The 207,169-nt window shown below is 42.6% G+C and overlaps 8 protein-coding genes across 22 annotated transcripts; 4 read left to right on the top strand and 4 right to left on the bottom strand.

Annotated features, from left to right (window-relative positions):
* The first annotated feature begins 3,299 nt into the window (after window positions 1-3,299).
* Window positions 3,300-20,923, top strand: LOC116940517 (sodium-dependent phosphate transport protein 2A-like). Its single transcript, XM_032950437.2, has 13 exons — window positions 3,300-3,421; window positions 3,968-4,036; window positions 6,243-6,470; window positions 7,502-7,630; window positions 8,585-8,728; window positions 9,972-10,083; window positions 12,860-13,055; window positions 14,009-14,104; window positions 15,254-15,368; window positions 16,094-16,261; window positions 16,810-16,926; window positions 18,683-18,807; window positions 19,804-20,923. The coding sequence occupies exons 2-13, from the start codon at window positions 3,970-3,972 to the stop codon at window positions 20,356-20,358; spliced, it is 2,052 nt and encodes a 683-aa protein (XP_032806328.1). The 5' UTR covers window positions 3,300-3,421; window positions 3,968-3,969; the 3' UTR covers window positions 20,359-20,923.
* Window positions 20,924-22,331: 1,408 nt separating this feature from the next.
* Window positions 22,332-102,156, top strand: LOC116940518 (sodium-dependent phosphate transporter 2-like). 3 transcript variants are annotated; one of them, XM_032950440.2, is made up of 12 exons: window positions 22,332-24,432; window positions 61,120-62,180; window positions 73,982-74,122; window positions 77,037-77,122; window positions 80,853-80,949; window positions 81,487-81,606; window positions 82,923-83,207; window positions 84,897-85,272; window positions 89,493-89,861; window positions 90,742-90,927; window positions 94,229-94,313; window positions 96,360-102,156. In XM_032950440.2, the coding sequence occupies exons 2-12, from the start codon at window positions 61,892-61,894 to the stop codon at window positions 96,522-96,524; spliced, it is 2,199 nt and encodes a 732-aa protein (XP_032806331.1). In that variant the 5' UTR covers window positions 22,332-24,432; window positions 61,120-61,891; the 3' UTR covers window positions 96,525-102,156. The 3 variants fall into 3 exon arrangements, with proteins under 3 accessions (XP_032806331.1, XP_032806329.1, XP_032806330.1); XM_032950438.2 differs by lacking the exon at window positions 94,229-94,313 and adding an exon at window positions 92,893-92,977 and having other exon boundaries at window positions 22,334-24,432; XM_032950439.2 differs by lacking the exons at window positions 22,332-24,432; window positions 94,229-94,313 and adding exons at window positions 57,511-57,887; window positions 92,893-92,977.
* Window positions 102,157-107,043: 4,887 nt separating this feature from the next.
* On the bottom strand, window positions 107,044-126,669 carry KCMF1 (potassium channel modulatory factor 1). Its single transcript, XM_076065910.1, has 7 exons — window positions 126,379-126,669; window positions 121,276-121,443; window positions 116,323-116,462; window positions 114,360-114,460; window positions 113,183-113,373; window positions 110,318-110,642; window positions 107,044-109,871 (listed from the first exon to the last, which is right to left on the bottom strand). The coding sequence occupies exons 1-7, from the start codon at window positions 126,392-126,394 to the stop codon at window positions 109,439-109,441; spliced, it is 1,374 nt and encodes a 457-aa protein (XP_075922025.1). The 5' UTR covers window positions 126,395-126,669; the 3' UTR covers window positions 107,044-109,438.
* Window positions 126,670-128,727: 2,058 nt separating this feature from the next.
* On the bottom strand, window positions 128,728-138,417 carry TWNK (twinkle mtDNA helicase). 5 transcript variants are annotated; one of them, XM_032950442.2, is made up of 10 exons: window positions 138,311-138,400; window positions 137,541-137,629; window positions 135,789-136,369; window positions 134,892-135,317; window positions 134,233-134,373; window positions 132,606-132,972; window positions 131,600-131,840; window positions 130,916-131,023; window positions 130,365-130,506; window positions 128,728-130,218 (listed from the first exon to the last, which is right to left on the bottom strand). In XM_032950442.2, exons 3-10 carry the CDS (start codon window positions 136,347-136,349, stop codon window positions 129,955-129,957), a joined length of 2,250 nt encoding a protein of 749 aa, XP_032806333.1. In that variant the 5' UTR covers window positions 136,350-136,369; window positions 137,541-137,629; window positions 138,311-138,400; the 3' UTR covers window positions 128,728-129,954. The 5 variants fall into 5 exon arrangements, with proteins under 5 accessions (XP_032806333.1, XP_032806332.1, XP_032806335.1 ...); XM_032950441.2 differs by lacking the exon at window positions 137,541-137,629 and having other exon boundaries at window positions 138,311-138,417; XM_032950444.2 differs by lacking the exons at window positions 137,541-137,629; window positions 138,311-138,400 and adding an exon at window positions 137,969-138,304.
* A 7,679-nt stretch (window positions 138,418-146,096) lies between these two features.
* On the top strand, window positions 146,097-173,589 carry LOC116940521 (uncharacterized). Its single transcript, XM_032950448.2, has 10 exons — window positions 146,097-146,248; window positions 147,695-149,792; window positions 150,902-151,001; window positions 152,307-152,387; window positions 154,932-155,036; window positions 158,965-159,106; window positions 159,692-159,821; window positions 161,755-161,882; window positions 165,536-165,616; window positions 168,769-173,589. The coding sequence occupies exons 1-10, from the start codon at window positions 146,170-146,172 to the stop codon at window positions 168,855-168,857; spliced, it is 3,033 nt and encodes a 1,010-aa protein (XP_032806339.1). The 5' UTR covers window positions 146,097-146,169; the 3' UTR covers window positions 168,858-173,589.
* A 1,682-nt stretch (window positions 173,590-175,271) lies between these two features.
* LOC116940522 (uncharacterized) lies at window positions 175,272-184,137 on the bottom strand. Its single transcript, XM_032950449.2, has 8 exons — window positions 183,485-184,137; window positions 182,613-182,849; window positions 180,129-181,318; window positions 179,688-179,734; window positions 179,483-179,556; window positions 179,098-179,180; window positions 178,595-178,756; window positions 175,272-177,056 (listed from the first exon to the last, which is right to left on the bottom strand). The coding sequence occupies exons 1-8, from the start codon at window positions 183,487-183,489 to the stop codon at window positions 175,801-175,803; spliced, it is 3,054 nt and encodes a 1,017-aa protein (XP_032806340.1). The 5' UTR covers window positions 183,490-184,137; the 3' UTR covers window positions 175,272-175,800.
* A 1,738-nt stretch (window positions 184,138-185,875) lies between these two features.
* Window positions 185,876-199,393, bottom strand: TUBGCP2 (tubulin gamma complex component 2). 6 transcript variants are annotated; one of them, XM_032950454.2, is made up of 18 exons: window positions 199,258-199,393; window positions 195,845-196,023; window positions 195,620-195,748; window positions 195,325-195,507; window positions 194,808-194,967; window positions 193,682-193,892; window positions 193,169-193,368; window positions 192,860-193,049; window positions 192,153-192,298; window positions 191,591-191,771; window positions 191,064-191,244; window positions 190,358-190,530; window positions 189,672-189,800; window positions 189,414-189,534; window positions 189,112-189,255; window positions 188,663-188,791; window positions 188,191-188,354; window positions 185,876-186,896 (listed from the first exon to the last, which is right to left on the bottom strand). In XM_032950454.2, exons 2-18 carry the CDS (start codon window positions 195,992-195,994, stop codon window positions 186,794-186,796), a joined length of 2,694 nt encoding a protein of 897 aa, XP_032806345.1. In that variant the 5' UTR covers window positions 195,995-196,023; window positions 199,258-199,393; the 3' UTR covers window positions 185,876-186,793. The 6 variants fall into 6 exon arrangements, with proteins under 6 accessions (XP_032806345.1, XP_075922021.1, XP_032806342.1 ...); XM_076065906.1 differs by lacking the exon at window positions 199,258-199,393 and adding an exon at window positions 199,139-199,245; XM_032950451.2 differs by lacking the exon at window positions 199,258-199,393 and adding an exon at window positions 197,519-197,622.
* A 183-nt stretch (window positions 199,394-199,576) lies between these two features.
* ZNF511 (zinc finger protein 511) lies at window positions 199,577-205,629 on the top strand. 4 transcript variants are annotated; one of them, XM_032950460.2, is made up of 7 exons: window positions 199,577-199,726; window positions 201,846-202,052; window positions 202,705-202,778; window positions 203,174-203,375; window positions 203,968-204,095; window positions 204,508-204,663; window positions 205,404-205,629. In XM_032950460.2, the coding sequence occupies exons 2-7, from the start codon at window positions 201,894-201,896 to the stop codon at window positions 205,471-205,473; spliced, it is 789 nt and encodes a 262-aa protein (XP_032806351.1). In that variant the 5' UTR covers window positions 199,577-199,726; window positions 201,846-201,893; the 3' UTR covers window positions 205,474-205,629. The 4 variants fall into 4 exon arrangements, with proteins under 4 accessions (XP_032806351.1, XP_032806352.1, XP_032806349.1 ...); XM_032950461.2 differs by having other exon boundaries at window positions 199,606-199,730; XM_032950458.2 differs by having other exon boundaries at window positions 199,663-199,810.
* The last annotated feature ends 1,540 nt before the right edge of the window (window positions 205,630-207,169 follow it).

The raw sequence follows: 207,169 nt of genomic DNA, 5'->3' as shown, positions 1-207,169 counted from the left end.
CACAAAGTATATTTATTGCGGGGAAAACCATGCCCAGAAAGGGAGTAAAGCGCCACTTAAGGGCCACCAAACGCTGGTAAACATCCTGCTCTCAACAAGGCCCTCAACAAGGCCCTTCCGAGTACTGCTTCTCGACTTGCAGCTCTTCTATCTGCACACAAGTATACTCTCGGGAGTTACAGCACTAGCCTAGACTGCATTAAACGATGCCATGCTCATTATCAACGATCCCTGATGCCTCGGCTATCAACTCTCTCCACATGTTTTCCTGGCTGCAGTCTATGTTAGGTGTTGCTCTGGCCTATCAGTCCATGCTTGCCCGTCCATAAATTCACGATTGAAAGCACTACAGTAATACGGTACATACTTGATGTAATATAGGAATATAGTTTTTTTCTAAAGACTAGAATTCATACGAACTAGTATTGTCATGATAATAGACTTTTCCCCTTTTTTCTGGCAACAAAACAGGTGTTAAGATTTTGATTTAAAGCTTTCGTGACTGCAGTAATTCATATTCTTAGTTTTTTCGGTAAAGTCACGTTGAAGAGAAACAACAAAATAACAAAATATATACAAAATATATAAAATATATATAAAACAATCATTGGAAAGATTTGATAAATCATTTCAGTTCTTGATTGATTGTTCACGCTTACAGTGCCTTTCAGACAGCATACATAAAAACAAATTTCGTCTCCCCCCTCCTCCTTTCAAAAAATAGATGGACTAGTCCTGGCAAACTGCCATCGTTGCGCGTGACGCAAACGTTATTTTTATATATATAAATAAATATGCCGTTTTCAAAATAAATTTATGCAAACCGACACACCTGATGATGACCGTTTGAGTTATGGTCGAAACGTCGTGAGAATTTTTTATTGTTTTATATATATTTTGTTAATAGGTGTTAAGATGTTAAAACACCAAACTGAAACCTTTTACAAGGAATCATGTCTGCATTAACAACAATGCTTGTGATCAGAATAAAAACAAAACACATACTCTGATAATATATGCATTGTCCTTGAAACTGATTGGTCCACACCAGAGACAGCTTTTTTTTAGCTTCGTCTCAAACGCTGTTAGACCAGAGGACGCCAAAAGGCGTACTAAAAAGTACAAAAAAGTATGCCTTTTTGGCGTCCTCTGGTCTAACACCGTTTGAGATGAGGCTCAAAAGAAAGCTGTCTCTGGTGTGGACCAATCAGTTTCAAAGACAATGCATCATATTATCAGTGTTTTTGTTTGCATTTTGACCACAATTATTGTGGTTGATGCAGACATGATTCCTTGTATAAAGATTTCAGTTTGGTGTTTTAACATCTTAACACCTGTTTTGTTGCCAGAAAAAAGGGGAAAACCCTATTATCATATTTTAGTACTGGCAAAGGAGGTCCCATGATGTAGTATTGTCATATTGACAAAGACCAGTTCATTTAAAATGATAGCTCCATAGCTTTCATATTTAAAAGTGTTTACATAAGCACAATATGTAGAAAGTATGAAAACTAAAAAGTTACTTCCAGTAACACATGACCAAATATATAAACGTACAATATGGGAGTCCAGAACTGCATAGTTGTTTAACGTTTAGAAAAAAAACCCACTCCCATGAGCCAAGTAACTTATGCAACCAACATGAATAAACCTACACATTTACTAACGCCTGCAAAGGCTTATCCACTGTGATATTTCAAACAACTCTCTTAAGCTATACTCTATGGGGCTTTCGGTAAAGTCACGTAGATAGAAAAATAATGAAATAATGAAAAAATCACGACGTTTCGATCGCAACACAAGCAATCGTCTTCAGGTGAAAAAATACAGCAGGTGGACTGCTGAGGCAGGAGAGAGCTACTGCAGCCAAAGGTTATATAAGTTTGAGATGGGTACAACCCTAGGGTAAGTGGACGGGGCTAGAGATGGAATTTGCAAGTAAATGTAAGATCGCAGAGCTAGGTATACCTCGGCCATTGTATTGCTAGAGATGAGCATGTCAATCTGTTAATGTAACCCCACGGTTACGGTGCTGAAGAAGCCATTGTATTGCTCGAGATCAGAGATTAGCATGTCAATTTGAGACGGCTCCCGCAGCAGCGGCTGTGTTAATGAGAGAGACATTCAGCTTATTAAACAACGAGCGCCATCGCCGCATCGAGGAAAAAGGATCAGTAGCTATGTTTTTTGAGACATTTAGCCTGTTAATGTCAAGACATTTAACAAGGTAATGTAACTCAGAGAGTCGGAAATAACTGCTAACATAGGCAGGTAGGATGGAAGCATCGCAGCCAGTTATGACTTAACCTGGTTAATAACGTCCTCCCAATGATTGCTCAGTTTGTACCCATCTTCTCGGTTGAAATTATGTCTGTGTTTATATATCTGGATGGCTTCATGAACAAATCTTTGTTGATAGCCAGTGGGTTTGCATAGTACCTTCGTCTTGGAGAAATCAATTTCATGTAAGTTTTAGAGAAGTCAATTTCTCTAAAGCCAGTTTACTGCTCCCTTCACGTAACTGCATTGCCTGCTTGACTAGGTTGCTATTCCTCGCCGTGTTTGCAAATTAATCGCAGAGATTAGACTAACAATCCTCATAAGTCGTGTAAATAAAAACTAAATCGTGGTAGAGCAGGGCTCGAACACCAATGTCATGATTTTTACAATGATGACACTACCAATTTGTCCCATACTGCGGCCCATTGTAAAGCTTACTCGCAAAATACGATGCATCCGTGCAGTTGCTTAAAGGCTAAGGCAGTTTTGATTTTGTGTATATTATTTAATTGCACTGTATAAGTTCAATTTTGCTCCCTACGTGAACCGTTTAAAGTGTAATGAATATAAAATCTAATTATTCATTTAGAACCATGCAGGTCAAACCCAATGGAGACGAATTGTCTCTTTTAAAGTGAGAACAGGGTAAAAATCTCAAAATGCCGCAAAGCAAAAAAACAGATCTATATAAAAGCACATCGAACAATATTGATGATTGTGATGACGATGGTAACAATGATCATAACGAAGCAGCCAATTCCCATCACCGCGAATATCTTCCCCAGCCTCAAATCCGCGTAACGACCCGTGCCCATCACAGTGACAACGCCTGTGGTTTTAACGAACACACCTCCCCTCCTCCCCTGCCCCCCTCCCCGTCCCCACTGAATAGCCAGGCGTGGCCTGAGGATGATTAACCAGACATCGAGGAGACCGCCCCGTGCAAATCCTCGTGTTGCGGCACCCGCACCGTGCGTGCTACATTTAAGACTTTGATCGCTTCTCGGGGTATAAATTGCGTTGCTTCGCCACTCATTCCTCAGCTTCCCCGCGGCAGCTCAACTCAGTAGCAGCAGCAGCAGCGCGTTTTGCCCTACATCGTTGTGTGCCTGAGCTTGCTGCAATTTGCTGTAACCATCAGGTGTGTTTTTGTGTTGTTAAATGTGTACAGATATTGCCGTGTTTTTGTTTTGCCCATGTGCGTGTATTTATCTTTTTTTTTTAGTAGCGTGTGGACAACACTATAATCTAATTATATTTGTTTTAAAGTTTGTTACATGTTCGACCAATTATACTCCAGGTACACTGGCTCTTTACACCGTTGCGTGTAGCCCGTGTGTGACCAACAGGTACAATTACTGATATTTTTACATCGTTTTCAGGATTCAATCATTTGAGCGTTGAACATGAAATGTTTAGCCAAAACGGTTGCACTCAACCAGCTTATTTTACGTACGAAGGTCTTGATTGATTTTTGTGGTTTGTTACACGTATTTAAAATGTATGTCTATTGGACTAATTTTACAAGGATATTTTTCACGTACTTAAACACATAATTATCCGACCATTTATTACACACTACATTGTTATGTTCCTGTTTTTCTTTGTAAGATCGGTTTTGTCGTGACCTGTTGTTACACTGACCGGTGAATTAACACGTGGACGAATGTTTCGTTTGATCACAAAGGAATGGCTCCTCTTCCCAATATCAACGACAAGGTGGACGAAGCAACCATTTACGATGATGATGTTGAAGGTAAGGTTCCCGCGTACACGAGCTGACGTCCACATTGCCCCAGAGGTGACCAAGGAGGAACGAAAATGTCAAGCTTTTTAAAATCGTTCCCTACATTTGAATGTACATTCCTTTCGATCTAATGTCAATTATTTGGTACATTTTTGTTACGAACGGTGCTCATTTATTTCGTATCAAAGTATCGGTTGTACTAAGCACAATATCATTCGGCAAAAAAAACTAATATATCAATAAAGTAGGAAGTTTCTGGTTCTCGAAGATGTGGGGCGATCTCCCCCTCCCCCCCATCGCATCCGCATTCCCTTACGACCTAACTCTAACAACAAATACACTTGATTTTACGCATTCCAAAACGTTGTTAGTATGCATTTTAAGTAACATTTTGACTCAATTTAAATTTTTTAATACATTTTTTATAATTCTAATACGTATACGTTGAATCATCAACCAGTGTTCATCTCCAGATGGATGGACATTGAAGACATGTTCACGTTTACGCGTTCGCCCCACGTGCGCTGATGTCACGACTCGATCTCTCCTCTGTATTTATGCACCGCATGTTGAACTTCTTGCGAACCGTACATAGCCAACCGTGCTTAATCGGAGGTGCGGATTGAGTCGGCTGAACTAGTCAGTCGCTTATAATCGCCTGAACCAAACGCTCATTGCGATCCATTTTGGCGTTAGTTTGTTCCGTTAATCTTAAGTATGCCGCACTCAACCATCTCGTCAATTGCCCAGCGTTTACAGCGTTAAGTTATATAGTCTGGAGACTTTGCATCACTGCGCACATGCAAGGCGGACTGGTGACAGATTTCCTGAAAATTTAAACAAACGTTGTTCTTCTCCGGCTTTTGACCTATTAATGCACTTGCTGTGTTTTTCAAGAACACAACCTTCGTGCGAACCGCTCGTGGCCGTCAGTTATTTTTCTGCAAACCAGCTCGAATGAAATGGAACATAAAACCAAACCTATTGGCATTGTTGCGTGAATGTGAAGGGCCTCCGATGGCACAAACTAACAGAACTCCTCTTATTTGCCGCACGATTACCTGTTTGACAGCTGTAAGGTCCAGGAAAAAAATAAACAGAGGCCCCCCATTGCTTTCTGATATCCCTAACTTTGAAAGCAATGCCACGGTCATAGCAAGTGCACGGGCGGCACTCGCTGTGATCAATATAAAACGCAGACACGAATACACTCGCAGAGGCACGGACATGCAGAGACAAACACGGAAACACGGTAACAAACAAGGAGAGATATGCACACACACAAAGAGACAGAGAGAGAGACACACACACACGGAGACACACAAAGACATGAAGACAGAGAGACAGGGAAACACCCTTTCCTGTAAGTGGGCCAGGACCGCAAACGTCGCTAGCCCCTGACACCTACAGTACACGAGGAGAGACTCGTGTACTGTCGGTGTCTCTGTCTTTGTGACTTGTGCGTCTCCGTGTCTGTACGTGTGTGCGTCTCCGTGTCAGTGTGTCTTTTTAGAGTGTCTGTGTGTCTCTGCACTTACGCCGCTATTACGGCACAGGTACGTATGTATGTTGAACTTCTTTGGCACCGCACGTGCTTATCGGCGATAGAGACAAAGACGCGTGTCTTTGCGGCACCATGAGTGTCAACATTTTGGGATTCACCCCCACGCCCCCCGCCGCTGCGCTATTGTCCGCGGAGTTGTCCGCAAAAAAAAAATGTTCACGTGCGGATAAGAGGAGGAACATCGAGGATGACCCCGCTGATGCTCGGAGCCGCGATATTGGTCTCTTATATGACCGCAGATAAGAGGGATTCTCCTGTACTGCGATTAGAACGTACGAGTGTAAAAAAAAAATATCGACTGCACCGCGCATGATTCGATGCATGTATCGTGAGATTAAGAATCAATGTTGATCAATTGGAAGCCGCCGTAACATGTTTTAAAACACCATGCGTTATTGCTTTTGCGGTACATGGGGTCCCATAGTTGATATGTATTGCTCTAGCCAATGACATCTGGTAATTGATGGGACCCAGATTTCAAACTCGGTCCAGTCTGCTTAAAACGTATCTGCCTGATTAATATCACTCTAGAAATTCAATAACGCGCGATGGATTAAAAACGTAAAACGTACCTGTGTTTTGCAATGTGGGAAGACTTTTGCTTTCAACCTATGATGTGTCATGGTCTTCCACGTGGCCTTCACCGCACAGGGCAGGGTGCGGCCAATGGCCATGGCCACGGCGAAGTCAAGGGGTACGATGCCAGCATGGACCCCGAGCTCGGCTCCCTGGACCCGGCCGTATCCCAGATGGCACTGGTGAAGTCGGGCGAGGAGGATGAGGAGAGCGAGAAGGACGAGGGGTCGAAGGACACGGAGGAGGAGTTTGACCCCTGGAAAATCGCGGACATACAGATGGAGGTTGGCATCAAGTGGTCAGGTGAGGTCCACACGTGTGGCTGTCTTCCCCTGACTTCAACCCCCTCTCCTCCTCCCACCTCCACTCTGCCCATGGGTGGAGTTTGGGGGGGGGCATTGCCCCCCCTCCAAACTGGGCACGTTTATTAATTTATTTTCAGTACAATTACAATTAAGATTTTAAAAAATTACATGCACCCACAATTGCTAATGTGAGGGACATAGCAAACTCCGGCCTGTCACCCCCACCCCCCCCAATATAGAAGCCATACTCCGCCTATGACTCTGCCAGCTCACTCTTCTTGGGTGCAGTTCACCTCACTGAGGCAGCAGCGTGGTTGAAGCATGGCCAGACAACCTCCGAGTGACATCACCCGCCACTGACTTTAGCCGCGGCCGGAGAAGCAAACTCACATGACCGCTGTCAAATCTTGCACGAGGGAGCACTGTTTTCATAGGCGGAGGTGGGGGAGGTGTTGATATAAGCATTAAACTTATTCCTAAGAACAGAACAGCATTTACCAACGCTGCTAAACAAAAACCACGATTAAGCAGTGCTCGTTGTAAAACTGTATTAATTCACCCATAGACATCAATCACTGCATATAAAGTGTTCAAATGGCCATTCAATACAGTATTGTAGGGAAGATGACCAATCAGATCACACAATTGATAAGGGTATCTTTATTATCCCAGCAAACCTTGCTCACTAGCTGGAAAAAATGCTTTAATATTGCTAACGTGCCTGATTGCAACATTTTAATTGGGTTGCGACAAGAGTGCAACAACAGCATTGAGACCAATGTCACGGTGCAATGATGATGCGATTATGATATAATAAACATTGTTTATAGAATCACACCCATCGATTTTCTCCAAAATCACATTGTGTTTTCAGGGCCTTAAGATTACGTGTATGTACGTACGTTGAACTTCTTTCGCACCGTACTTAGCCAACCGTGCAAATCGGAGGCGTGGGGGTGAAGGACGACACGTTTAACACAAAAAAATGAGTAATAAGTTGGGATGGCTGGATTTTTGTTTTTGTTGCAGAGATGAGCACGTCAGGGAAAGTAAAGCGAGTCCTGTCGGGCATCATCAAGCCAGTGCTGTTGCTCGGCCTCCTCTACTTCTTCGTGTGTTCTCTGGACGTCCTGGGCTCAGCCTTTCAGCTGGTGGGAGGTAGGGAACCAATTCCAAGCGACTCGGTCAACGCTTTGGTTTCCGACCATTTTTAGTTGGTGTGAGAATGCAACACCTGTTGTTGCTTTTCTCATGTTAAGTGCTCATCTGAATAGGCCGTACATGTTGGCCACATCATGCGAACACTTGGACAGTTGAAACGTCCAGTGTAAATTTTGGTCAATATATATACACACACACACAAAACACTCTGCACTGATAAGTAACTTGTTTCCATATTTGGGAGGAAAGGTTACATTGCTGGTGTAAGGTAAATTATGTCACATGGTGTGGTGTGGGCCAGTCCCAGCTACGGCTTTGGCTATTGAGTAACTTCCAAAGTCTTGTGGCTAGAATACCTCAAGAAGCAGTAACCTGCATTAATTATTAATTAATGTGCTAAGCTCGTTTTTTTAATGGCTCAACCCAGGACTGCGTATTATCAACATAGCCCCCTGCTGCTGATCAATCACATTAGCCTTCAACAAATAAACCCTAACCTATTTGCCCTGAAGCAATGGTAACTTGGAATGAGATAAGAACCTCCACATTTCAATGCAGTCGACCTTTTCCCCAACCAGAGGAGATTAGATAAATAAAATGTTCTGTCGTACTTGGTAATCTGCTGTTAAAATCCAACTGCAGTACCCTATTGGAATTTGACACCTTTCGTCTGCATCTCACATTTTTGAGGCTTAGATATTCTGGAAAGAGGTTAGATGGTGGCCGTCCAAAATCACTAAAATAGATATCGCTCCCTCAACGTGAATAGTAGCGAGCTAAATATATGTTATCCTTTTAGTTACTCTTAAATGTACATCTTTATAGACACACGATTTGTTGTCTACGAATCCACTCGTAAAAACAATGCCCACGAAAGTGCATATCATTGCTGATATACTGGCAAGTTACACGAACGCACTACACAAACCTCACTTTTCTGTTCTGTGGCAGGCAAGGTTGCTGGTGATATCTTCAGTGACAACTCGATATTGTCCAACCCTGTGGCCGGCCTGGTTATCGGAATCTTGGTGACTATCCTGGTGCAGAGCTCCAGCACTTCCACCTCCATCGTCGTCAGCATGGTCTCCTCTGAACGTGCGTGGCACAACGTGCACAGCAGCCCACACACCTCCAACAAGCGTGCGCCCCAGTGCACCCGTTCGCGAAACAAAAACAAACAAAAAAACCTCCCCTAGCTTTTTTTACGCTTGCCAAACTGAAACTTTGCAAATACTTTAAAAGGTACATTTTCTGTACTGTGGTCAGCGAAGCAACCAAGACAGTGATTGGTCCGGCACCCACCTTGCACATCTACGGTATACGCCATTGTCTCCGAAGTGCTGATATCGATTCACTGGAGTTTGTGCTTGATTTTAATAGTTTGTACTCAAAATGGCTACTGTTGTGCACAGCACAGAATTTTATCTCTGTCACTTGAGATTGTATTGTGTGTCATCATTTTCAATATAGAGACACCGAGTCAAAATAAAACCCTTGTCAGGGCCGGGTGAGCTTTCAATAGGGACCTCACACAAGTTCATGCACTTGGAAACAGTTCGTACAGTGTTGTGCAAACAGAGCCGCAGGGCGCAACATTTTGGCATCCGGAGAAAGTTGCCATCCCCTCACCCACCCCTATAAACATTTGAATCAACGGCCTCCACTGCTTTATTCGTCCCCAACAATTCTGTGCCCGTGAAGGTGGTTGCCGCACTCTCCCCATGTCATCGCTGCTAAAGTGTGGTGGGTGCATTGCAAGTTTGTACAGCACACTGTGTGAAGCTGGCTACGTGGATCTATTGTGAATAATGTGGAAATATTGTTTTATCACAACGGGGGCTGAGTAAGCCTCCTTGAACAAAAAAAACATTCCTAGCCCAGTTTTATCAATGTGCATCCACCCACATGTACTCCCTTTCACAGCACACGAATACAGTGATCCTCACTGGCATAATTGGTTAAAGTGTTACGAACTGAAATGTGTAAAATGAATGTCTTGCATTGAAATTCACATTTTTATAAGTAATACTAAATGCAAGTGCCAAAATATTACCGACCTGGTTTTAGATACAGTGATAATACAAAAATATGATTTGAAGATGCCATTAATTGTATATGAAATGTCAATTACATAACCAACATTATAGTATTGTCATGGAATTGAATTATGCAATGAAATTTCTGTCCACCAGCACAATGGTCTACAGTACTGCGTCAGTGACACAAGATTGATTGATCTAATCGAAAAAAACACATTGTCCTGGGCCGAAATGTCCAAATTGATATTTGGAAAAAGCAGCGGAAAGATGAATATATTTTTGTATTCTCTATTGAACAGTTATGAGCGTGCGGTCAGCCATTCCAATCATCATGGGCACCAACATTGGGACATCGGTGACGAACACCATCGTGGCTCTCATGCAGTCGGGCGACAGGAATCAGTTCAGGAGGTAACTTTAGTTGTAATGCTCCACACACACACTGGGGATATCCCCACACAGCTAACCCGAATATCCATTCGCTATGAATCCATACAGCCGTGAAAGCCGAGAACATAAAATGATACCGTGCATAGTCATTGTGTTAAAAAAACAACGTACGGGTGGATAATGAGATGCTGCCGTGGAGTAACGGTGAGCATTCTGAACTTTGAATACATATGTCAATGGACTGCTTCAATCTCCCGGTGCGGCAGTTGTAATAATGATGCAAGTTTCTTCAATAACCACCGACACCCCCACTCCCCTACTCCACTGTCAACGTAGCATTATAAAACACGTGTGCACTGCAGTTAGTCGATTGGGAGGTTGAATCTGGTGGGCTAAAGTATGATTACTCCCACCTCTTCTAAGATATCTGGCCAGCATGGAAGAGGCAATACCCACTCGAGGAGCACGTGCAAGCTCTGGCTGTAATAGCAGTGGTGGGAGCAACACATTTATCAGAGTTGCATCTTTATATTTTATATTTTTTGCTACTGCCATACAGTTAGTATGGATATGCAGCATTAATTAGCGGTAGAGCAGTAGCGCACTGGCTAGCACACTGCATCACAACATGGCATGGGGAAGTCTTCATCCAGCAGCATATTGACAAAGGGCTGTACATTTTTTTTCGATTAAAAATGTCCAGACAAAACGACCAGGGGGAAAATATTTGGACGTTTCCTACGAGGGGTTGTATGAATGTAAAATCTTTCTAAATTAAAAAAATGTGGATAACACGTGGCAGATCACACAGCCACAATCATACACACTGGGGGAGTAATTATGCATGGTTTCATCGATTTAATATGCATTCTTCTCACTCGCAAAACATTCATCAAATGTTTTGAATTTATGGGGTTTTTTGATTTGTAAATGTTGCATCTAATGGGTTTATGTGATTCCCTCTGGTCACTCGAGGCCACTACATTTACCAAAATGCAAAAAGAGAAGCGATTATTGAATTATAATGTGACTTCGAATTACAAACAAATGTTGAATCACAATGCAGGAAATCATTACAATCCCAGTACACAATTTACAGGAAAACCTGTTCAGTTCAATTCACTGGGACTGCGACTGGCAATGCACTATACCGTACTGTGTATGTGTGTGGGTCATCAAAGTGCAAATCGGTGGACCTCGCTCGCACGACGAGCATTCATAGCGCATCATCCTCTGACTGGCGTGAGCGACTAGCTACACGAATTGTGTTCCCGTTATAAAATGGGCTTTATTATTATTCATGCTGATTATTTGCGCAAGCTGTACTTGAAGCAAAACATAACATGTGTGGGAATAGAAGGGACAATGAGACCAGTTTGTACATTTGGCCATTGCCTCGTGGGCTGGAATAAATCAAAGTAATCTGCACTTCTGCATGATTGCTCACGGAATAGTTAAGCAGTGTGTGAGTAAAACTCCCTAGATGTTTAAAAAAATATTAAGGTTCGGTTAGTTGATGGAACTATAGTCAAGGACATAGTTAAAATGAAACATAGCTGAGTGAATCATACATAGGAATGTTTCCAATGTGACTCAATTTGTATTTAAATTAATTGGTTTTGATTGACTAATTATGAATGTCTCATTTTAGAATATGATCTCATTGGTTTGTGAAAAAGTACAGAATTCTAAGTGATCTGATACTCACGCAATGTATGTGCTATCCAATGAAATAATTGTTTAATATTATTAATACCAGACACCATAACATAACTATGTTACAGTGCACTAAATAATATCACATGCGTACCAACTAACACATTACTATATTGGAGGGAAAGCACGATGACAGCATGGTATCATGGATAGTGGAGTCTCTCTCACTTTGAAAGCCTGCATGGACTCAATTTGCCCATATCATCTGCATCGACTCGCTTCCACGTACCCTCTGTGCTTACAACCAAGGGCGTCTGTCAAAACCCTGAGTAAACCTCCAATCGAAGGGAGGTTGCTCCTCTGCTAATGGCCCCCATTGCCTGGAATTCCCTGCCCCTCATTTTCTGTCCTTACCTGTTCTACCAATTCAAGGTTAGCATTCTACTCTTTTTACAGTGCCTATGACTAACTGTCGCATCTCTAAAAAAATATATTTTCATTCACAACGTACCATAGCTTCGTCTGATATCCCTGTATGCCTATAGTATCCTAAAACGAACTATTATCTGAAAGATAAGCTCCTGTAAATCCATTCTCTTCCTCAATCCTATTAAATGTGCAATTCTCCCTTCCTATGCAGTACAGTATCTTGAAATTTGGTTACACTCGGACAGTTTATGCCCTCGAATCGTAAGGTATTCTATGGTAAAAGTGCAGCCTTGCAATTGCTTGCTCATGCTACGGCTGGCAGAAAAAACCTCTTTAGCAAGCCCCTCTAGAGGGAAATTGGCCTACTCTTGCACGTTGGCCAGAGGGGTTGGAAGAGGTGGGTACCCATACTTTACCCTACCATATGTGACTTGCCGATCGACTGACTGTGGTGTGCCCATTTATGCTCCGGGGTAGGCTAAAAGTGGGAACATTTTAATAATCTTTCCCAATATTTCAACTGCTACACCACAAGAACGAACCGGTCACCTCTGAATTGGGTGTCCAGTGTGCTCACCATTATATTACGGCAGCTTCCTAGTGTATTCAATTAAATTTAAAAACAGGTAACTGTACTATTTCAGTACTGCGCATGCATGCATGGATGCATGCATTATTGGTTACATTTATTAGTATTTTGTGTGTCTTACAGAGCATTTGGTGGTGCAACGGTGCATGACTGCTTCAACTGGATTTCCGTGATAGTCCTGTTGCCCATTGAGGTTGCCTCTGGTTACCTTTTTCACCTGACAAAGCTTATTATTGACTCATTCAACATTGAAAATGGGGAAGACGCTCCTGACATCCTGAAAGTCATCACTGAGCCTCTCACCAAGCTCATCATTCAGGTAAATAATGTGCAGCTCTATCGTCTTCCGCGGTGGCTGTTGAAAGCTTTCTTCAGAATACCACTCCCACCATGGTCATTGACCACAGTTATAGCAATGGGGAAATGTTTTATCCTTTTGCTAGTGGAAGGCATTGTAGAGGTCAGTCGGTCGTCCAATTCTGTTATAGATCTAGATACACGAACTTATGTCGTTCCGCATGTGCATGATAATTTAACAGTTTAAATGGCCGTGCATTCGGTCACCTTTATGTGTTCCAATCTACCCAGCCTTAACATGTGTACACACACTGCGCTTTTGTCAGTCGACTGCTAAGTGAGGCCCTCCCCATGCCATGCGTATCATTGGGATAATTTAACCATACTTCACCACACTGGTCAGTGTGGATTGGCGAAGGTGGGGAGCATAGAAGTAGCGGGGCAGTCTATAGCACCTGCTTAATGCACGACAGTCACACATCCAAGCGCAACCCAGGCTCAAACCCTGCTGACAAGATCGAGCGCATTACGGATGATTTGCACATAGGCAACCGTAACATGCAAATGGAAATAATAATAATAACGAAATTTTTTTCTACGGCGTAACTTATGCAACTGCATCACACAAGGCCGCGCAATCCACAAACACGGATATGCACATAGATGAAGATGTTTTCGGGCAACGATTGAGTGTTTATACATGTGGGAAGAAACAGGAGCACCCGGAAAGAAACAAAAATCCCCGTATGTGAGGGGGAAACACTAACTATTTCCATATAGATTGAGATTAGTCCACATTTTCTGTACCGCCTATTCCTGGTCAGCACGGTATTGCTCATCGACGACCGCAAGAATGAAGTTTCGCAATGCTTTTGTGCTCCACTAACTCTCGCCTTCACAGTTCTGGATTGCAGGCATGCACCACCGCTGCCCACAAATGATCACGTCCTCCCATTTCCCCCGCACCTTTCGCAGCTCGATAGCTCGGTGCTCACAGACATTGCAGTTGGGGAACCAGAAGCGCAGAACAAAAGACTCATTAAATTCTGGTGCAAGAAGAACACATATACAGTAAGTGTGACATATCTGAATTATTGAGTTTATTGATTGGTGTTATGCTATTTTATTCGTACCGATAAAATGCTGATCATAACAGGAGATCAGCAGGTCTGGCTATCTCCTACACCAGGGGTGGGGAACCTTGTTTCTGCCAAGGGCTATTTGCATATTTATAACATCATTCGCGGGCCATACAAAATGATCAACTTAAAAATGTGCCTGTTATATTTGGTCAAACATTTTATTAACTCACCCCTAACGCGATGGCTGGAACTGCTTCTCTTTGGCGAGGCGTGCGATGATGTTAGCTGGTATTGGTGATGTTGCTATTTGCAACTGCTTTTCCAGGCTTGCTCCTAGATTTATTGAATTTCGAGTCCCGCCTGCGGTTGCCTTGGCAGGGTCAGACCAAATGATTTTGCGGGCCTTATACGGCCCGTGGGCCCGACGATCCCCACCCTTGTCCTACACCAATGGACAATTTAACATAGCCCACAGTGCGATTATGGACCACAAAGTACAACTCCGGTTGCAATCATTCACTGGCAGAATTTCAGATATTAACCAGGCATATCCTGAAGTCATTCACTGGCTCACCAACCTCAACATGAACAAATTCACCTCGCTGATCAACTCCCCACAATACAATAGAAGAACTGGTGTTTTTTAAATATATATAACAAACATGTTTATCGAGAACAACAACAATTAAGCAATTGCCAATCATGAAAAAAATCAATCATAAAAATGGCAAAACATTTTATACATATAATACTGGTTTTAAAATCATAACCGTGATGTTGGTATTCTATAATATCCTATCCTTTATTTACGTCCATTATTTTCTACTTGACATGTGCTATAGTCTATTAAATTGGGTTTGTATAAAAAGAGACATGCAGTATAACACTATACACTATACAATAATTTTAGAGGAAATTATAAAAATATTATCTTGCGTAATTTTTTTTTATTAACCATCATCGCTTTAAAAAAAATCAACCTTTTTTGTCCAATATTTTTCAAAAAATCTTGAGTATAAAAGGCGTAGAAAAAATACAAGCACATTTTCGACGACTTGTTTCATCAGCATATCATTCAACACGACCACTCTTGCTTCAATACAAAAACAACTTAACAATTTGTCTGTTCGCCTATCAGGTTCTGAAAAATGTCACCGTGGCCAACGTGTCTGAGTGTGGCAACATGTGTTGGGAAGATGGAAATTTCACCTGGATGGAGAAAAACGTGACAGAAACCGACTACATAGAAAAATGTACGTGCCCTGGGTATTTACGAGTTGCTTCCAGATATGCGTATAATTGCCAAATTGCCTCGAAAGTAAGGGGCACTCTATACAGATAAATTAAAACAGATGTGCCATTTTAAAATGTATTGTTTAAATATAACTCAAAAGCAGCACACGTGTCATATGCAGCTGATTCGGACTTCATTCTTAATATTTAATAATCATATGCTTAATTCTCTGCCATAAGCAACTGCAAAATATCATATAGGGTATTCTGCATTTTGGGTAGATATCACATGAAGTTAAAATACCTCACATAAATGTTTAAAATAATAATATGTAAAAAATATATCAGCGATAATAGTCTAAAGACAAAGATCCCCCGTATAGACAGTAACCGACTGTTGGGGCAAGTGCTGTTAGCGAGTACCCAATAAAGCCTGACACGGCACTTGAGGGGGCGGGTGGCCAACACCACGCCCGGCTGCCTTTGTCTCCCCAGTGGCTATGTGTACACATTGTACTTATGTGACGCTGAGTCGACCTAGGGGAGGTCCAGGACCGAATCACATCATTGTCACTGGTGTTGGAATCGTACTCGGGTCGCCGGGTTCATAGCACGGCACGCTGCTGCGCTAATGCTCCCGACGATGCGACCTGTGGACCTGTGCACATGTATGTTGCCACAGTGTGCCAAGTGGGTGATTTTTTGTCTGCATGGACATGAGTTTTGTGATGTCGTTTGCCCACAGGTACTCACATATTTGCCTCAACCACGCTGTCAGACCTCGCCGTGGGGCTCATCCTGCTTGCCTGTTCGCTGCTTTTGCTATGCACGTGCCTCATCCTGATAGTCAAGGTCCTAAACACAATGCTCAAGGGTCAGATCGCATCCGTCATCAGGAAGGTCCTCAATACAGGTGTGTGCGTGTATTGGTCAAACCTGTGACTGTCTCTCATCTTCTGCATTTTATTCTCCCACCCCCCGCCCCGCCCCGCCCCCCATGGCCCTTCCCACCACGTGTGCCTATAACTAAATGACATAGAATGTGCACAATCTCTTTTGGTCTGGGAAGCTAAGCAGAGTTAGCTTGAAAAATCCTTGGATGGGCTGGGATACGTTATAAGCAGATAGCAGTGCAGAAAAATAAATTGTTGTACTGTACGATCGTATGACATCTATGCCATCCACCTTCACCAAACTGCACTGAACAATGTGATGAAGTACTGTCAAATTACCCCAATGACTTGCTCTGCTAGTAATATGTGGCACATCCAGAATTCACTACACTAATTATTTTTATCTATTTTGTATGCTCGCGTTACAAACACAACGCTGACGGAGTTATTAATCTGTTACCATGTGAAATCACAGTTAGGGATAGTTCACATGCATTTTATTAAACTTGGAAGGTTGTTGCCAGTGTGCTGCTCTCATTCAAACTGATTGTTGACCTTTTTTTTTCAGACTTCCCTTTCCCATTTGCTTGGGTGACTGGCTACCTCGCAATCTTGGTTGGAGCTGGGATGACATTCATAGTACAGAGCAGTTCAGTCTTCACTTCAGCAATCACTCCACTCATAGGTAAGGCTTTTTTTTATCTCAACAAATTCCCAGTTCAGTAATGATTAATGATCATTGCTAATTTATGGAATCGATTTGCATGTACCGTGCAACTCCTCTTCATTCTATATACATATTATGAATAATTAATATTATCTGTCTATTGTAATTGATCTGCATAAACTGCTATTACCACTTACTAAATCACACGGAATGCATCCAATGCAATTAAATCTCAGTATCTAAGCAGAGCTGAGCCTGGATAGTGCATGGATAGGCAACCAATGCTCAAAATACAGATGCAATACGCGTTGTGGGCAGTGTAATAGTTCTGCAATCTGTCCACCGTCACCAACCCGTAACAACCAGCATGATGAAATATGGTCAAATATCCACCATAGCCCATCATGACCCTCAAAGTGTGGAGAGGTCCGAATCCAGCAGTAGGTTAACAAAAGAGGCAGTGCTTGTACAAACTGCTATTATTATTATGTGGGCGGTAACATAGCCCAACGACAGTGCATTCGCCACTTTTTTCAGAGGTTCTTGGTCCGAACCCAGCCGGCCACCCTGGTAAATATTACTGCTGGTATATTACATTTTAAATTCCATGCCGTCTGTTTCACAGTGTATATTAAAGATCCAGCGGGTGTTGTCATTTAACCAGATTAGGTCATTGAGTGCTGATAACATGGACCAATTTTTTCTAATTTGAAAAGAAAAACACCTGCAGATTACTCAGTTGGCATAACGCATAGCAACATCACCCCCTACTGTGAAACTACTGCAGCTGATATCAAACAAAACGGCTTCACAATAGCCATGAATGATAGCCAAATGTACTACATTAATATGATTATAATGCACTAATTCTTCATATTTTCCAAGCATTTGTGTGGATGAGTGACTCATAAGAAGTGGACAATTCATTCTATTCAAGTCTACAAATTGACAACTAATCAATCCTAATGTATGTTTTTATTTCCGCTTCACTGATCAGCTAAAATGAGTAATTTGCACGGATAAATCTGTATAATAGCATCCATATCTTGTGCCCTACATGATATCAGATAGGAAGATTTCCACTGCATGGTGCAAATGAGAAATCTAATGAATAACTAAATAAATCAGTGTTAACGTTTTTGTTCAGCAATGTCAAATTACAAATCGGTCACGTCACCAAGTAATGCCAATGGCATTCTGAATTACAGTACTCACATTCTACGAGAAGGGGGAATTATTGCTATTGAAAAATGACCACGAGATACAGTTATTGCAGTCAAGTAAAACATATTAGCTATACTGGGAAGGGAAACTGAGTCTCATGGACCAATATTCACAACACTTGAACGTTGTGCCATATTAACCAATAAAAAAACCGCACATCATTTTAATCAAATTACAAGTGCTTTACATAAGGAGATGGAGCATCTGACACATCTCCACTGTTAAGAAAAATAAGTTGTCTTTGGCAGTACATGTCACAAGAAGGGATTATGCTCAGTCGTGCAGACTAAAGGAAAGAACACTGAGAAGAATATATCCGTAGCAGAGATAGAGCGATGAAATGGCCTATGCAGAAGCTAGTTGGATTCTTGCATCGCATGACTGAGAAGAGCGATGGCTGAGGAAGCGCCTTTATCCAGTTCATGGCTAACGGTGGTGATGATGACGACAGTCATTCCTTTCACGACTGCTGTGATAATAATACTGCTCGGAACTTGACCTGAATACAGCACGTAAGCATATCTACTGTCATGGTCCATGTCTTGCTCAGGACTTGGAGTCATCAGCATTGAACGAGCGTATCCACTCACTCTGGGTTCCAACATTGGGACGACCACAACAGCCCTCCTGGCTGCACTGGCAAGTCCTGGAGAAACTCTCAACAATGCCCTTCAGGTTTGCAATAAATGTTGTATCCATATTTATGATGTATTCTAATCTTGTTTATCGTACAACGGCCAATTATGTCAATTTTATTTTAAAAAAGGCTGTATGCAAGCACCATAATGTAAAAAAATATATATATAATTCAGAGTTTCGAAGTTTTTTGTTAAATATTCTAATGAGAAGCTATAAAATATGGTCCTGCAGCGCATTACATGGTTTTACCACTGTGAACTTTATGAAGTCAGTTTTCCTTGAGAAATTACATTATTTAATGTTATACTGTACTACATAAGCAGCCCATTTCTCATTTAAAAAAAAAATTTTAAGCAAAACTCGCGATGTTTTTAAAAATGTATAGCACCTTATTACCATTGGTAATCAGTTATTTTAGCATTGATACAAATGAGATTGTCATGTATTTGGCGGTTTTGTTTCCACATATACAAGCACAGAGACAATTTCAACTGAGAAGATGGATTCTATCTTAGCAATCATTGGAAAGATTTGATAAATCATTTCAGTTCTTGATTGATTGTTCACGCTTACAGTGGCTTTCAGACAGCATACATAAAAACAAATTTCGTCTCCCCCCTCCTCTTTTCAAAAAATAGATGGACTAGTCCTGGGCAAACTGCCAATCGTTGCGCGTGACGCAAACGTTATTTTTTATAAATAAATAAATAAATATGCCGTTTTAAAAATAAATTTATGCAAACCGACACACCTGATGATGACCGTTTGAGTTATGGTCAAAACGTCGTGAGAATTTTTTATTGTTTTATATATATTTTGTTATTTTGTTGTTTCTCTTCAACGTGACTTTACCGAAAAAACTAAGAATATGAATTACTGCAGTCACGAAAGCTTTAAATCAAAATTTAAATCAAAATTAAGAAAAGGTTAATTAAGTTGTATATTTTTTTTAAAAGATGCCGACAAGACAAGTTTGAGGGCTTGTGATGCACGAGCTGATTTGTTTTTTTTTCCCATTTCGTCTCATCACAGATCGCACTTTGCCATTTCTTCTTCAACATCTCGGGGATTATCCTGTGGTACCCAATACCACAGCTACGTTTCCCCATCAGGATGGCAAAGCTACTGGGTGACCGTACGGCCAAGTACCGCTGGTTTGCCGTCCTATACCTGGTCATGTGCTTTTTGGTGCTGCCACTGGTGATATTCGGCCTGTCGATAGCTGGATGGCAGATCTTGGTGGGCGTTTGTATCCCCATAGTAGCTGTGCTGATCTTCATCATTGTTATCAACGTGTCTCAGTCCAAGTGTCCAAAGTGCCTGCCGTCGTCACTGCAGACCTGGAACTTCCTCCCCGATTGGATGCACTCCATGAAGCCTTTGGATCGCGTCATCTCGGCGGTGTGTGGTCGCTGCTGTAAGTGCTGCAAGTGCGTCTCCAAAAGTGGCAAAAATAAACAAGTTGAGGTTGTTTCCATACCCGACTCCACCAAAGACAAAAAGCAAGAGGTCGCTGGAAGTTGTGACGACAAAAAATCAATGGCCGCATATGATAACCCTGCAATGATTAATTCGACAAACCTCTAGCTAAGCCTTCCTAAAATGGTGTAATGGCCATATTTTGAGTAATAATTATAAAATATTAACCTTGCTCTATTTGGTTACTTCGTGTATTTTGGTTGTGTATATAATTTTGTAAATATATTTGATACTTTTTACGAATGTTATTAGTATATCCATGAAAGCTACATTTTTGTACACCTGGTGATAAGCCTTGCTTAGGAACTTTTAAAACAAAATATAGCTACCAAACTTTCAAATGCCAAAAGTATATAGTATACAAGTATTTTTGTATATGTCATGCATTTTATCACACTGGAAAATGTAGGTAATTTCTATAAGTCTTAATGAGGTAATGTTTATTTTATTATAATTATGATGCTTGAGTTTATATTACAGTAATTGATGTATATAGTATAATGCCAGGTTTTATATTAAGATAAGATTTTTGAATAATTGTAAGTATTTTCAAGGGGTTTTATTTTCATTTAACATAATTGCACTTTATTGCGTGTTTTAAAAAATATATAAATTGCAGTTGAGTTCAATAAATGTTGATATTTGTTCCGCTAAATAAACCATATCATTTGCATATCTATGGTAGTAGAGGCATTTTGTAGGGTCGTGACATGCTCCAATAGAGAGCAATGTCTATTTTCCCGCTCATTATAGAGGTTCGCAGTTCGATTCTAGCAGGCCGCCCTGTTCATTACTGCTGGTGTATTAACTGTAAAATACAAGCCGTCTGTTTCACAGTGGATGTTAAAGATCTCGCGACGCTAAACAAAAAAAAAGTAGGCCATTATTTTTCTGGAGCCACGGCCCAAATTTGTAAAATTACCTGTAAATTACTCAATGTGATTAGTACGTAGCAACATCGCCGACGCCTGTGAAAATTACTGCGACTACGGTAAACATCGAGCTTTCGTGATAGCCTTGCGCAATAACAATGGTGTGAAGACCACATTTACAAAGTTAGTATTGTTAAGGGACTGCAATACATAAATTGGTTTACACTAACATGAGCTTCATATCAGCACCTTTTCCTACTGGGATACTGGGCATAATCAAAGCTGCAGTTCACATTCTGTTGCAGTGAGTATACGTTTTATTTAACTGTAAAGCCATAGTAAATGTTCTGGTTTTAAATTCCTCCTCACATTTTTCAGTGGCCAAAAGCTTTTAAAGACGTGATAACTCAACACGTTCGTCATTAACACTGCCTGAAGTGTACAACAGGCGACGTTTTTGGCAAATGGCCCTTCACAGTCCATAGGCCAGGGATGTAGAGCAACTCTGCCTCTCTGTGAAGGGAAGGCCATTTGCTCTAAACTTTGCCAATAGTATTTGCTTTAAGGTTCGTGTTTATTTGACGAATGTGTTGAGACGTTGTGTTTCTTGTGCTCGTTGCAACTCTGCCCAACATAGGCTCACCGGTGTTTAATTCGAAACACACCGCATTGCCCACGATGGGGCGCTGTTGTACTCTGGTAACGTCACGACCGATTTCCGGGAGTTTTAATGCTGGGCCCCATTGGTGTTCGAAGGAGAAAGCAGTACACGCATGGTTCACGAAGGCAGACTTTGTAGCAGTGATCAATGGTGATTATTACTGTACAGAGGAGTCCTAATATGAATGAACCCGTTCCAGAGTGTGTATATTAGGGGGCGTCCATAAATGACGTCACGCACCTAGGAGGGGGGGGGGATGTCAGACATTTGTAACGATGTGTGACGGGGGGGGGGGGTTTGAGAAATGTGACGTCACATCAAAATGCGCAACTTTAAATAAATATAGACAACACGTTCTACTTAATTAAATAGACTTTTTAATAAATGTTTTTTCCTACAACATTAGAGTGCAGCGCCACATTAAATACGCACTACAATGACAATAGTTTAAAGCGTTTTGAAGCTTTTTTTTGGGGGGGGGGGGGCAGAGCTTTGTGACGTCATATTTGAGGGGGGGGGGTCTGACTTTTTGTGACGCCGCGTGACGAAGGGGGGGCGGGGTCAAAAATCGTCCAAAATCGCGTGACGTCATTTATGAACGGCCCCTTTACTGCTCCCTATCAGTCGGTCTCATTTGTTCAAATTTACTTTGATGGTGATCGAAGTCAAAATAACCACAATGCACTTCTTGAGGAACTGCTGATGGTTTATTGTATAACGCATAAAAACTAAGTGCTTCTTACACGTTTTTTGTATGTTGTTTGAGACTTATGGTTTTCTGGTATGTACTATTCTTCTATCCTCGCGGGTTATTTTGTTACTAATTTCATTGTGCTTTATGTTGCATAAAACGATACTGTTGTAGAATATGTAATTGCCTATCATTAATGTACTACACTACATGCGGTTTTAGGAAACAGCTTATGATACACATTACTGTATATACAAAAAAACAACTAACGGCTCCCAGCAAATAATTTCCTGCAAGTTATGTTTCTGGCTTGACATAAAATTGTAATAGGTGCTTTCATAAGTTTGATTTTACTCAAGGTGGTACAATATTACAAAACTGTGTGATAAAAATTTGAAATGTGCTGTTTCTACTGCCGTGTCAGCGTTCAACAATAATAATTGTACCGATTCCAAAGTGTAACCCTTTCCTAAATGCCCTCCTTCAAATGGCATCTGGCTCTGGCATGGCTCATGTTTTGGCTCCCGTGAGCTCCGCTTTGAGTATCACGCCTCTTGCCCCCCAGCTAATCCTGCCAGCAGATGTATTCGTAACCAAAAACATGTCCCGGTGAAGTTCATTCAAAATAAAGCCCCGCAATCTGAAAGAGTCTGAGGCTGTTTCACCCTTTTGGGCAAATCCATCCACGTCTCCCGGGGTGGTTTGGTTTGTCTCCTTCAAGACGTATTTCTGTAGTCTTTGGCGATGATAAATATGATTACGGTTTAGCCATGAAACATTTACAGGCGACTCCCCATCGTTGTTACGTGCGTATTCTATGAAATGTTTGAAAGAATTCCACATAGATGCGGATTTACTTTTATGCGCGGAGCAGCGTAGTGAAATAGGATTCTGCGTGGTGGATTTGTTGAGTTTTTTTTTTAAAACTCGACTCCATCAGGAAGGATTAACTACAGCCACCCCATAACCACACGAATACCAGTGTGTATAGTACAGTCATTATAATTTACATAAATATTCACTTTTAATTGTAGTTTTAAACGTGAAGAAGACCAAAATAAACAATTATGTTTGTATATCGCCTTATACATTCTATGACTTTAAAAAAAAACATGTTTTATAACGCCAGGATTATTGATTTATGGTGAAAAATAAGGAAATCACTACTAACCACAAACCAATATAGTTTCAGTAAACAAATAAACAGTGATGGACAATCTACAATGAAAACGAATAGTTGTATGCAACGTCTTTAAACACAACTTTGGCTGCAAATGCATTCATAATGAGGTGGCAGCCCATTAAGATGAAACCGTTCCTTTTGCATTCCAACCCATTTTAGCAAGATGTAATTGACAAAAAAAAACCCCAGGATTTTTTCAAAAAGGGTACCATAACAACACTTGCACGTGCGTAAATATAAACACATTTAAACACTACACGTTTACAATGTGTGTAAAAAAAACCCCTCCTCTCTCCATAACACAACTACTAACGGGAATGACAGCACATGAGCGTCACTCGGCTTTGGTGTGTTCGCAGCACAGCAAGACGGTATAATGATGTTGTTGATGATGTTGTGGCTGTCATCCCTCTTTTGTGAGTTGGATTCCTGTCGGCGAGGTGGGGGGGGAGAGGGCAATTTCATTTATTTGGAATTTCTCAAAAACAATGGCTTAAAAAGGAAAACATGACCCTCTGTCTGCGCCTCGGATGAGACCCGCCTACCAGCCGCCAGCTCTTCCGGGTGAAACAAGCTAAGCCATTAGTTGTCGGCTGGTGCGAGCACAAGGCGGGCCAACATCTTACCTCCTTCTCGCTGCTGTTGAAAAGGAAGGAGGAGGGTGAGGGTTGGTGGGGGGGTGGCCGGCAAGCAAAAAGAGCAAAACAAACCCCGGCTCATCGCAAAGCGCCTGGCGGTTCGCAAGCGTACGGACGTAACGATCGTTCGTCTCTCGGTGAGTTGCGTCTCGAAGCAAGCAAGCTAGCACACGCACGCACTTGACGGTGATGTTTAGAAAGGGACAACGCCACAAGCCAGCGACCCCATCCATGTGTTCAAGAATTTTCCACCACGTGGTGACGTTCTGGATGGACCCATCTTTTTTTTGTGTGCGTGCCGCGTGCGCCCGTTGACTTTGGTTCTATCGTGGCAACGGTTTTGCCGGATTGTTTATATTCAATTTAACGCGATTTGGTACATTGTGAGATCAAGATCTTTACGGGGTATTGTTGTCCCGTGTTTTAACCGTGGGCATTGGTACATACTTGGCTTGCGGCTGTCAACGCGCGCGTGTGTTGACGTTGAAATCACGCGGCTAAGGTTCGTTACATGCGGCAATGTAATGGTAATGCGGTGCCGTTTGAGCTTTCGACAGCACACGCATATTAATTACTACCACGTCGATAGATTTATACAGAAACTATTATGCAGGTGTGTGAAAGTGTGTACTGTATGGTGCTACATGGATGATTGCGTTTGTATCATTCACCTTGTTTCTTTCATCACAACAAAAGGATTTCTCTTTCATATTCAAGACCTCAGTGCCCTGCAGTGTCCTCTATTTATCGATATCATTGTCCCTCTTCTGCGCCTCAAACTTCCCCTTCGATTATACATTCTGTTGCAATGTACAGGTACTGTACGAACCGCGACTTCCATAGTGACAATCCTGCTATTGCAGCAGAGTCTTAAGCGCCTTTAGTTTTTCCTCGCATTTCTCAGCTCTGCGAAACATTACCACCTTGAAAATGGCTCCTATTTCAACTTCTGTTCCCACGAATACCTTTGCTAGTTGACTGCAGAGATCGTGGTTAATATCTTTATTATAGCACTTCCAACATGGGTTATTGCTTTACTCTACAGATTCCCAAAACGTCAGCAGACGCAGATTTTCTAATTACACTCACGCACAAGAGATCAAATTATTCGCATCGTTAAGCTCCATCACCGAGTTGGTATTCGCAATCTCTTGTCGTCTTGTTCCTGCTTATTGTTTTGGAGGTAATCTGCCTGTGTACGCTGCAGGGGATTTTAATACATAGCTTTGATTTAACTTTGATTACGTTTGCAATATTTTTGAATTATTCACGTGATGGTGTTTTTTTGTTGTTATCGCTTCGTTTTACTTTCGTCATATTGGTGATCCAGGTAACTCTTTAAAATGAGACTGCCCTGGTGTCACGAGTTCTCACCTCCTGGTTAAACACATTACACTTGAACTGGAATTTGATTCCAACTTTGCTCTTTCCCAATGCATGCTATTCACTCTCCTACCCCCACCTTCCTTAGCCACCTCCTAGGAGCTTATTCGCATAGTTTAAATTAGCCACAAAATCGGAGGTCATCCATTCTCTTCTGCTGCACCGAAGGGCTGAAACGGCCTTCCTTCCTCCTGTTTGTATTTCTATCCCTTTTCCTCCTTTTTAGGAGGATAGGGTGGTGAGTCATACAACAACTAGCGCCATTCGCCACTTGGTGGCGGTGACATCACCATGGCGCTTGTGCCAGGCGCGGTGCACTTTGAGGCCACGTGCAGTGTCGAAGGCTTGCTTGCTGGCAAGAGGTCACGGGACAGACCCTGGTGCCATGGTTTTTATTGGCTGAGATGAGCAAAGTGTTTCACATACGATGCTATGAACCGGGTAACCAGACTTCGATTGCCAGCCATGGCTAACATAAGTGATACGTGATATCTTATTCGGCCTTGGGCACGCACTCCCTTAACCTGCACTGACCCGTCTTTGTCAAACTATACCCCCATGACTGGTCGAGCATGGGGAGGCTTTCATCAGTGGCATGACAAAGGATTGAATATTATTAAGCTTGATACAGTATACTGTATATAAACAGTAAATGCCTTGGAAATCTCTTTATCTTATATTTATGCACATCATTAAAATTCAGTGTTAAATACAGGAGGGAGTTTTCTGCAAAAATCTAGTTTGTTCAACAGAAAACAATTTCTCACTACATTCTTGTAAACTTTATTTGTAATAATTGTGGATATGGTTGGACTGTGTACTGAGAATAAAACTCAACTAATTTGTCAATAATACTGCCATAGAAGGAAAACGTAAAACATGTTTCAGGCAATGCATTTCTTGCCCTTTCTTTGATCTCTGCTATAAAGAAGGGGCATTGCACAATGTCACCTATTGTAAAAAATCAAAGGCATTGTTATTTTAAAATGTATGTTTGAGAAGACAAGGGGAGACCAACCATTTGAAATATGGCAATTATGTCATAGATTAATGGATGATTGATTAGGAAAGAGCGAGATTTTTAATCTGTCCAGGAATCATCGAGTTTTAGGATTCACGGGTACATTTGATATAGTTGCCCAACTAACATTACGCATCTGGAACCACTAGAAGCTAAATGTATATTGCATATATGAAGCTGTACATGAAATGGGTGAAGGAATTAACCAATTTCAAAGTCCGGGTATAACATCTGACAACATCGCAAAGGGTGGCTTTAATATAAAGTTGGTGAAAGGAGTGGTAAGTTTAACGTTGCAATGAGGCATGAGCAAGGTCTAACTATAAGAAGGAATAAAAAAAGATATCAGAAGGGTAGTCAAGGAAAAGAGATAAGCTTTCATCATAGTTATTCAAAGCAACATGACAATGTTTTTTTCCCCTAAAATCAGAGAAATCAGGGATGAAACCAAATGGATAACTTATTACCCATCTAAGGTGTATTGAATACATAGCCATTAGGGTGGAAGAACTTAATAAAGAAGGCTGCAAAGTTGTGTTGACGATACATACCATATACATGTTCTTTATATGTATACATAGTACAGTACCGTACGGATTTGTGCAGTCATCGGGTGCCCATGCAAACTGCAGACTGTGAGAAAATGCATTGCTCCTGGCCTGCATGGAGAGCACCGTGACTGCATATTCCTCATTCTGATGCCCCAAACTGCATACTTAAATGCAGTAACGCATTGGAACACTCGTGCCTATATAATACGGCCTGCACTGTAGCTCTGGTCCAATGTCCTTAAAGGTCTACGCATGAAGAATGCCTAACCAACAGCACACGGCCCATTGATAAGACACAATGGAAGATACACAATGCCCTCCAACAATGATGCCTGTAACTTACACAATGTAAAGGGGCCGAATGCAGCACTACGGCAAATGTTTTAAATAAACGTTTACTTAGAGAAACACAGACGTCCTGGTTTTAGTCTCGCGTTTCATATGGAAATATGTTAAGCAGGAGCTAAATGCCAACGTTGAGGTCTGCTAGCCACGATAGAGGGCTTTCGGAGAGAGTTTGTGCGGTTTTGCCATTTCCTCTGTTGAAGGAGCGTAAACCACAGTCGGTTGCTATATATTACCCATATGCACCCCGGAGGCACCACCACCTTGCACTGCGGTGCGAATGCCAGCATGCTTCAGTTGCACAGGTGTGGCGTAGCGTTCCATATACTGTACATGTATTTCAGGGATCCATGCCATGCAAAGTTAATGTGGCGAATCTCGTTTGAGCTCCAAAATCAATGCACAAAAAGCATTGTGATGCTATGTTTCGAAGTGGTGCACAAATATCAATACATAAGACGGTCTCCATGCTTGTTGGATCTCTGAAGCCAAGCTGATTTTAGAAGGATAGTACACATACTTTGATGGGTTTAATGGGAGACTGCGAATAGCAGGCGTTGTAGGCTTGGCCTACGTAGTGGTCAGGAGATGGCAAAATAACACTGGGTTCTTGTTCTTTGCGTCTTTCGGTAAAGTCACGTAGATGGGTCAAAGAAAATAACAAAAAACTACGATGTTTCGATTGAAACACAAGCGGTCGTCATCAGGAAAAGGGGGTGAGCTTCTAAAGGCTAACTGTTTATCAAGGGTTGAAATGGGCATAGCCCAAATGTCAAAAGCATGGGCGGGGCAGCTAATGTTAATGTAAGTGATTGACGGCGACCGCGAAGGTGGTGGGTTTTCCACCAATCAATGGGCTGCCAAGTAAAAATTAGCATGTTAATCTAAGATCTATGAGCGGCCTCCACGGCGAGGGCACTGAGGTGGCTATGTTAATGTGAGAGATTAGCATGTTAATGTAAGATCGGTGAGCGGCCTCCATGCCGAGCGCGCTGAGGTGGCTATGTTAATGTGAGAGATTAGCATGTTAATGTGAGATCGCAGAGCCGCCGCCACGTCGAGGTACGGCGCGCGGAGGTGGCTATGTTGGTGTGTGAAATTTAACCTGTTAATGTCAAATCGGAGAGCTGAAAATAACAACATCGGAAGGTGGCAGGATGGGAACATCACAGCCAGTTGAGACTTAAACTGGTTAATAACGTCCTTCCAATGATTCCTAAGTTTGTACCCATCTTCTCGGTTGAAATTGTCTGTCTGCATATATGGATGGCTTCATGAACGAATCTTTGTTGATAGCGAGTGGGTTTGCAATGTAGAGAAATCTATTTCATGTGAGCCCACCACATTAAAACAATGATCAGCCACACCCGAGGTATTAATCCTACCATGTTTCAGATCTACCTTATGTTCACGAACACGGTCTGAGACATGTCGCTTAGTTTCCCCAATGTAGCTACTGCTGCAGACAGAGCTTAGTTTGTAGACACCGGGAATTGAATGTCAGGGACCACATTCTTCACAGATGGGATCAGATCACAAATTTTACGTACTGTGTTAAATCGAACCTGGATCTTATTTTTGATGACCCCTGCTATGTATGGCAAGGTGATGGTTTTGATTGGGTCCTCAGATGGCTCAATGGGACACTTTTTTCGATCGAAAAGAGACCAGATGGCTCAACGGGACACTGTCTACAGGAAAGCCACCCATATGGATGCCTACCTAAAACCTGACTCCCACCACCATTCATCCCAGAATAATTCCCTCATCAAAACTCTACACCATAGAGCTCGATGTATTTCCGACCATCATCACCTAGCCAGTGAACTGGAACACGTACACCAAGCTCTCAAGATGAATGGATATTCAAACTACACAATCTGTAAAGCTATCACCCCAACCGTTGGGAAAGAACCATCTGAGGACCCAATCAAAACCATCACCTTGCCATACATAGCAGAGGTCACCAAAAAGATTTCCAAAATCATGAGCACACACAAGATCCAGGTTCGATTTAACACACTACATAAAATTTGTGATCTGATCCCATCTGTGAAGAATGTGGTCCCTGACATGCAATACCCCGCTGTCTACAAACTAAGCTGTGTCTACAGCAGTAGTTACATTGGGGAAACTAAGCGACATGTCTCGGACGGTGTTCGTGAACATAAGGCAAATCTGAAACACTGTATAACCAATACCTCGGCCGTGGCTGATCGTTGTTTTAATGTGGTGGGCTCACAAAATGTATTTCTCCAAGATGAAGGTACTTTGCAAACCCACTGGCTATGAACAAAGATTTGCTCATGAAGCCATCCATATGTAGTGTATGTCGACTGAGGCGCACACACATCGTTGTAGGAGGCAACGCGTTTATTAAACAATTCACTGTACACCGGGTTCTGTTGCTAAGTGTGGCTAACTTGTTCTAGGCTGCTCACTATGTGCGTATCTGTCAACTCTCTTGATCCCCGAACGATCCCCAAATCCCCGAACGCGCTCCCCCTTTTATCCCTTGGCCCCGGCCCCGGCCCCGCCCCTTGCTGTATCAAGGACGATGCCCCTGCTTCCGGCTGCGTGTCCTTAACTCCTCCAATCGAGACACCGCTTCAGGTCACGTGCCCTTAGATCGTCTAATCGTGGCACCGCTTTCGGCCACGTGTCCTTAACTCGTCCAATCGGACACCGCTTCCGGTCACGTGCCCTTAACTCGTCCAATCGGGGCACCCGGCGCTCCTCCAGCACTGTGTCTGGCGGGACCCACAGAGACATCTGTCTCCACACTTACAGTAGTGGCTGTGTATTCATGACACTACACATATATACAGACACAGACACAATTTCAACCGAGAAGATAGGTACAAACGTATCAATCATTGGAAGGACGTTATCAACCAGTTTAAGTCATAACTGACTGTGATGTTCCCATCCTGCCACCTTCCGATGTTGGTTGTTATTTTCGGCTCTCCGATTTTACATTAACAGGTTCAATTTCTCACACCAACACAGCCACCTTCGCGCGCTGACCTAGAGGTGGCGGCGGTTCTGCGATCTCCCATCAACATGCTAATCTCTCACATTAACATAGCCACCTCAGCGCGCTCGGCATGGAGGCCGCTCACCGATCTCACATCAACATGCTCATCTCTCACATTAACATAGCCACCTCAGCACGCTTGCCGTGGAGGCCGCTCACCGATCTTACATTAACACTCTAATTTTTACTTGGCAGCCCTTTGATTGGTGGAAAGCCCACTTCCGTCGCGGCCCCAATACATCACTTACATTTACATTAGCTTCCCCGCCCATGCTGCTGACATTTGGGATACGCCCATTTCAAACCTTTATTAACAGTTTCTCTTTAGAAGCTAACCCCCTTTTCCTGATCGCGACCGCTTTTGTTGCGATCGAACGTCGTAGTTTTTTGTTATTTTATTTGAACCTATCTACGTGATGACTTTACCGAAAGACCCAACGAATATGAATTCCCGCAGTCACGAAAACTTTAGGACTGGATTCTTGAATCCATCTGTGTGGAGCTTACGTGTTACCCCCTCATATATGCATGAGTTTGTTTTGGTCATTCTGGTTTCCTCCCACATACCAATCATTAATGGCATTAACCAAACCTCCCAAACCAGCACCCTCCTTAAAAGAGACTTGAGACTCGTCTGTGAAATCATACACCGACTAAAATAGCAATGTGTTGCATCTTTATACACTCGTTTCATGAGATGAAATAAGTATGATAAATCTACAGTAGTACATTTGTTATATTGTACTCTGCTCACAGCTCTGCAGTTTGCTTGCCTTTATCAACTGAATAGCAGTGAACAAAATGCAACTCGAATAAACGCACATCTTGCCTAACCTCGTCCTTCTGCCCAATTATCATCGCGTGGCTTTTGCGTGTACTTTTATTGCCCTTTTATTGGCTGTGTTTAGCTTGCAACATATCTACGCTCCTCGTTGTGTGGAAACATCGACATGTTGACTTTTAACAGGGCGCTCGTGCCACTGTTTGTTAACTTTTCTGTCTATGGTAGCGAAATGGGCGCGAGGATCGCGTGCCAATTCCTGACTAATTTGTTGGCTTGTTATTATCTGCTGAAATAATGTTTTTATGTTTGACCGCTGGCGCCTGCCTGAGCATTATCCCCATTTATTATCACCATTTAGGTCATGGTTACAAAAACCTATTGGTAAGACTGACTTATTTGGGTTAAATGTGGTTCTGCTGAATTGTATGGCAGTTTAAACTTTGACAACTCAAAGCAGAATTGATGTATTTGGAAATATAAAGGCAAAATGGGCATTTTGCCTTTAGTTAAATGTGCGGAAGAGGATGCACGACTGAAAGTATTACAATGATAGTGCATCGATGACCAGTGCTCGATCATCATAAGATTACTGACCACTAATCGACCACTCTTTGGGTGGTTGTAAGTTAATCACTTCAAGAGCGCGCTATTGTGTAATGCAGGTGCAAATGCATGTGATGATTCTGCAATGTCATTGAATTGAAGGCAGTTCCAATGAGTTTCAAATGATTAATCTCAGCCATTTATTTTGTCCTTATTATAAAGTCGCCTTAAAGCTGATACAGGTGTATTTCTTTCTACTTGGAGAGAATAAACATTTTCTCACACGCGGGATTGGGATTATAAATATTTACTCAGGTCTGATGGTTGTGTACAAAGCACTGAGGTTTTATTGTACTGTCAACCCCGTACTGATTGTTTATGGTGTGCACACCTACATATATTGTAGTTTTGTGCATCATTTAACGCACCTTGTATATTCGTAAAAACTCGTTTGGCCTGGATAATTCATGAGCTCTTAGCATTTATGGAACAGACATAAATATTGTTCGAATGATGTACCCAGTGGGTGCAATTGGAGTAGGTGACACAAGTTTCTTAGTACTGAAATTATAAGGGATGCAATATAAAACATTTAATAGGAAACACCCTCCACCCTTCAGCACCACCACCACCTTAACATTTCTAGAGGCACCTAGGGCACAAGCAAACCTCGTGCCAGCCCTGAATGTACCTGTATAAGTGTACAGAGTTGGATTAACTACATTTAGCTCACTCCACATTTGACATCTGAAGAACCCAAAGCTGGCCATATTTGCTACACTTACAACAAATAATAATGATTTCTTGATGTCCGATAGTTTAATCGGTGCATACACTTTTTTTTGTTAATTTTCACCTATCGGTCATGTCACTTATATTTTGTGACAGGAACATTACGTTCAAGCAGAGACATGGCCAACAACGAAAGTTCATAGCGAGGGATAGATGAGACACGGGTGTGTCTCCTGCCCTTCCCTTGGAATTCTTGCTTTTTTTAAATCTAGGGTTTGTTTTGTCCCATACAAACCCCACCTGGTAACATGCATGGCCTTGTATCCCAGAGGTTTGCATTCTTCATACCAGATAAGTGCTCACCGACTGCCAGAACACCATATCAAACCAACAGCCTCATGTGCCTGTGGATATGTTCATAACATGAACACGATAAGCTACGTATAGTATTTCACTTGTCTACAATAATTTTTATGTAGTGTATTCGTATTCTATATTATCCACTTTGGTACTTATAAAATAGGTTCCGAACATGGCATACGATAAAACAATCTTAACAGGCTTAAAAAAATGTTTATTATGAAAGATAGCTTTTTGTGAGATGTTTATTGATATTCTGAAAGTCAATTTGTGACTTCTTATCGTATCATCTGCAAAGCACAAAGACCCAGATGGTCCTGAATCAGTAATGCAGCTGCTTCATATCAAGCTGCAAAAGGTTGATGAATCCAAAAGCTTCAACTTAATTTTCTTGTATTATATACATTCTGGATAATTTGAAAGGAAGATATAACTCACAATAACAATTAACTCTGATCTCGTAGGTATATCGTCAGCCTACGTGTTAGGCAGCTCTACGTTAATGAGGGGGAATAAAAGCCATTGAAGTGACAGCGATTTTACTCTCTTGACATAATTCTAGTAACATCAAAAAGCAGTCGAAAGTAGTCTCTCTTAGGCAATGTCACAACAGTATGCATAACCTTTTTTTATTAGCTCATTAACAAAACTTCAAACTTATGTCAGAGGACTCGAGAGAAGCTTTAGATAAGTGCTGTACACGAGAAAGGCTCCTTAATTTTGGTCTTTGTGTCACCTTCGATATAGTTATAGGTTCCTCTAGAACAATAATGAGTATCGAGTTTGGCAAGAGACGTGGTCAGCAGCATCATAAGAGGATAGTCCTACGTGTCAACCCCAAAGGGTAAAAAAAATCGTTGACTGGCCTTACTTTAAAGCAACATAAATGAAATAAGAATAATAACCTTGGATATGTATATTAGTCTCTTACTTTTTCTTGGTTCTTTCGGTAAAGTCACCACGTAGAATGGAAACAAAGTAATATAAATAAAACATAATAAAATAAAATTCTCACGACGTTTCGGCCACAACACAAGTAGCCTTCTTCAGGTGAAGGAACAGAACTGTCGGGACGACAGCGCTTCACTGATTGAAGCGCTGTCGTTACTTTGTTTCCATTCTACGTGACTTTACCGAAAGAACCAGGAAGATAGTCTCTTGCTTTTTCTCATAGAGAGGCGGTAAGTAAAGACACAACTTTTTGCAGGTGACCTTTTTGCATCGGAGTTTTTAACCACTGGCACTTGCCAGTGCACTGCAGTACGTAGGGCCGAGTTTCATTATTTTCAGGTAAGCAGCAACAAAAAACGCGAAATATGTTGCGTGGCCGTGAGACACTTAAAATTATGAAAAACCACGAGTTTCAAGGATAATCATTGGGACTTGACGTGTATGGATAGCAAAATGTAAAGCACATGCAATGTAGCAAAACGATTCCACTCAAAGCTGAGGGTGGCCCAATCTGCTTTGCACACCATACGCAGTAACGTGTGAATTATTGTGGGGAATGTAACAGTGGAAGAGTAAAAAAAAAACGGACCGTGCAATGTAATCGCAAAAGTACATTCAGTGTCTTGAGCTATGTCAATTCATGTTGGACCATGCAGGCACAGGCATGCTTATTCTGGCCGGTTTAAAGAGAATACATTCTTTTATTTCAAGTGTGGGAGTGTTTCTGTCGCAAAAGCATTAAGGCATTCAGTTTAAATGAAATAACGCAATGAGCTCTGCCCTATTATTATTTTTCCCATTCCATTTCTGCTGCAGCCCGCGGCATTGAGTAAAACGACTCCAGAACTACGGTACCTACCGTTTGGATGTCATGGGTTGTTGCTACATTGTTTAATTAAATACAGCAACCAACAGTGACTAACGTGGTAAAGTATGCTCCAATAACCTCCACGACCTATGCGGCATGGGAAGACTCATCCAGCAGTGGATTGGCAACCGGTTGTACATCTACATAGGATTCACCAGGGCACTTTTAGACTCATGTCGGATTTGACTTTGAGTGAGAGTATTGTAAATTGGTTAAGGATAAAGCTAAACATGTGAGGACATTACATTGCACTGGGTTATACTGCTGTGCCAGTATTTGTCGAAAACCTCAACACATCCGTCAATCACAATTGGCATAAGAGGAGAACGATATCATTGGTGACTTGTCAGGCACTTGCCCTTATTCATAGCACACACACACACATCAGTATTTGTTCAGGAATAATGAATCTCTAATAAGCTGGCAATTACAAGGCATGTGTATATACACAATCACAATTGGGGGGGGGGGGTGCTCAATTAACAAATAATTGGAATGTATCGAATCTCGTCAGATCTCAGAAGCTCAGTGTTTGAGGACCACCATGCATAATAGGTGTTATAGGGTACTGCGGGGCTACGCTGTGGGCATCAGAGGGCACTCCAGCAAAATCCATTGATGCACTTTACTTCTATACTCCCAACACCTATGCACCCCGCCTCCATCAACCCGCAGTGAGCAGCGTGGTGAAGTATGGTCCAATAACTCCCACGTCAAGTGCAGCGTAGGAAGGCCCTTCTGCAGTGGATTGACGAAAGGAGGGGGCTCTACATGTGCAAATGTTGATACACAAAACTGTGTTTGATGTAGTGATGATTATAAAAAGTTTCATGTGCACCTTTCATCACAAAGGTATGTTGCACGCAGCTGCAATAAAATAAAAGACATGAAAAACAGAAATCATCATAAGTGAAAATAGTGTTTTGGTTTGTAGTCTTCTCTTTGGAATGGTGTGCCAGAGGGTAGCGCACTACGCTGACATGCTGATCTTTTATTTTTGATGTAACCGGATAATTTTGCTATCAAGTTTAATCATTATTGGCTCAGACCCATTCTGTGCACGTTTGTGCATATTTTTTTTCCTGTGCTCATGGTTACAACCGGTGGAGTAAGCTTTTTTTAAGCAATACAATCCTGAGTAAAGTTTTTGACTGAACAAATTGTCTTCGGGCTAAGGTTGTCGTCTTCTTCCAATATTTGTCAGAAAAAAATGTGTGGTTTATGTGTTCTTTGTAACTTTTGCTTCGTTTTTGTTTAAACACTATTTTAAAAAAATAATTGTGGCCACTTGCATGTTGTTTCACAGTATCCTCAGTCCATGATGGTCACCCACTTGTGTCCAGCCATTACCCAAGTTTGACCTTCTGATCAATTATATCGTCTACAATTGTACTATACAAGTGTGGCAGTTGCATTCATGGTCGTTGTCTTGTGCACACTTAAGACTTATTTTGCCTTAACCTGCTCAGAGATAGAGGCACAATACTGCACCCCGATGTCCTTTTCGGGTTGTCCACCGCAGAAGTAGCTCCCGGTATGTGGAGCAAAACATCAGACATCTTGCCAAACGACACCAGGTACAACCCACAAACACATTGGAGAACCACACCGTACGGCACAACCATGAAGAACCTACGCAGTAGGTGCAGTACCTACCAAAGTACAGGTATGAAATTAATCAAACTCTTTGCTTCTTTCGGTAAGGTCGCGTAGATAGAAAATTAATACATCACGACGTCTCGCTCGCAACACGTCATCGGTTCTCCTGCTGTGTTTGTTTCACCTGATGACGATTGCTTGTGTTGCGATCGTGATCTATTCATTTTCTATCGACGTGACTTTACCGAAAGAACCAAAGAGTGGTGATTTCTGCGTCCACGAAAGTGTCAAATCTAAATTAATTAAGCAAACTGCACGGTTTCCTTTTTCACCAAAGATGTTCTCGCCGCTCGACTGCCGATGTCACCTGAATTAAACACTGTTGCTTCATTCAGGACAGTTATTTCTTTACAAGATTATCTGCGCGAACCTTTACATATATGTGTGATCATATACTGGCTTCTCTGTTGAAGCCTACATTGTACAAATATTTGTTTTACGTTCAACTCGTTTGTTCTGTAAAATTATTTACTTATCCAACACTGACACAATGGAAGTTTTCCTCTTGCCTTTATTCCTGAGTAAATGTCGATGGTGCTTCATACAATTCCTCTTATGAGTATAAATTACCATACAGTATTATAAAGCAAATACTGACTGCTTTATGTACACAGACAAAAGTGCATGTTATCTCTCTAATACTCGTGTGATTCTGTATCAACCAAATCTGGTAACATACACCAAGTGCATTGGGTAAACCCCTCAATTTAAAATGCATTTAGAATGTGTTTTAATGGGATATAAATGCCTGTTAAAAGGTTCCATTGAGAAAAAGCTGTCTATAATGGGTAAAATTATCATCCACAGTGGAATCTAAGCCTACATGCTGTATTAGACATTAAATAAGCTAGTCAACTTGTGTGATGTGAGGGCAGAGTAAAAAATATGAATTATGTTAAACATTAACATCCCTTTGCCTCTTAAGCATACAAAGTGGTCTTTTTACAGACCTACATTTATGGGGGGAAAACACACAGTTTTAAGGATATTCCAAACAATCTTCAATTACCAATTCTTTTTTTCTGATGGCAGGATATTGTGGCAGTCAATTTAGCCTTTTCATGGATAATCTATCTTTAATATACCAAAAAAAAAACCTCATCTTACATGACCCTGAGGCGTCACTGAGAAAAGGAAAAGTAACTTTAGCATTCTGCCAGCTCATTCACCATGGTGAGCACAGCCGGTTTAAGGAGGATGTTGACAAATGCATTTATACTGACCTGATTACTCTCCTTAAAAATGTCTCAAGCTTAAGTGACTCAAGTTAAAACATACCACAGCCATCTATATAATGTCCACAATTCTTACTACATGGAAACGGTTACCCTACGTGTGTATGTGAATAACTTTTAAGTAACCGATCCGTTAAGGCAAGATGGTGTGCATTAGAAATGGTATATATCAAGGCATGCACATATGTCACCAATGATTCATTAGTAATGAGTATGGTCTGCTTGTGTCACGGCCCATAGAACTAGGTGTTGAGGTTTGATTCAGTGTGGAGCCAGGACTAATGCAGATTAAAGGTAAATCCTATAAAGAAAAGGATTTTCGTCATACAATTTCAAAAGAGGGCTTCTCCCTGGGTATATTTGACAAGTGCTGATAGATGTTTAAAGAAAAGTTGGGAATTAATGAACTTGAAATAATATCCACCTAATCCTACTTTGTTTTCCTAATGTTACATTCATGTAAATTATCCGAGTAAAATATGCAAAGCCAATGAGGCTAGTTATTTAATTGTTTCTCAAAATGTCTATTTAAATAAAAAAAATATGTCGTGTTCAGGTAGTGCATAGACTCTAATATACAGCACAAAAAATATTTCCAGTTAGCTATGCACAATGATTATTTTCACAATGAAGGTAAAGCCTCAGTTTGCAACCGTGTATATAATGTTGGTAACATTGTTATATTGTGGATAATAAGTCGTTTCACAAAGCAGGATGGGAAAATCTGCGGGTAATTGCAGATAATAGGAAGAATAAAGCCGTGCATAACATGATTTTGGAGGACCCTACAGCTCACGTGGTAATAGGAGTCGTGGGTAAGTAGGCTTGCGGATAAGCTGAGTTCTGCATATAAATTCACATTCTTGTCTAAGTAGGCTTGGGGTTAAGCTGAAACATATCAATGTACATCTTTCACCTCCGATTAGCACGGTTGGCTACATACAGTGCGAAAGAAGTTCAACATGCATACACATTGTTATATTTGCTAAAAAAGGCCCTGCTTGCTATAGAAAACGGAACCTTGAGCAGGAATGGTAATACATTTGATTAACCGATTTGTTTAACACCAAATTTGCATGTACAGTACTGTAATGTGGATTAAACGTGGCTTTATTTTTGAAAAGGGCAAATTGCTTGTATCAGTGTATGAAAAATAGATTTCTTAAGCAATTCAATTTCGAACGAGTTGAACATGGAGAAAAGCGGTAATGTGAAACGCTACATATTGTTTGTACAGTTGCATATCCGACCCGCTGGGAACTGAGGTATAGTCGGATAATTGACGTGAAAACGTTGGTCATGTGAACATGTGTCGACCATTCAATGCATAAATGTGAGTTCATAAAAAAATTAATCATCACAAATTGTCTTCTTTGGTTCTTTCAGTAAAGTCACGTAGAATGAGAATAAAATAATAAATTAATAACATAAAATAACACAATAAAATTCCCACGATGTTTCGGCCACAACACAAGTGGCCTTCATCAGGTGAAGGGACGAGACTGTCTGGAGGACAGCGCTGGAGCGAACACAGCCAAGCTCAGACCGCGACCTTTAAGCTGTGTAAGAAGAAACAGAGCGCCTTGACAAAGGAATTAGCATAAACATTAGCATTTAATTGGCGGACTTAGCATGATGAACGGTGTAGAGGGGGTGAACATGTGCAGACTGGCGAGGGGGGGAGGGGGAGTTTATATATTGATGGTGTGAAAAGGGAATTTAAGCTGCTGCTGAGGGATTAGCTTGTGACTGACTGGTCATAGAAATAGCTATGTTACAGTCAAAGCATACACATCTACAGAGGCACCTAGTACATGGACGCCAAAGGGGCTGTACTAGGTGCCTCTGTAGATGTGTAGGCTTTGACTTTAACATAGCTATTTCTGTGACCAGTCACAAGCTAATCCCTCAGTTATTTCAATGCTAAATTATCCTGTTTGATTTGTACTAGGTGCCTCTGTGGATGTGTTGGCTCTGACTTTAACATAGCTATTTCTATGACCAGTCACAAGCTAATCACTCAGTTATTTCAATGCTAAATTATCCTGTTTGATTTGTACTAGGTGCCTCTGTAGATGTGTAGGCTTTGACTTTAACATAGCTATTTCTATGACCAGTCACAAGCTAATCCCTCAGTTATTTCAATGCTAAATTCTCCTGTTTGATTTGTACTAGGTGCCTCTGTGGATGTGTAGGCTTTGACTTTAACATAGCCATTTCTGCGACCAGTCACAAGCTAATCACGCAGCTATTTCAATGCTAAATTATCCGAACCAAACATTAAACTAATTTTCAATGGTACAGTATATTTTTTCAAGTAGTGGTATCCCAAACTTTCGCAGCAGCTTAAATTCCCTTTTCACACCATCAATATATAAACTCCCCCTCCCCCCCTCGCCGGTCTGCACATGCTCACCCCCTCTACACCGTTCATCATGCTAAGTCCGACAATTAAATGCAAATTTTTATGCTAATTCCTTTGTCAAGGCGCTCTGTTTCTTCTCACACAGCTTAAAGGTCGCGGTCAGAGCTTGGCTTTGTTCACTCCAGCGCTGTCCTCGAGACAGTCTCGTCCCTTCACCTGATGAAGGCCACTTGTGTTGTGGCCGAAACGTCGTGAGAATTTTATTGTGTTATTTTATTTTATCAATTTATTATTTTATTCTCATTCTACGTGACTTTACCGAAAGAACCAAAGAAGATGAATCCTTGCAGTCACGAAAGCTTTAAATCGAAACATCACAAATTGCTTTAAGCATGAGACACTGCCTCACTGCACATTAGACGTGAGCGAATGTACGTACACAAGACTAAGACTAGAGTACGTTACAGTTTTTGAGAAGGTCATATTTGTGAACATCTATGGAAAATTACAGTTACAAAGTGCACACATACTGCAGTGGGTGTGGGCACTGAATTGGCCGGGCTGATGTGGAATTGTACCGTATTAAATTACATACATTCTTTTATTCCTTTTTTTTTCTTACCAAACTTGTCTACAGGACTGGTCATTGAGACTGAACTTTAGTATACATCCAGCAAACCAGTATTCTAGCCATGGACACTGCAGGTATAAATAAGCTTCGCGTAGAGAACTCTTACGATTGGCTGTTTGCCTTATGAGTGCTATGTGGGTGAAGGGTGGTGCCTCAGGGGCATGGGAATGGGGGGGGGGGGAGATGAAGTTATGGTGAGGGACAATATTCCCTGGTCGCTTTTCCCATGGCAGTCTTACATCTTGGCCAAAAAATCACGAGTGAGCAATCTATAAATGATCCGGAGTTTCCTAACCATGTACGCTGCACGTAGGTTGTGCATAATTGCATGGAAATGCTGAAAATATTAAACAGGGGGGAAAAAAAGTCGTTGAAAAAGATATGGTTGTAAAACCTTTTAGCCGCAAAATTTACCAAATACAGTGAAGTGTATGGGAGTAAACTCATAAACTAACTTTGGTAGGATTCAAGGTTGATTTGGCTCTTATATTGGAAAATGTTTACATAGACCAGTTGTGAAAATGTTTACATAGACCAGTTGTGATCAACAGCTTGAGTAGAGAATACTACAGTGTGAGAACTCAGCCTTGAATTGTTAACTTCCTTACATATCGTGCCTTAATAGCCATAATATCAGCTGTTCTGGTAACACAGTAGGATATAATCCAATAAGGGCAATTCTTGGCTGAAATTTCACATTGTAGTACTGGTAGGTATTTTGTGGTTGTGATGGTGTGGAATAAAATGCCAGGGTTTGACGATTAGGTAAAGTTTAGACAACTACTACAGTGAGGGAAAAAAGTATTTGATCCCCTGCTGATTTTGTACGTTTGCCTACTGACAAAGAAATGATCAGTCTATAATTTTAATGGTAGGTTTATTTGAACAGTGAGACATAATAACAACAACAAAATCCAGAAAAACGCATGTCAAAAATGTTATAAATTGATTTGCATTTTAATCAGGGAAATAAGTATTTGACCCCTCTGCAAAACATGACTTAGTACTTGGTGGCAAAACCCTTGTTGGCAATCACAGAGGTCAGACGTTTCTTGTAGTTGGTCACCAGGTTTGCACACATTTCAAGAGGGATTTTGTCCCACTCTTTGCAGATCTTCTCCAAGTCATTAAGGTTTCGAGGCTGACGTTTGGCAACTCGAACCTTCAGCTCCCTCCACAGATTTTCTATGGGATTAAGGTCTGGAGACTGGCTAGGCCACTCCAAGACATTAATATGCTTCTTCTTGAGCCACTCCTTTGTTGCCTTGGCCGTGTGTTTTGGGTCTTTGTCATGCTGGAATACCCATCCACGACCCATTTTCAATGCCCTGGCTGAGGGAAGGAGGTTCTTACCCAAGATGTGACGGTACATGGCCCCGTTCATCGTCCCTTTGATGCGATGAAGTTGTCCTGTCCCCTTAGCAGAAAAACACCCCCAAAGCATAATGTTTCCACCTCCATGTTTGACGGTGGGGATGGTGTTCTTGGGGTCATAGGCAGCATTCCTCCTCCTCCAAACACGGCGAGTTGAGTTGATGCCAAAGAGCTCCATTTTGGTCTCATCTGACCACAACACTTTCACCCAGTTGTCCTCTGAATCATTCAGATGTTTATTGGCAAACTTCAGACGGGCATGTATATGTGCTTTCTTGAGCAGGGGGACCTTGTTACCAATTGTTTTTTTGGTGACTATGGTCCCAGCTGCCTTGAGATCATTGACAAGATCCTCCCGTGTAGTTCTGGGCTGATTCCTCACTGTTCTCATAATCATTGCAACTCCACGAGGTGAGAGCTTGCATGGAGCCCCAGGCCGAGGGAGATTGATAGTTCTTTTGTGTTTCTTCCATTTGCAAAAAATCGCACCAACTGTTGTCACCTTCTCACCAAGCTGCTTGGCAATGGTCTTGTAGCCCATTCCAGCCTTGTGTAGGTCTACAATCTTGTCCCTGACATCCTTGGAGAGCTCTTTGGTCTTGGTCATGGTGGAGAGTTTGGAATTTGATTGATTGCTTGCTTCTGTGGACAGGTGTCTTTTATACAGGTAACAAGCTGAGATTAGGAGCACTCCCTTTAAGAGTGTGCTCCTAATCTCAGCTCGTTACCTGTATAAAAGACACCTGGGAGCCAGATATCTTTCTGATTGAGAGGGGGTCAAATACTTATTTCCCTCATTAAAATGCAAATCAATTTATAACATTTTTGACATGCGTTTTTCTGGATTTTGTTGTTGTTGTTTCTTTGTCAGTGGGCAAATGTACAAAATCAGCAGGGGATAAAATACTTTTTTTCCCTCACTATTAAAGTACACTTTAATCGTGAAAGAATCCCATTGTATCTAAACTAGTTTAAGAGGTAGGGGGCCGTGAGGGCCACGGAGGGGGGTACGCGGGTGACCACGGTGGCGAGATGTTAACGACCTTGCGTGGTATACAGGAGACCGTGGGTTCGATTCTGACCCTGACGATTGTATATTTGGAGTTTGCACGTTCTCCCCGTGATCCCGTGGATTTTTTATCTGGGTCCTCAGGTTTTTTTCCCTCCATATTTAGAATCAGCGTTCGTTTACAGTATCTGGCTGCCCTAAATGTGCATGCGATGATAAGCCGCCACTTAGTTGAGCTATCATTTGTGGCCATGTCGCTTCTGAAAAAAAGAGCTATATAGCTCAGTGGGCTTTACCTGGGAAAAAAAGTGTGTTAGTTTTAGTTCGACAAAGCAAGGTACCGAGCGGGGGGGGGGGGGTGATGAAAGGATTCTCGAGGGGGTGGGGGGTCAGGTCACACACTAGGGAGGGCACCCGGGAGTCGGGGAGACGGGAATGTTGGAGGTGGGCAGGGCGTCTCAGGTACCTCCTCTAGTTGTATAAACGTTAGGAGTGTATCATTGAAGGTACAATATTTACATAAAGGGTGTGCCATTGTTTATTAGAACATACGACTATAACTCGAGAACCTGGGTAAGCCAGTTAGTGCAGTACCATAGTGCTATTCTATAAGCTGTTATACGTTTGTGTCGGGCGTTAACATTTATCTGGCCAAGTGGCCCAGCGTCAGAGCGAGGTGGCTCAGAGTCTGAGAGGTTGAGACTTAAAATCCGGGTTGGACGTTGACTCAGCCCATCATCCTTCAGGGGTCGGTAAAATTGGTACCACTTCGTGGGAAAGTCAGTATTCATTTAAGCAAGAAATCACTCTTAAATCTTGACTTAAAGCTTTCGTGACTGCAGGAATTCATGTGAAAACTACAGTAGTTTTTTGTTCTTTTTAAAATTTTCTTTTAACCTATTTTCAGGACTTTACCGAAAGACCCAAGAATATGAAATCACTCTTACTTTTTCGCTTTACATTTAACTGTCCTTATTTTAGATTTTTGAGAACACTTCCAATGGCTGTATTGTCGGATAAGTCTGAGAACGCATACCATAAAACCCTGTTTTTTATGGCTGGGTGTGGTGGTGTATGCCTGTTGTAACCCAGTGACTTTGAAAAGGGTTGATGGATCACACTGCAGATCATATCCATGATACATCTACGTACAGGTCAAGAGCTTCCCATGGCAACAAGTATAGCGAGTAGACTCCATCTATGAGCAGAGTGGCTAAAAATATTCCCCTTAAACTTCATTAGCACCCCAATCCAGCTAACTTTGTTCAAATAATTACACGTTTTACAATTGCTGTATTGTACAACACACCCTGAAAACAATAATGTTTAAAGTATATAGACAATACCACACCACTGATTCACACTTCCTGTTGAGCAATTCATTGGTTTCCTATGAATGTAAATGGAGAAAAGCATCCACCAGTGAGTGGAGTGTGAGGCACTGCAGGTTTGCTCATTCACAGGATTTGTCCTCTGTACCAACCGGTCTGCTTTTGTTAGTTTGCTAAGCTGCAACTTTTTCTTGAACTATGGTTACCACATTGAATTAATCATTAACCACCAATGTGTTTGTTCCTTTCATTGACCTCAGCTTTGTGATTTTCTCTCCAACACTTACATCATAGTTCAATGTAACCAGATTGTCCTCTGTACCAACCAGTCGAAGGGCCTCCACTGGAGGGAGTCTGAAAAGCCCCACCTAAACGGGGATTTTGGCCTACTCTTCCGCACTGGTCAGATGTCTTGGAATAGGTGGGAGTACCCACACTTTACCTCACAAGATGTGATCTGTCGATCGCCTGTGTTGTTACAACCATTTACGTAAACTGCTAGGTCGACAGCAGTTTACGTAAATGGTATGACTTCCATCATAACTGTATTGTACCTAACCGTGCTTAATTCGTGTCCAATTAATATACAAATACAATTAAAATAAAAAAATTCATAGCGGATCCAAATATATGCCGCATCTCACTGGACATTTAGTTTAAATGATTGCCAAACTCTGTTTATCTGGAGTATATGAGCCCAAGGGTATCCCGGTTCCAAATATCCGGGGGGCCCAACCGGGGATTCACTCGTTTATCTGGGGGACATGATCCACAGATAAACTCCAGATAATTGGAATAAAAATCCGAAAAACTCCAGTTATCCGTAGATTCCGACCCCCCCCCCCCCCCCCGGGTATTTGGAAGAGCCCCGCCCACCCGTCACACGTGGACAAAGACGTCACAAATATGGGGCGTGGCCAGCAGCAAGGGCACGGGGACCCTCGAGGGCATTCTTTGACGTGAAGTTTACGACACAGAACGAGGTTGTGGCCATCAGGCGTTTGCCCCTCAATCACCAGTCATACGGGGCCTCTCCGAACACGGTGTGGGAAGGGAGCTGGCTCGCCATCCCGCGTTGGGAGATCCCGAAGGACTAGCACCTCAACGATGCAGTGCGGACAGAGCTGCATCGGCATTTGCACGGATGCTTTATTGGGTGGCAGCAGGCGGTGCTTGGGTATGCTCACCCACTTTACTCCGGATAACCGCAGATATTTGGAGGAATTTCCCGAATAACGCCCATTTATCCGCGGTCTCGACTGTTGATAATTGGATGGCCACGCCCCTTGGATATTTGGACAAGAGAACTTGTTTTTTTTCTGACCACGAATTGGCGGATAATCGGGTCACCGATGAATAGTTTGTTAATACTTCAGCCTCCACAGTGTTTGCATAATTAATCATGACACAAAAGTAGTGGACCCAGCAGTGACCCTTGATAAATCAACTACGTACGTGCTGATGCAAAGTACCTTGCTGATCAGTCGCGTCCTCTGCTTGTCCTTTAGAGACCAAAGCCACGTTAATATGCACCATTTGGTTTTCGACTCTTGAGCCAACACTGCAGTGGGACTATTTAATTTTTTTTTGTCTGACACCAGGAGCTTTCGCTTGTTTTTTTTTTGTAATGAATCCCGTCAGAGAGCAATGGTACCTTAGGAAAGACCGAATGCATTCACTGTACGCCTATTTGATCAAATTAGATTGCACAACTATTCAAAAGGCCTCTCCACAGCCTTTCACTGTATATTATGTATATTCTAAGGACTGTATATACGAAACAATGCATAGTTATATACACACCTCAGTTTACCCATGATACACATGTGTCACTGTTTTCTTCAACACACATAGTAAGCTGGAGATGCATTTAAACTCTATGTAAATTACCAGTTGTTGGATAAAGCCCCCTCCCCAGACCCAGGGGCTGTTTGACCATACTTCACCATGCTGGCAACTGCAGGTTGGTGAAGAGGGGCCCCAAGACTGGTTCAGATATCATTCGCCACTGACATTTCGCTGTGGCCAGGATTCAAATGTGGGTTACCGGGTTTATTGTACAGTGTGATAACCACGGTGCCCACCACTCCATAATTATTAGATGATCTAATTGAATTGAAATTCCAGAATCTGTATTCCGTAATATGAATGGCTGCGCAGGACAACGTTTCTACAGGGGGACAGTATTTCCCTTTCCGTGGAATAAACATTGCACTGTACTTTAATTTGCAAGCACACTTGCAAAATCGATGGTGCCAGTTTTCACAGACCATCTTTCTCCCCCTTCCTCTTCAATCTACAATCCTGCTGGTCTCCCCAAATGTGCCTGGGTGTGTGGGAAGGTGTGAAAGGTCATGTCATTAATTTAACAATTTCAGGAGTTAAAGTCACAAGGAAGGCATAATGTAGTGAATAGCCACCTTAGAAGTGTTGGGCCTGAATATCAAGCAATGAAACAGGTGTCTTGATAATTTACTGCATTGCTTCTGGGACATCATTTCACATCGGTGTGGCATTGACCGATTACTTTCATACAAGCCAGAAAATAACAATATGAAGACATATTCTTAGTTTTTTCGGTAAAGTCACGTTGAAGAGAAACAACAAAATAATAAAATATATATAAAACAATAAAAAATTCTCACGACGTTTCGACCATAACTCAAACGGTCATCTTCAGGTGTGTTGGTTTGCATAAATTTATTTTTAAACGGCGCATTTATTTATTTATAAAAAACGTTAGCGTCACGCGCAGCGATTTGGCAGTTTACCCAGGACTAGTCCATCTATATTTTGAAAAGAGGAGGGGGGAGACGAAATTTTTTATAATGTATGCTGTCTGAAAGCCACTGTAAGCGTGAACAATCAATTAAGAACTGAAATGGTTTATCAAATCTTTCCAATGATTGCTAAGATAGAATCCATCTTCTCGGTTGAAATTGTCTCTGTGCTTGTATATGTGGATAGCCTCATGAACGAATCTCTCATGGAAGCCAGATGGCTTACAAAGAACCTCTGTCTTGGAAAAGTCAATGGCATGTGAGCCTACTGAATTAGAACAATGATCTGCTACGGCCGAGGTGTTGGTCCTACCGTGTTTAAGGTCTGCTTTGTGTTCACGAATGCGGTCCGAGACATGGCGTTTGGTTTCTCCAATGTAACTACTACCACAGAGGCAACTTAGTTTGTAGACACCAGGGTATTGTATGTCCGGAATCACATCTTTTACAGACGGAACCAGATCACGGATTTTATGTAATGTGTTGAAACGGACCTGGATCTTGTGTTTATTCAAGATTTTGGAGATCTTTTTTGTGATCCCAGCAATGTAGGGTAAAGTGATGGTTTTGAAAGGCTCCTCAAGAGGGTTCTTCTTCATGGTTTGAGTGATAGCTTTGCGGATTGTATAGTCGTAACCATTAGCCCTAAGAGCTTGGTGTACGCGCTTGAGTTCACTGCTTATGTGTTCCTGGTCGGATATGCATTGGGCTCTATGATACAGAGTCTTGATGAGATAATTCTTCTGTGATGGATGGTGGTGGGAATCCGGTTTCAGATAAGCATCCGTATGGGTAGCTTTCCTGTAGACAGAGTGGCTCATTGAACCATCAGGTCTCTTTTTAATTAGGACATCCAAAAAAGGTATCTTGCCATCTATTTCGACTTCCATGGTAAATCTGATGGCTGGGTGTATGGAATTGATGTGGTCGAAGAATTGGTCTAGAGCAGGCCGGCCATCTCTTCAACGTGACTTTACCGAAAAAACTAAGAATATGAATTACTGCAGTCACGAAAGCTTTAAATCAAAATATGAAGACATTTTAAGGGTTTTTAAGAGACCCAAAAAAACCTTTCATTTCCATTCCAGTGATTTTTTTTCACAGTTTCTGAGCACAAGCCCAGTAGCCCCAAAGCGTCAAAGGGCCAGTAACAAACAGTAATGGGTACTGTATACAATACTACACTGCACGACAATTAGGCAGAAGAGTATAAGAATTAATTAATGATTTCAAATAGCCATAGTGGCTATATTTACTGTATTCATGATGAAGTTGGTCCTGAAGTTTATTTGACTTTTTACAGTTTATGGAAGTCCTAGGCAGGACATGGGTGCTGCGTTGTGCCTATTCTTTTTCAAAATGGCTTGCAAATGACAGAACGTCGTGTTATTTAAACCTTTGTTGGACATTGTGTATACACTCGTGTGTTGTTGGCCGTTGGCCCACAAATCCGAGACCATCACCCATTAATAGCTCTGAACGCTGATGTCAGGCCTTGCTTTGCAGCCTCTCACCACTGAAGCATTGCAAGCAGATGACATTCATTGACCCACTGTGACTAAAATAATATGTACAAGTCATAAAAAAATTGTGACGTAAAATTGCAGTCTATAGACTACAGTAGATGGACTTGTGTTGCTAACCACGATGGCAGAACACTTGCAGGTGAGTCCTTAGCTACCCAACAACTAAAATAACAAGTTAACTGTATACTTTAAAATTATATGACCATAGATGGAAACATTGTACTCTGCTTAATTGTTATTGTAAGCACAAGATGCTGCTTTTCCAAAACGCTGTGCTCGAGCCAAAGATAACTAATTGGGATGTTTCTCCCGCTAGTCGTATGTTCTTTTAAGAAGCAAAATATATCATCTACTTAAACAATTATTGCCATCGTTGCTTATTCCAGCTTCCTTTCATAAGATCACACTCATTACACACAAAGTGATTGCCACAAATGAACTACATTACCTTGCTGATCTCGTCAAGGAGCATATAAACCATCACGCGAACTTTGGTCATCCTCGCAGCGGCGGCTTTGGGCTCGCCATCGAACAAAGACGGTCACTGCATCACGTGCTTTCAGATGCGCTTTTACAGCCATCTGGAACGCTCTTCTGATATTAGGAAGTCACTGGAGCTGTGCACTTTTAAATCTAGATTGAAAACTCATTTCTATAACTGTTTTTTTTCTGTTTTAGTTTGTTGTCCTTCCCCCGCACCTCCGATTAGCACGGTTGGCTACATACGGTGCGAAAGAAATCTACATACACATACATATATACATTCCTGAAATATCAGAACGTACCATACAAAGACTTTACAGTCAATAATCAGGGAATTGTGCATGTACATGCTATTGCTTCGTGTTTTCCCCCGATAGCTAACCGAAGCAAAATAACAGACAACATAATGCCAGCAAATCAAAGAACCATCGAATGATTACATGAATCATTTTCAAAGGTAGAGGCATTCTTTTATATGATTGATTTTTGACATTTCCAAAATCAAGGAAGCAACGGTCGCTAAAATTGATCCACCAGAGCCACGAATCATTGCTTCTTATCAACCAAATTGCCCTTAAACCTCTGGTGTATGTGCCCTATACTTGTAAACTGTTTTGTACACTGCAGGATATGTTCATGTATGTGCATACATTCACCAACAAATTTCAAATAGGCATGATTATATAACAGAATAAATGTAATGCCAACACTGAGGCACACTAATGGATGTCAATATTTTGTAAGAGTTTTTTTACATGTCACTTTTCTTACCCATGAAAGCCTCCCAATGATTTTCATTAATCGTTTTCAGGAGGGATCCTGCCAGGTTTTCGCAGTTGAGAGCGATGTACAGTTCCGATTGATACTTTTTTTGGAAATGTTTTCAGTACCTTGGCAAATTTTGATCATGACGTGGGCAGACAATAGCGCCCTACCCTTGTGAATGACTCCACGGCATCTTAAAACGTCCATTGTGAAGCCGACGGCAAGGATTGTATGGTCGATGCACCCAGCAGTATTAATCTGAGCGGCCTCTGGATAATGAACCATGAACCTCGGTAATCAAGCGGAGAACGCGTTACAGGTAGGCCGCCACCCCTACCTTAAGACTAGGCTTAGTCGCCGCTCCAACGATATCTTTGACCCGTGTTTTGAGAGTTTTTGGTTGTTAGGCTGGATAAATAATTAATAAAGAGTGTGAAGGAAAAAAATTGCGGGTGCAATAACTGATGAATACAACGCAAATGTTATTTTCAAAACAACAGGTTCGTAACTACAGCGCATTCGGAAGAGATGACGACAGCAAAGCCTTCCCTCTCACGGGTTTGGCTGGTCGCGGTTTCACGCCAAATTTATTGAGGGTATATGCTCCACCGATCTTGGCCTTGCGGCTCGGCCATTCGCTGTTGACCGCGAGATTCCTGTACGCATCGTCAACCGAAGTGCTCGCAATGATTCTGCCGTGGATGAACACACGGCGCCGTACCATCTTGTCTCCCAAGTAGCCCATCGCGGGTCCCAGGTCACACGGCGTTCCCAGCCTCCATTGAGCCAGCGCTGTTCAACAGCACGATGTTTCTTGTTGTATCCTTGTACAGTACTCTGCACAACATTCATTTGGTACACTACATGAATTTTAATTCTATCCTTTTACGCAACAAGTTCTACGTAACGCTGGAAAATATTAATCTTATTTTACATTCAAAATTCGTCCTGTTTAACATTTGGGTTGATGTAGGATAACGTAAAGCAAAAGTAGTGTGGTATTGCTAACTATGAACCGAACCCCTTGTTTTCCCATTTGGCTTTGAGTTTGCTGATTGCAGATTTGCCAATTGTGGTGATTTTCACGAACGTAACCCCTTGCAGTGGGCAAGGGTTTGCTCTACTCGATGAATAATCTTCTTCTCCAGTTCTATATGAAGTCATACAGTGCTGAGATAAATAAAGACAGAACAAATTACAGCGCACTCAATTTCAGGAATCATTTTCCCGGTTGAAACATTGTTTAAGTTAACTGTCCTTGCTCGTGGCTTTGCCTGTGTGACGCTCGGTTTCCCAAGGCCAAGTTTAGTTTTCTCCCTTCCGATTTATCACGTAAATATTTTGGGATCAAAAGGCCTCCTGCAGTTTCTGTTTGCTAGCTTGTATTCGTTTTTGCATTTTAAAATTCGTTTTACAGTAGGAGAACGGTATTACAAAGCACTCTGTAAATGAGCGCGCTGCATGATGATGAAAAGGCATCCTTAAGAGAAGGGTGCACTTGGTGATATTATGATGAATACTGATCTAAATTTTGATTTAAAGCTTTCGTGACTGCAGGGATTCATATTCTTGGTTCTTTCGGTAAAGTCACGTAATAATAAAATAATATAAATGTATTGTTAAATACCACACCATTATAAGAGTACAAATATGAAATATCCTATTTTTCTGCTGTGTAGTATTTTCCCTTCGTTCATCCTCCCCATCCTGTGTTTAACTATGAGATCTAGCGGCAATGCTGACATCCATGATGTGATCTAACCGAATTGGGTTGCATTCAACCCTACAGATTTGTGTTACTCACTCCAACTCTGATTACAATTATTTAATTTCTTATTTACAGGAAATAATTTTCTATTTATTGACCCGCCAGTAGATCTTAATTGAACGCGTTCAAGTCCAACATACTCTGTATAACATTTCATAGCATTGAGACCCCTACTGCGTGTTTGTAACATTTAAGGTTCAGTTGCCAATGCTTCGAGAATTATGGAGGCAGCATAGCCAGCAATAGCTTTAAATCTATTGACGTGACTTTTTGTTTTTGGTGACTTTGTTCGGATTTAAAAAAAAATCCCACAGCTTTTGGCTTTGTCAGGTTTATTTGAGCGTGTTCCACAGATGTTTATAGACGTTGCCAGAAATGTAACATAATGTGCTTCACAGAAATATGAGTATGAAGATGGTAGTAGTATTATTCACCCCTCCCTGTAATATACGGTACCGGTGTGTGTCATTTTCCTGTTTACTCAATAGTATGTGTTCTCTTTTGTTAAGCCATCACAGACCTAATGCCAAGGTCAAATGCTATTCATAGCGAATGTAGTCATCATTACAATCGTAACAGTTAAAAAATTAACATATATTTAAAAACAACACCTGCTATGAAGAACATAAATCGGTTATTGTCAGTAAGATCGTTTTATTTGGGGAACCGTATACAGTGCAGCACTGTATTGAGTGAAATTGCTTTGTACGAATACCCGTTACGTTTCACGTAACTATATCCCGATTTGTCACGTGTTTGGCGGGCTAATATCATCACAGAACATGTTAAATTTTGATTTAAAGCTTTCGTGACTGCAGTGATTCATATTCTTGGTTATTTGGGTAAAGTCACTTTACCGAAAGAACCCAGAATATGAATACAGAACATGTTGTCAACGGGCTGTGTCCGTGTGTGCCCCCATTAGTGGGTTTGCATGGTCAACATTCGGTGACAGACTGACAAGCGAAAACATGAATTCGATTCAAAGTTTTTGTTGTTGTTGTTGTTGATGCGTGAAATCGTTTATAAAACTCAGGTCCAGTGCTTTGCCGTTGTTTAAACTTGGTTGTGGAACTCAGCTCTGAAAATAGAGTGGATGACCAGCAGTGATGTGCCACAACTCCTCTGCCGTCTCCAGTGGTGACATTTGTAATGGGTGGGGGGGGGTGCCGAGCGGTTTTATTTTAGACCAGGCAGCTTGGTGCTAGAGGTTCTCGCTGGTTAGAGTGGAAACGACAACACAGATCTCGTGTTAATGATGGCGTACTCAAAGAAGCACATGTAACTTTGATTTCTGAAGTTGTATATTTTTTTTTGTTATTAAAGCAGGTAACGTGGTGGAGCCGGCGGTACAGTGATCGGCGTGCTGCACTATGCATCCGGTTATCAGAGTTCAATTCTCGGCCATAGCTAACATCTGTCAGTCAGTATCCTTTAACAAAGGAGATTAAATAAACCCATTGAGACAGATTAAACATTGCCTCTTTTGGAAGGGTGACTAGGATTACATTAAGGCATTTTCAGTACTTTACATACAGTTTTTTTTTTAAACATTAAAGGTATAAGAAAGACTACCTTTTACAATAATATATGATATTGAAGGTGAGTTTCACTGAAAAAAAAAGAATCCAAGAAACATGTAATTTATGGAAAGGAAAGTGGCCAAATTAGGCAAATCACTGTCGAGGCAACTGAGAAACGTGCAAACAATTTGTTAAAATGTCAACAAATTGGCTTTATGGCAGCCAGAAAAAACATTCAAACAAACACGGTCTAATCAAAAACATTTATCGTATAAAGTTGTTCGTATTGCCCTCAGCGAGGTGGGGGGCTTCTTCACAATTCTGCACTGATCAACGTAGTGAGAGGTATGGTCAAAAAATATCCATGACCAATATGTGGGGGGGGGGGGGGGAGATCTTCATCCATCAGTGGATTGAGAATGGCTGGTATGTTTGTTGTATTATTTGAAAAGCAGATTCTAATTTGGCAGGCTTTAATTTGAGCCACCATGGCATGTCATCAGTGTTCATGGAATGGCTACATAGGCGAATGTGTTCGTGCCTAGGCTGGCTGGCTTGGTCACATGAGCGTGTCATAGTAATTAATCATTTATTGTCTTAAACTCAGGAGTAGTGTGGTCAGTGCTGACAATGTAACGTCGGAGCCTCATCACTATAAAGAAGTCCACAATACTAACCTGATTTTCAACCAGATTGCATTTGCTTAGAGCCCTGGATATCTCGATGGTCTTTCAGAAGTCGGCTGACCTCGGCTGATGTGTGTTTGTTCGTTGACAAAGATCGCTTGGATTTCCATCTCATTTTGGATTGTTGTCAACAGTGCCCGAGCATTTTCAGTCAATCTCCGTGCCTCCTGTGGGTAAATGCTTGCGATTCAACTGCCCATGCTGTGATCAACAAATATTGCTGCGGCAGTGGGTACCGCACTGTTCGCTTATAGTGCAGAACACGGAACACAACGCGGTCCATTCTCAACTATCCGTGGGCAGATTAGCGGCGCGCTTAGCCAAAATAATAGCGAATAAATAATTTGCCGTATCTTTTCGCACGCTGGTGTGTGGGGTATTCGCTGTTCTTCACTCATGGGACGGTCTGTGGCTCACGTGTCCACATAAGTTGACCTATTCTTTTAAGATGCCAGAAAAAAGACAATTCTGTGCCCTTCGTCATGTATGGTTTGCATAGCCTAATTTACATACATAGTGCATTATCTGTGTTTTTCATTTATCCGAGCCCCCTATTTCCCTGGTTAATTAACTTAGCTGTACAACTGCCTTTTCGTTTTTAGTAAGACAACAAATCTGCTTATCTGTTTAGTACTGTACATATTTCTGAGTGCAGCTCGGTTTAAGCTGTTCAGTCTGTGGGATCTGATGCCACAATAAATGCCTACACAACTCGCGTAACAATTGCACCTCAAATCGTGTGTGAATAGCAGAGGAGTTTTGCATGGAGCTGCTATGACCCAATATGGTCTCATAAATTGATACAGACGTTTCGGGCGCAACACAAGCGTCCATCATCAGGTGGGAGAGCTTTGATGACGGACGCTTGTGTGTTGCGCCCGAAACGTCGTGATTTATTTTATTTTATACCTACGTGACTTTACCGAAAGAACCAAAGAGTAAGGCAAGGCATAATGGTATTTAATATTCAGTTGTCTTTTATAGAATGTGAAAGTATATTATGAATCTTTACTTGAAGCTTATATGGGGGGGGGGGTCGAAACGTCGTATTTTTTAAAAATCTATCTGTGTGACTTTACCGAATGACCCAAAGAATATATATTATGAATGTGCATAATTGTCGAAAAATGGTTGGTTATCCTATAAGTTAACCATTTCTGTATTCTCTTCTCTCATGTACTTCATCAAAAGTTCATATGTATGTTATAAGAAGATAATCGTCCTGTAATTGAACCTTATGGGGGGGACCCCGGGGTCCCGAATAAACGGAAGTCAAAATCGTCATTAATTAATTACTTAATTAGTTTTTGGCGACACCGTCCCACCGCGCACATCAACTCCGCGACCCACCTGGCGCAGATCGTTCTGTTGGTCATGTCGTGCAAGCGCAGCGAGGACGAATGCGCAGAAGAAACAAAAGTTTGAAACTTTGATTGGCGCATCGTGTAGAAGCTCATCGAGAGGAATAGATTGCCGCACCGTTCGCCTTCAACAGACATAAAACGACGTCGCAACGCAGTTTATGCGAGAGCCGGGGGCTTATGGGACCCCCGGGGTCCCGCCATAAGGTTCAATTGTTCAAATGAGTTGTGTTCATCTTTTTGTAATAGAAAAATTACATTTGAATAATTCTGGAATTGAAGGTCCAATCATTAATTTCTGTGTACACATCTGGTAAATAGACCTGCTAATTTTGGTCCAACAACTGGTCCCACTTATTTTTTTCCACCTGGTTCCAGAGCCTTCCCTATTCTACTGCATATTAATTAAATGTGTTTTTTTTTACAATGCAAACCACTGCTTTTTCTATTATTCCCTAATCATCTAATTGGGGTTAAAGTACTCTTGCAGTCCCCTTGCCAATGATCATAACCTCCATTAGGGTTTTGACCACAAGGGTACAGATGGTTGTGCTAAAATACCACTTCTGTTTCTTAATATAGGTTGCTATACAGCAATATGGTAGCTGTTAAGCTAGTCTCCAGGGGGCTCGTAACGTTGACCTTTGTCGTAAAATACTTTGAATCGAACAGTGCTTCAACACAATTGAAACTCACTGTGATAATGCAGAGCATTATGGGTTTTAAAATAAATAAACAGGATAATATTACTGCGTAGCTTTTTGCAGTCAACATTTCACTCATTGCACACAAAGTGCTTGCCACAAATGGACCAATGCCTTGCTGATGTCGTCGAGGAGTTTAAACCATCACGCGAACTCCGATCATCCTTGCAGCGGCTTTTGGCTAGCCATCGAACAAAGGCAGTTACTGCATCGCGCGCTTTCAGATGTGCTTTTGTGGCCATCTGAAACGCTATTTCATCTGATATTTGGAGGCCACTGGTGCTATGCACTTTTAAATTATCCAGATTGAAGACTCATTTCTTTAGAACTGCTGTTTGTGTTTAGTTTGTCTTTCCCCTGCACCTCCGATTAGCACGGTTGGTCACGTACGGTGCAAAAGAAGTTCAACATACATACATCAAACACTGGCAGCGGCCAAAAAATACTACGTGTTGAGAGAGAGCATGAGCTGCTCAATGCAGGTCCTGCAGATACGGTCAGCACGTGTAGCGAAACGTCAAACATCTTGCTGAGCAACATGCGGTACAACCCAAAAACACATGGCACAGGCAACGTCACGTGGGCACCACGTGTATTATACATTCACCAAAGCTGCACTGTGAACAGCATGATGCGAGAGAGGCTGCGCACATGTGCGGCACCTTGGCATCTGCTGTGCTCGTATCTTGAGACAATGTAAGAACTGTATTTGGAGGCTGTGTAAAACGCTTGCAAATTTTGCTTTCCATGGTATATTTGTCAGAGTACCACGTTTGCGATGTGGTTCAAAAAAAGATTTCCTTAATTCATTCCGCCGGCCATGGCACAATAGTTAATTGAGGATTTAATCAAGTGTTGCCGTAAAGGTTACACGCGTCTCTAAGCATCCACAAAACTGCTGAAGTGATGATGCACGTACAGTTTTTTTTAAGTAAATGTAAATTCGGTATAAAAATATTGTGAAATGTAGATATCAGCATTTGTGACGTATTGAAATCATCAACCGTGACCTATCCACTGCTAGATGGAGCATCACCATCCCTCACGGTTTTACGATGCGGCAAAATTGCCCTTCGTGTTCGACAAAAGGTAAAACAACAAAACTGAACTGGACATGTAAAACGGTAGAAGATGCGAAACACTGATTGCTGGCCCAAAAAAAGGGGACAAATAATTGAAATAAATTATTGCACATGCCACAGGAGTGCAAAATGTAATTCTTATTTTTTTTAGGATAGGGGAAAAGGAGGGGGGGGGGGGGGCTCGAAAATGGCACGGGCTGAATTAGTTTAGTGTACAGCCCCATACACTCAGATGAGACATTTGAGAGGCCACGTGACAGCGGCGTCCCATCCCCGTGCCCGTACACCCACCCACCCACCCGTGCGTGCGTGCGCGTGCGTGTGTTTGCATCTAAAATGACCAGCGCATTGGCAACTTGCAGGCTGGCAGACCCGTCCTCTCCATAGCGCAGCGGCGACGCTCTGAGCTATTCATGGGCACGGGTTCGCGTCCTGGGATTGGATCCAGCGACAGGCAGTCAGGCTACAAATACGAGCGCTCAAGGGATGTTCTTTCAGTGACCGCTCCGTAGCAGTTAATGAGTGTTACCTTGTGATTTGATTTCTTCCAATTATCAGTGTTGTTTTTTTCTTCTTCATATGAAACATTTGGTACCTTGGTCAGCACTTTGATTGATTTCATCGACTGAAAAATATTGTCTGGCTGTAAACATATCTCAACCGAGCTTGGTTTTCAAACTGATTTTAAAATAGCATGCGAAGCTTTTCTACAACTCCACGCTGTTTCTATGCAAGGTAATACCGGCACATGATAACCACACCATGAAACTTATATATGGGTTACTTATTTGTTAACAATATTTGGCTTTTTACGGTTCTGCGTCATTAATTGTTTTGCATGATGTTAAACTGTTTCATGTAAAGGAACACTCGGGTTTTAGTGTGCATATGTACGTGTTGTGAGATCGCAGCTGTGAATTTAACCTCGTAAAATGAAACTTTGATACACGGGTTAAAGGAGCGCAGCTACATACTAAAACGTGTTTTTAAATAGCCTTCGCAATGATTGTGTTCCTTTTTAACGTAATTCGTTATGGATCTTATAAAAAAAATGTCAGAAAAAATCAATGGAAGGCGAATGTTATGATAATGAAAAACTATTCAAATGAATATCAACAAATCAATAGTACTACACTCGTAGGAAATATATTTGTTAATTCTTAAAACAGTTTTTTTTATTGCAGGTTTTACAGTATACGTAACCAAAAATGCCTTGAATGGTGATGTGTGCTGCTTTAATACGTAGGCTTTCGCGACCAATATTATCCATAATAGAGATTGTTGGGTTAGATCGCGTAAATATAAATGTGTCGTTAAACCCGCCACCACCCGACACAGCCAATTAGTAAGATTTGTAACGTAAACAAAACATGCCAATTCGTTACTAGTTCACCACACGGGTGCTTCACGACTAATTGATAATTACGCGACCTAACCCAACAAAAACTCTTGTCTGTGTACGCTGTACACGGCAGTTGTTTCCGGAGAGGGCTCTTTGAAACATTTTAATTTCGATTTAAAGCTTTCGTGACTGCAAGGATTCATCTTCTTTGGTTCTTTTGGTAAAGTCACGTAGAATGAGAATAAAATAATAAATTGTGTTATTTTATTTTATCAATTTATTATTTTATTCTCATTCTACGTAACTTTACCGAAAGAACCAAAGAAGATAAAACATTTTAATGTTTTGCAGGCATAATATATTTTATACATCGACATGAATTCATACGTTAAAATATATTCAAGTAGTTGGTCTCTTTGGTAAACAAAAAAAACCCAGAATAGTTCTGCGCGGACTACCTTAGCAACATGACAAAACATTTTGATGACCCTTTGTGCATAATAATCTACCACATGCTTAAAATTTCCTCTCTCCGAGTGAAACATCTTTTTTTCCCATGTTGACTCCGTTATGCCAATACGCCCCCGCAACCTCCCCGCCCCCCAAAAAAAAGTATTAACCAATTACATTTTGATTACTAATCTATTATAAATGACAGCAAGGGCATTGCCTTAATTGCTTCTTGCATAATATTGCCACATTGCCGTTAAATGGTGACCCCGGGGATTATGTAAAGAGGAGGGGCGACTGGCTGCTGCGGTATTGCACCCAAGTCTATCGTCCACTGGATCAAGCCCTCGGCTCCGACCTACGAAGCGCCGTTCGTTGAAATGGACTTGGGCACATGTAGCGGATAGACATTGAGCGTGCTCAATGTACTATGCTTGAGCACGCCCTACAAGACCTCCGCTAAAGGGAGCTCTAGACAGTCCCCACACACTGGCCAGACATCGTGGAAGAGGTGGGAGTTCCCACACCTTTACCCCCACCACACTGGACCTGCCAATCGTCTCGCTATAGTGTACACATTTCAGAGACTTGCCCAATATTTCAATTGGGAGAGGGAATCTAATTGGCGACCAGTGTGCTAACCATTACACCATGGCTGCTTCCTCTTATAGTATTTGAAGATATACGTATTACCTTTCCTATATTACAGTTCTTTACTTTTACATATCAGTATACTAATAACAACAAAGTCAATCATTTAGAACCGCTTTATCAACAGATGAACGTCTACCCCCCCCCCATATGCCGTGTCCGTCACGAGGATTTTTTTTTATATATATACCGATCGCACCACACTGGGTTGGTGAAACGGGAGCCCAAAACCAATTAATATATCAATCGTCACTGGTGTTAGCCATGACTGAGAATCAAATTTAGGTAAAAGGATTCTTAGCACAGTGTGCTAACCACTGTGCCACCGCTCCCCCTTCCAAACCCGCACAGATGTGTATATATAGTATTTTATATAATGTACAATGCAGTACTTACATGTACACCTGTGTACATGTAAGGGCCTTCCCGCTTTGATCACACGGCATTTGCGTCCTACATCCCATCACCTACAGTAGCAGACGCTCAGTCACTTGACCACTGAGAAATGAAGAACATCTGAGGGGCAATGCATAACCAAAATTCCATCTGTAAGCGCATGTTAAGAGATGAAGCACAAACCAGTTCCTTTGTTCTCATCAGGGATTGAAGCCGCTTCCAGTATTAACTGCTCGTGGCGAGCACTGGGTTTTTACAGAATGTTTTTTTTAAGTACAAAGTCTTTTACAATGTTGGTGTTTTCTTCCGACAGGCTCGAGGAAAGGTATGGGTAAGATTTAAAAAAGTGTTTTCATTAACGTACATACAAATGCACACAATTAAAATGCCCTGTTATTTGATTGTTAACTTTATGGGTCTCATTTAGATTCAATAAAGCCTTTTCTCCGTTTTTTGCATACTTTCGTACGTTAAAAAGATTGTACGCTTGCATGTGAAATGTTTCAAGGTGCAGCCCTGTAATTTCCTGCCTACGCCACTGTTAATGGCAGGGACTGCCATACGGGGAGATTTAGAGAGTCCCTCTAGGTTCTAGAAAGGGCTCGCTACTGTTCCCCCGCTGGACATGGTGAAAGAGGTTGGGGAGTGCCCACACTTTACCCCACCACATGCGTGACTTGCCGGTCGACTTTACTGTGGTCGTACTACCCATTTATACTGCTGGGTGAAATGTTTCATGAGAATGAATTATAGCCGTGGTTGACTGTCTTTGTGTGGTGCGTGTGTGTGTGCATGATAGCGGTAGTAGGGAGTGGTGGTGTAGCGGTTAGCGCGCTGCGCTACGAATCCGGCAACCCGAGTTCGATTCCCGCTCACGGCCACCAACAACACTGACAATTATCTGAACTGGTCCTGGGCCTCCTCTAGGTCAACTCAACCTCTAATGAGTACCTGGTGCGGTGTATAAACATCGCCACTGGGGAGACAAAGGCAGTCTGGTGTGGCGCTGGCCACCCACCCCCTCGTGTGCCGTGCCAGCCTTCATAGGTGCACGCTAACAGCACTTGCCCCAACAGTCTGTTAAGGCTATACAGGGGATCTTTGTCTTTGTCTTTGTGTGCGTGATAGGATGTACCCTGCCAACCTCTGCAGCACCTCTGTCGCATCATGGAATGTCCCTCACTGCAACTGCTAAATAGGCGCATCAACCACAACGAACAAATTTGGGAGCTGGCCGGATAACACGAGAGAACGCTGTACTAAATCAGCAGCACCTTCCTCAACGGCATCTAGGAATATATCTTGCCCATTTTATACTGTTATTGAGCTCTGTGAGTTTAGCTTTAAATTGCATAATTAGTTACATTGAATTACACTGACTTGATTTAGTACAACTATTTTAATCGCCGGATCATTTAAATGTTAAAAGTAATCCCTTTATTTAAGAAAAATTAAGTAAGCAGACGTTTTCTAACAAAAAAAGGAGAAAATAAATACCATTTAATTGCTGTTTGGGCGTTTTATTTTTAAAGGAACACGGTAGAAATATTTTAATACACTTCCTAGATCGTTATTTGAAAGTTAAGTTGGAATCTTATGTTATGAACTACTTTTAATAAAACCTCAAACTAAATCTAGCAATATCTGGTCTTGGGTGTTAAAAAAATAAAGATTTAGTCTAAGTATTATTATCACTTGTCATTACTGTAATAAGTGGGACTCCACTTAGTGGAATAAACACTCGGACGAAGATTATTATTAAATTATAAATAATAACAGGCTTAGAACCTCAACAATTTAGCTTCTGGCTTTGAACATCTGAGAAGTAGAGCGAGTCAGTGCCGACAGCTGCAAAGTTGCGTTAAAATCCCAAGTCACTGTAAGGAATCCCATCGCCAAGATGATTCTAACAGAGTACATGTGGATGGTGATCGTCGGCTTCATCATAGCCTTCATCCTCGCCTTCTCCGTGGGCGCCAATGACGTGGCCAACTCGTTTGGCACGGCCGTGGGCTCCGGCGTCGTCACCCTCAAGCAGGCCTGCATCCTGGCCTCCATCTTCGAGACGCTGGGCTCCATTATGCTGGGAGCCAAAGTGGGTGAAACGATCCGCAAGGGCATCGTGGACGTCGACCTGTACAATGAAACTGCGGAGGTGCTGATGGCCGGCGAGGTCAGCGCCATGGTCGGTGAGTACTTTCTCCGCGTGCACGCGCTGCTCCCATTTCAGCTGCAGCTCCTGCTTAAACTAAACAATAAACTGTATCTTCTCAATTTTACCAGGTCTGGTCTACTGAGATGTGAAGCGCTGTTTTCAGAAGTGGCCTGGCCACAAATTGATAACCCAACGAAGTGGCTTATGTGTAAATTTATAGCAGCTTAATACTCTAAACGCATGTTGATTCTAAATGTGGAGGGGAAAACCGGAGGACCCAGAGAAAAATCTACAGCACCACGGGGAGAGAGACATGCAAACTCCAAATATACAGGCGTCAGGGTCGGGATCGAACCCACAACCTCCTGTATGCCAGGCAAGGTAGTTAACATCTCGCCACTGCGGCACCCTTACTAATATTGTGCTTGGTTGACATAGGGTCACGTAGCGCCCTCCACCCTAGCCGTTTACTCGCAAGCAGTCCATCCCTCCAGAGCGGTGAGGCCCATGTCCAGCTCCATCTGGTGCAGTCAGGTGTGACGAGGCCAGGCAGCTGGACACTTCCAGTCGCCACTTCGTCTCACTTCCCCATCTCGACTTGACACCGAGGTGTCGAGCGGCATGGGCCCTGGGGTGTTTTGTCGTCATCCACCTGACATATATCTGAACAGCAATGATCGCCTCTTGGAAATGGTGCAAGGTTGATGTGATTTTTTTGAGAGGCAGATATGAGCTGTTAATGCGTAGGTCGGTTCACAAAGTTAGCAGCAGTAGGGTTGGGAAAAATATTGGCATTTGAATGGGGACTCATCTGGTTTTTATTGATGGTCTAAATTAAATGTTTTCACTGTCAGCTACTTCATAATTTACAGGTTGTGTGTATGGAACCTTAAAAGCTAGTTGTGTTCTCTTATACATACCAAAGCACTTAATCTGCGTTGGTTTTTGTTTGTATATGTACATAATGCCATACTTTTAATATCTCAAAGTTGAAAAGTAAACTGTAATAAGTTTTGATTGGCCCATTCCCAATACAGATACCCATTTATTCATAAAAAGAGTGATGGCAATTGACTTATCACTGGAATATTTTTTTGTAAATAAGACATCACATTTATTAACCACTTATCGATGGTAGTGCTGGTACAATGCCAAATGCAATGACTTTCCAGTAATCCTTGTTCACGGCCACCTTGTCCTACAAAAGATACGCTACATATAATTTAATCACAACCCCACCCAACATTCGATGAATTCTCGCGATTCAGGGTTGCACTCTCCATTCAAGAATTGATTCTCTTCTAAACTTGGGGTGAATGAGGGTGACCACTGCCAGCCACGGGGAGTTGGGGGGGGGGACGAGATCTCGCATATGGCACATACGAATTAAAACCATCGATTCTCTCAAGCATTTTATTCATATCGTCAGCTAAACGAATCGATAGTAATTGCCGAATTGATTAACTTTTTACACCCCTACTAAGTAAATCTTATTAACTCGAACAACACGGACGCTTTTCAAAAAAAGATTTATTCCTGGACTTCTGTCACTGGAACGTAATTTATATTATGCATTTTGATCCCACACTTATGCAATCTCTACCATTACTCCAGCGGCTGTGGTGATTGAGTAGATTGCCTCTCTAAGTAAATGATTTATATGACAAGGCTGATTCACCAAAGTCTGAAATGTGTACCATAAATATTAACGAACCATGTTATAACCTCAGTGGTACTGAGCTTCCCTTGGCAAATGACAGTGAACCGATGATCAGATGAATGAGGACGTTTAATTGTGTTTACATTTGTATGATAAACTGGTCTAATTAACTTTAATGCAAAACAGAAAAAGGATACATTTTGAGTGGCTGTAATTTTCTCCAGTGAAATCTGTAGTGGAGCTTTGTTTTTCTCTCCCTTAAAACCTAATTTGTCATAAATGTCACATTTAATGTATACGTATAGGAATAGGGCACAATCTTGTTTTAATGTATCCTGTGCTCTTAATAACCGTCGTTGTTTCGTCAAATTATAATCCTGTGCAATTAACATTTGGACAAAGGGCTTTAGGTAAAAAAAAATGAAAATGGATTGTGTTGGGCCACACGAATAGGAGTTTGAGAAGTCCTTGACTGAAAAAAAGTCCCCTGCGACTGCCTTGTTCTGATCTGCCTTGTTCTGATCTGAGTCTCAAGGGTGAGATTTTCACCAACAGGGCTATTGTTCAGCCTCACCTAATTACGTTTCCTTAATTGCAGTGCAGTATGCGCCCACGATTAGAAACACTCGAGACAGGACACCAAGAATATGACAATAATTCTGTTATGCATCCTGGTTATGGTAAGCTCATTATGGTTTAATCAGGTATTTTGCTTAAATGTATAAAAGCAAATGGGAATAGATTTTAATATTTGAATTCCTGTTTTGAATAGTGATTTAAATATGTATATCTTATAGCCCTTTGCCAATCCACTGCTAGATGAAGGCCTCTCCACACTGTCTCATTCATGGGGATTGTTTGCCATATATCTCCAGAATGAGCTCCGCTGTCACTCGTCACTGATATTATCAGTGGCCAAGACGTGAACTCGGGTCGCCAAATAAATGAGTGCAGTGTGCGAACCACTGTGCCGTCACTCTCTCCCTGATTAAACCGTACTGTAACAGTACACCACTCTAAACGGAGGTACCCATAGCTCTCTCGTAATAAACTATAACGGTCTGAGGTATTATTGATCGACAGGTTGTTTTCCTTTTGGTCATGTGGATAATCTATTTATGAATATTATAATTTTTGGGGGATTTTTTATTTCAGAGAAGTACATCCAATTTTAACAGGAGGACATCCAATACAATCATTATAGTTTTTTTATTCGTCAGATTAATTTGATGTAAGAAAAAAATCTGACAACTTGTTGACCAAATTACACGTGTTGCTCTAATATAGTTAAGAAAAACATTCCACCAATTTATTTTTACAGTGTGGAACTAAAGGGACCTGTGGTTGCTTAAACTTTAAATTTATCCATATTTTTATCGCACATCGGAGGGCTTCTAATTAAATATACTGAGCCGGGGATTCGAATTGTATTTGCCTTATCCGTGCAGTTTTGATGCATGGCTTTGGTGTAGTATAATTAATTTCTGCTGTATGCTTGTGATTGCATTAATGTATGTATGAAACTATGAGGGCAGCAGATCAGTGAAATTCAGCATGATTTATTGAAATGTAGCTTTGCTGATTTGTTTTCCCAATGCAGAGACATATTTCACTGGTATTAAATTTGAGTATTCTTCAAGGTCACCCTTACAACACAAATATATTTCCGAAAAGGTCCAGGCTACAGTGTATGTTACGTTACTAAAATATTAAAAAGCAATTTTTGCGGAATTTATTACAAACATCAATACAACGTGATGGCATAAAAGTCACGTATGGGGAAAAGAAAATAGGAATTGATGCGTTTGCTGTGCGAGTGGAGAAAGGACAGGTGCTGAAACAATGTGACATCACAGTGACGATCGTGTATTACAATGAAGTTGCTCAACGCATTGGGTTTAGATTTGCTGTGCATGAGCGTGAGCATAATTAACTTCACTCGCGTCACGCGTTAGTGGTTGCATGTTGATGAGCATCTGGGTGCAATAATATTGCAGTGACTGTCTGCAACGCTGTCTCTGCTGCTGGGCATTCGGTCTCCCTAAATGGGCTGTGCTCATTCTGTGGAGGAGGCGTACATATTGGGCATACGGGCTATTTTTTATGATCAGTAAACATTTACTTTTTGTAATTGTGACTTTTTATTATTTAATTTCAACATGTCAAAAAATATGTATACTTAACAGTTGGCACACCGAAGACATGCATAGCTATAGACTCTGATAATGTTATAAATTGCCAACTTTTATCGCTTGAGGTCCTATAACTGCCGTGCATATGCTCATTCTCCCGTAATCTTTTTGAAGCGATTATTGTTTCATACTGAGAATGACACAGATGGCGCTCTAGACTGGATGAACATGAATCTTGTTTCTTCTTTATCGAGTCGAGGGTTCGCCGAGCCACCAAGGTGGGAAATTACAGTGCTTGTTTAAAATGGAAAGATTACGCGGTGCCGTCGAGGTGAGATGAATGGGGAGTGTCTTGATACCGAGGAGGATGTGGGCACGAACAATCGCTGAGCGGATATCGGCAGCAAACCAGTCTCCCGCTGCCTGGTCCAAGTTTAGCTGCGCCGTACATTGAGCATGCAACCTGAGAAGAATGTGAACTGCAGTTAGTGCAGACTGGATACCAACTAGAGTGCAGCTGAGGTCCTTTTAAAAATGCCACCTGAGTCAGATGATAAATCACTTCGAGTTAACAGGTCAAGCTGGTGTGAGGTGGGGACCCCTTTCCGAGTCACGGTTTGAAGAACAGTCCGGTTACTTCGAAAGCACGTGCTACTGCACGACCTGTTTGAACACGGTTAACCCAAGCCTTTTCTTACCGTCGCTAACTCACATTTCAATCTTCATTTTGCGGTTTGCGGCCGGTGGAGGTATGCTTGAACCGTAAGCGCGTGTCGAGTCATGCGGCCACCTGCATATATAGACACTTGTGTTCTGAGGCCACCGGCACCAACCCACACGCGCCGGTCACGTGGGCAAGTACGCACGCGCTCTCGGTGCATCGGAATTGTCGACACGTGTTTTATTATCACACGCAACTACATTGCCGGCATTATCAGGGTCTTTTTTTCCAACTGCCTTACTCGTGCTTTTTTCTTTCACATTCTCTTGTGTGCATTGTTAAGCTTTGTCTCGTCTTATTCCTCTGTTTGAAGAACGTCAGACAGAAATGACATAAGGCATTGCGGCTCTGCACTTCCGATTAGCACCGTTGCCTATGTACGGTGCAAAAGAAGTTCAACATAATACGTACTTCCTCAAATATGTTCAGAATTCTTCAGTGGAGCACTAATCATGTATGTTTGGCTCGTTCGTATGAAAGCAAAGCCATCATGCTTAACTGTGAGTTAACTACGGATGATGTAAAGTAAACATTTCAAATAGATTGACTTGCCATTATGCTAATTAACACTAATGCAAAACTTACAGACATTACCCCGACATACATTTGTTTTCTATTCAAAATGTCCATACATTATTTACACAATTATGCCCCTGCCCATTTTGCAAGGTTTTTTTCTCTAAGAATTACCTTGATGAACAATACAGAATTGCTGCCAGGAATGTTTATTTTGGATAATCTCGCTGCAATTTTATATTTTGACATATGCATTGGAAATTGGATATTGTGACCTTGAGTAGAGGCAGTGCAGCACAGTGATTCTTTAGTGCAAATCCCAACGCTATGTCCACGCACCTCTAAGTGGATATTTCCAAAAGAGCTACTTGCAAGCTAACCTTGGTGCAGTCTGCGTCACTCCTGCAATTTAATCAGCACTAACTGCACCTTCCCTCTCTCTTCGTGCTTGGGTTTTTCAAAAGTAATAACAGCCATGAACACATCTTTTTTGAAGGTGAATTAAGGCAGAGGTGGTTCCTTCTTCTTGAGAGAATTCAAGCGAAATTGTGTCCTCCAAAGGAAATTAATTTGCGGTTCTTCAATTTCCAATAAAGAAAACGCCTTTCGCTGTGCTGTAATATTTGTTTGGAACGTCTTGTGAATCTGGTGCTTGGGTAAAGGAGTCTTCAAGCCATATACATCATGGGGTTTACCACTCTTGTGAGCGCATAAGGGTAAAGGTGTGGAACATTGAGTTAGTCAAACATTCGTACTTTAGTATATGACAGTTTGGACTTTTAAAACGTAGTTTCATCCGGTGCATAAATTGTTTGCGTGAAAAATAAACACAAATTTAGGTACTACAATTTTGATAAATGTATTGCAGAGGTCTCCATTAATGCCACATTCATACAAATTCCATATTGTACTTACACAGAGATTATCCATAATCACAACACTTCATGTAATAAAGAGATCATGTAGCAGGGACTTAGGAAAGCCAACATTTTGGCAGGTTTTGCTGCACTGGCTGGCAACATTAACAAACGTTTACACAACGCTTGTCTCGATATACCAATTGCTGCATTAATCTCAGTCGGATTAAGCTGACATAAAATGTGTACTCTAAGTTTTTTTGCGGTTGTGCTGTATAATGCTGCCATGTGTTTTGGGTTTCACATGAAGCCTGCAGAATACAGCGGAACGTCGGACATCATGTCGAATGACGTGCGGTATAACTCAAAATCACGTTTGAGATGAGACATCAACATCCTTCACCTTCTCCCACTCACCAGACCTCCACCTCCCAGCCCAAACATGTGATACAAAGTGACATGAAAAGCAATATGTTGCCGTAAAATAGTGGAAAGATAATGAAATATTGATCAAAAATATAATATGGAGCATATCAATTAAAGGTAAAAAAGCATACTTGAAGTTATTTTCTTAAAGTTGTGGGCGTTTTTTCTTCAGGTACAGTAGTTGAATCTGTTATCCATGGTAACCAATCACAGGAATGCTGCTTATGTGCAGAAATTCCAAAAAAAAGCTTTATTTTTAAGTTTACATTTGTTCGAAGAAATTTTTTTTCTTTAATCTGCAGCATGATTTGACCATGCTTTTACCAGTTAGTAAATGTTCTCTTGTCACCTGCAACAATGCACCGTGGCATTAGTGCTTTTCGTTATAGTGTAGTATTTAACTTCACCTATGGCAAAGGGTTGTTTTGTTTATTTTGCGGTACTCTTTGACTTTATTTGAGGCTCTGATCTACCTGATCCCAATGCCATTCCAAGCAGGGATCTCTCCATGATATCTTGGGGACCAAAAGACAGAAAGAGGAACACATGGATTCGAGGACAATTACAGGTTAAAGACGTACTGTTAATCAAACTGTTAAGAAGAGTAAACATTGTTTGGTGAGACTACACTAGCAGTGGTGCACATGCGCAAATAACAAAAAAACTCGGCGGATTCCAGTGACTACTTCTGGCCTCTTATCTGCTGTGAAGGGTCATTGTCCGAAACGTCATCTGTTACATATATTTTTTTCTTATTAAGGTAGTGTTATTGACAAATCCTGAGGTTTTTTGTGTGTGTGCATATGTGAAGAAAAGTACGTAGACTCGCGTAGGACATGTCGCTAGAAGGGGGTGACGGCCGATGCTCAAGAATACCGCCGGGACTGGCAGCTCCGATTAGCGCGGTTGGCTCCGTACGTTTGCCAAAGACGTTCAACATGCGTACAAGGAATGGATCGTGTCTGAGGGCACGTTCGCCGAGGTGATGGAACGGTGTAATGCGCTCGTGCTCAAGTGCACATTGGCGATGGCTACATCGCAAAAACTCGAGAAATGGTGACCGCTTGCGGAAGCCTCATCCAGCAGTGGATTGACCATGGCTACTGCTGATGATGATTTTTCTTTTTGAGTGCAACATAAACCGAATTGTCAATGTTAACACTTTTTTTTTATTGAAGCTGAAAGTACAGTACAATGTTGTATTTCAGTACAAAAGGACGATGATTTTTTTTTTCCAGAAGGTAACAATATTTTTAACAAAACAAATGTACGTGCGCGTCACGTGACAATGTTACGGGAAATTACCAGTCCACTGCAGGTTTGCATGTGCAGAAACGACAGGACATAACGGGAAACTGTGCAAACTGAAGCAGTGTCATTGTTGTGGTGTGGGACAACTCAGCTTGAATCCTGCCAGCACAGCTTTGAAAAATGTGCACTCTTAACATTCTCGGACGTACAGAGAAACCACTGTGAGTGCTGGTTTTGCAAGCCGTCGTGGCGTTGCTGTTTATGCCACAAATCCCTTTTTTACGAAAATAACCGCGTAAAATTGAAACACATTATCAAAACATTCACGACGAAACATGTTTGTTGATGCCATCAAAAGGCAAAACACATTGAAAGAGTGCTTTCTGATTCAAACTACAAGTTTGATGTTTTTATTTTTGGAGGAAGTCATATTTTTCACGGTTATTTTGTAATGCATCAAAGGGCCTGCAACGCAGTATTATCTGGTGAATGGGAAATCATATTGGCAGCTCCAAATTAACATTTAAATGCCTTTGGTTAAACCGAAAGAAAAAATTGAATGCATAATATGAACTCCCTTTGTCAATCTACTGCAGACTGAAAGCCTTCCCCTCACGCTCGTGTCAGTCGTGCCAGTTGTTTGGCTGTACTTCACCACACACCGTTCAGCGATGAAAAGGGGGCTCGTGAATGTTTCAGATATCATCGCTCTGCCTCTGATGTTTGCCGTGGCCAGGAGACAAATTCAGGTCACCGAGATTTTAAAGAGTGGCGTAAAAACCTTTGCACCGACCTCTCCCCCCCCCACTGTCGATGAGTTGTACAATAAAACCTTAAATATGCAGGACTCTATGGGACCATTTGTAAAAGCCAACTTTGAATAAGTTGATATGTGGAAGTTGCCACGTTAGACCGGACATATTGTGCGTGGCCAGTTTCCAAGTGAATGATTATGGTTTATATATCCACATTGAGTAGTGTGTTGCCATCATTGTTACGTTTTCATTGCTATCAGTGGGGGACACAGCCAAGATGAATCAATCAAATAGCAGGAAACGGACTGCTCGTGTAACCGAAGCAATTTGACATGAATAGGCTGGCTGCTGCCCATTACTGTTATCGAGTTACAGTTTTAATTAGAATTGCTTGAATGTCCTAGAATGAAACAAAAATAAAGAAGGGTTTTCAGCACCACTAAAAAAATAATGAAGCGTCACTTGTTCAAAACGTTGGGCTATAGAATTCCAGGCACTGATATATATCCTAAGAAATACTGAATTCCTCTTATCTCAAGTTATTAAGACCTCTCAACAGTGGAACATTTGATGCCCACTTATTTAGTGGCATTACAATGGTAAATGCTTGTGTGGGGAGACCACATCTTGAATATACTCAAAAACATACACATGCCAGCACAAGGCTCAGCATAAGCTGTTTTATGCCATTTTATCACTGCATTATTCATAATTTCATGAAATATCAGCTAATTATGCAGGGGTGGTGGGTATAGTGGTTAGTGCACTGCTCTACAGACTCAGTAATGATCTCTTTGCTCCAAATGCAAGTCGGACATTATATCTGACTTGCATATGCTCCCTGATCCATGTTCCCCTTTCTTTCTCGGTGTAATGCCAAGCGTTGTACCTCTCCGTGCTTCTTTTGTGCATTTTATTTGTTCACTTTGCTTTGTCAGCATCTATATATCCCATCTATGTCACAGCAGGGTAATGTGCACTGATTGAAAATATTATTTTGGCACAATGGTCCGTATCTTCACGTTTTTCAAGTTCCGTTTCCCAGAAACACTCCAACATGCTCTCATACACTTAAGTTGCCGACTTTGACATATTTATCCTCTGATGTGTCTTCCAATTACTTCCCAAAATATATCATAAATTGTCTAGTAGACTTGTCTCATGTGACTTTTGTTTGCTTTTCACAACTATCAAATATACAATGCCATAATTGTAGAAGATGAACATAGTTTTTATTTGGAGGGTGCCACGGTGGCGAGATGTTAACTACCTCGTCCGGTATACAGGAGGTTGTGGGTTTGTTCCCGACCCTGACACCTGCTGCTGTAGATTTGGAGTTTGCATGCTCTTCTCGTGGTCGTGTGGATTATTTTTCGTATCCTCAGGTTTTTCCCTCCACCTTTAGAAACATGCGTTTAGAGTATTTGGCTGCTATAAGTTTCCACACGATGAGCCACTTCGTTGAGCTGTTATTCGTGGCCAGGTCGCTTTTGAAAAAAGCTATATAGCTCAGTTGGGGGCCTTACTTGGTAAAATAAAACTATAAGTCATATAAACTCTCATAAATGCCTAGATAACAAAATAGTTAGAATTCAGTTAAACATTTACAAAAATGGAACAGCTATACTCTGACATTACAATATTCGATATGGAGTCAGGCAAGTAAGTACACTTTTGCCAAAGTTTTGTTGACAGCAGCATTATAAGGTGTCTGGATTGAAGAAATAAGGATGTAAACATAAATTGAGAACATTTTAACAAGCTCAAATTTGCTCATAACGTCGTCATTAAAACAACCAATGTAAATGAACTGCAGTATATACAATTATTTCAAAACTAAAAAAGGTTTTGTTCAAGATAAATGTGAGCCAAATGCAATATTAATAAAGAAATTGCCATAATTACAGCATTAAATTTAGTACCAAAAATAGCAAAATTTAAATCAAAGTTATTGCGTAAGCCCACACACAAATCTGGCTTCATAGCCATTGCTCGGTTAAAATTTTAATCGTGGAACTGAATCCAGATTGTCAAGCTGCTTGTCCAGCACCAGCCTAGAAGCAATCCAAAAACTGTATGGTAGTGTATAAATATTTATAACAAATATAAGTGTGGCAGACCAGACCCTCGTCATGCACTATAAGTGTAGACTGCACTTGTTTGTACTCTGACGTGCCCCGAATTCCGTGACTTATTCCCCGACTTGTTAATGTGTTGCTTCTCGCGGAGCGGAATGAATGGCGCACTTTTCCATAGCTCTCAGCGGCACGGGTTGAATGGGAACATACATTTCAGAGGCCGGTTAATTGTCAAAATTTGGATCGGAGCAAAAAAAAAAAACCAGCATACCTGCGTGCAACTCAAAAATGGCCAAACAAGCGTGGAGTGCAAGCTGACACGCAGGCTGGGCGTCACGTGCATGCAGGAGTCATGCGGAGCGAGTGTGATGGAAGAGGGGTGTCGGGTTCAGCTTGAGCTGGGAGGATGGGCGGCGGCGGCGGGGGGCGGGGGGACGTGTAGCTGAAATGGGAAGGTCAGAGGTAGACGAGTGTGGCAGGACGAGAGATAGGAAAAAATGGGGGAAGGACGGGAAGGACGAGATTATATTGAGCGGGAGAGAGAGTGGCAGCCAAGATAGGTGGAGACAGAGGGCAGAGAGAGAGGGTGGTAGAGAGGGCAGGGGGGGGTGTTGGAAAATCCGGGAAGGGGTTTGAGTATAAAGAGAGCGGCGTGGTGAGTTTTGAGAATGACAGAGGGAGTGACTGCAGAATAGACAGCGGTGGGTGAGGGGGTGTTGCGGTGGGGGGGCGGCGTGGATAGAGGAGCGAAGGATGGAGTGAGGGCTTACAAAGGCCACTGCAGTAAGATTGACGTCATGGATTCCTCATCAGCACACTCTATGCCTGCCAAGCAGCCCAAGCAGCCTGTGTTCCGGAGCTGCATGCAAAAGGAGTGCTCACGCTGACCAAAACATATTAATCGCTAAATTATTACTCCAACACTCTATTGTGATTCAGTATTCCTCAAGGCGGGGCTGGAAATGTGAAACCGCAAAAACGACGGGTGTGTAACCGTTTTTAAGGCAATGGCATTGTCCACTTGTTGTGACCTTGGGGGCTGAACATTAACTATAGAAATGTACAGTGCCTCTGAAACTCTTAAGATAGCACTAAGATAATGGATAAATTATTAAGTACAGATAATTAAGTTGGCAATGGAAAGGTCAATGACATATTTGTTCTTGTTTATGTGTGTACTTCCATCGCTGATCTGAGAGGTGATTAATGATGAAGATGCTATTATGGTGATCAGCAATGTAACATCAAGGGAACTAAGGCTCTGCAATATTTGCATATAACTTTTATTTACAGTTTATTCATCATTGACTTTCATGGTTCTCTTCCCCATACGTTTTTGTTGTATGCTCCCCTTTTAGATAAGGCCATGCCGCAGAGCCAATGACGATGCTATGATGATGGCTCAGAATGCCAACATGCTTGTTTGTTTACATTTACAGGCTCGGCAGCATGGCAGCTCATCGCTTCGTTTCTCAAGTTGCCCATCTCTGGAACGCACTGCATTGTGGGCGCGACCATCGGCTTCTCCCTGGTGGCCATCGGAACGCACAGTGTGCAGTGGTTTCAGCTCATCAAGATTGGTCAGCACGCCGCACCTACAACCCTTGCCTAAGATGGCTCTGTCACATTGTGCATTTCCGTGGAGGTCGCTGTTTTGTGAGTGAATTAGTAGCATCGATATAGTAACGCACACAACTGTCCAGTTGGTCATCCACACCATTTCAAATTGTTTCTTTATCTATACTTATAGACTTTCGGTTCCCGACAAATTTTATCACCTTGCACACCCCAATAAATATGCGCGTTTTAATATTTTCAAATCCTTTGACATCTCCTCATTCGGTGTAGAATAAGACGAATGGAGCTACATCTTTTTTACTCGGTACATTTATGTTTCACATTAATGTAATGAGTTCCCTAATGAATATAAGACCGAAACGGAAGGATTTCTCCACAACTCTGGCTGTCGTCTGATGAGGCTGGTTGTAATAACCGGCGACAAAACGTCACTCTCGAATTGTAAATGTTGTGGGTTTATACTCTCCCAATACACCCGTGTGCTCAACTAGTAACGTATTGCCATGTTTTGTTTACGTGACAAACCTTACTAATTGGCTGTGTCGGGTGGTGGTGGGTTTAATGACACACATGTACGCGATCTAACCCAAAAAAAAAAACCTCTTGTGGAGTTCCCTCTGCACCGATTAGAAGTTATGACAGCTGTCTTGCTTATAACCCTTTTAACGGCAGTTGCGCTACCGATTGAACTCTTACAAAAGTAAACTGTAAATGTGAAATTGCTCGATATGTGTACAGTAAGGTGTCGCGGAGCCGGCATACGTGACCTCCCGCGATTCATCCGTGCACCTTTCGATACTCGCACGGGATGGGAAGAGAGGAGTCAAATCCTCCCCGCGCCATCGCGCGAACGATGGGATTTGATGGCGTGTAACTGTAGTGTTTGCGCAAGAAACGGGTCCAAAAAAAAAATCTCGTGTTCTAATGTAGTGTCAATAATATAGTGTTAATAAGATGGTGTTGTTAATAATATAGTACCAATTATAATAGTGTCATAATAATATAATGTTGTGAATAATATAGTGTCAATAATAATATAGTGTTCCATCTGACCTGGATGCTACCGATGATTAGTCAATCATTTATCTACAGTACTGTACTTTATTAAACGTTGATGTACATTTCTATACATTTTATATACACTCTTACACTGTATATACAGTACTACACTCGTATACGCGAATTCACGCGGGGATACACAGAACTTAACCCCCGCCGCGTACTCTGAGACTGACTATCTTAAAAAATTATGTAGTGCGGTTATTAGTTTTTCCACTCTTAATGATCAGGTATGAATTATTATGCTCCCTGTAGCTTATAGCTAAAAGTTACGGAGCAATTTGTAATGGGTTCCCAAACCTGCCTTAGAAAGTGAGCATTGTAACGTTATATACTCGATTTTAATTGGTGGAAGTTCCTGTAAAATTATCCACTGCAACACTTGCAGTCATTATTAGACAGAGCCACTTCAATACATTTCCCTGCGTGAAGTGTAGTAAATGTATCTGGAGTTAATATTTCCTTGTACACGGGTTCTGTATTATAATCTAAAGCCGTATTGCTGTTGATTTACTCTGAAAACACAAATATCCCCTTATAGCCTTAACAGACTGTAGGAGCAAACAGACTGTAGGAGCAAGTGCTCCTACAGTCTGTGTGCTCCTACAGTCTGTTAAGCACCTAATGAAGGCCGGCAAGGCGCACGAGGGGGTGAGTGGCCATCATAATGCCCGGCCGCCTTTGTCTCCCCAGTGGCGATGTTTACACATCGCAGCAGGTACTTATTTGAGGCTGAGTCGACCTAGGGGAGGCCCAGGACCGGTTCAGATAATCGTCAGCGGTGTTGGCCATGAGCGGGAATCGAACCCGGGTGGCTACCGGACAAAGACGCGAAGAAAGACTAGCGCACACGCGCGCGTGCAAGCATTGTTGAGTAAATATTAGGACCTAACAGTCTTTTTCTATGGACACAGCCTTAATTGTCACTAGAAGCTGAAGGCTGTCCACAAATAGATTTAAACGAACAACAGTGATTAAAAAATATAGCTAATTCTGTTATTTATTGAGAGATACTTTATCGTCACGTAATGGATTACATTAGTATTTTTTTCTGTGACAGTGATTGGTGACTCAAGATTTAATTCACTCATTATATTTGTAGATTCAGTCAATATTTTGAAAGTTGATGATAATGATGATATCACGCACATTAAATATGTTCACGCTTATTGCATTGCCATGCCTAACAGCTACACATGAAGCACTTACAGAGGCACTTGCTACAAAGTTGAGTTACATTTATCAAGTGTTGCACCTTTTATAAATAACAATTATTTAATAATAATCTCTTTTATATAGCGCCTTTTATATTGAGGTATCTGAAAGTGCTATACATGGAAATGAAACTACACTCGCAAGTATAGATAATATCTAAGCGAAATAGAATGTAAAGCCATTGATCTCAAGCCCTTAAATATTCGTAACTGCTGCAGAAAAACAATTACGAAAGAGATGAACGTATCCAAAAAAAAGTTTGTTTTCTTGAATTTACAGGATGGTGCATTTGTGTAACTGATCAGTGTATATAATAGTTAGAAGGTGTGCGGTGGTTCGCACGCTGACCATGGCTGCCATCGGTGGCAATGCCCCACGTCGCCCTCCTTCACCCCACGTGACCCTACTTCACCAACACGGTGTAGCGTGGTTGAAGACAAACCTCTTGACAGATGCCTTCATCCAGCAGTGGATTGGGAAATGGCTCAATTTTTGTTCATTTAATTATTAAAATACTGTGGTATAATTGTAGAGCTATAAACAGTCATAGCTCACAAACGGCACGTGTCTCAATTAGATAAGCATATTTTAAGTGATCTTACCGATAAAATGGTAACCATGTGACCTATGATTGTTCTGCAGTTTCTTCTTGGTTCATATCACCACTGCTTTCGGGGATCATGTCTGCCCTTCTATTCTACCTGGTCCGTTACTTCATTCTGAACAAGGTAAGCAAGACATTCCTCGTGCCAAGGAAGTAATTACCGTCGGAGTTGACAATTTAAAAAGGCCTTAAAATTGTCAAAGACGACATTGCATGTTGTCCACTTGTCACAGTGCAGGCAAGGAACCCCATAACAAAAAACGAACATTTGTCAACTTTATCTTACAAGGGCCACTTGGTGATTCATTAGAAGGAAAACTATTAAATCTAATAATCTCTTTAAAATTAAAGACATGTAAGAAATAAGTTGGAAATTGATAACCTCTTGTTACCCACATGCTTAATTACCACGATCATCGCTATTGTTCAGCAATTCCCTAAGATGATTAAATTAACATTACTATTATTTGACAACCCGGACTCAAGCTGGTGCTTGCTTTATAATTCCCATGTACTTAATTGCTAAGCTTTTATGAATAAACCAGAAAATGTCTGAAATTTCACAGATTAATCCCCCCCCCCCAGTGACTCCGTATGCCCCTCTCAAAGCTTTTGCCGTCACAGTACCAACGTCGCAGTACCAACGTTTTGGGAAAAACGTCATTTGTTTCCTTCCTTAAGTTCGTCCATCTTCCTTCCAAAAAAATTATCCAGAAACGGATGATTAGTGGCAGTTACAGCCAACGTTTGTAACTGCGATTTGTAATCATGAACCTGCGACATTTCTGTAGCAGTTACAAGCGAGTCACTCAGCCATTTCAATGCTAAATTCTATGCTAATCCCATTGTCAAGGGGTGCCTCTGCGGATGTGTATGCCTTAACTTAGCTATTTCAATGCTAAATTCTATGCTAATTCCTTTTAACAATGGGTGCCTCTGCGGATGTGTATGCTTTAACTTTTAACATAGCTATTTCTGTGACCAGTCACAAGCTAATCATTCAGCCATTTCAATGCTAAATTTTATGCTAATCCCTTTGTCAAGGCTCTTTGTTCATCTCACACAGCTTAAAAGCCGTGATCTGAACGTGGCTCTCTCACTCCAGCGCTGTCCTACCAGACAGTCTCGCCCCCTTCACCTGATGAAGGCCGCTTGTGTTGTGGCCGAAACGTCGTGAGAATATTATTGTGTTATTTTATTTTATCAATTTATTATTTTATTCTCATTCTACGTGACTTTACCGAAAGAACCAAAGAAGATGAATCATTGCAGTCACGAAAGCTTTAAATCGAAATTTAAGGACTGTATTGTCTTGGTGTGGTCTTGAATTGTTGTTGTTTTGCTGCCTTGCCCGAACTTTTATTTAGTCTTGACAAATCTGCAGGAATGTATGCACGAGTGCAATTTTTGTACTTCCTTGCTATATCTATATTTATGTCGTTATTGACTCGCTTAATTCTTGTTTTACCTTAGTCTTGTATCCTTTCTTGTGTTATTTGTTGATGTAACGTACTGACCCGCCCTAACTGTGAAAAAGAGCCCCATAGCTCATCAGATTTCTCCAGTATAAATAAAGATTGTGATTCACACATGCACACACATTGTACAAGACAAAGATTCCCCCATGTAGCCTTTAACAGACTGTTAGGGCAAGTGCCGCTAGCTTATGAAGATCAGCATGGCGCAGGCGTGGGGGTGGGTGGCCAACACCACGCCCGGCTGCCTTTGTCTCACCAATGCTTATGTTTAGACACAGCAGCGTGATCTACTTTAAGGCTGAGTTGACCTAGGGGAGGTCCAGGACCTGTTTACATATTCAGCACTGTTGTTGGTCATGAACGAGAATTATGCTCCAGACTCCAGGTGCGTAGCGCCGTTGGGGGGGGGGGGGGGGGTGTGGGGAACAGTTCAGTCCCCTGGTTACACCGAGAGGGGGGTTTTGTCACAGGAGGTTACAGGCACCTGACCTTTTGGGCCTCCGGCACGTGCTTACATTGATTCTCTGTTCATGGTTCTTTGGTAAATTAATTGAAGGTGCAGGGGTTACCAGCTCACTCGCACCAAACTGTCCCTCCCCCATTAGCCCATTAGCCACCATGGTTTATGTGAGCACACAATTAGGTTAATCCGCTAACGTGTCTGCTTTTCTCCCATTGGCCTTATTCACAACAAAACAGTGTTACCATCTGGTACCACCAGGAAGTCGCAGTTTATTTTGTAAGACTACATGCACGTGTACTGACATTCAGATACGCATATGCACACAGATACTCGTAAAAATGCAATACGTAATCTTATACATACAAAATAAAGATCCTTTATATAGCCTACATAGACTGTTGGGGCAAATGATTTTAGCAAGCACCTACTAAGGCATAACACTGCACAAGGAGGTGATGTGGCTATTATTACACCCGGCGACGTTCATGTCCCCAGTGCTATACTATCTACCACATCAGGTACTCATTAAAGGCTGAGTTGACCTAAGGGAGGCCCTTAACCAGTTAAAATATCACCAGTCACACATGTTAGCTGTGGGCACGAATCCAACTAAGATCGTGCCAACCACTTTACCATAGCTCACCATCATATATATCCATAAAATACAAAGATATATTCACACAAATGCTCATGCATGTAGCTCAAATGTAAACTCTTAGGATGTTATACCTATTTCAAATATTCCATTGCATTAATGAGGTCGCCAAGCACAACACATGGTTAGTGTTGACTCGCAGAGCCCTGGGATGTGACATTGGCATCTCAGCGCTTTCAGAGTCTCCAGCCATCTACTTAATGCAAAGTCCCTGAGCACTGAGCACTTCTTAGAGATTCAAAGAAAGAAAAGGGGCAACTAATTTAGGGGGCTGTGTTTAATCTTCCAAAGGTTACCGATGTAAAACCGTTGAGGTGTCCATTCCCAGATTGTGCGAGCCATAGTTTTGATCACGAGGAAAGATGACGAATTCACGCACAATTTAAATTGCTTGCAGGTTTTGCGCACAATCAAATTCAAGTAACATGATTTCCCGTCGCTGTTGAAACGCGACTTTACATGTTAAACGATACAGCATTATTGATCAATTCGAGTTTGTGCTGTTAAAATAGATTTTATTCTCTTGGAATATGTTTTCTATCACATTTATACAACTTTGGTGGGGGGAGAGGATTTATTATTTGCAGTAAGAGGCATGGTGCATTATTTTGGCTTACCATTTGACTTATTCTGCAGACCAATAATAATTTGCTAAATGACAGAATGTAACACATTTGTATCTGTAAATGACATTAATGTTTGTATAATATAGTGTATCTCTTTGATTTTTTTTTAAAGCATGTGAATGTGAAAACTAGAAATTAGTTCACTTGAATTTCAACAAATTAGTTTTTTACTAGGAAAAAATTATCCCCCACATTATTACCCAAAAAATAAGAAAACCCAGGTTTTCTGCATTAGCTCAGAATTGGCGTGGTTTCATCCGCGGGCTCACATGCCCTCTGCCCGTGATGTGTGCACGCGTGTGTGTGTTTGTTCTACAGGTAGGGAGCGGTAGTGTAGCGGTTGGTGCACTGCGCTACAAACCTGGCGACCCGAGTTCGATTCCCGCTCTAGGCCAACACGGGTGACGGTTATCTGAACTGGTCCTGGGCCTCCCCTAGGTCGACTCAGCCTTAAATGAGTACCTGGTGCAGTGTGTAAACATCGCCACTGGGGAGACGAAGGCGGTTGGGCGTGGTGCTGGCCACCCACCCCCTCGTGTACCGTTCCGGTCTTCATTGGTGCTTGCTAACAGCACTTGCCCCAACAGTTTGTTAAGGCTATACAGGGGATCTTTGTTTCTCTTATTTTACAGGAGGATCCTCTCCCTAACGGTCTTCGTGCTCTGCCTGTCTTCTACGCTGCCACCATGGGCATCAATATCTTCTCGATCATGTACACCGGCGCCCCGCGTGCGTACCTTGCATGATCACGGTCCCACTTTCTCATGTGTGAATTTTGTGACCATATCCGGTGCACTGAGCCACCGGCTGATGATCACATGGCCGTAGGTTGATACCTCTTGAACACGAGCTGTGCTCTTGAGACTAAACAAATCTGGTCCAGTCAGGAAGAAATTAAATCTTGGCACTCTTGATGTGCTGAAATACATTTTCTTTTAGCATAAATGTCAAAACAGGTTTAATTCAGAATGAAAAATGTGGCATTGCTTTAAATGATGGCATACAGCATTAATCGTAAGAAATTGAAAACCTGCTGGACGTGAGGAATTAATACCCTTTGCATAATATTATGAATTTTAAATGTATTCCCTTAGATGTTAAAGCTGTACGCAGGCTCGTAAATGGGGCTTGTTTTGGGCTCCCGTGTGAAACGGTGCAGTGCGCGACCTTCGCATTCCCCCACCTCCTCGTGCTACTGAAACACGTGGTCATGTGATCACGTGGATGTCTCTTTTGCCTTCCCGCATTTTTCTTTTGGCTGCGCAGTTCTAGGTTTTCACTTCGTCCAGACGTGGATTATAGCGCTCATCACCGTTGGCATCTCTATCATCACTGGCATCCTCGTATGGTTCTGCGTCTGTCCCCGGATGAAGAAGAGGATAGAAAGTGAGGACTTAGTCGCTGCGCGACATAAACACGTGGTGCGAGAGAAGCCCCCTTCCACTCGTGTGAACATCCTTGTCGTGTTCTCCTCGGGCAATATGTAGTTTGCGTCGAGGATGATGACAAATCAAAGCAATTTACAGAGTAGGAGGAGGCGACGGCTGAGGCGACTGATACGAGAAAGGACGGACGGTGCTGTCAGCGATGTAAGTGTGGGGTTGAGGCGACGCGCATCAGGTAGCGGTATTTATCAAGTGACGACGTGTTTGTGAAAGGACGTGAAAGGGGGGATGTCGTTAATCAGGGTATTACTGTACCTGGAAAACTAAATAATTAGTATTGCAAACAAAACCAAACATCACAACAGAAATCTAAGCATCTTGGAAAAAGTTAAACCAACCTAACACTTTCTTTATATAAGAACTTTTGCATGCCAGAACATATTAAATTAATCGAACAATTAGTAAATACAGGTAATGAGCTTAATTCTATCCACTGGTTCCAGCTGGTTATTCTAATTGGCTAGAGAGGCCTGCATTTTGTTTGCCATCGCTCAAAAGCTGTGCTTATCTGCAGAAGACACTGTTGAGACAGCCCTTACCCACAACAACTACGGTAAGTGACTGCCTACAGTACATTGTGTTTATGACAACAATTACAAGTGAAAGAAAAATCTCGCTGCAAGGCTTCCTTATTGTTCCATAATTTGAGTTACAAAATTTCATCAATAGACAGCAGGAGGCCTTTTAGAGGCTGCACACTGAGACTTCGCATCCTCAGTGTGGAGCATGCATTGCATTTTCTCTTTATAAAATGTAAAGATTCAGTCCTGCAATTGCTTGCTCACATCACTATTGGCGTAAGGGCCTCCACTAGATGATATGTTATCCTACTCTTCCATGCTGGCCAAACGTCTTGGAGGAGGTGGCAGTACCCACACTTTACCCAACCACACGTGACCTACCGATTGACTAACTGTGGTGTACTAATTTAAACAGCTGGGTGGACAGAGTTGGTAGAATTTAGAAACTTGCCGACTTGCAATTGCTGCACCGGAAAATTAAATTGAACCGGCGACCTCCAAATTACAAGTCCAGTGTCCTAACCATTACCCCATGGCAGCGTCGCTGAAGTTTGAGTTCAATGTGTTTGTAGAATTCTTTGCATCTAGTCTGCAAAGAGATATTTGTGTGTTTGTGTGTGTATATATTTTTCTTTAAATTCCACAAAATGGAGACAACACCCTATTGCAGAGGCCCTGGTGTCCATCCCCCCCCCCATCAGCTCAGGGCACCACCTACTTGTCCGTGTGCACGCAGGAAAGAAAGCGGAGCAGGTACGGTTGCGTGCAGAGGGCAGCCCTGCACGTGTGGGCCGGGAGGTGGTCCAGAACCCCATGTTCGCCGATGACTCTTCTGAGGACCGGGACCACGAGGACGAGTCCTCCAAGCCGGCATTGCCCATGGCTCTGACCAACGGTGGTGCCACCGTGGTGCCCACCGAGGTGGCAGGTGCCACGGTGCCACTTCTCAGCCCATCCAGCGACCCTGGCAAAATCAAGGTGGATGGGAACGTTGGCAAAGCTGCTGCGGCTGGCGCTGATGGTAAATCATGCGCGGCAGTTAATTTAACATTTGAGTTACTTATATTGCAACGCACTTGTATTTTAATCACTATGGATAAATGTTTTTTTCTCTCTCTCGATTTTAAGAAATGTCTCGTATAAGTTTAGCCGACGGTTGTGTTTGTGGTCATAAGTTCAAGGACCGTTGGCCACTGTCACTGTTAAGGAGAGGGGGTGCCAGCTGCTCAGTATAGATTTTGAGGGGTAAATATGAGCTGCATTAGGGGATTCTTTGTGTTCTGGGAATGCGCATTATTTAGTTACGACTTGACTGCCAGATAGCAATTGTGTGTAAAACATTGCTCCTCAATAAAAGCTAAAACAATTCAGAAATGTAACACGCGAAACATTTTAATTTCACAGGATATTTTTGGTGAGCATGCAAATGCGTTGCTTGTTCAGCCTTCGCTCGAGCAATGTTCGTAGCCTCAAATCCATGCACGCCCTTCTCAGGCAGGCAAGCATGAAACTGCCGCTATAATGCATAGTGTCTGCACGAGCTCCTTATGCTCGCTGGGGCAGTGGTGGGAGGCGTGGGTGTTGCTGTAGCATAGAGCCTTCTTTCTGACAATAGGTTTTCCCCTGTTTTTCTGGCAACAAAACAGGTGTTGAGATGTTAAAACACAAAACTGAAACTTTTTACACGGAATCATGTCTGCATTAACCACAATACTTGTGGTCAGAATGCAACACAAAAAACATACTCTGATACTGATTGGTCCACACCAGAGACGGCTTTCTTGTTAGCCTCGTCTCAAAACGGTGTTAGACCAGAGGATGCCTTTGGTCAATCAGTTTCAAAGAGAATGCATTTTGTAAAAGGTTACAGTTTGGTGTTTTAACATGTCAAAACCTGTTTTGTTGCCAGAAAAAAGGGGAAAACCTATTCTCATATTTTGGTACTGGCAAAGGAGGTCCCAAGATGTCGCCTTCATTCTCCCGAGACCTGAAGTCTGTGATACTGCTGTCAACTGTCAGGGCAAACACATTTCACTCTGCAATGCCAGGGGTCCTGCAATGCAGAGACCATTGTGGACAGGGCCCGATCGTGCGCATGACCTGGCTGCGCCCGTGGGTGTGCACAGATTGTGTAAATTTTATCAAGGTTTTGGATCACCGGTTACCACTTCAGCATTAATGGTAATGCAATATTTGAACCCAAATCATTATTTTTCCAGCGGACCAAGGTGGCTTTCATTTGGTTTTGAGAATTCCCTTTCATATTCTTGGTTCTTTCGGTAAAGTCACGTTGAAGGGAAACAATAAAAAATACAAACCGCCACTTCTTTCAAATGTTTCTTGCCGTTGGTTTTCACACCTGATGACTGTGTTACAGTCGAAACGTCATGAGAATTTTATTGTTTTATATATATTTTATTGTTTCCCTTCAATGTGACTTTACCGAAAGAACCAAGAATATGAATCGCTGCAGTCACGAAAGCTTTAAATCAAAATTCCCTTTCACTTGTAGGATTCACTTAACCTGGTTTTGCTCAGCAAGCACAGGTCTACATGTGCAGAAGGGTAGAAGCCAGTGGCTGTAAGGCGTGGAGAGTTATGAAAGAAGCTTCGATAATTATCTGTGCCTGCGGGTGACGAAACCGATTTCATGCCGCGATTTGAGAACACCCACGCCGATGGGTGCCACCTTTTACCTCGCGCTTGCCAGGCACGTCCGGGCGCCCGGCCGCGCTGCCTATCCAGGTGGGTGACCTCTTCAAGAACGACGGCTACAGCCACTACCACACGGTGCACCAGGACTCGGGCATCTACCGTGACCTCCTACAGAAGCTGCACCTGGGCCCGGGCGGTGCCGGCTCCGCGGGAGGGGCGCCCGGGGCGGCCCAACCGACGCACCCGCACGGGGTGCACCACTCCGTCTCCCAGCCGCAACACCACCACCACCAGTACCGCTCGCTGCGCCGCAACAACAGCTACACCAGCTACACCGCCGCCATCTGCGGCGTGCCCATCCAGGCGCTGAGTCAGCCGGAGCCAGTCGCCGCCGCCGTCTCCACGGAGGACAGCTTGAAACTCGTGCCCAGGTGCGTGCGGCCCCCCCCCACCACGTAGCCTGCGAGCGGGCGTGGCACAGAGCGGCACGTACGAACATTGAATGCCTTTCACCCCATAAATAGCCAACCGCGCTCACCGGAGACGCGGAGGAAGGACAATATTTAGAAAAGCGAGCGGCACGACATGTCACGTGCTGCACCAAGCACCGCGCCGACGCTCCAGGCCACGTGCCGCACTAACCACGCGGCGCGGCCTCGTGTTCCCGTAAAGCGTGTCCCTGCCTTAAAGTGCAGTCACGCGAGCCGACGCGCTTTGCATTCCTCGCATGAGCCGAAAATCTCCTTGTACAGTATAATTGGCAAAGTTGTTCTCTTCGTCTGAACCAGAGCACTGAGACACCATAGCCGGGGGGGGGGGGGGGGGGGGGGTCTCCCTTTGCGAACGGGACCCTTCCTTGCCCGTGTGTGTAAGCAAACGTTTAATCGTTTCGGTTTTGCGCATTACATTGGTTTATTAACGCCTACCATCATTTACTTTACAAGTTATGTGATACCGTTACGATTATCAATCGATTGCATTGTTAACTAGCAATAGAACCAATGCTCAGTGTATATCAGAATCAGAATGTTTCATTATTTTTTCAAGATAAATCCAATGAGCTATCAAGCTTTTTTTCACAGATGTCCATATATGTATGTGGTAACGTTGATAGGCAAGTATCTCATTGGAAAATCCTTGACTTGTTTACAAAGCAACCTACCAGACAGTCTCGCCCCCTTCACCTGATGAAGGCCGCTTGTGTTGTGGCCGAAACGTCGTGAGAATATTATTGTGTTATTTTATTTTATCAATTTATTATTTTATTCTCATTCTACGTGACTTTACCGAAAGAACCAAAGAAGATGAATCATTGCAGTCACGAAAGCTTTAAATCGAAATTTAACCTACTTTGTCCTCCCAAATGTGATAGCCGCCGTGTTTCCGCTTGGTCGGAACAGCTGTGTCGAACGCCTGAATGAGAGGTGGCGTTTGCACTCCAGGTGGCGTTCACTGGTATTGCAGTCACACGTGACCAAAAGATGAACTTTAATGGCTTGCCTCCTGTCGGGCAGCACTCGTTACACAGCTTCAACCTCGACAGTGACTCAGCAAGCACACCCGAGCATTCAAACTAGATGCTAACAACGTCCCCAGGATCTTAAGTAGGTCGCCTTGCTTACATTTCAGCTAACCTAAACGCCCATGGGGATTAGGTCTTGCATGTTTTTTTTTTGTGTGTGTTAGTGCTTATTCTTGCACACAAGCCTGCTTTGTTTCAGCTTACGTTGTGCCACAGTGCCGTAATGAATTGGCGTAATTATTAATAAACACTTGATATAACAATTTGCATTCACAAATACAGCTTTGTAAAAAACAAAAAAATAAAACGCTGAGCTTTTAAAAGGCTCTGTGTCCCACCAACAATTGCCACAAAATAAAATTCGTCTTGGATACACAGTACTGGCACACTGGACTTGCAATCCAGAGGTCGCCGCCTCATTATCCTGGCGTGGCATTTGAAACAGAATCATCAGAATATTTATACTGGAGGAATCCGATGAGCTAGAAAGCTCTTTTTCACAGATGTCCAGAACGGGCGGGTCAGAACAATGGGTAAATTTCTTCACCCCTCCCCCCCCTCATTAAACCTCTGTTCACCCACAAGTATAAATGTTTACACAGCAGTTTGTCGATAACCAGGTCATGTGTAGTGGGTTAAAATGTGGATACTCCCAAACATTCTCTAGAGGGACTGTCTGGAGCTCCTTCTAGTGGAGCAAGCAAATGCAGGACTACACCTTTTGCCTTTTCATATTTAATTATCTAAATGCAGAGGTAATTAAGTGTTAGAGCATTTTTTTATTTTAACATGCGAGCTGCAACGTGAAGCCATCATTCTACAATAACCTGTTCGTTAGGAAACTATTATGAAAGATCCCATAGTCCCATCCCCTGGCACAGGTTTTTCTTGACAAGCAGGTATGTCCTTGGCAGCTTTGAAGACCTGCATGGAAATATACCAGTTATCCCCTCCAACTCTGGCCGCATATTCAGGGATTATAATAATAAATGAAAGACTAAAATAAACTGTACCAAAGGATTATGATTCACTCACTCGAACCGCAGGAGAGAGAGAAGAATGACAGTAAATTGCGGTGTCATTGTGTGTGTGTTTGTGTGAGACTCATGGTACAGTGACAAAGTATAATTACATTGTCAACAACCATGCCATACCATCTTTGAGAAGTCATATTTCATCAATGTGCACCGCATGTGGCAATGCGTTAGGTTGAGCTTTTTTTGTTTGAACTCCCATCACATCATCTTCTTCCTCTGTCATGGTCTATCGACTGCTGAGTGACATACAGCCTCCCCGCATCGGGGATGTTTGATCATCGTTCACGCAGCTCAATGAGGGTTGGTCAAAAGGGGGGGATCCAGCATCCAATCAGATATCACTCGCTGCTGTTGTTAACAGTGGCTGGTAACTTAGTTTGCCACCGCTGCCTGTATGAACTTACCAACTGAATACTATTATGCCAATTATAATTCTGAACTCGTGAAAATATTACATTATTGCATATACTTACAAACAATGCATTGTCTCAGCGATTCAAACAGATTCTCACTTTCACAATGCAGGTGTGGAATAATGAATTCGGATTTACGCAAATGATATGCAAATGGTCTGCTGATATTCAATGCACAGCAATGGAGCAAGTAATAAAGCCATACAAAGTGAAAGTAAAAATGGAGACAGCTGTCATCAATGAACTGCATGGCTCTTCTCTTGGTGGTTCAAAATTGAAAGGTCGTGGCCTCAGATCCTGGTTGGGTGTCCACTCCGCCCTTCATTAAGTAGGGTACTATACTATTCTGTGGGGATGTCACACCAGCGGTTGTTGTAGGGATATAACTCAACTCGCCCATAGGAATGTGGAAATCCCATCAGGGCCGTAAACATGAGGTGGTGAGCGCCGTATCATGGCTCGGTTGAAAGGGAAACCACTTTGGTGTTTATTAATTTGTGTGCGCACTCCTGTTTGAAGTGTAGCAACAATGCCAACTGTCCTGTGCATTTTTTTTATATCATTTATTATTTTCTCCGTTTTGGTTTCTTAACACATTTCTCTTTAGTGGCTGCTCTTTCATCCTTACTTGTGTTCATCTTAATAATCATTATTAATTTCAATTACATTGTAATTATCACCATCGTCATTTGTCCCATTCGCCAAAAAATGTACCATATTATCATCAGATCTCGGAAGCTGAACACTTGCTTATCCAGGATAGTGCTTGAATGGGTGACCACCATACACACACAGGTAGTTATATGGACTGTGCGGCTACGTGGAGGGCAGTGTACCATAATCCATAGTTGTACATATACCGTACTTCCACGCTCCCGAATCTGTGTTCCCAGCATTCAACAAAGCGCGCTGACCAGCGTTGTTGAAGTATGATCAAATAACCCTCACTGCTACCTCTCCAGTCGTTGGGAAGCCCTCATCCAGCAGTGAATTGACTAGATGGCCATACATGGACTGTACATGTACGATAAGTGATGGTGATAGCCAATTAGAGGTCCTAAGAAAATTATACTTGGGGACTGCTCGTTAAAATTATAAAGTGAGATTACAGAAGTTTTATACAGGAAATATACATTTAGTGAGAAAAGTTAAATGTAGACAAAAATATAAATGTAATGAGATGAGAGATGCAGACAAGATAGAGATGGGCGGTTCATGGTCTTTTCAATGTTTCTAGACTTGTTTGGGTTAGTCATCATCATCATCATGATCCATGAGCAGATTGTCCGTAGGTGTCCGCTGCACATTTCGTCATTTGTTTGCACTTTGCTCTGTCTCAAGGAGTGCCACCTCTTTTTGGCACCAGTCTCTGATGTCATCAAGCCATTCTCTTAGCTCTTCCTCTCTTTCTGCTCCCATCCATTTTTCCAAACAACATACCTTTTATTTTCCTGTTGTTGCCCAACCTACATATGTGTTAGGGTTATTAGGATTTTCCTTCCAGCTGATATTTGATGCACCCCCCCCCCCATGTGTGTGACGTATCTGGGGCCCTAAGCAATTGCTTTGTTTGCTTTATGCCTGGCGCCGCCAGGCAGCCGGCTGCTGTGTCCAGCGCACGCCACGCTCAGCGCGCATGCCCTCGGCCTTGCCCCCCACCCCCTTCCGCTCGTGCACAGGGCATCATTCTCCAAGAGGCGCATGCGGTACGACAGCTACTCCAGCTACTGCAATGCGGTGGCGGAGGAGGAGGAAGCGGCGGCATCAGGGGGGGGCCCGGGGGGCAGCAGCGGTGGGGGGCTGCTGGACTCGTCGCAGGTGCGCGTGGTAGTGGGGGGCGCGGCGCGGGCGACGCCGGTTGGGCAGGCGGCCGGCGCCGGCGGCGTGGCGGGGGAGACGGCCGAGTGCGACTTGTCGCAGGACGGCTCGTCGGACGGCGGCGAGGAGGACGACGAGAAGGACCCGCTGGAGGCCAGCCTTCTCTTCCACTTCCTGCAGATCCTCACTGCCTGTTTCGGCTCCTTCGCTCACGGAGGGAACGACGTCAGGTGGGCGGGGTAGCGAGGCTGCCGTCCGATGTAAAACGAGAACGGCTTTGGGAAATGTGTGCTACTGTCTTTGGCAGTGGTGCACAAGCACAAATAACGATAATGCCACAAGTTGGTTCAATAAAACTGCCACTAAAAGGGGAGATGATAGATGATGCTATTAAGAAGGCCCACTGCTCAAGTGTCGCCTATTATATTTAACAAAAATTCCTCTTCAGGGGCAATGTTAATCACGAATGTTTTGACTGTGGGTATATCTGATGTAGTTGAGCACTGTCATTATTATTGTACTGGGTGGGGGACGATGAGGGATGGCGATGGCTTAGGGAAGCAGGCTTTCATGCAGCAGTGGATCGATTATGGCCGATGATAACCGTTGTTATTATTAGATACTAATAAGGTTACTTGCCTTACCTTGAGGATGCTCCATTAATTAATCTCCATAATTAACCTCACAATCACCTGTCTTGAAGAGTTTTTAGGTCACACCCAGATGAACAACATCAGATTTCGTGTCATTTTTCTTCAACCAAAATTTTTCTTTTGAAGATTAATTTTTACTCAATAAATATATCTAGCTGAACTGAAAGTTGAAGTTCAGTGTTGTTGGCATATATATGTAGGATTTCACAATTTTTCCTGCATCACATACTTTTTACAAATCGTATTTTATTTATGTTTGAATGTGACGATAATGAAGATAAATTACTAAACATATTCATCATTGATGATGACCCCATGCCTTGATAATCCCTAGTCCAGCTCGCACCATCCTCATGTGTGGGGTGCACTGCCCAGCACGGTTGCCCAACTGCACACGGTCACGTCCATGCTGGTGCCCCCCCCACCCCCCCCCCCCCGTGTGTGTCGTGCCTTCCAGCAATGCGATTGGACCGCTGGTCGCGCTGTGGCTCATCTACACGGAGGGCTCGGTGATGCAGAAAGCCGCGACGCCAGTGTGGCTGCTGTTGTACGGGGGCTTGGGCATCTGCATCGGCCTGTGGGTGTGGGGCCGCCGGGTCATCCAGACCATGGGCAAGGACCTCACTCCCATCACGCCGTCGAGGTGAGGAAAACCGCCGCATTGCCAGACGCGGCGGTGGGTTGCGGGCGAGAGGGGAGAGGGATGATCCGAGTACGTCAAAATCTAAATCTGCCTACGATTTGGCTGATTAAACTGCACGAAAACATGGGTCTGCGAGGCTGATGGAGCTAAATGTAATTTCATCTTTGAGCACTAAAAGAGATTTGTTGTCTTATGTATTTATAATTCAGTTTACTGTACGTGTACATTGCACAATGTACAATTTGGAATGCATCTTAAGGGAAGAGATACCGGTACTTCGCGTATATGGGCATGGCTTGCTCAGAAAATATGTTATTGTTTAATAAACTGTAAATGTTACAATTTCATATATAAAATGATTAATATATCGTCTAAAGAATGACCATGTAAATGCAAATATGAAATGTGTATTGGTGGCTGCAGGGATGAGGTGTATATAGTAATTGTGAACATTGTGGAGCCAACTTTGTGGTGATGAAGTATGATGTATTTGCCTATTATTTAAAAAAAGCTGTTCCAAGACTTAATATTTTGCACCACAGCTTATAATTCTTTCAATTACTATTTTGACACGTCTTTACCCAGGAGAGCCTCACTGAGGATCGTGACTCTCTTTCAGGAGGATCCTACCAAGTTTTTTTGTTTGCACCGTGGGGCGATGATTGCAATGCAATGTATATTCCAACCGAGTAATTTGCTGGTAATTTTTCTTACAACTTGCAAATTTGGACCGTGACGCAGGCACGCAAATGATGTCGCGTGATCTTCTAACGCCAACCGTGAAGCAGACCGTGCATATTTACAAAGTTAATGCGTGTGGGCCATTAATTAGGGTGGTTGCTGGATTCGAACCGACAGCCTCCGCAACATGTCAGGGTGACTTTATTGCATTGCTCCTTTTCTCGAGATTTTAAAAAGTCTGCAGGTGTTCTCAACAGTATTAAAATGTTAGGTTCTGACTTTGTGTCTTGTGAACGTAGTGGTATCGCGCTTTCCCTTGAGATCAAAGTTGATCTACTTCAGCCCCAAAAACCTTGGTTCCCAAGGACCTTATTGATAAGAGCACTGTTCTCAGAAGAATAGTACATCAGCTGTCCCATCCAGGTCACTGCACAAAAGCTCGTACGGCACTTTTTTCAGAAGGAAAAGGTTTCACGGAAGTGGCAAAGCCAAAATTTGCAAAAATAGGACTACATTGTGTTAATTCAATGCTATAAAAAGCAATGCATTCTCATTTCTAATCAATGGGGGACTGCATTTATAATTTCTGTATTCTCTGAACTTTTCAAAATAAAAAAGAAACTCGATGAAGGAAATAGGAGAAAAACTAACGTGACTCAGGAAAGTCCTAAAAAATCCATAAAATCATGGCTGAGCATCACACAAGGCCCTAAACATCGTCATTGTACATGTGTAAAAATCCCTGAATTTATTTTTAACATCATATGTCATGGACTGTAAACATATATTTAATTTTCAGTTGATACATTTTTATACATATTTTAGTACAATGCATTATTAATGGTGATAATTACTGGGTCTCTTGGGCTCTGTTTATTTTACTGATTTTACTGGTTACTTTTTGCTCCATTGCCTCGAGGCTCAATATTACAAAGCAGCTTTAATTATTAACACTGCAGCAATCTACGTAATGTCACATTCTTTACTTATAATTTCATCTTTGTTCAGAAAAAAAACCCATCTCTGTACTTGGTGAAACACGGAGAGGTTGATAAATAATATTTTGCTTGTAGCCAAATCGTTTCATAACAAATACATTTGATACATACCCGTTTAGTATTTTTCGTATGATAACGATACACGATTTACATTACTTTCACATTATTTTTGTCACGCCTTATGGAGCTTGGCCACGTCGGCTTTCGGCCCGCTTTCGGCACTATACGACCCGTCGGTCCCCCTTGCTTGAATGCATTTGACGAGAAATGTCTCTCTCCCCTGCAGCGGTTTCTCAATTGAGCTAGCCTCAGCCTTCACAGTCGTGATCGCCTCGAACATCGGCCTGCCAATTAGTACCACCCACTGTAAGGTAGGCACGCGTGCGATGTGGTGGCACGGAGGGGCTACCACAGCGACAGAGTACTGCCTGTCTGGTCCGCAGCAGCAGCAGCAGCAGAAGCAACAGTAGCAGCAGCAGCAGCAGAATGTATCGATGTATGTTGAACGCCTTTTGTAGCCAACCGCACTAATCGGAGGTGCTGGGGAAGGACAACAAACTAAACACAAAAAGCAGTTCTAAAGAAATTAGTTTTCAATCTAGATTTAAAAGTGCATAGCACCAGTGGCTTCCTAATAAGCAGCATCAGGTGAGAGGCCGCCTCTACCACCTTCACATTATTATCACACCTGTAACAGTAATCATAATAGTTTTGTACATTTTTGGAATTCGTGCCATTCTTATAGCAGAAGGCAAAATGTTTCATAGACGAGTATAATCTGGCAGTCGTGGCCGATGTTGATATGTGCTATTTTCCAAATTTGGTCAAAATGTTAACCTCGTGACGCCAGTGCACGTGGCCGACTCTTTGAAGAATGTCGCACGATCTTTAACTTTCCGCTATAAAGCGGATGGTGCATATTTGTATGGTTAAAACAACCCGCAGCATTGGCCGCTGTGCTCTAACCAAGGACCTCCTGAAGCGAGTGGAAAAATATCTGCCGCTCGACCATGTCCACCTCCCGAAAATACTGTAAACATTGACTTCTATGCATTGAATTGAAATGTTATCAATTAGCATCATTGTTATTTCAGATCTTAGATGTTAAGTCATATATTTAGTTAATTACACTTCAGGAAATGGCACTCATCAAAAGTATAAGGAACAATCAAAGGGATCACTATCAGCAGGACCATAGCAAAGTGAAGGCAGACATTGCGGAAATTAAATTGATGTATCTTGAGACATTTTTATTCCAAGGACATTTGGCATGAGATAATAGCAGGAAGATAATGTATGTCGTAAAATAGTGTGGCTCCCTGATAGTGAGGAAGACTTCTAAGTGTGGAGTGCAAAGATAGGGTGACTTCCTGGAATTCAAAAATGTCAGCCCACAAGGATGCGCACTGCCTCCGTCTTATATAGCAAGGCGACACCCATGCCCCTTCCGCAACCCCGGGACACTACGCAAAAAAAGTGTTTGAGGAATGGACGTGCCTGCCCTGGACTCGGTTTTGGCAAAGTTCTCTCACTGTGCGCCCCTCCGTGCTGCACGCGCATCACATTTGCACCGTTTGTCTTGACACGTCCGTGTGTTGTTTGTCCTCTTTTTTTGTTTACAGTGGATTTAGTGTTGAGATCAGTTCTGCTTTTACGGTACTCGTAGCCTCAAATGTGGGCATTCCAATAAGTTCGACCCACTGCAAGGTATTCCTGGTTGCGTTGTCCCGTGCAAGGGATGAGCATCAAATTACTTGAGCTGCTGCCACTTGAACTCTGCCTCCACCGAATATCTGTTGCCACAGAGCACAAACAGTCCCATCGCAGGAGGCCGGCTGACGCCTCCTTCATCATCCTCCATGTGACGTGGCATGTTCCAATTTAAATAACCCTCAGCTACCCAGTGTTACTTGTATTTATCTAAGTGCTTGCAGGGTATTTGAATTGGTGCCTACCAGTCTGCATTGAGATGATGTGGAGACCACAAGCCTCCTCTCTCTTCCCTCGGGCGTGTGGTGCGCTTGCACAAATGTAATGTAAGACAGCTGTGCAGCTTAAAAACACGCTTCAGGGGCATCCGCTGTCACTGTAATCTTGGAAAAGAGAGACTTAATTGAAATAATCAGGAGATGAAACCAAAGCTTTTGTCATAACCTTCCCAACATGTACGGCAATGGCAAAAAACATAACTAGGTTTTTTTCTCTCCCAATTATCGTTTAATTACATTCTCCCTTTGATCTCGTCATTGTGTAGTTATGACAAAGCCAGGAATGTGCTGCATTGTTAGAGGATCGGTCAATTAATTGAACGGAAGCCGAATTGGAAGGGAAGCACTGACTCTTCCCCAGGCTGCTGCATTTGGCTGCCAGAGCTGGTGATGCCATAGCAGGAAGGCAGATTGGTGGCCATGATTTCATATCACCGGTGCAAAGTGAACCACACTTGCTACATACAAAATATGTTGCAAGTTAATTGCTACATATTTTTATCACCAACACTCGATGGCTTGCTTCTCTTATGAAGCCGCTGTGACTTGTAACACTCGTCAGGTGACCGTGGTTCTCTGACGTCATCATTGGATTGTCTCAGATTTTTTTTGTTTTCAAATAAATGAAACGTAGCATTCTAAAAGTGCACAAGTTATTATTAATATTGTATTGAAAATAATTAAAAGCTATATTTTTATTTTGTAAGCATATTATAAAATAAACACCGATTCAGAATTTTAAAAAATGGCTGGGAAGACCTACGTGTTCAGTACACTTATATTTACACATTCATGAATTTCCACAGAGGGAATGAGAGATTGAAACGTACATTAATTTTCCTCAAAAACAACAACAAAATTACCTTTTTGCCACCGATGTACATATTTTGGGTTGCTCTTGAGAAAAGCCCTTGGGTTTAATATTTTGTAAGACATAGGCTTAATTCACAACTGCTATTTAAATTATATTTGCCAGTGACTTCAGAATGCCTCTCCGACATCTGAGACAAAATTAAAAGCGTCACTCAATGATAATACAAATATTGGTAGAGTGGATATTAAATATGGGTTCCGTCTGGGGGCATGGAAAGTATAGTCCCAAATTTCACACTAGTAGATGTTTCAGGTGGTATATAGGGTGCAATGCGGGGACAGTGTTTGCTCGCCGTGGCTCACTGCAGCACGCTCAGCTACTATAAAGGGCGCTGGGCCACCTATCCGTGCGTCGCTACGCACGGTTATAGCAGCATGGCAAACATTGTGCTGTCTGCGTTCCCTGAACATATTGTTCGCTGCAGGCAGGACCTTGGCAGCAGCTCGAATATAAATCTGTTCCTGATGAACGACATTGCCAGTGGCGGCATAACGGCAATGATGATTAACATGATTTCCCAAACTTCAACGTATAATTTTTAATCTGCTATATGCACAAACCATGTCTGTATATACACGTAGGATTTCTTCCAACAGGCATTGTACAATTTTGACACGTTACCATTTTATAACATGTAATGTTCAAGATATTTTAACCCTGTTGATTTCTCAATTCGATTTAATAATCAATTAACCATATTTAACTCGAACACAATTTTATCTTAATACAGCTTTCGATAATTAAAGCCTTTAACGTAACAATGTATAATACCATTTAACTTGACAGTGAATTAATAATTAAATGCGATTTCTTCTGGACGAATAAATGTTAAGATGCAGCTGTGTGCTCGGACCGCTCGTGTGGTGACACTCCCCTACGCGATCCTGGCAGGTTGGCTCTGTGGTATCTGTGGGCTGGCTGCGGGCCCGCAAGGCCGTCGACTGGCGCCTCTTCCGCAACATCTTCATGGCGTGGTTCGTGACGGTTCCCATCTCGGGGCTCTTCAGCGCAGCCATCATGGCCCTCTTCGTCTATGCTATCTTGCCGTATGTCTAGGAGCGTGTGTGCAAGCGGAGAGGAGATCCGAGGGTCAGAGAGGAGAAGCTTGGGGGGGGGGGAGGGGGGGGGAGGATGGAGAGAGAAGGCTTTTTCGTAAAGTGTCAAGAAAGTTGCTGAGGTTAGCAAGGTGTAATTTTTGGTTTGACAAGTTCTGTCAGCTTTTGTTGTGGGGCATTCGCTCTGTAATGCAATGCAGAATAGTTGAATGGTAGATTTGAAATTAAAACTACTCAGTCGGCCTTTCTGCGGCTGAGCTACTGCTGAGACCAGAAGCATTCCTATTTGTGCGCACATCCCAATAAGTTAATGATCAGAATTCCCTGCAGCTTTTTGTTAATGCCTACACTGTATCAATATTAAGATCTGCACTATGTGTAGGGTTGCAGAAATTATTAAAGAGAAACCACTTCAATTAGGGCTGAGGATTCTGGCTCATCTCTCTTACTGTTGTTTTGCTCGAGTGCGCATGATGCATATGTGCACTCCACAACATATTCGAAACACATACACGCAGTCTGCATGCGACAGTTTGTCCTCGAAATAATGTGGGTGGATATGCCGTGTCCCACGTATACCGATTTTTTTTTTTGGGGAACCCCTAGAAAATCCTAATTTGGAAGAAAAACATTTAAATCGAACTCCCGAAGCTCAAAACTGAACCGCGTGCGAAGCATTGCTGACTTGGCATAAGCGGAGTCTCCACGCCCCCGCGCAAGAAAGTCATGTCCCAGGCAGTCCCAGTTGAGTCCTCTGCAGTAACTATTCTACACTACTCGACAGTGCCCTACTGCTCCACCACACCTGTAAACCAAGAGTTGCGTTCTTATCATTTTAGATTTTAATTCACTTGATACCTTAATATTGAATATTACAGTATTTTGTTTATATTCAATATGATTTGTTGAGCACTCAAAATTGTTATTACAAACCATACATGGGCTAAATTTAGTTTGTGTAAAAAACAAGATATGCCAGGGTACCCACCCCTGAATTACTCCAGTATCTCGAGGACATAGTGTGTTATGCGATTCATATCATATATTGAAGGACCACAGTCTTTTTTTATATGCAGTGTGCCATTTCTGTTGCACCTACAGCCCACACTTTTTAATTGGCTACCGTCAGCAGGAGCGGCAGCCACAACAACGTATTCCCAGCCATAGGAAGAACAACTTCCTGGCAAGCCGCAGAAAGATCCTTTTCTGCGGCTCCCAGGTTGAAGAGTTTGGCAGTAGCTTGCTGAATGGAGGTGTAGATCAACAGGTGGCTTGCGTTGGCGTCTACGAAGGCAGCCAGCACCTTAAAACTCCCATGGGTGTCTCCACGTTGTGTCACCAAGTGCAGTCTTTATTGCGGTCGAGATCGGCCGTACATTCAAGCCCTTGCCAACCCGCAACTTTTGAACGATCCCTTTTAACACCAGCATTATATTGAAGCTAGTTTCTGCAAACATGTCGGCATTTAAAGAGCTACCACCGGAGAAATGTACGTGTGTACATATGACGGCCAAAAAAGTATAAACCATTGTTTCAATGCTATTTTTGTTATTCACCTGGCAAAAAAATATTGAGGTGCAGTACAATATAATATCTGACTTGCCGGGACAGAGTTAAACATCTGTAGAAAATTATACTTGCACCATGCACGAATATATTGCCTGACAAAAATAAATTCCAAACTGTCCCTAAACATGGGGAAATACTTTCCTGTACTTTCGAAGTGAATGTATGCAAGTAAGATTAGCCGTACATTACTGCATGTAAAAAAAGGTAAAAATGTATGATAATCAATCGAAAATGACATTTACTCCACAACAAATCCGCACTGGTTGTGAGTAAAATTGTGAGGGCAGACACGATCGTCGGATATGCGACGTTGTACTGTACAATCCATTAATGGTAATGCTTTGTAACATTTTTTTGTATTTCTTAGCTTGATTTAACATTTTATTACATAGACATAACAAAAAAAACCTGTTGAAAGTATTGATGAATTTGTTAAATTAATGACATTTTACAATTCATTTTAGCAAGTTAGCAAACATGATTTTGGTACTTGCCATGGTCGTGATATTATTGAGGTTTTCCAAATGATTATGGCCGAGTGTGGTTAGAAACCCAATATCGGTTTCAGTGCACACACAAAACAGCCAGTAAAGAATTCAGTTTAACATTGTTGTACAATACTGTAATAAACGCTTTGTATGCGTCCAACCTAAACTATTCGTTCTTGAGTAAATGCAATTATGGGTGTGCAGCATCATTTAGGCTTGAGGTACCTGAATCAATTGTCTGTAAACCTGTCATTTTTAATGTTTTATGATAAATACCTGCATATTCTAATGCCAAATATTTGAAGCTTCTCATACATGTTCAAAATTGTACTGAAACATTTACTTTTAATTCGCATTCATTTTTATAAAACTAACAACATATATCAACTTTATAAAACGTGGTTTTAACTGTCATAAATCAACTGGATTGTCATCAGTCACTTAAGTTATAATTTTGATAAATATGCATAAACAATGTATTTTTTCCCCCAAAACAGAGGGAAGGCTTCTGTTAAATATAAGAAGACGCGTAAACTTGATTTTAGAAGTATAATCACACAATAAGTTTGTACACGTCTACAAATTACGTATGTTGCATATCACACATTGCCTCGCTTCTGTGGTCGGGGCATAGTGTTTTTGAATTAATTCATTGTGGTAGACTCGTCATCAGTATGAAACTGTATATGGGCTTTGTTAATGCACAAATCAGCAGCCACCACAATTCTCAATTGCCTCATGAGGTAAAAAAGACAGCTAATAATATTCTAGCATCTATGACTACACACTTGCTCTTGTGTAGGTACATAATTCATAAGTTATTGTTTTAAATACTGGCACATTACTAGTGTCATTCACTGTTTTTTTTTATCAACTTAAACACCTCCAAGTTACTTAGTCGTGCACATACACATGTAGAGGGAAGTGAAAACATTTGGAAATTGAATATAAATTAATTATGCACGTACAAATTGTTACTTTAAAAGCAGTGAATGCTTAATTGGTGTTTTAAATATATACTGGATGAATTACGGTGTGCATATTTTTTTTAATTCAATGTCTCGTTCTTGAAATGTTTAACTATCCCCCTGTATATGTTGTAAGATTTCCACTTTGCTGTTTAGAAATCCCCCTTGTTATTTTGGGGGAAATGTTAATGTACTAATGGATATGTAGTTTGTTTCTAATGATTTTGCTGAAATGGTGTGTACGGATAAGACAATGCAATCATCATTAATATTTAAATTATTTTTTTATCTTGCTGTTTTAACCAAATTAATAATGGCACCTTCCAAATGAGTTATCAAAACTTTATCCCTTGGGTTGAGCAATACATAGTTTAAAGTGAGGGTTGGAAAGATCTATATTATAAATAGTGGAATATGCTCTAGATGTGTACACAGGGGAGTGGTGCTTGCAGTTTGGGAACTGGTTTACAGGTGTATTTGTATTTTGTACAGCAGTTGCTTTTAGTGTATGAATCATACTATACAACCATAAGTGGTTTATATAATGCAACAAGTGCATACTTTGACTTGGCTTTCGTAACCAGTGTTCAATATGTTCAGTATCATCTAAATAGACAGCTCGTAATTGCATGACAGCACATGAGCTGTAATAATAACGTTTCCAGGCACACACCTATTGTTGATATCTCCCATAATCTCGCTACAAGATAGACCGTGCACACTGGTAGTGCATAAGTGTGTATGTAGAAGTGGGTGGGGGGGGATGGTCCCTGCTTTCCATAATGGAAAGTCGATTAAACCAGAGTAAATATGCCGCTTTCACTGAGAAAACTAACTCGAAAACCTATTTACCTGTATTCAAACTATTTACCTGTCTTCAAAGACCATGTTGCGGGTAATCATTGCATATATATATGGTTTTGGGTGTGTTGTAGTGCAGTGTGTCAGATCTGTTGGGACACACAAACGGTTAGAACAGGAGAAACACGCAAAATATATGGAAATAAATATCAATTGAATCCCTTCCTGTAGTGGACTGGATGAAAGATGAATGTATCCAGTAAACGTAGTGACTGAGCTTAAATATAATTGGTCTCTGCTCTATTTGGACCGAGCAAATGGAAATTCACATTTAAAACGTCGTCTGCTGGCATGTTTCCATGTCCTACCGTGCAATGCTACAGGGATTCCCTTAGTCGGTAGTGAAATTAAATGAAAAAACATGAAAAAATATATATTTGGGGGATTAACTACCAGAGTATGGTAATGAAAAAAATTAGCGTTTTATAACAAACAAACAAATCCAATGTGAAATTTAGCGAGTTTAAAACTACTGTTCATATATAGTTTTATTTTCTTTAAGAAACATTTTTACTGGGATAAATTGTTTTAAACATAGCATACATACTACACATACTGGATTAATGATTCATTATTGAAGATTACTTATTGGAAAACAAAAACGGAATTCCTTCAACTGGAAAATGTTTCTGTGGATTTTTGATGATCAAATTTAATACATATCCCAGATGCGTATTGATAAACTTGTGTTATTTTCATGTTCGCCATCATAAATCGTATATACTAAAAACGACTCCGTCAAATGTGGCGTTTCATCTCTTGATTCAAAACTGCCATAGTTATTATTTATCCCAGGTAATATTTCAAAAGACATGGATATTGTTCCCAGTGAGAATTCGGTAAGTTCCAACGCCCATTTGTGTGTGTGTACTGACGTGCGTGTGCGCCTGCACGACTGACCGTTTCCCTCATTCAGCAGATCGTAGAGTAAAACGTTTGAGATTGGACGAAAGCACTTGAAAAGCCAATGAAATCCGTTCAGAATGAAGTGTTGCTGTCCATTCATATGGGGGAAAAATGCAAGGAATGATCATGCGTAGAATGTTGGCAATAATGTATATCACATAATAAAGTAAATTCAAATCGTTTTGACGTTGGTTTCATATGATCTATGGGGTATTGCGACCACTTGCCACAGCCACGTCATCTTATGACATTATTACACTACTTTTTGATATTCAAGTATTTTTTTGTTCTATATTTACAGTACAGGAGTATAATACATGCATACCAGACACATTTATGTTTTGCATGGTGTTGGGTTGACTTATGTTGTTTTGTGACGCCAAAGTTATTTTAGAATGTTAGTTTGTTAGATACTTTCCAGGTCAAACTATTGCAGCAGAAAATGATTGTTAATTTTAGGAATTACATTTAAATCATTCATTGGATCTTACAGGCCTGTTGCCAGTAGTAAAACAAACAAAATACTAAACCCTGAAGGCTCCTGCAGGTATTGTATCTTGGAAAGTGATTATGCCTGTAAATATATGAATAGTGAAAACTGTTGCCAAGCCCTCTGGGATGCTGTATTACTTATATAGGCATTGTGTGCGTGTTTGAATTTGTGACTTTTAAAGAAAAAAATACTGCTCATTAACTTCATAGGTCTTCCATTCAGTGTTTTTTTTTTAATTTCTGACAAAATCAGTTTCGGTGTCATGTGTGCAAGTGTACAACAATGTCCTACATTTCGTACTGTAAAAATGAAATGTTTACTATAAATAAACTTTTCGGTTGAACCATTGTTGTCTTGGTACGTGTCTGCGTGTTTAATGGATATGCCTTGTAATTTTAAAATAACCACACATTGAAAATGCCAAATTTAAATATCAGCAACATGGATAAATCTGGACCATAATTTCCAGGTTTGTAAAAAAAATAAGCCGTCCGCTCTGTAAAACAGCTCAAATATGGTGTTCATTATATTCCTTCAACCTGGACTTGTGGGAAATACTCGTTAATATATGGTGGTAGTTAGCCTCCTCACATGTTTGATACTGAACATTTGACTATAGTGCTAACCAGTGAAAATGAGCTTTATAGCTCATCGGATTCGTCCAGTATAAATTATACTTAAAACTACAAAAGAATTAGCCAATATAATAAAAAAAACTCTCCTGAAAGAATGGTGATTGATAAGGCTGTCCTCGGTAAAATTGTAACGTGGTTAATACTGGACCATACATTATCTACATTTGAGCATATTATACAGAGCAATGTGTCAGTAAATTGGCCGATTGAGTCATTTAATGTTGCAAAGAATTGCGAATCATTAGTCATGTGGAATGAGTGATTTTTAAAGAGATATTTGGTTGTTTATTGCCCATGTGTTTTTTTCCAAGGTGATAACATTACGTAACAGCATACTCTTTGGTTCTATTCGGTAAAGTCACGTAGGTAAATAATAAAACAACAATAATCACTGTGATTATTAATAATCACTGATTATTGTTGTTTTATTTACTCTTTGGTTCTATTCGGTAAAGTCACGTAGGTAAATAATAAAACAACAATAATCACTGTGATTATTAATAATCACTGTGATTATTGTTGTTTTATTTACCTACGTGACTTTACCGAATAGAACCTTGCAGTCACGAAAGCTTTAAATCTAGAATACGTAACAGCAGTTGCGATACTTTGCCTCTTCCACGCATAAATGGCTAGATATGATTTTTTGATAATTTTACATATTTTTATTATCAAATTAAGAATAATTTGATTCGGTGAGAAGGCAAACATTTTTTAATTTGATTCGGTGATTAGGGATGCATTAAAATTCCAACTAGCAATGTTTTCATGGATATAGCAAAGTATAGTAGCAAATCAAATTTGATTCCAAAAGGAATGTGCCTAATTGTCTATCCTGCCCGTCAGCAGCAGCTCATCACTCCAGTGTGAGGCAATGTCGAGGACACATTTTAATTGCAAGACCCCAGGATATCAGTGTTGGGTTCCTACCTGGCCTGGAAAGCTGTTACCGCACTGTGCATATTATGTCCACCTCGTGGTGAACGTGCTGAGCAAGCCACTTGCTGTCACTTTGCAGTGTTTGCCTTAATCTACCTGTGCAATGCCCTTTGCTGGAAGTTGGATAGCTCACGGTGGACTAATAATAATGGGGGTTTTCCCCTTTTTTCTGGCCAAAAGGCGTACAGCTGTAGGCCTCTTGGCGTCATCTGGTCGCGCACCAATTGGGTCGAGACTCAAAAGAAAGCCGTCCCTTGGTGTGGACCAATCAGTTTCAAGGACAATGCATATATTATCATAGTATGTTTTTTTGCATTTTGACTGCAGGTATTGTGGTTAATGTAGACATGAATCCTTGTAAAAATGTTTCAGTTTTGTTGCCAGAAAAAAGGGGAAAAACCCTATTATTACATTTTGGTACTGGCAAAGGAGGTCTAATGATGATCACGGTGGACTCTTTCCTCCTCAAATTGAGCCATGAGCCACCACTATTGCGACGCGTGGACCCACTGCAAGCGTGCACGGATATATGCGGGGCAGCCCCCTGTAGATACGCTTCAAATTGTTTTTTTTATGGAATTAATGTAATGTGCACTGATGCCTACTTTAATGAGGGCGATATTGGCACATAAAATAAAGATTGATTGAACAGAATGCAGCTAACTCTTTTTTTTCTCGACCAAATCTGTGCAGCAGAGCATATATATATGAATCTGGATATTTACTTACGGGTTCGGAAACAATGACCAAACACATTGAAATACGTCCAATATCAGGTTTGTTTCAACACAGTGCAGCCGTTGCAGCAACAGAAACGTCAAGCCCTGTTGGTCACTCACAATATATTTCATGATGCCAACTAATTAAACGTGATAGAACACTAGTGATGTTTGAAGTCATTAAAATGGTCATTGTGTGCAAATGAAGTTTTGATATTTCTCCTAGTTGATATATTACTCATGTAAGTTTTTGTTCTTGGTCTAATATACAGGACACTGCATATTATAATCAAATGTTTTTTTAGGATCTTGGCAAATGAACGGTATCACGTTAAAATAAAACCAACCCACCAAAATGTTAATGATCTATTAAACACTGCTTTCGCGACCAATATTCATATCGGGTTTTTTTTTATTAGATCGCGTAAATTTGTCTTAAAACCACCCCTACCCGATATCGTGTCAGGTGGCTGTCGTTATGTATAATAATATTGTACACATGTAGACATACGACTTTTTTTTATCAATTCCCCGCTTGGATGAGGGCCCTCAGCACTCCGCACCTCCGATGAGCACGGTTGGGCTACGTAAGTCGCGAAAGAAGTTCAACACACATACACAGCGTGCTGTTTGGGTCATGAGGGGCTTATTTGACCGTACTTCGAACCATGCTGATCAAAGTGTGGGGTTGACAAAAGGGGGGAGAACAGAAAACGTGAGCATCACGGTCCGAACAACAGCAACAACAACAGCCTCGCACAGCGCCTGCGAGAACCTGGCCCTGCATTGGTGGTCACCCATCCACGCACAATCCCGGGTCGGCTATTGTTCATCTTCGGAGATCGGGCACATTCCATGGTGATTTAGTCATAGGGCTTGTTTTGATACAAAGTACTGTATATATTCTTCGCAGTTGCCAGCCTTTTGATACGTGTGTTCGTTTGCGAGATCCGCATTGATTGCATGGGTTCGGCACAAGCGAAAATGCCACAGCGATCGCCGCCTGCAACTTTCAAGGCTATTTCAGTTTCCTCTGATACAACAGCCGTGAGACGTCAAAATACACAGCTGGTGCGGTCACTCAAGGCCATTTCCTTTGATCCCACGATGCTATTTAGGTGACTTAGCATGGCGCACGAAAAAGCACGCATTGTTAGAGTATTGATGTTGATCAGGTAGAGGGGGGGGAAGAGATGTCGGCTCTCGAGTCAATAATGCATGTTTAAAATGAACACGGAAACAAATGTTACTTTACAAAATGAAGTTGGGGAAAAACGGCTTGGATAATAAGCTACTTGCCAGATGAGTGTTTCCACCTCTGTTAGTGGGGGGGGGGGGGGAATTTAAGACGTGAGCAAAATGGTTCCTAACTTCATCATTAAAAACATCACAGTATTTATGGTACGCCTCTCACTTCCAACCATTAGAAATGAATCAGTTCACTAACAATTGGGGGCGAAGACGAAAACAAAGACTTTTATACCCTGTATGAAGATTGTGTGCTAATATACGGGCATGCCTCTATTGCAAAAAAAACCCAGCTAACATGGTAGCCTTGGCACCTGTCCAATTTTTTTATATCATTGCCAGTCTTGACTACGTCAAGGGTGTGGGATGAATTCACACCCAAGCAGAGTTGGTTTAAACCCCATCATGAAAAAAAACCACTCACCTCATTGCAAGAGGGCAATAACCCCCACACTAAAACGAATATTTAGTTTTCATGTATCACGGTAAGCTCGGAGGTTTTAGTCTATATGGGGAGGTGCCACAATGGAGGTCTGCTTATATACGGTAGATGTGTGTGTGTGTGGACTATATGCGTGGGATAATTTAGCACAGCCCACCTCTCGGGAGGTAAAAATGTGCTTATTCAGCAAATAATTACATATTAATTATTTTTTAAAGAAAACTCCAGTTTTCTGTAAAGATGTGAAAGTTCCAATTAAACGTCAGAACGTCTATACATTTTTGCTTCGGACATGACAATTATTTTGAAATGGTCAATAAAGGGGGGGGGGGTGTTTTTTTCCTTAAAAATATTAATATAAACTAGCCAATGTTCTTATTGAAATACAAAGTGCTGAGGACTTGGGAGACCCAAGGCATTTCCCCAATTGTTCCGACTGCACCGCAAGTGTCGATAGCACCACCGTGTGGAGGCTGCTAGCAGCTGGGTGTGAAATGTCAAGCGTGGCGCTGTAACCAAGCTGCTCTACGTTGACGATCATGCATCGTGGATTGCTGTGCGAGCGAGGGGTTGGTGCACTGAATGCGATTTAGGCACAACACAATATACACTCGTGACCCTTTAGCCTTAAGTAATGTCACATGGACTTTGAAGATCAGCTGGTGCACACAGCATGGGCACACACAGGTTCTCCCATCAGCTTGGTGTCATTAACACCACCACGCGAAGGCAGTCTGCAAATAACAGTTCGAATTTACTGGATCGGAACAAGGGTGTGCGATTCTATTTTAACACTGGAATTGTGTAGAATGTGTGCAAGTGAAAAGGTTTTTCAAGTACAGTACTATATCGATTCCAAAAGGTCGTACGGTGCTCTCAGCAACCACTCCCAACATTTCGTGGGTCCAGATTTGCACACACCCTTTTAAACTTCACCCTGCATGACACGTTTATATATAAACAAATCAAGTGGCAACTGTTTCTTCGTAAGGCAATCAATACCAAATCATAACATTCATTTGCCCTCAAGTTTTAATGGATTTTGATCACTGCCATGAGACTGGTTTTACGGTTGTTTTTCTCTCCAAGGGTTCATGGAACAGTACTTGTTTGAAAATGTGACATTGTCAAGCAAAACATTGAATGCTATAGGGATACAAATGTAAAAGTATAAAACGTCACAGTTGGCTACGTATGGTGCGAAGGAAGTTCAAACATCCATACAGGACACACTCAATGACAGTACTCAGTGCAGAAAAAGCACCCTTTACTCACCTGCTTCAAACAGCTCAGTATTCACCAGATTCACCAGGGCTGCCCAGCATACAGTGCCCATACATGAAACGCAGCCAAACAAGTCTCATTTTACTGTTTCACCTCATAGTAACGTACTGTTTAGGCCCTTATATCTTCAGTGATCAGTAAACTATTGAGGCTGTCACAGCGATTCCCAAAATCACAAGAAATATAAGGCCCTAGACATGCACCTCATGGTCTACACAAACATCACCGTAATTTCCTTTCTTCACCTTAATCTGACAAGCTAGATTAATTACGAGGTGAAATAAAACGTTTAAAAAACTATCAAAAATGGTAATTCACAAGGTGGATGCATTAGACAATTAGTAATTTGGCAACACCTTGTCAATGGACCTGTATGTAAAATAATAACAAATGAATCAACCATTCTTATAGCTGCTATTAAATACCTTACTATATGGAGGTTTTTGTGCAGTTGCTATCCACTCACTCCTGCTCACACAAAGATTGAATAGCCGAGTTAATATCCCACTGCGCTCAATTCAAATTTAACGCAACACATGCCAACATAATTCATCTGACCATTCGCCATGCTATTAAAAAAACTTAATGCTTACACTTCTCCAAAATTATTTTGTAAGATGCTCATCTTTACACCAAGTAAGCATTTGAAACATGTTACTGGAAATGTTAAGTGCTAAATATAAGATCTTGGATTGCTGAATTTGCCATAATTAGACAGACATAGCAGACATTTTGATTGTCATAGTGACAATTTGCTGTGCAAGTCTCGTTTCTATAACACGTAAGTACAGGGTTCCCACACATCAAGTACTTAAGTGCATCCACATTGCAATCAGAACTAATGTATTGAGGAAGATTTCATACCAAACACCAGATATTAACCACTGCAAGTACCAACTCTGCGGTTTGAATTCCTGAAGACTTTTTGCTTATGGCAATTCAATGACAATTCATTTTTCACTCACTCGGGTACATTCAGCTACATCTTGGCACTCAAATTATATCGCACGGTAATACATTAAAAGGAACGTTAAATATAACTTTAAATACAATGTTTTCATCTTATATTATTTTACATGAAACCAAAGCAAAATTAATAACATCTGCTGCATACCTGTCTTCCAATGAATACAAGCTCATGTCCATCTGTCAGTTGGTAATAGTTGTTTACTAGGCACAACTTATGAACAAACCAAGGTCCAAGACTTACTGCATGCCGATGTATACAAAACGTCATGCAAGTGTTAGGGTAAACCATCCAAGCACGATTTTATTCATTAGCATTCATACACACAGCAGCATAATAGGCATAGTTTCCAGAAATCACCGCAGTTTGGTTTTTCTTTTTTTTCGTATTTTAACTATGAAAACTGTTTAATCTGTGCCGTGTTCAACTTGAGACATAGCCACTTGTGTTCGCGGGAAATTAAAAGAACGTACAATTCTCCTCCATTACAGCTATATACACGAGTTACAGTGCCGCTAGGAATATAAAAACAAAAAAAAAGATGGAAGATGCATACTTGTGACAATATACAGTAGAGTGTCATAGCAGAAATATTACCAATTACTGAATGAAAAAAAGGTTCACTAGTAAGAACCATAACACAGGCAGGCTGAATTAACTCTTTGGTAACATAACCTTCAACTTTTGTCTTAAATAACAGAACGGTGGTTGGAAAATTTTCCAATTGCAATTTGACATTTTTAATGGGCTTAGAGACTGTATATGCACTTGGTTGCGTTCTAGCAATTACTGTATTAAGTACCATTGTTTTCCCAATTTTTTTGTTTTACGTGTAAACTAATTTCGTAGTCTCAAGTTGGAGATTATGAACCTTGTATAATGACCAATCAAGAAATGAAACTTCAGACATCACCAACCCACATAAGCATGCAATAAGTAAATTAAATTTATTTTATTAAGTCAAAAAAATACCAAACTTTTGCCTTTTGTAACAAAACAAGTTAACAAGTCGGGAGATCGTGTGATTCAAATAAAGTTCATTTTTAGAGAAAGAAGCTACTTTCAAAACAAAACACAGCAACCTGGGAAGGAATAATGCAACATATGAAACCGGTTTAGTGCTGAAAATGTTAAAACGACTTCCATTGGCATTGTACAGCTTATCAAGCTGATCAATGAAGAAAAAGTGCCATAATTTAAGAAAAATAACGTTAATAAACTCTGCCTTTTCCATAGCCATCGCTGCTATGATTAGGTCACAAGTGTGGTGATTTGGTTTAATTACTAGTGAACCTTACCGATCCCCAGCGAGAGTATTTTTTTTTCATTAACCGACCGTCACTGACAGATACAGCAGAGGGGGCATGTACGGCGTGGGGTGGCACACTGAGCGCCATCAAAGAGGCGGCGGGGGAGGCTCCTTCACAGCCCGGTGGTCTGCCAGGCTTAGCCCGTCGAGGGCTGGAATCTCACTGGCTGGGCGGCTCCCTGTGGAGGCCTCCCGCACAGGAAAGAAATGCGCAGCCGCGGAGGGCACATCGCTGGCCGTGAGGTCGCGTGGGAAAGGGGTGAAGGAGGTGGCGCCACCGAACAGCGATTGCTCAAACCACGGAAAGGCTCCACCACCCATGAGGAAACTGTGCTGCTGCTGCTGTTGCTGCTGTTGCTGCTGTTGCTGCTGCTCTCCTCCGCCCTTGTCATCATCGTGCCCGACGTCCGCAACGCGCAGCAGCGATGAGAGCAAAAGCTCTTGTGTAAACAGGCTATGATCAGCACGCTCGCACTCCAGGGCCTGCTGCTCTACGTCGCACAGCTGACCCTCGTTTAACCTGCATCCCACACGCAAACACACACATTTCAATTCTAAATTTAAAGCTTTCGTGACTGCTAGGATCCATACTCTTTGGTTCTATTAGGTAAAGTCACGTAGGTGAAAATAAATTAACAAAAAATCACGCCGTTTCGGCCACAACACAAGCGGCCTTCATCACAACACAAGCGGCCTTCATCAGGTGAAGGGACGCTTGTGTTGTGCCGAAACGGCGTGATTTTTTGTTATTTTATTTTCACCTACGTGACTTTACCCAATAGAACCAAAGAGTACACACATTTCACATTTAAGTTATTGCAAGCAGAGTTCCCAGAATATGGGGAAGATAAAATAATTGCATGTGTGACTAATACTACACATCACGATATTAATGCGAGTGCTTGCCTAACAAGGCAGTGGTGCTTTTCCACAAATTGTAATAAAAAATGTCAACCCAGAACAGACCTGTCGAGAAGAAAAGGTGAGTTTGCTGCCCCTGATTGCCCACTCTCTCCATTGTTGTTGTTATTTGCAACAGACTGCTGCTGAACCAGGCTTGCGCCGTGAGCTGCGGCCGAGTTGTTGTTCTGCCGGGCTTGGCTACGCGCTTCTCCGCCCTGCTGCTGTTGCTGCTGCTGCTGCTGTTGCTGCTGGTGGCGTGCCGCCTGGGCTTGCTGTCGCTCCAGCTGCAGTTGCATGTGGATCTGCTGCAGCTGTGAGGCCATCGAGCCGGCAGGGTTGAGCGCTCCACCTGCCACGCGACGCACGCCTGACAGCTGGGATAGCAGCTCTGTGACCGTACAGAGAACGGACAGTGTCATGCGGAACACACTGCACACAGCTCTTAACGAAACCCATTGCTGTCACCTACAACTATTCGGATAGGCCCCTCCCCCATTTCAAACCTTGCACTCGACAATCCTTTCCAATCAAACTTGTGCATTCGAATGCGAATAAAATAATGAAATATCACAAGCAACTGAGGATGTTTTGAGAGCAATGTACTCATGAATGTTACATAAAAAAAAATATGCATAACAAATGCAATTATGCCCAGGTGACAAGGGGGAGAGACCCGTTCTTAATTGAATCCACTTGTACACTTACAGGATCAGCAGTGAGCGATGAAAACAGAGCATTTAAAATCTATGTGTCAGATTCAGAGCTCCATCTTGTAACAACATATCCTCGTAGCGTAATAACACTTGGTTATTAATCGCTAAATGCCAAATACAATGAAGTCTACAGCTGCAACTATACATTGTATGTAATATTGGTTTTATTGAATCTAATACTAAATATTATCTTTAGGTTTTTTATCCATCCTAAGAATGTCCAAATATTAAATGTAAAAATGTACTTCGTGCATAGGACAAACTGATCAAGAGAACATGTACACGCAAACTCAAATACAACCTGTACGTATGGCCTAACAAGTCCAGTGTCACGCGTTCACACAATCTCACAAACATAGAAAGCCCAGATATAGCCCGCACCCTGTAACTCTTCACGCAAGTATATATGGAGGGCAGCTGCAACGTAAAGCTCAAAGTCCTTATACGGCACTTAAAAATGTTATATCATCTTTTAAAGTAACCCCTAAGATGTACATACACACCTCTGATATTCCTCAATAAGACAGATGTTTAGTTTAACACTAAACAGGTCCCTGCAGGGTGGGCTGGTAGGAACATTGGAATTTTGCGCAATTTTATGACATTGTTACGTAAAATTGTGCAAATTGAGAGCGTCTTCCCACCTTTTTGCCCTCAAAATCGTTGAGGGTTCTTCGGATAAGTTAACCTCTGTAGAGGAATGGAATGGTGAAATCTGCTCATTTTGGAGCAATGTATCATAAAATCGTTAAGGGCTGGGCCGAAAAATGACAACAATTGCATTTTAAAATGAGGAATTGTTTCCCGGTATACGGTAGTATGGGGCTTTTGAAAGGGGACGGATGGACACATTAATCTATTGCAGGCTGGTACACTCAGTTTACAACTTCGTTCCTACCAGTAATAGAAAACACTTTTTACAGTACTGTAGCCATTGCCACCACACTGAAATATCTATGGGTTTCCACACCCACTACACCATGCTACCTGTAAACCACTCTTCCAAAGACTACAAAGGCCCGAACAGTTTTACTGTTAAATGCTGGGTAACGGTAGGGGATCCGATGCGTCTAACAATGTGTCCCTCATAATTGAGTTTGCTTCTGTGCGAATGGGAAACTTTGTGTCACGGCAGGCACCAGGTCCTCTGCGGCCGTGGTATACCATGGAGTGGAAACAGATCAGGGAAGAAGTGCAGAAGAGTACATGCAAGTCGTAGTGATGCAAAGAGGTAGCAAGAAGAGGAGCGCATGTTCCCAAACAATTACAAAGCCTAGGGCTTGAAGACGATGGCCATAAATTTTGATTTAAAGCTTTCGTGACTGCAGTAATTCATATTCTTAGTTTTTTCGGTAAAGTCACGTTGAAGAGAAACAACAAAATAACAAAATATATATAAAACAATAAAAAATTCTCACGACGTTTCGACCATAACTCAAACGGTCATCATCAGGTGTGTCGGTTTGCATAAATTTATTTTGAAAACGGCATATTTATTTATATAAAAATAACGTTTGCGTCACGCGCAACGATGGCAGTTTGCCAGGACTAGTCCATCTATTTTTTGAAAAGAGGAGGGGGGAGACGAAATTTGTTTTTATGTATGCTGTCTGAAAGGCACTGTAAGCGTGAACAATCAATCAAGAACTGAAATGATTTATCAAATCTTTCCAATGATTGCTAAGATAGAATCCATCTTCTCGGTTGAAATTGTCTCTGTGTTTGTATATGTGGATAGCCTCATGAACGAATCTCTCATGGAAGCCAGATGGCTTACAAAGAACCTCCGTCTTGGAAAAGTCAATGGCATGTGATCCTACTGAATTAGAACAATGATCTGCTACGGCCGAGGTGTTGGTCCTACCGTGTTTAAGGTCTGCTTTATGTTCACGAATGCGGTCCGAGATATGGCGTTTGGTTTCTCCAATGTAACTACTACCACAGAGGCAACTTAGTTTGTAGACACCAGGGTATTGTATGTCCGGAATCACATCTTGGCCATGTTTATAACATGTAGACTTTCGCGACCAATATCATGCATAAGGGTTTTTTTTTTGGGTTACATCATGTAAATGAGTCATTAAACCCTTACTAATTGGATGATCGGGTGGTGGTAGGTTTAATGCAACACATATTTACGCGTTCTAACCACCCCCCCAAAAAAAACATACCGAAGACCATGGGGGCGCCTCTGACGTGTGCGCTATCGTGCTACCTGCTATGGGATCCATTGCCTCGCGGGCGCTGGGAGAGTAGGATCCCTGCGAGGCCGAGGAGCTGGAGAGGCCCCCCCCACCCGTCGAGTTCCCTGTAAAGTGCATATTGGAGCGGCGCACGCGCGTCACGCCGATTCCCCTGCCCGGGTGCAGCACTCGACGCATGTGCCGGATGCCACTCGAGTCGTCGTGAGAGAAGTGTTAAGGATTCAAAAACCAAGAGGCATTGGAAAGACGATTTTCATATGACTGTGCATACCACCTTATGTGGAGTCTCTAAAAGTACAGTTCAGTTTTATGCCTGGCTGGTTATAGCAATTTTGACATTTTTGGGGAGATTGCCTGCGAGCAAGAATTAATCAGCGAGTGCATTCTACTACATTGTGTGCCAAACAGATGTTGGACACGTGCCGAACATCATTTTACTTGCATTACAACTATGCCATTTCATATTCAATAAAGCAAATGTACAAACTCATTAGATCAAAAACAAGTCGACATCTAGAAAATAAATTGTGAACCTTGAGCACAATTTATTGCTGGGAAAGCATAAATGAACCAAAAATAGTCAAGCAAAAGGGCATTCATTGTGCAGCCTTCATCCCAGCTCGCAAGAGCCAGCTTTCATGAGATTGAGCTATTTTCTTTAAAATGTCAATATTTCACCCCATAAACGTTATTTTTATGCCATCTTGGAAAATAAATATTTTACTTGTGCTTTTTTTGGAAACAGTAATTTAAAATAAACTATGTCTATTAATACAAGTATGACATTAAATCACTAAAGTAATTTAGACAAAAAACATTTCAATCCACCCTAAGCCAAAACACAAGTGTTTGCAGAAGAATACAAAAACGTTCAGAATTGTCAACTCTACAACCAACATATTTGGCAAAAGTGACTTGATTGCCAAACTTAAAAAAAATAAAATCAACATTGTGCTATAAGTTGTAGCAGAATACAGAACCGACTTCGTCGTTAGTCCTGTAAGATGTCCAATTTTAGTTCAATGCTAATTCGTACATGACTGACATAATTAACAATTAAGGAGGGTAGGACTATATTAAAATTGTCACCGGGAATAAAAAAAACAATCAAAGACGTTCAACAAAACATACATACATAAACGTGATGATACACCCCAAACAGAAAGCAACTTCAACCAAAAGGATATGATGTCTCGAGGAGTTCTGTGTTCGACTGTAAGGTGTGCGGCGAGGTCATCCGTCACGTGATTGGGATCTCCTCCGGGTAACGCCGCACACACTGGGCAAACCTGCGTGATGACATTACACAGGCTGACCGACACCCTCATCCAAATGTCAGGACGCATCAGACTGCTAATCCTGATCAACAAACGTTTGACTGCTCATTACGCATCATAAGAGCACTGTTACTGTTTGAAAACCAGTCGGCTCATGACGATCTAAACACTCCAACATGAGCTTTCAGAAGCACCTCGGCAGCCATCTGGACCGCTCTCTTCCTCCCGATATTAGGAAGCAACTGAAGCTATGCGCACTTTTAAATAATCGAGATTGATAACTAATTTCTTTATCACTTTTTTTGTTGTCCCTCCGCCACACCTCCAATTAGCACGGTTGGCTACGTATGCAGGCTACAACTTTAGCATACTGCTTAAAATAAATGTGTAAATAATGTAGGTATTAAAAAAACTTTCCACAGACTGTCAGTGGTTCCTAAGTAAAGCATTCGTTGTACATTTACATGATTCACATTTCAACAAGGACAATTTAATGTACATATTGATACAATTTTGAAGAAATTTCAAACTCTGATACATTCTGAATCACACTGAATCACTCATTCTCCTGGTAATGGGTCATATGCTGCCAGAGGTAGAATGCGTTAACATTTTCACAAAAAGTGTACATGTCAAATGAACTTGGTAAGACTTATGAGCAAAAAGTATCAATCTTGATTTGAAGCTTTTGTGACTGCAGGAACCCATACTCTTTGGTTCTTTCGGTAAAGTCACGTAGGTATAAAGTATGGTCAAATAGTCTGGTAGTTACACAAGCTATGATGGTTAACTGGACATACTGAAACATGTCAAAATTGTAAATGCCAGCTGTTATAAACACATTGTTAATAATTTAACACACGTTAATATAAATACAAAAAAAACAATACTGCACGTGCAATTCTACAACATCAAGCTTTTTGCGTTGTCACATTATTGATTTTTCAGAAAGGCCTGGATGACGTTGATAATCAGAAGAAATTTGTACCAAGCAAGAGAAGGAACTTGTAAGTACATATTTTGAAATCAGTTTTAATTGACTGATGTTGACTACACATCGTCCCTGCCCAAAGACAGGGGCAAAGACAACTTAGAATGACCAAGTCCCAAACAAAATCTGCAGGCAACTAATTATTGCTCAACTTCCTATTTACAGCTACAAGTACTCTGATCATAGGCTACGTGACATCACATCATCACGTAAGGTCATCTTCTGTTTTAATACAATGACTGTAAATTGATATATTTTGTGCGAGGCACACCATGCATAGATGTAGATTAAAGCGTACATATCTGTGGTTAAACACCAAAAAACGTATTCTATGGGTCTTTCGGTAGTCACGTAGATAGGTTCAAATTAATAAAAAACGAAATGCAAATTTAATGCTGGATTGGAAAATTAACACACTGCATATCTATTTACATAAAACCTATTTCTTGGTAGATACATAAACCCATTACTATCTACGGCCCTTTGGTCAATCCACTGAGGGCCTCCCCACTCAGTGCGGCTCGTGGGGGTTATTGAACCACACTTACCACGCTGTTCTGTGTGGATTGGGGGACAGCAAGCAGCGCAAGCATGGGAGCTGCCTACAATATAGCTGTGCTGATTCTCATGAAAACCTGTCGTGCATTGTGGTCCATCCATCCAAGGTGATCAATCCATTCAGGTTAAACCTTAGTTAGCTTCCAAGCACTTATGAGATTGGGCACAATATGGGTGATTTGATCACTCGCTAGCCTAAATCTTTATTTCAAGGTCGGGCAAAGGTGGTCCTGTAGCAGTACACATCAAGTCACAAAAATTAAACATGCAACCAATGTCAAATCATATTTTATATTAAAAAAACGGCAATGTGACTGGCACGTACCACCTCAGTGGAGGCCTCTGCATGCTCTGATGTGACGTGCTCTTGAAGAGTGGCCTCCGTGAGACCCATCTTCCCACAGTAAGGGCACGTAAATGACTGGGGCTGCTCAGCAGTGAGTGCCTCGCCACCGTAATACAGATCTGCAGCACGCACACACAACGCATGTAAATGAGAAACTGTACAATAGGAAAAACGCACCTCGACTCCAATTAACAAATGCATTTACATCACACATGCCGCATGCTAAATTCTCAACGCACGTGATGCTTACAGCTTACTGTTTGGAATACAAATCATATGAATGTAGTGAAAGTTAAATCTCAATATATCTGAACCCAATTGACCTGACTTGTTGATAACATAGTGTGATGTGCTAGCACAATAAACAAAAATTAAACATTCATTAATAACACTGACTTACAAACAATCGACTTATGAACTTTCAGAGATACTAAGAAACCTGTCATAAGTAATGTAGATGCCACATGAAGATCCAGTGGCATCTACATCTGCAGAACATGAAGATCCAGTGGCATCTACAGCTACAGGAGATTTGACAACTTTTAAAGCCATTCCCCTTGTTTGGTGTACACGCCATACAAAATGTGTGGAATCGACAGGATTAAAGTTGGACTGACAAACAGACCTCTGGAACCTAACTCATTCATAAGTAGAGGAGTTCCTGTAATCGGCAACGTTCTAGGCAATGGTTCTTCAAAGCACACAAAATTTCGAAGGGCCATTGCCCAAAACGTTGTTGATTATATATTTAGTTATTTTAAATTAGTGTTCCTGATTAATGTGTTCAGTTTTTATTTGAATAGTTTTATTCATGGATGCACCTCTCCAAACTGATTTGCTCATTGTTTTACCTTTTCAATATAATTTATCAGTGTCCATGGAAGGCTACGTACGGTGCGGAAGTTCAACATACATACATGTCATAGCAATACATTCATATACGCATTTGGTACATATCTGATACAACTAATTGACAGTTTAGTTTTACCAAGACAACACTGCCATCTGGTGGTTCGTTCAATATTTAAACGTGGGTCTAAGGCTGATATTTTTTTTAATCCTCTCCAGAAGATACATCTAGTACTGTACCAAGTATGTGTTTGTATGGCTCAAGCAGACATTAACTGAAATTATCAATTTTAATTCATAGCCAATATTGTAAGTTTAAGAAAGCATCCAAAATGTCACAACAAAAAAATCCATCAACTACTATTCATATAAAAAAATTACACAGTAATTATGGTAAATGAAATCAACTGAACAGCTCAGCTCTCTGAAACTCATTACATAGATTGTGCTGTGCAGCATAAAAACACCAAAATCAAATCAAGGTCACATGTGGAAAGTCTGAGAACACTTAACAGCATCTGGATTCAGTGAATATTAGAAACATGAGAAACAAGGTCACAGTGTTTTGTGGGTGCCACCAGTACCATGCCTTATTTATTAGGACGCTAATATAGTACAACTGCTCAATTATAACACAAGTCCAATATGTAAACTTTATCCAAATTGTGAAACCAACAAATGAGACGAAGAGTAGTGAGAGACAACAGTGCAGGATTCACCAAAGAATAAGTGTAGTCCATGAAATAGAAACATACAATTTAAAACTATTTTCACAACATTTTATACATGCAAAAACAGGCTGGAGCTGAGATGGCCTATACTAGGACTGACTTATTGGGGTGTTTAACATCACCGTTATTAATACCATAGCATCTTTATGTTTAGATTGTGAATTTAAGAAAAATATTGCTACTTTACAAATTAGCTTCAGTCAATATTTTGCCAAGTAAAATTTTGCAAAGCAATTGTATCAGCAATGTTGATTATAAAATGCAACAGAATCCAGTCATAATGCTAAATGAGAGACGCTGCCAAATTGTCATTGCAATGAGCAGATGGCAGAGTAACAAATTCACTACACTGAAGATAATGTGACTAAAATATGCATCAAGTAAAATTAAAATAACTGGCTTGGTCATCACTACAGTATATCACAAATTAAGTTAAAAAAACACTGTCCCTTCTCTGATTTTTTACTCTGAGAGAAGATATTAATTTTCATCAGGTGCTTGTCATTGGGATTTTAGCCAACGATCCGCGTGGGCATAACCATCGTAAATATGCGCCGTCTCCTTCACAGTGCAAGTTAAAGTTCCCAGACGTCCTTCACAACAGCAGACCACTGTGTGCCAGCATCAAGGTTCAACATTTGAACCTTATAGTGGGACCCCGGGGTCTCATAAGCCCCCGGCTCTCACATTTACTGCGTTGCGACGTCATTTTATGTCTGTTGAAGGCGAACGATACAGCAATCTATTCCTCTTGACGAGTTCTACACAATGCACTAATTAAAGTTTTGTTAATGACTACGGAAATTTTGACAACGACGGGTGCTTGGTGAAGAACGGGAGGATTGATTTCTGGTGGGTCGCGGCGTTTATGTGCGCGGTGGGATGGAGTCGCCAAAAAATAAATTAATTATGATTCTGACTACCGTGTATACGGGACCCCGGGGGTCCCGCCATAAGGTTCATTTTACAAATTCGAAAATTATTCACAAATTATGCAATTGGGATTATACATAGCAATTGCTGCCCCCATCTGGCAGACTAATGCCGAGGTCACTCTTGCAAATGAGCAACTATCCTGATCTCTCGAGCTCTCACCTGGTTAACCAGAATACAGTCAATACTCCAATCATGTGACCATCTTTCATTAAACTGGAGCACATAGAGTGAGATTACGCCTATCAAAATGAATATTCATTTAGTTGCCATAACGCATTAACTGACTCGGTAAATACAAGGAATAATCTCAATGTTAGCATGCTGGCTTTAATTACCATGAGGTAAATTAGAACAAGCCAACAGCCACCTTACAAGCACATGCTTAAAGAGATGTGCCAGGACATGATGATCTAGTCATGTATCATGCAAGATGCCACGACTTAAAATAAATTATTGGAATAAATTGCTACTGGTCATACACTACATGTTAAAGAATCAAAAGCCTACATAAGAAACAAATTATCAATCAATAACCATCAATATTTATGTCAACAATATCTGAAAAGAAGCATAAGCTTGTCTACAATGTAACCCTGATTCAATGAAGTACTGATTTAACACTTACAATAGCTATGCTGCTTTTACCGAAATCCTTTCTAATATAAGAAAGATAATGGATAATATTACACTTTAGACACATTTTATCTTCAACTTGCCTGCATCGGTTAAACATCTAGATGGTACAATGATCAAAACAAATGCAGACCACAATGTTTGCAGGCTTCCTTTTATCCTAATCCATAATACAACCACAGTTAGTCTGATTTCATATAATCAGCACGCTTGTACCCCGATACCTTGTGATGCCTGAGAGAACATACCTTGGAAACCTATTTATGCAAGTGTTGTTTCATCTGCTGTGCTTAAATTATTCAAACCCGATGTATTCTACCCGAGATAACGTCCCTCGATTCACTGTGCCCTTTGGTTTTTCGAAAATGTTTCCCCCCCAAAAAAGTATAATCATGATTCCGTAAATACGAATTTTACATAACATATATCGAATTAGTAACGTTAGAGCAAATTTTAATGTATTTAGTTGCCATATAACGAGGGACAACTGTACATGTAATAAGTACTATTTGGTTTATAGAGTAAAATGCGCGCATACTGCACACACTGATAAATGTAATAGACAGTGCTTTTTTTACATTTATGTTAATTCGTTTTGCGAGTCAAGACTTTTCAGCTCACCAGACCATTGAGACATTTTGAGTTGAATTAGGATCTTGCACGTGATGCTTTAGTTAGGTTCACGATTAAATGCCTTTGCTATTCATAATGAATCTTACGAATTTTAAACATGGTCGGGTTAGACTTGGGAAATTTGCTGAGAATCCTGTACCCACAAGTACATGATTCATGTACATGATTCTCAGCAATGGCTAACAGTGACAAGTGATGCCTAAATTGGTTCTGGGTCCTCCTCAACCCCCTTCACCAACTGGCACTTACCATCATTATGAATTATGCTCAAACAACACCTCAGCTCAACATAGTGTTAGAGAGGCTTTCATTCACACTGGATTAACCAAGAGCTGTAAATATTACTGTATTTAAAATGTATAAACCTTTGCCAATCCACTCGTGGATGAAGGCCTCCCCATGCGTGCAAATGAACGCTAGTAATTTTTTTTCAGGTTTCTGTTTTACAGGACGAGTGAGCATTGTTATTGCAGAGGAGATAAGATAGATTAGAAACTAAAAATCACTAATATGTATGCTGCATGATCATGATTGGAGAGCATCTCAATAAAATAAAATGTTAGCCTATTTGTTTCTGTTATAAATCAATGTTCATCTCAAATGTGGTTGTTTAATTTGTATAAAATTTGTTCTATGGGCCAACAGTTTTCCTGTGCAAATATTTGCAATAAACATGTTGAATGCAGTCTAGTGTAGGATATGTTGATAAATGTCCAAAATGTATATTTTCTTAAGATTGCCTGAACCATTTTTTGCTTTGTCTATGTCACCACCAATATAAATGGGTACATTACAGTTTGTCAATCAGTAGGTCACTCCTTCCAGGTTCTGGCAAACATGGAATGGCAGGGCAAATACCCTCTGGAGGGGCTCTCGTGAGCTCCTTCAAGTGTACACTCTTCTGCCAACTGTGGCATGGACAAGCAATTGCAGGTTTCACCTTTACCTGCTTATGTACTCTGAATAGCGCAATATTCACATATTAACTGGCAAAAAAAATCTCATTTATGTGTTACACATTCACAATGCTACAAAACAATCGCACACTTTCAGCCGTAATTAAAAAATGTCCACTGTCTTGCATCACAAACAACAGTCCCTTATTTTGTCAATGGGAGCGCTCAGCAAAACCACCAAGATGTGGCCTTACCGAAGTCGACACGTGTGAGGATACACTGCATGGGATGGTCCGCGGCGTGCCTGGACGTAGTAGCGCCGCTTTCGTAGCACGAAGCGCACAGGTCGTAGTCGTAGCAAATGAGACACTTGTATCGCCTTCCGCGGAAGTTACCTTTCATGCATGCGTCGCAGCTTACACCTGTACGTACACAGACAAAACATGTTAACCTAATACCTAAATTCACAAAAGCTTGTTAATAATGAAGGTCCAATATGCAATCACTTGAGTGTGAAAATCAGTATTATAAACCATCCAGTTAACTAATATTAACAAATGGACACATTTTGAGTGGCAAACATAATAAATGAAAGTCATTAAAAAATTACACAATTATTGACTTAAATGGTGGCATTGTTTAAAATATGTAGGGGTACATACACTTATTAAGCCATATAAACATGCGTTAAATCAACACTAAATATCGCAATTCATTCAACATTTCATATCCACTTAGCTATAACCACAAAATTATCTGCAGAAATGTCAAATTTGTAAAACAGCAATATTTTTGTATGTGCTATGTGTTATGATACCTAATTTCCATTTTGGGCTCGCCTTAAAGGCAGGAGGATAGCTGGAACCTTGTTAAAATGATATTCTTATTGGTGATCTACAACATATGCAGTGAAACTATGAGTTTAGTTAATTTTATTTTTTTCAAAACTTTGTTATTACAACACTTTAATCCTTCGTAGACCACTAGATAAAAATACGATGAAAGTTTAGGCATTTACCCAGTGCAGGCAGCAGGTAATATTCAAGTGGCTGTATATTTAAATGATCATGAATTGCAAAAGATTATTCCTGCCTAAAGGTTTTAATACCTTAAGAAAATTCTGGAAATTTAATTAAACAAAAAACCTAACCACAAACAGCCAACACCGGGCTGGCAGTACCTCAAACAACTGATTAAGTGGACCTTGACATTTTATGTTGGGACATTTTTATTTTAGAACATTCTTGTCACACACCATCTTCCACACATCTGTTTAATATTCCTGGACACCAGTAAAGGCCCTGCTCCACTAAATATGAAAGTAGATTCACCGTAAAAAACCCATAACCATCACATGGCGTTCGTTCAAACCTGCTTAGCTAAAAAGTGAAGGCTTTTTTTTATCTCATAAATCCTGCATCAGTATACTATATAAATCAATAGTATAGCTAACACTGAGTATTCCCATGACTAGAACACATCCGTTAAGGTGATTTCAGGCATGCGCAGTTGCCTGTGCGCAATACAGTCATTGGACATGGCGGACGGTAGCCATCTATTAAAACCTGTGGTGGCACAGATTATTTAAGTAAATTCAAATACCACAGAATGTTTTCACTATTTTAATTAACTTCACGCTTTTACACAGCTTCCTTACACAAATGCTGGATGAAATTCATACCTAATTATGTGGTATAGCAGCATGAAACAACTATTGCCACCCATGTCACCATGTGACAAAAAAGTACACTCCAGCACCATCTGCCCCTGGAGTCCCTCAACGCTAATTAATAAGGTATTTATTCACAAGTTAGAGTGATCGGCACATCTGCATCGGGGAAACTATATATTTGTTGCATTCCAGGAACTGCGTGTAAAATGATAGGGTAATTGTACGTGAATTCAAACAACTTACCAATGAACATTAGTGCTTGCACTGCGCAACCCTTTGGTCCTCATGTAAATACATTTTATCAAAATAAAATTGGGAACATATTTTAAGCCAAAACACTGAGTGTTTTTCATTTACCACGCTTATTGCATTTCTGGATAAAAGCCTATCCATTATGACTGCATTACCTAAGAGTCGATGCAGCTGCAATCCATCCCACTCCTATACATCGACACTACACAATGCTTTATCTTTTCAATACACATTCCTTTTTTGCTTGCACTTCCACAGCACCCATTATATAACTGCTTAGTCCACAAATTGCTACTATTTGCAGTCATAATTAATGAACTGAAATTTTTTGTCTGTTTTACAAACATTTGTGGATGTATTCTGAGAATATTACTAAACAGCTTTGAAACAGCTACACTATGCATACTTAAAAAAGAAGTAATCCATCACAGCTGTAAGTGATATGAAGGAATAATACATTATTATCTTTGTGTATAAATCACTCCAGTATGCACATCAGTAATTGTTTATATTCACCATAACATAAAAAAGCAAAATGTATTACGTTTGATGCCTAAATATAATACAGCTGGTTAAATGAAGCAATTAAAAGTCTCCTGCATAACTTAAAGTTGCATACAAGCCCTCAAACATTTCTGTACACCTACCACAAATCTTGCGTTTAAAAATGCATATACATTGACATTATTTTCCTAATGCTCCTTTGATTATGAAGCCCAACATAAACTTCATTAAGATATAACAAAAACACCTCAACCAAGATTTAGCAAACGAATATGTACACTCGCAATGCCGAATGACAGGGCTTGTGACATGTTCATTCTCCCATACGTAAAATCTTAATGGTGGAAATTGAAATTTGTGGATTGTAATTCTCATTAAACGACTTCAAATGACACCATTTTAAATATAAGGTAACTAATGTATTAATTATAGGGCCGTTTAAAGCTACGTATGAACTTACAACAGTAGAAAATAAAGCAGTCCAAATAATCCTTCTCGTAACCCGACAATTCGCAAAACTGTCACGCACTTGACGGCAATATTTTGGCGATAAAGTACGTCCCCCTACTTTTACCAACGTGGAAATATACAACCTAAGGTCGAATTATGATACTATATGAAATATCACTGTACAATTGACCGAAAAATTTTTATCACAAAAAATACTTGGGACACCACTTGCACAAAAAGCCTCCCCCTCTGAATGAATGCATTTTGTAGCCCTTTGCTTTGTGACAATGTTGGCTTAGCACGCTAAAAATATTAAAATCCCATTTTCCATCATCACCATCATCATTGTCTACCCTCACTGTTAGCCCCACCATAACCGACTGGCCGTATTTAATTACCGTATACTGTGGAGGCGATATCCGAGAAAAAACTTGCCAGGGAATCAAACTCGGTCATTTGAATTGCGAATGCAGCCTCTACACAACTACAGCTTCATATTGTGCAAATCAATTCTGTATTTATACACGGAGAAAATAAAATTAAAAACATCGGTTTAGCTTCAGGACAATTCAACAATATAACGTGCTATAAATAGGACATTACAAGCCTCATAGTAAATGTTTCGAATCATTTGGGTTCCTGATTTTCTCTTTTGCTTCTCGGACCAAATACTTCCTGATATTAATGCTAAACGTCTGGTGCTCTCGAAACAATTACGGTACATCCAGTGATACTATTTACAAAGGTGTGTTATGTCCATGTGTACACACATCTCCAAACAAATACCTGTCAATCCTGCATTAATTAAAAGTCACCAAGCACTTCATACGGCAATTACAATTTGAAGAGTAAGCAAGATTTAATTGCGCTTGACTTAATATAAATACTATAAAACGTACAACTGTGCACTTAAATGGTGGTCTTTCACCGGTGACAACAATATTTTATTAAATAGCAGTAATTCAACAAATCCCACTTTGTACCACGCGTCTAACGGCAAAGTGGCAAAACAGCAAGAACTTGTGACATGCGCAGTGATCTAACCACCGCCCACCATCCAATACAAACCGACATGTGAGCACACGAAAAAGATTACTTACATTACTATGCCCATCGCATTCTTGGCAATGAAAATACTTACGGGATAAGTTAATCCTGAAGGGACAGTGGTCTCTTCAGGATTAACAAAAACCAACGCAGGAAACCCCCTTTTTTACCGAATCTATGCAGGAGATGCGAGCATCACTCGAGACGTAAAACTTGAGGCCATGATAAATTGCCCAAACCCTCGGTATTCGTGCGTCAATCAAATAAATAAGTGTACGGTAGAAACTGCAATGTATTCGACATCAAAGGCCGCCGCGCTGTGCGCTAGTGTTTACGACACTGGGAGGGGACGATCTGCAGTGCAGTCCGGCAGACACAATCGCCCTGGCCTCCCGACCACCTCTGTACTCCTGCCGTATTTCGATGAAGCCACCATTAAGAACGCTATATTTTTTCAGCTTCCATTTCACGAGTCCGTAATTGGTATGCTAATAGCATATATACGGTAAGGCTTTGCCAAGTCCTAAGGCTTTTCAAGAGGTGCCTGCGATTGGGACATTTGACGTACTCCTTTTTTTTAGGGAGCGTTTGCAAAGAAGCCCTTACGTCTCACGTCAGGTTTGGCCATCGCAAATGAGGCAGTCTGAGGATCATATTCGCGTAACAGTAGGCGTAGTAATAATAAACCTTAGCTATCACGTGACGCCAACGCGAGCCTCACCGAACAGGCCCGAATGATTTGACATGTTGATGCAAGAGCATCGACTACGGTCATCACCGCTTCTGATCAAACACCTCGCCTACGGTGGCGATGAAGGAGGCGGGTCAACATCGCCACCGGTGATCACAGTGACGCGGCAGCTTGGTGGAGCGGTGGAAGGACGTGCAAAGGAAGAGAGGGGAGAGGAATCAGCGATGGGGTTAATGAGGTTAAGGGGACAAAAAAAGGATTAAAAGAGGACGTGAATGGAGAGCAGGTTGACGATGAAGATTAAAGGTTGAAGGAAGAGGGGCTCCAAATCAGCATGATACAACGATGACAATGAAAAAAAGCACAAGGTAGTTACAAACACGATCAAGTAGTACGAGGTTTACAACAATAAGAGCAGTACAAGTCATCGAGGATAACGCGAGGCAGAGGCCGGTGGGGGGGCCACTCGGCCACCGCCACTCGTTACCGACAAGCGCCTCTCCCTGCTCGCGACTAGACGTCGCCGCCGCCACCCCCCCCACCACCCCGGCTCCCCACCCACACTGGTTGTCACCGGCAATTCCGGGGTCCCCCCTTGCACGAGGGGTCCCGCACGGGATTCCCGGTCGGGGGCCTCGGGCTCCTCCCGCAGCCTCTGCGAGGCTCAGGCGAGGAGAGAGATGTGGGGGGGGGGGGTGGTGGGGGCGCCCCGCCATCTTGGGCCGCCCCGCCGCCTCTCACCTTCATGGCGAGACATCCTAGGCAGGCGTGGGCCCCGGGGCCGTCGCGGAGGCTTCGTAACGCGCTTAGCCGGCGACTCGAAGGTGTCATGAAGGAAGCCGGGGCTCGCCGGCGCCGTCCCTCTCGCCGCCGCCCCCAAAGGCCACCGATCCGCCGCCCTTTCTCCGCCGGAGCCGTCGCCGCTTCTCTCTCCCCCTCCTCCTCCTTCTCCCCGGACCAGCCAAGCGACTCTGACGTCACCGCTACCGACAGCCAACGCGCGGACGCCGGAAGTCGGCAAGGGTTGGTGGTGGTAGTGGGGGGGGTACTGCGTGGTTGGGGGTGGGTACCGGAAGTAGAGAGGGGGGGTGTGTGTGTGTAGACAAGGGGGGTGGGGCCAGGAAAAGAAAACGAAGAGGTGGGGAGTCACCACCGGAAGAGACGGTGGGTGGGGGGGGCGCCACCGGATGTTAGTTGGGAGTGAGCGCGCGGCAGGACTCACCGGAAGTTATAGAGGGGCGAGGGTGGGGGGCGAAAGGAGGGGGTAAGGGGGGTAAGGGGGGAAAGTGGGCGAGTTGGGGAGGGGTCCTCCGGAGCGAATTCGGGGGTGTCCACGCAGATCGCCTGATTCAGTCATTTTCAGCACGTGTCAATACGTATCGTGGTTTTTTTTTGTCGCGTCAAGTATTATCACGTTCGCATTTTCGATTCGTTGCCGGCAGTCGTTGTGGTGTGGTCCCTGGTCGCGGGGTTTTTTTCAATTTAAAGTCGTGCTTTAGAAACCTCACTGGTAATAGACCACAGCTTTTGTCTGACGCATTGTCTCGCAGGATGATCGGGTTTCAATGCAAATTCACCGTCTCGAAGACGATACAAACGTGTGGACGTACGAGAGCCACGTTTATTATGATGCCTTCAATTAATTCGAGCACTGGCTTATACCATGTGCTGGAACGTCTATCCATGTATACATACAGTACGGTGTAGAGATAATGAAGTGTCAATTGTTTGGTTTGTCACGATATGGAATCTCCAAAACGGTTCGATAAGAGAAAAGAAAGCAAACAAAACACGTTTCTCTACGCCTCTTGCCGAATACATTTACGTGGGGAAAAATAACGTTCTGTACACAAATACAAACCAATGGGAACCAAACTAAATATTCCGGAAGACTCGCGTTTTATCTACAGAATATAATTTTGCGGGAATATTTACCTCACCGTTGAATCGTATTAAAACCCACGGTTTAGACATGACGTCACCCAACCCTGTAACTTCCACGCGGTGACGCCATCCTGCAACGGCTGGACGTGATGACATCACGCTTAACGGGCACAACTGCGCGATGACGTCACCCAGGCCCTACGGCGTTGAGCCGGGTCCTTGCGTGCCGGCACCCCGGCCCGACTCCAGGCGTGCCTCTCCCACAAATACGCGGGCAGTGTTATAGGAAATGCAGCACGTGCATCTACACACGCCGTGTCAACCCGTATTCCTGTACAGGGAAATTGAGCTTGCAGGTCCACCATACGGCGTACAGCCGTTTCAATACGGGCAAAAGAAAACACGTGTCTTTTGTTTCTCCCTTGTGAAGGTCTTACAGATAATTGCGACAATTGTATCATCGCTTTTTCACCAGGTGGCCTTAAACCTAACCCACAAATCTCCAATCCGTTTACAAAGATGACACCGCGAAGTAAATGCATCGTCAATCCATATGATTTACCCGCATTCTTTTACAGGGAAATTGAGTTAAAAAAAACGAATTGTCTAATTGTTTGTGTTTCTCCCTTGTGATGGGACTTTGTAGGATGAACGTTGAGATTTAAAAGGGCACGGGGTGACCAATAAGGTCTGAATTGGTTCGTAATAAGGTAGGCACTGATAAGGGGTTGACAGGTATGCATCTAAATGACACTCGTGATGCAGCTCAATTAAAACATTGTATATTCCATGGAAGCAAATGCAACGGTGATCAAATTGTGCAAAGGGTTAATTAACCATTAAGGGTAAAACAGTGAAAAGTGCTTATGGTGACCGAGAGAAATTGATCCGTTTTTGAAATAGCACCCTAAATGCTGGTCATCTCGGAGCACTTCACATCACTCTAATCTCAAACGTTTCAAAGGGCACCCCCAGTGACAGCTGTCCCTGTGGGTGGAAAGTGACTCAGCACCTAGCCTACAAACGGACATTAGTCCGACAATAGGGTGCTATTATAGTCATGTACCGTGCTGCTAAACCGACTGTGCAGCACAAAACAACATCATGAATAAGGGCACTAAGTCATGGAATAAATATTGAATCTTGAATACACAAAAGTATGAAATGGGTTTCCCATTACAAATAACGCAATATTATGAACATTACAAAGCTTCATGAAAATATTTAATGTCAACACAATTCAGTAAAAATCTAATTCTTTGCCATGAAATGATAATTGCAGTACAGCAATTAATCTCCATTGTGATGCACTCATGGCAATGGCATGCATTCTAAGGTAAGTGGGAACAAAACATTGGCTAGCTCGGTATGTAAACTATATTCATCGCAGAAAAAATTCTAGCATTGATCAAGTGGGCTGTCACAGGTTGGAGCTGTGCTGCTGATCGAAGTCATAACTGGATTGCACCCCCAAACATCCTGAATGCGAATTGTGTATGCACATTGGATCAATTAAACATTTGTATATAAAATATCACACGAAAGCTACACGCCACACACTTTATAAACCAGTCTCATACTGTAAGTGCCTCAGTCACAGTGAAATGTTATCGCTATTGAGGCTCAGTAGTTTGGAGAGATATAGAAACCCAACAGCTCTGCTCTCCACTACTTCATATCCAGTGACTTACGAAACTAATGCACTCTCGATGCATAACATAACACTTAAAACCTCTGCACGACTGTAATCTTGACATGAGCTCAATGCTACAAAACATGGTTTATATATAAATACAGCTCAAAACAATTCACTGTTCTCGCTAACAGTGAGGAATAAAGGGGATTATTTTAAAACAATTAGTCTTACATTACCAGGACAGAATCCAATTACCTACAAGTCTGCCACATTGGTACTTTAACATATTTACACATGCATCAGGTGAAAATGTGCCATCTAAGTTATTACTGGACTCCAAGCATTTCAATACTGTGACCAGATGTAGAAAAATCTACATAAAAATCAAAATAACTCCAAATTATCTTGGTTTCTATGTGAAATTAAGTGTCATCATACTTCAGTGCCCATTTCGGTATTAATATACCGTTTTAGTCAATAGTTTTGAAACTGACTGCAAGTCATCATAACAGCCAAATGCTTATCCTTCAACTCAAAGAGGGGTGGGCATAGCCACGTGCAGTGGCTAGCACACTGTGCTACCAACCCAGTGACCTCGTTCGATTTCCAGATACGGCAATCGTAAATGGTGAACGATATCTGAAGCAGTCCTGGATACCATCGTTCCCCACTACCCTCACCAACCCGTATTGATGGGCGGTGAAATATAGTCAAAGAACCCACATGACTGATACAGCATGGGGGAGGCCAACAAGCAGGGCTGACAGATGTAATGTATCTATCTTGGACTAAGATATTCACTTGTCATAATCCAGGTTGCTGTCTTCATATTCCTGCAGCACCTCATTCGTGATACTGTCAGCTCCCTGACGTGACTTGCGAGCCACTTTCCCGCGCGTCTTGGCGGCCGAGAATGTCAGGGAGGCCTTATCAAATTCTAGCGGGATTGAGCCCAGGTCGCCATCAAAGCGATTCTTGGCCAGCTGTAGGTACTTCTTGCCATGTGTCGCACTCAGCCGGCGGTCCTGCAGTATCAGCACATTGTCCGCCTCTTGGCTGGCCTGCATGGACAAAATCAATTAAATATTAAACCTGGCTCGATGCACAGCCAAGCAATCATTGAATCTAATTAATAGTTTTATAATGCAGCTTGCTGATGCACAAGAGCCGGTAGTGTGCATTAATTACATAGGACTTTCATCCACACCTTTGCCGTGCCGAAGATGGAGGCTGTCTGCAGCTCCCTGTCGAAATCCTCCTTGCGGGGGTGAATCACCAGGGTCACGTGGCACATGTTCACTGTGGCAAACTTGCGGAATGCCCCCACTACAAAGTCCTGCATAGTGAACCTGGGAGGATGCCGTGCCATCAATTTCACATCCTATGTATTTATCTATAGAATATGCATAAGAGAACAAACATTGCTATTTTGACCTGTCATTTTGTGTTTTTTTATATGTAGAATATATATATCTAAAGCCTCATCTAGACTTCTCCAAAATGATAAAGTGATTTCCTCAAATGCAATAATTTGTTGTACATTCACTTTACAATTTGTTTTACATCATTAAACACGTTTAATATTAAACATATTACAGCAAAACTCAATTACAACTCTATAACACCCCTGTTAACCCACCCCCATGCTGTATATTGTGATGCCAATTATCACTGAAAACACTGGTAATTTAATCCCAATGTGCAATATAATGGATTTAATGTTATCCTATATTGACACATAAGAGCAGGTGGCCTCACCTGTCCATACTGGGGTTCTGTAGACCCAACATGAACTGAAGGTTATCTATGACCACGTGGGAGATGTCATACATGTACACGGCATGCTGCATTGTGTCCAGCACAGTCCTGTAATGAGATTAAGCATATTATTTTGTGAACTGCAATTCAAGCAAGCTATATTTGTGGTTTGACAAAGGGTTGTCCATCATGATCAGATGATTAACACAGCATATTGGAGCACCTCCGTGCATTAAGAACTCATAAAAATAACATTTTACATAGTACTTTGAGGCCCATTATCCCCCACTAAATTTGCCTGTTTCTTATTTTTTTAGATAAATTGCCTATATATGCACATAGAAACACACATTTTAAGTGGGCAAGCAATCTAACTTTGACCTTTAAAAAGGGAATTGTCTGATATTCATTTTTTATATATATAAATATATTTTGGCAGTTGGATTTCAAAATAACATTAGTATTAAACTCTGTTTTTTTCGGTAAAGTGACTTTACCGAAAAAACCAATGAGTATAGTAATTTATGTAGTCACGAAAGCTTCAATTCTATATTAACATTAGTATTAGATTATATAAATACTTATATACCAAAGCATCTGACTGAGCATTTAAACGTAAAGCAGAGATCACTCTCAAAGGTGGCATGCAATTCACAAGCACCACCTGCACTAACGCTCACTCACTTGATATTCTGCTGGCCATGGAAGGTCATGAAGAAGAGTGGCAGGTCCTCAAAACGGTCGGCCCATTCGTCGTAGCTGTCGATGTTTGACTCCAGACGTTGACGGGCATACTGTGTGAGCATGACGCGTGCCAGCCTCACGTTTCCAATCTCAAAGCTGCCCCACAGCGTACTGACGCCTTGCGAAGCCAGGTCAAGGGCATACTCACTTATGAACGTTGTCTTGCCGCTACCAGTTGGGCCTACCACACATGAAATAATTGCAGGTTAGGAAAAGTATGGCTGTGCCAGATCATAATCAGCATCACCAGCCATGATCTACCCCACAACTGGAGGCCTGTTGCCATAGCTCACGGCTTTGCGATGCAACAACCCATCAGCCCTTACTGATGAGCTGATTTAATTGCTCCATCTCCTCATAATTCGTCGTTTGCCTGCCACTCCATCATTATTCTCGACCACCAGCAACGAGTCCTGCCCTAGCCCATTTCACTTTTCTTTGCAGTAATGTCTCTTAACTTGTGCATATTTTCGAATACATATGTTACTCTGTCTCGCAGTAGAATTCTGAGCATGCAGGTGTCCATGCTTCTTTGGGGAACTTTTCAGCATTTGTTCCATTTTCTGTCAATGTTTGTGTTTTCGATCCCGATGCCAAGGCAAGTAATATTAACGAGATACATCGATTTATTCTGCTGTGGCTGTTCAATAAAAAAACAAAAATAATCACTTAATAGACAACAGCTACTGTCCACTACAATGGGTATGTGTTATGTGAAATTCAAAATGTGCCTTGAGCCTTGTGTTAGTAAGCTCTCACCTAATGTATTAATATAACTACAATGTTCTTGTGTGGGATATTGAAAGTGAATTCATATTATGCCAGTACATTCAATCATAATTAAATCAGTACAACTCCCAATGCTCACATTACAACACCACCAGCCCCCAGCCGCCCCCCGCCCCGCCCCCCACCCCCTTCTCGCCATATTGGCTGTAACTCTGACCGGTGAAGATGGTCAGTTCGCCCTTGCGATGTCCCTTTAACAGCTTGTTAAGTGCAGGAAACCGCTGCCACTTGACACCAGCGACCTGCTCGGAATTGGCGAGCTCCCCACGCACGTCTTCCCGCAGCTGCCTGAAGAGCGTGATGGCTTTGTGGGCGGCCGGCAGGGAGGAGCGCAGAGCCTGCTGCAGGGCGCTGACCGTCCCGCCGCGGGGTGTGGTGCTGCCCGTCAGCGAGAGGGCCTCCAGCGGCCGAGGCTGAGGACCCTCTCCCAGCCGCACCAGAGAACAGCGGCGCAGGCCCAGCTTCCGTGCGAAGCCCTTGGACGTTTCCCACGCATTCAGGTCGCTGCCCAGCCACAGGATCACCTTGCCAGTGAGGACATTTTGATAATGGCACAGTTTTTTTATTATCATCGTGCTGCATGGTAAGAACAAGTTGAGACTTTTATGTTGATTATGTACGTATGTATGCATGTCTGTTGAACTTCTTTCACACCGTATGTAGCCAACCGTGCTAATTGGAGATTAAAAACACTTGCCAAAAGTTTGTCATTATGTTCCAAGAAAAACCAACCGAAACAGTTAAACTGAATAATCACATATTTTTAAAGCAATTATAGCCCATCAAGAGGGGGCACATTAAGTGCAGCCAACTTTTTAATCCTTATAAGTACACCTCTTTTACATTGCTAAAGATAACATGTTTTTAAATGTTTTAGAGGTTCCACATTTATATTGTAATAAGAGAATCTTGTTCCTACATGTATAAATTGAAGTGTTGCCTGTATCAAACGTAATGCTTAAATGCTCTGGATATCTAACTGGCCTTAAAATGTAATGTTTTGCAAATATTTGTACTTATTGTGTTACATTAGCCTGGCCCTGAGTTTTTCATTTGTCCACCTAAAGTAAAAACACATTTTCAGCGTGTACATTTTAATTTGGTTAAGCTTTAGCAGATTCAAACTGATGTTGTAATCAATTGGTGGAGCTCTATGTCCAGGGCCAAGTTAAGCCTAATATTCACTGTCAAGTCGTGATGTTAATCAAATCAACTACACAGTTGAATTCATATAAATTTGAAGTGTTATGTAAAAGTAAAAAGTATTTGTCCTAAGGTGACCAAGTGGCTCAAAGGTCAAACCGCTGAGCTGGCACTGCTGAGATTCTGGGTAAAAAATTGTGTCCTCAAATATAGTCAGGTGATTATGGCCTCAACCCGATCATCAATGAATGCACAAGAAAAGATTGGATTAAATTTGGTTCTTTACTTAATTTGGCAAAGTTCCAGCTCTGAATAGTACATTTCGGTTTTGACAGTCACGTGACTAATATTACTCGTATATGCACAGGGAAAGCGAGTCCTCCTACTGCGTGGACTAGAAGTTACTTGATGGGATCTCAGAGGTAGCTCTGTGATATCTGCTTCCATGGGCCGCTCTTTCACATGAAGGATTGCACTGCTCTGCGAGAGATCTGAATGGATACTTTGTCTCATGACACGACACCTCAAAAGAACAATTGGATAACATTTGGGGGAAATTACAGCAAAATCCCTACACATGAAAAGGAGTGCAAGGTTGGCAATGCAATTGGACAGTGGTTTGGCAAGACATTACTACGCACCTTGCGAAACTGCTCGAGGTAAGGCAACAGTGTGGGTGAAAGGCAGCTCATGCCGCGAGGTAGCGAGAGGGCCTGGCAGCTCGTAGCCTGACTCACAGCCAGGCAGTCCAGCTCATTTGACGTCAGCGCCACCTCCGAGTCCTGTGCGCCAAGCCCACCAAGAAGAGAAATACAGACTTGGGAGCTCTTCATTTAGAGATGAACAGAATATCAATTTATATGGCCAAATGGTGCAATGGACATGTTTGCCTGATGAGCGAGACTCTGGCTATGATAAATGCAGCTACTTTAGAGACTGGGTGGGGTTTTCTAATTTCTGTAGGATTAATGCATTACCACTCATTACTGAACAGTCTGTTGCAATGGATAGGCTAAAATGATTCATGCAATTTTGGTAAAAAAACACCTCTGGTTTTAATTGTTTCCAATCTGATAGTAAAATGTAACTTTAAAGCACAAAGCACAGACACAAATGAATTGTACCTAAAATGTAATTCCAAAAATGTACAAAACTACTTTTAACACTCATCCAAATTACCCTCAAGTTAAACTGATACAAAATGTAATATTATTCTATGGTAAAAAAATATACATTCAGGTCCCACTCTCATACAACCTACACTACACTCAACATGGCTAAAGCACACAAAGCCCCACACCTTAGGCATAATGAGGTGCAGGCCAAAGAGGTTGCAGTAGCGTGCACCACGTGGTAGCGTACTCTCCCTGTAAGTCACGCTTTGTCCATCAAACGCAGCCGTCAGCAGCTTCAGGCCTTTGAGGCCGTTCTGCGGTCCCAGCCACGGAAACACGAGGCTTTTGGTAGGCGGGTGCCACTTGACGGAGAAGCGCTTTAGCGTTGCGTCCGTGAGGCGCTCAATGCCATACAGCCTCTTCGCCGTGAGTTTCTGCTCCTCCTCCAGCTCGTGCAGGAAGATGGATCGTCGCCAGATCCTGTCTATTTCCTCCCGCGTGAAGCGTGCGTCATCCTCCTCGACGCCTTCAGCTGCCGCTCCGAGCCCCAACAGAAGCACATTCGGCTTCACAAACACGCGGCCTTCCTTCCGCATGGCCTCCAGACAAACCTAGTGGGTTAAGTGCGTAAAATTGACAATATTGTAAATAATGTTTACAGGCCATTAGCTGTAAGTATGTTGAACTTCTTTCGCACCGTGCATAGCCAACCATGCTATTCGGAGGTGCTAATTAAGCACTACCCTGTTTTAATGTCAAAGTGCGCAAGGTGTCTATATGGATTATCATATAGTATTGCATAATTATAATAAAAAACGTATACCTAAATCTTATTTAAACTGCGTACAAAACTTAATTCACCAATGATAGATGAAGCTCAAGCATACATGAAGTACATTTAACTACAACAAAATTACAAATCGACAAGAGCTACTTGTGAAATCATGAAAGTAAAAAAAAACTGTCAAATTAGCATTAAAACATGAACTATTTTAAATGCACATAACATATAATCACTCAATGTATTCAACTCCATTATGTACCATACCATACATTCATGTATCCATCATCCACAGGGTTACCTGTAGGTCTTCCCACGTGCCCTCGGCGAGCGTGTGCTTGCAAAAGAACTGCCCGGTCGTCTTGTTGATGTAGAGGCCGGCGTTCTCCTTCCCACCCGGTGCCCCTGGCAGCCGCTCGACAAAGGGGCTGAGCAACAGCAGGCAGGTGTGGCCGTCATGGAATTCGATGCCACTGGCGCGCAGGTACTGTCGAATCTCTGTTGCTGTTACGGGCGGCTTCCATTCCTCGTCCCCGCCCTTGAGGTACTTTTGGAAGCCGGGAATCGTGATGCAGCGAATGCCGGTCACGGCCTGTAGTCCGTCGAAGCAACGCGGCTTCGAGAGGGAATGCAGCAAACGTCTACGTGAAGGTGCAGATTGGCATGCAACTGTAGCCGGCACACGACCACCGTGCCCAGGCGTGCCATGCACCGATTTCCCACAATTGCCAAGGAGTCTCGAAGGTGCACTCAATGGGGCGCATGGAGTAAGGCATACTCTGTTGAGATGAGTGCCACGCCGTGGCTGTAGGGTGACATTTACCCATTTGTAGCACGAACACCTTCCAATTGTTGCCAGCATGGTCACTCGGTGCAGATGGCCTGCAACATACGCGGTGTAACTGAACGTTAGAAGTTGATATCCAACGTTGCACACAAGATCTTGCAAAAAAAGAATCTGTATACTGAACTTAAAAATTACTGGATTTCTAGATTCATTACAATGATTACGTTGAAGCCAACGGGCAAATTCACTTACACAACATTTTGATACCTAGACACCAAACTGCACTTGCAAAAAGTCCACAAATAAGCCATGGACTGGCATCAACACTGCCTGCATAACTTGTTTTATTTTCCTCGCATTACGTATTGAGTGTGCGCTCATGACGGGGCTTTAATATTATTTCAACTCGTGAAGTGTAATTTAATGCAGTGGCCCCAAGGATAACTTAAAACTGCACGAGTCAGAGATGGCAACATCTACATGTGATGAAATTTACTAATGGCCCTGGTGTAAAAATGCTGTTTTATTTCGTTAAAACTCGTATTTGTGTCACTTTTAAAAATAGGATATGCATACCTGTCAACCCCTTATCAGTGCCTACCTTATTACAGACCAATTCAGACCTTATTGGTCACCACGTGCCCTTATAAATCTCAACGTTAATCCTACAAAGTCCCATCACAAGGGAGAAACACATTTTTTAAACCTAATTTTCCCTGTACATTCCCTGTACAAGAATACGGGTAAACCGAACGGGTTGACAGGTATACATATGCTTCAGTGTAATATTTGTAAACGGATTGGAGATTGCGTTAGGTTTAAGGCCACCTGGTGGAAAGTGATGATACAGTAGTCGCAATTATTTGTAAGCCCTTAAATGATTTTTTTTAAAAAATCTGCGCCTTTTTGTGAGGGTGCCTCTCTCGATACTGTGACCGCCCATCCATCGGCAGCGGGCCAATGTTTTGGAATCCCAAGTGGGTGTCGAGAACCTCTAGGTATACTCGGCCTACAACCCTTAAAACGAATACCAGCTGGTGCTCGGGTCACACGATCAGCAATGCGTACACAACCAGGACCTGCCTTCACGAGGCAACACACACAACAAACACAGATTTGTTTCGCGGAACCTATAAGCGCCGCTCGATTTTTGGTTACGTCTTGCTGTTGGTGTCGAACGACACAATCTAATTCCCCGACCGTGACGGCGACTCGCTTGGGGCTTCGTCCGTCTCGCGTCCGAGGACGCCCAGGAGACAAACTCACCCAGAACGCGCCCGAATCTCGTCAGATCTCAAAAGCTAAGGCCGGTCGTTTGTTCCGAGCCCACGGCGACTTGAGGGCTTGCCGCGAAGCTGCAAGGTTGTGGCAGCACAGCGTTACAGTAATGTGTACCGATTTAACACGTAGGCTTTCGCGAGCAATGTCATACACAATACGGGGGGGGGTGTTTTTTTGGGAGGGGGGGGGGTAAGGTCGCGTAAATATACACACGTGTCGATAAACCCGCCACCATCCGACACAGCCGATTAATAAGGTTTGTCACGTAAAGGGAGGATGCCAATTGGTTACGAGTAGAGCACCACCGGTGTGTGGCAGAGTAAACCCACAACACCGTGTAGCGACCTACAGTCGCTACAGTGCAGTGTACCCAACCGTGTGCCGATTGCGCGCCTTTGCAAACCCGCACTGACCGGGGTGGCGGGTGGCGGGTGATGTAGCTCACACAAACCCTCACGAAACCCTCACCGCGTAGCGGTGGCGGGTGCGATGCGGGCGGCGAGGGCACTCATCCAGCAGTGGATTTAACCCGAGGGGGTCTGCCCGTGGGACTATCGCGAGGCAGCGCTCGTCAACAGCGGCGGCGGCTCGCGGGGCAGGACCCACGGCGCGAGCGGCGGAGAGCAAAAAAAGCGCCGGTAGTAATTATCAGTGCGTGAAGGGCGCAATAATCGTGAAAGGTTTAAGTGTTGTTGCAATGAGAACTGTAGATAACGGGAAGGCGAGAGAGACGGGGAGGAGGGAGGTAAACGAACCGCTTTGAAATTCGCACGAGGGCCGCGTGGTGGTGGTGGCGGTGGGGGTCGTCACCTTGCGAACCCCGCGCTGCGATTGGCTAAAGCGGCGTCACGTGCTCTACGGAGGCTGCAGAGGCGGGGTTTGTCTATTTATTTATTTATTTTCCTGTGGCGTAAAGAAACCACGTGGAAGTCGATTTTTTAATCGCGCGTTGTAAATTTAACAAGGGCCGCCGGACGTTCGATCGGCGAGGACGAACGCGCCTCAACGTCAAAACACCGGTGAATGAACTTGAAGCGGAATCATCGAGGAGCCGGAGAGTAAAGTGCCCACGTGATGATGGGAAACACAGCACACAATTTGTTTCAGTAAAGGATATGCGTCAACAAGTAATGCGACGCGATCCATAATAGAGGTTTTTTTGGGGGTTAGATCGCGTAAATAAATAATGTGTTGTTAAACCCGCCACCACCCGACACAGCCAATTAGTAAGGTTTACAATCTCAGACTGAAAATGTTCTGTATTTGCTCTCCAACACACCGGTGTGCTGTACTAGTAACGAATTTGCATGTTCTCTTTACGTGACAAACCTTACTAATGGGCTGTGTCGGGTGTGGCGGGTTTAACGACACATTTACGGAATCTAACCCATATTTTTTATTTTTATTATGGATTGCGAAAGCCTGCGTGTTAAAATGAAAATGATGTTTGCAAGTTTTAAGAATACGGACGCTTACAAAGCTAACAAACCAATGGGAATTACAAATTGTGTTACGACGAATTGTGACAGCAAGTGGTATTGGCATGAATGTTCTCCAAATTTGTGTTGTTTGTACAGCTCTACAATATTCGACCAGCAGAGGGAACCCACTCCCTATGAGTCGATGTGGACGCGAATGATGGTGGCACCACAATAGGTATTGTGGTGGCACCACAATAGGTATTGTGGTGGCAATAGGTATTGTGGTGGCACCACAATAGGTATTGTGGTGGCACCACAATAGGTATTGTGGTGGTGCCACCGCAGCGGAGCAACTCGGCCGGCGCTACCCTCTCCTCGCACCCCCCCCATCCCCCAAGAACGCACGCCCCACTAAACACTCACATGCACCCCCGTAGGGTCTCGAGGAGGGATCGCCTGGTACGATGGGTTTTCACCCGAGGACCCCACTAGCAGGGACGTTCCACAGTTTCCCCGGACCAGGAAATTGGCTGAGCCCCCCAGACCGGATTACATGGCGGCCCCCCCAAAAAGGGGGCATAGAGCTTTACAGGCCGGCCGCGATGAAGCATACACAATACGGGGGGATGGGACCTTCAGCCAGCACCCAGCGGCAGGGTAAACAGTGGGGTGGGAGGGAAAAGCCCCTAGGCAGATACGAGTTGATTTAAGTTGGAGGGAGCGAGGGGATTATCGGTGAGTCAACAGCGAGGAACGCAGGCACAGAGACAATGGGAATGGGGGGGGATGACGCGACCCCCCCCCCCCCCCAACGGCCAGAACGCTCAAAACGGCCGCAAAGAGGATTCGATTGGATGCGCAGGATGACGTCATATGACCCGGGGGTTAGGGGGCTTTGGGGACATAAGGGGGCCGGAGGGGCGGATTGAAGTAGAGTTCTTCTGGAGCGATGTAAGAGACTAGCCGTCCTCAGCGTCCGTGCGACACCTGCAGGGTGGAGCTGGAAACGATCGGCCAGAAAAAGTCCCCAAGACGAGCATCTTCCATAGCCCTCATCGGGCAGCTGAAGAGGTGAATAGGTACGAGGAGGGGGGCCAATTCAGCCCAGCTCGCAGTCAGCTCGAGCTTGGGGGATAGACGCACTCTGAGACGGCCAGGTGATAGGAGGTTAGGCGCTGTCCGAAGGGTGCTGGCTGGAGGGAGCCATAAACAGGGGTTCACTATTCGTTCCAGGAAATAAATCTTAGTGTCTGTGCACGCACCGCAGTGTTAACGGTGAGACACACGTGAGTGTCACTAGTGTCTATGTGTGCACCGCAGTGTTAACGGTGAGACACACGTGTCACTAGTGTCTGTGTGTGCACCACGGTGTTAATGGTGAGACACACGCGAGTGTCACTAGTGTCTGTGTGTGCACCACGGTGTTAATGGTGAGACACACGTGAGTGTCACGTGTGTCTGTGCGTGCACCGCGGTGTTAACGGTGAGACACACGTGTCACTAGTGTCTGTGTGTGCACCACGGTGTTAATGGTGAGACACACGTGTCACTAGTGTCTGTGTGTGCACCGCAGTGTTAACGGTGAGACACACGTGAGTGTGTCACTAGTGTCTGTGCCCGCACCACAGTGTTAACGGTGAGACACACGTGAGTGTGTCACTAGTGTCTGTGCGTGCAACGCGGTGTTAACGGTGAGACACACGAGTGTCACTAGTGTCTGTGCGTGCACCGCAGTGTTAACGGTGAGACACACGTGAGTGTGTCACTAGTGTCTGTGTGTGCACCGCAGTGTTAATGGTGAGACACACGTGAGTGTGTCACTAGTGTCTGTGTGTGCACCACAGTGTTAACGGTGAGACACACGTGTGTCACTAGTGTCTGTGTGTGCACCGCAGTGTTAATGGTGAGACACACGCGAGTGTCACTAGTGTCTGTGTGTGCACCGCAGTGTTAATGGTGAGACACACGTGTGTCACTAGTGTCTGTGTGTGCACCGCAGTGTTAACGGTGAGACACACGAGTGTCACTAGTGTCTGTGCGTGCACCGCAGTGTTAACGGTGAGACACGTGAGTGTGTCACTAGTGTCTGTGTGTGCACCGCAGTGTTAACGGTGAGACACACGTGAGTGGGTGGGGGGACGCGCGTGAGCGCCGATTAATTTATTAATATCCGGACCGCGCGGGAGCGTTCGCCTTGTTGATACGGCTTAGTGGAAATTATTAATTAAACCCCACAGCGGAGAGTCAAACAATTACGTAATCCATGCGGTTAGGAAGCATCCGTGGGGGGAAGGGCACGCGGCGCGTAATCAACCCCTAGTCGGTGTCGGCCAGCCGCTGGCTATGTCGGTCAGAGAGGACCCTGGGACGGGGGGGGGCACCCGATCGATGGGGTGGGGGGCACGAGCGACACAAACGCGGAGGGGACGAGGGGGGGAGGCAAACGCCACCCCCCCCCCTCGCGCGAGGAGGGGGAGGAGGTGAGTGACCCCCCTCCCAATGGCGGGTGGGGGGGGGCATCAGCCCCCACCAAGTAGAAGTGGCGCCCCTCCCGCCCGTGGTGGGTGAGGGGGAGGTCGGCCCCCACCTAATGGGGAGTGAAGGGGGGGGGGGCATCAGCCCCCACCAAGTAGATGTGGCGCCCCCCCCCCCGCTCGTGGTGAGGGAGGGGGGGATCGGCCCCCACATAGTGGGAAGTTGGGGGGGCATTAGCCCCCACAGTATGTTTAAACTATTGTTTTTGATTGAATAAAAAGTATTGCTTAACTGAGCGAGAAAATTCCAGTACATAAATGTATTATTTACAGTAGTGACATATTTTGGGCATTACGGTATAATCAGTTATTTCAGTGTTTACTTTTATACTTAGAGATTTTGAAAATACAGTTGTGCAATTTATTATTTCACGTTTAAACAAAATAAAAAAAACGAATCAAAGCCGGCTGTGTTGCGTCTGGCAGTTTTGCCAAAACAAACATACGTTTGTAATTTCGTCTGGAAATCCATGCTTGTTATTCGTCTTGATAAAAAAAAACTTTTGTTTTCATCAAAAAAACTGCACACGTGTTTTTAGTTCAGGCATACCTCCGTTTTAAAGATATTTGGGTGCACGTTAGCTGCCACATTTCATGATGCCATAACAATGTCGAAGTGGAGTGACTGAAATTGTGGCTCCTGCTTCTGCAATGGTGAGCACACTGGACTCTACGCCGGTTTCAATCTCCCTTCGCAGCAGTTGAACCAAAAGTGCAAGTTTCTTAAGGTCACCCCCGTCTGTCCACCTAACAGTATACATGGGTGACACCAAAGCTTGTCAATGAGCAGGTCGCGTGGGGTGAGGTAAAGTGTGGGTACTCCGACGTCTTTTATGATAGTCTGACCCAGCGTGGAAGAGTAGGCCAAACACCCTGTAGGGCTCCCAGTGGGGTGAACAAGACATTTGTTGGTCTGCACCGTTACAACCAGTACGGTACTGGTTTTCTTGAATCAAACTCCGATTAACGTAACACGCAGGCACATTTAGACTATCACGGGTCCAGCTAAGTCTTACACTTAATGTGTGAAGACGCTGTTCTTTATTGTTGTTGGCTGTTATGAAAGGGTGGTTCAGTACTCGTATTTCCGGTTTATTTTGAATTTGTTTTCATTTTCAGATGGACTCGCCAACAGCTGCCACGCAGTGTTTACCAAACAAGCGTGCTAGTGTCGTTCAGGGTATACAAATCTCACCGAATATATTCGCTGCTCGACTGCTGGATAGAGTAAGCACGTGGCGAATAGCTCGAGCCGTAGCAAAGATGTACACAGAATGTGGTGTTCCGGATGCGGAAATAATCGTGGTCAGTGACCTTGCTGAACTTAAACCCCGCACGTGTTACCTAACGCCGTGAGCTGCACTCTTGCAAATCCATGTATTCGCTTGTGGTGCAAATTGCACTCCAACCTCGATACGTATAAAGGAAATACAGTCATGTTACTGGTAGGAAACGTAGTGGACTGGAAGCCCAACCGGGATTAATTCACAGGAGGCAGGGGATTAATTGTGTATGTCTGTGGATGTCTGTCCACGTGTATCCGGACACCCGGATATATAACAAATGCGCTCCTAGTGGACATTACTGGTAGGAAACGTAGTGGACTGGAAGCCCAACCGGGATTAATTTATAAGGGCCTCCCCACCCAGGGTGGGGCTGGGTGGGGAGGCCCTTATAAAACTCAACGTTTAACCTAATCACGCCGGCTTGTGCCCACCCTCACAGTCGGGCATATTTGCAGAATACACCACGCCGCCATTGACCCTGGCCATTGACCGAGCAACCCAGCGTTCCTACCAGTTCCCTCCGCAGGAATGTGTTAATTCCTTCCTTCGTGAAAGCCACAACTACAGTGAGGGAAAAAAGTATTTGATCCCCTGCTGATTTTGTACGTTTGTCCACTGCCAAAGAAATTATCAGTCTATAATTATAATGGTAGGTTTATTTGAACAGTGAGAGACAGAATAACAACAAAAAAATCCAGAAAAACGCATGTCAAAAATGTTATAAATTGATTTGCATTTTAATGAGGGAAATAAGTATTTGACCCCCTCTCAATCAGGAAGATTTCTGGCTCCCAGGTGTCTTTTATACAGGTAACGAGTTGAGATTAGGAGCACAGTATTAAAGGGAGTGCCCCTAATCTCAGCTTGTTACCTGTATAAAAGACACCTGTCCACAGAAGCAATCAATCAATCAGATTCCAAACTCTCCACCATGGCCAAGACAAAAGAGCTCTCCAAGGATGTCAGGGACAAGATTGTTGACCTACACAAGGCTGGAATGGGCTACAAGACCATTGCCAAGCAGCTTGGTTGCAATGATCATGACAACGGTGAGGAATCAGCCCAGAACTACACGGGAGGATCTTGTCAATGATCTCAAGGCAGCTGGGACCATAGTCACCAAGATAACAATTGGTAACACACTACGCCGTGAAGGACTGAAATCCTGCAGCGCCCGCAAGGTCCCTCTGCTCAAGAAAGCACATATACATGCCCGTCTGAAGTTTGCCAATGAACACCTGAATGATTCAGAGGACAACTGGGTGAAAGTGTTGTGGTCAGATGAGACCAAAATGGAGCTCTTTGGCATCAACTCAACTCGCCGTGTTTGGAGGAGGAGGAATGCTGCCTATGACCCCTAGAACACCATCCCCACCGTCAAACATGGAGGTGGAAACATTATGCTTTGGGGTGTTTTTCTGCTAAGGGGACAGGACAACTTCACCGCATCAAAGGGATGATGGACGGGGCTATGTATCGTCAAATCTTGGGTGAGAACCTCCTTCCCTCAGCCAGGGCATTGAAAATGGGTCGTGGATGGGTATTCCAGCATGACAATGACCCAAAACACACGGCCAAGGCAACAAAGGAGTGGCTCAAGTAGAAGCACATTAAGGTCCTGGAGTGGCCTAGCCAGTCTCCAGACCTTAATCCCATAGAAAATCTGTGGAGGAAGCTGAAGGTTCGAGTTGGCAAACGTCAGCCTCGAAACCTTAATGATTTGGAGAAGATCTGCAAAGAGGAGTGGGACAAAATCCCTCCTGAGATGTGTGCAAACCTGGTGGCCAACTACAAGAAACGCCTGACCTCTGTGATTGCCAACAAGGGTTTTGCCACCAAGTACTAAGTCATGTTTTGCAGAGGGGTCAAATATTTATTTCCCTCATTAAAATGCAAATCAATTAATAACATTTTTGACATGCGTTTTTCTGAATTTTTTTGTTGTTATTCTGTCTCTCACTGTTCAAATAGACTTACCATTAAAATTATAGACTGGTCATTTCTTTGTCAGTGGGCAAACGTACAAAATCAGCAGGGAATCAAATACTGTTTTCCCTCACTGTATGACAAACAAGGGATTGCGTTGGCAGTGGAACAGAAACGCGCCTTTAATTTCTCAACAAACTCGTTTAATAAGCACTGCCTTACAACGAACATTGTACAGTCGGAGTAACCGGCCGACGTTTAGGGGAATGGTCCTTTTTACAGATTATTTTATCTGTACAGCAGATAACGATCACCGTTTGTAACTTTTTTAATAACTGAAAGGTCACTGAAGTTGATATTTTAAAGCGCAGTGATTCGCGCACTACATTTTTAACCCGGCTAGCCTGAGTTTGATTCTCGATCTGAACCGACCCTGCCCCCCAAGCCCTTTTCATGAATCCGCACTGACCAGCGTGGTGAAGTATGGTCAAACAAATCCCGCGACTGACATGCCTTGGGAAAGCCTTCATCAAACGGTGGATTTTATAAATCGATGCACACACACGACACAGGGTATGTCCCTTCGGCGAGGAGATTAATTTTCCAATTTTAGGGATTCTATTCAATCCAACCCATTCCAGCACGCCAATTGATCTCGTCCATCAGTCATTATCTCTTCGAGCTACGTATCATCCCCAAGCCCATCTCTATTCATATATTGCAACACCTTCAAATGTAAAACGTGGATTCTAACAGGCAATGCGATGCCTGCATCAAGAGGTTTACAATTGCCACCTGTGTACGAATCGTTCATCAGTTAGTTCGTTACAACCCTTCTTCGAAGTCTGCATAATTGCGAATAGGCTGCCCTCTGTGTGGTCAGTGTAGGGGCAGAGGCAGGGTTTAGTGGAGGGTGTGGTGGTGAGGTGAGTGGTTGGCTGGCTGGTCGGGCGAATGGATGGGTAAGTGTAGTGGTTGGCTGGCTGGCTGGTGGGTGAAGGGTCGTATGGTTTGAGTGAGCAGCTAGCTGACTGCAGGCTGCATGTGTTAGTGACCGCCTGGATGACTAAGTAGCTGGCTGTGTGAATCTGGCGTATTGCTTAGTGAAGTTACTGACTGGGTGTGTGGACTGTGAGGTGGTTGGGTGATTAGCTGGTCGAGTGGGTGGGGTGATTATTTTTTTGGCTGGTTTAGTGGGGTGATTAGATGATTATACAGTCGGCTGGGTGCTGAGTGTAGTCGCTGGCGCCGTGAGTGGGTGTTTGGGTTCTGGTGGAACGGCTAAACCGGCTTTGCTGGGCGGTCTGTTGGGGGGGTGGGGGGTGGTGGGTGGTTAGGTGATTAGCCGGTTGGCTGGGAGCCAAGGGAAGTGACTAGCTGGGTCGGTGGAGGGTGGGGTAGTGGAGTCATCATCCTGTGGGCTTGGTGTCGCCGCACACTGGGAACGATGTCGGTGCTGCTGGCTCGCCCCGTGCGCTGCCTTCTGCGCGATGCGCTCTGGGTCATCCTCTGGGCCGCTTGTTGCGGTTCGTACTCACGTGCACGTCTCATAATAATAATAACACAACATATACACATGCCTGGCTGTGTCTGTATAACCACGCGTGTTGATGGTAACCGATGACTAATTATTATTACTGCAAGTGTCAGGATTTGTGAAATGAACACACGGGGGCAGACGTTTCTAAATAGCCACTCGGGTTGTCCATGTTGTATAAATTCACATGAATGACCATGCATACGCAATATATGTGGAAACTTTGACACGGTCATTTTGTAACCGGGAATGGCTTTCATCGCGGGTTTTTTTCTGTTGGTGTGTACCTATGAGACTTGCAATATGATCGGAGAGGTCGTCACAGCACACGTTTGCTAATTTTACCCGGATTACTATAATACATACAAAGATGAATGGAAGAAGTGTATTCATTGATGAGTGTACGTATTGCGGAACGTCTCACGGTTGATGCTGCAGTGGAGCTCAGGTGTCAAACACTGCATTCAATGTTTTTTGACTGTGGGCTAAAAGTGACCCTTTTAGTTTCGAATTACTCACTATGCATTGTTCCTGCTTGAGAATAAGTCCAGAGTCTTTTGTTGAACAAACGTCAGCGTTCACAATTTAAAGATAGAATAACAGTTGTCAAAAAACTAAAGTTAAACGAAATTACAACTGCGTACGTTTCGACACGTTTTTTTTTCTGGCTGTAATATATCGAGTACGTTCATTTGCAACTCATTCAAAAGCAAATGTGAAGTGCTGCGGACAGATCGTCATGTTTATTGTGCCGAAATGCAGTCACTGTAGATTACGTGGACTGATTTCTTATCGCATTCATATGCTTAAGCACCCCTATGAACAAAGGGTGTGGAGCGGTGGGCGAAGTGGTTCGCCCAATGTATTATCGACCCAACCGAGTTCGATTCCTGGCTAAAGCTAACATGAGTGGGTGAGTAATATCTGAACCGGTCCTGGGCTTGTCTCTTCACCAGCCCACCCTGATAAGTGTGGTGCAACTCCCATGACCGACACGGTACAGTACAGGAAGGCGTTTCCATCACCATAATAGTTTATATTTACATATTTTGCAATGTCTTATTACATCTATCAATTTATTAAAAAGGACACGCGCCATCGTATCTATGTGATCTTCGTATTACTTGCTTGTGTGTAATTCTTAAAATGAGTTTTTTTAACACCCATTTTTCATACTCTCCTTTCTTTAATCTACCCATAATACCTCCCACTCCCAAAAACCTCAACATAGACAACAACGCAAATCATATTTAGCGACATGATGTGTGCCATTCTTGGAACATTTATCAGTTACACTTCATACATGTTAATTCACACTGCATAATCCTATTGGAATCAATATTTGGACAGACATTCCAGACCCAACTTTTTGACAATTGACAAGTGATCTCATTTTGCAAAGGCAATGACTGACTGGTGTGCTATATTCCTGCAGGTTACGCTGGGGCGCAGACATACGTGGCAGAAGTGAACATGGCAGGGGTGAGAGGCTCGGTGACCTTCGACAGTACACTGACCTCGGTGAAGCTAAACATCTCTGGCATGGGGTCGGAGATACGGAGGCTGTCCGTACACACCTATCCGGTGCTCTATGGCCACTCCACCGATCCCTGCAGCCAGCAGCTCGTTGGCGAAATCCTCCAAAATATAAGCATTGGCTCAAATGACGGAGCGACCACTGTGAGTGCCCCGGAGCTGTTTACGAGTGTGCGGGTACTCGCTGACCATTCTCTGCTCCTATTTCGTGATGGTGAGACGCATTCCAGAGTGTGCGCCACCATCCAAAACGCCCAGGGTCCTGTGCTCACGGCACAGGCCAAATTCTTCGGTCCCGTCGCTGGGGTTGCCTACTTGAGGCAGGTCGATGGCCGAGAGCTAAGGATGATCACCGATCTTCTGTCACTCGGACAGACAAATACGAAGACAGTGAGTGTACATTTGGTGAACATTACGGGTGAAGCTCAAGTGATGCAGTGTGCCACTGTCAACCCAGCGTCGTCAATTCAACTGGGATCTGTCACCGTCGGTGCTTCTACCTTGTCAGTAAAATCACACGTAGTTGTAAACCTTCCCTTTAGCGATGTCATTGGGCGTATGTTGGTGATAAAAGCGAGCGTTCAAAGCTGTGCAAAAATAATCCCGCTGAGTTTAAAGACCGCTAAAGCACAGGTCAACATGAATGGGGTGAAGGGTGAGTTTGTGTTTCAGCAAAGTTCCATGTTTGAGTTGACCCAAGTCAGAGTCTCTCTGCAAAACCTCAGAGGCATGGCCGGCCCTTACCACGTGCACAATTTCCCAGTGCCTCAGCGTTATGTTGCAGCAGAAAGCCTGTGCATTGACCCCAATGTGGGAGGCCACTGGAACCCATTCAGTTTGGATGTGCGTGGCCTTGACTACCCGAAATTCGCAAATGGAACCCACGACCAATACGAAATTGGAGACCTCAGCGGTCGGCATGGCAGTTTGCTTGGCAACACTGTTGACATCGCGTACATGGACTGGAACTTGCCTCTCTTCGGTCCAAATAGCATTGTCGGTCGCTCCATGGTGATCCATCACCCAAACACTTCCAGGTGGCTCTGTGCCTCGATAGAACCAGAAGAAGAGTTTGTCACGGCCACGGCCTTATTCAGGTTTCCTGTCGTGGGTCGGGTGCTTCTGCGGCAGCTGAAGAATGACCCTTATTCTGACGTCTACATGTTCGTGGAAATCGCGAATGGCAATGTGTCCTTACCCTCAACATCCAACCACAATTGGCACGTGCACGAGTTCCCCATCAGCTTTGTGACAGACCTGGATGAACACATGTGCTCCAGCACAGGCGGCCACTTCAACCCACACGGAGTGAACACAAGCCAGAGCATCTACAGCACCGAGTGCCGCCCAGACAACCCATATCGCTGCGAGGCCGGGGACTATGCTGGGAAGCACGGCAAGATCTTCATAAGCAACAGACTGGGCACTGTCACATCCAAGTACTTTTTTACCGACACCACCTCTTCTCTCGTGGGGTCGAACTCTATCCTGGGTCACTCTTTTGTCATCCACGACCCAGACGCTGGGCTGGGACGCCTGGCCTGCGCCAACATCACCCTGCTGAGAGCCGTCACCATTAGGACGGGCGAGTGGAGAGGCGGTGGCACGGTGCAGGGCCAGATGGTGTTCACGCAGCCCTCCGACCTTGACTCCACGTCCGTACTGGTCCAGTTCTCCAACCTGCAGAAGGCGGTGTCCGGGCTGCATGTCCACATGCTGTCGATGCCGAGGTCACTGCCGCCCAGTGACCCTGCGGTGTGTGCCGACCGGGCCGTGCGTGGGCACTTCAACCCCTTCTCGGTGGACATTGTGGTGGGGCCTGCGCCTGGAAATGGGACGACCGACCAGTACGAGGTCGGCGACATCAGTGGGAAATTTGGGCCGCTGAGGGACCTAGATCAGAGGGAAGGGAACTACTCCGACACGAACCTCCCTCTCTCAGGCATCAACAGCATTGCCGGGAGGTCTGTGGTAATCCACAGAAACAATGGCTCCAGGTGAGACCAGTTTTGAGTTCCTTTAATGAGAACAATTATAGTATCTAGAAAAGGCGAAGAGGTGATGTTGTCTACTTTGAACTAGATTGTTGACAGTGGAATACTTTAAATGTTGACATATTACATTTTATCAGTTACAGCGTTTGTGATTGTTTTGCATTTTTCAAAGATATACTTTTGATAAAACATACCCACTCTGCGTGTGTTTACTGAATGAAGCAAGTACACAAGTACACAGTGTACTTGTTTCATTCATTCAATACACGCAGAATGGGTACGTTTAATAGAAGTATACGTAGTGTACTTGTTTAATCCATCACTAAAGAGCCTTCATCAGCAACAGTGCATTTCATTGTAAAAACAAAGACGATGTTTTTAAACACTAAACATGAAACAAAGAGCGTCTTAACATTTAGATATTTCTTGCTGGAATAAACCATGATATGGGGCATCAGATATATCACCTAAAGTTTGCTTCAAGTAAACTAGTTAGAGCTTCATTGTATGAAACCTGTGAATAGTCGACAATTGCTTACAGTGCTTTCTAAAAGAAAACTAATTTTAAACTGTGGCATTGCATTTGCAACCTATTACAAATCCCTCTCCACATTATCACGCTAATGTTTCAACCAAAATCCATTCACATGGCAAAATGGTAAATGTAAAAGTTCACAAAATAATAGTAATGAGAAATGTACTCTGCTAAGGTATGTAATGTAAAATATAAGTTAAATATACTCATTTAGAATGTTTTATTCAGCCATTTACTGTTCTATTCAGTTATTGACTGTATCTAACAGAGCCCATCCTTTACGATTCGTTTAATAAACGATAGATACCGTAGTCTTATTACATGGTTGGGCCAATACCGCTGCCATGACAAGGGTGGGCCCGTTTCTGCTGGCATGTATAAATCTTGAAAGCACGCACTTCGTGATGAAACCAAATCCGGGTTGGCGCTGACATCGTTCGACTTCGTCCTCGGTGCCCACAAAACCCACGCTCGTGCCCTGCATGCCCCCCGCTGCCCACCCTCGCCCACCCTGTACCATTACTGGGCCGACACCCAACCCTCTGTGCCATCCCAACCCCTACGCATGGCGTGCCAGGTTGCAGTGCGCCGACTTGGGCAGGGAGAAGCAAGCTGAGGCCGAGTGGCTGAGAGCCCGCGTGTCTTTCGGCGACAAAATCAACGGCACCATTTTGCTGGTGAGCCAAGATGCAGGGTGGTCTAAGCCTCGCTGCCACGGCGTCACAGCTTATACCCCTGGGGAAGTTGGCATGAGAGTCAAGTCAGTTTATGTTGGGTTAGGTCTTTTGAGCTTAGAAGTTCCTTTTTTCAATGGCGACCCGAAAGTGTAATGGACACTCTAAGTTAACCTGAGGAATGAATGCACAGGGGCAACATTTTTGGCTAAATATATCTATTCGAGGATAATTTAAAATCGAGTTGTAGCAATCTTTGCTCCCTTGTTATATGAGATTTATTGTGGTAGCATGGATTGTTTTGTACTACCTAGAGTTGCCAATGCAATAAGAATTATAATTTATAGCCCGATGTCAATCCATTATTGATGTGTTAGTTATGGAGGTTGTTTCACCATTCTGTTCGGTATGGGTTGGTGCTAGGATGTCTAGAATGCGAGTCTAATGTGCTTGCCCTTAAACCACGGCAAAAAGTTGCGTAATATCTGTAAATTAATCATTTTAATCGGTAAATAAGTTACACCCATAATGAACGAATGTGTTTATTCTGCAACACAGATATAGCTCCCACCGGAATTAACATTGTGACATGCGCCTAGAGTCATGGATCAACGTTCGATGGATTTTGTAGTTAATCGGGGCAGAAGACATTTGTTCCTACAGTCTGCTGTATATCCATTGCTTCTTCATAGCAACTGTATTTTAGTCCTCAAGGTCGATTCCCACACGAATGTCAGCGCTAAATTAAAGTGTGGACTTAAAAAAAGAAATTCGTGACCACAAACATCTGGAAACATTTCAAATTCTTTTCACTGGATGATGAATTTCTACCCTGTAAATTACATCTCTGGTGGCTTTACTTAAGGAAAGCCATGGTTGACACAGTGATGCTAATCGTATCTCCCACCATCTGAAGCTTTTTCCACTACAGTTGACACAGCTCGGCACACAGAGGAGATGTTAATTTGTTGAGCTCCCAATTCATGTGAGCGTGTTTTTGTGTTCAATAGGCCACATCTCCTTCAATAAGCTCAGCGAAGCTCCTACTGACTTCGCTTAAAATGTCATCACATTTAGATATATTGCGAAATTGCCCAATGGCTGTTTTAAGTTTTGTATAAATTAAAGTATGTCATGAATATTTCCTTTTACTGTGTGTAAATCAATTGCATCTCTGTGTTGATTGCAACAGCGTATGTTCGGGCCTATCTTGCCCCACAAACATTGTCGCAAATCTCTCTCTACCTTGTACCCATTCTTCCCTCTCAATCCTACTCCTAATCAATCCCTCTACATTCGCCTCTGCAGTCCCAGCTGGTGTATCCAGACGGCAGTGGTTCCGACACCACTATAGAGGTGGATCTGCAGTACGACAATCCCAAGGCCCAGGTATTGGTCTCCCCTGCCTACTTATATCAGTTCACCGTGGGTTGCCATGGTGCATCATGGGCAAAAGCATACAAAAGCAGAACTCCGTTTCTGTCTCTCCACAGGTAGATAAAAAAAAATTGTCCATCAGCTTCTGCTCATGAGACCCACAATGTTGAAACCATTCCAGAGATTGCTTGCTTGGACACGTTCTGCTGAATGTTGTTTTGTTTTGTTCTGGAGGGCCAAACGGCTGATGGACTAATACATGTTTATGTGTTGAGATACAACAGAGTTCTCCCTATGTATGCTTCTCCTCACAGTACTTCAATCACATTTTTCATTCGCTTTGCGGTGTCTCAATTTACTTGTAAATTGCCAATAATTACTCTTTTTTACCAATGAATGTTGACACCTACTTCTTTATACGAGGTGACAGTGTTACTAGTTACTGCTGAACATTTAAATATTAATGAGCTGTGCAGTGCGTGTACTGTACTTATATTAACTATACTTTATGAAAGGTGATGTCAATGTGAGTTGTTCCATTGAATAGTTTGTCGACAGAACTAATTAGTAATTTTGAATGGGCGTTAAAGGACTTTGCGTCACATCAGCACCGAGAGAATGAAGCCAAATACGATTCACTCCCTTTGGCAATTCAATGAATTGTCACGATTTGTGGGTTGCAATTCACTCAAATGTCAAAAGCTGCCTCTAGTGACTTCAGGAGGTCACGTAAAACCCATTACATACAACACATACGAATTTACATATATCAGTTTTTACACATACGTGTTGATGTATTAATTGAAAGCTTAATAATGTATATTGATCAGTGGGTGTGTTGTTATTCCCCCAACATGGAATGTTATCCACTGTCCAATTTCACCACGACCACACTTTTTGAAATCCATCCGGGTGGCTTAGTGGTTAAACTGCACAGCTAACAATCGCGTTTTTAAAGTTCTAATCCAGTTTTGGGGGGATGAATCAGCCCATCGCCTCACACCGAGTCATATTAACAGCAGTTGTCCTCTATCCATAGACTCATGCCATCATAACAATTTAGATTTTTTTACAACTAAGTCAGGGTTGTAACCAAATATATCCATAACTATCACTTATTTGAGCAGGAAGCTATGTTACAGTACTTTGAAACTGGAGCGATCAGACATCTTTGGAGAGGTTTTTTTTTACCGTAATGCAGTATAACCTGTAGTGGATGAATTTATAGTGGAGAAGGAAAAAAACCGTACTTAAAGCATCACCGTTTTGCATCAAGAGCATTAAGAGGAGCTCTACGGGTCATTACCGGTACTTTAGGAGCCCAGCCCAATCCCGTGTGGCCCTCAGGGAGGATAAGTGCATCTGCAGCATCAGCAAAAAAGGCAACTAAACTATTTTAAATTCGTTTGGATGACACCAAGTTATTTCAGAGGCAAATTCCAGGATTTGTTTGTAAAAAAAAAATCCGTTTAATATTTTCCCGCGCAATCAAACACCTCAATCTTTGTCCAAGCAATCATTGGCTTTCGGCAACCCCTCACGAATAATGAGGGGTGTTGTGGAGAAACTTGATATGCCATCCAAATCTCATCGTCTACAAATAATGGTTTGTTGGGATTAGATGGATTCAATGAATGTAAAAGGTGAATTTACAAAGTTGAGCCATCTGTGGGGAGTTGACATCAACAACATTTCTTACATGTTTTCTAAACAAGGCTCCAACTGACCATATAAGGGCGTGTTTTAGTCAAACGTGTTCTGTTTACATCAAGCCAGCTGATTATGCCATTCAAATGTTAAACATTAAGCATTGGGCAACATTTATCTCGTGGTGCATGTTGTTAAATAAACATCAACATAAACACAAAGAAAGAAAAACATCCCCAGTATAGCCTTGTTGACCATTGGGACAAGTTCTGTTAGTGAGCACAGCATATTTATATTAATAATATTATATTACATATTATTTATAACACTTCGTACCGCACCTCCGCTTAGCACGGTTGGCTATGTATGGTGCAAAAGAAGTTCAACATATCTTCAAGCATGTCATAGCATTCGAGGGGGTTGTATGGTCAGCACCACATCTGACCAGGCCAAGTTAAACTGTGGTAGGGAATGCATCGAGGATGCTGAGTTGACAGCAAAGTGCGTTAACCACCGCACAACCGCCAAATGAGGGCTTCACAAAAGACATCGACCATTATAAGACTAACGCACTGAATTGTTATTTCCAAGGTTTCTCTGTAGGATATATAGTTTTCATTAAGTATTATTTTCAGTCATCTTTTTATAAATCGGGGACCTCGATAACTACCGTGACCATAATTGCACTTATGTGGTTTATTTATAGAAAGGGAAGACCAATATTGAAGGTGTTCAAAGTGTTTGAGAATATGACATGGTAAAACAAATTAAAGCAGTTTTATATACATATATGGAATGTGTTTTGATGATGTTGACTGGAAAGATCATATGTTTTTTTTTGTGAGGGTACACTACATACATTCACACACACATTCACATTCGTGTATGCCGTGCTCACTCTTTGCCTAGGGGTACAGATGGCAGGTTCATAATGACTCCGAAGCAGTGAGCAGCAGCACGGTGCGGTGTTCCTGGTTAGGAGTGCTCTACAACCCTTATAACGTCTACTCAGGGGTGAGCCGACTCACATTGCAACCACACCTAATGCCCATTGAACCCTTTTGTGTGCAGTACTGTGCGTTTTGATCATATAATCAGTGCTTCGGATTTATGATGGAGTTTGGGTCAGATCGCTTAAGTAAAATGTGTTCTAAGCCCTCCACCTAACAGCGCCACAGTGGCGAGCTGTTAACTACCTCGCCTGGTATACAGAAGGTCGTGGGTCTGATCCTGACCCTGACGCCTCTATATTTGGAGTTTTCATGTTTTCCCCGTGGTCGCGTGGATTTTTCTCCAGGCCCTCCGGTTTTACTCTTCACATTTAGAAACATGCGTTTCGAGTATTTGGCTGCTATAAATTTCCACGTGATAAGCCATTTTGCTGAGCTATCATTTGTGGCCAGGTCACTTTTGAAAAAGAGTTATATAGCTCAGTGGGCCTTTACCTGGTAAAATAAAAAAATAGTAAAAAAATGTATAGTAAATAAGGTTTGTCCCCTGAACAAACGTGCCAATTTGTGACTGCTTCACTACACCGGTATGCTGTAGAGCTAGCTCACAACCTAGAACAACACGCCAGTGTGCTGAAGCAGTAATAAATTATCACGTTGATTCCCGTGGCAACTTTATTACTTGGCTGTGTTCGGTGGAGGATGGTTTACAACACATTTTACTTTGGTGATCTGACCCAAAAATGTATTATGGATAATTATATTGGTCACGAAAGCCTACGGGTTAAATTAACCGGTGCGTAATTTCTGCCGGAAATGTCTAATTGCTGTTGTGGGAATAAAACGGGCATGCCACATCCATCTCACCTTATTTTGTCATCATGGCATTGCAGTATCATAGGGATATAGTCATGTAGGGTTAAATAAAAGAGGATATAATATATCTTATACTCTTGTGGAAGTACCCTTACGTCAATAATCCTTTTTCCAAGCCAGCCAAGGAACGTTCTGGAAAATTATGATTGAGAAAATTTAATTCTTGCGTGGTTACTCAGCGAGGCTGGATTTTATCAACCATTGTTCAGAAGAATGAAACCTTTCTAATGCGGATTAATTGAGAGGAGTGCCTCAACAAACTGCAGATAATTCAAGAGTAAATCATTGCAAAATTTAGACTTACACGTAATTAACACCCAACACTTAATAAGCTAATAACAATTAAACATTTACAGTTACAGATGTACAATTGAATAACACTGAAGAAAATCACTGCTGTACAGTTAATTCATTGTGTGCCCATCAGGGGCGGAGCCAGGATTTAGACTTTGGGAGGGCAGACTTCAATATTCTGAGATATCCAGTGTAATGTTTTCCAATGGGCGCCACAAATATTTAAAACTAATTTTATTGGATTTGAACGCGGAGTTTATTAATAGATCGGAGCCGCTGATGTGGCTAATAAGTTCGATAAGTTCGAAAGGCTGCCGCTCAAGCAGCCTGTAGGGCAGCACAAGGTGGCAGCCTGCAGCATTTTGCAGCAGCCGGATATTCGGTTATCCCGATTACCGACTTTCCCAAAATTTCAGGGGGGGCTATGCCCCCCCAGCCCCCCCCCCCAGCCCCCCCTGTGGCTCCGCCCCTGGTGTCCATCATACCAGCTTCGTCAGACCAGTGATGACCATTTGTGGACACACCCCCATGTATGGTCAGTAATGGTTTAATGGTAGTGGTACATTATAATCTGAACAATCATGACTATGAAGCAGAATTGGAAGGCTGAAGTTCGCTGGATGTGGAGGGCTGACGAGATTTTCCTACAGTCTTTAATAATATTTGCATATTTGTAAAATCCATTTGAAAAAAAAACCCAAGTAAGGATGACCAGTGCACGTGGATAATCAAGGTAACCATGGGCATGGGTTCACTGAATTCCATACAGCAGATACATATAACTTTATAATTGCTTGTGTACAAACACACGTTAGGATTAGAATCTTACACTCCCTATTGTTGGCAATCCCACAGTGAATGTCACACACATTCTACCATGTGGTGAAATAATACAATAGGATTGACTGCAGAATGCCACATTCTGCCATGCTCAGTTACGTAGTACGCAAAACACGATTACTGCCAGAGTCTCTTGGTGTGTGTATATAGGAATATGTATATAAGTTATTTATTTAGTTTTGTTCGGGTCGCCTTGTCTGTTGTCGCCCAAATCCGGCTTACGACGAATTCTAGCTTAAGCTTCAAAAGGATTTTACTGTATTGGCGTTCATAAATAAATAATCCATTAAAAACAGGTGCATTGCAAGTATATAAATATTTTTGGAAAGCGTTCCTAAACTATGGGTAAGGTATTCTAGCATGTCCTAAATCACACAACATGGCAGTATTCTCATTAATGTGGCACGATGTTTTGAAATACTACAACGTTGTTGCTTTAGCTGTTCGTAAGAGAATTCTGAGGGTGAAGTCCAGTAGCGGGAGCCGCTTTTGGGACTTTTTAAGCTGCGTTAACGAAGCCCTGTTTTCAAGTTGTACCGCGTGTTGTTCGGCACAATGTCCGACGTTTCACTCCACGTGCCAGGAGATTCCTGTGCGACCCGACAACAAATGAGAGAGCCATACAGCCACAATAGCCCAGTGCTGTAGTCGACCTTTCATAGCATAAGGTTATAGGCGTGCCTTGTTTAAAATGTAGTTATTTTGCAGGAAATATTAACTAAGTCCAAAGGTAAAAGGGATTGCAGAGCAATAATGAATGGAAACATTGGTGAATAGCTAATCCAGGATTATGCTTTCAACCCTACCCAGGCACAGAGAGATTCATACAAACAGGTGATTTTACCTTGACGCTCATTAAAAAGGAACCAGTGGTTCAGGTGGTGGTGCATATTTAAGTCACGGTAATTAATTAGCACTCCTGAGATTGGAGGTTAGAATAACACAATTAATGCTCACTTCATTTATATAGAAAATTTAGTTCAAATGTTCTCATACTGTAATTTAAAAATATATTTAAATCGGTTTTTATACTTAGTTATACTTATATTTTCCCCGAGCCCCCAATCCCCCCAGACCCCAACAGCGATGTCGGTGGGAGACATATTTTCTGGAGCACAACCCACGACAGTTCTGACTAAATTAGGCCCTGGTCATACTTAGACGTCAGAGCATAATAAGACATGCTGCATTAAGAAATCTATCACAAATCTGCTGCATCTCCAATTCCTCTTACCCCTTCATAAATATTAAATTGTTCAATGCACCATTGTTAGTATTGCTTTATACCTAAGCAAAGCAATCCTGCACACATTTAAGACGTCTGCATTTACCATCGAACAAAACTAACGATACTTATTGTCATTATACTTATTTGCTTTGTGTGAACATTCAATTTGTTTTAACTGGTTTGAGTTGCTTTATCATAACAAAAATAAGTCACCGATAAGCGCGTATCACAAGCACTGATGTACTTTTGACCTTTTTCATTTTATAACAAAACCTCATCACTAAAGCATGAACTGTTATGGGCCACAAACAGGCAAAATGACTCACTGCCTGCATTGTTTGTGCATCCTGTGGATCCATCAGACTGTTTTAATCAATGCCCTTGTAAGACATTTCCACAATACCAACAAGAACCCATTTAGCCCAGTTAAATTTGATTTTTAACTGAGGATGGGGTGGGAGCAGTGGCGCAGGGGTTCATGCGCTCCACTATTGAACAGAAAACCCTGAGTACGCTTCTCGCCAGCGAGTGATATCCCTATCCCCCGTTTTTTCCCTCCACATTTAGAATCAACATGCGTTTCGAGTATTTGGCTGCTATATATTTCCACACGAGATAGGCCAACTTCGTTGAGCTATCGTTTGTGGCCAGGTCGCTTCTGGAAAAAAAGAGCTATGCAGCTCAGTGGGGCCTTGCGTGGTGAATTTAAAATATCGCTTATAGCTTTACATTGTAACCGTGTTAACGTTGACAGGAGGGTGAGGGGAGGAGCTGCGACACAAGCCGGCCCTTTCACTGCGAGATGGGAGATCTGACGAGCAAGCAGGGACCTCTGCCCTTGGGATCCCGCGTCGTCTTCAACGAGGCAAACCTGCCGCTTGGTGGAGATGCCACGGGTCAGTCAGTGTCGGGGTGTCCCTTTTGGTGGCATTCAAAGGCAGACGTTCGCACCATAGACCACGTTGCGAACCGCCGCCAACTCATATTCTTGTTTTTTTCGGTATAGTCACGTAGAAGGGAAACAATAACATAATAAAAATATAAAACAGTAAAATTCTCACGACGTTTCGACTGCAACACAAAAAAATTTCGCCGCCAACTCGGCAAATTCGAAGGAGGCTCAGCAGCAATTCATTATTCAGGCTCCCCTGAGCCGTCGCGTGTCTTCCAAATTTGGAAGTAGACCTTTAAGTTTCTGTTAATTTATGCCACACGCAAGACGAAGAAGAAAGACGAAGGTTGTGGTTGTGGATAACAGCGAGAACAGAGACAGTAAGCTTAATCATCATCATCATCAGCCATGATTTATACACTGTTAGATGAAAGCCTCCCTTAAGCTGTTGCCGTTTCTCATTGTCTCGTGATGGAACAAATCCATCTGGCTCCTGTGAGGCTTCACCACCACCATTGTGTGCTGAGCGGCGATTAGCGGGCCACCATGTGACTCTGTCTGCGCGCACGTGTGCCGCGCCGTGACGCAGTGGTGGGGCGCTCGCTGGCCGTGTGGGACGGCACACCCGTGGGAGCGATCCTGGACTGCGGCACCATCGCCCCGGCTGACGGCGCAGCATCCGCCACTCTGTCCTTCCCCAGGGGCGTCGTCTACAGCAGGTGAGGCGGAGCTGTCAGCCGGGGCATGGGCATGGCCACTGCAAGTGTCATTGGTGTCCGGACACCACCGCATTTCTTGTTAAATATATATATATATTGCAAAGTGAGACACCCACAAAGGTTTGGACAAAAATCATGGTATTTTTTTTGAGTCCGTGCCAAGATGACATAAATGCTGATTATGCTGATGACGGGAACATTTAAATACACAGTCGTGCACGGACAGCAGGCTCGGTACTGACAGCAGCCAGTAGTTGCGTACGGTATATCTAATATAGTTATAGTGTAGTCGAACTCCTGGCTTCTGTAAGAAAGTGTGGGATGAACTTCGCAGATCCTTTATGTAATCTCACCAATAACCACTGGGAATATTTTTCTCACAGAACATCCCCAACTTGCTAATTGTTGGCTGCACCACTGCATTTGGGGATCCTCAATTGACGCCCGTTATCAGTGTTAAAGAACTAAAAATGCAACCTCGCTGTTTATAAGCAGTTGACCAATATGGAAACCACGCTTGTGGTTGCTGGAGCATGGAGATACTTCTGTTTGCAGGTTTCCAAATTATTAGCTGAGAAGAATCCCTGTGAACCAAATAGCAACTACCAGATACTGTGCATAGAACTATCCGGGTAAATACATTGAAACAATTTAAATGTGTGTAAGTTGAATACTACTCGTGATGTTACGACTACAACTAATAAAGAGGACACTGTTTTCAGATTCTCAAATGCTTTTTGCATCAGTGGATTCATAGTCACGAAAGCTTCCCCAACAAAACTGTCTTCCCAAATCACTGATAGCATTTGTGTTGGCACACTTAGCAGCTGAATGAGTTAATTGTAAGCCTGCTTGAGAGCAGACAAGTTGAGGCCTTCTCTAGCTGCAAAAATTATGTTCATTGGAAGCATCCAAATTAGAGTCCTGCACTTATGTATGAACATGATGGTTGGCTCAACAATAGTTGCACACATATACAGCCCTATTAGCAATCCACAGTGGGATGAGGTCCTCCCCCATGTCTTCTCTGGGTCATGGGGGTTATTGGACCGTACTTCCCCACACTGGTCAATTTTGGTTAGTGAGCTTAAACATAGAAACATAGAATAACAGTAAAACGGTAGGAAATTTCTGCACTGCCCTAGATGCCCAACCACGTTAGTCCTCAAGCCCCATGACAATCTGGTTGGGCCCATTGACCACCTGGAATGCGGTGCATTGCTGGTGGCTTGGCGATCGGCAAATCACCTATAACACTAATAAGCAATTATTCAGGCCTTAATATTATAACCACCCAGAATAGCATCATGATGAACTCTTACTGCATCCTCTCACAGAGCGCTTTACGGTTCCTCACTGTTGCAGGGGTACTATTAGGGACTTTTAATCCCACACCAGCCAAAATATGGCATATAAAAATGCTGTACACATGGACGATCATCACCAATGTGACTGATGTACATTCTAATGGTGATCTATAAAAACTAAGAAATAGGAAGTTTTGCAAAACTATAGTAGAGTCTCTAATTACGATTATAAAAATCCGATTACCATGGTTGGCTACGGATGGTTTGAAAGAAGTTCAACATACATACATACATCTTAAAATTTGGGCTCTCAAAAAAAGAGTTTTATTGATCTTGTTTTAAAGTTGTAAATTACTTTAAGTCTTGTGCTAAACACTTAAAGATATATGATCCCCACTAAAGCATACTGAAATTGATCGAAGCATGCTCGTGGTTGCTGCCTTAGTCAGCTGTAAAGATTTCACGTGACACATTTGGCGCATGTATGTTGATATAAACGAATGTGTAAAGATTACTGTAAAAATATTGTGTAAACCCTGTCTTCCCAACATTGGCCCGAATCGCCCCCACCTGTCCCACCCACCACGAAACCCCCTCCCTCTCCGATGCCTCATGACTTTGCGAAGATATGAGTTGAGACGGACAATAGCCGGCGCGCTGAACATCGCCGTGTGGAGGGTGTCCTTACTGCCGGACACCTCAAGCTCCCTGCGCGTGTCTTCACCTTGCCAAAACATCACCTTTTTGGTCGCAGGTAAAAAAAAATAATAATCACAAAAACACCGTCACGCTTTACGTTCTCACGTACAAAAACATTCTTATCTGCTTGGACTGTTAGCAGGAATGCTTTTAGCAAAATGCAAATCGCAGCCAACAGGGCCTAAAATCAAAAGGTGGAATCGGCACCGCATTTTAAATCTCCAGTGTCGGTGAGAAAAATGCCTCAAATTTTGCCCGCACCTGGTACGGTTACTGTAATTTCCACTGACATGTACTGACATGGAGTCAAAAAGACAAAGAATTCACAGTTTCCACCTTTAGATCATTGGTCTGAATTAAGCTCAAGCATGGCACATATGGAGTTTGGTGACTACACTGGAATGTCGGCCTTTGATTACATGTATTGATAAGCCACAGCACAAATAGTTTATAATTCCTTTCATGGATAATTTGCCTGCAGGATGTTGTTGCCAAGTATGCGGCAAAGTGGAAAAAGCAATCAATCCCTTATATAAATTTTCATAATAATCATTGCGTTTTTCTTTTCTTTTACACTGAAGTACTGTGACTGCAAATGTGTATTCATCCTTTTGCAAAACATGTCCACAGGGATGCATCCGTTGCAGATGTCCTTACATACCCTGGATATAGTTTTAATATCTCATTAACTCCATGTGGGATTCATCACAACACCTTTAAAGAACGCTGCTTTTGATGCAAATGTGATAGTCCTTTACCTTTTCCAAACTCTAATTCTTATTTTTTTCAAAATTGGCATGAACAACATTTGGCCTCAATAATTTGAGGTGGAGAATTTTAGCATAGCGCTAGACTATTCCTTCCTCGGGTACCTAACATAAGCATTACAATTCATTTGTGCGGGTGCAGTCATCACAGTTTGTTGTGCTCGCCTGATTGGTTATCCTGTGATTAAGAAAGCAGTCATCGGGACATCATATAATATCACAGTAACACAAAACTGTGCAAGCCAATTTATCAATAATTGATCAATTTCATAATTAATCATCAATCATTTATCAATATATCGATCAATGTATCAATTTACCAATAAATAATTGATTTATCAATAATTTCACTGTGCTTCACGAATTTGACCTGTAAATGTGAATAACCACAGGAATTATTTGTTTTATCCTCGAATTATTATTATCATATCATGAATTTCGGGCAGTAGTGGCTGGAAATTGTTTTAATTGTCTGGCTGAAACAGTCGAATAAAAAAAACATTTATAAACTTGAAAAAAATAGGATATTTTTCCAATGAAATTGTTGCCACTCATCAAATGTATCCCCTTACTCATCCCACTGATCACAAGCTCGGTCTAAATTTCATCTGATGTAGGTGAATGTCACTTAAATTGGAGACGGGGGAAGAAGAAGCCCTTTGTGTTCTTGGGGTTCTAGTTTGGGGTTGGTTTGTTGTAATTCAATGCCTGCAGCCTTGGAACTTCACAGTGGCCGCTCTGTCTGCGATTTAAAGTGATGCGTGTGAAGGGTGGGAAACAAGAACAGACTTATACAATAACTGTGCATTAAAAAAACACAATAAATGCGCAAACAGGATGTTTAAAAAACTGAATCGGTGAGTTGTAACTTTTTTCAAATCCCACTAAGCCTTACATTAAAGATAAACCTACATCTAAAATGAAAGTACTCTATCTTCATTCTGAAACTGTAGAACGTTAAACAGAGGGGATATGTAACAAGGAAGACACTATATTCTCGGTTCTTTCGGTAAAGTCACATAGAAGGGAAACAATAAAATAATGAAAATATAAAACAATAAAATTCTCACGACGTTTCGACTGCAACACAAGCAATCATCATCAGCTGTGAAAACCACAACAAGAAAATTGTTGGTAAAATGTAATGCCAATGACGTTATGGGAAGGGTCTGGATGGTGTGTGCTTTCTATAAGCACTGAATCTTTTTAACGCTTGTGTTTTTTTCGTCTTTTTTTGGCAACCCTTTGATCAATTTGGTTGGCTTATTATAAAGTCAGTCGCAAACAGTAAAGAAACTTGATAATAAAGTGTCTTTATGTTGGTATCATGTTACAAGATGTACCGTGCCCTGCTTTTAGAGACATACGGCCGGAGCTAACGCATTTAACTTCAGTTGGAAGTTGTTAATAAAAAGGCAAAACTGACAGAGGCACTCAAAATACAGATTTAGTTTTGTACAGACAGGCCTTGTGGACAAATTATTTCCGGAAGCATTTTCTTAAGCAGGTACATTCCAGACAGCTTTTTTTCATGAAGACCTTCTGAATCTCATCAGCAGTGTGACCTGTTAGACAAATCCTACTGGGTTGCTTGATGTTATAGGCAAGAGCAGGGGCGGAGCCAGGATTTAGACTTTGGGGGGGCTGACTTCAATATTCTGAAATATCCAGTTTATGTTTTCCAATGGGCGCCACAAATCTATAAAATACATTTTATTGGATTTGAACGCGGAGTTTATTAATAGGTCGGAGCCTCTGATGTGGCTAATAAGTTCGATAAGTTCGAAAGGCTGCCGCTCAAGCAGCCTGCAGGGCAGCACAAGGTGACAGCCTGCAGGGCAGCACAAGGTGGCAGCCTGCAGCATTTTGCAGCAGCCGGATATCCGGTTATCCCGATTACCGACTTTCCCAAAATTTCAAACAAACATAATAGGCGCCAATCAGCACAGTCCAACACAGTTGCACAAAATGTGTTGTTCTTCGATGCTTTGTTTATTGTGATGGGTTTTTTTTACAAACAGGCAAGGGTCTGTTTCCCCTTTTAAAATTAAATTAAGGATTCATTTTAAGAGAGCTGAGGCTTTTTTTGTTCATTCTCAGAGCAGAAAACCTATCAGGCTCATTGATTAAATAGGAATTATTATATTTTTATATTTACGTGATAGAAGCCAACCTTGTTTATTTATTACTTTATTACATATTTACCTAGGATCCACCATGACAGAAAATTCTACGTTTTGATATTGGCACAGGCTCATATTTTTAAAATACCAAATTATAAATGCCTACAGAGAGTTACAAACTGGGCAGAGGCATCTTGAAATATATTCATTTCGGATTGATGCAGCATTACTTTGAAAATGTATTTTAGTCAGTGTGTCAAAATAGTCTGCCTTTTTAATATTTTGATGTAACGAAAATATTTTAAAACAAACTATATAATGTGTCTGCACAATGAAACGTGATCCAAAATGTGGCTGCGCCTAAGGTGTTTGAATCACCCCGATCATATTACATAATCATATTCATTACAATGTCCCAATATTGAAATATTGGTAAGCCACTATCTTGTATCAGATTGGACACGGAATTTCAATATTGCACAGGCAATAAATAAATGAAAGTTGTGTGGCATAATTAGTTACATTTTCACTGCCCTTTTTCAATACACTACTGGATTAAGGCCTCCTCACCCTCTATCAGTTATGGTTGATTGTTGGGCTATACTTCACCACGCTGGTCAATGTCATTTGGAAAAAGGGGTGTGCTCAGGACCAGTTGGGATATCCCTCGCCGCTGCTGTTATCCGTGGCTCAGAATCAAACTGGGTTACTAGTGCAGTGTGCGAACCTCCGTGCCACCACTCCACTCCGAAGTGAAATATAAGGACTACAAAATAACTGATAATACACGTGAAGATTGTTTTTGGGTTTCATTTCAGGTGACGTGGATTTACGGTTGCTGGAGGCCATCTCATTCAGTAACGATCTCGGAAAGTTCTCCGCAACAAAGCGCTGCCAAGGTAATTCAGGTCTTCGCTGCAACTGCGAATTCACATTTCCATTTTTCACTGATCCATAGAGGAGTAGACTCCTCCTTGCTACCGTGCAAGTACAGCCCTTTTGGCAATCCACTGGCAGATGGGGGGACCTCCTCACACCGTGAAGGTCGTGGGGGTGGAGCCATAGACGTTGGAGCATACTAGGGTGTTGGATTTTTGCTACACTGTTCTTATGAAGTTTTTTCTGTATATTTTTTGTCTAACCTCTGATTCCAGACCGCAGTGCTGTTACACAATAAATATCGTTAGATTTTTTTTGTGAATTTGTTATTTTTCCAATGCTAATGACCAAAGTCTTAGAACAGTATAGTTTTTCAACAAAATGCATCTTGGGATCTAAGATTGTTCCGAGTAATTAATATTATTGTTTAAATTAAATAATTACAGTGCTTCAGGACATTTATTATTTAAGATTTGTTGTGTATTTCTAAATGCAGTAAAATGGACATTTTACATTGATGATGACCTACCATTTGCAAATATATTTTTCTACATGACTGGAAGAAGCATTTTAGTTGACATGAATAATGTATTCCACAAACCAATAACAGCATTGTTTGCAATTCACACATTAATTACTGCATACCCATCGTCGTCGAGTCATTGGTTGGGAATTGTATTTGTTAATGAGCACATGCACGTTCAATACAAAATATGTACCAACTGCATTACTTCTGCCACATGTGCTGAAGTTTATTAAAATGTCAACATAGCTCAACAAAGCAACAGCAACAGTACCTCCCCTGATAGTTCTTCACACTGGTGATGTGCAACCACAGAGATAATTTAACGTGGAAGTCATATGGGATAACAATGACTCCAGTTCATGGGGCTTTGTGAATAGTTGCCTTCTGAAGGCTTTTTCAAGAATTTTTCACCTTTCACATCTTCACATTTATAAAATGTTCAAGCAAATGTCAAGAACATCTGTTAGTTACACCGCAAAGCTGCATAGGATTACGTTATAATAATACTTTACTGCCCAGTAAATCCATTACCGGTTATAGGGATTGTTTGACCATACTTCGCCATGCTGGTCAGTGCGAGTTGGTGAATAAAGGGCATGGTGGGTAGAGGGGCCAGTCATCATCACGATCCATGGACAGATCGCCCGGAGGTGTCCACTGCACATCTCTGTCATTTGTTTCCACTTTCTTCTGGAGGGGCAAGTACCAATTCAGATATCATTCACCACGGTTGTTATCCTCAGCTGGGTATTGAGTGTCAGGTTTGCGGGTTTATAATGGGTGCGCTAACCACTGTGCTGTCACTCCTCCACAGAAGTTTCTTAGAGCCAACTTTATATCAAATACACCTCACCTTAAATTTTGATTTAAAGCTTTCGTGACTGCAGGAATTCATATTATTGGTTCTTTCGGTAAAGTCACGTAGAAGGGAAACAATAAAATAATTAAAATATAAAGCAAGAACATTTTCTTGCTGTGGTTTTCATACCTGATGATGATTGCTTGTGTTGCAGTCGAAATGTCGTGAGAATTTTATTGTTTTATATATTTTTTTTTGTTTCCCTTCTACGTGACTTTACCGAAAGAACCAAGAATACACCTCACCTTATTTATTGTAGACCTCCCTACAGCCAATGATGCACAATTTCTCAAGGCCATGTTCTAATTCGCGTTAAACAAATTATTATTATAATAATACTTATTTCATGGGTTTTTTTGGCAGATAAAATAGATGTGCCAATTGTCGCATACATATTATGATGTGGTTTACTGAGAAGGACAATGTTAATTCAAATTAGCACTTGTCTAAAGCTGTTTGAAAATCTAATTTGTGTCACCGTATTGACGATGAATATTCAGATCTCACGAGATTAGCCTTTTCAGGAGTTGAAAGGCACACATAGTTCCCTGCTCAGGTTTTACAATTAAAATTATTGAATTAAATAAACCCTGCAAGCTGTAATTATGATTACAGTACTCTAGAGACCATCTATCTATAGGTGGTACTCAAATCAGCTTTATTATTGCTTTGAAAATACATTTTAAAGGCCACAAAAGAGCCGATTGTAATACAGGGTGCTTCAAAAAAATGTTAATATTTCCGAGAATTTGCAACAATAGCACAAGAAATGTGCTGCTGCCTTCCGGGTCTGGAGATCACCTGGAGAAGATTCCAGGCCACGTGTTGACTGATGGCGAACAAGTGGAGACTCTTTGACTTTTTGAAATTATTAACATCCACTTGTTATCATGTTATTTTTCCATTAAAAACGATCGTCCCATATAAGTGTTAAAACTAATTTTAAGCACCCTGTATATTCATAAAAACGTATACTCTTTGGTTCTTTCGGTAAAGTCACGGAGAAAGAAAATACATTAAATAATAGAGTACGACGTTTCGATTGCAACCCAATGCCTCTGTGTCGAGGACTTAGAGAGAGAGGGGGGGGGGGGGGGGCAGAGAGAGAGGTGGGTCTGCTGGAGCAGAGAAATTAGCATGTCAATGAAAAACCCAACAAGAATGGTACATACTCTTTGTTTTTTTTCGGTAAAGTCACGTAGTTAGAAATAAATTAAAACAAATCACGACGTTTCGACCGCTAACACAAGCGGTCGTCATGATGACGTCATCATGACGACCGCTTTGTGTTGCGATCGAAACGTCGTGATTTGTTTTATTTTATTTCTAACTACGTGACTTTACCGAAAGAACCTAAGAGTATGGATTCCTGCAGTCACGAAAGCTTCAAATCAAGACTGGTACATTTTAGAGAGAGAAATAGGCAGTTTGAGAACTAAATTTATAATTTTTTGGGGGAAATGTAATGCAATGCAACACAGAGAGTCGGCTAACACACAGTTAACGCATAGCCTGGTTGATTACGATCTCCAAAGATTGCTAAAATTAGGAGTTAAGTGTGAAATTTGACAAACCGAGACACACAGAGAGATGTGTGGAAATCCACCCCGAAGCGGCCGGGGGAGAGAAAGAGCGAATGGACCTATGAGAGCCTGGTACATTTTAGAGAGAGAAATAGGGCGATTTCTCTCTCTAAAATTTACATTTTCCAAAGTAGGCTTGCATTAAGATGGTGGTGTGAGTTTAACAAAAAATATGACTGTACTTTTGTCTCTAATTTCTTAAAGGAAATGGAGCTGGTGGTGCAGTCGGAAGCACTGGAGTTCAACCCCTGACAATAATCATCGTCACTCTCGTCGCCATGATCATCCAGTAAACAAGATACGTGCGTCGATCCATTTACAGATACACCACTACAATAATAAGCGGAAAATAAGCACTTGTCGATTGCAATTGCGGGTTGTTAACCATGTCATCCTGTGCACGTGATACATTCACCAAACTTTAAATGAAAATTGTTAATAATTTCCCTTTGTGGTGGCGCGGCGGTCCAATTTCTTTGTGGGAATATTTTCTGTCCGTGCGTGAGAATCGGATTTCGTGACATTCCATCCACGTTACCGCCTTCCTTCTCAGTCCCTCTCTGCAATATGGAGCCAGCACACGATATTAAATTGCCTGTTGAGATTTAAAAAAAAAAAACACCATGAGGGCTCATTATATATCAGTGGGGTATCTCTAAATTAGCTCTATACAGTACTATACTCCTTGGTACTTTCGGTAAAGTCACGTAGGTATAAAAATAAAATACATTTTATCACGACGTGATTCCATTTTTATAGACCTATATAGCCTCTTGTTACAGCAGCTCTTTTGTCCACTTCAGCAATTGTTTCTTGCTGTGGTTGTCCCACCTGATGACGGACGCTTGTGTTGCGCCCAAAACGTCGTGATTAAATTTATTTAATTTTTATACATACCACGTGACTTTACCGAAAGAACCAAGGGGTATGGATCCCTGCAGTCACGAAAACTTCAAATCTAGATTACTATACAGTACTAATTTGATCAATGGACAAAAACAAATACTTTAGATATTCCCCTCGCCAATGCTGTCGAGGTGTTGGTGTATGTGACCCACCATTGCCACGTCATTCTTACAGGCCGAGTTGACTCAAATTTACGTTTAAAGCGTCACACTCAGCATAAGCTCCATGTCCAAGTGGAATAAATATATTGAAGGGAGGGTCAGCAGAAGAACACCTTTGAAACGCGATCACGGCCATTAATGCTGTGCACAGGTGCATACAATCGAGTCGCTGTGCAACGGCCGGTGTTGGCCTGTGCATTTGTGTGATTTTCCTTAAAGCTGCAGTGCTACGCCGCATATATGACTCGCTGGGGACCGGGGTATAGGTGGATATCTGAAAAGGTCGGATATGTAAACATCGAGGGGGAAAGGGCAATTGCGCCATGCACAAATAGGTCACCGGACCAACAACAAAGCGCAGGCCGCTTTAAATGTGAGCACATGATTAACTGTGATTTGGAAGTAACTGCACACGAGATTTAGAAGACATTACTGTTTGTGGAAAAGTCAGATGTGTGAACATCAATGGAACATGACGGTTACACCTTGCACAAACACTGGGGTGTGGGCGGTTCATTGGTCAGGATGGATACGTGATGGTTGGATATGCATTGGATAATTGACATTGGAACAGTTCAGTCAATCAGATTCTTCTAGATGTAATTTCCTGAAAAATATAAATACAAAATTCTCTATATACTATTATATACTTATAATAATCCTGTATGTGTAGGTAAAAAAAAACACATCTTCATTCCTTTTTGGTGGATTGTATATTGTCACAGATTCTGTATATTTAGGTTGTGTATATATGGTAGATTGCCAGAGCTGAATATTTTGACATCACGGTTTTTTATGTTAAACAACAACTAGAAGACATTTTTATTCATTGTAAATTATGCATTACATCACTTATTGTGTTAAAATATAACTGGTGTTCTGTTGAAAAAGTAGTCTGACGGGTTTTGTTTTACTTTATGATAAATGCTGTATTGTTATGTGATATCACCCCAAGTAGAAGTGCTTCAAATTTGTTGGAATTAATCCTGTGGTGTACATTAATAAAAATGTATATTTTTTATTCGGCATCTTTGGGTTGTTAAAACTAAATCTACATAATAAGCAATGTCATCTGCCCATCTGTGAGACTGTCAGTCTCAGCACTTGACTCATTTGTATCTAACAGTCGAATAAAAAAACTCATCGTGGCCAGAATAAACCAGGGACATAGATTATTGATGATGAGCTCTGCATGACCGATGGCACGTGACCTATTTAACAACAAAATGAACAAAAATGTTAACCATGCTTATCGTCTTGAATTTTAAACATATCTAAGATCTCGTTTTTAGTTAATTGCCAAATACCTTTCTGAATGAAAGAAAAATCCTGTTCACATGTGGGGGAATGCATGTCACAGCCATTTTGTAATTAAAAGCAAAAACAGTTTTAGATCTATCTGGTGCTATCCTAATATCTGAGGGTTGATGTCTACGACACATCTTGGAATTCACCTCGAACATGCAGGCCCCTGCAGACCACGCTCAGCTTTCAGATTGGGCCGTGAGCGATTTGATTTTCACTAAAAACAAACTCAGCTTTGATGAGCGGACGGCATCTCGTTAATTATTTACTGTATGGCATGTAACACATTACCAAAAAAAACCTTGCTACTACTGAAACCGGTGTGCTGTTCCACCGTGGAACATTATATCCTTTCAGAGAACTGCTATTCGACTCCTGTACAAAGCCTTCTATGACCAAAAGAAAACAAAAAATCACGTTTGAGTCTCAGCTGCAGTGTTTCCTAATGAAAGTGACTCGCAGAACCGTAAGTGGTACTTCAGTGTTCCAGCGGGGCGAACGGTGCATTTCAATGCGCATTCAAAAGGTGTAATGAAAACACGAGGCGGTGGTTTACATTTTAAACGATTTAAAAAAGAAACCTTACACAAAGGAACCACTCGAGTGTTATAAATCAGCAAGGCATGTGGCTGGCGACAGCACTTTGGTAGCTTAAAAACACATTCCCAGTTAGGCAACGCCCAGCGACGCTTGAAAAACAACACTATAGTCCTTGACATATTATCTCTTGACTTAAAGCTTTCGTGACTGCAGCAATGCATATTCTTTGGAGCTTTCGGTAAAGCCACGTAGATAGAAATATTATAAATGTAAATTAGCCCCGCCCACTTACCCTTGGGTTCAACACATCTCAAACCTACATAACATCACTAACACAGCCACCGTTGCTCCTTGTCCTCGAGTTGGCGGTGTCTCACTAGCACAGCCACCGTTGCGGTGGTTCGCTTACATTGACATGCTAATCTCTCACGATGCAATGGCCACCTCCACAGCTGCGTCGTCGTGGTGGTAGCTCAGCTCTCCGATCTTACATTGACATGCAAATTACATCTCTAGCCACGCCCACTTACCCTTGGGCTACACCCATCTCAAGCCACGCCTACCTACCCTTGGGCTACACCCATCTCTAGCCCCGCCCACTTACCCTTGGGCTGCACCCATCTCAAGCCACGCCTACCTACCCTTGGGCTACACCCACCTCTAGCCCCGCCCACTTACCCTTGGGCTGCACCCATCACAAGCCACGCCTACCTACCCTTGGGCTACACCCACCTCTAGCCCCGCCCACTTACCCTTGGGCTGCACCCATCTCAAGCCACGCCTACCTACCCTTGGGCTACACCCATCTCTAGCCCCGCCCACTTACCCTTGGGCTACACCCATCTCAAACCTATATAACATCCTGCTTCAGCAGCTCTCCGATCTTACATTGACATGCAAATTTAATCTCTAGCCCCGCCCACTTACCCTTGGGCTACGCCCATCTCAAACCTATATAACATCCTGCTTCAGCAGCTCTCCGATCTTACATTGACATGCAAATTCCATCTCTAGCCCCACCCACTTACCCTTGGGCTACACCCATCTCAAACCAATATAACATCCTGCCTCAGCAGCTCTCCCGCTGTATATTTTTTCCACCTGATGACGATTGCTTGTGTTGCGATCGAAACGTCGTGGTATTTTTGTTATTTTTCTATCTACGTGGCTTTACCGAAAGATCCAAAGAAGACATTGTCTTTGCATGTCTGTGCATTGTATAAATGTCCAAACGATGGGAGTCTTTGTTAAGCGATCATTTGTGGCCAGGTCGCTTCTGAAAAATAAATACCTCAGCGGACTTTGCCTGGTAGGATGGGAATGGTTTAGTTTCATGTGTTTGGGTGATTTGTTAACCTTTCTTGTACTTTGAACGACTATCGTGTTTTGATTTAAAGCTTTCGTGACTGCAGGGATTAATATTCTTGGTTCTTTCGGTAAAGTCACGTAGAAGGGAAACAATAAAATAGTAAAAATATAAAACAATAAAATTATCACGACGTGATAATTTTATTGGTTTATATTGTTGCAGTCGAAACGTCTTTAGAATTATTTTTTTTATTATTTTATTGTTTCCCTTCGACGTGACTTTACCGAAAGAAACAAGAATATGACTATCATGTTGTTGTATTGTTTGTTGTTCTAACATTCTTTCTCGCCCCTACTAGACATCTGTGAAAAGAGCTTTATAGCCCATCGGATTCCTCCAGTACAAATAAATATTCTGATTCTGAAATCCCATTTAGAAAAGGGGGATAATTTACATGAGGTTTACATGTTGTAAATGTCACATTCACTGAAGCACTGCAAGCTGCAGTGCTTGTGTGTTATGCCCTAAAATTCTCACCTGTGTTGCAATGATGAATGTACCGTAACATCAATTTGAGAATATTCTCAACAGAATATTGCATAGAATGTATTTTACTGCTTTTTAAAACAATATATTTGGGACAATACAAAACAATGCAGAAATTCCCAATCAAATAAACCAAACAACTCAGAATAATACATTAGTTATCGAATTATAAAGTTAGGACAAGTCTCTTTTTTGACAACTAGTATTTGTAAAGAAAATCCGACATGAATCGGCTCATTAAATTTCACCCAGGCTGAATGGCGTGTTTTTTTCCTAACTTATTCCAATTGTGCTATTGTATCATGTAATGAGACCTCGAAACCATTTGGAAATCTCACAGATCAGTGGCAGAGAACAGCCCATGGAAGAGATTTGCGAGGATTCTGAAAAAAAATTCACGTGGCGTTTTTATCCTATACACAGTAGGAAGCACACTTTCCCATAAGCTCTGACATGTGATGTAGAACTTATTTCGCACCATACGTGACCAACTCCTGGTGAAGGTCAGGAGAGTCCTGCCTAAGGTCAGAAGGAATCGAATTTCATTGTTCCTGTTTGCCCACAATTGGCTCCTGGTTCTCTGACCTTTAAACTCTGAAGGTTGGAGCCCCCCCCCCCCCTTGTTTTCCCAAGTGAAGCAACCTACTGTCATGGGGGTAGACTTTCACACCAGGCATCAACACTTTGGTTCACCGCCAGGAGATTGAGAGAATAAGTTTGTCTGGTTTTTTTTGTTTCTCGTGGCCGTTAAGTTGGCCGGAAGGGTTGATACAATTCGAAATTTGTTTGAGCTTCCTGCCTTACCTGGTGTTAGCCTGCGATAAGATGACATTGACAATTTCTCTGAGGTTTTTTGTCCGAAGTGACCACAGCGATTGACAGCGTGCAACCGGGTTCACCTCTCCTCTTTTTGTCCCCTGCCTTTCAAGTCAGACAGGCAGAGGCGTTGGCATTGTTTGGATCCTGCCAGGCCGCTAAAATGGTATCTGCATCGAGTTCAGTTGCATGTTTTGTTCGGCCCCCAATTGCAGAGGAAAAAAAAGAGGTCTCAGATGCCCGTATGACTACATGGTGAATGGCCTGTATTTTATTACGAGTTGTCTGCCTCAGTGGGTTGTAGTGTACTCCATGAGCTGTGGCTTCCAGGGGCTGTTTACATCCCTCTTTGAGGACCTCTATAGACGAGTTGCAATCTGTGCCACACACCTTTGATACTATAGTTCCAATATCCTTGTCTGCTGAAGCAGCATTGAGAGGGCAGTGTTCTGTGCCGTGGTGCAGTAGATGCACCATTCCCTCCACCTTTAGTCTGGCTTTGGTAGAGGACATCTAATAGTAATGTATGAAGGTGCTGCGAGGCTGTAGAGAAATGTTCATTTTTGTATTTGTGCTCTTGGGCTAGGTTTTCGCTGCACATTCCCGTGGAAGATGAGGCTCTGTGATAGGGCATTATTGGATACGGTAAGATAGTTATGGTGGGAGTGGTCTCCAATAGCCTAGTTGACCATATACTCAGTGCAGCTGCTAACACAGCACTAGGAGTTACACAAGCTGAAAGACTGGATTATTGTCCCTGTCATCTGACTTTATAAAGTGAAGGTCTAAAAAGCCCCTTTTTAGTAAGTGTAGGTGGAGATGGTGGTGGCCTAGGGATGAGCCTTTCAGGAAATAATATTCTCTGTACAGATGTTTGGTGGCATCTGGAGGTAATACCCAATATTTATGGCTTTGGGTGCTGCCAAAGCCTATAAAAAAATATGTAATCAATAATTCTTACGTTGGACATGATGGTTTATTGTGCAGTCATTGTTACCGAGCTGAGACCATCAGCACACTGCACTTGAGAAGCAGTTTAATCACAGGTGACAGCCCAGATTCGAAGCCAGGATTTCAGCAGCGCCAGTTCAGCACTCGACCCCTGAGCCACCCAGACATGAACATATTTATTACATATTTATTTTGCACTTTTAAGCTGTGTTAAGGGAAACATTGCAAAATGTGAAAGTACAGTGACACAATTATATGCATAAAACCCTCTTCCAAATGGCTCTTTAACCTTGGTCTCGGTGGCATCAGATGATCAGCCAGCAATGGAATATTTAAGTCACTGCTATCTTTAAAACCCCAACGATATACAAGTCTCACAAACTTCTTATATTGTATTATGATATTCAGTGCCATTTCCAAAAAAGTAATTGAAAATCATACCCCTGGGAACACTTAAAAATCTGCTAAAATACAGAAATGCATTTTTTGGGGTGAATAAAGTATGTCCATCTGAACGCCTGTGACAAACAGGTCCAAATATGATTCACCATCGCCATTTCCATTAGTTTTCTATCAGTGAACAGCTTTCTCAATTTAGCACCATTCCTTCAAGGAAGAAAAATATACATTACAATAACATAGGAAAATAAGTAAACTATTGATTGCGCATTGTAAGTAGATACTTTTTTTTAATACAACTCCTCAATGAGTGCTGCCCCTTTCATGGGGTTGTTGTTTGGAACTATGCCCCCAGAGTGGCTGCTCAGTCGCAGGTGCTGGATAAAGCTCATGGCCACGGTATCCTGGTTCCAGTAAAGCCAGGCTGCTGATGAGTTCCAAACTCCGCCCAACTTCCGCGTGCAGCTGTTGCCTTTCGCTCGCACCGTCCTCATCCTGCACACCACCCCGCATCACCTCCCGGGGGTTTGATTGCAAGTGTGGAGCAATCCCTCTGCCGACATGCGGCATGGTCCCAGAGTGTTCCTGCGAGTTATGAGACATGAGAAGCAGGCTGTCTTGTATCATGGTGGGGCCCACGGCTGAAGTCAGATGGCTCGGCTGACTCTGTGCTTCAGTGACCGTCGACTGGATCGCGACTGGCATCATGTGACCATGTGGAATCTGGGCAGACATTCCATTGGAACCGGAGCAGGTGGCACCACCAGAGGGATTTGTGGAAAACTGCTGATGTATCGCAGTCAAGGGGGCGGCCACTTGGGGGCTTGAGCTCGTTAAAGTCACGGCCGATTGGTGATGGTGCAGCGTGCTCGTGGGCATCCTGGGGCAGGCCTGTAATTGCATGGAAATCTGAGAGTGCAGACCACTAGAAGGCTGCGCATGCATATCAGCGTGGGGCCTGGCAGGAGTAGACACCTCAACTTGCAGAACGAGTGGAACGGGGCAGCCACTGGATGACGGAGCAGGCAGCTGCAGCTGTTGCCGCTGATCGCCTTGCATCGAATGCACGTAGGTCGCTTCCACTGGCTTCACGTGGTGCTCACGCTGTGCCTGGTGCGTCGCGTAATCTGTCAATGCCGCCACGCGACTGTGCTGCTGACCGAAGTGCTCAACCGTGCGTGTGGGTATGACGTTCGGGGTCTCCGCTGTCAGCTTGTCGGACAAGGACGAGTTCGCCAGCATGAAGTCGGTCCTAGGAAAGCTCTGCTGCTCTCCTGGGTCCCGCTGTGGGGCTGCCGCGCTCGGCCCGGCAGATTCCCCTGCCGGCGCCGGGCGCTTAAAGAGCTCGGCGAACGAGACCCCGGTGTCACGTGACTCGGCGATGGGGGGGCACGGGGCGGCGCTGGCAGCGTCCGGGTCGCGCTGGTGGATCGCACGGTGCCGGCGCAGGATGGCGGAGCGTGTGAAGCGCTTGCTGCACACGTCGCATGCGTACGGCCGCTCGCCCGTGTGTATCCGCATGTGCCGCTTGAGGTCGCCGACACCCGAAAAGCTCTTGTCTGGAGACACAGGCGACGGGGTCAACTTTAAATTGCAGTGGCCTGTGATCATTTAAACTCTGTTGGGACATTTTCTATTGGGCAACTGCAATGGCCAATCCAGGCCTGCCCACTAAGTTGACCACGATAACGTGATGCAGGACACAACATAGAGAAGTGTGCCAAGATTAACGTTTGTTTGGTTGAGCAGAGACAATTGTTGGGTTTAGTCATTACATGCCACAAACGTTCACGTCAGAAAATTGTATAGGTTTCTGTCGGATTAAATCACGCTCAATGGCTTTAAAATATGCCCCTCCGCATCCTAAGTGGAAGGGGAAATAAAACAAAACGTCCGTCCTTGAGGGTATTATATGAATATGGGGAGTGGTGGTGCAGTGGTTAGCACATGGCGTAATGAACCCAGCAAACAGAGTTCTATTCCCGCTTGAGGCCATTATCATTGACAAATATCTTGACCTGTCCTGGGCATCCCCTAGGTCGACTCAGCATTAAATTAGTACCAGGTGCAGTGTGTAAACATCAGCAGTGGGGAAAGGGAGGCGGCCGGGCGTGGTGTCCCACGTTGGCCTTCATAGGTGCTCTATAATAAGCACTTGCCCCAACAGACCATGAAGGCTATACAGGGGATCTTTGTCATTGTATATGACTATGTAATTAAAATATTCTATATAGTATACTCTCTTATGCCATTACCAATTACACATGCTATACATTTCTGCTCAATTATATATAAGTAGGTTTATAACGTGAATGTCAGGAGGATTAAAAGGCTTTCATAATTACATAAGGCTTATTTTAAAACCATGTATATAAGTTCCAATTAAATAGAGATGTAATTTTGACGTTGGGATGAACTGCAGTAATGAAGTTCCTGTACTTTTCCTACCATGTCACTTTAATGAGTAGAGGGCCGTGCAATAGACAGGATTGTGTAGGGTTGTACAGCACGGCTTAAGTCTGAATGCAATTTTGATAGAATTATGAGGTCACATTAATTATTTCAGCCAACATTAATGAATGCTGAGCATAGATCACAATTTGATTAAATTTTGCAGCTTAATATACACCCATTAAAGTAAGTGTATTCCAAGAAGGAATTCAGTGTGTGCTGAGGGACACAAGTTGCAATGTATCCATACTTCACTGTGCTCCTTATCAAAAGGCGACTGTGGTGAGATGTTAAATACCTCGCCTGGTATACAGGAGGTTGTGGGTTCGCTCTCAACCCTGACTCCTGTATATTTGGAGTTTTTTTTATGTTATCCCTGTGGTCTCGTGGATTTTTCTCTGGGCCCTCAAGTTTTTCCCTCCGCATTTAGAAACATGCATTTAGAGTATTTGTCTGCTATAAATTTCCATGCGATAAGCCACTTTGTCGAGCTGTCATTTGTGGCCAGGTCACGTCTGAAAGAGAGGGGCTTACTTGGCAAAGTAAAAAAAATCTTTATTTTAGTTTGACGTGGAGGACTCCCAGTAAATGGATGGGCATTCAAAGCCGCCGCTCCACGTAAATGAACGGGTTGCGCAAAACCCACCGCAAACCTCGCAGCTGTGAGGCTTCTGCCCGGCATGGCGTGCCCGGTGCCGGGTCAGGCAGCGTGGCACTCGGAAGCACATTCCGCACACGTCACATCGGAAGGGGCGGTCGCTGGCGTGCACCTGCCTGTGCTCCTTCAGGTTGTTGAAGATGCTGAAGCCTGCCAGAAAATTGTTGTGAAGGGTCACATTTTGGATCAGTTGTGTACGTAAATGTACAATTTAGCGAGTAAAGGCAACGTTCACAAAAACACTTTTTATTTTTATTTTACCAATCACTCCAGCCGTCTGGTGCCTATATATACACGTGTCCATCATACTCCCCAACAACTACATTATGGAAACCAAACACTGTCGAGCAGTAGTGATATTGAAAGCGTCTGAGAACAATCGGCAAAGTATGGAGTTGTAAACACAGCAAGCAAAGTAATCACGTGCGCACAAAAAATGCCAAGCATAAGGGAAAGTAAATAAGCAGCATGCTATAGGCCTACAATCATACCTTTTCCACAGATGTCACAGACATGGGGCTTCTCTTGCGTGTGAGTGACGCTGTGCCGTTGAGCCTCACTGGATGCATGAAATCTGTAGCAAAGAGCAAGCTCGTTCACCACACGCAGCCCCAGCAAGAAACACCACCACCAATTGCTATTAATTACACACCTCTCATGCATTAGATGTTAAACGAAAAGTAACCTTCTCTACAATAAATGCAAGTGCCCCCTTTATCAAACAACAGCTTTTTAAATTAATTGGTTTTCATGGGATATTTTTTTATTTAATTTTGAGCGATTAAATGTATTTTTGGAAAAGTCAATGCTTCCTTCATTAAAGCCCTATTAAATATTTGTTTTAAGTTAAGTCGTGAGCAGTGCCGAGTCACGCACCTCTTGCCACAGACATCGCACATGAAGGGCTTCTCGCCTGTGTGACGCCGCACATGTAACTTCAGATTCCCACCCTGGAAAATGCTCACAAGCGGGCCGGCAATAAGACAACCAAGTGAGCGAGCGCCCGTTGAGCAAACGATAAAAGCCATTCAACAAATATGGGTACATTTCTTACATGTCGTTTCGTCTCATCTTACCCCACCTGTGAGAACTTTCTGCCACAGTGTCGGCAGACGTATGGCTTCTCGCCTGTAAAACAAGTTACAATGAGCACATGTGAGTAGTTTGGAACTATTAATTATCTGTATGGATTTTTTTAATCTTCATAAAAAATGTCATTTTCTTCAGAATCAGAATATGTATTATACTGGGGGAATCCGATGAGCTATAAAGCTCTTTTTCACAGATGTCAAGTAGGGGCAAGTCAGAACGTTAAAACAATAATCAAAACGTTACGACAAAATTGTCTTAACCTGATCATTTCTATTTTACCAAGTTTCAGATAATCAATTCCAAAATTTTAGTTTTTACATTATTACTTTAATTAACCTCTACTCATGGACCCTATCTGTTATCTTTGCACAATGGCACACGTTGGTATTAAGAATAACAAGTTAGCGATAAGCAACTATATTTATTCCACCTGTGTGAGAGCGCTTGTGAGTCTCCAGATTGCTGGGGTGAGGAAACGCTTTTCCGCAGTCCTCGCAGAAATACTGCCTCCCTGTGGCGTGCGGCTCCAAGGAGGGTTTGCCAACGAGCGACAGTTCGTGCTGTTCCACTGGGGCTTTCTCTGAAGCCATGTCGTGCGATTTTTGGACACTTGGAACTACAGATACAACTGAGTTGAGAACAGTCTGTTTATCATAATTATCTGTCTTCTCTAAAGCAGACTGAGAGCGTGGCACATTTGTCTTGTGTGTCGCTGCTGCCAATGGAAGATTAATTATATTCTCAGCTGAAGACTTCTCGATATTCTGCGCAGAATCTGACTGGACAGTTTGTTCATGCGATGCTGATGTTGCATTTGCATAGCTCAATGATGTCTTCTTCGGAGGCCTCATTCTCTTCAATTTGCTTTGCTCACTTGCTGGTGCCGCCTCTGCATCATTTGACTTGTCCTCTAGCAAACAGTTGTGCCTTCCTCCATTGACCTCTGTCCCATTACTGTTCGTCGTCATCTCCTTGATCTTTCTAAGCGTATGAGTGGGCACAGTCTTGGGTGGTGATGGTGGTTGTGCTGGTGGAGAGTCAGAAGCTTCTCTGGCTTCGAGCAGCTCACGCTTTTTTGGATGAACAACTCTGCGCTGACGCCCCTGTTGTTTCGAGCTCAATGCTACTCCTCCATCTGACAAAACTGCTCCAGAACACCCCCCACCATTCCTCTGAACCAATGTCGCCTCGCTCACGTTAGGTTGCACAGATTCCTGCTCATCATTTCCTGCACAGCGAGCTAGCAAGGGGAACTTCTGGGCCTTTTTATTCTTCGAAAAAACATGGCTGTGGCCAGATGCAGTCTGATTTGCAAGGTGACTTTTTTCAGTAATCGAATCATCTGACTGTGATTCTGAGGTATGTAAAGTGCCACTGCTCTGCTTCGCTGTGCAGTCTTGCTCTGTGTTTTTCTGAGACTCCAGAAAGCTGGAACATACATTGACAATGTTCTGCACCTGTAGGTTTGTGGCCAGCTCCAGCATGGTGTGAGCATTCTCCTGCGATAGCTCCAGGTGTGAGGTGTACATGAAGTCAAGGATTTGGCCAATACCACCAACGCTGTCTATCTGTATGTGGAACACGTCTCTCCGTTGGCTGCTGGAGTTCTGAAACAGGTTCCTGGTCACCAAATTAAAAGGGGAAACAGTGTTCAATACAAGGTCAAACCGACTCCCTACTCAACCGAGCAATGGGCAAGCACTGTTTCCAGCCAAAGGCATTACATGTTGCTTTCAGAGTAATTGTAATAGAAAATCCAATACATTTAGATACATCCCTTGTAAAAATACTGGAATAACATTATGACAAGTGTATGCACGAGGTGTTATGAAATGCGTTACAAGCACAGCTGCATTGATTTGTGACCTTTAATTGATACTAAACTCTGATGAACTCATCTAAAGTCTTAATTTTTTAAGCTTTTTTCTCTCAATTTTATTCCAAAAGTCATATTGCTACCGTGCCGTGTGATGAGGAATATTCATACTCTTTGGTTCTTTTGGTAAAGTCACGTAGGTTAAAATAAAATAAATCACGACGTTTCGGGCTTGATTTTTTTTATTTTATACCTACGTGACCTTACCGAAAGAACCAAAGAGTATGGATTCCTGCAGTCACGAAAGCTTCAAATGAAGATTGAGGAATATTAACTTGGAACACCGGCATCAAGTAGTGTATTACGTTGTGTCAGTGAACATCTCGAGAAGATGACATCACAGAACTACTGTCCTTCGGAAGTCTATTCAATATGCCTTTTTAACAACACGAGGCACACTTATTATTTGACATGAAATATCGAGCGTGCGTCATGGCAAACGAAATGACGGTAGAATATGTCAAATGAAGCGACAGACCCAATGCAATGATGTTTTTTGCTGTCTAATTGGTGATCAAGGCGGTTCGCTGCACTTGAGAACCCAATTCAATCACGGGCGGCTGAAATTTGGATTTTGTTGTCCCGTCCCCCGCATCTACGATGAGCACGGATGGCTACGTACGGTGCGAAAGAAGTTCAACATACATACAAACGTAGGTTTGAGCCCAGGGTCACAGCAATGCCAGCCAGTGGTGTAGCTACTGAGTGTGCAAGCGGTGCAACTGCAACGGGGCCCACTGGCCAGAGGGGCCGAAGAGGCGGGCTGCTAAGTGAGTGGGGATTGGACTGGGGGCCACATTTCACGAGATGACGTTCGGGAAAAGGAGACCACAATCTAACTGGATGTGAAACATCAAAACGCTGGGCCGGACGGAAGACATCTCGGCGGAAATTCGCAGCGACAGACAAGAGAGACGACGTAGAGAGACCGCTGCAAGGAGATATCATTCCCCAGTGGGCCAAAAGTGTCAATTGACCCATGCCAATTACACAACAATACCGGTTAAAAGACCATCCACAAACGAACGTCCACCAAACCTGAAGTGGCCGCTGAAGGCGGCGAGGACGTTCTTGTGCGCCTTGAAGCAGACTCCCCTGACCATGAGCGTGCAGTCGCACAGCAGGCCCTGGATGCGCTGGTCGTGCAGTTGCTGCAGCAGGTAGGAGCCGTGCTCCCAGGCAGGGGGCCGAGGTGCCGTGGCCCCCGCGTGCGGCGCAGCGGGGTGGGCCGAGCCTGCGCCCGACGCGGTCTCGTCCCAGCGGCGAGACGGGCGCCTTTGGGACAGAGCGGAGAGGGCAGAAAGGCACTTTCGTTAATCGACACGCGGCGTCTTTAATTGTGGGTTGGCATCAGTGTCCACGAGCCAAGGAGAGGTGAGGGAGGTGTGGAGGAGCAATTGTCACGTTTCTACCAACCAGCCTAACCACACCCACGGTACTTTTTAATTTTTTACATTTACCAGAGGAGTTACATTGAAGGTTTTGTTATTCACAAAATCCTGACATTTCTGGACGGGCAGCCTCCCCAATCCCACCCACCCCACCTTGGGAAGCCTCTGGGTGGCGCTCGTCTGCATTGGACGATGCAAAGTGAACGGTGCGAAGCGCAACGTTACCATGGCGGGACCCCCCAGCCCCCCCAGCCCCCCCCCCCAATGTGAAGTCACGGAGTGGGGGGGGGGCACCGCCGACTCAGCACAACGTGCCCGGGTGGGAACCGCGTCCTTGGGTCGTGCAAATTGCAACGCCAAACAGGCTCGGCGCAAGCCGCTGGGCACGAATCGATAGGGGCAGCAGACAGTCCGGTAGAGAGAACGCGAGCAGCATTCCCCGTCCTCTTTACCACCATCACCCCACCTTCCCCCATGCACATGGACACTCGTGCTGCTGTTGTTGCTGCTGCTCGATACCTCATGGCGACTTGGAACCCGAGCCAGGGCGCCTTCTGTCGGGATGGTCAAGTCAGGGATGTGACGCTGACGCTGCCGCTGCTGCTGCTGCTCCTGGTTGTGATGATGATGCTGCTGGTTGTGATGATGATGATTATGACTTTTGCCTTGGTTTTCCGTTTCAAGTGAATGGTACGATTGCTCCTGCTGCTGTTGTTGCCGTTTGTGGTGAGCTGAAGGATATGATGATGATGTTGCTGCGGCTACAACTGATGGTTATTGTTGCTGGTTGTGCCGCTACTGCTGGTCAGCTCAGAGTTATCAGGATGATGATGATGCTGCTGCTGCGATTGCTTATTCAGCTGCTGATGTTAGCGCTTGTGTTTCTGTGGCTGATTTTGTGTTGTGCTGCTATCGTGGCCTGCGTTGCTGCTAAGAACTGGTCGTACTGGTGGTGGTGATGTCGCTTGCAACGTTTTCCGTTGCGGACGCGAGTGGCAGTAAACTTCCCCCGAGGTCACCGCGACTTATGCGCCGCAATCAACCCTGACTCGGAAGAGCTTGTTCGCCCACAGACGCCCCCGGTCATTCATTCATTTTCCTTTCGTTCGCACCCAGACGCGCCACAAGGGGGCGCTGTCGCCACGTCAATCCGTAAGAAAAAAAGGCCATCAATTGACAAAACTCGGGACACATTCGTCAATAACTGTGTGGCCTTGACACGACACGTATATGATAGGCGACGTTTTAGGAAATGGCCCTTCTTGACAGCACATAGAGGCCGGAGAAAGTTAAAGACAATTGACAACATAAGCGGACAATGTTTTTTGTACACATCCCGTCAGCCACAAAACCTTGTGGGAGTGCATTTCAGCAGCATTGGTTCAATACAAGAAAATTATACACTGGTTGCGAGATACAATGTCTCAGCAGCAGAGCCTGGCTTACTTGAACAAATTACATGGAAATTATCTTCAGCTTCCACCTAGCAGTGTACATTTGTCACTTGCCATGAATGTTAGCTGTGGCTGGGCTTCTTGAAACCACAAATCAGTTTTTCCATTTTAAGGATCTTCATTTATAATTAAATACCAATGAACCTGGTATAAGTGACCCTGACCGTTAAACTGGTGATCAAGAGGCAGGATTGATGGATCGTAGAGAGATATAAATATTGAGTCATGAAAGATGAGACATTTACTTCGGCTTGAAGCAGGCCAGACAATATATTTCACTTAGCAGCAGTACCCGAGGTGGAAAACCTTCAGCGATACCAGTTTCTACGTGGTTACTTAATTTTGCAAACAATTCATTGATGGTGGAGCAGTGACACTTTGGTTATGGCACTCCGCTATGAAGCAGGGAACCTGAGTTTGACGCCAAGCCATAGCTACCAGTGGTGATATCTTAACCTGTCCTAGCCTCATTCGCCTGTACAAACCTGCCCTGACCTGCGAACACAATACCTGTCAACCCCCAATCAGTGCTCTGCCTTATTACAGACCAATTTCAGACCTTATTGGTCACCCCATGCCCTTATAAATCTCAACGATCATCCTACAAAGTCCCAACGCAAATGGACAAAAAAATATTTGCCCGCATTGAAACGGCTGTACGCTGTATGGACCTGAAAACTCAATTTCCCTGTACCAGAATATGGAGTAAACTGTATGGATTGACAGGTATGAAACACCACTGCCTGAGACAGCATGGGGAGCCTTTCTTCCAACCGTGGATTGTCAAAGGGCTGAAAAGCAATACAATTATAAATATTCCACAAAATGTCTGTTCTGGCCCATGTACTAAGTGTGCAGAGGTTTATAAAGTTGTTACACAGAAAAGCCTCAGAGTCTTAAGACAAGTTTCAGGAAGATCCTGCACAACGTGGGGGACAGTGCGACTTGGCGGGACAAATCAGGAATAGTTAACTCCATGGAATATGATGGCCGGTCTATACTTGCTCGAGCATAGTGAATTTGTATTCAATGTACGTAGCTTCTCAGGTATAGCTTTTTTTGGACATTGTATTCTTCCTACACACCAAAACACTAACAACTTGTAATTTAGTACTGTACCATATGCAGTGTGTGAACAGAAAAATAACACAAGTACCATAAAGGGTTGGGAATGTTGGAACACAATTCATTGAAAATGTAATAGCACACATCACAAATTTAAATACACAGTAGAATCAATTTAGCGCAACTGCATATAAACAGTGTATATAATAAATGGTTGAAGTTTAAAAGTCCATTGTCAATTGGTTTCCAGCAGTACACAAGCTACATCAATAAACACGTTCTGCAATCACAATGTGCATGCATAAAAACGAATGTATCCATGTATTAAATAACATTGCACACATTTACCGGTCATTATATATCTGTCAAATGAAATGCAAACAAAGACAAGTACATGAATCAGAAAATTTTATTTTTTAAATATAATGCAAAATGTAATGCAAGGAAATGTTCAATGGTCCTATTAAATCTCCATATATATAAAAGGCAAAGTTGTGAATGTGTCTGTTTAAAATGTTTAGCCTACTTCCCGACATGCAACAAACTGAAAATTTGCCATGTGGGTACTTTCCAGACTGTACACCATGCAACAATTATACAAATACACTTTTGTGTTTTTTTGGGGGGGGAGCTGAATAATGCATATATTTTTTGCACGGCAAGTGAGCTGTGATGTCAAATCTGTCATGTGACCCACGCATTGTAGTGGTTAGCGCACCGCGCTACGAACCCGGCGACCCGAGTTCGATTCCCGCTTACGGCCACCACCGGTGATGACTATTTGAACCGGTCCTGGGCCTCCCCTAGCTCGACTCAGCCTCACACGAGTAACTGGTGTGGTGTGTGAACATCGCCACTGGGGCCACAAAGGCCCGTGGTGAATCCAAGTCCCGGGCGAAGCCGGGTAGTACAGCTAGTACATTATATAGTACATCTAGACACATGTCTCAGTGCATGGAGATGACTCAACAGGAAAAATATACCAATTTTTCTTAATTGCAGTAAATGTCTAAAGTTCAGTTTCTTTATAAGGGACCGTTAAACATGGTTGTAAATAATTATACATTTCTTCATTCATGTTAATAAGTAAAAACAATGTGGGCACTGTGGACAGCTTATAATTGTAGTTTATACTATGCAAAATGTTTTACCCTTCAAGTTTAACGTTATTGTTTTTAATGTTCAATCGCGTTAGAAGGCAAATATAGTGCTTTTAAACAAGACATCCAGAAACAGCAAGTTTAATGTTACAGGAAAAGATATGAACAATTTTTTTTATAATTTAAAAAATACTATATTTTTGATATGTTTATCCCACAGTGTGAAGAGCTGGGGTAGCACCACGTTCCGTTTGGTTACGGCCCATGGACAGGCGCGCCAGCCGTTCTGCGTAAAACCCATTGAAGTCCAACCTGGAGACGTCACACACATGCAAAACCACTTCTGTCACATATATTTCATACGTGGCTCATCTGTAAGCTTGCATATTTACTACTATAATGAGCCAAGAATGTCTGTCCCACGCGTGACGTCACTCCACGCCAGCCAGCCCCCCTCATTAATAATCATGAATAGGTGACATCCTCCACATGGACCCCCACCCCCTTCATTAATAATCATGAGCAGGTGACGTCACTCATACATCTAACAGCCCCCCACATTAATAATCATTAAGAGGTGATGTCTTCCAAATGGATACCCCTCCACCATTAATAATAATTAGCGGATGACGTCACTCCACATGGGGGGGGCGAGGCGCCTCCTTCCCCCTCCTCCACGTCAACTGACAACCCTCACTACAAAGGCAGAATCCTCACGTCACGCATCTCCGTAACGCTATTGAGACTTAGAAGTAAAAAAGGACGTCATGATGAACAAGGGATTATAACCTTTAAATTAAATAGGTCTGTGTCACCGCGGCCTTACAAACTGCACACGAATTGATGCAATGAATATCACGTCGCGGTCTGCTTTTCGCTTGCAAGTTTCAGATTTCCTGAAATACACCCGTCCTTGGATGGGCAAAAGGCTAGTATTCTAATAGTCAATCACGCACCAAATGCTCATGTTGATATATTGCGCAAATGAGTGAAATCAGTTATGAAATAGCGAAAAATCACATGAACGGGATCGAACTCCTTATCTTCCGTCATCGACTTTTTAATGTTTTTTTGTTCCCCTTAATTATTTCTGGTGTACGTCTTAACGTGCCATTTAACAATGATCCAGTCTGCCTTCCCAGAGACAGAGCCAACCCAACAGTTGCACCCCCTCCTCTGAAATATTAAGTGGTGCCTGTTCCACTCTAATACAGAATATTTATATTCGGAGAACTCTTCCCAGACAACTCCACCAATTTCACTGCGTTAGATGTTAGATAAGTAATGTAGTTTAAACGGACAAGGTCTCAATTACCGTTTTAAAGAATACCTCTGACCAAATGATTTGGCTTACTTTCCCGAGCAATGATAGCCTGGCATGATACGAGCCCAGTTTCAAAAGCAAGCAACAAGAACGCTGTATTGTTTTTATCAATTTTGTAACTGATAAATTTCCTTTGCGAACCTACTTTAAAAGTATTTATTATCACTTAATCTCAACAGGCTGCCCACTTACGTTTTATACATTGTCATTTACCTGTAGGCAGTATGTCCAGGACAAAAAAAATAATCCGCAGTATTATTTTACAAATTCCCAATTAGGTACCTGTATATGATGTTGATCATGCTGTGTTCGCAGTCGTTGGTGCTGTGCACGCTAATCTTATCGAGCAGGTCAAGCAGGTGTGATGAGAAGTTTGAATCGAACTTGGCAATGGCTGCCTCAAAGCCCTCACTTTTCTGCATGGCATCTGCATGCTCGGCAAGGTACTGCCCATCACACATTAGCATACCACAAGAATGCATTATTCAGATTGCATAATGCCACTCATCACAAATAAGCAAATAAAATGTATTCGTGGAACAAAATGGTACGATACTCCTCAAACAGGACTGGCCAAATTAGACATCTCGTGTTGTTATTGACCAGACGATACGGTTTAAAGTAAATGTATAAGCATCTAACCATAACCAAGCAACATGCTAAAAAAATCATATCAGCCACGTTTTGACATGTTATCAGTATTCCATTTTGCTCTCTGCCTCACTTAAAAAAATGGTACGTGTGCATACCCTACCTTGGAAGTGAGTCTTTTCTTCTCAGCCTCCTGATCACGCTCACTCTGTGTGGGAGGTCCCTTCATGGTGCCATGCTCAAGAGAGATGCGTTCCATCTCTGCTTCCAGCGTCATGCTGTGCGTGAAGCGCTGCACATAGGGATAGGAGTCATTGACCTTGCATCTGCATGACATTGTTTATGTAAATTGTCCATGTACAACCGAGGGCCAACACAAACTTAAATATTTAAATACCATATTTTATCAAGAGAACAGCATAATGTTTCCAATGTCTGTAATAAATCCAACACATTTCTACAAGAAATGAAAAATAACCAGTAAGCTATTTCATACAAATTAAAACATAATAAAACGTGTCCAGGTATTAAAACACCCCAGCTGACCAGATTGCTAATCAACATGTCAGGTTTTCCTAAAAGGTGAAGTTTATTCAGAACACCAGCACACACCTGCATGCAGTTGGTGAACATGACACAGACGGACATGAGCTTGGATAGGATCTTGAGTAGTTCAGGGTTTGTTAGCATGCAGTCCTTGAGGCAGTTGTCCAGGAAGTTGGTGTGGTTGAACAGAACATCATCGATGTTGGATGCCTGATGGCAGATCATCCACCGTCAGATAAAAGGCCAGCATAGGTTTTAAAATAATATTTGTATTTATTTTACATAGACTTTCTCATAGCACAGCATACATTTGTATTGTATTGTATAATACAGTTTCATATAAAGCAATGAAACTTCACAAGCCTCACCGATTTCAGTTTGGTTTCCATTAAGTGCCAGTTGGGCTCTAAGACCTCAAACATCATGTAGTACTGGAAATTTTGAACAAAGTTGAGCATACGCTGACGAAGAGTGAAGGCAGGTGCAGACCTGCATGCCAACAAACAACCAATCCATTAATCTTGTTCCCAACGACTTTACATTGAACATGCATCTCAATGATGCAAACTAGCTCTCGAGCCCTTAACCAGCTGGTTCCCCTCATCAAAAGTGCAAGCACAGCTTACCACTTTGCGGAGCTCAGGGAGTGCTGCTTGGCCGATTTGCTACTGATCCACACGTTGCACAGTTGCCGCTCCACATGCTTGCAGTAGAAAAGGTGTCGGAAGAGCATCTGATACCTTGTCAAGGCTTTTCTATAGGCAAAATTATTATACAGAGCAGATTAAAATAACTACTTTGGCAAGGCTCTTAAATGTAAACAGGTAAATACTACTAATTGGCAAGGCTCTTAAAGATATACAGGAATACCTATGATAAAAAAAGGCTTTACCCCCTTTCTGGCAAGGCTCTACCCTTTCCAGAAATTTTGCCAAAAAGGGTAAAGTCTTTTATTTTTTCATGATACCGGCAAAAAGGGTTCCATAGACAGGAATACCTACGGAATAATAGATAACAATTGCTATCACATTTTCCCATAAGCAATGAATGCAGGACTAATAATTAGCATATTATGGTGGAATAAAACATTTTAACGTAGCTTCCGTATTGAGTTAAGATGCCCAGATTACTTAAAAGCATACAATAATTATCCAGTGTGCAAATGCTGAGGAATAGAGGTTGGCCTTAAAAAACATGTACATGTTCATATTCACTGTCTGCGTGACTTTTGAGACACTTAAATTTTAGAATATTCTCAGTTATTTCGAAAATGTATCCAAATGTATGCAGATCTTCAGGAAACACACAACACCTGTTAATGATGAGCGAGAGCGGCCACTTGACAGTGTAGTCGAAAGAAAATGCCTCCAGCCCACTGAGTGAGATCTCTGTGGGATCGACAGCGATGAGCGCTTTCTCCTGCTGCGTCTCAATAGCCAACACACGTAGCAGCTGCGTGATGAGGTCGTGCGGCATCAGCTCGATCTGCAGGGAAAACGCACAATGACAGCGGTCATGAATATTTGTCCGTAGGCGGTGGATTGGTGGCTCATAATGAGACGGCGATGTTGAGATCTTGGATTCAAATGCGGGTAGCCACCTTCTATTAAACCAGGTTCTTAAGTGTATTGAGTTGACGGACTCAGCTGAGTGACGAATGACTATGCACAAAAAACGTTTGTCAAGAATTAAAAACATCACATTACTATCCGTAGGAAAACATGTGGGAAAATGTAGCCACATCCTAGTGTGGATAGGTTAGTGTGGGATCTCCGAAATAGTTTTGCGATGTTTTAGGAAAGTTCAAAATTGAAACTTTGTCTCGTGGCATAATGGCAAGAAACTATGATTTGTATTACATTTTTATGAAGAGAAAATGTTTTGTAAACAGTCAACAGCAATACAGTATAAGCCATATTCTACAACGCTGGTGGTATTCTCTGCTATAAACCAGGAAAATGAGAACCGGTCTCATTATATATTGACGTTGGAATGAAATGTACAGCCAGCAGCCATGCCTTAAGGTCATCTTTATAGGGATCCGTGTTAGCTGTGCTCATGCGCAGCGCTAGCTCCAACAGTGCCTCTAGTCGCGTGGGAATGATGTCATCTACGGGTCGCTTCAGTTCCTCTTCTGTCAGCTCCATCAGGTGCACAAAGAAATCGCCCTGGGCCAGGAGGAAGTATTGCTTTATCCACCTGTGCATTCACATACACAAAGGTTTGTTGAAGCTTGACAACAAAGCAAACAATGTGCAAAAACACATGTGAATTCCAACTGGTTACTTCCATGAGTTATTGTTTGAGAAATAATGTCACATCAGGATTGTTTGAAAACACATAAAATACTGGAAATTCCGAGTACCTTCAAACAGAAAACCCTCATGCTTAAAAAAACATGTTGCAATATCACAATCCCACAAAAAAATACACTCATCGTTGAGGCACTAATGCCAAAACAAGTTAAGCAAAATAATTCTAGTGTTTTATTTAAATTCATTTTGAAGTAAAAATTAATGCCTTTGTCCTGATGATGCATCTGTACCTGAGCCGTGTAAGCAGCTCCTTCTCTTCCATCAGAAAGTCAAGCAGCACCTTACTGGCATAGCTGTAGGCCTTCTCAATGTGCTCCGCATTGGCTCGCTCCTTCAGACTGTAAACCATCTCATGGGCGTCTGGGCAAGTCACCTCCCGGTCACACTCCCGTACCACATTCAGGTACTTTCCTGCAGGTGCCAGCAAATGCACGTTAATCAGCACAGTCTTAAACCAAATAGAACATTTAACGGTTAATAAAATTGTGACCACTCCACTGGGTGAATAAATGCCACACAGAAATCATGCGTTAAAATATGAAACCTGGTAAATATGGATTTTATTTGAACTTTATATCTGAGACATGTAACAAATCTTCACAGGAACATTTTAGGAAGGAAGCGTTGTACAAAGACCTATGTTCAATAGGTGCTTATCTGTGATTGGAACCACACAATTGTCAAATATTAAGTGGCTGCATTTCACCACAATGTTATCTGGTGGGCTGAATATATTGGCGCATATGTTGCATTTGCTGAAAAAAGTATTTGTGATACTACATCGGCTTTGACCTGTGCTGAGGATCTTGTCAGTGAGCTTCTGCAGGAAGGCAGGTATACGATGCTGCACCACTGTATAGCGCTGGTCCCAGTACTTGTCATTGTAGTCCTCCTGGATGCGCTCCTTTTGCAACTCGTGCTCCTCTACCATGAATTCACTGCTCAGCGACACACACACACAGATGCATACAACCAAACATTGGTCCAGAAGAATACTCGTACACATCGAAACAACTGAAACAGATGGTAGTTATTTTCATTGCAATATGAAATGTGTTAAACCTTTAGTAATTGTGTGGTAGGAGAGAGTTTTAAATATAACCAGGAAGAGTGATCTGATAGGTGGGGCACATGCGCAGAATGGAGTAGGTTACCAAACTTAGACATCAATGACCAGGAAGAAGACCCAGGGTCAGATTGTGGGATATTACATACAAGCCTTGGAGGCCAGATGTCGACTTTGCAACAACTAGAGGAAGTGATAGCCATTTATGGTGTCATCAATCAGAATGACCATGATCACCTCTTGAGGCCTGAAATTCTCATACCTGATGCTAGACCAAAGCCAGACCAAATTTCTGTTTATCACGTAGGCTTTCGCGACCAATATTATCCCTTATTATGGATAAATTTCGGTTCTAAAAGATGTAAATTGGATCCCATGTTTCTAATGTTGATGAGTGTTAAATGGATTTGCTGTGTATGGTGGTCTGCCATACCTGTAAGGGTCCTGAATGACTCCTTGATATATCCACTTCTCCAAGATCTCAAAATAAGGCACACTGGCAGCCTTGGTGAGGTAGAGACCCAGCTCCTGTGCCTGTGCATCGCCAGTGTAGTTGCAAGTGCGTTCATGCAGCAGGCTCACAGTTGCACCACCCATGCACTCGCCCTTGTCCACAGCCAGTGCTGCGTGTAGAAATACAACACAGTGGGTGTTAAAGTCTCCCTCCACACCTGCATTTCCATCGTCTTGGACTTTGAGTAACAAATGTGAAAGGTGAGTCGATTTCTCAGGAGCAATGCACCTATGGAGGCGAGAATCTCCATGGTCCTCATGGTGGGTTGGATGTAGAACCACAGCTTTTGCAGCGACAACACGCCCTGTCTGTGCAGATGCTCGAGCTGCGTAACGAGGATGAGGTACTCCTTGAGCAGTACACGCATGGCAGCGCACAGCGCATGGTTTACCTGCCCATACTCAAAAGACTCCTTCTCCTCTATGAACCTGTGGGGCAGAAGTGCACCATTTGCTTAGTCTAATATAATCATTTTACAAACTTTCTCAACACAGCGTAACCAAAAAAAATGACTTAATATGTAAATGCATAAGCAGCGGTGGCATTTTATCTATAGTGCACTCTATATCTAATATCCGTTTGCAAAAATCGACATTAAATCGAAGCTATGAGCTTAGATATTAGATTTCGGTAAACACAACACGTAACCCAGTGCAAAACTCGGTAAACAGCCTCTCGGACCATCATCTGCAAGTACGAGACGTCTCTTTCGCTACATCTGTATGAACACCGCAAACTCACCGCATGATGGCAGAGTAGTCAGCGGCCATGGGCAGAATTCGGTTGAGCAGCTCGCGCACAGACACATCCAGGCTTGGGTCGATGGAGAAAGTGCGTGTGGTCAAACGGTCAGCCAGCGGCCGCGACGTCACGTACTTGCCATCTATGCCGATCAGCAGCCACAGCAGGTCCTCTACTATCACCTGCTCTTGGATGGAAAGGGGCAGCGTTCCTGTAATGCAGAGAATATACAAAAAGGAAGTGATATTAGGTGGAGAGACTTGAACGAGAGATAGGTGGAAATTTTGAATAAGGACAAAAAAGACAATCATGTTTATTTAGAACAGCAATTTTGAAAACATGACCTAAGAACATTGCAATGTACCAAATTCTATTTCTGTAAATTGTAGTCATTATCTACCTAGTATTATTATCATGTGTAATGTCGTCTGTGTGTGCGGGTGGCGTGCGTCGCACACACAGTGAGCCAGAAACGAGGTGGTTGCAGGAGGCATCACTCTGCCCTTTTATTGTTGCTGCCGAGCTCACGCCACCACTCGGGCCCCCTCTCTCTCTCTCACGCGACCACGCTGCCGCACGACCCAGCCTAGACATAACCCTGCCTGCGTTGCACCGACGGCGTTGACCGAGACAGCTAACTACTGTCCGGCCGCGCAATGCCCGGGCGAAGGCGGTAGCGACGAAGGCAGTAGTGATGACGACAGCGCCGACGAGACGAGTCCAATTCCAGAACCGGCAGCCCGGAGCTCTCGCTCTCCCTGCTGCTGCTTATATTCCCCTCGGCGCGGCTTGGCTCCGCCCTAGCCACACTTCCCTTCTCGAACCCTCTAGAGGGTTCCAGGGGTTTCCACACGAGGTCTATCATGACCCTTACCCCAGTTCCTCCGCCCTGTCGGCACACCCGCGTATATGGTCAGCGGCGTGCGCTAATTGCCCAACTGCAGTTGCTGCTGCTGTCCAACAGTCAGTGCTGTGTCACTACACATGTAATTGCAATGTTTTCATATGGCTTATACGTGTACACAACAGTTTCTGTTTTTCTACAATCAATGAATATTACAGCTGACAGTTACAGTCTAGAATCAAGGTAGAAATGCCCAGCCAAGCCTGGCCAAGGTTTACTTACCAACAGGTACAGCGGGATCAGGCGGGGCCCCAGGGCCAGGCATGAAGTCCTCTGTGAGGGCAGGGCGGTCATATACCCATGAAGGGAATTGAGGGATCGGCTGGCCGGGGTTGCGTTTGTTATGCTTCTCTCTCAGCAACTTTCGCACCGTCTCTAAGGACTTCTCAATGCACACAATACAGCTGTGATTAAAAGAAAAAAAATTGCAGTTTTGCCACTGTTGCATACCCCTGGGAAATGAAGGACAGGCAAACAGATGGGAAAATGTAGTTATATTTAACATGCAAATTCTCTACTGGTTATTTTACAGTACAATAATAAAACAAATTTCAAATACTAGCCAGATAGGAAAAGGGTTATTTTCAGTACTCAGTCAGTTTTGTATTTTTAATTCTCAACCTGCAAGCAGTGTGGCTATTTAAACGAATCCTTCATGGTGAAAATGAAAAGATATACTCGTGTTTGTCTGATAAAAGCAGCACAGGTATATTCCTGAGCTGATGCCAAGCAAACACACCACCAGCTGCTGTGAGCTGCTGCTGGACGTGATGCTGCCCAGCTGTTTGCGCAGCTCCTCCAGCTCTTGCAAGGACATCTTGCTGGTGGTCGTTGGCAGTGTCACGGTGGTGGTGGTCGTCACGTTGGAAGCTGCCTCTGCAGCTGCCTTTTCAGCTTGGTTCTGCTGCAGGTACTGCAGCGTCTGTGTAGGAGAATTGGGTTATTGCAAAAATAAGGTCTGACCCTATTGGTAAATGCGCGTCACGCTTTATCTTTTAATTGCTAATATCCTGGAGAATTGGCATGCATCTAACCTCTTTGTCTTCAGTGAGCTTTGACAGCAGGTACACCAACGGGTCCAAATGTCTGACATTGCGTGATTTCAGCTCCTCATACCTCTTTAGAAATTCTTGAGGGGTAGACGTGAATTCTGCTATTTTAACCTGTGAAATTCAAATTCACGAAAGTGTAATTAACGCATATTCACGTACTGCAATGACGATACATCTCAAAAGCAGATGCACGAGCAGACGCGGCACCTTGGCGCTGTGCGTGGACACAGACGTAGTGACGTAGGGCGTGCGGTTCTTGAGCAGTAGGTCGATGTAGACCTCGGCGCCATCCCCTCCACGCACACGCAGGAGGCTCAGCAGCTCATTTACATCGTGGTGGATGCGAAACTCGCTCATCTTGACCGCAGTCCACTGTCAATATCCACCTGAAGAAAATTCAATGTAAGTGAAAGCTGCCAGTTTTTTTGCAAACACGGTTTCAAAATTGAGGATTTATTTTTTATATAATGGACAGCATGCATTACACACAAATCTATCTGTTAGTAAGGCAATACCTACCAATTATTAGCAATTTTCTGCCTGTCACATTCCATGAATTTCTTAGATCTGTTATATTAGGGAAATTTTATCTCAATGAAAATGGTGAGAACTTTATTACATAAGCATTTAATGAAGACATAGCGGATATCACTTGGTCTAGATTAATCGAGTTATATCCTGTAAACCTGTAATAAAAAAACCCAGCATGAATGACCTTCCATTCCACATCCCATTTGTAAAAATTAAACCTCTTTCAGCCTATTGAACTTCAAGACTAATGTTAATCGCAGCATTCTAATAAATACACATTTCTAAATTGATTTCGCCTTTCTGAGGCTCATCAACAAAGACACGATTTAAAAACACGTACTGCTGCTCTACCAGATGTTATTGGTCGGAGACTTATCTCTACACCATGTAATTTAACACCTGGAAAGCTCCACTACAACGCTCAGAAGTGTTATACAACATACATAATTGCACTGACGGTCAATGGCTAAAGTATGGAAGGCCAATAAGGTAACAAACCAGTAGGAGTTTCGTTTAAACGTACACCGAACAGATGGTGAGATATCAACCATAATGCTACACGACAGCACCACGTAGCCGACAATATAATTAGGGGTCAGTAAATCACTTTCCCCTTTCCTAATAAGACGTCTTGATTACAGATCTATATACATTAGACCTATATAAACTATACAAACTTGCTAATGGTGCGTTATTAATCACGGGCGATGACATGTCCGAGCGGTACCGCGTTTTCTTCTCGCTCGAGGTTTGCAGTTCGAACCCCCCTAGCCGCCCTGGTTAATAGTAAGCATAACATCGCACCGTCTCCTCAGTGGACCCGACAGACGTTCATCCTAAAGAGTTGACCAAGGGTGCCGGCAAATGCTCCACATTATTATATTTGACTGATAAAATTATCGAACCGTAGACTAAATACAGTTCCCACTTGCAGGCCGGTTGCTGCGTTCGCTTTGTGCTGCCGCGCCAGGAGAAGCTTCCACTTTGGGGCGGGAGTGTTGGGTGGTGAGAGAGGGCGGGGGGGTGGTCGCCTAAATTAAAAGGTCGACCAACTGCACGGATGAAACGTCGCTTAATGAGACCACTGTCATGATTCCTTAGTGGACGTTGAGGCCCGGCCTCCCATCAATCCCCAAGCCTTCCAACAACCGTAACAGCAGCGGCGACCACCGCCTCTGTCCCACCGTGGCAACGAAGCGAACGACACGCGACGCTCGGCAACGTACGCGTCCCTGTGGCGGCAACGCTGCACGGGCGGTAAAAATAAAAAAAATAACAACAATCGGCGCGAGGTTGAAGATTTTGTCGCCGCTCCGCGAGGCGACAGAAGGCGGCCCGAAGTTTCCTCACCCGCCGCGGCCACCGCCAACAACGCGGCCGCGAGCAGCACGAGACACCCAGCCAGCCAGCCAGCCAATGGGCGCGCAGCTTTCGCTGCCCACGTGCCGCGCGTCTACGAATCGCGAGGCGCGCCGGGGTGGGGGAGGGGGGGGTAGGAGGCGAGCGGCTCCGCCTCCCGGGCCTTGGCCCCTCCCACTCGCCACACCCCCCCGACCACGCCCCGCCCCCCTCCCACGCCGGGGCGGGCGACGAATTTGCGAGGCGACTTTTGGCGCCCTTTTTTTTGTGTTTGCGCGTGCGGGAGGAACGGTGGTTCAGTCTCAGTTTCATTCATTAGGTAGAGCCCCGTGAGCCATTCGGCTCTTGAATCGGGTGCAACCGCAACAAACAAAAGACATGAACAAGAAAAACATCTTAAAGTGACTGTGACTACGCGCAAACAGAAAAATCCAGGGGGAAAAAAAACAGCAAAAATCTTCCAGAAAAATCACCGTACACCAACGCTGTGTGCAAAAATCCCAGTGGGATGCAAGTAAAACAATAACAACCATAAGACAATTTAGGTTAAAGTTATCAGTCTAACTCTGTACTACAACAAACAAATATGGCTAAACCAAAACGTTTTCGAATTCACCGAAATAAAGCTATAAAAAAACAATGTAACAGTGATCATAGGAACTGTGATTCAAATTTAACAATAAACGATATATACACATAACATGTACGACCAAACTTTGCAGCCATAGCTGGCAGCATGAGTCACTCCATAACAGTAGGAGTATCAGTAGGAGTAGTAGTATCAGTAGCAGTATCAGTAGGAGTATTAGTAGCAGTATCAGTAGGTGTATCAGGAGTATCAGTAGTAGTATCAGTAGCAGCATCAGTAGGAGTATTAGTAGGTGTAGTATCAGTAGGAGTATTAGTAGTATCAGTAGGAGTATCAGTAGGAATATCAGTAGGCGTATTAGTAGGTGTAGCAGTATTAGTAGGTGTATCAGTAGGAGTATTAGTAGTAGTATCAGTAGGAGTATTAGTAGGAATATCAGTCGTAGTATCAGTAGGAGTATTAGTAGGTGTAGTATCAGTAGGAGTAGTATCAGTAGGAGTAGTATCAGTAGGTGTATCAGTAGTAGTATTAGTAGGAGTATCAGTAGTATAAGTAGGTGTATCAGTAGGAGTATTAGTATCAGTAGTAGTATTAGTAGTAGTATCAGTAGTGGTAGTATCAGTAGTAGTATTAGTAGTAGTATCAGTAGTAGTATCAGTAGTATTAGTAGTAGTATCAGTAGTGGTATCAGTAGTAGTATCAGTATTAGTAGTATCAGTAGTAGTATCAGTAGTATTAGTAGTAGTATCAGTAGTAGTATCAGTAGTATTAGTAGTATCATCAGTAGTAGTATTAGTATCAGTAGTATTAGTAGTAGTATCAGCAGTAGTATCAGTAGTATTAGTAGTAGTATCAGTAGTATTAGTAGTAGTATCAGTAGTAGTATCAGTAGTAGCATCAGTGGTATTAGTAGTAGTATCAGTATTAGTATCAGTAGTAGTATCAGTAGTATTAGTAGTATCAATAGTATCAGTATTAGTAGTATCAGTAGGTGCCAGCGGGTAGCGCGCTGCGCCACGAACCCGGCCACCCCCGAGTTCGATTCCCGCTCACGGCCACCACCAACACCACCAGCGGTGACGATTGTCTGAACTGGTCCTGGGCTCCCCCCCGCTAGGTCTACTCGGCCTCAAATGAGTACCCGGTGTGGCGGTGTGTAAAGATCTCCACTGGGGGAGACAAAGGCGGCCGGGCGTGGTGGTCGCGTCGGCCACCCACAGTGCTGCTGCTGCTCCTCGCTAACTGCACTTGCCCCTACAGTCTGTTGCAGGCTACCCGGGGGATCTTTGTCTTTACCCGGCGGTCTGGAAAGGAAACATTGGAATGGGGATAAAAACGTTCCGGCTACGATTGTTGTATAAATTGTATTCGCAACACGATTTGTGTGGTGTGAGGGTTTTTTTTGCGTATGCTTATAACGCAACTAAAATAATTATACATGTGGACATCATTCATCGTGTTTGGCTTTATTGAAGATGTATCTTTTGACCCGGTTTTTTAATAAAACAAATTTAGGCCATCCGGTACTATTTTGTCTTAAGTCGTTGTTTCCCCCGGGGCAGCCAGCTGAGTGGAGACACGCATCGCTGCTGAATCGGCCACTTCGCGCTGTCGGTGACGTTCAATATCGCTCCGTCATTCTCCTTATAAAGTTACAATATCGCCGCCGCTGTGGCTGTTGTTGTTGTTAAACGGTAATTAAGTGTTGTATACCTGTCAACACATACGGTTTACCCCGTATTATTTCTGATAACAGGGGACATTGAGTTTTCAGGTCCGTACGGCGTACAGCCGTTTCAATACGGGCAACAAATTATTTGTTTCTGTTTCTCCCTTGTGATGGGACTTTGCAGGATGAACGTTGCGATTTAGAAGGGGCACGGGTGGCCAATAAGGCCTGAATTAGTCTGTAACAAGGTAGACACTGATAAGCAGTTGACAGATATGGTGTTGTCGCTGCCATTCAATTCGCTCAACGCGTAAGGCCGCGAACAAATCCAGGTTGGGTGTCCACGAAGCCGGTGCCATGTTGTGGGAAAGTCAACGGTGACCGATTCCGTGGTTAGGCTGCTCCCCTGCCACGCTAATGTGGCATTACAATCACTGGCTCGGGGGCTCTTGCTGCCGCACGCCGTGCTAAAGTGGCATTACAATCACTGGCTCGGCTGTGCTGCCCCACGCTGGGCTAATGTGGAATTTCAACCACTGGCTCTGCCAGGGCCTAGGTGCACTGCAGTTTCAGTGTAGTCGCTGTAGACACACTTATCGCATCGTGACTGCACCGTGCGATCGGTTGCGATGCGTCTAAGCCATGGGGTATTTTTGTTGCAGTTGCATGTAATCGTATGTGACTAGTTGGCCCGTGGCCGCCTTAGCGGTCACTAAAAGTTATGTGCTGCGTGCTGCTCGTTTTTTTATTCTATGCTTAAACCTAGAGGTCAGCAACAAAAAATAAGCAGAGCCATTTTTCTATTTGGTAAAAAACCCCTAAATATTTCAAGAGCCGCAATGCCATATGAATATGAGACGGTGGGCCCATAATAAACAACTGTCACAAAGGAGCCCTTAAAGGGGCCGCATGCGGCTCCGAAGCTGATGATTTTCCGACCCCTGGTTTTAACCTGAAACGGGGAAGTTGAACCCCACTTGTTAGACCCCAACCCCCTTATTCTCGGCTCCACTACCCGTCCAATTATCAGAGCATGTCTTGTTAGCATGTTCACCACAAGTACGTGAGGTTAATGCAGACTTCATTCCTTGCAAAATGTTTCTATTTGGTGTTTGAACATCTTAACATCTCTTTTATAGCCAGAAAGAGTAACACCTAGTCTTATTTTTTCATACTTTACATCCATTTGGTATAAAGTGGTACTTTTATAATGCTACAGGTATATTAGCAAGGAGTGGTTTGTAACAGAATGGGCCATACTGGAAGAGATCCTGTAACTAATTACGTAGGAAATTTAAATACCGTTCAATGTCATTACGTACATTCAATGGATTATACAGTGACAACAAAATTGATCGCAACATGGCAGTTATAGCTACGTATCTACTCCATATATTTCAGTTCGTGTGTGTTTTTATAACTATGCTTACTGTAATTGTTATTTTTCATAATTGCGATAGTACTGTAACTATGCGATGGCATTGCTTATGTGGCTAAGTTTGTGTGCAAGTTGTGTGTGTTTGGTGTTCACATCATACTAATCACCGTGAATGATAATTTATTTTTGATCGAGCACCTTTTGACGATGGGTCGTCTCAGACCGCTTTACACACGATAATCGATTTCTTTCTTTCGTATAGCTGCTGATGTAGAAGCAGAGCAACAACTACAATTTCACATTCAGGTGGTCAAGCCAGATTACTGCATTGGATAATGTAATCTCATCCCATCTCAAACTTTTGAAATGGCACCCCCAGTGGAACCTGTCCCTGTGGACACAAGGTGACAAGCACCTAGCTTGCAAATCAAATATATATTTCAAAAAATATGTTAATCCCAATTGAGTATTTTGTGGGTAATTTCTCTCGAATTTGGACCGATACCAGCACAAATGGCCTCGTTTCGAATGACGTTTGGGGATTCTTTCACGTCGACTGTAGCTTATATATCTGCAGTAATAACCAAGGCGGCCGCCGGCCTCAAACCACGAACCTCTGCAGCAAGCGGTGCTGGGCCACGTCATTGTTGACTATATTGAAATGAGCTTCTTGCCTGTGCAGTGCAAGGAGACGATGGTGCACAGTTGATCATTGTGGGTGGCCAAGGAGATGGAGTGGCCACTGGACCTGGCAAATGTCCTCACCTCCTCGTCAGCCAAAGAGCGGGACATCGAGGCATTCCCGGTGATCTCAGCCAGTGACCCAGATGCTTCCTTCATCTTCCAGCCACAACAGATTAGTTTTGGAAAAGACAACCCGTTTTTTGAAGTATGTACTATTCACGGTAGTCAGGAGAAACTGCTCTTCCACCTATAGAAATTAACAGCAGTAGACATGATAGGGTTCTTAAATTATTATTTCCAGTGGATCACAATAAAATTGGCATGTACTGGTTGGCCACATGTCACATGGCATAACGGTTATAAATGTGACCGCTAATCTGTACCTCTCCTCGTCTATCTTGTTTTATTGTTTTCATCTGCATAATCTTTATCTGGTTTCTACATCTCTTCATGTTTATTATTCAATCTTTATGTCGTGGAAATCCATATCTCTCAATGGGCCATAGCTCAGCTGGCCACCCCAACATCCTTCATGAGTCACATCTGGCCTGCGGGCCACCAGTCAAAGAACCCTATCATGATAACACAAAGTATATATGTGTAAAAAGTTATTTACGTTTCTCTTTTCATTCCTGAATTATTTAACTTTTTATTTTTCGTAGAATAGCTGATTGCCAAGCCCAACTATTTGGGTATGCTGACAGTAAAACATTGCACATTTTGTATATGGTATATACCTGTACATAATGAAGTGATTATTGTATTGAAAGTGTTGTTTATGTGTTTTTGTTTCTTTGTACTGTATTAAAAAAACTAACTCCGCGATTTATTTTTTAATATCCACTTACCATTTTCAGGATGGGGATGTTTATCGCCACATGTACATACGAGATGCTCTAAGCAGCTATGAAGAGGACATCGAATCGACTAAGTATGTACTGAAGGATACATATGACCTGCTTTGTTTGAAACACATTATTGCAAGCAGATGATATTTGATGGATTTCCACTTTTACATTTGCAAATGTTCACAAGTTACGTATAATATTTTGATTCCTCGTCTACAGAAATATGCTGGCATAACTTTAGATTATATTATTTTTGGACAATGTGTATATCTACTTACACTAAAAGCCAATACAGTAATAAATGTGTTTAACTTGTCTGAATTACAATATAATGCCATGCGTAACAAATTCACATCCGACTTATGCATGCAGCCAGTGAATTGAGTAAATTGTGTGTACGAATAATCGGACTCCTAATATAATATACACTTTGTGTAATTTCGACTGAGCTGTTGCGCCTCTGATGGTGGTGTGGCAGGGTGGAAGCTTTTGGATGCCACATAGCAGCCTGTGGGCAGGTGTTTGATACACTGGCAAGCTACGACCACCATTACAACGCAGCACACAGGCACGTGTGTATGACGTGCCACCGCTCGTTCCCCTGCGGCCATCTGCTGGAGGTGCATATCTCAGAGTGGCATAACGTCCTCTTCGATGTCATGGCTCAACGGCAGAACATGGTAAACCAAAGTTTATTTTTTTTACTTCCTGCTCCATGAGCTATATGCGTTGCACCTGTGTATACATGCAGGAAAGCGTTGTACATTTGAATGAAGCTTAACAAATTTGGCTTTCTATAGCAAGGAATGGTATGACAAGCCCTGTTGGAAATGGCCAACTTGGGGTATGCAATAATTATGTGCAGTCCTGATATAATGGGAATGCTGCACTGGTGTCATTGTTAGCGCACTGAATTTGTAATCCAGAGGTTGCTGGTTCGATCTCCTGACATGGCAGTTGAAAAAATGGAAAACTTTATTAAATACCCCCACCTCTGTCCACCCAGCATTATTAATGGGTAAACCACAGTTGATGGGCAGGTCACATGTTGTGGGGTAAAGTATGGTTACTCCCACCTCTTAAGAGATGTCTGGCCAGCATGGAAGAGTAGGCAGAATACCCTCTAGAGCGCGATCTAGTTGAAGCCCTTCGGCCACCAGTGGCATGAGCAAGACATTTCATGGATGCATCTTTTACTGAAAGGATAGAAGCCATTAATATGGAAGAGATTACAACCAAGTGCTTATTTTTAATTGTGTTGGAATGCCACAGTACCGATGCCTGGTGGAGAGCTGTGGAGAAAAATTTGCGACGACCAAGCATAGGAAGCAGCACCTGATCAAGATTCACAGCTACCCCTCCGACTTTCGCTTTGACCAACCTGCCAAAGGCCCCAAGCTGTAAGCTATTATTCCCAGAACACCTTGTCCGACAACTATGCTCTGGTCAATTTATGGGATATAAACTGTATAATAACAGTATTATAATCAGAACTCCGGAATTAAATGTATATTGGTTGAATACAACTCGAAGCGACAATTTAAAGACTATTTGGTTGTATAAGTACATGACGTGAGTACTGAATGGGAAAAAACGCATGCAGAAAGCCCAAAAAACAATGGGCTTATTCTGTTGTTGATAACTCAGTTTAACTATTGAAGATAAAGTTAATACACATTGTGTTTGCTATGCTTGTGGATATACTCTATACGATTTATGCATTTTAATTCAACTGTCGGTTGACATGGTGGCAATATGATTATCACGTTTACAGTTATAATACTTGCCATGCTTTTTACGTTACTTTTACAGCTCTAAAACAACTAAGCAAATGCAGCCAAGCAAACATGTATCAGGGGTTCCAGGTGGCTGTGAAGGAATGGACGAGATTCCAGTTGAGGCCATGGATGTATGTTCCGGCGGTGATAGTGAGGTCTTAACCCCAAGCCCCGCCACCCGACACAACAGGTGACTACTCACGCTGGAAGGTTGCTACATCCATCGGTCAACTATTTCTGTCCAATATGGTAATATATCTCATCTGAAAGGTGGATGTGAGCATATTGAAATGCTTTTGAAAAACTGAAGTTAACAATGGAAATCAACATACCAATGTGCCTGAAGAAATTATGAATAATATCGATGTTACTATGACATGGATTAGAAAAATTATTTTGACAAAGAAACAATGAAGAGTGCACAAATCAACTGGGAGGTGCATGGTTGGAATTCAACCAAGGGGCAGAAATAGCAACATTAATGAGACAAATAATTCACTACTTCAGCCCACCGGTGTGTTGAAGAGTTAATCCACATTTACAGTTTGAGTACGACGTTTCGCTGGTAAATACTTCCAGCATCATCGGGCAATTCGCCAGAATGAGAGTACATGCAAGTTCGACACCATATTCACTTTTCAGAAAATCAAATTGGCTTTTTCAGGAGACGTTGCTAGAAAGGTTTTATATGCAGTGATCGAGAGGCTCCTCAATATGATATGCACCGTGGAGGTGGTGATTCAATCGCCTCGTTTGTAGGTGATAGATACGTTTTTTTTACATCAGGAGACCACGTGATATGGTGATAGCTTGGCGATTTCATCATCCTGCTGTGGATGTATCATGGCTGATGGTGATGACGATTTTTAAAGGTTTTGTATATTTCTAGAGGATATTTTTCGTGACTTAATATTTTTTGTCATTTGGCAGAGTACCTCAAACTATCTGTTTTGGACATGGCTCAGCGAGAACCTTCCAGCGAGGAAAGAAGAAGAGATGACTGCTGTCCTTTTGCCTTGGCAGTTTTCTCGAACAAAACACCTTGCTTACATTTTGTGTCCGTGTATTTCCAGTGATTTTAAGGAATCAATGTTAATTATGTTCTCATACTTGCAGTTTGACAACATTTGTGTTATTAATAAAGGCCTGCATTGAATGATTGGCTCTGCTTTAAGTTAATAAAATACAGTCTTTAATTTATATATTTAAATGAATCACCATTAATCAATTGTCATTAGCAAACAAGCAAAGAATAAGAAATGGAAGCAGTGATGATATTTTATAACCTGACTTATGGATTAAGACTGAAGGAGGTGGTCAAAAGATGCATTCCTGAAATCACTTGCTGATGCCACTGCTGCTGGAAGGGCTTCTGGGGAGCCCCCTCTAGATGGTATTTTGAACTTTTCCACACTGGACAGATGTTTTGGAGGTCAGAGTCTTCTTCTTTCGTATGGATTGCAGATTAAAGATGTAATTTGAGATGTTATCCACTCAGTTGTTCAGAAGCGGAGTGTATCTTGTCCATTCCTCCTTTAAAGGAGTAAAGACAACAGCAGCGGCCGATTGTTTACGATTTGGTCGATGGTTTGGGATTCGTGGCCACACTCGCAGGCTGCCGAATCTTTAATGCGCCATTTGTGCATCGGGTGGCTGCATTGCCCCTGCCCGCTCCTAATTCGGTTGATGGTTGACCCTTGGCGGCGTGGAAGGTTGAAACCGGGAGGTCGGAGTACCCACACTACACCACACACAACCTGCCAATCGACTAACTGTGGTGTACACATATATACTGATGGGAGGACAGAGGGATTTCATAAACTTGCTCATTGTTTCAACTGCCGTGCCTGGAGATGAAACCGGCGACCTCTGGGTTGATAGTCCAGTGTACTAACCAATAACACCATGGCAGCATCCAGTGCATGCTGGGAGAGTAGGCTAACACCCACTCTAAGTGGGTTCTATAGAGCTCTTGGCCTTTCCACCAGCAGTGAATGAAGAAATTGCAGGGCTGCACGTTCATAAATAGCTTGAGTATATATTTTTTGTATATGGAATGTTCAAACAGTTGTGATTTTTGAAGACATTGCAAGTGGTGTGGAATCGGTCAATACACATTAATATTTTAACATCTTTGGAACTATTGCAGCCATTCATAAACAATGTTTTTGATATGCCTGCAAAATTTAACATTTTACACCCTGACAACATTTCAATGCTTGTGCTGGCTTCAACTTTTTAATTACCCACAATTTATTTTTCAAGTACAGTTATTTATTTTTATTTCTACAAATTTCATTGTATTGCACACAATACTGCAGATGCCATTTTTTATCATTCTGATGTTGATGAGCATGGCATTAAACTTAAGAGCATAATTGTCTTGGCCACTAACATCTCTTGATGTAATCCAATATCATTTTTTCTTTAAAAACCACCTAAAATATAAAATGCGATCTGCTCCGTAATGTTAAACAGTTTTTTAGTTCATTGGCCGCGTGTTCCTCATTTTGACTGTTATGTTAGCAAGCGTTGGGAAGTGTGCTTGTCAGCTGCATTTCCACATGGAATGCAACAGGACCTAGAACATGTGTAAAACTTATCTTTTGGGGGGAGAAAAGGGAAGGTCAACATGTGCATACTTGTTAGGAAATTATAATTAGTCAATTATTATAACACTAGTTTGTTATAAGAGT

Source organism: Petromyzon marinus, chromosome 9 (genome assembly GCF_048934315.1).
Source record: "Petromyzon marinus isolate PM22_M1 ecotype Great Lakes invasive population chromosome 9, UKy_Petmar_22M1.pri1.0, whole genome shotgun sequence".
NCBI lineage: Eukaryota > Metazoa > Chordata > Hyperoartia > Petromyzontiformes > Petromyzontidae > Petromyzon > Petromyzon marinus.
This window is presented reverse-complemented; position numbering and strand designations above follow the sequence as displayed.

Bases quoted from the DNA above. Each gene is read 5' to 3' on its own strand.
- LOC116940522 (XM_032950449.2), bottom strand. The intron at 181,319-182,612 runs GTTTGGTGGACG...TTTGGTGACCAG, and splicing joins GCCTTCAGCGGCCACTTCAG to GAACCTGTTTCAGAACTCCA. The intron at 179,735-180,128 runs GTGGAATAAATA...CTTGTTTTACAG, and splicing joins TCACAAGCGCTCTCACACAG to GCGAGAAGCCATACGTCTGC.
- LOC116940517 (XM_032950437.2), top strand. From the start codon at position 3,970: ATGGCTCCTCTTCCCAATATCAACGACAAGGTGGACGAAGCAACCATT. The intron at 16,927-18,682 runs GTAAGGCTTTTT...TGTCTTGCTCAG, and splicing joins AGCAATCACTCCACTCATAG to GACTTGGAGTCATCAGCATT. The intron at 18,808-19,803 runs GTTTGCAATAAA...GTCTCATCACAG, and splicing joins CTCTCAACAATGCCCTTCAG to ATCGCACTTTGCCATTTCTT.
- LOC116940518 (XM_032950440.2), top strand. From the start codon at position 61,892: ATGATTCTAACAGAGTACATGTGGATGGTGATCGTCGGCTTCATCATA. The intron at 62,181-73,981 runs GTGAGTACTTTC...TTACATTTACAG, and splicing joins CGAGGTCAGCGCCATGGTCG to GCTCGGCAGCATGGCAGCTC. The intron at 77,123-80,852 runs GTAAGCAAGACA...CTTATTTTACAG, and splicing joins GTTACTTCATTCTGAACAAG to GAGGATCCTCTCCCTAACGG.
- ZNF511 (XM_032950460.2), top strand. From the start codon at position 201,894: ATGGAGTGGCCACTGGACCTGGCAAATGTCCTCACCTCCTCGTCAGCC. The intron at 202,779-203,173 runs GTATGTACTGAA...GTGGTGTGGCAG, and splicing joins GAGGACATCGAATCGACTAA to GGTGGAAGCTTTTGGATGCC. The intron at 204,664-205,403 runs GTGACTACTCAC...GTCATTTGGCAG, and splicing joins CCCGCCACCCGACACAACAG to AGTACCTCAAACTATCTGTT.
- TUBGCP2 (XM_032950454.2), bottom strand. From the start codon at position 195,994: ATGAGCGAGTTTCGCATCCACCACGATGTAAATGAGCTGCTGAGCCTC. The intron at 191,245-191,590 runs GTACAGATGCAT...GTGAATGCACAG, and splicing joins GAGCTGCTTACACGGCTCAG to GTGGATAAAGCAATACTTCC. The intron at 189,801-190,357 runs GTGTTGTGTGTT...TTTTGCCTATAG, and splicing joins CTCTCGCTCATCATTAACAG to AAAAGCCTTGACAAGGTATC.
- KCMF1 (XM_076065910.1), bottom strand. The intron at 113,374-114,359 runs CATATCCTTTTG...ACACTTCTCTCA, and splicing joins CACAGAACTCCTCGAGACAT to CGACGACTCGAGTGGCATCC. The intron at 109,872-110,317 runs GTCTGTTCTGGG...TGTGGGATGCAG, and splicing joins TCACCTTTTCTTCTCGACAG to GTTAAACGAGGGTCAGCTGT.
- TWNK (XM_032950441.2), bottom strand. From the start codon at position 136,349: ATGCTGGCAACAATTGGAAGGTGTTCGTGCTACAAATGGGTAAATGTC. The intron at 131,024-131,599 runs GTGAGTGAGCGT...ATCTCATTACAG, and splicing joins CATGGCCAGCAGAATATCAA to GACTGTGCTGGACACAATGC. The intron at 130,507-130,915 runs GTGAGGCCACCT...GCATCCTCCCAG, and splicing joins CAGAACCCCAGTATGGACAG to GTTCACTATGCAGGACTTTG.
- LOC116940521 (XM_032950448.2), top strand. From the start codon at position 146,170: ATGTCGGTGCTGCTGGCTCGCCCCGTGCGCTGCCTTCTGCGCGATGCG. The intron at 152,388-154,931 runs GTATTGGTCTCC...CTCTTTGCCTAG, and splicing joins ACGACAATCCCAAGGCCCAG to GGGTACAGATGGCAGGTTCA. The intron at 155,037-158,964 runs GTGAGCCGACTC...TAACGTTGACAG, and splicing joins CTTATAACGTCTACTCAGGG to GAGGGTGAGGGGAGGAGCTG.